We start from the raw sequence: 204,868 nt of genomic DNA, 5'->3' as shown, positions 1-204,868 counted from the left end.
GCAGCCGAGAAAGGATTAAAAAACCACCACAAAGTGCCTCTGCAGAGGTGCTTTGCCAGCGGTATAGCCGCGCTGTCCCCTTGATTTCAATGGGCAGGAGCGGTGTATACACCGCCCCTTCACCGCTCCGAAGATGCTGCTAGCAGGACTTTTTTTCCATCCTGCTAGCGCACCACTCCAGTGTGAAAGCCCTCGGGGCTTTCACACTGGAGAGACAGCAGCGGCTGTTTCGGGTCGGTTTGCAGGTGCTATTTTTAGCGCAATAGCGCCTGCAAATCGCCCCAGTGTGAAAGGGGCCTAACTCTAAACAGGTAACCGTTAATTTTTTTTTTAAAGCGTTGCCTATGGAGATTTTTAAGTACCATAGTTTGTCACCATTCCACAAGTGCATACAATTTTAAAGTGTAACATGTTGTTAGGTATCTCTTTACTCAGCGTAACATCATCTTTCACATTATACAAAAAACTTTAAGTAAACTTTACTGTTTAGTTTTTTTTTTTTTAAATTCAGTGAAGTGTATATTTTCTCAAAAAAAAAAAAATTGCATTTGAAAGACCGCTGCGCAAATACCATGCGACATAAAATATTGCAACGACCGCTATTTTATTTTCTAGGCTCTTTGCTAAGACATTATATATGTTTGGGGGTTCCAAGTAATTTTCTAGCAAAAAAATACTGATTTTAACTTGTAAACAACAAGAGTCAGAGGTAGGTCTGGTCTTGAAGTGGTTACGCACATTGTGTTTGATTAGATATTGAGGATCAATCAGATCCCATTTTATGCCAAATTACCGCAGAAAACCTGTTAATTCCATGGGGTTCACATTCTTTCTCTTGCCACTGTATACGGAACACTTACTTTCCTGCCTTTTGTGAAAGAACGAGTTTCTTTTAAGACACTTGAATAAAAATAGCCCATTAGAGGGATCAGTCACTTGCGCTGACATGTGTTGGAATCCGTATATTTACACATACATTCAGTCACATGCAGAAGATGCTGGTAAAACTGGGCAGCATTTAAGAACTCGCTGCACATGCTTCTCGTGTTTTGTAAGCTCCAGCTTCAATGTTTCCCTTGTTTTTACTCAAGCAGCCACAAAGCCCTCACAGATATGGCAGAAAACATATCTGATATTTTGTTATGCATCATTGGAATGTGTTTGTCCCACTCTGCATTTTGTTGGACTCACTAAGGGAGGCAGTATGAACCAGTGTCATCTGACAAGAGGCTGCAGTGCTAACCCAAAAGCTCTGCCTGCTGCATTCAAAAGCAGTGGATTCTTGAAAAAAGTGTAATGAGTAGAAGTCACTCACCGGCTACTTTATAAAATATACACCTGTTCAATTGCTGGGTAACACAAATTGCTAATCAGCCAATCACATGACAGCAACTCAATGCATTTAGGAACCTAGTCGCTGTGAAGACGACTTGCTGAAGTTCAAACCGAGCATCAGAATGGGGAAGAAAGGGGATTGAGGGGCTTTGAACGTGGCGTGGTTGTTGGTGCCAGACGGGCTGGTCTAAGTATTTCACAAACTGCTGATCTACTGGAATTTTCACACACAACCATCTCTGGGGTTTACAGAGAATGGTCCAAAAAAGAGAAACTATCCAGTGAGCGGCGGTTACATAGTTACATAGTAGGTGAGGTTGAAAAAAGACACAAGTCCATCAAGTTCAACCTATGTGTGTGATTATGTGTCAGTATTACATTATATATCCCTGTATGTTGCGGTCATTCAGGTGATTATCTAATAGTTTCTTGAAGCTATCAATGCTCCCCGCTGAGACCACCGCCTGTGGAAGGGAATTCCACATCCTTACCGCTCTTACAGTAAAGAACCCTCTACGTAGTTTAAGGTTAAACCTCTTTTCTTCTAATTGTAATGAGTGGCCCCGAGTCTTATTAAACTCTCTTCTGCGAAAAAGTTTTATCCCTATTGTGGGGTCACCAGTACAGTATTTGTAAATTGAAATCATATCCCCTCTCAAGCGTCTCATCTCCAGAGAGAATAAGTTCAACGCTCGCAACCTTTCCTCATAACTAAGATCCTCCAGACCCTTTATTAGCTTTGTTGCCCTTCTTTGTACTCTCTCCATTTCCAGTACATCCTTCCTGAGGACTGGTGCCCAGAACTGGACAGCATACTCCAGGTGCGACCGGACCAGAGTCTTGTAGAGCGGGAGAATTATCGTTTTATCTCTGGAGTTGATCCCCCTTTTAATACATGCCAATATTCTGTTTGCCTTATTAGCAGCAGCTTGGCATTGCATGCCATTGCTGAGCCTATCATCTACTAGGACCCCCAGGTCCTTTTCCATCCTAGATTCCCCCAGAGGTTCTCCCCCCAGTGTATAGATTGCAGTCATATTTTTGCCACCCAAATGCATTATTTTACTTTTTTCTACATTGAACCTCATTTGCCATGTAGTCGCCCACCCCATTAATTTGTTCAGGTCTTTTTGCAAGGTTTCCACATCCTGCGGAGAAGTTATTGCCCTGCTTAGCTTAGTATCGTCCGCAAATACAGAGATTGAACTGTTTATCCCATCCTCCAGATCATTTATAAACAAATTAAATAGGATTGGTCCCAGCACAGAACCCTGGGGAACCCCACTACCCACCCCTGACCATTCTGAGTACTCCCCATTTATCACCACCCTCTGAACACGCCCTTGTAGCCAGTTTTCAATCCATGTACTCACCCTATGGTCCATGCCAACGGACCCTATTTTGTACAGTAAACGTTTATGGGGAACTGTGTCAAATGCTTTTGCAAAATCCAGATACACCACGTCTACGGGCCTTCCTTTATCTAGATGGCAACTCACCTCCTCATAGAAGGTTAATAGATTGGTTTGGCAAGAACGATTCTTCATGAATCCATGCTGATTACTGCTAATGATATCGTTCTTATTACTAAAACTTGTATATAGTCGCTTATCATCCCCTCCAAGATTTTACATACTATTGATGTTAGGCTAACTGGTCTGTAATTCCCAGGGATGTTTTTTGGGCCCTTTTTAAATATTTTAATTTTTTTTTGCTGATCCGAAAAATGATCCGATCCGTGACTCTGTTCCGCAGAGCGATCCGATTCGTGAGTTTTTTGATCTGTTGCACCCCTACTGATGACCCCTCTAGTCATAACTAAAGATCTGTATAGAGGAATCAGGACCTCTTTCCTTCTGCTGATGACCCCTCTATTGATGCTCCTCAGAACTCCTTTTCTGTAGGTGTATTATTTTGTATTTAGAAACACTGAACTGCAGTTCTCTCTGCTTTGACCAATCTTTGAACAATGCCATATCATACTCCGCGTTACAAACCCCTCCAGGAACATCAACCCTTTTGCACACCTTTGTGTCGACTGAAAAAAATTGGTGCTACATTGGCTTTTCTCCAATCAGCTGGTACCATTCCAGTCAATAGACTGTCTGTAAAAATTAGGAACAACGGTCTGGCAATCACCTGACTGAGTTCCATAAGTACCCTCAGATGCAAGCCATCTGGTCCCGGTAATTTATTAATGTTAAGTTTCTCAAGTCTAATTTTAATTCCGTCCTCTGTTAACCATGGAGGTGCTTCCTGTGTTGTGTCATAAGGATAAACACTGCAGTTTTGGTTACTGAAGCCCCCCGATTCACTCGTGAAGACTGAGGAGAAGAATAAATTCAATACCTTTGCCATCTCCCCATCCTTTGTAACCAGATGTCCTTCCTCATTCTTTATGGGGCCAATATGGTCTGTCCTCCCTTTTTTACTGTTTACATACTTAAAGAAGTTCTTGGGATTTTTTTTGCTCTCCTCCGCTATGTGTCTTTCATGTTCTATCTTAGCCGTCCTAATTGCACCCTTACATTTCTTATTGCATTCTTTATAAAGTCTGAATGCTAAGGATGATCCCTCAACCTTGTATTTTTTGAAGGCCTTCTCCTTTGCTTTTATATGCATTTTTACATTGGAGTTAAGCCATCCAGGATTTTTGCTCGCTCTTTTAAATTTATTACCCAATGGGATACATTGGCTAATGCCCTTATTTAATATGCTCTTAAAGCAAACCCATCTCTCCTCCGTATTCTTTGTTCCTAATACTTTATCCCAATTTATGCCTTTTAGCAAGGTTTGTAGTTTAGGGAAGTTGGCTCTTTTGAAATTCAGTGTCTTTGTATTCCCTTTATGTTTCCTATTTGTGTGATTTATACCGAAACTCATTGACCTGTGATCGCTGTTACCTAAATTGCCCCGTATTTCCACATCTGTTATCAGGTCTGTATTGTTGGTAATCAGTAGATCCAGTAATGTTTTATTTCTAGTTGGTGCGTCTACCATCTGACCCATAAAATTGTCCTGCAAGACATTAAGGAACTGGCGAGCCTTAAATGAATGCGCGGTTCCCTCCGCCCAGTCTATGTCTGGATAATTAAAATCCCCCATTATGATAACACTTCCCATCCTTGCTGCTAATCCAATTTGTGATAGGAGATCCGTCTCCACTTCCTCCTTCAGGTTAGGGGGCCTATAGCATACTCCCAGTATTATTTTCCCCTTAGCTTCATCCCTTTGCAGCTCTACCCATAAGGATTCCACCTCCTCTCTAGCTCCCTCAGTGATGTCATCTCTCACATTCGCTTGTACATTATTCTTGATATATAGGCATACCCCTCCCCCTTTTTTACCCTCTCTATTCTTGCAGTATAGGGTATACCCTTAAATGTTTGCCAGCCAATCATGAGAGCTGTTGAACCAGGTCTCTGAAATTCCCACAAAATCCAAATCCTCCTTGTACAACAGTATCTCTAGTTCACCCATCTTGTCTGCCATGCTCCTGGCATTGGTGAACATGCCACATAGTTTAGACCGGTCGCATATTGTCCTCGTATTGGGTGTTTCAAAATTGCAACTAGGACTTGCTACTATACTCACCTTGTGTTTTTGTGCTTTGGTTAACCTACCACTAATGCCCCCAACACTACCCTCTGGAATATCATCCGCGCTGGCTATCACTGTCTCTGGACCCTCCCCCCCATCGCCTAGTTTAAAAACCCCTCTAACTTCTTGGCCATCTTCATTCCCAGCAGATCTGCACCCTCCTCATTTAGGTGCAGTCCGTCCCTTCTATAGTACCGGTTACCGACTGAGAAGTCGGCCCAGTCCTCCAGGAACCCAAACCCCTCCTTACTACACCAGCTCTTCAGCCACTTGTTTACTTCCCTAATCTCCCTCTGCCTTTCTGGTGTGGCTCGATGTACCGGTAGTATTCCTGAGAATACTACCTTGGAGGTCCTTTTCCTCAATTTAGCACCTAAGTCCCTAAAATCGTTCTTTAGGACACTCCATCTGCCTCTGACTTTGTCATTGGTGCCAACGTGCAATTGGACCATAGAAGATTAGAAAAACATTGCCTGGTCCGATGAGTCTCGATTTCAGCTGCGACATTCAGATGGAGAGTCAGAATTTGGTGTAAACATGAAGACATGGATCCATCCTGCCTTGTATCAATGGTTCAGGCTGGTGGTGGTTATTTTCTTGGCACACTTTGGGCCCCTTAGTACCAACTGAGCATCAATTAAACACCACGGCCTACCTGAGTATTGTTGCTGACCATGTCCATTCCTTTATGACTACAATGTACACATCTTCTGATGGCTCCTTCCAGCAGGATAATGTACCATGTCACAAAGCTCCAATCATCTCACCACTGGACAATGAAGTCACTGTACTCCAATGTCCTCCACACTCACCAGATCTTATCCAATAGAGCACCTTTGGGATGTGGTTGAAGGGGAGATTTGCATCATGGATGTGCAGCCGACAAATCTGCAGTAACTACGTGATGTTATTATGGACCAAAATCTCTGAGGAACGTTTCCAACACCTTGTTGAAACTATTCTGTAAGGTATATAGACAGGTGTGTGGCTTTCCTAATCAAGTCTAATCAGTATAATCAAACACAGCTGGACTCAAATGAAGGTGTAGAACCATCTCAGGGATGATCAGAAGAAATGGACAGCACCTGAGTTATATATATGAGTGTCACAGCAAAGGGTGTGAATACTTAGGACCATGTGATATTTCAGTTTTTCTTTTTTTTTTAAATCTGCAAAAAAGTCAACAATTCTGTGTTTTTCTGTCAATATGGGGTGCCATGTGTACATTAATGAGGAAAAAAATGAACTTAAATGATTTTAGCAAATGGCTGCAATATAACAAAGAGTGGAAAATTTAAGGGGGTCTGAATACTTTTCATCCCCACTGTGTGTTTATATATATATATATATATATATATACACACACACACACACACACACACACACACACACCGCTTTTTTTCACACAGAAAAGGTGCAGGAACTCTCCCTTCCCGGCCAACTTCCTGCCCCCAACCACACCCAAACCCGCTCCCCAACCATGCCCAAACTCTACCTCCAACCACGCCTTCCTTAGGGTAGAGAAGTACAGCGGCACAAAATAATGGTAATAAGTAGAAATCCCACTTTCCCAGCTCTCCTCTCTGCACTAATCTCCCCTTTTCCAAGTTCTCCTCTCTGCACAAATTTTCCCAGTTCTCTCTGCACAAATCTCCCCCATTATCTTCTCCTCTCTGCTAAATTTGCTCCCATCTCCCCTGTCTGCATAAATCCCCCCCCTCCCCAAACACTTTCCCAGTTCTCCCCTCTGCAAAATCCGCCCCCCCCCCCCAGCTTCCCTCTCTGCTTAAATTCCCCACCCCCCAGCTCTCCTCCCTACTAACCCCCAACCTCTCCTCTCTGCTGAAATCCCCCCACCTCTCCTCCCTACTAACCCCCCACCCCAGCTCTCCTCTCTAAAATTTCCCCCGAGCTCTCTTTATTGCACAGATCCCCCCCCCCTTTCCAGTTCTCCTCTGTACAAATTTCCCAAAACCTCACTTTCACCGTTCTCTCTGTCAATGTTCATTCTTCCAAAAGCTCTTCCCCTCTTCCTTTCCCAGCTCCCTTACCTCTTCTGGAAAGCAGCCACTGCTGTATGGTAATCGCGATCTCTTTTCTTTTAAAGTCGTCACAGTAAAGTGACAACTGGAGAGCTCCGCCCATTGGAACTGTCAGAGTAGCAGCGGCAGCAGGCGGGGATGTAAGCTGCCTCTTGAATGGCCATAAGCAGGTGCAGTGCTGGGACCCGACCCAGCCCGATCGAGGGCAGGACTCACATGGGCTAGCACAGAGAAGCCGGTAGAGGAAGTAAGTTGTGCAGAAAACTTCCTCTACTGGCTATTGTGGTACATGACACATCGGAGTAGAGAGGGCTGACATAGGTGCCGGAACGGCGTTCCGCCGTGTTCCGTATACACACACACACATACACACACACACACCCAAAATGAATCAGGACCTTCTTCCTTCTTCCGATGACCCCTCTTCTATTAACTAAAGAGCTATATAGAGGAATCAGGACCTCCTTCCTTCTGCTGATGACCCCTATAGTGATAACTAAAGATCTGTATATATCTGTAAACATAATTAAATGTGAAAATCAGAGGTGTTCTGTCACATTAGCAACCATGTAAGGTCAGCAGGTTTGCTGCTGCTTTTAAAATGTAACATCTAAACAGTCCGTCGGATTTACAAATACTGTATTTAAGCACATAAGCTCCGTTTTGTGTTGAAAATAACTGAAATCTAAAACTTCGGTGGGTGTAACAAGATTTGTCTTGAATTTTTAATTTTTTTTTGCTGATCCGAAAAATGATCCGATCCGTGACTCTGTTCCGCAGAGCGATCCGATCCGTGAGTTTTTTGATCCGTTGCACCCCTACCGATGACCCCTCTAGTCATAACTAAAGATCTGTATAGAGGAATCAGGACCTCTTTCCTTCTGCTGATGATCCCTCTATTGATGCTCCTCAGAACTCCTTTTCTGTAGGTGTATTATTTTGTATTTAGAAACACTGAACTGCAGTTCTCTCTGCTTTGACCAATCTTTGAACAATGCCATATCATACTCCGCGTTACAAACCCCTCCAGGAACATCAACCCTTTTGCACACCTTTGTGTCGTCTGAAAAAAATCAGACAGACAATGTGTCAACACCAACATCTCGCATTAAAGGAAACATAACCCATTATTGCAAACGTTACAGCGGAAATCTGCCGGCTTGCATGTAACGTGGTTATATTTTGATTTCTCTTGTACCTTCCCAGTCGCCATAGAGGAACTCCCAGTTCTTCCCTCCCCCCACCTTAACTAGCCGTCTCCAAACCAAGCAAAAAAAAAAAAAAAAGCTAAAAGGGTGGAGGGGGAAGGAAGGCATAGAGCCCTGTGCAGTAACATATAGAGGAATCAAGTCCTCCTTCCTTTTGCTGATGACCCCTCTTGTGATAACTAAAGATCTGTATAGAGGAATCAGGACCTCCTTCCTCCTGCTGATGACCCCTCTGTGATAACTAAAGATGGGTGGCACAGTGGTGTAGTGAGTAGCACTCTCACCTAGCAGTAAAAAGGGTCGCTGGTTCGAATCCCAACCACGACACTACCTGCCTGGAGTTTGCATGTTCTCCCTGTGCCTGCGTGGGTTTCCTCCGGGTACTCAGGTTTCCTCCCACACTCCAAAGACATGCTGGTAGGTTAATTGGCTTCTATCTAAATTGGCCCCTAGTATATGAATGTGAGTTAGGGACCTTAGATTGTAAGCTCCTTGAGGGTAGGGACCGATGTGAATGTACAATGTATATGTAAAGCGCTGCGTAAATTGACGGCACTATATAAGTACCTGAAATAAAAATAAAATCTGTATAGAGGAATGAGGACCTCCTTCCTCCTGCTGATGATCCCTATAGTGATAACTAAAGATCTGTATAGAGGAATCAGGACCCTTTTCCTTCTGCTGATGACTGCCATAGTGATAACTAAAGATCTGTATAGAGGAATCAGGACCTCCTTCCTTCTGCTGATGACCCCTCTTGTGATAACTAAAGATCTGTATAGAGGAATCAGGACCTCCTGCTGATGACCCCTCTAGTGATAACTAAAGATCTGTATAGAGGAATCAGGACCTCTTTCCTTCTGCTGATGACCCCTATAGTGATAACTAAAGATCTATATGAGGAATCAGGACCTCCTTCCTCCTGCTGATGACCCCTCTAGTGATAACTAAAGATCTGTATAGAGGAATCAGGACCTCCTTCTTCCTACTGATGACCCCTCTAGTGATAACTAAAGATCTGTATAGAGGAATCAGGACCTCCTTCTTCCTACTGATGACCCCTCTAGTGATAACTAAAGATCTGTATAGAGGAATCAGGACCTCCTTCTTCCTACTGATGACCCCTCTAGTGATAACTAAAGATCTATATGAGGAATCAGGACCTCCTTCCTCCTGCTGATGACCTATAGTGATAACTAAAGATCTGTATAGAGGAATCAGGACCTCCTTCTTCCTACTGATGACCCCTCTAGTGATAACTAAAGATCTGTATAGAGGAATCAGGACCTCCTTCTTCCTACTGATGACCCCTCTAGTGATAACTAAAGATCTGTATAGAGGAATCAGGACCTCCTTCCTCCTGCTGATGACCCCTCTAGTGATGCTCTCCAGAATTCCTTTTCTGTAGGTGCATCATTTTGTATTTAGAAACTGTTTTCTCTGCTTTGACCAATCTTTGAACAATGCCATATGATACTCCGCGTTACAAACCCCTCCAGGAATATCAACCCTATTGCACACCTTTGTGTCATCTGCAAAAATCAGACAGACAATGTGTCAACACCAACATCTCGCATTAAAGGAAACATAACCCATTATCGCAAACGTTACAGCGGAAATCTGCCGGCTTGCATGTAACGTGGTTATATTTTGATTTCTCTTGTACCTTCGCAGTCGCCGTAGAGGAACTCCCAGTCCTTCCCTCCCCCCACTTTAACTAGCCGTCTCCAAACCAAGCAAAAAAAAAAAAAAAAAAGCTAAAAGGGTGGAGGGGGAAGGGAAGGCATAGAGCCCTGTGCAGTAACAATGTAGCTGTTCTGTCTCTCCCTGGAACTCCTGCCTGTCTCCGATGTGCTGTACACAACATGTGATCATTCAGACTAAATATTGCATGATCCTCCCCTGTGATCACTGGCTTGCAGTGATCTGAAGACTTTGGCAGCTCCATGCAGGCAGGCATATTGCACAATAGAAGCTGCAAGGAGTTGCTGTGCCAGTGCCTAGGTATCAGGGCTGGGTACAGCCAGTGGCCCCCAGAGTCCTGGTCCTGAATCGTGCATTGTGGGGCAGTTGGAGCTTGGTGGGGCAGGAGGGGCTGGGGGGGCTGGGGGTGACCCTGCATTGTGGGAGTGCAGTACTGTGCATGTGAACCAGGGAGGGGAGGGTTGGTGTGAGTTGTGATCTTTAGGAGAACTTTTTTTTTTTTTTTTCTCATCTGGTTTCAAAGTTCAGCCCAGCTGACCTCCCAACGCTGCACATCTCTACAACCCCAGTCTTGCCCTTGCAGGCACATGCGAGAGTCCCTCCTGCATTCCGTGTGCTGTCCCTGGATCACCTCTGTGCCTGGGTGCTGCCTGGGTCCTTGAGGCAGGAGGCATCAGCGAGCGTCCAGCGCAGAGACGAATAAGCCCCCTGGTGCTGCTGCGTTAGCTGCAGAGAAGATCACAAACTGCAGGTCAGTAGTTGCAGCATGTTTTTTTTAATTTATTTTTTATAATGACATAAACCATAACTACTAGTCGGCACCCAACTTCCTGTGCTCTAAGCTGTGTCTGGCTGCTACGGGATACCGTGATTTGCACGTCAATCTTGCTGTTGCGTAACCTGCGTGTTGCGTTGCTGGCGGGCGTACCTTAACGAGGGATTGTAAACAAAGCCACTCGTTCCATATGGCTGCATGTAAACGCTGTGTATAGGGCAGTGCAGAAAGCAACACTAAGCCCTCTTTCACACAGGTGCGACTTGTCATGCCATTTGACAGTTCCATGACAGTTGACACCCTATTGTCAGCAATGCAACTGTTCAAATCGGTGCAACGCTGAGGCTGGGTTCACCCTGGTGCGAACGCAGACATCGCATGGGTTTCGCACTGCATTGCTGTGCAGATCACATGCAATGTCTGTGCGATGCGAAGTCAGCCATACAAACTATATGGCTGAAATTGCGTTCGCACCAAAATGGTGCAGGACCCTTTTTTTTTTGGACTGCACTGAAAATCGGATCACACATGCGATCCAATTCCTGTACCATTTGACGGTTCGCACTTCGATCTGCGAACCGATTTGGAGGTGTCGTTAAAAGGATATCTAAAGGTTCGTTTAACTAAAAAAAAATAAATAAACATGTTATACTTACCTCCTTCGTGCCGTTGGTTTTGCACAGAGGGGCCCCGATCCTCCTCTTCTGGGGTCCCTCAGCTGCGCTCCTGGCTCCTCCTCTTCTCGAGTGCCCCGTTGGAGAGCTGCTCTCCCTGGGGGCACTGGTGCGGGCGCACTCCCGAGTCCTGCTGACACAGACAGCAGCACTCGGCTCCTGTGTCATTGGATTTGATTGACAGCAGCGGGAGCCAATGGCTGCGCTGCTATCAATCTATCTAATCAGGACCCGAGACACCAGCTGGAGCTGCTGTGCTCGTCCCCGCCGCTGGAAAGACCGGGCTCAGGTAAGTAAAAGGGGGGGCTCTGGGGGGCTGCTGCATCACATGAGGTTTTTCACCTTAAATGCATAGAATGAGGTGAAAAACCTTGAGGGTTTACAACCCCTTTAACTTTCTACTGACACCCGCAGCGGTTCGCAAAGGGCAGTGTGAACTGCCTGCGAATCATATGCGATGACGGAAAACGCACAGGAATCGTACTGGTTCCCGCACCGCATATGTGTGAACCGAGCCTAATGCTGCGTACACACGAGCGGATTTTCCGTCAGAAAAATCTTAGATGGTTTTTCAGACGGGATCCCGCTCAAGCTTGGCTCGCATACACACGGTCTCTGAACTCTCGACCGTCAAGAACGCGGTGACGTACAACACTACGACGAGCCGAGAAAATGAAGTTCAATGTTTCTGAGCATGCTTCGAATTGTTTCCGAGCATGCATACGGTCGCATTTTCCGACCAAAAGCTCTCATTGGTCTTTTGCTGGCCGAATTTCTGATCGTGTGTAGGCGGCATTACTCCACAAAAAAGGTTCCTGCACTATTTTTTTTTTTTTATGCGATTTCTGGTCCGACTTGCATAGACCGTTGTGCATAAAGTTGCACAGATGTCAGGCAAGTTGCATCGGAAATCGCACTGACCTGTGGCTTTGAAATCATGCTACCTCAAGTGAAGTAGCACAATTTGAAAGTCGCATTCAGTGTGCGAGGGGGCTAAAGCTTGGTTCAGATCTATGCGCGTTGGGAACGCACACAAAATCGCGTAATTCCCGATGTGTGGGGTGCACCACCATAGGTTGGCCTTGTGGTTTGGGGCTGCGTAATTTAAAAAAAAAAAAAAAAAAAAAGCACCGGGACTTCTTTTCACGCATTTCTCATGGGTATGACAGCCTGTTGAAATGAATGGCCCACCTTACATGCAGAAGCTGCATAGATCGGAACCTAACCTAAAGCTCGCCATACACTACTGGATTTTGGAGCGAACGTTCTCAGGACTTTCAACTTGACAAATGTTGTTCTAAACGTGTTTCTCTTTTTAACATTCAATTGTGAAATGAACAGACTTTAAATTTTAACTACGCACACTGTTCTAAAGATGTTCTCGATGGGGCACTATCCCCCCGACACAGACGATGCGGCATTATCCCCCCCGACACAGACGATGGGGCACTATCCCCCCCGACACAGACGATGGGGCACTATCCCCCCCGACACAGACGATGGGGCACTATCCCCCCCGACACAGACGATGGGGCACTATCCCCCCCTCCCCGTCACAGACGATGGGGCACTATCCCCCCCTCCCCGACACAGACGATGGGGCACTATCCCCCCCTCCCCGACACAGATGATGGGGCACTATCCCCCCCCCTCGACACAGACGATGGGGCACTATCCCCCCTCCTCGACACAGACGATGGGGCACTATCCCCCCCCTCGACACAGACGATGGGGCACTATCCCCCCCCTCGACACAGACGATGGGGCACTATCCCCCCCCCTCGACACAGACGATGGGGCACTATCCCCCCCCTCGACACAGACGATGGGGCACTATTCCTCCCATTGACACCGACGATGTCACCTGAAGCTCTAAAAAAGTACACAAGCTTCTTTTTGGGCAGATTACAGGCGGTTTTCTGCTTTTTTACCAGTGGTGACCTTTTTGACCTGTGTAAAAAACGCACTTTCCGCCTAAAACAATACACTCAGGTGTGAATGCAGCCTTACTGCAAATTATAATGTGAAAAGCTTACAGTGTGCAGTGAAATCAGATTAAACTATTTCAGTACACGAGGGGAGCCTGTACAACCAGGGTGGATGTGATTTAAATCAAGTCGATTTAAATCACTAGTAGAAAGGATTGATTTAAATCATAGTTTTTAAAGAGCAACTGTCATCTCTGTCCTGCAGCGGCTGCTCCTCCGACCCGCTGTTGTCTCACTGACAGTCCCATTCACTGGTGATGTGGCAGTGACACAACAAGGTGAGGGACGTGGTGGCAGCAGGTGAGCGGATGCCCTCTAACAGGCGCTGCCATGATGGATCTGAAATGACAGGTGCTCTTTAAATGTAATGAGTCGTTCTTGTTGGTAGTTAGAATTTTTATTATTTGAAAACAAAATGAAGGTTTCCTATTTAGGATAATAAGCTGTCAGGTTAGTAAAACAGCGATATCAGAACTGATTCGATCATACAGTTTGTAGTGTACATAGATTTGCAAAAGAACGGGATAAAGGAATATTCCTGAACTTTTTTTTATCTCATGGCTACTGCGAAATTGTGTGAATGCATCAATGCAGTGCATGCTATCTCAGCTTGCAGAGGTTGGATTCATTGAATGAGTTTACCAAAAATGTAATTATTGCAGTATATATAGCCTCATGCTACATAACCAAGCTCCATTTCATGCTTAATAAAATAAATTATTAATGTATCTTAAATAGTAAACTCTTTCAGATAAAGATTTTTACTCCAAAAGCATTTTATTAAAATAAATTTGATTAAAAAAAAATAATAATATTTGATTTTTGATTTTTTTGTTTTTTTTAATCATTGATTTTTATCCACCCTGTCTACAACTGAAGGGAAGGCCGGAGTTCAATTTGCTTTAAAGCCACACCGGAGGATTTGGTTGCCTTTAAAAAAAAAAAAGGTTTTGCAGCTTGTGGTCATCATAACTGCATCCATCAATTCTTCTTTCTTGGTTGGCCTTCCCCTTAAATTTCCCTGCATAGAATATTTTGACTCCTGTGTTAATGAATGAACAAAGATTGCCATGTATGAGCGCTTTAGAGGGTTTAGTAGTAAATGAGTGACACAGAAAGCAGCAGTGTATGCACTAAATGCAGCCATTGGGCTTGGTGTTAATGAGTGCGCGTGTAGGGAAATAAGCCTTGAATGACTGGCTAGAGACGGGTTTGGAATGCTGGGTATTGCTGGCATCTCATCAATGGCTCTTTTAATTCCTGTTTGGTTTGTCCCAGCAGAGATGGAATCAATCAGCCTAGCAGTCCTGAAGATCGCCACGGAGCGGGAGCAGAAGGGGGAAATAGACATCATCGGAGACCAGCTAAGGTGGGAGCTGACAAAATCAATCGACTTGTTAACCCGATTTTGTTTTTTTTTTATGCCCAGTTACATTTTGAGGTCAATTGTAGTAAAGAAAAACCCATGTCTGATAAAAGGTAAAGTACGTTTTTTCCAGTCGTCTCTTGCTTTGATAAATACACCAAATGTGGGCAGTCCTTTAAATTGAGCCTAGGTGTTTCCAGTGAAAGGTATTGCTAATACTACATAGTGCAAAGACATTTTACACAATTGCGCACTTTCAACCTTGTGGAACCAGTTTAGGGAAGGATGAGTTTGGTGTGGAGGAGCTCAAGTATGCACTTCCAACCTTGGGCAACTGTTTTCTGTTCCAGCATGACTGTGCCCCTGTGATCAAAGCCAACTCCATAGAGACATGGCTTGATGAGTTAGCTATGGAGGAACTTGGGTGGCCTGCACAGAGCATCAAGCTCGACCCTACTGAACACCATTGGGTTGAATTAGAAAACAGATTTTGAGCTAGATCTTCTCTTTAAACATCAGTACCTAAAGATGGAAGTTTACACTTCCAACCTTGAACTGTCTCTTTTCCAGCATGACTGTGCCCTTGTAGTTTAAGCCAGCTCCATAGAGACATGGTTTGATGAGTTAGCTGTGGAGGAACTCAAAATTGTACTTCCAACCTTGGCCAACAGTCCCTTTTCTAAAATGTCTGTACATCTGTGCTCAAAGACAGTTCAATAAAAACATTGTTTGATGTGGAGGAGCTCAAGTGTGTACTTTCAACCTTGGCCAACAGTTTTCTGCTGCAGCATGACTGTGCCCCTATGGCCAAAGCCAACTCCATAGAGACATGATTTGATGAGTTAGTTATGAAGGAACTCAAGTTTTCACTTCCAACCTTGTCCAGCAGTCTCTGTTCCAGCATGGCTAGGCATTGCTCCAAGCCAGCTCCATAGAGACGTGTTTTGATGAGTTTGAGATGGAGGAACTCAAGTATGCACTTACAACCTTGGGCCTATGGCTTTCTATTCCATCTTGACTGTGCCCTTGTGCTCCAAGCCAGCTCCATAGAGACATGGTTTGATGAGTTTGAGGTGAAGGAACTCAAGTATGCACTTACAACCTTGGGCAACAGTTTTTTGTTGAGCATTACTGTGCCCCTGTGCTCTAAGCCGACTCCATAGAGACATGGCTTGATGAGTTAGCTGTGGAGGAACTTGAGTGGCCCGCTCAAGCGCTGACCTCAACTTTACTGAACACCTTTGGGATTAGAAGACCAATTGTGAGCTAGATCTTCTCTTCCAACATCAGTACTTTATGTTGGAAATTTGCACCTATTTGCACTTCCAACCTTGGCCAACAGTCTCTGTTCCAGCACGCCTGTGCATCTGTGCTCAAAGCCAGCTCTATAGAGACAAAGTTTGAGTTCGGTGTGGAAGTGCTCAAGTATGTTCTTACAACCTTTGTCAATAGTTTTCTTATCCAGCAGGACACAAAGCCAGTTCCATAGAAACCTGGTTTGATGAGTTTGGTGTGGAGGAGCTCAAGTATGCACTTCCAACCTTGGCTAACAGTTTTCTGTTCCAGCACGACTGTGCTCCTGTGCTCAAAGCCAGCTCCATAAAGACATGGTTTGATGAGTTAGCTGTGGAGAAACACAAAATTGCACTTCCAACCTTGGCCAACAGTCTCTTTTCCAGCATGACTGCGCACCGGTGTTCAAAGTTCCAGCAGTACTCAAATCCAGTTCCATAGAGACATTGTTGATGAGTTTGGTGTGGAAGAGCTCAAGTATGCAATTCCAAGCAACAGTTTTCTGTTCCAGCACGACTGTGCCCCTGTGTACAAAGCCAGCTCCATAGAGACACGGTTTGAAGACTTTGGTGTGGAGAAACTTGAGTGCCCTGAGTAGAGCGCTGTCCTCAATCCTACCGAACACCTTTGGAATGAGTTAGACCAATTGTGAGTCAGATCTTTTCTTCTAATATCAGTACCTGACCTCACAAATGCTGTTTTGGCTAAATGAGCACAAATTCCTATAGACACACTCCAAAATGTTGTGGAAAGCCTTCCTAGAACAATGGAGCCTCAAAAGGGAAAGGGGGGATAAACTCCAGAATGGCCATTTTTGAGTTTTAAGATGGATGTGCAACAAGCTCATATAGATGTAATGGCCAAAGGCTCATGCACACGGGCCCCTCCCTCCTTGGTATTCAGGGCCAGTAGCAGATTTCTGAAAACGTTAGCACAAATGTTTTGTGCATATAGCGTTGAATACGTTTCATACGCAGGACCTTGGATGCAGATTTTTCTTTTTTTTTGTGCATGCAGCTAAACGTAGCTGCAGATTATGGAGCTATGCGCAACTGTGAGCATTGGCCCATAGCATAACTCATAGCCTTGTTCAGAACCATAAACTAAATATAATGTAAAATCTGCAATATATTTTGCACTCATATGCATGAGCCCATATGGTGTATATTGCAGGGATATGGTTAAAGTTTATCTAAAATGTTACTTTTGTATAGAATAGGAAACAATTATCACCCCCTGATGTCTATGCCACTCCTGGGGAGATTCACCCTTTCTATATCCCGACAACCATAAGAGGGGGATTTCCCTTCACTTCCCACCTCTGTAACAGGAAAAAAAAAAGGGGGAATTTCCCAAATTGGATGCAAACTGCATAGAATAAAAAGTTCCAAGCCATTTTTAAAAAAAATCATTTTACTAGCTTCTGTTCTGTAGATATTAAAAACAGGCCATTCTAAAGCACTTGCCAAGTAAGAGGTTCGGTCTTCCTTTTACGGATCACATGATCCATTCCACTGTAGACTCTAACATACAGCATTCCTTGTAAGTATCTCACGAAGAGTTAAGCTGCTAGTGCAGTAAACCGAAGGAAATGCCAAGGATGCCATATTACATTGAACAAGTTACCAGTAATATGACCTCATTCTCTGCGCAAGCTTCTAGTAGATGGTAATGACATAATTTCAGGAGCAAGGTGATGAGAATTCGTATGCCAGTAGGATGAATAGCGCTGCCAGGAGAGAAATTGTACAGTAGTTCTAGAAAATGTTGGCTGGCTGCAGATTCAAGCGAGTCGTTTTTAGTTAAACTGAACACTTTAACCTTTAATTCATGGTCACTCAGGACAGCCAGTGTGATGCAGTTTGACCTTGGAAATCTGCTGAAAAGCAAGGTGTCTCCAGTGCTAAGCGGGGTTGCTCTGCTTGATGGTAGCCTTGAAAGTGCTCGAGGGCTTTGTCCAAAAATAAAACATATAGTGTGTGTATTACCATGCTTATTACCATGCTTATAGACCAGGGATATGCAATTAGTCCAGCTGTTGCAAAACTACAAGTCCCATCATCCCTCTGCCTCTGGGTGTCATGCTTGTGAGTGTCAGAGTCTTGCTATGCCTCATGGGACTTGTAGTTCTGCAACAGCTGGAGGTCCGCTAATTGCATATCCCTGTAATAGGCTAACAATAGCTGCTAGCACCACAATTGACATATATTGTGTAATAAACCAGTGGTGCACTCAATTAAAATATGCATACACAAATGCAATTCATATAAAGTGCACAAATTGAGAGGCGATTGGATCAAGTCCCAGAAACCTATTGATTGGGTAAAAGTGTCCCAACAAGGAACCACCGAGGAGCACCCCTACATATTAACAGTCCTCATAAATGACCATTCGTGATTATCGATCCATAAACAGTGACTACCACCAACGTGACCATGTCCACCACCACAGATAGGGTGGGTATGCTTATTGAAAAATATGGACCCAAATACCATACGGCATCACAATGAGTCCCTAAAGCTGGGGTTATTTGACATCACATAGGGAAAGAATCCTCTGTGCGTTCTCCATGGGTAGATCCCAATAATCCACATTACTGGCATGGATGAACTCCACTTCATAGATTAGTTATCAGGGCCTCCACGGCCACCAGGTCATTGAGCAGGCCTCCATCCTGGCAGGAAGCGGAGTAACAGGCGCACCCTTCCCCCGTATCTCTAGCTCTCTTGCACCCTTGAGCGTCCCTAATTTGCAGTGGCCATCTTGGCTATGGGAAACGCAAAGACGGCCATCTGCTGTCTCCATGGAAAAGCAAAGACAGAAAAGTGCCTCTGAGTGAAGTGTTTTAATCGGTAATACAAAAAGTAATAAACACTTACATTTCAGTAAGTACAGGTATACTCATCAGGAAGGGCAATATCCTAAGGATGTGGCCAGTGTCAGAGGCATGTTTCCAGGAGGTACCAAATCCAGGCTGCGTGAGCCGCAAGGAGCGGGAGGGGAAGCTGGCTGTATCCTATGGGGGGAGGTAGCGAGCGGCTTCCTCTCCGGCTCCTTGTGGCTTACGCAGCCTGGATGTGGTACCTCCTGGAAACATACCTCTGACACCGGCCACATCCTTAGGATATTGCCCTTCCTGATGAGTATACCTATACTTACTGAAATGTAAGTGTTTACTACTTTTTGTATTACCGATTAAAACACTTCACTCAGAGGCGCTTTTCTGTCTTTGCTTTTCCATGTTGTTCCTGAGTTGACTTCACTCCAGAGAAGAGCATCGCTTTGTGCTTGTGATCCCATCATCCTGATCCATCTCCCCAGACCCATTACTCAGCACCTTTTACTATTGATTGGACGTTTCTTACAATTACTTGTGGACTTATTGACTTTTTTTACGATTATTGATTTGTCCTTTTAATTTTAATTATATTGATTGTGAGCTATTATAACAGTGTCCCGAGCGCCAGCATCTGTGTTTTTTTGCAGTCTCCATGTCTACTACGGGCAGAGCAATTGCAGGAGCAGGGTGATGAGAAGTCTTATGCCAATAAGATAAATATCGCTGCCAAGAGAAAAATTGTACAGTAGTTCTAGAAAATGATGGCTGGCTGCAGATTCAAGCGAGTCGCTTTTAGTAAAACTGAATAGGTTTTTAACCTTTAATTCATGGTCACTCAGGGCAGCCAGTGTGATGCAGTTTGGCCTTGGAAATCTGAGAAGAGATCGGAGAAGCAATGCGTCTCGTGCTAGGCGTGGTTGCTCTGATTGATGGTGGCCTTGAAAGTGCTTGAGGGCTTTGTCCAAAAACAAAACATGGCTGAAATTTGACCTCTTCTGCACTCTTTTTTAAAGCTAGGTTTTAGAGTAGAACTTCAGACAAATTTTTTTTTTTTTTTAAGTTTTGGATAGAGTAGGAAAGGATTAGAAACTCTGTTATGCTTTTATAGCCTTCTTAGTCCTTACTGAGGAGATCATTCACTATTTGTCCCAGTGACCTTGTCATCAGGAGGGGAAATGGGAGGGAATCCATAATGTGGTCACTGGAAAATGAATAGAGGAAATCTTTCCACAGGAATATTAAGTGAGAAGGTGCTTAAAGGAAGACCTGATTCGCTATCTACAAATTTAATCAATAGTGACTGTAAGGCTCGATTCACACTAATGCATTTTTTGATGCATTTTGCAGAATTGCAGGGAAATTTTTTAACATGGGTTCCTATGGAACATGTTCACATCAATGCATTTTTGTGCCTCTGCGTTTTTGGAAAGGGTCAGGGAATTTTTTTCCCCCAAAATGCAGCATTTTGCTTGTAATAGAATTCAATGGACCCGCATCCAAAACGCAAGTACCGCGTTTTTAACCACAAATTGCTTTTTTTAATTTCTTTTTTTTTACACTGTATATAGCCCCCAGGTCCATACCAGGCCCTTGGGTCTAGTATGGATTCAGAGGTGACCCCCATGCCAAAATTAAAAAAAAAAAAAAAACATGGCGTGGGGGTCCCCCCCAAAATCCATACCAGACCCTTATCCGAGCATGCAGCCTGGCAGGTCAGGAAAGGGAGGGGATGAGCGAATGCCCCCCCCCCCCGAACCATACCAGGCCGCATGCCCTCAACATGGGGGTAGGGTGCTTTGGGGCAGGGGGGCTCTGGGGACATGGGCCTCTCCCTGACAACCCTTGCCCGGTGGTTGTCGGGGTCTGCAGGGGGGGGTATCGGAATCTGGAAGCCCCCTTTAACAAGGGGGCCCCAGATCCTGGACCCCCCATGTGAATGAGTAGGGGGTACATTGTACCCCCTACCCATTCACCTGGAAAAAAAGTAATGTAGCGTTAACCTCCCTGGCGGTATGATTATTTCGGATTTTGTGCTAAAAGCGGTACAATTATTTTGCATGGAAATTTGGCGTTTTATATTGTAGGTCTGTAATTCTTAACAATAACACACTTAAATCTGTCCAAACAAGAGTCTAGTAGATATCCTGGGTATGATAAAGTTTGAAACACAAAAACATACATTTTAATATAATAAATAAAAATAAATAATTAAAAAAAATAATAATAATAATAATAATAAAATAAATTTCCCCACGATTCACTATCGCTCAATTCTGCAAGTGTTCTAATTTACTATCGCTGTTTTCTAGCTGGTCTAAAGCCACTTTTGACGTAAAGGGACACTTTTTGGTTGCTATGGACAATCTCCAGTTTCCAGGCAGAAAGAACAGTATATGTAATAAAAAACTGCATGCAGGGCATGGGCCAAAGCACTGGGGACAAAAGGGATGTGAAATCATTTCATACAGTACTGTAATCTGTAAGATTACAGTACTGTATGTGTTATGATTTTTACATTTTTTTGAATTTGCCGCCAGGCTCCGCCCCCGTGTGTTGCGACGCTCGCAGGGAATGGAGCCTGGCACAGAGAGGCTTCGGGAGGAGGACGGAGCTCACGGACACTGCGGGGGACATCGCAGGAACCCAGGGACAAGGTAAGTGTACCGCTCCAGGATCCTGCAATGTAATCCCGAGTGTGGCTCGGGGTTACTGCTAATGGTGCTGAATTTTAACCCCGAGCCACACTCGGGAAAACCGCCAGGGAGGTTAAAAAATACAGTAGACAGTTTTTGACAAGTCTTTTATTAAAAATCTTTTTCTTCTCCGGTCTTCCTCCATCTTCTCCCGCATCTTCATCCTCCGGTCTTCTTCTTCTGCTCCACTTTATCCGGTGTTCTTCGTCCTCTGTCGCCGCTCCCACCTACAACCCTCCTCCAATGCTGCGTCCCGCTGATCTGTCGGCACCGATGTCCTGCATGTCTTAAATAATGATGGGGGCGTGGCAATCGGATTACATCATCTGGAGGCCACACCCCCTTGTGACATCACAGACCCATCATGCCCCGGGCTGTGACGTCATAATGGGCAGGGTCACCGGATGACATCACCCGGTGACCTCGCCCTATGCCTATTTAAGTCGTTGCGCACACGGCATTACAGCGGGAACATTGGAAGAAGAGAAGAGGGAAGAAGATGATGGAGAAGACCAGGCAAGAACTAGCAAAAGAGCGGGCAAAAGAGCAGAAAAACCCAGCAGAAGGCATCGGACAGCGGGAGAAGAACCGGAGAGCGCAGAGAAGAGAGTGGAGAAGTCAGAAGAGACCCCCGGAGCTGCCTAATTACTTTTAAAGCCTGTGTAGTGTGTTTTAAATTTGACACTTTTTTTCCAGGTGAACGGGTATCCATACTAGACCCAAGGGCCTGGTATGGACCTGGGGGGGGGGACCCACGTCGGTTTTTTTCTCTTTTTTTAAATGGCAATTCTTTTTTTTTTTTACATTGAGCGGGAATCCCGCTGACAACTGATGACTCATCAGTTGTTAAGGACGTGTCGGCAGGCTTCCCAGTCCCCTCCTTAGCAACCCGCTATATACAGTGCAAAAAAAAAAAAAAAGTAACGCAAATCGCGCTAAAAACATGTGTCCAAAAACGCGGCAAGCACTGCAAAAAGCACTGCAGAAACGCTCAAAAGCAACATGAATAGATGTGAATCCTAAATCCTAGAGCCTAAAGCTGGAAACAACTTGTTTAAACCTAGTTCCCTGATGAGGGCACGTGGACACAATTTATGGTTGGAGCAGAGGAGGTTGAGGCCTGGTGCACACCTATGCAGGTTGCAGTTTGCATATTCCAGGTGCATTTTGCGTTTTTCAATACACGTTTTTGATCCATTGAAGTATATGGAACCAAAAACAAGTCCATGGCCCTTTGCATAAAATGCACAGATTTGAACGTGACTTATAAGAAACCATGTTAAATGGACTGTAGTGTGTTACTGTAAAACTGAGAATGCATAAAAAAAAAATGCATAGGTGTGAACCAGGCCTTAATCTAAAATTGTAGAGAGGATTCTTTACAGTCAGATCAGCATAAATGTAAAACTCCCTTCTCCAAGTAGTGATATCAGCTAGGAGTACTAAATTTAAAAAAACTGAAAAAAAAAAAAAAAAAAACCCAGAATATATTCTTAGAAAACAAACTGGTACACAAACACACACCGGAAAATTGTATACTCACCTTTCCATAATTTTGCTTTCCTGGTGCATCATGGCAGCATACAATGGGAACTAACTCGCCATACGGGAGGGTGGAAGAAAAATTTTGTAATCAGTAGCACAAGTATGCACCATGAATTTCCCAAATTTTACGGTCATGAGCTGGGTTCACCTATTAAAGTGTAATGAAGGTTGCCTGGGAGGACCATATTGCTGACTTGCAAATAGCCTCAGGAGACTCAGCGCTGAGCTGTCCACAGAGCTGGCACTGCCCTAGTTGAATGTGCTCTTAAAGCCGTGTACACACGAGCGGAATGTCCGACAGAAAAAGTCAGACGGAAGCTTTTCATCGTCTATTCCGATCGTGTGTATGCCTCATCGGACTTTTTTTTTTTTTGAAAATTCTGACGGACATGAAATGCAACATGTTCTAAATATTTCCGACAGAACCAATTCCTATCGTGAAAACCGCTCGTCTGTATGCTGTTCCGACGGACCAAAAACGACGCATGCTCTGAAGCAAGAACGAGACGGAAGCTATTGGCTACTGGCTATTGAACTTCCTTTTTCTAGTCCCATCATACGTGTTGTACGTCACCTCATTCTGGACAGTTGGACTTTGGTGTGATCGTGTGTATGCAAGACCACTTGAGCGGAATTCCATCGGAGTAACCTTCTGAGTTTATTCCAACAGCAAAACCGGTCGTGTGTACGCGGCAAAAGACCTCCAAAACAGGAAGGTCTTGTGAAAAGCAGGCTCTTTTAATTGTCTTAACAATCTAGGAGGTGACTGAATGTGTTGATGCTAACTGACCCTGCCTTAAGCCACGCTGAGCCAAGTACAGATTTCAGCTTTCCTGAATGAAAAGGTAGCTGCCAAGCAGGTCACCAGAGTTAGCTCAACATCCATGGGATATGATTCTCTCATTCAACCAAGAAAGACGGTAAATTGACTCCTGGTTGAATTGGAAGGAGAAAGACACCCCATGGATAAAAGCAGTCTGGAGTTTTAGGATTATTCTGTCCAGGTAGAACGTTAAGTGAGGCTCCTTGAGTACAAAGCCTGCACTTCTGACACCCTTTTCCACAGAGGTTGTAGCAACCAGAAATACGGTCTTCAGGGTTAGATTACAGAGTGTAGCCAATTCTGTAGGATAGAAAAAAGGCCTTGATAGAAATGAGAACCATAAGCAAGTTCCACATAGGGAACAATGGTTTCCTGGGAGGTCTATAACTTCATGCAAGCCTTTTAAGAATTGCATCACTAAAGGGTTAAGGACTCCTTAAACCCTTGTAAGCGCAGACAAGGCTGAACTTCAAACTTTAAAACAGATTTGAACCCAGGCCCCTGTTCAGCCCCAGTTGTAAGAACTGTAGAACCTTGGCTGGTTTAGGTGATAATGGACTCCAGGATTTTGCTGTGTGAGATCTGCATACTTTTCCCATATTCTTTGGAAAGTCTTACTCATGAAGACCTCTCTGGTTTGACAAAAGGTAGGCACTACCTGCACTGAGCACCCTTGACTTGGCAGCCTCAGTCCCTCAACTTAAATGCCATCAAAAGTAGTCTCTTGGAGCTGGATGGCAAAACTGTCCATGAGAGAGCAAATTCGTCATCACTGGAAGTGGCAGTGGTGACTCAATGCTTAAGTGTATGAGAGACAGACAATAGAGCAACCTAAGCCAAAATGGTATATTTTAAATTATTGATACAGGTATCCACTGACAGCCTAAGAATTCTACCCTTCCACTGCTGTCTAGGCACAGTACAAATCTTGCTCCTCTTTCTAAAAAAAGGAGTGAACGACAGAAGTGCTTTGAACAATACTCAGTTCAAGAGCATTCAATACTATGCCTCAAAAGCTTAACATCCCATGACTTTGAGCAGCCTGCTCTTTGAAATGCGTCCCCCAACCTTTCTAGCTGGGGTTTGGTGTGATAACGTTCCATCCGAAAACAATTGGTCAGTTACGAAGAACCAAGGATACTTTGGCACTGTTCTGCTGGAAGAGGACTTCACTCCCAAAGCACCTTTGGCTTTCTCTATCAGAGGACGGATATTCCCTTGTGGAAGTTCTACTTATTTTTTCCTGTCACTATTGCAGACAGTAAGACTTTGTGAATGCCCTGGGGGAGATGTACAGACCGAAGGGGGGCTTAGAAACTAGTAGAGGAATTGAGGATGAATTGGGACAAGTACCGTGTCTGATAAACCTACAGAACAGCCAGTCTCCCAGATTTATAAACATTATAATTGATTGGAGGTTTTCCATCTTGCATATCTCCAACTTCCTGTGCTTGTTGAGTTTTGTTTTTTTTCTACAACTTTAGCGCTGGGCACAGATTACCTGATTTTTATTTTTTATGCTAGGAACAGAGGTGAACCGAATCCTCATCTCCTCTGGGCAACTGGAACCTTCACAATTGCTCCTTTTTTTCCCCCTCTTTTAATCCAGCTACAAACTGGACCAGAATTTTTTACTTTTCCCATTAACTCTGGTAGCCTGGCTGACTGGAAGAGATTGAAAGGTGGACTTCCCACCTATCAATGTTATATGATCGTTATGCTCATTGAATTACACCCCTGCATGGGTGAACATTTGTCATGATGTTATACTTAAAATGATTGTACCAGAAAGGTGGACCTCCCTTAAACTTCCACCAATGTCACGCCAATATAGCTGATATGACCCACAGATCCTGAATATTTTCCACCCAGTTTTATGCGCAAAGCTTCACACAGGCACCCCCTGGATGAGTGCACCCTTGAAAAGGACTTCCGCTGTTCTCCCAAGACAGGTGCCTTAGATCTTTAAGGCTTCAATAATGAATATTGGGTACTTCTCCTGTTCCTTTACTAATCTTTTTCCCAGTCCGTAGGATTTTGCCTCCTTGTATCTACTTGGGAGTTGCCGCCTGTATGCAGGACCTTTTTGAATTTTCAGGTTTTTTAAGAGGATATTTGCCCTGACCTGCTAGTGGTCACGCTTGAGATGGCTGTATCCTGTCTACTCCCAAATAGATTGGATCCATTGGTATCTTGCACCAGTTTTGTTTTTTTGTTTAATCTGCAGGGCTGCAATTTTCTGTAAAATGCAATGCAACATGACAATCTGGTGCTCTATACACAGAATACCCCCCTGAAATATAATTTCCTGCTTGTATGACTGGCTCACTGATTTTCCCAGAAGTCTGCACCAAGATACAAGTCAGATTTTTGACATCCACTGCAACAAAAATGTCATTTTTGATAAGATACTCCCAATAGGAAATCTTGTCTAAAGGGATGCAGACCCTGCCACTTTCCTCAAAGTCCTGCAGGTGCAGCAGCTGGTTGATAATTATGAAACCACACCCATTAGACTCACTCAGCACATGGGCTGGTTATTGCTGGTCTGCCAGCACCTGTAGATGCTACAGTATGTAGGAGCACTTCAGATCTAGATCTAATTTTCAGACTAGAGCCTCTTTGAATGTGACATGTCTTGCCAGCTACATTAATGATGCATCCCCCATCGAAGGAGACTGCTGCAGGTTGACCTTTAGCTTTTTCAGGGTATACCGTTTTGGACAGCCTGTTTATACGTGCATTTTTCTCTGACCCCTTCAATTCTTCCTGGATTAACTCCTCCAGTTCAGTGAAAGGAATAAGTACTTTTTAACCTTGTGGAGAGTTTCCTCCACTTCACCCCAGGCAATTGCATCCTTAGCTGCCTGTGCAAAAAGTCTCTATTGGGCAATCTTCAAAGCTTGTGGCCCCTTTAACACTTCCTTCCCATGGCAAGCTTTCCAATTTGGACACCACCTACTTGCTCTGGTTGGACGTGCTAGGCAATTCAGCCACTGACTGGGGAGTACAGGCTTCATGCATCAACTCCTTGGCAAATTCTTTAATCAAGGCGGCTACTTTCCAGACATCCCCTTCTTTGCTCCAAGTGGATTTGACATGATAGCTTGTCAAGCAATGACCTTTCCACCACAAATGCAACAACCATTAGGGCTGGTATTCTGTGGCGTTTGTAAACGGGGAGCAATAATAATAATGAGAGGATGACATTGATCAATGTTGCCTGGATGTCTGCACATGAATGGTGACTGTTCTGGTTTTTAGCAGGCTCCCTCCATCTTGAGGACCTTGCAGGGCTGTATAGAGCTTGTTCCAGGAAGATTTGACATACTAGCTTGGCAGGCAAAGACTTTCCACCACAAATGAGGCGACTATTTGGGCTGGTAACTTGTGATGTTGGCAAACAGGGAGCAATGATAATGAGGGGTGAGATGATGACCCTAATCAACATTGCATGGATGTCTGTTCTTAGATGATGACTTGTCTTGACTAAGGATGAGCTCTGGCGTGTTCACACAGCCCAGTTGCCGAGCTCGCCAGGAAGTCGGCACTGCGCTAATCACAGGCAGTGAGACATTTCCCGATCTCTGCAGCCGCGTGTGGGGACAATGTCTTGACTGTCAGAAGGCTCCCTCCATCTTGTGGTCCTTACAGGACTATTGATATTGGCTCTCTTTTTCTCAATCTTCACTACTTACCTAATCCCTATACCTTAAAAGCAATGGGTGGTCTGACTGGGCAGCGTTCCCCATAGAAATAGAGCAAAGCAGCAGACTGAAATGAAAAAACAGCACAAGGCTAAGTCTTCACTACTGCGACCTGAAAGTCGCACGATTTCGCTGCAAATTTGATGCAACTTGAAGCAATGCCTATGTATTCTTGAGGTCTATGGACACAGATTTGAACGGTACTCATTGGAAATCATGGGGTACAACTTGTCATGCGACTTTGCAGTGACAAGTTGCACTAGTGGAAAGTGATCCCAGAGCAAGCATTGAGAAAAAGATAGGAAGAGCCCAGGTGAATGCCATAAGGAGCACAATGATCCTAGAGCAACACCTGAGAAGGAGATAGGAAAGGCTCAGGTGAATGCCATAAAAAGGGACAACATACCTGAAACCAATAACCACATAAGCATCCAGCATGCATGAGTAGAGAGCACCAACATTTGTTGCTCAAAAATGCCATAAAACCATTTAAAACTCACATTTGCCATTAGTGATGATATCAGTGCCTGAGCATGCTCAGATCGCCATCGTGGAAAAGCTCTAGCCAGGAAACTGGTCACAGAGGCCGCATCACTTCCTGCCTCCCATGCTCAGAGTGTACTTGCACTGCTGCCACCATCTTGGAAATGGCAAACGCCCATAACAGAAAAAATAAGTAAAAAGCATATGGTAAACAAAGGGAAACAAGCTTGTTTAAAGCTTTCTTGAGAAGCCTGCACCACCAGAATGGGGCTCTAACCATATAGCTCATTTAGAGACTGTAGAGGAAGGACTTCCACCCAGGAGAGGCTAAAATATGCCCCTCAGACCACCAGAATGGTGCTCTAACCATATAGCTCATTTAGATACTGTAGAGGAGAGACTTCCACCCAGGAGAGGCTTAACCTGGCTGGGGCGACAAAATGTAAGGGTCACCTCGCGATTCCAGTCCTGATCAGGTGAAGGGGAAAAAAAAAAAAGGAGAATGCTGTGAGTCGGGTCTGTCTTTGATTTATAGTTAACCAGTAAGGATGAGCTCTGGCGTGTTCGCACACTCCACGTGCAGAGCCCGCCAGGAAGTCGGCACGGCACTGCGCTAATCACAGGCAGCAAGACATTTCCCGGTCTCTGCACCCGCACATTGGGAAAATGTCTCACTGCCTGTGATTAACGCAGCGCTGTGCTGACTTCCTGGCGGGCTCTGCACGTGGAGTGTGCGAACACACCGGAGCTCATCCTTATTAACCAGTCCTGTCAGGTTGTGGGGGCGGAGTCACAACTCATTGTATGCTGCCATGATGCACCAGGAAACATAGGTTGGACTAGATGGACCTGTGTCTTTTTCCAACTATGTATAAGGGAAACCATTTACCCTCATTTTTGTGAGGGGGGTCCACTAAATTCCTGAAAGTGCAAGGAGATCTCAGTAATGGGAACATGGAGAGCAATGAAAACCTGGCCAAGGTACTAACCCACAAAATTGGCTTTAAAGAAGCATTTAATGAGAGAAATGGCTGACTTCCTTCTAAAAATGCTATTTGCCTGGTCACCTTTTGGCTTCAATACCGACCTGGAGCAAAGCATACAGATCAGAGTCTCTGAACTCTTAAAGCAGAACTTTACCCACAACAATTTGATAAAAAAAATAATGTCCTTTAGCAAGGAACATACATTCCACATTAATAATTATGCTACCAAAATTAGCATGCGCTGTAAGTTGCCTTTCTTCTCGCTGGAGTCCCAGAGCCCCTAAGACCCCTTTCACACCGAGGGCGTTTTGCAGGCGCTATAGCGTTAAAAATAGCGCCTGCAATCCGCCCTCAAACAGCTGCTCCATTGTCTCCAGTGTGAAAGCCCGAGGGCTTTTACACTGGAGCGGTGCGCTGGCAGGACTTCAGGAAAAGTCCTGCCAGTAGCTTTTTTGGAAGGAGTGGTGTGTTTACCGCTTCTCAACCACTGCTCCCCATTGAAATTAATGGGGCGGCGCTGGGATACCACCGACAAAACACCGCTATTGCGGCGCATTGGGGGCGTTTTTTACCCTTTCTCGGCCGCTAGCGGGGGGGGGGGGGGGGGTAAAAGCGCTCCGTAAATCCGACTGTAAGATACCGCTAAAAATAGCTGCGTTTTACCGCGGATGCTATGGGCGGCTCAGTGTGAAAGCCGTCTAAGCAGCAGGAAATCTTTAGGCTATCAACAGATTGGCGTCTAGAGCCGTGGTCGTCAACACTGTCCTCAGGGCCCACCAACAGGTCAGGTTTGCAAGATAACTGAAATACATCACAGGTGATATAATTTGCTGCTCAGTGATTGCAGAATTCTAGTCTGCATCTCCCCAAGGTAATACATAAAGCCTGGCCTGTTGGGCCCTGAGGACAGGGTTGATGACCACTGCTCTAGAGGCTCTGAGTTTTGAGCAACTGAGCATATGCAGACTGAGACAGTATATTACTGGATTTTAAACACTAATTTTTAATGTATTACATTTTATTTTTTTTATTTATTTCAGGTACTTATATAGCACTGTCAAATTATGCAGCACTTTACATATACATTGTACATTCACATCAGTCCCTACCCTCAAGGAGCTTACAATCTAAGGTCCCTAACTCACATTCATACATACTAGGGACAATTTAGACAGGATCCAATGAACCTACCAGCATATCTTTGGAGTGTGGGAGGAAACTGGAGTAAACCCACGCAGGCACAGGAAGAACATGCAAACTCCAGGCAGGTAGTGTTGTGGTGTGGTTGGGATTCAAACCAGCGACCCTTCTTACTGCTAGGCGAGAGTGCTACCACTACACCACTGTGCCGCCCATTACATAGCTATACCTGCAAAAGGGGACAACCTGACGTGATCTAGCAGGGCCTAATTTTCTGACTAAAGTCCCATTTTGTTTAATCTGCAAACTTTTTCTAATTCAGTGGTTTTAAAAGGTACTAAAGCTTGAAGTACTTTGTATGTGAAAATGTACTGTACTCCTGCCTTACTCTACAGTTTCAGTGTTCCTTTCTGGCAGTGATGGGCGGCCCCCCATAGACCTTCTTCTCCACCCCTCTTACTGATTTCATTATATACAACTCCGGACCGGAGACCTCAACTGGCCCAGCACTATACTTGATGATGTTGAGGGCTGCCTACATTCTGACGCTGGAAAGAAGATGATCGCAGTGGGTTAAAGCCTAACTCCGGGTTTCCCATGTTTTTTTGTTTTTTTTTTGCCTTGGCCTAAGCAAACTGTTTAAATTGGAACTAAACCTAACTTTTGTAAAATTGCAAGCAAGCAGCTTATTATTGCAAAAGAGACATGCAATACAATAAAACAAACTTGCATGTCTGCTCACAGTTTTCTACCAAATGTACACAGAGCTGTGTGTGTGTGCATGCGCAGGATGATGTCATCCCCGCTGTCCAATCCAGAGGCAAAAAAAAACTGGCACCTGGGAAAAGATGACATCGGCTGGCGAGGGATGTGGAGGTGAAAGATGGAGGTGGGTATACTGGGGGGTTATTACTGCTTTAATGGCATGGAGAACCTGAAGTTAGGCTTTGAGTTTAGTATTCCTCTATATTTTCATATGCTAGGGGAAGGGGGTGACAGTTAGTGTATTGGCCAGCCCAGAGTCCAGCTTTGAACAGTTGCATTGCCTGGTACAGTACAGCTATGCTAGTATAATATTTTGCATATGTCGGGGTGGGGGATAATTATTCTATTGGCCAACCTGGAGTTCATCTTTGAATGATTGCGTTGCCTGATGCAGTACAGCAATGATGCTATTAGATTTTGCATATGCTGGGGTGGGGGATTACATTTGTTGGCCAGCCCAGAGATTGTTGCCTAGTACAGCCGTGGCCAAAAGTTTTGAGAATGACACAAATATTCATTTTCACAAAGTCGGCAGCTTCAGTGTTTTTAGATGATTTCGTCAGATGTTACTATGGTATACTAAAGTATAATTACAAACATTTCATAAGTGTCAAAGGCTTTCATTGACGAGTACATTACGTTTATGCAAAGAGTCAATATTTGCAGTGTTGGCCTTTCTTTTTCAAGACTTCTGCAATTCGCCCTGGCATGTTGTCAATCGCCTTCTAGGCCACATCCTGATGGCAGCCCATTCTTGCATAATCAATGCTTGGAGTTTGTCAGAATTTGTGGGGGGTTTTTTTTTGTTCACCTGCCTTTTGAGGGTTGACCACGAGTTCTCAATGGGATTAAAGTCTTGGGCGTTTCCTGGCCATGGACCCAAAATGTTGATGTTTTGTTTACCGAGCCTCTTGGATATCACTTTTTCCTTATGGCAAGGTGCTCCATCATGCTGGAAAAGGCATTGTTTTTTCACCAAACTGTTCTTGGATGGTTGGGAGAAGTTGCTCTTGGAGGATGTTTTTGTACCATTTTGCCCACTCCCTTGGCTGAGAAGCAACCCCACACATGAATGGTCTCAGGATGCTTTACTGTTGACATGACACAGGATCGATGGTAGCGCTCACCCTTTCTCCTCTGGACAAGGTATTTTCCGGATGCCCCAAACAATCGGAAAGGGGATTGAGCAGAGAAAATGACTTTACTTCAGTTCTCAGCTGTCCAATCCCCGTACCTTTTGCAGAATATCAGTCTGTCCCTGACAGTGGCGTCACTAGGGTTGGTGTCACCTGGTGCGGTAAAACATGGTGTCACCCCTTCCCCCCTGTGTAGTCTGCCCAGCGCCCCGCAGGCAGTGCACGGTCACGGGACGCACCCCAAACCGGTCCCTGTAAATGATAGTATAGGGTGGTATAGTGTCAGGTTAGGGCAGTATAGGGTGGTGTAGTGGCAGGTTAGGGTAGTATAGGGTGATATAGGGCAGGTTGGGGTGGTATAGGGCAGTTTGGGGGCTTACAGGGCAGGTTAGGGATCTATGCAGTGACAGTTTGCAGTACCTTATAACATAGCTGCTATATCAGCTAGCGTAAAGAAGTCTGTGGGAGGAGTGGAGGAGGCAGCCACACCCCCAGCTCCGCCCACCAACCCCAGCTGAAGGAAATATTAAAGATCCCCGAGGGTTAGCTTCACTGACTGGGGAGTGTTACAGGCAAAATCCCTTCTATACCACATCCAAGATGGCGGATCGCTATGTCTAACGAAGGAGCACGCATGTTCCGAACGCGTGCACGCTATTAGCATCATCTGACCACGACCAGGGACTCTTGGACTGATGATTTCCCTCTGCTCCCTGCTTGTTCTAGCCTGGGACACTGGAAGCCACCGGCGCCGCCAGACAAGAATGCACAGCACTGGAAGATTGTCCCCGTGGAGCCTTGCTGTCCATTGGACTTTATTATGATGTGCCTGCTTTTATCCCACTCAGAGTGAGTGCATTTCTACTAAAATTTAAAAACGTGTGATAACACTACTGCACTTAGGTTGGCCCTGCTTGTTTTCTCTCTTGAGTGTTACAGGCAGCCTCCCTCGCACGGCTACGTGTCCTGCTCGATCCGCTGCAGTTCTGCAAGTGCACGCAATATAGTGCACTGTGTAGCTGCAGCCCCCTGTGTCACCCCTCTGGCGGGTGTCACCCGGTGCGGGCCGCACCCTCTGCCCCCCCATAGCGACGCCACTGGTCCCTGATGTTTTTCCTGGAGAGAAGTGGCTTCTTTGCTGCCCTTCTTTACACCAGGCCATCCTCCAAAAGTCTTCTCCTCACTGTGCATGTAGATGCACTCACACCTACCTGCTGCCATTCCTGAGCAATCTCCGCACTGTTGGTGCCCCGATCCCACCTCTGAATCAACTGTAGGAGACGGTCCTGGCACTTGCTGGACTTTCTTGGGTGCCCTGAAGCCTTCTTCACAAATGCAGTGGAGATGTTTTTTATGGGATTAAGGTCATTTTCATGGCAAAGAGAGACTCTGCAATTAATTGCAATTCATCTGATCACTCTTCATAACATTCTGGAGTTTATGCAAATTGCCATCATAAAAATGGAGGCAGCAGACTGTGAAAATTAATATTTGTGTCATTCTCAAAACATTTTGGCTACGGCTGTACAGTACAGCTATGACTTGATGAATCACAGAAGTCCTGGGCAGATAGAATGTGTTCTCTAAATGCGATTTGTCAAATTTCCAGATGACGGTAATCCAAGGTTTGAAGCTGATGTGCTGGGGATGGCCTGGTCACAGTGAGCGCAGTCTATGTGGACGTGCACATCTGCATTTTTCATAGGAATGGCTCTTTTGGGAAAAGTTGACCTGTCACATCTGGAGAGGACTTTGCCATTTTATGCACGAAAACTCCAACAACAAATAACTTTTTTGTTTCCTTTTGGTCTGTTTTAAATAACATGTAAAGCATTTTCTTTTACCTGTTTAATAAGTGAAAAAAAAAAATGTTGATCCTGGTAGAAATCAAGTGAGCATTTTGGTTCTTGTAGTTAGGTGGCAAGGAGTCTTATCAGCCCTGCCCAGGTCAACTTCTGTGTCTTAGAATGACAACGCTTCGCCTCTATGGGAACAGGACGCTGAGTGATCGTTGTCACACTAGGACAGCAAGTGCGTTACTGGCAGGATCAAAAGAGAGCATAAAGGGAAAAAAAAGTAAACTTTTTTTATTTTTGGGTTTAACCACTTCAGCCCCGGAGGATTTGGCTGCTGAATGACCAGGCCATTTTCTGCGATACGGCACTGCGATGCTTTAACTGACAATTGCGTGGTCGTGCGACGTTGCACCCAAACAAAATTGCCGTCCTTTTTTCCCCACAAATAGAGCTTTCTTTTGGTGGTATTTGATCACCTCTGCGGTTTTTATTTTTTGTGCTATAAACAAAAGAAGAGCGTCAATTTTGAAAAAAACACAATATTTTTTACTTTTTGCTATAAAAAATATCCCCATTTTTAAAAAAAAACAACAATTTTTTTCTCAGTTTAGGCCGATATGTATTCCTCTACATATTTTTGGTTAAAAAAAAACGCAATAAGCGTATATTGATTGGTTTGCGCAAAAGTTATAGCGACTACAAAATAGGGGATAGATTTATAGCATTTTTATTTATTTATTTATTTATTTTACTAGTAATGATGGCGATCTGTGATTTTTATCGGGACTGCGACATTATGGAGGAAACATCGGACACTTTTGACACATTTGTGGGACCAATGGCATTTATACAGCGATCAGTGCTATAAAAATGCATTGATTACTGTAAAAATGTCACTGGCAGGGAAGGGGTTAACACTAGGGGGCGATCAAGGGGTTGACTGTGTTCCCTGCTACGTGTTTCTAACTGGAGGGGGAGGGGTCTGATTTGAGGAAGTGACGAATCGTGGTTCTTAGCTAATAGGAACACACGATCTGTCACTCCTCTCAGAACAGAACAGGGAAGTGTGTGTTTACACACACTCGTCCCTGTTCTGTCTCTCGTGCTCACGATCGCTCGTGGCTGGCGGTCATCGCGACTGTCGGCCACGAGCATCGCCATCCCCGCTGTGCAGCAGGCACGCGCACCTGCTTTCCTGTCCCACGAGCCGAAGTATAGCTACGATGGTTTGCGGGACCGTGCCAACATGCCGCAGTAAAACGACGCCGGCTGGCCGGCAAGCGGTTAACAATTAAAATTGAATTTTGAGTGAAATAACTGCCATTTGGGTGGTATGTGGAATATATTAGACTTTTTTTAATTATTATTATTTAAGGTACTTATATAGCACTGTTAATTTACATATACATTGTACATTCACATCGGTCCCTATCCTCGAGCTTACAATCTAAGGTCCCTAACTCACATTCATATACTAGGGCCAATTTAGACAGAAGCCAAGTAACCTACCAGCATATCTTTCGAGTGTGGGAGGAAACCTGAGTACCTGGAGAAAACCCACACAGGCCCAGGGAGAACATGCAAACTCCAGGCAAGTAGTGTTGTGGTTGGGATTTGAACCATGGGATTTGAACCATGGGATTTGAACCAATGACCCTTTTTTACTGCTAGGCGAGAGTGCTATCCACTACACCACTGTGCCACCCTACTTGGGTTAAGATATTCTTTAAATCTGATTTAAATTTTTTTGTTCATGGCTTTCTGATGAAAGAACCATCTAAATCTAGATATCTTTATTTTCTTGGTATTTCTGTGAACTTGGGTTCTTTTGGTTGTAAAGTTTAGGGTTCAGAGCACCTAGATGTATCCATCGGTTCACATGACTGGTCTCCTTTGGCTATGTCCCAGGCGGCAGATCACAAGCTTTGAGTGGTCTCTGCAGTTGAAAAACAGCTCTTGGTTTTCCGGAGAGATCAGGAATGCGGGGTGGACGGCAAAGGTTTCCAAGGGAACATGTGGTTTTAGGCAGTTGACCTTTGTACCTCCAGCAAGACTTTAACTACCAGGAAGCAGACTGTTAGATACAAGTAATGTACATTGCATGTCCCACTGTGCTATGCATAAAGTTTATGTAAACCCTCACCTTGTAAAACAACCCATTTAATTTAAAATAGAAGCGAAAGGCAAACCATTTGTATACGCATATAAAAAAATATATATTTTAAATACTACTCCCTTTTTTTTGTAAGTAATTACATACCCTTTGTTCTCAACCTGCATAAGGAGCTCAGATTGCTGGAGGAGGAGAAAAAGCAGCACGCTGGTCTTCCCAGCGAATGGTTGTACAGGGGGCATGTCAGGACAAGTATGATCATTGGCGGAGAACAGGCTGAGCTCCCAGCACAGCCAGAAAACTGACCACGCTGTGCTCTCATGCCTAGTGTGGTCATTTTTTGATAGGAAAGCAAAGGGACTGGTAGGATCACCGGGTATTTCACACAAAGGAAGCAATACAAAGCGAACAGGATACTTTTTCATACAAGTACGTTCTACAGCAGGCACATACCAGGACTATGAAATGGTGGGGGTAACATTATTCTTTGAAAATAAAAATTTGTACATTGCCATTTATAGTATAGGATGGTATAATTAGGGCGGCACAGTGGTGTAGTGGGTTAGGGCGGCACAGTGGTATAGTGGGCAGCACTCTCGCCTAGCAGTAAAAAGGGTCACTGGTTCAAATCCCAATCATGACACTACCTGCCTGGAGTTTGCATGTTCTCCCTTTGCTTGTGTGGGTTTCCTCCGGGTACTCCGGTTTCCTCCCACACTCCAAAGACATGCTGGTAGGTTAATTGGCTTCTGTCTAAATTGGCCCTAGTATATGAATGTGAGTTAGGGACCTTAGATTGTAAGCTCCTTGAGGGCAGGGACCGATGTGAATGTACAATGTATATGTAAAGCGCTGCGTAAATTGATGCTGCTATATAAGTACCTTTTAATAATAATAATATAGCATAGTAGTAAGAATCACTCCAAAACACAACACCGTATTGCCATCCAAATAACATTTTTTTTCATCCCCAAGAATGAAAAGCTGTTGAACAGAGAATTTTGTTCAAAATTTTTCATTTCCGGAACGTCCAATTTTTTAATGTCTAGTGGGGACAAATCAATGTTCGTTTTCAACTATAGTGGTGAGAAAATTTTGAAGGTGCAGGATCTAAATTTTTTCACAAACAAATGTAATTCTAACTTTGAATGTGGTTTTCGTTTGGGGAAAAAAAATTATATATGTTGTAATGAAATCCGTTTAATACATCTAGAATAGCAGGTCTGCAGGTCCCAAGGCAGAGACGCAACTTACTTGACCATACTAAGGGTGGCCATACGTGGATCTAAATTCGGACGGTTCAGCAGAGACTGGCCAAATTTCGATCCATGTTTGGGCAGCCTGGTTGTACACAAGCCGATCTGTCGATTTGACTTGTGTACAACCAGCCTGTCAGGTTTCTACTGAGAGATCAGTGCCGCTGGGTATGGTCGGCGGCACTGATCATTGTATTCAATCAAAATACAATAGCACAGCAGGAGTGATTTTATTTTTTATTTTTTTATTTTTTTTCCCGTTCAGTGCACTGTGCACTCTTCTGCTGCTATGGCTAGTGTGGTCAGAAAGGGCAGGAAGGCATGGGTTGTGCAACGTACTGGTAGGTTTACCAGGTGTTTGTTCAGGGTTTTCAAACATACACTAGGAAAAGTTTGCATTTTATCTATTGTTAAAGTCTGTGCTTTTATATTTACATATGGTTTAGTTCAGAACCTTCAGAGATGCATAGACTTACTTTACTTTCACTCTGATGATACTCCTTCAGCCACCAGAAGCATTAGGAAATCCTTGTGTAAGCTCCAAGACACAGCTTACATAGGGCCTATGGACGTGTCATATGACAGCTGTAGTTGACCTAGTGCTATCATATGCTCCTCCATACAGAGTAGTGGGTATTTTCTTTGGCTCCCAGTGCTCAATGGAACAGGAAAGGCAAGTATAGGTTGCTGGGAAGATGTTGATTTGTCCTAAAGCTGCCTACAGATGTTAGATGGTTGGTAGATGGCCATAGATACTCAATCTTGGTGCCAAGAAATTTTTCTAACAAAAGATCTTTCAACAAAATTTAACGTCAAGCCTAATTATTCTCTCTAAAGCTGAACTTCAGGGGCAAAGGACACAAATAAAAGCAATCTGTTAATACATCATAAACAAAAACAAAAAACAAAAATTATATATATATATATATATATATATATATATATATATATATATATATATATATATATATATATATATATATATATATATAAAATCTCTATCAGTTGTATACAGTGCATCCAGAAAGCATTCACAGTGCTTCACGTTTTCCACATTTTGTTATGTTACAGCCTTATTCCAAAATTCATTATTTTCCTCAAAATTCTGCAAACAATACCCCATAATGACAACGTGAAAGAAATTTGTTTGAAGTCTTTGCAAATTTATTAAAAATAAAAAAACGAAAAAAATCCCATGTACATAAGTATTCACAGCCTTTGCTCAATACTTTGTTGAAGCACATTTGGCACCAATTACAGCTTCAAGTCTTTTTTGAGTTTGATGCTACCAGCTTGGCACACCTATTTTTGGTCAGTTTCTCCCATTCTTCTTTGCAGGACCTCTCAAGCTCCATCAGGTTGGATGGGGATCGTCGGTGCTTAGCCATTTTCAGATCTCTCGAGAGATGTTCTATCTGTTTTAAGGCTGGGCTCTGGCTGGACCACTCAAGGATATTCGCAGAGTTGTCCTGATGGAAGATGAACCTTCGCCCCAGTCTGAGGTCCAGAGCACTCTGGAGCAGGTTTTCATTAAGTATGTTTCTGTACATTGCTGCATTCATCTTTCCCTCGATCCTGACTAGTCTCCCAGTTCCTGCCGCTGAAAAACATCCCAACCGCATGATGCTGCCACCACCATGCTTCACTGTAGGGATGGTATTGGCCAGGGGATGAGCGGTGCCTGGTTTCCTCCCGACATGACAGTTGCCATTCAGGCCAAAGAGTTCAATCTTTTTTCATCAGACCAGAGAATTTTGTTTCTCCTGGTCTGAGAATCGTTCAGGTGCCTTTTAGAAAATTCCAGATGGGCTGTCATGTGCCTTTTACTGAGGAGTGACTTCCGTCTGGCCACTCTACCATACAGGCCTGATTGGTGGAGTGCTGCAGAGATAGTTGTTCCTCTGGAAGGTTCTCCTCTCTCCACAGAGAAACGCTGGTCTGTCAAAGTGAAATTTTTCTGTACCCTTCCCCAGATCTGTGCCTCGATATAATCCTGTCTCTGAGGTCTACAGACAATTCCTTGGACTTCATGGCTTGGTTTGTGCTCTGACATGCACTGTTACCTGTGGGACTTTATATAGACAGGTGTGTGCCTTTCCAAATCATGTCCAACCAACTGAATTTACCACAGGTGGACTCCAATCAAGTTGTAGAAACATCTCAAGGATGATTAGTGGAAACTGGATGCGCCTGAGCTTAATTTTGATTGTCATGGCAAAGGCTTTGAATACTTGTGTGATTTATTTCGTTTTTTTTTTTTTTTTTTTTTAATATATTTGCAAAGATTTCAAACCTCTTTCACGTTGTCATCATGGGGGTATTGCTTGTAGAATTTTGAGGCAAATACTGAATTTAATCCATTTTGGAATAAGGCTGTAAAATAACAAAATGTGGAAAGTGAAGCACTGTGAATACTTTCCGGATGCACTGTATATATGTGATACATACATATATACATACATTTTGTGTGTGTGTATGTATGTGTGTGTATAGATAGATAGATAGATAGATAGATAGATAATTTTTATTATTACCAGATACTTAAACTGGTTGTAAACCCTAGGACAAAAAAAAATCTGCAAGACAAAGGCATAATGAGCTAGTATGCATACCATGCCATGCCTGTCTGATCCAGGTGGAAGCCGAAAATCTCTGTATGTAGTTGGCACTGGGCAACACGAGAGGAGGAAGACCCATTGCACAGGGCAGGTAAGTATAACATGATTTTTTTTTTTACTTTGTTTTTTAATTTGCTTTTAGATTCAATTTAGGCCCCTTTCAAACGGACTGTCCAATCTGGTCCATCTGTCAGTTTTTCAGGCGGACCTGATTGGACCTTCCATTCACCCCTATGGAGCGGCGGATGTCAGCAGACACACGTCTGCTGCTATCCGATCCAATCCTGTCCACCAAATCCAGGCAGATGGTGGTCCTATTTTCTATCTGCCGGATGGAATCGGATGAAAACAGACAGGCGGTCCGTTTTCATCCGATCTTACCATAGAGGAGATCAGGACTCTGACAGGTCCGTCTCTGCACGGTGAGTGGAGATGGACCGTCCCCGCTGAACCTTGCTGTGTCCAGTAGGTCAGGAATGCTGAAATACCAGGTAATGGAATAATGGACAGGTTAAGGCAGTGGAACTGGTCCTTGTGTCCTTGTCATAAATATAAAGGTAATGTACATAATTGTTTCAAAAGTCTACTTGTTTTTTATTGTTTGTTTATGTATTCCAGGTGACCTAAGTACTGAATAGGTGATTATCTTTAAGCACTAGAACGGATGTGCATGGGAGTCACTGTTCACGGCACAGGGCTCTGAAGGAAAGTCACGGGTATGCCGTTCCTTCAGGGTGCATGCTCTGGTGACGTCACCGGCTGCATCTAAAGTAAATATCTCCCTAGAAGATATTTACTGTACCTATATAGGTAAGCTTTATTATAGGCTTGTCTATAGGTAAAAATTAACCAAGGATGTTTGCTCTCACTTTATAGAAGGCATTGATACAGGAGGGTAGGAAAACAGGCAGGCCCTCTGGTATGGCGTTTATTCTCTGGCACTATTGCGTCAGACCCACGTGCCAGCAGTAATGTTGTACTGCATAATCTTTGATCCCAGACCCGTGCCACCCTGGAACCCTGCTAGTGAGAGCTGCATTGGGACAGGGAGAGATCACCCAGGGCCCACTTACATTATTGGCTGTGTTATACTTCAGCCAATGGCTTGCGCTGTGAAGGGAGCAGTGTCAATTCATTGTAAATGACACATCATTTGGTTTACTTTTTTTTTTTTTCATCTTGATTGAAATGTCACAAAATTTAAATTTTATTCATCTTTATACACGACAGCGCATTGGGATGTGGATTTAGTGCATCCAGTGTGAACTGAATTCATAGGATTCATGCAAAGAATGCAAATTGCCTTGTTAATACATTGGGATTGCACATAGCTCCTAACTGTCCCTGATTTCGAGGGACTGTCCCTAGTTTGGAACAAAGTCCCCTCTGTCCTCCTCATTTGTCCCTCATTTTGCTCTGATCTATATAGTTGTATATAAAATACATTACTTACCGTATCTTTCAAAGTGTTTCCCAGTGCTAAACTTTTCATCCAGTTTCTAAATCAGGGATCTGCAATTAGCGGACCTCCAGCTGTTGCAAAACTACAAGTCCCATCATGCCTCTGCCTCTGGGTGTCATGCATGTGGCTGTCAAAGTATTGCTATGTCTCATGGGACTTGTAGTTCTGCAACAGCTGGAGGTCCGCTAATTGCATATCCCTGTTCTAAATGGTTGCATTTGTAAATTTCAACAGCCAGTATAAAATAAATATTAGTGGTTAAAAAAAGAACTTATGGGTTTAACCAAAATTTTTCTTTTTTTTTCTTTCAATAATTCTCCTTTTAACCACTTGCCGACCGCCGCATGTACATATACTTCGGCAGAATGGCACGGACAGGCAAATGGGCGTACAGGTACGTCCCTTTAAATTTGCCGCCTTGTGAGTGTTATCGCGGGTCCCGCGGACTTGATGTCCGCGTGGGTCCCCGCGATCGTTCCACGGAGAGGAAGAACGGGGAAATGCTAATGTAAACAAGCATTTCCCCGTTCTGCCTAGTGACACTGATCGCAGCTCCCTGTAATCGGGAGCGGTGATCAGTGTCATGTCACACGTAGCCCCTCCCCCCCACAGTTAGAATCGCTCCCTAGGACACACTTAACCCCTGCAGCGCCCCCTCCTGGTTAACCCCATTCACTGACAGTCACAGTTACACAGTAATCAATGCATTTTCAATCGCACTGATCGCTGCATAAATGTGAATGGTCCCAAAATAGCGCCAAAAGTGTTCTGATCTGTCCGCCATAATGTCGCAGTCACAATAAAAATCGCTGATCGTCGCCAATACTAGTAAAAAAAAATGATTAATAAAAATGCCATAAAACTATCCCCTATTTTTTTTTTTTTTACCAAAAATATGTAGAAGAATACGTATCGGCCTAAACTGAGGAAAAAAAAAATTATATATATTTTTTGGGGATATTTATTATAGCAAAAAGTAAAAAAAAAAGCGTTTTTTTCAAAATTGTCGCTCTTTTTTTGTTTATAGCGCAAAAAATAAAAACCGCAGAGGTGATCAAATACCACCAAAAGAAAGCTTTTTTGTGGGGAAAAAAGGACGTCAATTTTGTATGGGTACAGCGTCGCACGACCGCGCAATTGTCAGTTAAAGCGTTGCAGTACCGAATCGCAAAAAGTGCTCTGGTCTTTGGCCAGCCAAATGGTCCGGGGCTTAGGTGGTTAAGGGGGCATGGCAGGGGGTGTGTGTCCTATGCCTACATACTTTTGCTAGTAGGTGTCCCTCGTTCCCATCTCAAAAATGTTGGGAGGTATGGGATTGTGTTGGGCAAGGGTGCCAAGTGTAGACCAACAGATATGGAGTGAATGGGCCATCAAGAGTGAAGAATAGGGGAAGCTGTCTTGGAGGAAGCACAGGGTTGAGAGGAAGATGAGAGTAAAGGAAGCTGGGAAGGGAAGTATCTAGATCCCCTCTTTTATACATGCTTAGAGCAAAACAGGAAATTCTGTTATTTCAGTTAGGCAAGTGACTTAATAGGCTTAAACACATGGCAAAGTGTTGGTTTCCTTCCCTGTCATCCTTGGCAATTGATCGTTTTGGTTGAATATTGCCTTCTGATTGGTTTTCTAGTACCTGCTGTTATTCTTTGACCAGGTTTTGTATTGTGGAAAGCAGTGATCCTGATAGAGCTCAGCCTGACCATAGAGAAGTATTTGCATCATGACCACATGCTAGGTTTGTGGGCTTCCTGGAGCTCAGAATTTTTTTTTTTAGCATACATACAGTGCCTTGAAAAAGTATTCATACCCCTTGAAATATTCCATATTTTGTCATGTGACAACCAGAAACGTAAATGTATTTTATTGGGATTTTATGTGATGGACCAAGTGGAGTGGAAGGAAAATGATAAATGGTTTTCAAACATTTTTTACAAATAAATATGTGAAAAGTGTGGGGTACATTTGTATTCACCCCCCCGAGTCAATACTTTGTAGAAGTTCCTTTCACTGCAATTACAGCTGCAAGTCTTTTTGGGGATGTCTCTACCAGCTTTGCACATCTAGAGAGTGACATAGAGAGTGACTTCTTTGCCCATTTTTTGCAAAATAGCTCAAGCTCTGTCAGATTAGATGGAGAGCGTCCGTGAACAGCAATTTTCAAGTCTTGCCACAGATTCTCAATTGGATTTAGGTCTGGACCTTTAGGCCGGGTTCACACTGGAACCGGCTGCGGATCACACAGGAGCGCCGTGCATCCTTGTTCCCCGTTTCAGGGACGAATCGGGGCAGAATCTATGTCTGAATTTGGCATTGAAAAGGAGCCAAAGACGCACAGCGATTCTGTGCAGTGCACTCCGCAGCCGCAACGGAGATCTGTGAACCGGCTCCATAGGGAGTCACATTCTCCTGCTATGCGCATTGGATGCGGGGAAACCGTCATCTAATTCACATAGGTGTGACCCTAATAAAATACATTTACATTTTTGGTTGTAACATGACAAAATGTGGAAAATTTCAAGGGGTACAAACAGGGGCGGACTGACCATTCGGGTACTCAGGCACTGCCCGAGGACCCCATGCCACTAAGGGGCCCCATCAGGGTTGCCAGCCTCAATAAAACCAGGGACAGTATGTACAAAACTGTGTTTTTTTTTAAAAATCCCAAGATTATAGCTGCCCTGCCTCTCCAGTACCTTTTCAGTATACTGTGTGAGTATATTGTGTGTCTGTGTGCCTATACTGTATGTGTGTGTGTGTATACTGTCTGGCCCCATAATCTATTGCCTGGGGGCCCTATAATCTCCTATTGCCTGGGGGCCCTATAATCTCCTATTGCCTGGGGGCCCTATAATCTCCTATTGCCTGGGGGCCCCATAATCTCCTATTGCCTGGGGGCCCCATAATCTTCTCCTATTGCCCGGGGGCCCCATAATCTCCTATTGCCCGGGGGCCCCATAATCTTCTCCTATTGACCGGGGGCCCCATAATCTCCTATTGCCCGGGGGCCCCATGAGTTGTCAGTCCGCCCCTGGGTATGAATACTTTTTAAGGCTATCAGTTCAGTCAGAACTGAAACTGATAGCCTTATGCCGTGTACACACGGGCGGACTTTTCGACCAGAATGGTCCAACGGAACAGATCCGGCGGACAATCCAACTGTGTGTGGGCTCCATCGGACCTGCAGCGGACTTTTTCGGTCGAAAATCAGACGGACTTTAGATTTGTAACATGTTTCAAATCTTTCCGACGGACTTGAGTCCGGTTGAAAAATCAGTTCGTCTGTATGCTAGTCCAACAGACAAAAAAGAACGCTAGGGCAGCTATTGGCTACTCGCTGTGTAAGTGTATAATAACCACTTCAATACTGAGCACTTATACACCTTCCTGCCCAGACCAATTTTCAGCTTTCAGCGCTGTCGCAGTTTGAATGACAATTGCGCGGTCATCCATCACTACATTTTTATTATTTTGTTCCCACAAATAGAGCTTTCTTTTGGTGGTAATTGATCACCTCTGCGGTTTTTATTTTTTGCTAAACAAATAAAAAAAGACCGAAAATTTTTAAAAAAATAAAAGTTTTGCTTTTGTTTCTGTTAAAAAAAATTTGTAAATAAGTAAGTTTTCTCTTTCACTGACAGGCACTGATACGGCGGCACCAATGAGCGGGCACTGACGATGGGCACTGGTAGGCGGCACTGATGGGTGGCACTGATATGCAGCACTGATGGGCATTGATAGGCGGCACTGATGGGCACTCATGGGTGCCACTGGTTGGCACTGATGGGCACTGATTGGTGACACTGATGGGCACTGCACAGCGGCACTGCTGGGCACTGATAGGGTGGCACTGATAGGCGGCACTGATGGGCACTGATAGACTCTTTACCTAGATCGGAGTTGCGGTGTGTCAGACTGACACACCGCAACAACGATCGCCGCAATCGTCCCCGGGGGAGTGCAGCGGCTCAATATCCTGATCACGTCATATGACGTCCTGTCAGGATATTGAAGCCACTTTGCCGCCGTCATTTTGCTATATGGCGGGCGGCAAGTGGTTAATACGTATGTTCGTAATTTTGTATGTTCGTATTTTCATTCGTGTGCTCGTAATTTCGTTTCTTTGTCTGTTCATAATTTCATTTGTTTGTGTTCTCGAATCAAACAGACAAAGAAACGAAATTACGAACACACAAATGAAAATACAAACAAACGAAATTACGAACAGACAAAGGATTGAAGATACGAAATGCAAATCATTCGTTGTAGATGTCATTTTCTTTCTTTTACTGTTTCGGAAGTTTCGTATTTTCGTAAGTTTGTCCGTTCGTAAGCTCGTATTTTCGCATGTTCGTTATTTTGCTTATTCGTAATTTTTGTATTTTGGTTCTTTCAGCTATTCCGATTGTTCGAATTGATCCGAATGTACGAATACTAACAAATTCGTACGAAAATCTATTCGTTACGAACCGAATCGCACATGTCTAGTCACTAATCTGATTCAGGCATGTCTTAAAATTTTCAGTGTGATTGATGATGCAGGAAACTAAACTAAATTGATCTCCTGTCCACAGCTTTCCTGTCATCAACCCCCCACCCCCACCCCCACAGCTCACTTTCGGGCCCCCAGCTCTTCCTCCTGTCCTTCCTTTTACAGCTCTTCTGTCAAACCCCCCCCCTTCCTCTCCACATACGGCTCTCCTGCCGCCATCCCCTTACCCTCCCCCAATTGTCCTTCGACCGCGGTTCCCAAACGTTTTTCATATGACCAGAGCAAGGAAGGGTTGGCTTGTTCCATATTTACGCCATCATGGCATTGATCCTACCAACTCTTAGGCTTTAAAATCTGATTTTTATGTCTAGTTGTGCTTGTTTTGATAGTAGTGCGATCATTTAGTGGTGCAATTGTAACCGGTTTAGTCATATGACCCAAGCTGGCCAAGTCTTTTGTTTTACTGTAGACTTGCAGACATGTGCGCACAAGTGGGGTGAGGCCAGCTAAAGGCCGTTATATAATTGGACATTTTAGGCCTCATTTATCATACTGACTAAAGTGGGAGCTTTGCATGTCACTCATTGAAGCCAGACTTGCTTTTAAACCCTACTGTGGAAAATAACAGAGAATGAAAGGAAGAGTCTGGTCATTATGGCGTAATGCTGGCAATCTAGATGCTTTAATAGGTTTTGCCTGTGGTTTTTTTTTTTTTTAAACGTTGATCTCCTGACACATAGGCAACCAAACGTTTGGAAAAGGTGTGTGCAATAAAATGATGTGTCTTTAAATAAAGCGGAGATCCACCCTAAAAAAAAAAAAAAAAAAAAAACATAAACACGCTCCTTAAAATACATTAAAAAACATTTGAAAAAATATTTTCTTACTTACCAGAAATGGCTGTTGCTAGGCAGATCGTCCTAATCTGCCACTTCCTACTCCGCGGTTCTTGTCCTCCCTCGCGTTGTCTCCTGGGAGATGGGGGCGCGATGTCTTCTGGGACATGTGTGTCCCCCAGTAGACAGGCGTCCATTCACAAAGTGCCGCACGACTTGCGCATGCGCAGTAGGAAATGAGCAGTGAAGCCGCAAGGCTCCACTGCCTGTTTCCCTTTGTTAGGATGGCGGCGCCAGCACCCAATCTGGTGGATGGATCGGCCTCAGGGGGGCGATATCGCGGGCTCGCTGGACAGGTAAGTGCCCTTATTAAAGCGGAATTCCACACAAAAACGGAACCTCCGCTTTTCGGAACCCTCCCCCCCTCCAGTGTCACATTTGTCACCTTTCAGGGGGCAGGGGGGTGCAGATACCTGTATAATACAGGTATTTGCACCCACTTCCGGGAATAGACTCACACGGGAGTCTACGCCCCTTCCCGCTCCCCCGCTGTCTGTTGGGAAACTCAAGCATGAGCAGTAGGGAACCGGGAAGTGAAGCCGCAACGTTTCACTTCCTAATTCCCTCACAGAGGATGGCGGCGGCAGCTGCCGAGAGCCGAGCGATTGATCGGCTTCGGCTGCCGACATCGCTGGACCCTGGGACAGGTAAGTGTCCATTTATTAAAAGTCAGCAGCTGCATCATTTGTAGCTGCTGGCTTAAAATATTTTTTTTAGGTGGACCTCCTCTTTAAAAGTCAGCAGCTACAGTATTTGAAGTTGGTGACTTAAAAAAAAAAAAAAAATGGCCGGACCTCCGCTTTAACAGCAATAGCATATATATATATTCTATAGAACCTGATATCCAGTCCTGGTCTTCAAGAGATGCTGACTGTTTTCTGTGGAGCTTAACCACTTCAATACCAGGCACTTAGACACCTTCCCGCCCAGCCCAATTTTCACCTTTCAGCGCTGTTGCAATTTGAATGACAATTGCGCGGACATGCTACACTGTACCCAAACAAATTTTTTATCATTTTGTTCCCACAAATAGAGCTTTCTTTTGGTGGTATTTGATCACCTCTGCGGTTTTTATTTTTTGCGAAACAAATAAAAAAAGACCGAAAATTTCGAAAAAAAACAAGTTTTTCTTTGTTTCTGTTAAATTTTTTTGTAAATAAGTACGCTTTCTCCTTCAATAATGGGCACTGATATGGCTGCACTGATGGGCACTGATACGGCGGCACTGATGGGCACCGATGAGGTGGCACCAATGAGGTGGCACTAACGGGCACTGATGATGGGCACTGATAGGTGGCACTGATGGGCACTGATAGGTGGCACTGGTATGCGGCACTGATGGGCACTCATAGGTGGCACCGATGGGCACACATAGGCGGCACTGATGGGCACTCGTAGGTGGCATTGATTGGTATATATGGGTGGCACTGATGGGTACTTATGTGTGGCACTGATGTGTGGCACTGATGGGCACTGATAGGTGGGCACTGATGGGCACAAATGGGCACTGACAGGTGGCACCGATGGGCAATGACAGTTGGCACAGATGGGCAATGACAGGTGGCACTGAAAAAAGCATTGCTGGGCAGATCTGGGCATTGCTGGGCAGATCATGGACATAATAGTGCAAATCAGTGCCCATTTGTGGGCACTAATTGGCACAGATTGGGCACATGTGGATGGCCATGGGGTACATACCTGGCCATCCACGTTGCCCCTTCCCTGGTGGTCCTAGTGGCATCCCTGGTAGTCCAGTGTGGTGATCTGAGGGGGGGCTGCGCTGATAAACAATCAGCGCAGACCCCCCTTGCCAGGAGAGCTGCCGATCGGCTCTCCTCTACTTGCGTCTGTCAGACGCGAGTGAGGAAGAGCCGATCAACGGCAGCGACGGACCTGTCAGAGCGCCGCTCTCCTCTATGGGGGGATCGGATGACGACGGACCGTAGTGTCCGTCGTCATCCGATCCGAGAACGGATGGAAAAGTAGGTTTTTCCTCCGTTACACTTTTTCGGATTGGAGCGGGTTGGATGTCAGCGGACATGTCACCGCTGACCTCCGACGCTCCATAGAGGTCTATGGTATGTCCGTTCAGGTCCGCCTAAAAAAACTGACAGGCGGACCTGAACGGATCGTTCACGTGAAAGAGGCCTTAAGCCTCGTACACGCTATATGATTGTTGGCCAACCGAGCGTCTGATTTTTGTCCAAAGGGCGTGTGCCAGGATCTTGTCTTGCATACTAACGGTGCAACAAACCCAAACAAAGTGACGTACTATGAGGAATTTCAGATCTTGAGCGCCACCCTTTGGGCCACTTCTGCTAATTTCGTGTTGGGTGAGCATTGATTCCGAGCATGCGTGTTTGTACTTTCGACTTTTGTGTGACGGGCTTGTGTACAGACGATAGGAAAATCTGACAACAGACCGTTTACTAGCCTGCCATCCAACATTTGTTGGGCGAAAGTTGGACAACAATTGTCAGAAGGAGCGTACTAACGGTCGGATTTTAGGACAACAGTCTGTCAACAGACAATCCCCTGCCAACAATCTGATCATGTGTATGAGGCTTTAGTCTTCATGTGATGCTGACCATTTTCTCAGTGGAGCTTTCATGTAGAAGAATTTATTTATTTATATATTTTATTTTTTTATGAGACGTTTACAAGTAACACATAGAAATGCTTTCACATCATGTGGTATAACAATCAAACAAGGCTGTCCACAAGGTTTAGGAGTGTGTCTATGGGAATGTTTGACTATTCTTCCAGAAGTGCATTTGTCAGGTCAGGCACTGATGTTGGACAAGAAGGCCTGGCTCACAGTTTCTTCTCTAAGTCATCCCAAAGGTGTTCTATCGGGTTGAGGTCAGGACTCTGTGCAGGCCAGTCAAGTTTCTCCACCCCATACTTGCTCATCCATGTCTTTATGGACCTTGCTTTGTGCACTGGTCCAAATCATTTGGTGGAGGCTGTAGCTGTTATAGCTGCAAAGGGTGGGCCAACTCAATATTGAACCCTACGGATCAAGACAGACTGGAATGCCATTAAGGTTCATGTGTGTGTAAAGGCAGGCATCCCAATACTTTTGGTAATATATTTTTGTACAGTGCCTTGAAAAAGTATTCATACCTCTTGAAATTTTCCACATTTTGTCATGTTACAACCAAAAAAGTAAATGTATTTTATTGGGATTTTATGTGATAGACCAACACAAAGTGGCACATAATTGTGAGGTGGAAGAAAAATGATAAATCTTTTTCTATTTTTACAAATAAATATCTGAAAAGTGCATTTGTATTCAGCCCCCTTTACTCTGATACCTCTAACTAAAATCTAGTGGATCCAACTGCCTTCAGAAGTCATCTAATTAGTAAATAGAGTCCAACTGTGTGTAATTTAATCTCAGTATAAATACAGCTGTTCTGTGAAGCCCTCAGAGGTTTGTTAGAGAACCTTAGTGAAGGCCAAGGAACACACCAGACAGGTTGGGGATAAAGTTGTGGAGAAGTTTAAAGCAGGGTTAGGTTATAAAAAAAATATCACAAGCTTTGAACATCTCACAGAACACTGTTTAATCCATCATCTGAAAATGGAAAGCATATGGCACAACTACAAACCTACCAAGACATGACCGTCCACCTAAACTGACAGGCTGGGCAAGGAGAGCATTAATCAGAGAAGCAGCCAAGAGGCCCATGGTAACTCTGGAGGAGCTGCAGAGATCCACAGCTCAGGTGGGAGAATCTGTCCACAGGACAACTATTAGTCGTGCTCTCCACAAATCTGGCCTTTATGGAAGAGTGGCAAGAAGAAAGACACTGTTGAAAGAAAGCCATAAGAAGTCTCATTTGCAGTTTGCGAGAAGCCATGTGGGGGACACAGCAAACATGTGGAAGAAGGTGCTCTGGTCAGATGAGACCAAAATTTTACTTTTTGGCCTAAAAGCAAAACTTTGTGTGGCAGAAAACTAACACTGCACATCACCCTGAACACACCATCCCCACCTTGAAACATGGTGGTGGCAGCATCATGTTGTGGGGATGCTTTTCTTCAGCAGGGACAGGGAAGCTGGTCAGAGTTGACTGGAAGATGGTTGGAGCCAAATACAGGACAATCTTAGAAGAAACCCCGTTAGAGTGTACAAAAGACTTGAGACTGGGGAGGAGGTTCACCTTCCTGCAGGACAACGACCCCAAACATACAGCCAGAGCTACAATGGAATGGTTTAGATCAGTGGTCATCAACACTGTCCTCAGGACCCACTAACAGGCCAGGTTTGCAAGATAACTGAAATACATTACAGGTGATATAATTTGCTGCTCAGTGATTGCAGTATACTAGTCTGCATCTCCCCAAGGTGTAATACATAAAACCTGGTCTGTTAGTGGGCCCTGAGGACAGGGTTGATGACCACAAAGCATAGATTTGATTTAGATCAAAGCATATTCATGTTTTAGAATGGACCAGTCAAAGTCCAGACCTAAATCCAATTGAGAATCTGTGGCAAGACTTGAAAATTGCTGTTCAGACGCTCTTCATCCAATCTGACAGAGCTTGAGCTATTTTACAAAGAAGAATGGGCAAAAATGTCACTCTCTAGATGTGCAAAGCTGGTAGAGACATCCCCAAAAAGACTTGCAGCTGTAATTGCAGCGAAAGGCGGTTCTACAAAGTATCGACTCAGGGGGGCTGAATACAAATGCACGCCACACTTTTCATATATTTATTTGTAAAAAAAAATTGAAAACTATTTATCATTTTCCTTTCACTTCACAATTATGTGTCACTTTTGTGTTGGTCTATTATATAAAATCCCAATAAAATACATTTACTTTTTTGTTTGCACTATAGTGTGTAGGGTTGTGTGTGTGTTTTCCAGCGGCAGTGTAGTATGCAAGAGTATTTGGATCACAAGCCTGGCTGAACAGAATTGTGAATCCTTTGGCAGGTAAAACAATTCTCATCTAAGTATTTCAGCTATGTCTCTAGCTGTTTGCCATCTTTAAGTTTACATTTCAGTGGGTCAACTGTAAATTCTTTATATTCTTTGCTGTATCGCTATACTACTGCAAACAAAATATATGGTATGTTGCTCTTAAAACTAAACAGCATTACCAGCACTTATTATGGACCTTGAATGGGAGACTTGTCACGGGCAACAGGAAAACCCCTAATTGTTTCCTCTTTCCGCCTTTCAAACAATTTAGTCAGGACATTAAGGGTCGGTTCACACTGAGGCAGCACGACTTACAGCGCGACTGCCTCAGGCGACCCAGGACACGACTCAGCGGCGACTTGCAAAACAACTTCTGTATAGAAGTCAATGCAAGTCGCCCCCAAAGTCGCACAGGAACCTTTTTCTGAGTCGGAGCGACTTGAGTCGCTCCGATTAGAACGGTTCCATTGCACAGAACGGGATGCTACTTGTCAGGCGACTAGGTCGCCTGACAAGTCGTCCCAATGTGAACCGAGGCTAAAGAATAGTTGGGAAAATAAGGAAGTGTTAAGTAGCCACCATTAATAGGTGTAAGTATTGCACAATGGCGGGCTAAATATACGTTTAACAAGTGAAACAGATAATAACATAATTGTCTTTCGACCATATATTTAGCTGTATGCTGAATTGCTATTGTTGCATTGGAGGAAATGAATTAGAGGAAGTGTCTTAGCAATGTCCTAGCAATACGGAAGGATGGGATGATACCATCTGTGGGAGTTTTGCAGCCAGCCTTCAGGAGGTGTGTATATGGCCTATATCTACAGCAAAGGCATTATCCAACTTTAGTGAAAGCTGTAAAGTTTTGTTTTTATTATTGGTGCCACTTACCTTAGGTGAACCAACCCTTTATGATGATTTTTCACTAATGTTTGTGACTGGTTTTCACCATTTCATGTAATGGCCAGCATTGTTGCTTGGCTTTTTTTTTTTTTGAAAAACAGACCTCCAGATTTGGAAACCATGTATTCTGGCAGCCCACACTGTGAGAGGTTTGTCCATCCATGCTATATAGCAGGGGTCTTCAAAATACAGGCCCTCCAGTTGTTCAGGAACTACAATTCCCATCATGCCTTGTCATGTCTGAGAATGTCAGAGTTTTACAATGCCTCATGGGACGTGTAGTTCTGCAACAGCTGGAGGGCCATAGTTTGGTGATCCCTGCTATATAGTGTGGATGGAAGAATCTGATAGATTTCCCATGGCCAGCTTCAGGCTCTGTTCACACCTATACATGTGTGACGGAGCAAGCGTGTGTTTTTGCTAGTTTCGGGAAGGCCATCCATTTCAATGGGCTGCCCTATGCACAAAAAACACACTAAAGAAGTGCATTACCCTTTTAAAAAACATTGCCGCACCAAAACGCGTGGTATTTTGCTACCATGCATTTATGTGTGTATTCAGATGCAGCCTGTACTCCCCTCTGCAGGTGACGCCCAACCGAAGCAGCAATGCAGAAGGGGATAGAAGTTGTGAGGAACTTGTTTCCTCTGACTTCCTGGGGTCACAGGGAGACAGCTGTCCAGTTGGATCGCTGGCACCCCATGTGACTCCAGCAACCATCTTGGATCAGGCAGAATCTATTTAAGACTCTGGCTCCCGAGTTTCGCGCTCTTTATGTGAGTGGCTAGCATCAGAACAGGATCTCCATCTGACGGACATTGCTTAGAGGTAGGAAAAGGTTCCAGAGCAGTAGGGACAGTGCAGAGACTACATTTACCTCTTTTCAGGAAGCCTCCCCTTTGAATGTGAACCAGCCAGGTCTCATTCCACTCCTTGTTGCAGATGCTGTCAGCATCTACGAGTCTTCAGACTGCTGTCACAGTTCGGCTCCAGAAGGGTGTGCCTACGCGCTGGGCCTGAATAAGTTGTGTTTGAACCTTTTTCGACAATGTATACAGGGGCGGACTGACAACTCATGGGGCCCCCGGGCAATAGGAGATTATGGGGCACCCAGGTAATAGATTATGGGGCCGCACAGTATACACACACAGACACACAATATACACACACAGTATACACACACAGAATACACATACACACACTGAACAGGTACTGGAGAGGCGGGGCAGCTATAATCTTGGGATTTTTAAAAAAACACTGATTTTTACATACTGTCCCTGGTTTTATTGAGGCTGGCAACCCTGATGGGGCCCCTTAGTGGCATGGGGCCCTCGGGCAGTGTCCGAGTGCCCGAATGGTCAGTCCGCCCCTGAATGTATATTGTTGCCTGACTTGGACGGTTTGTGTTTACTACCCGCCACAACACGCTACACTTTGACCACACATGCGCATTAGCTGTGGGGATGCCATGAAGAATTATGGCAATGCTGTGTATCTGCAAAAGGGCTGCATATTTTTTTTGCATTGCGGGAAAGCGCGCAATTTGCACAGCTTCCTGCAACACACAAAAATAATTAAAGCGGAGCTTCACTCAAAAGGGGAAGCTCTGCATGTTTGCTTCCTCCCCCCTCTCTCCGCTGCCACATTTGGCACCTTTTTTTGGGGGGGAGAAGGTACCTTGTTTTGACAGATACCCGCTCTCACTTCTGGGGAATTTCAGCCCCCCTCCTCCTTCCCCCGCCGCCAGGCCATTCACAAAGCGCAGCGCTATCTTTGCGCATGCACAGTAGGGAGCTGGCTTCACTTCTGGTTTCCCTTACAAGAATTGGTGGCGGCAGCACCCGAGAGCCATTTGAAATATCGGCTGGGGTGATGATACCACTGGATTCCAGAACAGGTAAGTGTCCTAATTGTTAGCAAGGCAGTGGTCGTCTTGGAGGCGTGTTTGGGGTCGTTATGTTGCAAAACTGCAAGAGTAGGCAAGACACACTTGTCTTTGTACTCCTCACCTTGGAGCATGTGCTTGCATAATAATCTTGGCACAAAGTGTTCATTTATCACTTTCCTTCTTTGTAAAGCAAAAAGCTGATGCTCCAGGTCCATGTAGAAGCCCCCTTTAAATAGGTGGTGAGTGTAAATCCCCCTTACATTTGTGGCCAGTGTAGAAACACCCCTTTATTGGCTGTTGATGTAAACAATTAGGACACTTCTGTCCTAATATGTAAATAGTCACGGATCGCGGCATTGATATATAAATAGAGGCAGCATTCATATGTATATCATGTCTCCCTGAGGTCATATCTACCATCACTTCTGCTAAATTCTGCCCACTGGTGAGGTAAACGGTCATGCTTGAAAGTCATGCCTACAACTATAGTCATTAAGGCTAACATCAGCATGTTCTGCAAAGATAGGCAAATTGGAGGTGGAATTCTTCAAATTAAAATGGTGCCACAGCACCCTGAATTTTGGTGCATGTAAATACGCACATCTCAGCTGATGCATGAGGGTGTCATTAACAATTAATGGCACTGCTGTGTGTCTGCTATAAAGGGCAGCATATTTCTGTGGTGTCAGGAAAGCGATTTTGCATGTATTCCCGACACACACAAATGTGAACGCAGGCTAAATGTCTCAGTTACATTGGTAATCAGTGTAAATCTTCTCATTACATTGGGGCTTGGTGTACAATCCTTTCATTCACACTAGTGACCAGTGTGAATGTTCCCCTTATATTGGTGGTCAGTGTAAATCACTCTTTACATTGGTGGTTACTGCGATTGCTCTTATTACATTAGTGGTCAGTGTAAATCCCATTACTTTAGTGGTCAGTGTAAATCCCCATTACATTGGTGGCCAGTGTAGAAACTCCTCTTTATATTGATAATCGTAAAAAAAATCCAAACTTGCATTTGTGGTCAGTTTCAAATCCTCCCTTACATTGGTGGTCCATATAGAAGCCCCCTTTAAATAGGTGGTGAGTGTCAATCCTCCTTACATTGGTGGCCAGTGTAGAAATACCCCTTTATTGGCTGTCAATGTAAAATACCCCCATTACATTGGTTTGTCAGTGTAAATTCTTCATAACATTGGTGATCAGTGTACATTTCCCTTTACATTGGTGGTAAGTGCAGAATTGCCCTTACACTGGTGGTCAGTATAAATCCCCCTTTACATTGGTGGTCAGTGTAAATCCCCCCTAACATTGGTGGTCGGTGTAGAAGTGTCACCTTACATTGGTGGTCAGTGTAGAAATCCCCCTTTTCTATTGGTCAATGGTATACAATCCCCCATTACATGGTGATCCGTGCAAATTCCCCCTCACATTGATGGTCAGTGTAAATCCCCCTTCACATTGGTGTTAATTGTAAATTCCCCATTGGTAGAATCCCCCACTATATACTTGCCAACGATTTCCAGCTTTGCTCTACATGATTCAGAATTTGCCACGGTGTACTGCCTCCCAACTAATCCCATCCCCCCACCACTGTTACTGATCCCATCAACCCCCTAGCATTGCCACTGATCACCCCCCCCCAGCATTGCCACTGAGGCCAGGAGTCCTAGGAGTTTTCTATCTATTGATGGGTCCCCTCACCTCTCCAGTCCATGGTGTGCAGGCAGTGAGGAGATGATGTGCTGTAACCTTTAGCAACAAATCAGGGAGCAGTAATGCTGTGCACTAACCTCTTGCAACCAATCATTAAGTGGTAAGGATATGCAGTAACCTCTAGGAACCAATCAGTGAGCAGTAATAGTGTGCAGTAACCTCTAGCAACCAATTAGTGAGTGATAAAGATGTCCAGTAACCGCTACAAATCAGTGAGCAGTATTGATGTACAGTAATCTCTAGCAACCAATCAACAAGCAGAAGTCATGTGCTGTAACCTCTAGAAAATTAAACAGTGAGCCATAATGTGTGCTATAACCTCTAGCAGCCAGTCAGTGAGCGGTAATGATACACTGTAACCTCTGGCAACCAATCACAATCGCTGCCTGATCTGATTCAGTAAACTGATTTTGAGTCTAGCTGCTATTTATTGCATGTTTCAAAGCATGTGGAGAGTGAAATTGCATGGAAGAGGGGGCTAAAGAAAATGTTTTTTCCCAGGGTCCAATCAATATTAAAGACAGCCCTAGAGGTACGCTGGACTGGTGGAGAGGGCGCAGGCTCTGCACGTCCCTCTCGATGCAACATTCATCAAGTTACAGTTTGTAGTGACACAGGACAGCACTTTCAGAGGAACTCTTGTACTTTTGCTATTTCACACAGTGTTACGGCTCATCTCTAAGTCAGGGAACTGCCTTAATGTTAGACTTTTTCATGATCACAGTCTCCACCTGGTCCCGGGGGTTGATGAGCGTGCTCCACCTGAAAGGTACCCCCACGTGCCGGGTGGGTAGGCAGCGCCCACTGTTCTGTCTCTGGGACAGATAGCTAAACCTTCTTATCCTAATAACTAGATACCATATTTCTGTGATCTCAGTTTTATTAGAACAAGCCAGGTGAAACTACAAAATATCAGAAATAGACCTCAATAAGTACAATATCACATACAATACAGCATACATTGCATAAACAACGATATACAGTACAAGATGAGATAATAAAAACTTACTTTTTAAGTTCTCTAAGGGGTGATGACAATAGATTGAGAAAGACATGACTTGCTTCCTGCAATGTGTTGAAAAGAATGGTGGCTGGTTCACTTCCTGTTAAGATTCTACCCAGAATTCCCTGCTTGCTGACAACTTCCTTAATTACACATACAATAAAACAATAAAACAGAACTGCAGCAATACCAAAAAGGAACGCTAGATGGAGCCTGCACACCACATATGATTGTCTTAAGTAAATTACACATTTTGCATGTAAATTTAACAACACAGGTACAAATAATCAGCAAGACATCTGGTGGACAGAACACCCACAACTAGATTAATTTACTTTTGTCAAGCCCACAGGACCACCCAATGTTAGAATTTCTGTTGATTCCTCTGAACAATTTGTGGCCAGCTTTAGGGTATCATTCTGACCACCACGGCAAAGGGCATGTTTCTCACTGATCTCCAATGAATTAATATCAATAGGGGTTTTCTAAGGCCTGAAAAATATTTCAAGAGTTCCTCTGGGGTATAAAGGTTTGGAAAGGCTGCTTTAAGGTATACCAGGCTACTTTTAGGTAAACCAGTTGACATTTTATTTTTTATTTTTTTGAAAGCGTGCTTATAATCACAAGCAGGCAACTACACATTGCATTTGATCCCAGTATACAGTATCTCACAAAAGTGAGTACACCCCTCACATTTTTGTAAATATTTTATTCTATCTTTTCATGTGACAACACTGAAGAAATGACACTATGCTACAATGTAAAGTAGTTAGTGTACAGCTTGTATAACAGTGTAAATTTGCTGTCCCCTCAAAATAACTCAACACACAGCCATTAATGTCTAAACAGCTGGCATCAAAAGTGAGTACACCCCTAAGTGAAAATGTCCAAATTGGGACCAAAGTGTCAATATTTTGTGTGGCCACCATTATTTTCCAGCACTGCCTTTACCCTCTTGGACATGGAGTTCACCAGAGCTTCACAGGTTGCCACTGAAGTCCTCTTCCACTCCTCCATGATGACATCACGGAGCTGGTGAATGTTAGAGACCTTGAGCTCCTCCACCTTCCATTTGTGGATGCCCCACAGATGCTCAATAGGGTTTAGGCCTGGAGACATGCTTGGACAGTCCATCACCTTTACCCTCAGCTTCTTTAGCAAGGCAGTGGTCATCTTGGAGGTGTGTTTGGGGTCGTTATGTTGGAATACTGCCCTGCGGCCCAGTCTCTGAAGGGAGGGGATCATTTTCGGCTTCAGTAGGTCACAGTACATGTTGGCATTCATGGTTCCCTCAATCAACTCCTCAGTGCCGGTAGCACGCATGCAGCCCCAGACCATGACACTCCCACCATCATGCTTGACTGTAGGCAAGACACACTTGTCTTTGTACTCCTCACCTTGGAGCATGTGCTTGCATAATAATCAAGGCACAAAGTGTTCATTTATCACTTTTATTCTTTGTAAAGCAAAAAGCTGATGCTCCAGGCAAACAGGTGAATGCACCATCAAAATGTATATATGGGAGCTGCCTTACCTGGTTAAGGATTTGTAACTCAATCCAACCTGCCCTAAGGTACATGCAATGTGTGATACCAAACAGCCAGCCTTTTGATATGACTTTCCCTACTGCAATTAAAACTGAACTCCAGAAAAAGGAAAAAAAAATCTCCCATGCAGTAGGGCTGCCCCTGCACTGCAAGCGTTAAATGCTCAATTTGGTCTAGATTACCAAAAAATACATTTTACTTACCTGATCCTGCAGGCTCTCTCCAGGCTGCAAGGACCAGCCTCTCTTCCCCTGCACTTTAGTGGTTACAGGTCAGTGGTGGACAAGCACAGTGCAAGGCCCGTAGCCTTGCTTTGGACATGAAGATGTTGAGGGACTGTCCATTGCTGGATCATAGGAGAGTGCCAGCTGCCGGGGGAGTGGGGATCAGATATATAAAACTGCTTTTTCAGGCACACTAAGGCTGGCTATCTATGGTTCTGAGTAGAGATGGGCTTGGGCATGTTTGGGATCCTAGTCCCAACCCACCTGCCCGATCTTGCCAGGAAGCTGGCACTGCACACTGCCAAACACAGACAGCGAGACCTTTCAGAGATCTGTCCAGCTGTGGACCAGGAAATGTCTCACTGCCTGTGATTAGCAGTGTACAGTGTCGGCTTCCCAACACGCCCGAGCCCATCTCTAGTTCTGAGATTTAAACATGTATGGGCAGGCTGAATGTATCAAGTTGATCGATCAACTTGGGTACAACCAGCCTGCCAGATTTTACTTGCAATTATCCCCCTGCTGGGAGAATTCAATGTCTCTGCAGGAAGGGGTTCCCCTATAAGCACGGTCAGTGTTGATGGGGGAATCGTGCACATTTCTTTCTTGCAACCCGTGGTTGCAGGAAAGAAATTTGCACTGTCTATGGCCTGCCTAGGTGTAAAAGAGAATGTAACTCTTGTGTAGGGGCAGCCCCACTGCAAGGAAAGATTTTTCCTTTTCCTGAAGTTAGGCTTTAGGTAACAAACCTCAGTCACCCCCTGTCCCTGGCCTGTTATTGAATTGTAAAGGCTGAGAATTGGCACAGTGCTTAGTGACCGCTCTGTCACACTTTTTTTAATTTCAATGTTTCTTGCCAGCTAATGTGCACTACACCACAACTGCCAGCACCCAAACCTCCCAGATGGAAAGCAACGGAGTTGGGAATTACATCAGGGAGATCCCACTGTCATAGTGTCCAAGGTAGACAAGAATCTGAAGGCTGACTTGACACTGCAGGCTCCATTTATAACTAAAACCTCTCGGGTTTGCCCTTTATTTCTATGCTGATATTAAAGCAGAACTAAACCCTCCTATTCTTTTCAGCCAGGAAGCTGCCATCTTCTTCTTCTTCTTCTGCCATCTTCCTCTGAACTGCAACTGCCATGATGCTGCACATGTGATCCGTTATGACTCCAGCCATTTGATGGCTTGACAGTTTGAGAACACAAGCAACAGTGACAGTTAGCAATCCCGGCTTGCACGGAATGTAAAGTTTTTGTTGAAACTGGTAAATCGATGGATTTATTTCAACTTTAATATAAAATCGGCTGTTCGTGTGAATGTCAACTAATCCAGCCTTGCCTAAGGCGGCCATAGACTGAGCAAATTTCTTTGCTGCAACCATAGAATCTCTCCTGCCAAGCCATTGGGATTGTGGGTGAAGCCGTCTCGCCGGGAGAGTACAGTGATTATTGCTAGCAGTTATGACAGCCACTTGCAGTAATCGCATGTAAAATCCAGCAGGTTGGTTGTACCCAGGTTGATTGATTTTGATCAACTTGGGTACATTCAGCCTACCGATACATAGTTGGAATCAGCAGGAACCGGCCGAGATTCAAACTGCCTATGGCCGGCTTAAGAGGAAATTTCATCACAAATCTGCCACTAAGCAAATTTTCCCAGGGACAAGCTGGTCAATTGAACCGTCTCTTGTCAACTTGTCATTTGTCCGAGGTGAAGTATTGATGGGGATAACCATTAACATCCCTGTTTAACCAGTTGCTAAAAATAGAGAGTGGCAGATGTATTGAATGTGCTCACTCAGGGAGGTTATAAGGTAACGCTGACCTGGCAGACTTCCAGATGACTTGCTAAGGTTAAAACTTTGACATAATTACTAGGGGCAGCGTCAGGGCTAGCTCTTGGGAAAGGGGATTTAAATGGGAACTGCAGACTAAGTACAATGCATTAGCATCAGCTCAAAGACCCATGTAATAATAAAGGTTTCAGCCTGGGTTATCCCTTAATGAGTAATTTATAAATGGCCATTAGACACCATCCTCTTTCTAGGACTTCACACAAGGGCGGCACGACTTGCGAGGCGACCTGCAAACGACTTCCGCGGCGACTTGCAAAACGACTTCTGTATAGAAGTCTATGCAAGTCGCCCCAAGTCGCCCCCAAAGTCGTACAGGAACCTTTTTCTAAGTCGGAGCGACTTGCGTCGCTCCGATTAGAACGGTTCCGTTCTACAGAACGGGAGGCGACTTGTCAGGCGACCAGGTCGCCTGACAAGTCGTCCCTGTGTGAACCGAGTCTCAAGCAACCAGGTAACACCCAGTAAATTAAACAGCTTAAAAACTTGTCTTTCTGACTGATTGGGGTTGATTTACTAAACCTGGAGAGTGCAAAATTTGGTGCTGTTCTGCATAGAAACCAATTAGCTTCCATTTCTTTTTTTTTACTTTTTCAAAGCTTAATTGAACAAGATGAAGTTAGAAGCTGATTGGCTGCCATGCACAGCTGCACCTGATTTTGCACTCTCCAGTTTTAGTAAATAACCTCATAGTGTTTCCAGTCTTTGTTCTCTTGCAGAGTTCCATGCATCGCTGCTGTCCAACACTTCCAGCTGTGTCTCCACTGGACACTGTTGTTCTTCCCACCAAAAGCTGGTGGAAAGAACCTTCTAAAGCTGGCCATGTTAAGATTCCTCTTGTCCAACAGCATAGATGGACACATCTGCAGTGCTGGCTGTTGTATTCTGACAGCAAACACCCATGGCTGCCAGAACCTCCGAACAGTGATTGCATCTGGCCGGACGATGGCACTGTTTGGCCTGGGAGTTTTCCACCCATGGAACAAAATTAGACCCACGTATGGCAAGCTGTCAGAAACCATGAAATCAGTCCGAGACAGAAGTAAAGTTAAATCACACTTGTTTAATAATAAAAGTAAAAAGAACAAAAGTAGTCAAAACATAACCCATAGCCAAAGTTCAGTAACCAGAACGGATAGTCAGCCAAGCCAGAAGTCAGGGATCAATGTAGTGGAACAGCAAGCAGGATCTGGAGCCAGAAGGGATATCAGCAAAGCAAGTCTTGAACAGGACCGCAGGAGATAGTTTCTGTGATGTTGACCAAGGCGAAGGAAGAGCTCCTCTGGACTGGACTGACGAGCAGGATATCATCAACAGCTGAGTAAATGTCGAGAGAAAGGAGCTGGCAATTGGCCGACAGCTGAGCAGCCAGCTCAGAGAAGGAAGGGCTTAGCCCAGCCCTGACACAATCTTAACTTCAATGTCATGTTCTGTAGTGACATAAAGTATATTCTTCTTGCACGCCATACTGGAATCAGCCATGTGATTAAAAGGGTAGTCCAACAACTCCTGTCTGGTCACAGTGTACAACATGGGTGAAGTATGTCACCAGCACTTCGAGAAGCTCAAATCCAAAGCTCTTTATTCTTGTAGGATCAAATGCCTGATGAAGAGTCACTGCATGGTCTTGAAGGAAGCTTTTTGGTGTGCAGGTGCCATAATTCACCTCTGTACTGACATGGGGTACAAGTTACAACAGGAAAAGCTTTGGAGCCCAACAGGGCACACATCATCTGGGTTGACTGAGGACTGTGAGCCCTGAAACCATGAATTGTGATACTGTTGCAGGAACACTCAGATGAGAAGGATCTTGTGCTGCCAATTGTGTGCTTGTGTGAGTTGTAAATACCTCTTAATTGCAGGGACGTGGTTTATCTGCTGGAAAAGTCTTAAAAAAAAAGCCAACACATGATTGATTCTAACTCGGGTTCGCACACATGCATATTTGGCCGCTGATGTTTCTTTGCTGAGAGCATGCTCGCTGCATGCTCTCAGGTGTGGCATCAATCACACAAGACAGGGTCAGACAGTCCGGGTCAGCAACAAGTGAGAAGATCAGGTTCAGGTGATAGGCAAGAGAGTAGTCAGGGATCAGACCAAGAGCCGTAAAGTGGTTGTAAAACCTAAACATTTTTTACCTTTGAATGCATTCCTTGGGATTAAGGTAAAAAATGTTTAGGTGTCAGCAACTCCCCTCACCCCCCCCTCTTACTTACCTGAGCCCTCATTCGATCCAGCGCCATGCACGTCTGCAGCTCTTCTCTCCCCTCACTTCTAGGTCTTGCTGGCTTTGCCGGGGCACCAGGAGACATTGGCTCCCAGTGCTGTCAATCAAAGCCAGTGACGAGGAAGCGGGGGGCGGTGGCGCGGCTGAGTCCTGCTGTCGGTGTCAATGGACGCATTAGCAGGGCTCGGGTGCAAGCATCCACGAGTGCCCCCATGGGAAGCCGCTTCCCATGGGGGCACTGGACCGAGGGGAGGGGCCAGGAGCATTAGTGGGGGACCCAAAAAAAGAGGGTTGCAGGTAAGTAATAGACATGTTGGTTTAAAAAAAAAAAAACCTTTTTTACAATAACTTTAAGGCAGAGGGATGAGGCAGAAGCAAAGTCCAGAGACAAGCTAGGGGTCGGCGCAGGCAGAGTTCAAGCAGGTTCAGGTTGGTATCGGATAAGCAATATAAGAACAGATACTCAGATACTTCAGGAACGCAATAGACCAATCGGCACTGGCACCAGGCCCTAATGCAGTTTAAATAGTTTGCCTGGCGTTTGTGTGCGCACGTGCACCTGTGATTTATCCACAAGACAGTCTTCTGCGCATAGGAATGCATCTTTCCTTATGCCGCGCACACACGATCGGAATTTCAAGCCGCAAAAGACTGATAAGAGTTTCTCGTTGGAAAATGCGTCCATGTGTATGCTCCATCATCGGTCTTTTGCTGGCCGAATTCCCGCCAGTAAAAGATTGAGAGAATACTCTTAATTTTTCAGTCGGGAAAAGTTCCTATCCGAAAATGCGATCGTCTGTGGCAATTCCGACGCGCAAAATCCCTACGCATGCTCGGAAACAATTCGATGCATGCTCGGAAGCATTGAACTTAATTTTCTCGGCTTGTCTTAGTGTTGTACGTCACCGCCTTCTTGACGGTCGTAATTTCAGCGAACGTTTGCGTGACCGTGTGTATGCAAGGCAAACTTGAGCGGCATCCCGTCGGAAAAGCCATCATATCTTTTTCCGACGAGAAATTACAGGTGCCTTCCCCACTGGCAGAATACAATGGTCACTACTGGCAGTGCCTGGGCGAAAAAAGAAAAAAAACACAAGCTAGTTGTACTGAAGTCGATCAATGGATCAACTTCAGTACAATCAGCCTGCCCATAAAATTCGAACCAGCCTAATTTTGATCCATCTATAGCCAGCTTAAGGCCAGCCTAAATGTGTTTCCTCTCTTTATGATCTCTGTTTACTCGCCCTGATAGGGGTTTGTCACTGCCTTCCAGATGCTCTTATCTCAAAACTGATTACCGAAAACGAATGTGAAGTGCAAACACAGCTCCACACAAGCCATGTGACATTTCTAATGTTTGTTTCTGTGTGCAGATTACTCAGAAAATAAATGGCCATACAACGCACCGCACAGGATGAGTTCGATGTGTTAGTGGGGGACCGCAATGAATAAGTGTGAAAAACACCCTAATGTTTACCATTTAGGGCAAAGTGACAGGTTAATTTTAGAGCAGGGAGGTTAACGAGCACATACTTGCCTTCTATGTGACCTCATATAGTGGTAGGAGTAGAGGGGAGGGAACAGTTTTAACAATCGTTAGACTTTACTTCCACTTCCACATGGCTACAGGCAGGGACTAGGAAGCCAGTGTGGCTGAATTAGTGCCGGTGTTCTATCGAATAGTGCCCTCCGTCGAAAAATGCCTCCGCCGCATTGTTGTGGATTAATTCAAGCGTCTCTTTATAAGCAAATTCTGTGCGCTAATAAGCACAATCATAGCTGTCAGGTGCATGTATGGAGATTGCGATGCTAAGAGGGCTCCCCTTGCGGCTAAGTGCAGCACGTTCCTGGAGTTGGAGACAGTTCGATGAGCTCGGCCACTGAGGGATGACTGAGCTGGCAGAGCAGAACTGTGTTCAGGTAAACAGAGAAACCAGGAGACAGGCCAGGGGTCATACACAGATAAATCAGTCCAGAGCATACACAGGGGAGAGCCAAGGTCATACACAGGCAGGGTCCAGGTACAAGCCGAAGGTCAAGCCGGGAGATCAGGAAGCAGAAGCAGAGTCCAGGAGCAGGCCAAGGGTCAAACCAGGAGATGAGGAAGCGAGGTCAAGGCAAGCCGGGTCACAACGGGTAATCACAGATCAGGAAGCAAGGTCAAGGTACACAAGGGAGCTGAGGAGATAATCCAGCAATGTCCTGTGGTCACAAGCTGGCTTAAATAGAGCCACTGGCGCCAGCCTCAGTTACGACACTTGCGCACGCGCTGTATTGCACGTGTGTGTGCGCCGATGCGCGCCAGCGTGCGCCAATGCACGCTGATGCGCGGCGCACACTCGTGCAAGTCTCGGGACCCTCCGTGGGCATCCATGAATGTTCTGGGCAACATTGCCAGTACCGTGACGGCTATGTCCCTGACACTAGCTCTCTTGTATAATCCCAAAAAAAGCGCGCTTGTATATCTCCAAGTAACACAGACAGACGCTGGTATCACGTTGAGCTTAGCAAAATTCTGTCTAGCATGATCTGCTGCTTTTATTTATACTGTAAACATGAATAACAAAAGAAGGTGGTGGCTTCAGAATCAGCCAATCAGACATTTGTATTCTTTCAAAAGACCCAATCACACACATGTATATATTCAAATAGAATTCCAGTAGTGACGTGTGCAGACGATCATGTGCAGAGCCATGCGGCTAGCTTCCCTGTGAGACACAAAGTGTCTCACAATTTGAACACTACTTACATGGCTCTGAACACGATCGTGTGCACATTCCCACTGCTACCAATGACGCGAGCTGCACTCTATCATGGCTTAGTGGGCCATCATTTTTGTATTGCTATGGTTCCCATGTACGCAGATCTGTTTGCTAGGAGTGTTAATGCAATTGCCATGAGGTGGCCAGTCTCTTGGTGAGGCATAAACGATCTTCCCTAAAAGAGCAAACAGATCTGCCGTTTCCACAGGAAGGTTTCCGCAGCCAGTGGTCTTCCACCAATGTCTGTATGTGTGAATACGCCTGCATGAGCGTATTACAGCAAGACTGACACTGGGGGACATCTGACAACATACATTGCATGCGTAGTATGGAACGGCATTCCAGCTGATTTCGCGATCAGCTGTTGAGAACGGCGTGTAGACATGCAGATTGTAGGAGGCACTATGCAAGCAGCGAAGGGAGAACGTACTTGTCAGATTCTGCCTCGCTGTTGCGGGCAGGTGTTGCCTGTATTGAACGTCGTGTTTTCTGTCTGTTTCACAGCGGGTTCTGGGTAAATAACGGTATATTTTGGTTGTGTCTAAGGGTGGGTTAAAATGCACACAAAACCCGCCCTTCAACACACCCACAACCCGATAGCGAGGAATATCGAGGAAGCGAGGAAGAATCTGACCGTTACATTCTCCCTCTTCGCTTAGCAGATAGTCGAATACTGGCCCCAGCGATCTGCGCATGTGCCGTGTTGACGTCATGTCAGTTGAAGTGACGTTGGTTACTGCGCATGCACAGCCCCATCGGAGGCATTTCTCGATAGAACACCGGGACAAGATCATCTAGAGCCCGGGCTGAACATGCCAACCCCCCCCCCCCCCCAAAGATGTATGAGCATTATGTGTCATCAAAAATCCCTTGAGCACTAAGCACTAATTCTGAGCCTAAATGCCCCCCCCCCCCAAAAAAAAATAATAATTCAATAAATAAACTCTCCTAGCACACATTCTCTGCCCCTAAAATGTCCCCTCCTAGAACACAATCTTCCCTCCCAGCACAATTTCCCCTCAAATCCCCCCTCCTAGCACAAATCCCCCCCCCCCCCCAACACATACAGTATCCCCCTAAAACACCACTCTTAGCACACAGATTTCCTCTTTTTTAGAACAATATTTACTCCCTGCTGCCCCGCAAATTTCCCCTTCCAACACATATCCCCGCCCCCCCCCTCACGTGATACCACAGTGCCCAGGTCAGCTGCCCCATCCTGCCCACCCCTTGTCCCGTCCCTGGGCTGAATAAAGCATCCATGCAGATGATATCAGTGTGCGGCTTTCATGTTGCTGAGTTGGGGCGAGCTCCCCGAAGATGGGTATACACTAGTAGAATTTTTTGTTAGATATTTTTCATTGTAAGAAAATAAAAGTGTTTGTTTTTCTAATCATTAGCGGGGTCAAATCAACATTCATTTCCAATCAGTGATGAGAAAATTCGAAGGAGAATAATAGAAATTTTTTTCTTGACTGTACAAATTTCTTAGCGTATGTGGTTTTGGTACGGTAAAATCCATCAATTTCAAAATCGAATGTTAAAAGCAAATTAAATCTTGAAATACCTTCAAACGACATTCGAACGTACTGAAAAATTTTGTAGAGATTTTCATTTCATATCTACTAGTGTATACTCAACTTGAGGCACAACACAAGTACACAAGGGATTGTTTTAGGGATTCAGCAATAAAGGTCTTTTATTTGCTCTCTTTTGGTCTATAGAATATACCATTAAAAGTGCATCCCTTTCATCAGCAAAAAAAAGTAACCCTTGATCCTGACACAAATCTTGGGAGCTCCTTCATGTGTTGTATGTTATTTAGTTAGCACTGTTCCCAGCTCCAGTGCTTGATTAGAAGTCTTCTATCCTTGCTTTAAAATGTCACTAAACCCACATCATAAAAAAAGATCAATAAATGGTGTATTACATGCTGTTCCTACTCACTCATCCACTATGAGATTCTATATTCTGCAAAAAAAAACTGGTTGATCCTGCTGCTCTCTATCTCTACCTTCTGTCCATGTCCCCAATTCAACTAGGAATTTTGCAGCTGTGGTGGCAACTCTGTGCATGCTCAGTGAGTTTTTATGCTAAGAATGTCCTCCCTATCACATTTGAGCAGCCCATGTGACTATAGAGTCACACATGTGGGTGTATACACAGTGGTAAATGACAGCCTACTCCCTCCCTCCTCCTCCATGCCCACCAACCAGCTAAACACAATGCGGGCAGGATATTACATGTAGATTAATGGTGACTTCACCTCCCTCTTATTCTAAGACACAGACTGGAGGGGCGTGACAGCCTGTGACTGGCAAAAATCCACCCACACCATGTTATTGCCAAAAAATAATAAAGATTCGATTTCAAATCTATAGGTGTATGACAATATAAAACGGTTTATTGACATTAATCATTTTTACATTAAAAAGGCTGTTTTTTTTTTTTAACCACTTCAATGCCAGGCACTTCCCCCCTTCCTGCCCAGGACAATTTTTCGGCTTTCAGCGCTGTCGCGCTTTGAATGACAATTGCGCAATCATACAACACTGTACCCAAACTAAATTTTTATCATTTTTTTTTCCACAAATAGAGCTTTCTTTTGGTGGTATTTGACCACCACTGGGATTTTTATTTTTTGCTAAACAAACTGAAATTTCTTAAAAATAAAAAGTTTTTCTTGGTTTCGGTTATAAAATTTTGTTTTCTCCTTCACTGACGGGAACACTTGAGGCGGCACTGATGAGGCAGCACTGATAAGGTGGCACTGATGAGGAGGCACTGATATGTAGAATTGATGGGCACTGATATGCAGCACTGATGGGCACCGATAGGCAGCATTGACAGGTGGCACTGATGGGCACTGACAGGTGGCACTGATGGGGCAGCACTGATGATGAGGTACTGATGAGGTACTGACAGGTGTTACTGTAGGGCACTGATTGGCACTGTGGTGGGCACTGATTGGCACTGTGATGGGCACCTACAGCCGTTTGATGGGGCACTGACTGGCAGCTGATGGGCACCTTTTTGGCAGCTGTGGTGGGCACATCTGATGGGGCTGTGCTGATTATTAGCACAGATCCCCCTCTGACAGGGAGAGCTGCCGATTGGCTCTCCCTGTCAGGGCGAACCGAGGAATGCCATTTACCGGCACTACCTGGTTCACACGATGATCAGCTGTGATTGGTCACAGCTGATCACGTGGTAAGAAGCATCCATCAGAGGCTCCATACCACGATCGGAGATCCAGTGTGTCAGACTGACACACAGCACCTTCGATCGCCGCACTGCGCGTCGGCATGTTATCCTGCTGGACGTCAACTCCTCTTTAAGACATACTGAGCTGGCCAGCCGCAAGCTGTTACATCTTCAGCAGTGAAGGGGTTAAATTAAATAAAGCTCAAACTTTTCTAGTAATGGGAACTCCTGGCATTTAAAGCGGAGCTCCACCCGATTTTTCTACACTAGCTGCAGCTGATTACCGCAATGTCCTAATGACAAAACGGCACTTTTTTTTTTTTTTTTTCAGGCTGTACCTTTCTTGTAGATAATCTCTTTGTTTCTTCCAGGAAGCACAGGCTGCGGTTAGGGGCGTGTTTTCAGCGGCTAATTAGTCACTTCCTCTTAGCCGCACCGGCTCCTGGGAGCTTGTGTCATTGTTCCCAGGAGTCAGTGCGGCGGCCTGTTACGAGAGTCATCTCGAGAGTATCTCCATTGCCATCACAACGGGGCGGGAACTCCTACGACGCTGCTTGTTGTGATGGCAACCGGAGCTGTTGACGGCGCTCCGATTTCTGTCTAATCCGCATGCGCGAGATCAGGAAAAGAACGGGCGGTGCATGCTGGTCGATCAGCAGCACCGTATCCCAGAAGAGGATGCCTGTGGGCTTCACATGCCCACAGGCAAGATGACTACCGTGTAGATGTGATTATATACGTTTATTTATTAGGCGAAAACAGACAGCACTGTCACTTAAAAACGGAACAAGTGAGTTCCCTATTGATATATCATAATCAATGTCATTTGGCCAAAAAAAAAAATTAATCGGAGACAGTGGAACCCTGGAGCGTAGTGGTGCTTACAAAGCTTCAACCAAGCCAGTGGTTCTCAACCACCAGACCGCAGGGCCGTGGACTCATTGCTACCAGGTCTCCAGCCAGCTGCAGATCTCCTACCCGCCCACAGTGCCTCCCAACTCCCATAGTTCCCCCAGTTTTCGATAGTGGACAACAGTGCCCCTCCCAAATTTCCACAGTGCTTTTAAGCCTTACACAGTGCCACCCTGCAGTGCCCTCAGCCTACTGCAGGGCTTTAAAGGCACCCCATAGTGCCTCCAACCTCCATCAGTGTCCCACATTGCTGCCCCCCCCCCCTAGCCCCTGCAGCACCCTCCAGTCTCCCACACTGCAAAGTCCACAGCCTCATGACCAGACCCCCAGGCCCCTTCAGAGACCTTATACCCCATAATTTCCCCTCCTCCGGAAACCTCATCTCCGAAAGGGCCACCAAGTCTGCTCAAGAACCCCAACCCCTTATAGTAATACCCAAACCCATCCAGAGCCTTTCCAGTATTTCAATACTTATTTTTAATTCTCATACATTTATTGTGCGAGTACATAACTTTTTATTTTATTTTTTTTACTGTTGGGGCAGAATTTTGGTCTCAATAAGGTTCTGAGCTGCTCAAAGCTTTGCAAATGGCTTGCTAAAGCTTGCTGTACACACTGCACCTATACAAGGTGATGTTTCTGTGAACAAGGCTTTATATGCAAATTTTGACTTTGTAGCCAAGTCGAGAACTGTACCCACCCAACAGAATTCCACAATGCATTGTGTGTACGTCACTACCTGGCAGGGTGAACTTTGCATGGTGGAAAGCAGAACAACATCACATATATACTATATTAGCAAAAGTGTTGGGACACCTGCCTTTACACGCACATGAACTTTAAATTTGAAGCTGTTATAGGTGCAAAGGACTAAGGACTGTAAGGCTCCATTCACACTAGCGCGTTTTTTGATGCATTTTGCATTTTGCAGAAATGCATGCAAATTTTTTAACATGGGTTCCTATGGAACATGTTCACATCAATGCTTTTTTGTATCTCTGCGTTTTTGGAAAGGGTCGGGGACTTTTTTTCATGCAAAAAGCAGCGTTTTGCATGTAATGGATTTCAATGGACAAGCATCAAAAACGCAAGTGCACCGGTTTTGCAGCGTTTTTGGTGCGTTTTTGGTGCGTTTTTGCCGTTTTTTTTTTTTTATTTTTTTTTATTTTTTTTTTTTGTAATTTTTTTTTAACCACTTCAGCCCCGGAAGGATTTACCCCCTTCCTGACCAGAGCACTTTTTACAATTTGGCACTGCGTCGCTTTAACTGCTAATTGCGCGGTCATGCAATGCTCTACCCAAACTAAATTTGCGTCCTTTTCTTCCCACAAATAGAGCTTTCTTTTGATGGTATTTGATCACCTCTGCCGTTTTTATTTTTTGCGCTATAAACGGAAAAAGACTGAAAATTTTGAAAAAAAATGATGTTTTCTACTTTTTGTTATAAAAAAAATCGAATAAACTAAATTTTAGTCATACATTTAGGCCAAAATGTATTCGGCCACATGTCTTTGGTAAATGTCAATAAACGTATATTTATTGGTTTGCGCAAAAGTTATAGCGTCTACAAACTAGGGTACATTTTCTGGAATTTACACAGCTTTTAGTTTATGACTGCCTATGTAATTTCTTGAGGTGCTAAAATGGCAGGGCAGTACAAAACCCCCCCAAATGACCCCATTTTGGAAAGTAGACACCCCAAGGAAATTGCTGAGAGGCATGTTGAGCCCATTGAATATTTATTTTTTTTGTCCCAAGTGATTGAATAATGACAAAAAAAAAAAAAAATTTACAAAAAGTTGTCACTAAATGATATATTGCTCACATAGGCCATGGGCATATGTGGAATTGCACCCCAAAATACATTCAGCTGCTTCTCCTGAGTACGGGGATACCACATGTGTGGCACTTTTTGGGAGCCTAGCCGCGTACGGGGCCCCGAAAACCCAGCACCACCTTCAGGATTTCTAAGGGCACACATTTTTGATTTCACTCCTCACTACCTATCACAGTTTTGAAGGCCATAAAATGCCCAGATGGCACAACCCCCCCTCAAATGACCCCATTTTGGAAAGTAGACACCCCAAGCTATTTGCTGAGAGGCATGGTGAGTATTTTGCAGCTCTCATTTGTTTTTGAAAATGAAGAAAGACCAGAAAAAAATTTTTTTTTTTTTCTTTTTTCAATTTTCAAAACCTTGTGACAAAAAGTGAGGTCTGCAAAATACTCACTATACCTCTCAGCAAATAGCTTGGGGTGTCTACTTTCCAAAATTGGGTCATTTGGGGGGGGGTTTGTGCCACCTGGGCATTCCATGGACTCCGAAACTGTGATAGGCAGTGAAGAGTGAAATCAAAAATTTACGGCCTTAGAAAGCCTGAAGGCGGTGCTTGGTTTTCGGGGTCCCGTGCGCGGCTAGGCTCCCAAAAAGTCCCACACATGTGGTATCCCCATACTCAGGAGAAGCAACAGAATTTATTTTGGGGTGTAATTTCACAAATCCCTATGGCATGTTTGAGCAATATAACATTTAGTGACAACTTTGTGCAAAAAAAAAAAAAAAAAAAAAAATTTGTCTCTTTCCCGCAACTTGTGTCACAATATAAAATATTCCATGGACTCGACATGACTCTCAGCAAATAGCTTGGGGTGTCTACTTTCCAAAATGGGGTCATTTGGGGGGGGTTTGAACTGTCCTGGCATTTTATGCACAACATTTAGAAGCTTATGTCACACATCACCCACTCTTCTAACCACTTGAAGACAAAGCCCTTTCTGACACTTTTTGATTACATGAAAAAATTATTTTTTTTTTGCAAGAAAATTACTTTGAACCCCCACACATTATATATTATTTTAAAGCAAATGCCCTACAGATTAAAATGGTGGGTGTTTCATTTTTTTTTTTCACACAGTAATTGTGCAGCGATTTTTCAAACGCATTTTTTGTGGAAAAAACACACTTTTTTAAATTTTAATGCACTAAAACACACTATATTGCCCAAATGTTTGATGAAATAAAAAAGATGATCTTAGGCCGAGTACATGGATACCAAACATGACATGCTTTAAAATTGCGCACAAACGTGCAGTGGCAACAAAATTAATACATTTTTAAAAGCCTTTAAAAGCCTTTACAGGTTACCACTTTAGATTTACAGAGGAGGTCTACTGCTAAAATTACTGCCCTCGATCTGACCTTCGTGGTGATACCTCACATGCATAGTGCAATTGCTGTTTACATTTGACGCCAGACCGATGCTTGCGTTCGCCTTAGCGCGAGAGCAGGGGGGACAGGGGTGCTTTTTTTTTTTTTTTTTTTTTTTTTTTTTTCTTTATTATTTTTTTGCTTTTTTATCTTATTTTTAAACTGTTCCTTTCATTTTTTTTTTTAAAATCATTTTTATTGTTATCTCAGGGAATGTAAATATCCCCTATGATAGCAATAGGTAGTGACAGGTACTCTTTTTTGAAAAAATTGGGGTCTATTAGACCCTAGATCTCTCCTCTGCCCTCAAAGCATCTGACCACACCAAGATCGGTGTGATAAAATGCTTCCCCAATTTCCCAATGGCGCTATTTACATCCGGCGAAATCTAAGTCATAAAATGCTTGTAGCTTCCGGTTTCTTAGGCCATAGAGATGTTTGGAGCCACTCTGGTCTCTGATCAGCTCTATGGTCAGCTGGCTGAATCACCGGCTGCATTCTCAGGTTCCCTGTTGAGACAGGAGAGCCAGAGAAAAACACGGAAGACGGTGGGGGGGGGGGGCATTCCCTCCCACTGCTTGTAAAAGCAGTCTAGAGGCTAATTAGCCGCTAGGATTGCTTTTACATGAAAGCCGACCGCTGGCTAAAAAGAATGATACCAAGATGATACCTAAACCTGCAGGCATCATTCTGGTATAACCACTCAAAGTCGTGAATGGCGTACCTGAAGACAAAAAAATGGTTAACAATAAAGCACAATAAACTGTAAAGTATAAAAAATTGCATACCTGAAAAGCAAACATGATAAAACATAATAACAATAAAACATTGCAGAATAGAATACAGTAAAAAAGAGCAGAACAATAGAGAGAGAATAGAGAGAGAGAGAACAATAAAACGACAACTATTTTTTTTTATTTTTGTTTGTGTTTTTTTTTTTTTTTTTTTACACTTTTTTTTTGTAACTGTAACTTTTATAACTGTAACCGGTTCCAGGTTCGGGTCTCTCAAAATGCGATGGCATCTTGGGAGACCCTGTGAAAGTGTGCCTAGTCTGTGCAATGCTGTACCCTACGCTAATACTCAACTAGTGCATGGTAGCGTTCAAAACATTCACCAATGCAAAGACCAGGATTGTCAGGACAGGAGGGACAATAATAGCGGGTGTCACGTCTATATCCGCGCTTGCTGCAGACACATCTTTTTTGGGGGGGTTCGTTGGGTAGGGGTACTCGGGAGGACATATAAATGCCTCTCATGCAGCCGACTGCATTTGGTTGGGGATGTGAATGGGGGAAGTACGGGCGCTGCAGAAGCGGTGGGTTCACAAATTAGGCGAATGCAGCAGGAAGGGCACTATGGGCACGACAGGCCTATGTTTGTCTTTTTGGTGGCAGCGCGACACTACTTGTGCTTGCCACCTCACCAGCTTGAACTGCACTTATGGGACTCGCCACGTCACCAAGTGTTACTGCAGTGCTGGTTTGACTACGACCGGGGTGTACTAGGCCGCTGGCGCTTGCCAGTTCACCAAAACGCTACAAAAAAAAGTGACAGTGATCGATCGATACTGCACTTGGGTGGGCTGGGCTGGGCCGGGCGGAGGGGCAAAACGCAGGTGCTAGCAGGTATCTGGGCTGATCCCACTAACACTGCGTTTTTGGGAACCCTAAACTGCTGGGGACGCTAGTATAGATCTGATCGGATCAGATATTGATCCGATCAGATACTACACCACTAAGGGAGGTGTACGGTGCGTGCTTGGGTGTTAGCGGTACTGGCGCTAACCTGACGCTGCCTGGGGCTGGCGCTTGCCAGTTCACCAAAATGCTACCAAAAAAACTGTTAGCGATCGCAGGGATCAGGCCTGACTCTGTGAACGCTGCAGTTATGCGTTTAGTGTTTTGCAAGTGTCAGTGATCGATCGATACTGCACTTGGGTGGGCTGGGCTGGGCCGGGCGGAGGGGCAAAACGCAGGTGCTAGCAGGTATCTGGGCTGATCCCGCTAACACTGCGTTTTTGGGAACCCTAAACTGCTGGGGACGCTAGTATAGATCTGATCGGATCAGATATTGATGCGTTCAGATACTATACCCCTAGGGAGGTGTACGGTGCGTGTACGGTGCGTGGGTGTTCGCGGTACTGGCGCTAATCTGACGCTGCCTGGGGTGACGCATATCACCGCCGGGCGATCAGGGGGCTAAACCTTTATTCGGTAATAAACGGCGGGTGCCCTGACACTATATAAAATAAACAAACTAACCAGCGTCACCCGTAACAGTTATACAGTGATCAGTGGTGAAAGGGTTAACTAGGGGGCAATCAAGGGGTTAAAACATTTATTAGATAGTATATGGGGGTCCCTGTCGCTATAAAACGCTGACAGCGAACCTAAATATTTACGTCCCTAACTAGCGTCACCAGCGACACTAATACAGCGATCAGAAAAATGATCGCTTAGCGACACTGGTGACAGGGGGTGATCAAGGGGTTAAAACTTTATTAGGGGGGGTTAGGGGGGTACCCTAGACCTAAAGGGGGCTAATACTAACTGCCCTACCACTGCTAACTGTCACAAACTGACACTATGCAGTAATCAGGAAAAAAACAAAACAAAACAAAAAAACTACTATGTGGCTGGGCGGTCCTCAGTGTGATACAGCACCTCATCCCAAAAATCTAATGATAAAGTCAGAGGAAGGGAATATGGGGATTATGACGGTGCCAGGAAAAACACAGTATATTTTTTAAAATAAATAATTTTTATTAAGACATATCATGTATATAAAAAATATAAACAGAAAGATTACAAAATCAAGGTGTGCATAAATGCTAAAAACATATCTGTAGTGAACTTCACAGGGCTTGGCCTCATGGGTGTGACGGCCAATGCGAAGGGTAGGTATTTTAATTATCCGACATGTTTCGCCAGTGTTGGCTTCTTCAGGGATAGGTTGTTAATACCTAGAACGCTACAATAATTCTGTGAAAATGACATAACAATCAGTAGATGTAATCGAATAAATAATACAATAGAAAAAATATCATTTAAATAGATATATATATATATATGTTTGCGAGCTGACAGTATAGACTGACCTCCACCACCACCCAAAGGGCACCAAGAGAAAGTCCCCACACAACATCGGGCAGCCCAGAGATCCCCATCCCGAAACAATCACCCAACCAGACATTCTATAGATGGAAATGAGATACCTGCAAGTCACCAGGGGGGGCCCCCACACACCTCAGCACTAAACCTCCAGCCAAGATCACAATGAGTAGCTGCAGGGGGCAGTAAAAAGGACCTGGCCAAGTATGTATCTAAAGAGGTATAAATTATTTAGAATAAGATCATTTATCATAATGTCATATTTTTCAAAGGGGTCATATAAGTTCCAATAGTTGGTGGAGAAAATTCATTATATGGGACTAAAGAGTCTCCAATTAATGTACTTACAAAATAGTGCTCTTTAAAGTGAATGGCAGGACACCGATAAGTCCTTCAGCTTAGAGAGAAACTTTAAGCAACAATAGGAGACGTATCTCTATGATTTGCATAAACAGGAGAAGAGTTTATATGCCACTTGTAAGATTATCTGGGGGGGAGAAGGTATAATCACAAAATGCACTTTGGTTGATCCATAGGTAGATTACACCAGCGAAAAGCAAGGTAAGTACACACTTACCATTGAGTAGATATAAAGCGAAATGCTGGGCTAAGTAAAGCCTGCAGCCAGTGATAACACTAGATAGGAAAAACCAAAAAGCAAAAGATAGTAAGAACAAGAAGTAAGTCTATTAAGGCGCCAAGCATTAAGGGTCCATACTAGTACCTACCCAGTCAAGTGGTGGTTGATACGTCGGTGTCCTGTAACATCCCTGGCGAGTGTGCTGGCCTGGGATGCCGGCGTTCTTATGCCCCCCACACACGCGCGGCGTCTGACGTCACCGCACGTGTGAGCGGACAAAGGAAGCCACGGCGCATGCGCCCACCGCAAATCCGTCCCGGCCTACAAGATCCAGAAGGCATTGCGGTGGTGTCCATGGTGATGTGATCAACATCACAGACAGGACGCACAGACAGATTCTATTCGACGCACTTTTGGAACTACGCACTCTACTAAGCCCCTAGGGGCCCGACCTAAAACCACGAGCACTTCCACCCCACTCACACGAGCACTACCACGACCACCACTCACCTCCACTCGTACCTCTCACTCAGCACTTCCTATCACCACTCCGGCACCACCTGCACTCCCTGTTTCTATGGCAAGACGGGTAAGTGAACCTACTTTAACTACTATGTTTCCCACAGCATCCCAGTCGATTGATTCCAAGTTAGCTCCTATTTTTTTATCCCAAGCCTTGGACTCAACCCAGAGCCCAACTCTGTAGCCCCTACTACTCCTGTATCTAATACCCTTGACCTAGATGTGGTCAATCTCTCGTCTTTTCCTTTAACTAAACACCAAATAAAAGTTTTACAATTAGGCCTCACCTTCTGTCCTTCAGCAGAATTTGACAAATTTCGATTTGTCAAAGACATACAACTGTTTGCAAGAAAATTGATGTATAAGGTCATTTTTGATAAAACAATGGTTACTTCTACGGTAGCCTCAGCTTCAGACAATACTGTTCCCACGGTGGCCGAAATCCAGGCCATCGAAGACCTGTTAACACTTCTTGAAGAAGGTGGCACAGAGGACGAATGTGAGTGGCAATCTGATGACCACGGCATCGTTGCCTCTGGAGTATCCTTCCCTCCTCCCTTATCCTTCAAACCCAAATCTACCAATTTCCCTAACCTTTCCACGAATCCCAACATCTGGGCATTCGTTGAACAAATAACTAAGACCATCAGAGATACCGATTTTTCCACTTCACGTTCCTCTAATTTGTCTGGAGCCCAAAGACAGGCCTTGAGATCTCTTCAAAACCACGCTGGCTTAGTTATAAAGCCTGCGGACAAAGGTGGTAATGTGGTTGTCATGGATGTTGCGGCATATGAAATCATGTGCCGCAACATCCTTGACAACCCTGATTGGTATAGACCCATCTCACGTACACTTATTGAAAATTACGCTTGCGAATATTATGAACTCATCTTTTCTGCTTACCAGAAGGGAATCATAGACATTAACACCTGGAAATTCCTAAATGTCAAAGATGGAAGAATACCCACGTTCTATGCCTTGCCCAAACTTCATAAGTCTCTAAAAAATCCCCCTGGGCGCCCAATTATATCAGGATGTTCAAGCTTGACAGAAAATGCGAGTGCTTTGGTGGACAAGTACCTGAGCCCACATGTTCAGGCTCTTCCTTCATATATACAGGATACAGTACACCTTCTCCGTGTTCTTGAGAATCTAAAGCTTCCAGGAAACACGTGGATGGTGGCTTTGGATGTAGAAAGTCTGTATAACACAATACCCCATGATACTGGTACTCAAGTCATTTCTAAACTGCTACAAGACAGAGGCCCTAGCTCTGAGGCATACAACCAATTTGTTGTTGACCTCCTGAAATTTATCCTAACACGTAACCACTTTGTATTTGGTACTTCCCACTTCCTCCAGGTACAAGGCGTAGCCATGGGCACTAAATGTGCGCCATCCTACGCCAACTTGTACCTGGGGGGGTGGGAAAAAGACCTTTTTTCCAATCATGACTTGGTCGATTTCCTGTGCCACGTTACCTCGTGGCACAGGTATATAGACGATATTATTTTCTTTTGGACAGGCACTCGAGAACATCTCTCGAGATTTATAGACACTCTTGCGGTTAACTCGTATAATCTTAAGTTCACAATGGAGTGTAGCCAGACAAGGATCACTTTCCTTGACCTGGAAATACGATTGGACTCTGAAGGAAATCTTTCCTCGTCTCTGTTTCGTAAAGAAACATCAGGGAACACTATTTTACATGCTGACAGTGCCCATCCCAAACCATTGCTCAACAGCATTCCTTACAGCCAATACTTGCGTATCAGACGAAACTGTACGGATGAAGGTGACTTCTTTAAGGCCTCACATGAACTTTATGAAAGACTAAAAAGAAGAGGTTACAGTCATAACCTGCTAAAGCAGGCCTTCAACAAAGTTAGAAAATTGGATCGTAAAAAACTGATATTTTCTACCAAAAATAGGGATGATGTCCAGCCTGTCCGGGTTATAACCCAATATTCCCAACATCACAAGGAAATAAGAGACATCTTATGTAAATTTTGGCCTCTCTTGACAGCAGACAATACCATCAAAAAATACATTCAGTCTCAGCCTCAAATTACTTACCGTCGCTCTCCATCCCTAAGGGATAAAGTCACGGTGAGTCACCATACATCTAAACTTGAGTGTCTTTCAACTGTGCATGGCACATTTCCTTGTGGCCACTGCGACACATGTGAGTTCATCTACGATACATGCGAGAAACCGCTTCCCAATGGCCAAACATACAAAATTAAACATAAAGTTACGTGCCAGACTATTGGTGTAGTATATCTTGCCACATGCCTCTGTGGCAGTTACTATGTGGGTAAAACCAAACGCCAATTTTGTGTGAGGATTCGAGACCATATCAAGCCCTTATTGAAAGGGAAGACTTCTACCTCTATTAATCGACATATAGCACAGTATCATGAGTTTAATCCCCATGTCATAGGATTTACAGCATTAGAACACATCCCTGTACATGTAAGGGGTGGAGATATTGACCAGAAACTTTTACAGTTAGAAACCAAGTGGATACACATTTTGGATGCCACCAGATATCCTGGGCTCAATGAAAATATTAGTTTCAAACCCTTCTTATAAAAAACTCCTCTGTGATGTGGACTATATCAAGTTTTACTGTATTCATTTACTTTATTTATGTGTTTTCTTCATAATCCTCCCCTTAGCCCTCCCCATGCATAAGTTGGCTATGTTGGATTGGGACACAGCTCCCCCTTTCCCTTCCTTTTCTTTTTCCTTTGGGAGAAAAAAATATACTTTCTCTTATTATGGGATACATCACGGTATATTTATGTTCAGTTAAGACACTTACTTTATTATCTTGTACATTATTGTAAATTATATGTTGACCTCTCTGTTTGATTGGTAGTTTATGAATCTTTATCACTATTACCTATGTATGGTTTTTGCGAGCTGTCAGGGCGACTTGTGTGAGCACACTCCAGGGACAAAAACCCCCCCCCCTCTCTTTATTTTTCCTTCTGTAATCTGTCCCAATTTCATGCCTTGTGTGCAGGCGCTTCTTTGGGGTTTTACACATATCCCTGGACTGTTCTCGCCCACCTTTACCTTCTCCCTCTGTGTGCCTCGATGACGTCCCCGTGCCCTCGGATGCTCGGGCTTTCTCTTTCCCTTCCCATTCCCCTTCTTCCCCTTTTTTCTCTTCTTTTTCCCCCCCTCCCTTGCCTCTTTCCTCTCCTGTCTTTCTACTTTCCGGCCCATCTCCTTCCTTTTCTCCTTCTCTTCCCTTATTCCCTCTCAATCCCCTTTCTGGTTTCTCTATTGTCCCTGAGTCCCTGCTTCCCGATGTGGGGTTTATGCACTTTATCCGGTACTTTTAGCCTCCTACCGGGGACACACTTAGCTGTATGGACACCCAAGGGCTTAGGGAATTCCCTCTGCCCACCTTAGCCACGACGCATTGGAAATTTCTATTCTTTTCCAGGTATCACTCCGCTCTATGCGGCGTCTGACACCGCGTCCTGTCTGTGATGTTGATCACATCACCATGGACACCACCGCAATGCCTTCTGGATCTTGTAGGCCGGGACGGATTTGCGGTGGGCGCATGCGCCGTGGCTTCCTTTGTCCGCTCACACGTGCGGTGACGTCAGACGCCGCGCGTGTGTGGGGGGCATAAGAACGCCGGCATCCCAGGCCAGCACACTCGCCAGGGATGTTACAGGACACCGACGTATCAACCACCACTTGACTGGGTAGGTACTAGTATGGACCCTTAATGCTTGGCGCCTTAATAGACTTACTTCTTGTTCTTACTATCTTTTGCTTTTTGGTTTTTCCTATCTAGTGTTATCACTGGCTGCAGGCTTTACTTAGCCCAGCATTTCGCTTTATATCTACTCAATGGTAAGTGTGTACTTACCTTGCTTTTCGCTGGTGTAATCTACCTATGGATCAACCAAAGTGCATTTTGTGATTATACCTTCTCCCCCCCAGATAATCTTACAAGTGGCATATAAACTCTTCTCCTGTTTATGCAAATCACAGAGATACGTCTCCTATTGTTGCTTAAAGTTTCTCTCTAAGCTGAAGGACTTATCGGTGTCCTGCCATTCACTTTAAAGAGCACTATTTTGTAAGTACATTAATTGGAGACTCTTTAGTCCCATATAATGAATTTTCTCCACCAACTATTGGAACTTATATGACCCCTTTGAAAAATATGACATTATGATAAATGATCTTATTCTAAATAATTTATACCTCTTTAGATACATACTTGGCCAGGTCCTTTTTACTGCCCCCTGCAGCTACTCATTGTGATCTTGGCTGGAGGTTTAGTGCTGAGGTGTGTGGGGGCCCCCCCTGGTGACTTGCAGGTATCTCATTTCCATCTATAGAATGTCTGGTTGGGTGATTGTTTCGGGATGGGGATCTCTGGGCTGCCCGATGTTGTGTGGGGACTTTCTCTTGGTGCCCTTTGGGTGGTGGTGGAGGTCAGTCTATACTGTCAGCTCGCAAACATATATATATATATATCTATTTAAATGATATTTTTTCTATTGTATTATTTATTCGATTACATCTACTGATTGTTATGTCATTTTCACAGAATTATTGTAGCGTTCTAGGTATTAACAACCTATCCCTGAAGAAGCCAACACTGGCGAAACATGTCGGATAATTAAAATACCTACCCTTCGCATTGGCCGTCACACCCATGAGGCCAAGCCCTGTGAAGTTCACTACAGATATGTTTTTAGCATTTATGCACACCTTGATTTTGTAATCTTTCTGTTTATATTTTTTATATACATGATATGTCTTAATAAAAATTATTTATTTTAAAAAATATACTGTGTTTTTCCTGGCACCGTCATAATCCCCATATTCCCTTCCTCTGACTTTATCAAAACAAAAAAACTGCTTGGTGTCAGTTTGTGACAGGGGGGGGGGGTGATGGGGGGGGATCGGGGGGCGATCGGGGGGGGATCGGGGGTGTTTAGTGTGCCTGGCATGTTCTACTGTGTTGTTTGTGTGTGTTGGTGCACTTACATGTCTTCTCTCCTCGGCGCTGGAACGGAAACTGGCCAGCCGAGGAGAGATGACATCACATCCTCTGCCTCTGTGTACTATACAGAGGCAGGGGATGTTTCTCATTGGCTGGGAGCGATCGCGAGGGGGGGCCACGATCGGATGGTCTCCCCCTCATCTCTGATCGCTTCCAACCAAACGCCGACCGCCGATGGCACCGGGGGGGGGGGTCCGATCGGACCCCCCGCCCGCGGGAAGGCAATCACGTACCAGGTACGTGATTTTGCCTGCCCGTGCCGCTCTGCTCACGTATATATGCGTGAGGCGGTCGGCAAGTGGTTAAGACTGTAAAAAAAAATTTAAAAAAAAAAAAAAAAAAACGCAAAACGCAAATCGCGGCAAAAACGCTACAAAAACGCTGCTCAAAAACGTGCCAAGCATGAAAAAAAAACCTCCAAAAACGCTCAAAAGCAACATGCATAGGTGTGAATCGAGCCTTATAGGTGCAAAGGAACCCTACGGACTAATGCCGCGTACACACGGTCGGACTTTTCAGCTACAAAAGTCTGACAGCCCGTCCAACAGACTTTCGACGGACTTTTGACGGACTTTTGGCGGACTTGCAGCGGACTTTCTAACGAACGGACTTGCCTACATACGATCACACAAGTCCGACGGATTCGTACGTGATGACGTACACCGGACTAAAATAAGGAAGTTGATAGCCAGTAGCCAATAGCTGCCCTAGCGTGGGTTTTTGTCCGTCGGATTAGCATACAGACGAGCGGGTTTCTGGGTCCGGCAGAGTTACGACGTAAAGATTTGAAGCATGTTTCAAATCTAAAGTCCGTCAGATTTGCGGCTGGAAAAGTCCGCTGAAAGTCCGGGGAAGCCCACACACGATCGGATTGTCCGCCGTATTTGGTCCGTTGGGACTTTTGTAGACGAAAAGTCCGACCGTGTGTACGCGGCATAAGACTGGGATGCCATTAAAGTTCATGTGTGTGTAAAGTCAGGAGTCAGGCGTCCCAATACTTTTGGTAATATAGTGTATCTAGCTACAAGTTGAGAATGAATGATCCTTTGAACCCAGACTCGAGGCTCGTGTTTTTATGACCTCAGAGTACCTGTTATCAGCACATAACAATCAGCGCTACTTTACAGACAGAGAAACAAGATCAGTTCTGGTATAAATGTGAACAGATTTTGTATGCAGTAAACAAAATATCTCATTCATTATGGATGAGCTGCACTTGACTGGTCTAGATTATTTCTGTTAAACTTGTCCCCAGAGATCAAATTATTTCTCTACATTAGAGAGAAAGATTTGTGGAAATTTAGGGTTTTTGAAACAAGTCCTTTTTTATGTCAGCTGAATAAAAGTAATGTAAATTGCTAAAGTATGATTATGCTTCTTACCCTAAAGCATAACTTCGGGTGACTAAAAAATATCTGGGTTGTGCCCGTACTGCAAGGGTTAATTGCTTGTTTAGGTCTAGGGGAACAAAAAAGGAGATTTAAGCCCTATTCACACTTTTGCGCCTTGTCATGTGACTTTGGACCCCTTAGTCGCATGACAAGTCGCACCCTATGTTTCCCAAGGAGTACCATTCATTTATGTGTGACTTAAAAGTTTTTCCTGCGCTACTTTAGTCCACCTTTAATGAGACTTGAGGGCCAAAGACTTCACTGTAAACCCTCAAAAGTCACATGAAAGTCGCACCTGCATGATGATATACATGTGACTTGTGTGCGAAAAAAAAATGCCAGCAATGAAAAATGACAAAAAACAGCGTGGAGTCCCCCCCCATCTATACCAGACCCTTGAATCATTCAGAAAATGTGGAATTTGTTTGAAAATGAAGAAAATTTCTACAAACAAAACCCCTTAATGACAACTAGAAAGAAGTTTGTTTGAAATCTTTGCAAATTTTATTACAAATGAAAAACCAAAAAAATCACATGTACATAATAAGTATTCACAGCCTTTGCCGTGACACTCAAAATTGAGCTCAGGTCCATCCTGTTTCCACTGATCAACTTTGAGATGTTTCTACAACTTGATTGGAGCCCACCTGTGGTAAATTCAGTTGATTGGACATGATTTGGAAAGGCACACACCTGTCTATATAAGGTCCCACAGTTAAAGTGGTTGTAAACCCTTACAGACCACTTTAACCTACAGGTAAACCTAAATTAAGGCTTACCTGTAGGTGCTTCAAATATCTCCTAGACCTACACGGTCTAGGAGATATTTGCAAATCGCCGTACGGCGATTTCTTCTGCGCATGCGCCGGAGTTAGAAAGGGCACGCTGTGCCGTTTCTAGCTCGGGTCATGCCGTGACTGACGTCACGCGACTCCGGCCAGTCACAGAGCCGGAGTTCGCGGCCCCGGAAGGAAGAGGGGTGAAGAATGGATGCTCACTTCTAGCGAGGAAGACGGGGACATCGCGGGCTTCTCCTGCAGGTAAGTGTCACATAATGGGCTATTATGCGATGTATAGTAGCCCATTATGCTTTACCTTTGCAGGGAAACAAAGAGGAAGTAAAACCCATCAGGGTTTACTTCCTCTTTAACAGTGCATGAGAGAGCACCAACCAAGCCATGAAGTCCAAACAATTGTCTGTAGTTCTCCGAGACAGTATTGTATCGAGACACAGATCTGGGGAAGGGTACAGAAAAATTTCTGTAGCATTGAAGGTCCCAATGAGCACAGTGGCCTCAATCATCCGTAAATGGAAGAAGTTTGAAACCATTAGGACTCTTCCTAGAGCGGGCCGCCCGGTCAAACTGAGTGATGAGAAGGGCCTTAGTCAGGGAGGTGACCAAGAACCTGATGGTTACTCTGACAGAGCTCCAGCGTTTCTCTGTGGAGAGAGGAGAACCTTCCAGAAGAACAACAATCTCTGCAGCACACCACCAATCAGGCCTGTATGGTAGAGTGGCCAGACAGAAGCCACTCCTCAGTAAAAGGCATCCCATCCGTATTGTTCAGGAAGAGGCCCTTGTTTCCATCAACACGGGGACAAGGTGCATGGGGCAACCAACACCCCCATGTTAAGGGCATGTGGCCTGGCATGGTTCAGGAGGGGGGGGAAGCTCCCTCCCTTTTCCTGACCTGACGGCCTGCATGCTCGGATAAGGGTCAGGTATGTATTTTGGGCAGACCCCAAGCTGTTTTTTTTTTTTTGGGCATTGGGGTTCCCCCCTCAAGATTCATACCAGACTCAAAGTGCCTGCCTAGTATGGTCAGATCAAAGTCGAATCCCGTTCATTGAATTCACATGGAATTCGAACATGAAGTCGCAGGGCAAAGTCGGATCGGAAGTCATCCGACTTCCATGTCATTGCAGTGTAAACCTGGCCTAATTGAACAAGCTTAAGTTAGCAGCTGATTGGCTAACATGTAGAACGACACCAGATTTTGCACTCTTCAGCTTTACTAAATCAACCACATAGTATTAGCAGGGGTTCCCCAAAACCAAAAAAATATTTAAAGGGTTCTTCTGTGGTAAAAAGGTTGAGAAAAGCTGCTATAAAGTGTCACGTGAGTGGCAGGTCTGAATCTGCTTGGGTTGCTGACATCCAAGATAGCGGCACCCAACAGTAGTCTCAGGGCTTTTGCGTGTCTACACAAGGGAGGCTTTTACGGGTAAATAGCATTCATTAAATATGTCAAATGCACATCTTCCAGGAAGGTTGTTGTAATGAAAGGCCCGCAAACATGGTCTCTCTAAGGCCATTTTGCTAAATACTTTTTTTTTTATGTCCCACGCTTATGGGGAGCTTGTAAACAAATACCAAGGACCCCAAAAAACCCATGTATTAGCTCTAAAATGACCGTATTACCCTGCCTGTGCTTTGCCAATCTGCCCTGATTGTAGATGATGGCGAATAAGAGTTCATTATTGCCAGCGTTCCATCTATGAGACTCATCCTCATGGGTCCAATTTTCACATGGCAGAGAGCCAACCATGGAGAGAATGAGTTTGTCTGTTCCTTTGCTGTTTGTTCTCTTTGCATTATTTGGATGCCGAGTTAATGAATCGGGCAATTTGTAGCGCTGTATAAGCAGGTTTTATGAAGAGTTTCTTCACTTTAGGCTACGATTTAAGAGCATTGCTCGACAGATTTGTGGCTGACTCCCCAAATTCATAGGGTACAAAGGAGTGTTTCATAAACCTCAATTAGTCTGTACTCAGAAGGTTGTAATTTTAAAATATTTAAATCGAATCACTAACATTTCATATAAAGTTTAATGTTAATATTATTTCAAAAGTGTTTTTTTTTTTTCAAAGAGTTTATTTTATTTAATTTCAGACATTTACAAATTGGAATAGCATTGGGAGGAAAAAAAATGACTATTCCTGGTAATAACATACAGTATTTCACAAAAGTGAGTACACCCCTCACACTTTTGTAAATATTTTATTATATCTTTTCATGTGACAACACTGAAGAAATTACACATTGCTACAATGTAAAGTAGTGAGTGTACAGCTTGTATAACAGTATAAATTTGCTGTCCCCTCAAAATAACTCAACACACAGCCATTAATTGCAACAGAAGTAGGTACACCCCTAAGTGAAAATGTCCAAAGTGTCAATATTTTGTGTGGCCACCATTTATTTTCCAGCACTGCCTTAACGCTCTTGGGCATGGAGGTCACCAGAGCTTCACAGGTTGCCACTGGAGTCCTCTTCCACTCCTCCATGACGACATCACGGAGCTGGTGGATGTTAGAGACCTTGCGCTCCTCCACCTTCCGTTTGATGATGCCCCGCAGATGCTCAATAGGGTTTAGGTCTGGAGACATACTTGGCCAGTCCATCACCTTTACCCTCAGCTTCTTTAGCATGGCAGTGGTCGTTTTGGAGGTGTGTTTGGGGTCATTATCATGTTGGAATACTGCCCTGCAGCCCAGTCTCTGAAGGGAGGGGATCATGCTCTGCTTCAGTATGTCACAGTACATGTTGGCATTCATGGTTCCCTCAATGAACTGTAGTTCCCCCAGTGCACTCATGCAGCCCCAGACCACGACACTCCCAATTTTTCTTTATTAAAAGTCTTGCAATCAATAAGCATAAAATCACTATATATAATATACATAAATATATACATATTTACATAAATGAAAATAAATATAGCAAATCTGCTCCCAAACAAAAAATGACTTTACAGCAAAAAAACAAAACTTATCATGAACATGTAATTATTGGGGATAATCTCACTACGACTCACACCACTACACCAGACATCAAACCTGTGAGGTCAAGAAACAAACCCGCACCCATTATGCATGCAGCCCTTCTTCAAAAAGAAGATACTAACCAACAAAAGCTAAGGGAGTGAAAGAAACAGAAAAAGAAAAGAGCTCCTCACTCAGAGATGGGCAGTTCACGAAAGGCAGGTCTGATATTCCTCCACGCCCTTTTGCAGACCGCCCGAGGCTCCCTGCCCTTCTCAAGACACTGACACTCCCACCACCATGCTTGACTGTAGGCAAGACACACTTGTCTTTGTACTCCTCACCTGGTTGCCACCACACATGCTTGACACCATCTGAACCAAATAAGTTTATCTTGGTCTCATCAGACCACAGGACATGGTTCCAGTAATCCATGTCCTTAGTCTGCTTGTCTTCAGCAAGCTGTTTGCAGGCTTTCTTGTGCATCATCTTTAGAAGAGGCTTCCTTCTGGGATGACAGCCATGCCGACCAATTTGATGCAGTGTGCAGCGTATGGTCTGAGCACTGACAGGCTGACCCCCCCCCCCCACACACACACACCTCTTCAACCCCTGCAGCAATGCTGGCAGCACTCAGACGTCTATTTCCCAAAGAAAACATCTGGATATGATGCTGAGCACGTGCACTCAACTTCTTTGGTCGACCATGGCGAGGCCTTTTCTGAGTGGAACTTGTCCTGTTAAACCGATGTATAGTCTTGGCCACCGTGCTGCAGCTCAGTTTCAGTGTCTTGGCAATCTTCTTATAGCATAGGCATTCTTTATGTAGAGCAACACAGAATGGAACAGCAACGTGCAATGAGCAGGTCTCTGATGTTCCAACAGCGTCTGTCTTAAAGGGTGGAAGGTGGCCTGGCCGGTCCGTGCCCAAACAGGGAGGCTTCCAGGAAGGAAGGTGTGTCCCTATCCTTTTCCTACTTGTCTGGAACCTCTCCCTACTGCTGTTTACTATGCTTGGCAGACAGGTGAGCTGTCCCTACACTACCCATACACTAACTGAAATGCACGCCAAGCCTGAGAGCCAGGCATAAATAGGCTCTGCCTGACCCAAGATTGCCACCAGAGTCACATGGGGTGTCAGCATCCAATTGGATCACTCCCCCACGGATCCATGAAACTATAGAGGACAAATGCTCCTCTTGACTTCCTCTTCAACTGCAATGCCACTGCGGTTGAGTGTAACCTGTAGTGGAGAAAACAGACTGCACCTGCCTACACGCCACAGCGCAGTGCGGGGCAATCCACTTCCTTGCGCCACATGGCAGACAGTTAAACTTTATTAAAAAATGTCTCTGACATTTCAGTAAAAGTTGTTTTAAAAAAAACTGATGCAACTAATACCCAGGAAAAAGGATTTAAACTGGTAACAAGATGGTACAGATGCCCTTCGATTATACACAACTTCAGCTCGGCAGTACCAGATACCTGTTGGCGGTGTCTTGGCTCCCAGGGTACCATGCTCGACATCTGGTGGGAATGCCCTCCTGTACAAGGATTTTGGCAACGGATCTTCAAACTATACTGTAAACTGATGGCAACTTCCATTCAACCTTCACCAGAGGTAGCTCTCTTATCTATCTATACTCCCTGGCAAATTCAAATCCATTAAAAAAGATGTACTGCGTGTTTGCGACACATTCTGGCAACTGCCAGAGTAGTGATTCCCTGTCACTGAGGATCGACAACCATGCCTTCCCTGGGGGATTGGGCTACTGAAGTGGACCGCATTAGGGACCTTGAATGTCTGTTGGCGGAAGAATGTGGTAAAGACTTAACAGTTTTCTCTCACTTGGACTTCATGGTCCATGTTTCGATACTCCTCGGAGTTTACCTCCTGGGCTGAGAGTGGCCTAGACGACATCACCTCATGACTAGGATGGAGTGCTTCTTGTCCCTAATCTTTCTGCCCCCTCTTTTCTACCCCTATTCCTTTTCCTCTATGGCTGTATACACCCTTAGGAATCCATTGAGTGACTGCACCATGACTTCCACTTACCCATTGTTACTGATTCAGTGTGTGACCCCTACGACATATTATTTTTCAGAAGGACAGGTTTTCAATATAACCTTTACTGGTGCATTACATAAGGGACACCTATGATTCCCTTCTCTGAAATGATAGTGATTGCTACTTTAACCTGGAATGTTTTCAGGTGTTGCTATCACAGGTGGTCTCCTGATTCATTTTTATGTAACCTGGATATGCATTTGTTCCGATGTAATTGATAATTATTGTTGGTGTACCTTACCAATGATTGGAATGTTTACTTTTTTGTCCTCTATCTGAATAAAATAAGATTGAATTAAAACAACTGGCGCAATGTGCTCAGATTAGCGCATCCTTTTGTTGCATAACTTGTAAGACATAAAAAAAAGATTTTGGCAACAGGATCAGAAGTTTTGCTCGCAGAGTATTTCTCTTCCTTGTGTTTCATCAACTTAATGCTCAATTCAATTTGGGGAAAGAAAAAAATGGACCCCCTGTGGCTCTTATAAACAAGTTAAAAGTAGAAAATGTTAATACTTTTATTAAAAGGAATCTATAGCCTAAAACTCCTACGTTTTAAATAGTAGACCAAACTTTTGGACTGACTGAAACGTCCAGCTTGTGTTGCTCCGTTGCTGTAATGGATAAGACACATTTTCCCATGACAGGCGGAATGTTTCCTGTTTAATGGCACGTCAGTGACTATGTTAACACATCAAGTAGTTCAGCTCCATCATATAATAAACACTGTGATCTTTCTCCTTGGTCCGCTTGCATTGATAAACCTCTGGGGGTCTTTATTTTGTCATTGGGAATGCTTGTTTTGCTTTTGAGGTTTTTGGACACTGTGCAGACTTCTCCTTTTTATTGGGCCAACATAACGCATACTGCGGTGCTGTAAACCCAGCCTGGGAAAGGAAAATGATCAAGTTTTTTTTAGAACTCCGGGCACAAATGAGTTTATTAATTATTATTATTATTATTATTATTATTATACAGGATTTATATAGCTTTACAATATAAAAGGGAGACAATACAGTTACAATACAATAAAATACAAGAGGATTAAGAGGGCCCTGCTCAGAAGAGCTTACAATCTAATAATTAATGTATCCATGTTCATCATGAATAATTAATACGAGGCGTGTTCTATAATCTGATCATGGAAATGGGTTCTCGTTGTCATCGTATAGGATTTATTCACAACAGCTTAGGTTAATGTGCACATAAAACGCAGTGTTGTGCGCTATGAATGTGCACTGACGTGTGATGCATGGCACTGCTGGAATGCAGTGCTTGCTTTTTTTTTCACCCTTTTTTTTTTTTTTCTATGCGCTGCAGTGTGTTGCAATGCTTTACATCAGTACGTTGGTATGAAATTAAGCTATGGGGCATAAGGCAAATTGCCCAGGCCATGCCTGCTTTAACCCCTTCAGATCCGTGCTATAGCCGAATGACGGCTACAGCGCAGACCTACTTTTCCGGGAAGCAGTCAATAGAAGTCCTCCCCTTTGCACGCTCCCCTGCAGAGCATGCGCAGTGTGCGCTGTGATCACTGAGTCAATGAGACTCGGGTGATCACAGATCAGAGTAAGGGGTCAATCCAGGCCCCTTACCACGTGATCAGCTGTCAGCCAATGAGAGCTGATCACTTGATGTAAACAGAAGATCGGTAATCTTTTTTTTTTTTTCCTCACGCTGACAGCGTGCCGCCCATCAGTGCCACCCATCAGTGCCACCTCTCAGTGCCCACCAATGCCACCTATCAGTGCCCACCAGTGCCACCTCATCAGTGCCATTAGTGCCGCCTTATCAGTGCCCAACAGTGCAGCCTCATCAGCGTACATCAATGAAGGAGAAAAATTACCTGTTTGCAAAATTTATTAACAAAATATAAAACGGTTTTGTATTTTTTTTTAATTTTTTTTTTCGGTCTTTTTTAACAAAGAATAAAAAAACCAGAGGTGATCAAATACCACCAAAAGAAAGCTCTATTTGTGAGAAAAAAAATATAAAAAATTCATATGGGTACAGTGTTGTATGACCGTGCAATTGTCGCTCAAAGAGTAAAAGCGCTAAAAGCTGAAAATTGGTCTGGGCAGGAGGGGGGTTTAGGTGCCCAGGAAGCAAATGGTTAAAGCTGAACCCCCTATCTACATAGCATATAGTATTTAAATGCATGTGCATGAACAGTTTTTAAAAAGTGTGTGTGTACAGTATGTATGTATGTATTTATAAAAAATAAATATATATTGCATCCGGAAAATATTCACAGTGTTTCACTTTTTCCACATTTTGTTATGTTACAGCCTTATTCCAAAATTGATTAAATGCATTATTTTCCTTAAAATTCTACAAACCATACCGCATAATGACAACGGGAAAGAAGTTTGTTTGAAATCTTTGCAAATTTTAAAAAAATCCCATGTACAGAAGTATCACAGCTTTTGCTCAACACTTTGGCACCAATTACAGCAGGAATATGCAATTAGGGGACCTCCAGCTGTTGCAAAGCTACAAATCCCATCATGCCTCTTCCTCTGGGTGTCATGCTTGTAGATGTCAGAGTCTTGCTATGCCTCATGGGACTTGTAGTTCTGCAACAGCTGGAGGTCCACTAATTGCATATTCCTGAATTACAGCCTCAAGTCCGTTTTGAGTACGATGCTACAAGCTTATTCGCCTATTTTTGGCCAGGTTCTCTTTTTTTTTTTGTCCGCACTAGAATTGGATCCCATTGGGTGTCCGAATTCACAGTTTGCACTGTGATCTGTGAACCGATCAGTGGGTGTCATTAACGTTGTATTGACACCCGCAGAGGTTCGCAGAGGGCAGCCGGCGATTCAGGTGCGATGTGGGAACCCGCTCTGGATTTGCAGGGTTTCCCGCATCGCACCAGTGTGAACCGAGCCTTACCCTGGGTTCACATATGTGCGATGTGGGAACCAGCGCGATTACAGCGCTGGTCCCCACATCGCATCCCTCTCATGGGCAGTTCACACTGCCTTCTGCGAGCCGCTGCGGGTGTCATTAACAAAGTTAACCACTTCAGCCCCGGAAGATTTGGCTGCTAAATGACCAGGCCGTTTTTTGCGTCTCGGCACTGCATCGCATCGCTTTAACTGACAATTGCGCGGTCGTGCGACGTTACACCCAAACAAAATTGACGTCCTTTTTTTCCCACAAATAGAGCTTTCTTTTGGTGGTATTTGATCGCCTCTGCGGATTTTATTTTTTCCGCTATAAACAAAAAAAGAGTGACAATTTTGAAAAAAAACACAATATTTTGTACTTTCTGCTATAATAAATATCCCCATTTTTTTTTTAAAAAGCAAATTTTTTCTCAGTTTAGGCCGATACGTATTCTACTACATATTTTTGGTAAAAAAATCGCAATAAGCGTATATTGATTGGTTTGCGCAAAAGTTATAGCGTCTACAAAATTGGGGATAGATTTATGGCATTTTTATTATTATTATTTTTTTTTACTAGTAATGGTGGCGATCTGTGATTTTTATCGGGACTGCGACATTATGGCGGACACATTGGACAATTTTGACACATTTTTGGAACCATTGGCATTTATACAGCGATCAGTGCTATAAAAATGCATTGATTACTGTAAAAATTTCACTGGCAGGGAAGGGGTTAACACTAGGGGGCGATCGAGGGGTTAACTGTGTTCCCTGGGATGTGACTCCAACTGAAGGGGGGAGGGGACTGACTAGAGGAAGTGACGGATCGTGGTTCCTAGCTAATAGGAACACACAATCTGTCACTCCTCTCATAACAGAACACGGATTTGTGTGTTTACACACACACTTCCGTGTTCTGTCCCTCGTGCTCGCGATCACTCATGGCCGGCGGTCATCGTGTCCGTTGGCCACGAGCATCGGCGCCCCCGCACCTGCTATCCCGATCCCGCGAGCCGATGTAAAGCTACGACAGATTCTGGTGCAGCTGGGCATGGTAGCCAATCAGCTTATAACTTCAGCTTGTTCAATTAACCACTTCAGCCTCGGACCATTTGGCTTTCAAATGACCCGGCCACTTTTTGCAATTCGGCACTGCGTTGTTTTAACTGACAATTGCGCGGTCGTGTGACGTGGCTCCCAAACAAAATTGACGTCCTATTTTTCCCACAAATAGAGCTTTCTTTTGGTGGTATTTGATCACCTCTGCGGTTTTTATTTTTTGCGCTATAAAGAAAAATAGAGCGACAATTTTTTTTTAAAAAAAGCAATACTTTGTACTTTTTGCTATAATAAATATCCCCAATTTTTTTTTAAAAAAAAAGCTAATTTTTTCTCAGTTTAGGCTGATATGTTTTCTTCTACATATTTTTGGTAAAAAAAATTGCAATAAGGGTATATTGATTGGTTTGCGCAAAAGTTATAACGTCTACAATATAGGGGGCAGTTTTATGGAGTTTTTATTATTCTTTTTTTTTTTTTACTAGTTATGGCGGCGATCTGCAATTTTTATCGTGACTGCGACATTATGGTGGACATTTTTTACACTATTTTGGGACCATTGCCATTTATACCGCGAACGATGCTATAAAAATGCATTGATTACTGTGCAAATGACAATGGCAGTGAAGGGGTTAACCACTAGGGGGGCGGGGAAGGGGTTAAGTGCGTCCTAGGGAGTGATTCTAACTGTTAGGGGGCGTAGCTTACTGTGACACGTCACTGATCGCTGCTCCCGATGAGAGGGAGCAGACGATCGGTGTTGTCACTAGGCAGAACAGGGAGATGCCTTGTTTACAAAGGCATCCCCCTGTTCTGCCGTTCTGAGACCCGATCGCGGGACACCGGCGGACATCAGTTTCCAGCAATTTCCGCCGATTTTACATGCGATTTGACATGTCAAATCGCACTAATATGAACCAGGGCTCAACCCTTTTTTTTTTTTTCTACCCAAAATAGCAAATATGTTATACTTACCTGCTCTGTGTAATGGTTTTGCACAGAACATCCCCAATCCTCTTCAGTCCCCAACCCCCCCCCCTCCGTCCTCTTCGGCGATTGGGGACGCCGTTGGGGACGCCCATGCGGGGCTCTTCCGAGCCACCCAGTCTGTGTCTATAAACCGGGGGGAACTTTTATTTATAATATATGCAAGCAATATTTGCATCTAATAGTCCATATTTGTTTCTTAGGCTCCGGCTGCATGAAGACAAGATCGTAAGGGACAGAAGGTCCAATCTGAGGACATATCCCAACTGTTTTATGGCCAGAGAAGTGGTTGATTGGCTTGTCGATAGGAAAGAAGCCCCCGACAGGCCTACAGCTGTGCAACTGATGCAAAAAACGATGGAACACGATCTTATCCATCATGGTGAGTAATTTGATTAAAGGTTTAATTTAAAATATTTATATTAATAATTTATAATAATTATATTAACCCCTTCACACCTAAAAGGTAAAACAAATCTAAATGCCTAAGCCCAATTTTGCAATTTTGACGTGTGTTAGTAAAACTGTACATATGATCACAACTATCCACTTGCCGACCGCCGCATGTACATATACGTCCTAACTTTTGCGGCGGATATCGTTGTTATACCCGTTTTCGGCCAGGCAGTCGGCTACAAGATAAAAGTGGTCTCTGCGGCGGATTCGCCGCGAGATTACTTTTATCGGTGGCGGGAGAGGGCCCCCCCCTCCCGCCGTGATCCGGTGCTCTCCACCGCTTACCAGAGCCGTGGGCAGCGGCGGAGGCGATCGCGTCCTTTCCCTAGCTGTGCATGGAGATGAGTGAGGGGAAGATGGCGCCCACCCGTCTCCATGACACTGCAGGGCGGAAGCGACATCAAAACGTCACTTCCGCCCATATGTCTTAAAGCCACATTTTTTCAATGTCATTTTTTTAAATTACTTTTTTTTTTTTAATTGCATTTTAGTGTAAATATGAGATCTGAGGTCTTTTTGACCCCAGATCTCATATTTAAGAGGTCCTGCCATGCTTTTTATCTATTACAAGGGATGTTTACATTCCTTGTAATAGGAATAAAAGTGACACAGTTTTTTTTTTTTCTAAAACAGTGTAAAAATAAATATAATCAAGTAAAATAAATAAGAATTTTTTTTTTTTTAAATAAGGCCCCATTCCGACGAGCTCGCGCGCAGAAGCGAACGCATACGTGAGTAGCGCCTGCATATGAAAACGGTGGTCAAACCACACATGTGAGGTATCGCCGCGATCGTTAGAGCGAGAGCAATAATTCTAGCCCTAGACTTCCTCTGTAACGCAAAACATGCAACCTGTAGAATTTTTTTAACATTTTTTTTACGTTTTTTGAGGGTAAACGTTTGACGCCATTCCACGAGCGGGCGCAATTTTGAAGCATGAAATGTTGGGTATAAATTTACTCGGCGTAACATTATCTTTCACAATATAAAAAAAAATTGGGCTAACTTTACTGTAGTCTTATTTTTTTATTCAAAAAAGTGAATTTTTTCGGTGTGAAAAAAAGTATTGCAATGACCGCTATTTTATTCTCTAGGGTGTTAGAAAAAAAACCAATATATAATGTTTGGGGGTTCTAAGTAATTTTCTAGCAAAAAAAAAAAACTGTTTTAAACATGTAAACACCTAAATTCCAAAACGAGGCTGGTCTTTAAGTAGCTATATTGTACACCCAGGTGGATTATATCGCGTTTTCTTTTTTTTCTGTACTAATTTGGCTTTCATTTGGTAGTAACTAGTTATGCAAATCTGATTTTTTTTAATTATTATTATTATTATCAAAGGAAAACTGGCCCAAAATAGTAAAAAAAACATTTTTTGAAATGTAGCCGTGTATTTCTTGTTACTACCATAACCTCCCACCAAAGAACAAACCAAAATAAATTCTTCTGCTCCTGACAATGGCATCGATACCACATATGGGTATGTTGTTTGTACCTGTAGTACAGCCCAGAAGAAATAGTGCGCATTTTGCCTTTTTTTTTTTGTCCTACCTAAAACATACTGACACTGATGCCAATTAAAAAAAAATAAAAAATCCTGTCCAAAATATACTGACCTTGACTTTTGACCTTGATCTAGGTATTTTTCTTGATTTCTTTAATTTTATTTATTTATAAAAAAATTTTTACAAACACTTTTTTTTTTTTTTTTTTTTCTTTCTGCAAGGAGCGGGAAAGATACATTGTATTCTTCTTCCCCATTCACAGAAAGAAAGAAAAAACACCAGGGCAGGCTTCACACTGACTATTCACTGTGGTAGCCAATCAGAGGCTACCATAGCGATCAGGTGACCTGGGACCGGGAGATCCGGGTCCCGATCCTTGGTTCTCAGTAAGACCCCCCCCCCCCCCCCCCCAGCCTCTGTGCTGGGAAAGGGGGAAACATATATGTGGCCCCACGTAAAATAAAGTCCAGTGCAGTGAGGCCGCTTTTATGTGTTACTTCGGAGTGTGTTACGTCGGTAGGTTGTGTTACGTCGGTAGGTTAATTTATAATAGTTTTATATATATTATTATAATTTTTACTTTAATGCAAACCTCCTGGTTACAATACAAGTCGTCATAAATCAATTCCTCCGTCACAACATATAGCAACAGATTTTTTTCTTTTTCCTTTTATTATTCATTATTTTATTTCATGCCAATGTTCTCCTAAAAATGATCATCTCAAAAACTGGGAAGGAGATTTTACCATCAGCTTTACTGTAAAGCTACCCATACGCATGGCAAATTCATTAAAGTGTTACTAAACCCACAACAGTAAAATGAGTCTGTATACGCAGTAAAGCATGCTTGTTATATTCACTGTGGAACCTAAGGGGTTATTCCTCCACATTGTGTAAAAAGTCTGTTTGATCCTGTCTTCTCTGATCCTCCCCTTCTTCCACAGTCCTCAATTCAATCTGCTAATAGTACAGAGCCTTGGAGGCACTCTGCACATGATCAGTTTGGAGTGTATTGCTAGAGAGTGTTTTTTTTTTTTTTTTTTTGTGGGGGGGGGGGGGGGTGTAATCAGCACAGGGCCAATCAGCACTGTCCAGACAGAGGGTCAGGGGTCATGCAGCCTCATAGCACAGTCAGAGAAGAATGAAAACTCCTCCTAGCTTTAACCAGACACTGATAGAAGTCACAAGACTGCTATATACTGCTGATGAGAAAAGGTGTTTAGCAGTTTATATTTACTAAAACATTGCATGTTCTGTGTACTGTGGGAGACCAGATATAGTCAATGCAGGCTCCCGGGTTTAGTAACACTTTAAGCATTTGAACGTTTAATTGCATATCTTGTCAAAATTGCAAAGGCGGCCATATACAATTCCTTTTTTTTTTTTTCAACTGGCAGGTTGAATAGAAAAAAAATTGAGCCAATTCCCACACTGATACATTCGAGGTGGATGGGGGAATCACTCCCGCTGAGCTATCATATTCTATCAGCGGAGAGCCTTACCTGCTGGCAGAATACAATGATCAGTGTTGCCAGATCGATCAATTTGACTTTTGTATACAACCAGCTAACACATAGATTGATTGAAATTTGACAATCCCAGCTGAACCAGGCAAATTTTGATCCATGTTTGGCCAGCTACAGCAAGCAAAGGCTTCAAATGGTGATTCCAATCTACTGGAAAGAAATGCAATTCAAAGGGCAAACAGGGAGCCTGAGCTTACAGATAGCAGCAGTCCTCTGTGCATGTGCTGGCAGGGGGACAGGCTGATTTATTCTGGCTGTGGCTGCATTACAAAAATATCAACACACACAATAAGGCCCCTTTCACACGGGCGGATCCCTGGAGGATCTGTTTTTGGAGATGCGCTTGCTTAGCGGGTATCGCTCCGTTGATCCCTGCTGAGCCGGCGGGTCGCAAAATGTCAAGCACTTCTGCAGCAGAGAATGACATTTCCGACCTGACTTTGGGGCCCTGTATCTCGGGGCCACTTGGTGCTAGGAACCCCAAATTTGGATACACTGTGTTAGCACACCAAATTTGGGGTTCCTAGCACCAAGTGGCCCCGAGATATGGGGCACCAAAGTCGGGTCGTAAAATGTCATTCTCTGCTGCAGTTTACCATCATATTTCTGTGTTTTCTGGTCGAAAAAATAGGGTTCCTTTAAAAACACTTATAAACGCAAACGCGGTACCGGCGTTTAGCTGCGTTTGGCGCCTGAAACGTGGAAAACCTTTGCATCTGAACCCATTTTTTTGCTTCTGGAAAAACGAGGTTAAACGCAACTGCCTAAAAACGCCAAAAAACAAGACTGTGTACATGGACACATAGGATAACATTGAATGGGTTCAGGGGCAGTTGAAAAAAGTGTCCAACTGCCTCTGAACGCGCATTTAACAACGTCTCGTGTGCATGAGGCCTAGTCTACAACTGTCTTAGCTCCTACCTTACTGACAGCAACCTTCTTGACCCCTTACAGTCTGGCTTCCGCTTGCTACACTCCACTGAAACTGCCCTACTGAAACTCATGAATGAACTACTAACTGCTAAAGCCAATGGCCACTACTCCATACTCATACTACTCGACCTCTCTGCAGCCTTTGATACTGTTGACCATCCCCCCCTCCTCAAAAAAACTCCACTCTCTTGGCCTTCAAGACTCTGCTCTCTCCTGGCTCTCTTCCTACCTATCACAGTGCTCCTTCAGTGTGACCTATAACTCTGTTTCCTCCTCTCCACTTCCTCTTTCTGTAGGGTTACCTCAAGGTTCTGTCTTTGGACCCTACTCCCTTGGTCTGTTGATAAACTCCCATGGCTTCCAGTACCACCTCTATGCTGATGACACACAAATCTATCTCTCTACTCCTCACCTCACTCCTTCAATCTTCTCTCGCATCACTAACTTACTAACCAGCATATCAACATGGATGTCACACCACTTCCTCAAACTCAATCTTTCTAAAACTGAGCTCATAATCTTTCCTCCAGCCCGTGCCCCTTCCCCTGACTTCTCCATCAAGATCAATAATACAACCATCAGTCCCTCCCCTCATGCCAAGGTACTAGATGTAATCCTAGATTCTGACCTATCCAATCACTGTCCAGACTTCACCTCCGAAACATCTCTCAAAATACGCCCCTTTCTAATGCCGCGTACACACGAGCGGACTTTACGGCAGACTTTGCCCGGCGGACGGGATTTCGTTGGACAATTCGATCGTGTGTGGGCTCCAGCGGACTTTGTTCAAAAGTTGGACTTAGATTTGAAACATGTTTTAAATCTATCCGTCGAACTTGAGTCCGGTCGAAAAGTCCGCTCGTCTGTATGCTAGTTCGACGGACAAAAAGCCAAGCTAGGGCAGCTATTGGCTACTGGCTATGAACTTCCTTATTTTAGTCCGGTCGTACGTCATCACGTACGAATTCGACAGACTTTGGTGGATTGTGTGTAGGCAAGTCCGTTCATTCAGAAAGTCCGTTGTAAAGTACGTTGAAAAGTCCGCTGGGCAAAGTCTGCCATAAAGTCCTACCGTGTGTACACGGCATTACCGTCAAGACCACTAAGCAACTTATTCACTCCCTTGTTGTCTCTCGCCTTGACGATTGCAACTCCCTTCTCATTGGCCTACCTCTCCGCAAGCTATCCCCTCTTCAATTTATCATGAATGCTGCTGCCAGACTCATCCACCTTACCAACCGTTCAGTGTCTGCCACTCCTCTCTGCCAATCCCTCCATTGGCTTCCCATTGCCCAAAGAATAAAATTCAAAACACTAACAATAACATACAGAGCCATTCACAATTCTGCCCCGAGCGACATCACCAATCTTATATCCAAATATCACCCAAACCGTCCTCTCCACTCCTCCCAAGACCTTCTGTTGTCTAGCTCCCTTGTCTCCTCCTCCCATGCGCGTCTCCAGGACTTCTCCAGAGCCTCTCCCATTCTCTGGAACGCATTACCCCAATCTGTCTGGCTATCTCCTACTCTGTCCACTTTTAGGCAATCCCTGAAATCTCTTTAGGGAGGCCTATCCTGCCTCCAGCTAACAACAAATCTTCTACTCCCCTCATCAGTTCATCCCTTACAGTCCCTACCTTTTGTTTCACAAGCCCCTTCCTCTTAGATTGTAAGCTTGCAGGAGCAGGGCTTCTCTAACCCTCTTGTTTTGAATTGTACTGTTGATGCAGTGTCTCCCTACATTGTAAAGTGCTGCGCAAACTGTTGGCTCTATATAAATCCTGTATAAAATAATAATAATATGTATGTATTGTGGGAGATTAGCTCGTGGGGATCACCTTTTCTAGAAATTAAGGTCCGCGTGCAGGCAGTTTTTTTTAAATCTGGCGGGTTGCCAGCTTTATTTAGAAGAGGTTTGTAAAGTCATGAAAACAAACTAAAAACAGTAAAGTAAATCCTTGCCATCTGGCGCTAAACTAAACAGTAGGCTCCTCTCTATACGGTGTGGGGCTGGTCCCCGTCACCCACAAAACATGTGGTAAAGCAAACCCTCTTTTTAACCACTTAAGGACCAAGCCTCTTTCTGAGATTTGTTGTTTACAAGTTAAAAACAGTTTTTTTTGCTAGAAAATTACTTAGAACCTCCAAACATTATACATTTTTTTTCTAACACCCAAGAGAATAAAATGGCGGTCGTTGCAATACTTTCTGTCACACCGTATTTGCGTAGCAGTCTTTCAAGCTCACTTTTTTTGGAAAAAATACACTTTTTTTAATTAAAAAATAAGACAACAGTAAAGTTAGCCCAATTTTTTTTATATTGTGAAAGATAATGTTACGCTGAGTAAATTGATACCCAACATGTCACGCTTCAAAATTGCGCCCGGTCGTGGAATGGCGACAAACTTTTACCCTTAAAAATCTCCATAGGCGACGTTTAAAAAATTCTACAGGTTGCATGTTTTAAGTTACATAGGAGGTCTAGGGCTAGAATTATTGCACTCGCTATACCGATCGCGGCGATACCTCACATATGTGGTTTGAACACCGTTTTCATATGCGGGCGCTACTCACGTATGCGTTCGCTTCTGCTCGTGAGCTCGTCGGGACGGCCGCAATTAAAAAATTTTTACCTTTATTTTTTATTTTTACACTGTTTAAAAAAAAAAAAAAAAAAAAAAAAAGGAGTCACTTTTTTTCCTATTACAAGGAATGTAAACATCCCTTGTAATAGAAAAAAAGCATGACAGGACCTCTTATATATGAGATCTGGGGTCAAAAAGATCTCAGATCTCATATTTACACTAAAATGCAATAAAAACAAAATAAAAATTGTCATTCAAAAAAATGTAAAAAAAAAATAAATGGCCCTTTAAGAGCTATGGGCAGAAGTGATGGTTTGACATCGCTTCCGCCCTGCAATGATATGGAGATGTGTGGGGGCCATCTTCCCCTCACTCGTCTTCATGTCAGGCCACAGGAAGGATCCAATCGCGTCCGCCGCTGCCGACGACTCCAGTAAGCGGCGGAGGGCACTGGATCGCGGCGGGAGGGGGGGGAATCTTTCGCCGCCAATAAAAGTGATCTTGCGGCATATCCGTCACAGAGACCAGACCGGTCACTGAAGAAGAGTATACCGGGGATATGGCAGCTAGCTGCTGCCATAACAATGATATCCGCCTTCAAAGTACCAACGTATAACGACGGTGGTTGGTCCGGAAGCGGTTAAATCCAAACAGAGCTCTTCTCTCTGATTCCCTTCTGAGTCTCAGGCCAGAGCTCTGCTGTGCTCTCTTTCTGCTCATTTAAAGTCCACCTGAGCGTGGACTAAAGTGGACCACAAGCGTGCCACAGAGGCTGGAAAAACCCTGGCCGGATTCCAGTTCAGTCTCTTACAATAGAACTCGTGCAAGGTGAAATATTCTGTGTGTGTGTGATCCGACACTTCCGGGTAGGGGGCACGCATGCGCACCGCCGGTGGCCCGCTTTCGCTGTCAATGTACACAGTGGAAGCCAATCAGCGAGTGCCAGGTACTCGATGTCTGCCAGCACCCACAGCCCGATTTTCGGGCGTAGAGACAGAACTGCCATTTTCCTATGTAAACAAGTCAGATCACCGTTCTGACAGGGGGGGAAGTGATGGAGTTCCTGCAAAGCAGAGAATAAAATCCATCACTTCCCCTAGTAAAAGCACATCCCACAGTGTAGTAAAACACAGATGTACCCCTTTGCTTGCCCCTGATGTTAACCCCTTCCCAGCCAGGGTTATTAGTACAGTCACTGTGTTAGTGTCACTAGTTCTCACAAAGTGTCAAAACTGTAACGCCGCGTACACATGAGCGGATTTCTCGTCGGAAAAAGATATGACGGCTTTTCCGACGGGGTTCCGCTCAAATTTGTCTTGCATACACACGGTCACGCAAAAGCTCGCTGAAATTACGACCGTCAAGAACACGGTGACGTACAACACTACAACGAGCCGAGAAAATTAAGTTCAGTGCTTCCGAGCATGCGTCGAATTGTTTCCGAGCATGCGTAGGGATTTTGCACGTCGGAATTGCCACAGATGATCACATTTTCGGATAGGAACTTTTCCCGACCGAAAAATTGAGAGCATGCTATTATTGGATATGTTTTATAGCAGAAAGTAAAACCTATTTTTCTTTTTTCAAAATTGTCGATCTTTTTTTTGTTTTATAGCGCAAAACAAAAAAAAACAAAAACGCAGGGGTGCTCAAATACCACCAAAAGAAAGCTCTATTTGTGGGAAAAAAAGGACATACCGTATATTCTCGAGTATAAGCCGACCTGAATATAAGCCGAGGCACCTCATTTTACCATAAAAAACTGGGAAAACTTCTTGACTCGAGTATAAGCCTAGGGTGAGAAATGCGCAGCTACTGTAAGTGGAAAAGAGGGTCAACAATGCCCATTTGCAGCCTCACTGTGCCCATTTGCAGCCTCACTGTGCCCATTTGCAGCCATAAGTTCCCCGAACTTCAAACTTGGTAGTTAAGGGTTCCTAGATGCCCCCTAGCTGCAGCCAAAATTTGGGGTCTCTGGACCCAAAGGGTCCCGAAATGACATTGCTGCAGATGGACACAGTTGACTGACATAGGGGGCCCCGTATCTCCGGGCCACTTAGTGCCAGCTACCCCAAATTTGGTGTGCAAACCCAGGAGAACTAGCACTACAACATATCCAAAGCTTGGATTCCTAGCACTAAGTGGCCCCAAGATATGAGGCCCCAAAGTCAGTTTGGAAAATGTCAAGCAGAGAATGACATTTTCTGAACCGAATTTGGGGCCCAGTATCTCGGGGCCACTTGGTGCTAGAAACCCCAGCTTTGGATATTTAGTAGTGCTAGTTCCACTGCACACCAAATGGGGGGTTCCTAGCACCATGTGGCCCCGAGATACCAGGGGCGGATCCAGAGCCTAGTCTCGGGAGGGGCACTGCCAGAAAATACGTTTTTTTTTGGGTAAATTTAACGGGGAAATGGCTGGTGTTAGCGCTTCAATCATCACGGCACCATGATTGTTATGGTGTCAGGATGATTGAAGCGCATTATTACTATTATTACATGGTTATAAAAAATGAAATGGTTCAACTCACCATAGAATCAGTGGGAGCCCTGAGCGTGTCACTTGCCACTGTTATCTGCCACACATTGGGGATTGTCACTTGCCATGTCACCTGTCACTAGATGCGGATTGTCACCTGCCACGTCCCATGCCACACGTTGAGGATTGTCACTTGCCACGTCCCATGCCACATTTTGCGGATTGTCACTTGCCACGTCCCATGCCACACGTTGCAGATTGTCACATGCCACGTCCCATGCCACACATTGCGGATTGTCACTTGCCACGTCCCATGCCACACGTTGCAGATTGTCACATGCCACGTCCCATGCCACACGTTGCAGATTGTCACTTGCCACGTCCCATGCCACACGTTGCAGATTGTCACTTGCCATGTTCATGCCACACGTTGCAGATTGTCACTTGCCATGTCCCATGCCACAGGTTGCGGATTGTCACTTGCCACGCCCCATGCCACACGTTGCGGATTGTCACTTGCCACGTCCCATGCCACACGTTGCAGATTGTCACTTGCCACGTCCCATGCCACACGTTGCAGATTGTCACTTGCCACGTCCCATGCCACAGGTTGCGGATTGTCACTTGCCACGTCCCATGCCACACGTTGCGGATTGTCACTTGCCACGTCCCATGCCACACGTTGCAGATTGTCACTTGCCACGTCCCATGCCACAGGTTGCGGATTGTCACATGCCACGTCCCATGCCACACGTTGCGGATTGTCACTTGCCACGTCCCATGCCACACGTTGCAGATTGTCACTTGCCACGTCCCATGCCATACGTTGCAGATTGTCACTTGCCACGTCCCATGCCACAGGTTGTGGATTGTCACTTGCCACGTCCCATGCCACAGGTTGCGGATTGTCACTTGCCTGCTATAATTGTCTGCTGTGTCCCAGTCAGAGTCAGGCTTATTTAACTGGTGACCCCCTGTCATCAGTGCTGGGCAGGGAGGAATGGGCTGGCTGCTGCCACTGGGAGAGCGATGGGAGCAGAGCGAACACATGGCTCATCCAGGGGGGGCAGCAGAGAGATGATGTAATCTCTCTGCTGCCGCGGCTGCCTGTACATTCAACAGTGTGGGCGGAACTGCAGGGATACAGGGCGGCGCTGGGCGGTGAGAGATGATGTTATCTCTCTGCTCCCCCACCCGCAGGCTCCCTGATTGGCCAGCAGCCGCTCACACTGTCACTGAGCCACACACAGCTGTTCACATAATGGAGCCGCCCGTGCTCTCAGCTGTGGAGCCGCCCGCCGGCTCCCTGATTGGCCAGCACTGCAGCCGCTCACAAACTGTCACTGAGCCGCACACAGCTGTTCACGTAACGGAGCCGCCCGTGCTCTCAGCTGTGGAGCCGCCCGCCGGCTCTTTCACCCACAGCGATGCCTGCCCTGCCCACCCACTCACCCACAATCTCGGAGGGGGCAATTGCCCTGTTGCCCCCCCCCCCTGGATCCGCCCCTGCGAGATACGGGGCCCCAAAGTCAGTTCGGAAAATGTCATTCCCTGATGCAGAAAAGTGCTTGGCTCGAGTATAAGCTGAGGGGGGGCAATTTCAGCACAAAAAAATGTGCTGAAAAACGTATGCTGGAGTATATACGGTACATTTTATTTATGTAAAGTGTCACACGACCCCGCAATTGTCAGTAACGCAGTGCTATATAGCAAAAAATGGCCTGGTCAGGAAGGGGGGTAAATCTTCCAGAGGTCAAGTGGTTAAAGTTCAACTTGACCAGAAAGCACACCATGCTGTGCCATATGGGTATAGAAGCATACTGTGCTAAACCTAACCTGAACCAGGGCTTCCTTTCAGTTCAACAGTTCTCCTGTTGCAGTCGCTGAGCTCATCATAGGTGGCAGGAGACACACTGCGCATGTGCGGCCTGAAAGAATAGGACTAAGAGCCCTCACGTGGCACTAGGGGGCGCTTTTGTCAATGGATGCACCATCCCTACAATAACTCTGGAGGGAGCCATTGCAGGCTGCAGAGGATTCTTTTAAAAGTATTTTTGGACTACATTCTTTAAACAGAAAGGAAGCCCTGGCTGGAAGTTAGGTGTATCACACGATTCTACTGTACTAATATGGAGCAGCATAGTCTGCATTTTGGCAAAGCTGAATTTCCACTTTTTGTTTTTTAAATTAGCATTTTTATCTTGAAATTGGATTGTGAGCTCCTTGGTGGGACAACATTGACATGACTGTAAGAGAAAGCATTCCCTCTACCCTTTGTCAGCTGGGAAAGATGTGTTATCCAAGCCATAAGGTAGACACACTGCTCCAGGTCTGTCCACCTCAATCTAGCCCTTCAATTCCACATGAAAAGATGCAGGTCCAGCTCGCAACTGCAGACTCCTGGAAGAAAAAAATTGGATGACCGCACTCAGATATGCAGAAAATCATAGGAGTTTATTGAAGACAATCCATCAAAACAGACACAACAGCATCTACAGGACAGGAACAGCGTTGACGCGTTTCACGCTCCAAGTGCTTAGTCATTATCACTAAGCACTTGGAGCTAGAAAAGCGTCAACGCTGTTCCTGTCCTGTAGATGCTGTTGTGTCTGTTTTGATGGATTGTCTTCAATAAACTCCTATGATTTTCTGCATATCTGAGTGCAGTTATCCCATTTTTCTTCTAGGAAAGATGTGTTATTTGTAGTAGATTGCCCTTACATACACGTTTTTGCTGTACGTACAAGTGGTTTGCCATGTTTTCTTAATGTACCCTGACCTTTTCTTTGTCATTGCAGTGTGTGATCAATATAGGAGTTTTAAAGATTCAGGACGCTTCTACCGCTTTAGAAAAGATGATGGAACTTCCCCACTGGACCTAGAAATTATGGTTTTCGCACGAGGACAGCGCATTTCTGAAAAGTATGTAATGTGAAGGACCTTCTCCTGCCCAAAACGTCCCTTATTTAAAGCCAAACCTTGGCCAGAACATATATTTTCTTGTTTCGGTTGGGACATGGAAAGGTTATGACCCCTGTCAGGCTTTTATTACCATCTGTTAGGAAGACTGAACTTCACTGCTGTCCAGGTGACCACACAGGAAGTGAGGAGAAATGTATTGCTCCTTTTTTATAGATGTGTTTTAGCAATATTTTATTTACAGTTCTCTCTCTCTCTCTCTCTCATTCTATCTCTCCCTCTCTCGTTCTCTCTCCCTTTCTCGTTCTCTCTCCCTTTCTCGTTCTCTCTCCCTTTCTCGTTCTCTCTCCCTCTCTCGTTCTATCTCTCCCTCTCTCCCTCTCTCGTTCTATCTCTCCCTCTCTCGTTCTATCTCTCCCTCTCTCCCTCTCTCGTTCTATCTCTCCCTCTCTCGTTCTATCTCTCCCTCTCTCGTTCTATCTCTCCCTCCCTCGTTCTATCTCTCCCACCCTCCTCTATCGCTCCCTCTCTCATTCTATCGCTCCCTCTCATGTTCTATCTCTCCCTCTCTCGTTCTATCTCTCCCTCTATCGTTCTATCTCTCCCTCTCTCGTTCTATCTCTCTCTCATTCTATCTCTCTCTCATTCTATCTCTCCCTCTCTCGTTCTCTCATTCTATCTCTCCCCCTCTCTCGTTCTACCTCTCCCTCCCTCGTTCTATCTCTCCCTCTCTCGTTCTATCTCTCCCTCTCTCGTTCTACTTCTCCCTCTCACGTTCTATCTCTCCCTCTCTCCCCCTCTCCCCCCCCTCTCATTCTCCCCCTCTCCCCCTCCCCCTCCCCCTCTCATCCTCTCGTTCTCCCCCTCTCGTCCTCTCGTTCTCCCCCTCTCGTCCTCTCGTTCTCCCCCTCTTGTCCTCCCTCTCTCGTCCTCCCCCTCTTGTCCTCTCGTTCTCCCCCTCTCGTGCTCTCTTTCGTACTCTCTCTCGTTCTCTCCTGTTCTCTCCCTCTCTTGTTCTCTCTCGTTCTCTCTCTCCCTCTCATTCTCTCTAGTTCTATCGATCTATCTCTCCCTCTCTCGTTCTCTCGTTCTATCTCTCATTCTCTCATTCCAACTCTCCCTCTCTCATTCTACCTCTTCCTCTCTCCCTCTCACGTTCTATCTCTCCCTCTCACGTTCTGTCTCCCCCTCTCATCCTCTCGTCCTCCCCCTCTCGTCCTCCCCCTCTCATCCTCCCCCTCTTGTCCTCTCGTTCTCCCCCTCTCGCGCTCTCTCTCGTTCTCTCTCTCTCTCGTTCTCTCCTGTTCTCTCCCTCTCTTGTTCTCTCTCATTCTCTCTCTCCCTCTCATTCTCGCTAGTTTTCTCTCTCTCTCCCTCTCTTGTTCTCTCTAGTTCTCTCTCTCCCTCTCTCGTTCTCTCGTTCTATCTCTCCCTCTCTCGTTCTATCTCTCCCTCTCTCGTTCTATCTCTCCCTCTCTCGTTCTATCTCTCCCTCTCTCGTTCTATCTCTCAGTCTCACGTTCTATCTCTCCTTCTCACGTTCTATCTCTCCCTCTCACGTTCTATCTCTCCCTCTCAAGTTCTATCTCTCCCTCTCACGTTCTATCTCTCCCTCTCACGTTCTCTCATTCTATCTCTGCCTCTCTCGTTCTATCTCTGCCTCTCTCGTTCTCTCATTCTATCTCTGCCTCTCTCGTTCTATCTCTGCCTCTCTCGTTCTATCTCTCCCTCTCTTGTTCTTTCTCTCCCTCTCTCGTTCTTTCTCTCCCTCTCACGTTCTTTCTCTCCCTCTCACGTTCTATCGCTCCCTCTCTCATCCTCCCCCTCTCGTCCTCTCGTTCTCCCCCTCACCCCCTCTCGTACTCCCCCTCTCATCCTCTCGTTCTCCCCCTTTCGTTCTCCCCCTCTCGTCCTCCCCCTCTCGTCCTCTTGTTCTCCCCCTCTTGTTCTCCCTTCTTGTCCTCTCGTTCTTGTGCTCTCTCATGCTCTCTCTTTCGTGCTCTCTCTCGTTCTCTCTCTCTCATTCTCTCCCTCTCTTGTTCTCTCTCATTTTCTCTCTCCCTCTCATTCTCTCTAGTTTTCTCTCTCTCTCCCTCTCTCATTCCCTCTAGTTCTCTCTCTCCCTCTCTCGTTCTCTCTAGTTTCATTTCTCCCTCTCTCGTTCTCTCTCTCCCTCTCTCGTTCTCTCTAGTTCTCTCTGTCTCTCCCTCTCTAGTTCTCTCCAGTTCTCTTTCTCTCCCTCTCTCGTTCTCTCCAGTTCTCTCTCCCTCTCTCATTCTCTAGTTCTCTCTCTCCCTCTCTCGTTCTCTCTAGTTCTCTCTGTCTCTCCCTCTCTCGTTCTCTCCAGTTCTCTCTAGTTCTCTCTCTCCCTGTCTCATTCTCTCTAGTTCTCTCTCCCTCTCTCGCTCTCTACTTCTCTCTCTCGTTCTCTCTAGTTCTCTCTCTCGTTCTCTCTAGTTCTCTCTCTTGTTCTCTCTAGTTCTCTCTCTCCCTCTCTCTAGTTCTCTCTCTCTCTCCCTCTCTCATTCTCTCCAGTTCTCTCTCCCTCTCTCATTCTCTCTAGTTCTCTCTCTCGTTCTCTCTAGTTCTCTCTCTCGTTCCCTCTAGTTCTCTCTCTCGTTCTCTCTAGTTCTCTCTCTCCCTCTCTCTAGTTCTCTCTCTCCCTCTCTCTAGTTCTCTCTCTCCCTCTCTTGTTCTCTCTAGTTCTCTCTGTCTCTCCCTCTCTCATTCTCTCCAGTTCTCTCTCCCCCTCTCTCTCCCTCTCTCGTTCTCTCGTTCTATCTCTCCCTCTCTCGTTCTATCTCTCTCTCTCACGTTCTATCTCTCCCTCTCACGTTCTATCTCTCCCTCTCTCGTTCTATCTCTCCCTCTCTCGTTCTATCTCTCCCTCTCACGTTCTATCTCTCCTTCTCACGTTCTATCTCTCCCTCTCACGTTCTATCTCTCCCTCTCACGTTCTATCTCTCCCTCTCACGTTCTATCTCTCCCTCTCACGTTCTATCTCTCCCTCTCACGTTCTATCTCTCCTTCTCACGTTCTATCTCTCCTTCTCACGTTCTATCTCTCCCTCTCACGTTCTATCTCTCCCTCTCACGTTCTATCTCTCCCTCTCTCGTTCTATCTCTCCCTCTCTCGTTCTATCTCTCCCTCTCACGTTCTATCTCTCCCTCTCACGTTCTATCTCTCCCTCTCACGTTCTGTCTCTCCCTCTCACGTTCTATCTCTCCATCTCTCGTCCTCCCCCTCTCATCCTCTCGTTCTCCCCCTTTCGTGCGCTCTCTTTCGTGCTCTCTCTCATTCTCTCCTGTTCTCTCCCTCCCCCTCTCGTCCTCTTGTTCTCCCCCTCTCGTGCTCTCTCTTTCGTGCTCTCTCTCATTCTCTCCTGTTCTCTCCCTCTCTTGTTCTCTCTCTCCCTCTCATTCTCTCTAGTTTTCTCTCTCTCTCTCCTTCTCATTCTCTCTAGTTTTCTCTCTCTCTCCTTCTCATTCTCTCTAGTTTTCTCTCTCTCTCCCTCTCTCGTTCTCTCTAGTTCTCTCTCTCCCTCTCATTCTCGCTAGTTTTCTCTCTCTCTCCCTCTCTTGTTCTCTCTAGTTCTCTCTCTCCCTCTCTCGTTCTCTCGTTCTATCTCTCCCTCTCTCGTTCTATCTCTCCCTCTCACGTTCTATCTCTCCCTCTCACGTTCTATCTCTCCCTCTCTCGTTCTATCTCTCCCTCTCTCGTTCTATCTCTCCCTCTCTCGTTCTATCTCTCCCTCTCACGTTCTATCTCTCCCTCTCACGTTCTATCTCTCCCTCTCACGTTCTATCTCTCCCTCTCACGTTCTATCTCTCCCTCTCTCGTTCTATCTCTCCCTCTCACGTTCTATCTCTCCCTCTCTTGTTCTATCTCTCCCTCTCTCGTTCTATCTCTCCCTCTCTCGTTCTATCTCTCTCTCTCTCGTTCTATCTCTCCCTCTCACGTTCTAGCTCTCCTTCTCACGTTCTATCTCTCCCTCTCACGTTCTATCTCTCCCTCTCACGTTCTATCTCTCCCTCTCTCGTCCTCCCCCTCTCGTCCTCTCGTTCTCCCCCTCTCATCCTCTCGTTCTCCCCCTTTCGTCCTCCCCCTCTCGTCCTTTTGTTCTCCCCCTCTCGTTCTCCCCCTCCCCCTCTCGTCCTCTTGTTCACCCCCTCTCGTGCTCTCTCTTTCGTGCTCTCTCTCATTCTCTCCTGTTCTCTCCCTCTCTTGTTCTCTCTCTCCCTCTCATTCTCTCTAGTTTTCTCTCTCTCTCCTTCTCATTCTCTCTAGTTTTCTCTCTCTCTCCTTCTCATTCTCTCTAGTTTTCTCTCTCTCTCCCTCTCTCGTTCTCTCTAGTTCTCTCTCTTCCTCTCTCCTTTTCTCGTTCTCTCGTTCTATCTCTCCCTCTCTCGTTCTCTCGTTCTATCTCTCCCTCTCTCGTTCTTTCGTTCTATCTCTGCCTCTCTCGTTCTATCTCTGCCTCTCTCGTTCTCTCTCTGCCTCTCTCGTTCTCTCATTCTATCTCTGCCTCTCTCGTTCTATCTCTGCCTCTCTCGTTCTATCTCTCCCTCTCTCCCTCTCTTGTTCTTTCTCTCCCTCTCTCGTTCTTTCTCTCCCTCTCACGTTCTTTCTCTCCCTCTCACGTTCTATCTCTCCCTCTCTCATCCTCCCCCTCTCGTCCTCTCGTTCTCCCCCTCACCCCCTCTCGTACTCCCCCTCTCATCCTCTCGTTCTCCCCCTTTCCTTCTCCCCCTCTCGTCCTCCCCCTCTCGTCCTCTTGTTCTCCCCCTCTTGTTCTCCCTTCTTGTCCTCTCGTTCTTGTGCTCTCTCATGCTCTCTCTTTCGTGCTCTCTCTCGTTCTCTCTCTCTCATTCTCTCCCTCTCTTGTTCTCTCTCATTTTCTCTCTCCCTCTCATTCTCTCTAGTTTTCTCTCTCTCTCCCTCTCTCATTCCCTCTAGTTCTCTCTCTCCCTCTCTCGTTCTCTCTAGTTTCATTTCTCCCTCTCTCGTTCTCTCTCTCCCTCTCTCGTTCTCTCTAGTTCTCTCTGTCTCTCCCTCTCTAGTTCTCTCCAGTTCTCTTTCTCTCCCTCTCTCGTTCTCTCCAGTTCTCTCTCCCTCTCTCATTCTCTAGTTCTCTCTCTCCCTCTCTAGTTCTCTCTAGTTCTCTCTGTCTCTCCCTCTCTCGTTCTCTCCAGTTCTCTCTAGTTCTCTCTCTCCCTGTCTCATTCTCTCTAGTTCTCTCTCCCTCTCTCGCTCTCTACTTCTCTCTCTCGTTCTCTCTAGTTCTCTCTCTCGTTCTCTCTAGTTCTCTCTCTCGTTCTCTCTAGTTCTCTCTCTCCCTCTCTCTAGTTCTCTCTCTCTCTCCCTCTCTCATTCTCTCCAGTTCTCTCTCCCTCTCTCATTCTCTCTAGTTCTCTCTCTCGTTCTCTCTAGTTCTCTCTCTCATTCTCTCTAGTTCTCTCTCTCGTTCTCTCTAGTTCTCTCTCTCCCTCTCTCTAGTTCTCTCTCTCCCTCTCTCTAGTTCTCTCTCTCCCTCTCTTGTTCTCTCTAGTTCTCTCTGTCTCTCCCTCTCTCATTCTCTCCAGTTCTCTCTCCCCCTCTCTCTCCCTCTCTCATTCTCTCTAGTTCTCTCTCTCGTTCTCTCTAGTTCTCTCTCTCGTTCTCTCTAGTTCTCTCTCTCGTTCTCTCTAGTTCTCTCTCTCCCTCTCTCATTCTCTCCAGTTCTCTCTCCCTCTCTCATTCTCTCTAGTTCTCTCTCTCGTTCTCTCTAGTTCTCTCTCTCCCTCTCTCTAGTCCTCTCTCTCCCTCTCTCATTCGCTCTTGCTCTCTCTTCTTTGCCCAGAGCTTTACTGCTTCTGCAGATGCATAGTCTCCATCCTTTCCTATGGCCATCTATGTTTTGGCCTATTGGTGGGCAGCTTTTCCATAGGAATGAATGTAGGTTGCAGCAACACTGCCCGCGCTGTAAAAACTGAAGATACACTTCTAATGAAACCTATGTCCAGCTTGTTGCTCACAGTATTTCAACATGTTCTATTACTTGTGTATGGGGATCTGGGGGCAGTATAATAAGATGCACTTACACTCGAAGAATCTCCTTGTTGTTGCTGTTCCCTGACTTTTACTCTTGGTACGCCCCTCTGCTGACCGTGTAGTTCCCATAGACAGTACTGGGCAGACAACTGCAGAGAGGGATGCCAAGAGTGCAATGGTGCCCAGGTTTTCCTCCAATAATCCCCATATCAGGAGAATGGATGTAGGTATATTGCACCTGATTATATATGCCTCATTCTCATCTAGAATTCTGTAATTGCCTTTCTTCTTCCATTAAGACTTTATTCCAGTTCCCACTTGCTCTTTCCTTATTCTGGGTGCAGCTTGCTGGTCACAGTCAAGTTTCAGTGGCCATAGTATGAGATCGACGTATAATTCAGGAGTAATTCTACAGTGACTGTCAGATCATTTACAAATTCTCTTGGCTGATGAGACTGGTGGAGGTTGGCCAAGAATGATAGAAACTGGGACAGAGATATTACAGCTGCAGTTGCAGTTGAGTGACTACGATGGGAAAGCAATCTTACAGCCAGACTGCTAATGCTCATTCTTCAACTAATGGTGAACATTAAACCCGGTCGGATACAAAGTATTTGTTAATACAGCATGAACATTTCCAAAATCTGCTGAATTTTAGATATTCTTAGACCGCAAGGAAATAGACTAATATTATGACCAACCAACATAACCCATCGAGGCATGGACCCCACTAGAACTCTGAAGGTATGCTGTGGTATCTGGCACCAAACTACCAGTAGCAGATTCTTTAGGTCCCGTAAGTTTCGAGGTGGGGCCTCCATGGATTGGACTTGTTCTAGCACATTGCACAGATGCTCGATTGAATTGAGATCTGGAGAGTTTGGAGGCCAAGTCAACGCCTCAAACTTGTGTTCCTCAAACCGTTCTTGAATTCATCAGACCAGGCCATCTTTTTCTATTGCTCTGTTGTTTAGTTCTGATGCTTGTGTGGCCATTGTAGGTGCTTTTGGCCGTGGACACGGGTCAGCATTGGCACCCTGACCAGTCTGCAGCTATGCAGCCCTACACACAACAAACTGCGATACACTGTGTGTTCTGAAACCTTTCTATCGGAACCAGCATTAACTTTTTCAGAAATTTGAGCAGTAGTTCTTCTATTGGAACAGACTACACAGGCCAGCTTTTGCACCCAATGTACATCAATGAGCTTTAGCCGCCCATGACCCTGTTACCAGTTTGGTGGTTTTCTTTACTTTTGACCACTTTTGGTAGATCCTGACCATTACAGACCGGGAACATCCCACAAGAGCTGCAGTTTTTTTTTAGATGCTCTGACCCAGTCATCTAGCCATTACAATTTGGTCCGTGTTAAATTTGCTCAAAACCTTACGCTTGCCCATTTTTTCTGCTTTCAACACATCAACTTCAGGGACAGCATGTTCACTTGCTGCCTGATCTATCCTACCCACTTTTAGATGCCATTGTCAAGATAATCATTAATACTCACTTTACCTTTCAGTAGTCATAATGTTATGGCGGATCGGTGTACATTCCAAGTAGCTGTGCTGCCATAATTTTATCTACTTTTTGAAGCATTGGATGTGCTTGCAGTGCGTGTCACCTGCTTGGACTGGTGACCTGTCATTGCCTAGGCCCATGTCAGACCAGTGGCCTTGTCAGTGGTGGCAACTTGATAACAAGATCAATAGATTATTTATCTGTTTCTATGGTGTTGCTCTCTCAATGCGGAACTTGGTATAAGTGGGAGTTAAAAACTACAGTTATAGAGTGAATAAGTCTTGCTTGTTGATTGCTGGGTTTGCTGGGGTGCATTTTTGGGGCTTTTCCTTTTAGTTTTTCATTTGCCTTTTTCTGTCACTTTTTAAATAGCTTTTTTTTTTTTTTTCCTCTGGTTCCTTCAGCCTATCAATTAAGGGGGGTGGTTAATTGCTCACAGGTGCCTATTTAACTGGGTGTAGAACTCAGTCTGAGCGTGCTCAGTCTTTGGCTGTGGAACTTTGTGTAAGTGGGAGTTAAAAACTAGAGTTTAAAACAGGAGGTTATAACAGGGATCATAGTACCTGTGTAGTGTGAGTATCTGAGTGTTGTCTGAGTAGTGTGTGTGGATCGTTAGTACTTGTGTATTGTGTACTGTATACTTGAGTATTGCGAGTGCACGTAGGTCTGCGACTGTTCTGCGATTGCACGTAGGTCTGTGAGTACCTGTGTATTGTCTTGTTGTGTACCTGTGTATTGTCTTGAGTATTAGTGCCAGGAAGCTAGCTGTTAGGTAATTTGGACAGGGTAAAATCCCCAAATCCTCACTAAATTTAATAGGTACGATGCCCGGCGGGTGTGGAGAGGCGACTCTTTGTACATCTTGCCGCATGTATGCGTTCCTTGATCATCCGATCGAGGGTGAATACTGCTGTGCAAAATGTAAGCACATTGTTTCCCTGGAAGCCCAGGTTCTGAATCTAGGGAAGCAACTGTCAGCACTGAGAAGTCCCTCCATACTAAAGGTGAGCCAGGAATGTACACGGCAGGTGTCGGCAGGGGCCAGCACAGAGGCGGGTGGAGACAAAGAGGCGCAGGCACTAGCAAAGAGTAGATGGGTGACAGTCAGGAGGGGTAGAGGGGGAAGTGCCAGAGAGGCCGATCCAGGACTGGAGCATCCCAATAAGTACGCTCCATTGAGTGTCATTGGTGAAACCAGTCAGGGACCAGCACTGCTGGAGATGAGGGACTCTCCTAGCTGCCAGGGGAAGAACTCCTCCAGTGAGAGTGGGGGGGCAGCAAAGGGAAAGGAAAGACAGATTCTGGTGGTAGGGGACTCAATTCTTAGAAGGACAGAGAGGCCAATCTGTAACCAAGACCTGAAGCGCCGAACAGTATGTTGTCTACCGGGCGCTCGGGTTCAGCACATCACGGATCTTGTGGACAGATTACTGGGAGGGGCTGGGGAAGACCCAGCTGTCATGGTGCACGTTGGCACCAATGACAAAGTCAGAGGCAGATGGAGTGTCCTAAAGAAAGATTTTAGGGACTTAGGTGCTAAATTGAGGAAAAGGACCTCCAAGGTAGTATTCTCAGGAATACTACCGGTACATCGAGCCACACCAGAAAGGCAGAGGGAGATTAGGGAAGTAAACAAGTGGCTGAAGAGCTGGTGTAGTAAGGAGGGGTTTGGATTCCTGGAGGACTGGGCCGACTTCTCAGTCGGTAACCGGTACTATAGAAGGGACGGACTGCACCTAAATGAGGAGGGTGCAGATCTGCTGGGAATGAAGATGGCCAAAAAGTTAGAGGGGTTTTTAAACTAGGCGATGGGGGGGAGGGTCCAGAGACAGTGATAGCCAGCGCGGATGATATTCCACAGGGTAGTGTTGGGGGCATTAGTGGTAGGTTAACCAAAGCACAAAAACACAAGGTGAGTATAGTAGCAAGTCCTAGTTGCAATTTTGAAACACCCAATATGAGGACAATATGCGACCGGTCTAAACTATGTGGCATGTTCACCAATGCCAGGAGCATGGCAGACAAGATGGGTGAACTAGAGATACTGTTGTACAAGGAGGATTTGGATTTTGTGGGAATTTCAGAGACCTGGTTCAACAGCTCTCATGATTGGCTGGCAAACATTCAAGGGTATACCCTATACCGCAAGGATAGAGAGGGTAAAAAGGGGGAGGGGTATGCCTATATATCAAGAATAATGTACAAGCGAATGTGAGAGATGACATCACTGAGGGAGCTAGAGAGGAGGTGGAATCCTTATGGGTAGAGCTCCAAAGGGATGAAGCTAAGGGGAAAATAATACTGGGAGTATGCTATAGGCCCCCTAACCTGAAGGAGGAAGTGGAGACGGATCTCCTATCACAAATTGGATTAGCAGCAAGGATGGGAAGTGTTATCATAATGGGGGATTTTAATTATCCAGACATAGACTGGGCGGAGGGAACCGCGCATTCATTTAAGGCTCGCCAGTTCCTTAATGTCTTGCAGGACAATTTTATGGGTCAGATGGTAGACGCACCAACTAGAAATAAAACATTACTGGATCTACTGATTACCAACAATACAGACCTGATCACAGATGTGGAAATATGGGGCAATTTAGGTAACAGCGATCACAGGTCAATTAGTTTCAGTATAAATCACACAAATAGGAAACATAAAGGGAATACAAAGACACTGAATTTCAAAAGAGCCAACTTCCCTAAACTACAAACCTTGCTAAAAGGCATAAATTGGGATAAAATATTAGGAACAAAGAATACGGAAGAGAGATGGGTTTGCTTTAAGAGCATATTAAATAAGGGCATTAGCCAATGTATCCCATTGGGTAATAAATTTAAAAGAGCGAACAAAAATCCTGGATGGCTTAACTCCAATGTAAAAATGCATATAAAAGCAAAGGAGAAGGCCTTCAAAAAATACAAGGTTGAGGGATCATCCTCAGCATTCAGACTTTATAAAGAATGCAATAAGAAATGTAAGGGTGCAATTAGGACGGCTAAGATAGAACATGAAAGACACATAGCGGAGGAGAGCAAAAAAAATCCCAAGAAATTCTTTAAGTATGTAAACAGTAAAAAAGGGAGGACAGACCATATTGGCCCCATAAAGAATGAGGAAGGACATCTGGTTACAAAGGATGGGGAGATGGCAAAGGTATTGAATTTATTCTTCTCCTCAGTCTTCACGAGTGAATCGGGGGGCTTCAGTAACCAGAACTGCAGTGTTTATCCTCATGACACAACACAGGAAGCACCTCCATGGTTAACAGAGGACGGAATTAAAATTAGACTTGAGAAACTTAACATTAATAAATCACCGGGACCAGATGGCTTGCATCCGAGGGTACTTAGGGAACTCAGTCAGGTGATTGCCAGACCGTTGTTCCTAATTTTTACAGGCAGTCTATTGACTGGAATGGTACCAGCTGATTGGAGAAAAGCCAATGTAGCACCAATATTTAAAAAGGGCCCAAAAAACATCCCTGGGAATTACAGACCAGTTAGCCTAACATCAATAGTATGTAAAATCTTGGAGGGGATGATAAGGGACTATATACAAGATTTTAGTAATAAGAACGATATCATTAGCAGTAATCAGCATGGATTCATGAAGAATCCTTCTTGCCAAACCAATCTATTAACCTTCTATGAGGAGGTGAGTTGCCATCTAGATAAAGGAAGGCCCGTAGACGTGGTGTATCTGGATTTTGCAAAAGCATTTGACACAGTTCCCCATAAACGTTTACTGTACAAAATAGGGTCCGTTGGCATGGACCATAGGGTGAGTACCTGGATTGAAAACTGGCTACAAGGGCGTGTTCAGAGGGTGGTGATAAATGGGGAGTACTCAGAATGGTCAGGGGTGGGTAGTGGGGTTCCCCAGGGTTCTGTGCTGGGACCAATCCTATTTAATTTGTTTATAAACGATCTGGAGGATGGGATAAACAGTTCAATCTCTGTATTTGCAGACGATACTAAGCTAAGCAGGGCAATAACTTCCCCGCAGGATGTGGAAACCTTGCAAAAAGACCTGAACAAATTAATGGGGTGGGCGACTACATGGCAAATGAGGTTCAATGTAGAAAAATGTAAAATAATGCATTTGGGTGGCAAAAATATGAATGCAATCTATACACTGGGGGGAGAACCTCTGGGGGAATCTAGGATGGAAAAGGACCTGGGGGTCCTAGTAGATGATAGGCTCAGCAATGGCATGCAATGCCAAGCTGCTGCTAATAAGGCAAACAGAATATTGGCATGTATTAAAAGGGGGATCAACTCCAGAGATAAAACGATAATTCTCCCGCTCTACAAGACTCTGGTCCGGCCGCACCTGGAGTATGCTGTCCAGTTCTGGGCACCAGTCCTCAGGAAGGATGTACTGGAAATGGAGCGAGTACAAAGAAGGGCAACAAAGCTAATAAAGGGTCTGGAGGATCTTAGTTATGAGGAAAGGTTGCGAGCGTTTAACTTATTCTCTCTGGAGAAGAGACGCTTGAGAGGGGATATGATTTCAATTTACAAATACTGTACTGGTGACCCCACAATAGGGATAAAACTTTTTCGCAGAAGAGAGTTTAATAAGACTCAGGGCCACTCATTACAATTAGAAGAAAAGAGGTTTAACCTTAAACTACGTAGAGGGTTCTTTACTGTAAGAACGGTAAGGATGTGGAATTCCCTTCCACAGGCGGTGGTCTCAGCGGGGAGCATTGATAGCTTCAAGAAACTATTAGATAATCACCTGAATGACCGCAACATACAGGGATATGTAAGGTAATACTGACACATAATCACACACACATAGGTTGGACTTGATGGACGTGTGTCTTTTTTCAACTTCACCTACTATGTAACTATGTAATGCCTGAAACACTGCAGAATCTCATTCGCTGGCAAGGGAGCAGTGGTAGAGTGATGCCTTACTGCCATAAAAGCAGCTAGGTAGTTTCTTTGCCTTCCTAATGAACTATCACCCTAATGGGCCTTACACTCTTTATATATACTATATACTGGGCACTGAATAGACTGATGGACCTAGTAAGTGGCCTAGGGGGCCAAGACAATTTCTGTTTTGAAGCTTCTTATGCAGGTATCATTCTTTGACAATTTCCCATTTTAGGTTGGGAGAACTCCACAAGTTGGTGTTCTTGACTTCCTTCTGAAAATGCTAGTTGTCTGACTGCCATGATGGTCCTTAGCTTTTAGTAACTTGAGTTGTAGGTTTGGCTCACCCCCTTGGTCTTGTTCAGTTGTGAGGTGTGAGCGTTCCAAACTATGTCCAGAAATGGTTAAGTGTACCATGCCTGGGACCACTTGGAAGAGGTGGTCTCTGGCACAGATTACCTATGACCCAGTGCAGTTCGATTCAATGTAGGTGCAGTAGGGATCAGAACAGACGCAGGGATCACTGTGGTCTGGTTGGCAGAGATGGTGCTGAATGTGTGCCCAGGAGAATTTTACTTATAGCCCACTGTGAGCGCAGACAAGCAGGGGAGGGAGGACAATCAAACTTTGACATGGTTCAGTCCATCCATGCCAAGTATGAGTGAGAAGGGGTTAAATCTTTCTTTGCGCTTTCCCGGACATTTTCTGGGCTCCTTCCTCCACCCTGTGCTATATATATAAAAGGGGGGATGGCTCTGCTCATGGGCTGGCAGCCTGCATGGGAAGAAGGGGGAGGTCAAGCCAAAGGATGTAACCACCAGCAATCCTTGAGCACACTGATGGGAACCACCTAACCAGGACTCTACCAAGCATGGACTTCCACCTTGGGGAAGGTATGCACCAGGTAGCCTGGACTTAATTCGTTAGGGAGAAACTATGTTCTCACGTTGTTGGATTGTATTGCTGAAAAAGTTCCAGTAAAGTTTTTCACCTGTTTTCAGCCTGGTCTGAAGTTATTCAAAGGGGTGAATAAAGGTACATGGCGTATTAGAGGAACAGGGCCTATAAAGCACATATAGGGTGAAGTGTAAAAATGGAAGGCCACCACAAAGGATTATCTCAGCAAAGGAGCTGGCGGGAAGTATATAGTTTCTATGGGTAACCATGAACTGATGGGAATGTAATAGCAGCCAGACAGCAAAGAATGGTACCAAGCATGGGTGACAAGTACTAGCAAGGGGCATTGATGTCCTGGCTCCCTTCCTAGCGGTCTGTTCCCCAAAAGCAATCGGGACCGAAACCACAATACAGATACCCCATGGACCTAGCCGTTGGTATTGGAGAGCTGAAGAAATTATCAAGTGCATGCAAGAGGTCCATGCTTGGTTCAGAGTGGGACCTCATTCTGTCACTGGGAGTGAGGTGGCAGAGGTGGGTATTAGTGACTGCGTACGTGCGGAGGATACCCCCACGTGTGGGGTGAACGGGCCCTGTCCTCACACAGATGAACTGTAATAAACCTTTATACTTTTTTGTTCTTTTAGTGAGATGTGGGGGTCTAAGTTGTTGCACAGACATATAAGAAGTTTTATTCAATAGTTTGGCCTTTGCCGAAACCAATGAGGAATGTAACATGCTGCTGTTTGTGTTATGACAGGGTGATGAACTCGGACTACCCTCTTCTACAAGCCAGAGAAGAGGATGGAGTCAAATACGAGCGCGCCTTTGTGGCTTCAGAGATGATTACTTGGTTTATCCAAGAACAAGAGTCCAAGACTAGGGGTGATGGGGAGCAGCTGGGTCGCCGTCTTCTGGAACACGCCATAATACAGCACGGTAAGCGTTGTGGTTGGATCATCTCATTGCTTTTTTCTTGGGCTCTTCAATGGTTGCATAGCTGCGAATGGCTTTCTGTGGTCACTCTATTGCCACTGTTGAGAGTTTTGCAAAACTCTTGTTGGTTCAAGTTAGAACAGTTTTGTACCTTAGACTAAAATGTGCAATTATTGAATAAAGGGTCTGTGTTGACCAGCTTTAGTTTTGTTTCAGTGGAATTAGTTTGAGACACTTCTGCGATCATTCAGAATTCATTGACAGGTGCATTTGATCTGCAGTTGACCTTTTTCTTACCTGCATTTGACTTGCTTCAAGCAGCTTTTCCACCCCTATAGAAATGTAAAGGGGTGCAGAACCGATTAGAAGCAAACAAAAGTCCATCAAAGCCCAAATTCTGCGAGTCTAAGGCAGGCCATACATTAGGCAATTTTCTTTCCTTCCATCATGGGTGGAAAGAAAAGAAAATGGCTAGATTCCCCTATCAACCTAGCCAGGGGTTGTTTTACTAAAGGCAAATAGACTGTGCACTTTGCAAAGTGCAGTTGCTCCAGGACTTGGTAAATGAGGAAAGCTTCACTTTGAAAAAAATGCCCAGTCACATGCAAGGAAGATAAAAAAAACAAAAAAAAACATTTTTGCTTGCGCATGATTGAATTATGGAAGTCAGCAGAGCTTCCCCTCATTTACTAATCCCTGGAGCAAATGCACTTGCAAAGTGCACAGTCTATTTGCCTTTAGTAAATCAACCCCATAGTGTTATTGAGGGAAATCCTCCCACAGCGCTATTGTGTTGTGCTGGTAGGAAGCCTTCCCAACGATCAGTGTTGCCAGCTATAGCCAATGGCACTAATTATTCAGGAGAAACCCAACAGGCTAGTTGTACACAAGTCGATCGATAGACCGATTTGTGTACAACCAGGATGCCCATACATAGATCAAAATTCGTACGTTCCCTGCTGAACTGGGCTAAATTTCAATCCATCAATCCATGTATGGGCGGCTCAAGGCTGTTTACACGAGCCTCAAAACCAGGCGTTTCATCTGTGTTATTGAAGCCTGACTAACGCTTGTCAATGCTCCGTGGCAATTATGTCCATTGCAGTAGACAGTGTTGTTCACACGTTCCGGTTTGCATTTTTTCGCTGTAATTTGACATAGAGCTTTCGACTGGCTTTGCGTGCTCTTTCAAACGGGCAGCCAGGGGGGTGGTAAAATGGGTGGCTGAGCTGCGATTTTACTGCCTCCTGGCTGCCAATCAGAACTGTCCCAATACAGCTGGATGGGGCTGTACAGATGCCACATGGTTGTGATGCTTTGCATTTTTAACATGGGGGAGCAGAGTTTGACCAGCGGTACCGACTGTAAAACTCGCATAGGGCTGCGTTGCAAATTCATTAATGCCCCAATGGCTTTTTACAGCATGCTTGAGATACGGTCAGAAAGAGTTAATAACCGAGATGATACTGCAGCACACAGATGAGGTGCCTGGAAAGTGTTATGTAATGCAAATGCTTCAAAAACGCATCAATAGCGCGTCTTACATGATATGTGCGTTAATGGATGTCCGCGGTATTTAAAAATTTCAGAGCGCGTCTAAACGAGCCCTAACAACTGCGTTAAAAGCTGTTTGTGAATATATTCGCTGGCAACTCCTGCGTCAAAACCAATTGGCTGGTTTAGAAGCCAACGTCTAACAAAGTATTCCCTTCCATCTTATGTGTGTCTGGTTTATACCAAGTGCTGACGTTGGTTGACACGGCTGTAAAAGTGTGACGTGGAAAGACATAATGATTGTCTCCTGCAAGGGATTCTTTCCTTCTAATCCTCCATAAACCTGACGTGTCTGCTTTGTAGCAAAACCTGATTTGTTTTCTTTTGTGCTAAGCTTACTTTTTCATGCAGTCTCTGATGACTTTCCTATTCTTTGCATGAGATTGTTCCCTTCCTTATGCATGCATTGCAGGGATTAAGGTCAGCATTATATTGACTGTTTCATGACTGTAAACCTTTGTTAGTCACCTATACTCTGCATAGCTAAGAGTACCTGTCTGTTAGCTTGTAGTCTGGATGTATCAAAAACTGGTGCCACTGTATGACTGTGATGAGAATATGGTTTGATGCAATTGCTGCAATCCCCCCCCCCCCCTTTTTTTTTTTTTAAATTTAAAAGTCAGCAGCTACAAATACTGCAGCTGCTGACTTTTAAAATATGGACACTTACCTGTCCAGGGCGCCCGCGATGTCAGCACCCCGAAGCCGATCTGTCGCTCGGCTCTCGGGTGCTGCCGCCGCCATCTTCGGTAAGGGAATCAGGAAGTGAAGCCTTGCGGCTTCACTTCCTGCTTCCCTACTGCGCATGCGCGACTTGCCACCGGTCCCTGCTGTCTCCTGGGACCCGTGTGTCTCTCAGAAGACAGCGGGGGGCGGGAAGGTGGCGCGGGTATCTATGCCCGGAAGTGGGAGCAAAATACATGTATTAGACAGGTCTCTGCTCCCCCCTCTCCCCTGAAAGGTGCCAAATGTGACACCGGAGGGGGGGAGGAATCCGAAAAACGGAAGTTGAATTTTTGTGTGGAACTCCGCTTTAACCTTCTAGTTATACAGTGGTTCTGGTTTGTGTTTGAAGAGTCCCATAGTTCTCAACTGTCCCTGATTTGGAGCAATGTCCCTCTGTCCCTCATTCCTCCTCATTTGTCCCTCATTTTGATCTGATCTATATATTTTGTATATAAATTGCACTTTTTATCTATCAAAAAGTGTTTCCCAGTGCTAACTAAACCTTTCATCTGATTTCTAAATTGCTGCATTTGTAAATTCCAAAAGCCAATATGAAGCAATAGTAGTGGTAAAAAAAGCACTTGTGGGTTTAACCAATCTTATTTTTTTTTTTGTACAATTCTAGTTTAAACGATTGCCGACCAGCCGCCGTCATTATACGGCGGCAGGTCGGCACGATCCCGCTAGCCATCGTAGCTATACGTCGGCTCCTTTAAGCGGGATAGCAGGTGCGCGCGCTGCACTGCGGGGGTGCCGATGCTCGCGGCCTATGGTTGCGATGACCGCCAGCCACGAGCGATTGTGGGCACGAGAGGCAGAACAGGGACGTGTGTGTGTAAACACACAAATCCCTGTTCTGAGAGGTGTGACAGATCGTGAGTTCCTAATAGCTAGGAATCACGATCTGTCATCCCCTCTAGTCAGTCCCCTCCCCCTACAGTTAGAACAAACAGTCAGGGAACACAGTTAACCCCTTCCCTGCCAGTGACATTTATACAGTAATCAGTGCATTTAATAGCACTGATCGCGGTATAGTTGTTAATCGTCCCAAAAATGTGTCGAAAGTGTCCGATGTGTCCGCCATAATGTCGCAGTCATGATAAAAATCGCAGATCGCCGCCATTACTAGTAAAAAAAAAGAAAAAAAGAATGCCATAAATCTATCCCCTATTTTGTAGACACTATAACTTTTGCGCAAACCAATCAATATTTGCTTATTGCGATTTTTATTACCAAAAATATGTAGAAGAATACATATTGGCCTAAACTGAGAAAAAAATTAGCTTTTTTAAAAAAACTTGGGGATATTTATTATAGCAAAAAGTACAAAATATTGTGTTTGTTTTCTTAAAAAAATTATTGCTCTTTTTTTGTTTATAGCGCAAAAAATAAAAACCACAGAGATGATTAAATACCACCAAAAGAAAGCTCTATTTGTGGGAAAAAAAGGACGTCAATTTTGTTTGGGTACAGCGTCGCGCGACCGCAAAAAATGCTCTGGTCATTGAGCAGCCAAATCTTCCGGGGTTGAAGTGGTTAAGGGGGCATGGCAAGGGGTGTGTCCTATGCCTGCATATTTTTGCTGATAGGTGCCCCTCATTCCCATCTCAAAAAGTTGGGAGGTGTGGAGTCCCTGTCATTTAGAGGATCATTTTCGTCACAGCTGCGAATGCTACTTGTACACCAACCTTTTAGGCTGCCTTTGCAACTTAAAGCAGAATTAAAGTTGACAATACTTACCTCTCCTTCAACAGTCTGAGCAGGGACATGCAGTCAGGGGAGGCAGGTGAAGCTGTTTTTATGGTATTAATATCGATATTCTGTAAATTATATTAATAAGGAAAGTTCAAGAAAATCCGTTCAGTTCTCGTGTAAAAACTCAAAAATTGATTTTATAATAAAATAGCAAAATATTACAAGAACAATATCAAAATGTAGAATGTAAAAATATCAATAAAGTATTATATTCTTAACCTCCCTGGCGGTATGATTATTTTGGATTTTAGGTGCTGAAAGCGGTACAATTATTTTGCATGGAAATTTGGCGTTTTATATTGTAGGCCTGTAATTCTTAACAATAACACACATAAATCTGTCCAAACAAGAGTCTAGTAGATATCCGGGGTATGATGAAGTTTGAAACATAAATTATAATATAATAAATAAATATAAATAATTTAAAAAAATAATAATATAATAAATTTCCCCACGATTCACTATCGCTCAATTCTGCAAGTGTTCTAATTTACTATCGCTGTTTTCTAGCTGGTCTAAAACCACTTTTGACGTAAAGGGACACTTTTTGGTTGCTATGGACAATCTCCAGTTTCCAGGCAGAAAGAACAGTATACCCTGTTTCCTCGAAAATAAGACAGTGTCTTATATTAATTTTGGCTCCCAAAGATGCGCTAGGTCTTATTTTCAGGGGATGTCTTATTTTTCAATGAAGAAGAATACCAGCACTGTTTACCAGTATTAAATTACTAAATAAGACCCTTCAGCAGAAAAGCAGTCACCCCCTAAAGTGACACACTGAATCAGAGGGGGGGATTGAAATGGGGGGATCACTTAAAATGACACAGGGGGGATCAGAGGGGGGAATCATTAAAAATGGCAAAGGAGGATAAGAGGGGGGATTACCATTTTAGTACCTCCTGTGCCATTTTGATTCCCCCCCCTTCTGATCCTCCTGTGCCAATTTGATCCCCCCCTCAAATCCACCATGTGTCATTTTAAGTCCCCCTCCCCCCACCCCTGTGCCAGTGGACAGTTTAGTCTCTCCCCCCTCCCACCTTCACCAGACATCCCCCCCTCACCTCAGTCACCCCTGTGGCGGGGAGATTCCACACAATGTGCCCGACTCCTGTGTCTGGCAGCGGCGGCACGGGCTCTCTGACGGGCGGCGTTCCCCTGCGCAACATCAGGGACGTCACTCGTCTTCCAGAGAGCCCGCCGCAGCTCACTGATTTAAAGAGACCTCGCACAGCCTTAACAGCTGCGGCCAATCAGTGAGCTGCGCGGCGGCGCCTGCTGCTACAGTCTAGAGTCAGGCGCCTTATTATCGTGTGGATGCCTTATGTTCGGGGGATGCCTTATTATCGGGGAGGTCTTAATATCGGGGGAATGCCTTATATTACAACGAGAGGCAAAACTGGAAGTAGGCCTTATTTTCGGAGGATGTCTTACTTTTGGGGAAACACGGTATATAACATAAAACTGCATGCAGGGCATGGGCCAAAGCACTGGGGACAAAAGGGATGTGAAATAATTTAATACAGTACTGTAATCTGTAAGATTACAGTACTGTATGTGTTATGGTTTTTACATTATTTTGAATTTGCCGCCAGGCTCCGCCCCCGTGCATCACGACGCTCGCAGGGAACGGAGCCCGGCACAGAGAGGCTTCGGAGGAGGACGGAGCCCGCAGACACAGCGGGGGACATCGCAGGATCCCGGGGACAAGGTAAGTAACGCCGCCCCAGGATCCTGCAATGTAATCCCGAGTGTGGCTCGGGGTTACCGCTAATGGGACTGAAATTTAACCCCGAGCCACACTCGGGAAAACCGTCAGGGAGGCTAAGATGTGTATCCGGTCTCAGAATACACTGATCAGCCACCACCAACCAGTTGTTCCTTCCAATTGACATCTCATTATTGATCGATCTGTTCCACTGTGGTAATAGTTGGTTGTGTTGGGTGGTGTGAGCGTCGTTTAGACCAAACACCATGTTTTGTTTTTAACATGTCATGTCAACAATGTGAATTTTAAAGATTAATAAAAGTTAATTTTGTATTTCAATGCTACAGATGTGCCTCTAAAGTCCATGTTCCCTTCTTTTGAATACATTTTGCAATATATTTAGAACGTTGGCACACTCATACCTATCTGTATCCACAACGCCATCTTGTGGTGATACATTTAAATTTTTATTTTGTGAGAAGGGTGATCATTGATTGATTGCATTTCATTTAAAAAACATGCAGCTGGGAATGGGAGGGTGGATGATGCAGGGTGTGTGCTAATGAGGTCAGATGGTCAACTCCTTCCTGTGTCATGACCTAAAGTCTCATCAGGAAAAATACATTACTAATGGAAACGTCTGGAAACGAGGATTAACACAAGAAAAGTAAGTGATATTGATAGGTTTGCAAAAAAAGTACATGAATGCTATATTGGTGCATAGGGGAGCTGGAATTTAGAAAAAAAAATGTACAAAGGTGAACTTACCCTTTAAATGTATACTCTATAAGTAGCGCTTAAAGGGGTGTTCCGGCCGCGATTTGTTTTTTTTTAAAAGTCAGCAGCTACAAACACTGTAGCTGCTGACTTTTAATAAGGACACTCACCTGTCCATCGGATCGGCTGCCGGCGCCTCCATCTTAACGAAGGGAAACAGGCAGTGGAGCCTTGCGGCTTCACTGCCCGTTTCCTACTGCGCATGCGCGAGTCGCGCAGTGCTTTGTGAATGGCCCTGTTGTTTTCTGGGACACACACATGTCTCAGAAGGCAACGGGGCCGCTCGCCGAAGAGGAGGAAGCGCCGTGGAATAGGAAGAGGCAGATTTGGAAGACTGCCTAGCAACAGGGGTTTCAGGTAAGTTAGAAAAATAATTTTTTCAAATGTTTTCTTTAAAAATTTTTAAAGAATATTAATGCAATTTTTTTTTTTAGCGTGGCCCTCCGCTTTAATTAGTGAGCAACCACTAATCATTAGTAAATCATAAGACAACATATATAAAACAAGTCATGAAAAACTACCTCCAGATATGACGACACATCCTATCATAGGTACCACATTACGAATAGGCTCTATTATGATCAAAACAACTTTCCTGACATCAAGACAATCCCCGTTATCCCCAATACTAGGCAATCTGGCATTTCCGCCAGGTCTAGTTCAAACAGAATACGAGACACTTTGGACTGCGGGTAAAAATTGTGCTCTACATTTTCTAGACGGGGAACACTGGACTTCGATCCAATCCCTGATGAGCGACACCGGGAGCTTCCAACTTACATTTTGGAAGGCGATCCGATTACATAATTTCATACATTCAATACCAGAACCAGCAAAATTCAAATGCGACCTGACAACATTTGAAGAATACTATTCCATTCTCCCCCCCTCCCCCTCTTTTCCTTCCCTTTCTTTTCCAAACTCCCCTCTCCCCCCTTCCCATCCCATCCCACCTTCACCTCCCACCAACCCCCCCCCCCCCTTTCCACCCCCCTCTCATTTACATCCTCCCCGTCCTGGTCACCCCTTTATTTCACCTTTTATCATTTTTACTAATTTTTACACAACCCTGTTGGTTAGATTCCAGCCCTAAAGTTTCTTTGGAGCCCCACTGGCATCCCTCCATGTGCACTACCCTTTGATGGTTTTTCGTGACTTGATCTTGAGGCGCAGACGAAAGATCCTCATTTGGGTGAGCGATTGATGATGGGTATGGTAGCTGACAGCCTATCCTATCCTTTTGTACTACTACCATTTTAATTTTAACTTTCTGTATTATACTTTCAGTCCATGCAATGGTTGTAATTTTGTTTTTGGTTGTATATAGTGCTACATCTAATTGCTTTTCAAATATCCCCTGATGAGCCCACAGTGGCGAAACATGCCAGGACAGTCATTCTAATGTCATCTGTTTTGAATTTTAGATGTATTCTTGTACATGTGCACATAACTTTTATCAACCTTTTATTATGTCTTGTATGTAACAATAAAAATCTTGTATTTTTCATACCTACCATGGATTGAAATTATATACATTTTTTTTCTTGCTGGCACCCAAAAAGCCCCGCCAAATAAATCCCCCTTTCCTACTATTTGAAGAATACTGTAGAGACGAAGGGATACTATCCCATGTACTCTCAAAAACATATACTTTGCTTAACACCCCAGCGGAACAACCAGACTTGATGTTCCTGCAAAAATGGGAAAGTGACCTACAATGCATGTTTACTACCACACAGAAACAAAACATTATCAGATTTTCTCTAAAATCGTCCATTTGCACCAGAACACAGGAAACAAACTATAAGGTCCTTACAAGGTGGTATTATACCCCCCCAGCTACTACAGAGTCTTCCCTACTACAGCAGACAAATGTTGGAGATGCCAAACAGACAAAGGGACACTGCTCCACATCTTTTGGTCCTGCCGACTGCTGCGACACTTTTGGACAACAATAGAGACGCTCATACAAAAATTCACAGACCACACTATCCAGAAATACCCATCATTCTTCCTGCTTCACGCCGCTACAATCCCGGCACAGTCCTAGAAGAAATCTATTATAAGACATTTACTCAGTGCTGCAAAATCTTGTATTCCAGCTACATGGAAACAAACAACACCCCTATCTATTGGATTGTGGCTGCGTAAAGTAGAGGACATTAAAACTTAGAGGACTTAGTGCTCGCAGCACAACACAAACAAGAAAAGCACTCTAAAATCTGGAGGTCACGGAATAGGTTTATATTCTCTGATGAAGGGAAAACCTTACTAAATGCTTAGGGTCACGAGGAGACTGGCAGATGGAAGGATAGCACTACTACCTCGTCCGTCACGCTCGTGTTGAACAATACCACTTCCCCCCCCCCCCCTTCCCTCCCCATCTCTCTCTCTTTGTTTTTCTACCTTCTATCCTCTCAACTGATGGTATTATGTTTAGCCAATCTGAAACTGGCCTCGCTCTCCAGTCTTGCTACTGTGGTCAGGATACAGATAATCCTACTATGTATGCAGCCCAGTGACCGAGACATCTTATGAAAATAGGCATATGAGGCAAGGAATGGTTATGATCGAATTGGGTGCTGTATGTGATGCTGGAACATGTTTTCTTAATTACAGTTTATGCCATCCACATTGCAGATGGAATCTTATGCCGTGTACACACGGGCGGACTTTTCGACCGGACTGGTCCGACGGACCGAATCCGGCGGACAATCCGACCGTGTGTGGGCTCCATCGGACCTGCAGCGGACTTTTTCGGTCAAAAATCTGACGGACTTTAGATTTGGAACATGTTTCAAATTTGTCCAACGGACTTGAGTCCGGTCGAAAAATCCACTCGTCTGTATGCTAGTCCGACGGACGAAAACTAACGCTAGGGCAGCTATTGGCTACCGGCTATCAACTTCCTTATTTTAGTCCGGTCATACGTCATCACGGACGAATCCGTCGGACTTTGGTGTGATCGTGTGTAGGCAAGTCCGTTTGTTCGAAAGTCCGTCAAAAGTCCGCCTGGAAAGTCCGTCGGACCAGTCCGGTCGAAAAGTCCGCCCGTGTGTACACGGCATTAGTTTTCTGTGTAAGACCAGTATGTAAGTCTGACCGTATATTATGGCCACAGTTGTATGGTATCTCTTCTATATTCCTTTGTCTTTGTAAAACTTAATAAAAACTTATATTTGGAAAAAAAAAAAAGTAATGAAATTAAATGTGTCTCATAAAGTCCTTATTCAGAAAAAAACATCACACGTAGCAAAAGAGTGACAGCCCAATTAACATGTAATCCTATGAGTGAAAACCCAGTGAGTCTCTACTTGAATATCATCCAAGATTCAGTGGCTCCAGTGTGTTAAGAGATAGCTGTTACCAACATGCAAGTACACAAGTGGGTCCCGCTCCGTTTGAAATAAACACTTACCAAATCAAGATAAGCATGAAACTCTCCACAGGCAGGTCTCCTTATTTCCGGGTGTTCGCCTCACTCCCTATTCCATTCACCGAAAAATAAAGCACAGTTATATAGCCTAATCCCCTTCACAAAGTATATTCAAACAGACCATCCCCCGTATAAAACACACTTACAAGCATAGCATGTAATCCACGTTCAAATGTATCAATTCGTTGTCAGAATACCATCAGAGAGCTGAATTCGGCATCTCTCCCCCACAGTTTTCGTTTAGTAGCAATCTCCGCATCTTCGGATGGCATGCTGACATCCCTAATGGGCCGTCGTATTGTCCCACCCGGACACGTTTCGTCATCACAACTTCATCTGAGGATCCACCGACCCATCGAATGGAAATGGTGTGGGGGTGAGATGCCGATTCGGCCTTTCGATGGTAGTTTGACACTGATACATTTGAACGCGTATTATATGCTATTCTAGTAAGTGTGTTTTTTACGGGGGATGGTCTGTTTGAATAAACGTTGTGAACGGGATTACGCTATGGAATTGTGCTTTATTTTTCAGCGAGTGGAATAGCGTGTGAGCCGAACACCCAGAAATAAGGAGAGACCTGCCCATGGAGAGTCTCCAAAGTATCATCTCTGGTTTATGCTTCATGCTTACCTTGATTTGGTAAATGTTTATTTCAAAAGGAGCGGGACCCACTTGTGGAGGTGTTGGTGACATCTATCTTTTAACCCATCGGAGCCACTGTATCTCGGATAATATTCAAATAGAGACTCACTGGGTTTTCGCACATGGGATTATGTGTTAATCGGACTGTCACTCTCTTGCTATGTGTGATATTTTTTTCTGAATAAGCGACACCTTTCATTTCATGACTTGTTTTATATATGTTGTCTTATGATTTATTAACCATTAATGGTTGCTCACTAATAAAGTGCTGCTTATAGAGTATAAATTTATTTCCGAATTACTTGCAATTACTGAGTGGTATTACAGCAGCAGCTGCAACACGTTTGGTATATTTATTTCAACTGTATTAGTGACCTACTGCCTCTCAATGAGTGCTCAGTAAAGGTGTCTATTTACTAGAGCTTAATTCTGTGGTGATATGGTCCATGATTGTCACCATCAGAGCAATGATGTGCAGCCAGTGTAGGATGAGCGCATGTAGACAGGAAGTCGCTGAACGTTACTGCAACGTTCAAATTATTTCAAGAGGCTGTCTGCATTGGGTGAATAAATACTCCAATGTTCTCATAAGTCAGCTGATTGCAATTGTACAGACTATCTTGGAAAGTAGCTCCTTTTTAAATTCCTTCAAGTGAAGATTTGAGTACTAGCTAAGGCAGTGCAGTTTATTAGATTACGCATTTGTTGTTCATTAACTAGAGTAGAGATGAGTGCTTTGGTTTAGGTACACAAAGATTAGATTCCTAGAATCTGGAAAATGTTTTTCCTAGAATCGTGATTGTCATGGCTCCTGCAAACAGCTCACATCTTGTTTAATTGAGTCATCAGGGCTTTACTGAACATAAGCTGTGATTTCTCTTCACGGCTAACATGATACTCGAAAACAAGAAACCGAGATGCACACCTCCCAGTCCTTGCAGATCCAATGCAAGCTAAGGCAGTTCGTTATTATTGAAAGTCGCTAATGTAGCACCCTGGTCCTAAACGGGGCTGCTAATAAATCTAGTTGTGCTAGGTGGTAACTAGACTGGCTAATTGGTAGGTTGATCCACTGATTCCTGTCCTAAGTCTGAGTTTGGGGTAGTCTCAATCTTCTGTCAATAGGTGGCACTGTTGCTTTTGGCATTAGAATGATGGATTACCATAGATTCAGGTAATGGGTAACTAGGTTGTCTCAGTCAATCAGCAGGAGTTTTTTTTTAACTGCTGTGTATACTGGGATAGGCTATATATTTATATTTGGGAGTAGTCAGGTGATCTGGGTTCTTCACGCCCGAGGCTGAGGCCTGGGTGGGTCAGTGGTGTATTTAGGTTTTGTGCTGCCTTAGGCCTGACTAAACTTGTGTACCCCCTCATTTAAATATGACCCACCCCTTCCCATCAAGGCCACACCCTTTGCTGTTTAAGACCCGCCCTGAAATTTTCGAGTAGGGACACTAGTTCTGAGGGCCGGGGGGGGGTGCAATGGATTCCCTTAATTTGCATAGATTGCCTCTCACTTCCTGTTTGGCTATGGGGTAGGAAGTGAAGGGAAATCTCTGCAATGGAACAGGGATGGTAAAAAATAATCTGACAGGGGTTCTAACCCTCCCTTACTCTATCCAAAATGGAAAAAAAAGTGTTGCCTATAGTTCTACTTTAAGCACAAATTTCTGATAATTTTATGGAGAGGTCTAAGAAGATATAACCATGCCAATGGTGCAGCAGAAAACATAGTACAGAGGAAGGTTTGTGGTCCAGGATAATAGGACAGTCAAAATTAGAATAGAAGCACCCCCCCCCCCACACACACACACACACACACACACAGTTGCGGAATATCGGCCAGCCGCATACCGGAAGCAGTGCAGCCGCTTTATGAGGGCGCTAGACTAATTTGCCTCTCAGCCCAGTCCGCCCCGTAAGACTGGTACTACACTAACTTTGTAGCACAAGCCGGCGGGGACTCTTTTCATGCTGCCCCCCTGCAAAGTGCTGCCCTACGCCTGGGCCTTGTCGGCCTAGGCCAGGATACATCGTTGGGGTGGGTGTGTGTTAAGAAGCTCCTGGTTGCTAGACCTGAAGCCTGAGGTTTATCCAGGAGGCATGCTGGCTGCTAGGTCCACTTAAGACCTGTCCAGCAGTTCAGGGTTCTGCAAAGGAGGAGCAGCCAAGGTTAAGCCCAAAGTCTGGGGTGGAGCCGCATGTGTTAGAGGCTCGGCCTGAGGGGAGCCTGATCGTTGTCGGAGGTAAAGGAGAAGCGATTACCACAAAAAGACGACCACTCCTGTTACCGGAGGCAAGTTTGGAAGGGACGAAGTTCTAAAGGAGTACCAGAGCAGACGCTTCACTAGCTGGGGACAGGGAAGTAGTGAGAAAGTTTCAGTAGAGACTCATCCAGGAAGGCAGCAGGTAGCTGTGAGTAAAGCTTGAAGATAATGCACAGCGGTTAGCTGTGAGTGAAGCTCGGGAATCCAGCGGGTGGCTGAGAGTCCAAGAAGTCTAGTGAAGGGCAGGAAGCTGAGCTTAAGGATCTACAGTGGGTTACTGTGAGTTAAGCTGGAAGATCTACAGTAGGATACTGTGAGAGAATTTGTTGCCATAGGAGACAGCGGTTGCTACAAGATACAGATTGCTGCATTCAGCTTAAAGGCCCTTGTTCTGTATTGCTGCTTGCCTAGTTCTATTTTTGTCTGCAGAGTTTGCCTTAATTGCTATTGCATTTGCCTAAGGGTGTCCTGTGCCCTAAACCCTCTCTCCCCACCGTTCCTGTTAAGAGAGATAAAACTCTCTTTGTTAATTTTTACAAAACGTGACTGGAGCCCAATCTTTTCACCTTGCACCACACCCACTATGCCTTGTAACCTGCACCCTGAGGAGGAATGTCAGTTCTCCCTGGCTCTGGGGGGGTCACCATCAGGCCCTTAGAAGTCGGGGAGAAGGCTACACTAAGTAGTGGAACTTTTAGAGAGGGCAAAACTATAGGAACCAAACTAGCAAAATGACAAATACCAAATAACTCTTCTGCTCATTATGCAAAAAAAAAAAAAAAAAAACATGCTTTATAAGATTTTCACAAACTCTTCAAAAGATAAGCTTTATTGCCCAAGAACAGAAGCCCTAAGGACTCCTCCCTTCTCATAAAGTAGAAAATGATCTTTTCATTACAGTTTGTGCCTGGGTTCCTCCCTTATTTGGCACAGAAGTCAGGGAAGGTTTATTGCAAGTGCATTGAAAAAAAACAAATCTGTACCGAACATACTGAAAGGTATCAAACCTGAAGAACATGACCCAAAATTGCTTTGTATATCTGTGCAATAACCTCTTCACTTTGCTCTTTAACATACGACTAAACGAGTGGCCTCTATAGGTAAAAATTACAATGACAAAAATAAACATGTACCATCATCCAGAAATTAATAAATAATGAGGTTGGAAGCCTGATCCCCAGTCAGGCGACCAAAAAAGTGGGGGCATGTTTGGACTATTGCGGTACAGTAATTGTTGGTAACAATTTAAGGCATAAAACAGTAGTAGTAAAATTGAAAGTTAATTTATTGATGCAGGGGACAGATCGAAATTAATACAATAAAACTACATACAAGTACAATAATGTCAACAATGGGATCATTAGTATACAGTACAGTACGACATCTCAGATATCATATTCCTCGACTAGTTTCGCGGACAAACCGCTTCATCAGGAGGGAATCTGGAGATAGTTGATTCTGACTAAACAGTCTGAGCCTAACAGATAAGAAGACATATAATGAGATTGACCAAAGGACAAGAACAATGCAAATAAAGTTTATGTTACAGCATCAAGATTAACAAAGGTAATATGCAATACATGGGGAAAAGGGGGACGAATCTGCTTACCCATGTCCCAACCGAGCCCAGGCGCACAACCCCACCACCAAGGGGTGATCTCCCACGGCGACCTGGGGGGGCTAAAGAATGACGGGGATAGTAAAGATAATGTATGTCATAATAAGGTAAACTAAATTGCCACACACGGGACAGGTGAATCATATAGTGACAATGATGAAAATGGTGATAAGAATATGGGGAAGGTGAATAGTGAGGATGTGGGAAGTGAGAAAATAAATAGCAGTGTGCAAGGAGTGGAAAGGAATGCATCTAGTGAAAGCCAAGGATGGGAACAATTGTAAAATGAATGGTGTGGTGTGGTGTAAGATAGGAAGATTAAATTAAAGGAAAGGAGATGGAAAGGAAGGGGGATGGGTGAGGGACCAGGGGGGAGGGGGGAGGGAGGAGGGAAAGGGAAAAGGGGGGGAGGGAAGGTGGGGAAGAGGGGGGGGGGGAGGAAGGTGGGAACGGGATAGGAAGGGGAATGAGGAAAGAGGAGGGGAGGGAGGGGGAAAAAAAAAGGGGGGGGGGGGAAGGAAAAAACAGGAGGGGGGGAAAGGGAAGGGAAAAAGGGGGAAGGGAGGGGCAAGGAGGGAAGGCATGTGACCGTGTAAATTGTGCAGTGAAATGGGCATAAGGATACCTGATGCTGATAAAAACATAGAAAAGTTCCCGAGGAAGGCGTTGTGCCAGGAATTGAAGCCACGACAAGCTAACTGGGGGGGGGGGGTTTTGTTACTAGAGACTGCAAGTGACGGGCGAACACATAGCAGGACAAGTCCACCCCAGCTTGAAACATCTAAAGGAGAAACACGGTATGTAATAGAGCCAATGTTGGTGCCCTGGGATGCGGGACTTACATAAAAGGATACATTGGGTAATACCCTCAAACTTACCATTGGTTGGCTAGCATACACAGACCCGGGGACCAAAAACGAGACCGTCGAACAGACAGGTAAGGCCCGTCATTTATAGCTCCCAACCCTGCGCCGCTGCGCCGCACGCCAGCGAGACGCTGGCGCATTACGTCACAGGGTCAGAGGTCCCACACGGCGCGTGCGCGCGTGCGCGAAGGAGCCGCGCGCACGCATGCGCAACCACCCTACGGCCATAGGAACAAGTCCCCGCCCGGATAGGTGCAAGAGGAGGGGGCGGTCCCGCTGACGAGACCGACCCCTCCACCAGGGACCTCACCAGGCCACCGCGGGAGAAGCCAGGGGGAGGGGCCCGCGCCGGCGCCCCAGCCAGGAACAGGAGAAGGGGAAGCAGAGGGTCCCAGTACAGCGGAAGGATAAAACGAATTGGAAGGTGTATAACGGACATAAACAAAAGGATAAATAGAGCTTATACTTAGCATAGAAAACCTAAATAGGTGAATTAGGGATTGAAAATACCCTAAAGAACCGGTGCAATCGCCCCCCCCCCGAGACATAAACCCATGGGCCTAACTGCATAAAAATGCATAAACGTTAAGAAAGGCCAAGGCAAGCATGATCGGGTAGAGACATGTGAAATAGGGCGGGTAGCCACGGTAATAATGCCTGGCCAAACTAATGGGAATCTGTCTCGGAGGGTTGCAACGGGGCTAATTATTAATAAACAATGGTAGTATAAGAGAGTAATAGATTCTATAGTAAGAGGCCCACCCCCAGAGGACACAAACCATATGTGTCAATGGGGGTTGATTTAAAAATGAGGGGTGGGACAGCCTGGGTCCGTAAGGTGGAGGGCAATTGGCCATGTCCACTCAGACGGCTCACCCAAACATCCCACTCGACATGGTGCCGGGTGTGTTATCCACCCAATGTATACGACTAAACGAGTGGCCTCTATAGGTAAAAATTACAATGACAAAAATAAACATGTACCATCATCCAGAAATTAATAAATAATGAGGTTGGAAGCCTGATCCCCAGTCAGGCGACCCCTTTTCCCCATGTATTGCATATTACCTTTGTTAATCTTGATGCTGTAACATAAACTTTATTTGCATTGTTCTTGTCCTTTGGTCAATCTCATTATATGTCTTCTTATCTGTTAGGCTCAGACTGTTTAGTCAGAATCAACTATCTCCAGATTCCCTCCTGATGAAGCGGTTTGTCCGCGAAACTAGTCGAGGAATATGATATCTGAGATGTCGTACTGTACTGTATACTAATGATCCCATTGTTGACATTATTGTACTTGTATGTAAATTTATTGTATTAATTTCGATCTGTCCCCTGCATCAATAAATTAACTTTCAATTTTACTACTACTGTTTTATGCCTTAAATTGTTACCAACAATTACTGTACCGCAATAGTCCAAACATGCCCCCACTTTTTTGGTCGCCTGACTGGGGATCAGGCTTCCAACCTCATTATTTGCTCTTTAACATGTTGGCTCTCCATGGCAGGTCTAGCCAGGCTTTACTCTACTTCTAACCACAAACCCTACACAGTTAAATATACATTATATTACCAAAAGTATTGGGACGCCTATCTTTACACGCACATTAACTTCATTGGCATCCCGGTTATATTGTGCGTAGCGTTCAATATTGAGTTGGCCCACCCTTTGCAGCTAAAACAGCTTCAACTCTTCTGGGAAGGCTGTCCACAAGGTTTAGGAGTGTGTCTATGGGAATGTTTGACCATTCTTCCAGAAGCGCATTTGTGAGGTCAGGCACTGACGTGGACGAGAAGGCCTGGCTCGCAGTCTCCACTCTAATTTATCCCAAAGGTGTTCTATCAGGTTGAGGTCAGAACTCTGTGCAGGTCAGTCAAGTTCCTCCACCCCAAACTCGCTCATCCATGTCTTTATGGACCTTGCTTTGTGCACTGGTCCAAATCATTTGGTGGAGGGGAAATTATGATGTGGGGTTGTTTTTCAGGGGTTGGGTTTTGGTCCCAGTGAAGAGAACTCTTAAGGCGTCAGCATACCAAGACATTTTGGACAATTTCATGCTCCCAAATCTGTGGGAACAATTTGGGGATGGCCCCTTCCTGTTTCAACATTACTGTGCACCAGCGCACAAAGCAAGGTCCATAAAGACATGGATGAATGAGTTTGGGGTGGAGGAACTTAAAGCGGAGTTCCACACAAAAATGGAACTTCTGCTTTTCAGAATCCTCCCCCCCTCCGGTGTCACATTTGGCACCTTTCAGGGGGGAGGGGGGTGCAGATACCTGTCAAAGACAGGTATTTGCATCCACTTCCGGCATAGACTCCCACGGGAATCTATGCCTCTTCCTGTCCCTCCGCGCTGTCTCCTGGGAAACACACAGGTCCCAGGAGATAGCGGGGACCAGTTACGATGCGCAGCGCGACTCGCGTATGCGCAGTAGGGAACTGGGAAGTGAAGCCGCAACGCTTCACTTCCTGATTCCCTCACCTAGGATGGCGGCGGCAGCTGCCGAGAATCGAGCGGGTTATCGGCGTCGGCTGCCGACATCGCTGGATCCTGGGACAGATAAGTGGCCATTTATTAAAAGTCAGCAGCTGCAGTATTTGTAGCTGCTGGCTTTTAATATTTTTTCTTTTAGGTGGATTTAGGTGGACTCCCTCTTTAACTAGCCTGCACAGAGTCCTGACCTCAACCCGATAGAACACCTTTGGAATGACATAAAACGGAGACTGCGAGCCAGACCTTCTCGTCCACGTCAGTGCCTGACCTCAAAAATGCGCTTCTGGAAGAATGGTCAAACATTACCATAGACACACTCCTAAACCTTGTGGACAGCCTTCCCAGAAGAGTTGAAGCTGTTATAGCTGTAAAGGGTGGGCCAACTCAATATTGAACCCTACGGACTAAGACTGGGATGCCATTAAAGTTCATTGCGTGTAAAGGCAGGTGTACCAATACCTTTGGTAATATAGCGTATGTAGGGAGGGACAGTAGAACGTGGCTATATCATTTGCCTCCTTACTCTAATTTACATTAGTGTGAGTCCCTGCTTCCAGAAGGAGCCAATATACATTCATCAGCAAATGTACATCACCATGCCCAACACTTTGCCTCACATTCTTCCCAGCTGTGTCAGGTACAGTTCAAAGTATACTATAGACCATTGATAGCATGTGCACAAGGTGCAGTGTGGTGTGGCAGACGGTAAACACACAGAGTCCAAGTCAGGCAATAAAGTTATATCGTAGAAAAGGTTCAACGCAACTTAGTCAGGCCTGGTGGGTAGGCACACCCGTCCGGAGCCACTTATATACAGTGACAGCGATCTGAAGACTTGTAGATGCTGACAGCATCTGCAATAAGAAGCAAAATGCAGCCTGGCTAGTCCTAGAGTTGCCACCTCATCCCTTTAAACCCGAACACATATGAATTACACAGGTTCTGAGGCTAATTAAATGCAGATAAGGCACCAAGTGAGTTTAATTACCACCTTACTCAGCCACAGAACCTGTGTAATTAATATGTGTTCGGGTTTAAAGGGATGAGGTGGCAACCATAGCTAGTCCACACCCAAAGGGGAAGCTTCTTGAAGAAATGTAGATGTAGTCCCTGCACTGTCCCTACTCCTCTGGAACCTTTCCCTCTAAGCACTGTCCTGGCCAGACGGGATCCTTTTCCCTACACTAGCCAGTCGCACAAAGCATGCCACTCCAGAGCCGAAATCTGAAATAGACTCTACCTGACCCAAGATGGTCGCTGGAGTCACACCTAGTGGGCAAACTGGAAATTGTACTAACACCCCCTTACACGTAGGCCACCTGTTACTTCATGGAAAATTTGAACTGCAGTAGATTTGGTCATCTATTTAATGGTGGCTAGTAGGGTAGTTCTGAACCTTCTCTAAATGTTGGTAAGGAATAAAAGATATCATATGAGAACTGATTACACACACTAATGTAACTCTTGTATTATCACCTCCTGGTATATGTGAAACAGGGGTGGCTGTACAAGAAAGAGCTTTCCCCTTTAACAGTAGTGATCCTACAACAGAGCGAGATCTTTAGGGCCCATGCCAATTGGCTTTTGTTCTCCTAAAAACTGATTTTCTCCCCATAGAAGTCTATGGATAGCAAAAGCAGCTTGAAGCAAGGGAAATGCTGGGCAGAAGGAGGTCAATTGCAGGCCAAATCCACACGTCAGTGAATTCTGAATGGTCCCAAAAGCATCCCACGCTGATGTCCAGAGCAGTCTACATTTGCCCATCAATGCAAGCCCTTACAAAACATTTCAAATGTTTCTGAACAGCTCAGTCAGATTAAAGGAGAACTAAACCCATTGATTTAACGGTTTCAAAAAACCATTACATTCCCGCTAACTGTCACATTCGCTTGTGTCCTCCACCAAACCGTCAAACCATCAAACAGCTGGTGTCATACCTGATCACATGTGCAGCACCATGGCAACCGCAGATCAAACAGATGCTAAGATGACAGATTCCTTGGCTGAAAAGGATATGAGGGTTTAGTTCCACTTTATGGGAAAATAATAAAAAATCCTTAAAGTGTTTGTTAACCCAAAAAACAAAAAAAACAAAATTTGGATCCTGTTCCCTTAACCTCTTCCCATCCGCGCTATAGCCAAAAGACGGCTGCAGCGCGGCCCTACTTTGCCGGGAGGGCGTCCATAAACGTTCTCCCGTGCTCGAGCGGCCTGCACGCTCCCTGCAGGGCACGCGCGGTGCGCTCTGTGATCAGCGAGTCACAGTCAATCCCGACCCCTTACCACGTGATCAGCTGTCAGCCAATGACAGCTGATCATGTGATGTAAACAGAGCCGGTAATCAGCTATTTTATCTCCGTGAGGAGAAAAAAAAAGCAGCTGTGAGAGGGACATCAGTCCCGATTGTGGAGAGCCTCTGCAGAGGGTTCTGTGCCCACCTGCGCCACCGACCAGTGAACAACAGTGCCGCCTACCAGTGCGACCAGTGCCACCTACCAATGCCCACAGTACCACCCATCAGTGCCCACAGTGTCACCTATCATTGCCTACAGTGCCACCTATAAATGTCACCAATTAGTGCCTCATCACCAGTGCTGCCCGTCAATGCCACCTACCAGTGTCCATCAGTGCCACCTACCAGTGCCCCTCAGTGACATCTATCAGTGCCACCTATCAGGGCCCATCAGTGCCATCTTATCAGTGCCTATCAGTGTCGCCTTATCTGCGCCCATCAGTGCAGCCTCATCAGTGCAGCCTCATCAGTGCAGCCTCATCAGCGAATATCAATGAAGGAGAAAAATTACCCATTTGCAAAATTTTATAACAAACTATGAAACATGTATTTTTTTTTTTTTCAAAAATTTCTGTCTTTTTTTGTTTGTTTAGCAATCAATAAAAAACCCCAGTGGTGAATAAATACCACCAAAAGAAAGCTCCATTTGTGTGAAAAAAAAATGATAAAAATGTCATTTAGGTACAGTGTTGTATGACCGCGCAATTGTCATTCAAAGTGTGACAGTGCTGAAAGCTAAAAATTGGTCTGGGCAGGAGGGGGGGTTTAAGTGCCCAGTAAGCAAGTGGTAAAGCAGATTAACTGCCTACCGACCAGCCACCACAGTTATACTCCGGCAGGTTGGCTCAGCTGCGCAAATCGGCGTAGGTGTACGTCGGCTCGTACACGGCGATCTGTGGGCGCGCGTGCCCATTGGCCAGCTGGGGAGCCAATCGATGTCCGCCTGCTGCCCGCGATTGTTCCCTGCAGTGACAGAACGGGGATCTGCCATGGTAAACAGGGGATGACACACAGATCCTATCTTTTTGCTATGCAGGAAGACGGAACTGTGTGTTGGCCCAGGCAACCCATCCCCTATACAGTTAGAAACGCACTGAAGGGAACACAGTTAACCTATTGATTGCCCCTTATGTTAACCCCTTCCAGGCCAGTGTCATTAGTACAATGTCAGTGCATATTTTTAGCACTGATCACTGTAATAATGTCACGGGTTCCCAAAAAAGTGTCAAAAATGTCAGGTGTCCAATCTGTCCGCCGCAATGTCGCAGTCCCGCTAAAAATCGCAGATCACCACCATTATTAGTAAAAGAAATAATAATGCCATAAATCTTTCCCCTATTTTGTAGACGCTATAACTTTTGTGCAAACCAATCAATATACGCTTATTGTTTTTTTTTTTTACCAAAAATATATAGAAGAAAACATATCGGCCTAAACTGATGAAGAAATTCTATTCTTACAATTTTTTTTATTGGATATTTTTTATAGCACAAAATAAAAAATATTGTTTTTTTTGTTTTGTTTGTAGCATAAAAAATAAAAACCGCAGAGGTGATCAAATACCACCAAAAGAAAGCTCTATTTGTGGGGAAAAAAACAACATCAATTTTATTTGGGTAGAGCGTCGCACAACTGCGCAATTGTCAGCTAAAGTAATGCAGTGCAGTATTGCAAAAAATGGCCTGATCATTAGGGGGGCAAATCCTTCCGGGGCTGAAGTGGTTAAATATTAGAGTGCTTGTGCTGTGTAATCTGCCCTCCTCTAAACTGTAAATCACCTGGCTGATCTTGCCACTTCCTGTGTCCCCCTCTGCGCTGACCACAATAATCAGGGCTGCTGAGCCCTGACTACCGTGGTCAGAGTACGTCCCTCCATCATCCGCAGCTCTCCTCTCTGCTCTCCTCTCTCTCCCTCACCCCCTCCTCCCTGCCTGTCAGCTCTGTGTTCTGTGTCTCTGTCTCCACCCCCCCCCCCCCAATCCCCACCACTTTTAGTAAAAATAAAAAAAGTGTACAATGGTCAATGCCAGTCCCTCTATTATAGGCAGACATACCACGCTGTAAGTTTTTTCTATCTTCAGGCCGGTCACGTGACTCACGGCCGCTTTACATATCTGAGACAGGGCTTCTGCGGGAGGGGCTGAGTGGCCACGTGACCTCGCTGGCTGACGTCAGAGGGAGATCTCGGCCCCTCTTGTATCGAAGCTGTAAAACGGCCATGAGTCACGTGACCGACCTGAAGATTGCCCTAAAAAGTTATTTACAATTCTCGTTTTTAGAAAAGACTTACACAGTCTGGTATGCCTGTGTTTCATCAGATTAAGCGACCCGTCAGATTTTGTAATGGAAGTGACATTCAGTCACGGCCATCTTGCTACACCCCGCACTCATCCACAGTAAGGATACAGGGAGAAGGCGGCAATCGGACATCTTGTTACACCCACCGGAATCTTGCATTTCACACTTATTTTTAACAGTAAGCGCCGCTTATATAGTGAAATTCGGTATTTTTAAATCCCTCTGACAATTTGGATGTTGAATTTTAAAAGCAGCGGCAAGCCTGCTGATCTGACAGGTTTGCTAATCTGACAGAACACCGCTGCTTTGAAAATTCAACATCAAAACAGTCAGACGGATTTCAAAATACTGAATTTCACTATATAAGCTCAGTTTAGTGGTAAAAATAAGTGTGAGATGCGAGACTCTAGTGGGTGTAACAAGATGTCCGCTTGCCCCCTTCTCTGTGTATACTTATTGTGGAGGAGTGCGGGGTGCAGCAAGATGGCGGCGATGGAACGTCACTTCCGTTACAAAATCTGACGGGTTGCCTAAACTGACGAAACACCTGCCTTTAATAGAGGGGCTGGCAGTGTTTTAAAAGTTTGAATTAACAAACACTTTAAGGTTTCAATACAGGAAGTCTATATGTCAAAAAATTTTGCCATCTCCCCCCCCTTTTTTTTTCTTCCCCCTTGTGGTTGTTTATTGTTTTTGTTTATGTTAGTTTGTATAGTGTATTTGTAAGATGTTTTGATGGTATGATAATACCATTAATGTATGTATATATGTTACTTGTCTAAATAACTTTTCAATAAAACTAAGACTAAAAAACAAACACCTTAACCACTTGCCGACTGTCCCACGTACAAATACCGCAGAGCGCAAAATGACGTACAGGTGCATGATTTTACTCTTCCGGGTCAGCGGGACGCACAGTTCCCGCTGTGATTGGACACAGCGGGAACCAATCAGCAGGTCTGTGCAGACCCGATGTCTTTTGGGACTCCCCGATCGTTCCTGAGAGAGACAGAAAGGCAGTCTGCCTATGTAAACAAGGCAGATCGCCATTCTGTAACAGGGGAGGACAGAGATCCTGTGTTTCTGCTAAGCAGGAACACGGATCACTGTCTTCCCACAGTTAAAGCAAGTCCCCCACAGAGTTAGAAAGCACTCCCTAGGCACACAGTTAACCCTTTGATCTCCCCTGATGTTAACCACTTCCCTGCCAGTGTCATTAGTACAGTGACGGTGCATAGTTTTAGCACTGATCCCTGTATTAATGTCACTGGTCTCCAAAAAGTGTCACTTAGTGTTCGATTTTGTCCGCCGCAGTGTGGCAGCAAAGTCGCTGATCGCCGCCATTACTAGTAAAAAAAAATTTTTTTTAAATCACATAAAAATATCCCCTATTTTGTAGACGCTAGAACTTTTTCGCAAACAAATCAATATACGCTTATTGGGATTTTTTTTAACCAAAAATATGTAGAAGAATACATATTGGCCTAAATTGATGAATACATTTTGATTTTTTTTATATATATTTTTTTTTATTGGATATGTTTTATAGCAGGAAGTAATTTTTTTTTTTTTTTCAAAATTGTCAGGTTTTTTTTTTTGTTTAGCGCAAAAAAAATAAAAACCGCAGAGGTGATCAAATGCCACTAAGGACATGTGTGTTCCAGTGTGTTTTTTATGCATTTTACAGCGTTCCAGTGCAGGAAAAATGCAGCACATTCTACTCCTTTTTTTTTTTCTGGAACTGGAACGCACTGGTACTGTAAGCACTGGTGTGAACTATGCCATTGAAAATCATATAACCTACTTTTCATGCATTTTTGATGCAGAAATAAAACGCACTGGACTGCATGTAGTGTGAACTGACCCTAAGGTGAAAAACCTTCTGTGCTGCAGCTCCCCCTCCCCCTCCCAGACCCTCTCCCTTTTCTTACTTGAGCCCGATCCAATCCAGCGATGTGCACGTGTTTCGCCGCTGTCTCACTCCTCATTGGACAGATTGATTGCAGCAGGAACCTTTGGCTCCCACTGCTGTCAAATCACATCATGTGATGCGGGGGGTGGGGCCGAGTCCCGCTGTCTGTGTCAATGGATGCAGCAGCGGGACTGCAGAGCAAGCCCCCTCGGGTGCCCCCAGGGAAAGTGGCTTTCGTGGGGGGCACCCAATGCAGAGGAGGGGCTTGGAGCACCGCTGGGGGACCCCAGAAGAAGAGGATCGGGGCTGCTCTGTGCAAAACCATTACACAGAGCAGGTGAGTGTAGACCTCTTTTGTTATGTTTATGGAAAAAAAAACACAAAAGTTTACAACCCCTTTAACCTATCCTATGCATTATAATTTTCATGAGCAAGTTGCATGCAGATTATGTTTAAATGACTTTTGCTAACTCCTACGGTATGTATGCACATCTTTGTTTTTGATTGGATGACATGGATGTCCGCTATGTCTGGTGTTCCATTCCATCTTTTAAACTGCAAAATACATCTAATCTGGTACAATCTAGTGATTCCAGGAAGTACAATTGGCTAGACTATCCACTTTAATAGAATGGCTTTTTTTTTCAGATCTTAATTGCACAGAAGGATAATTATCCACCGGCTTTAGGAATACAAAGAATTTCAGCCCCGACTGTCTTCTGCTGCAAGAAATAGGTCAAATTAAAAGAGAGGTTGTAGTACTAAATTGGCACTTTCATCTTTGACTTCAATGGATTTAAGCGTCGGATTTAGTTTTTATTCTCTTTAACGCTTTGTGATTCAGATTTTGTTTTCAATCAATTTTTAATGGTTCTCAATGCAGTTAGTGGGTGAGTAATCTCAGAAGTCGTTACCAAATAAAATCCACCTAAAATAATGATCTAAATGTAGCTTCACTATATTACCAAAAGTATTGGGACGCCTGCCTTTACACGCACATGTACTTTAATGGCATCCCAGTCTTAGTCCTGTAGGGTTTAATATTGAGTTGGCCCACCTTTGCAGCTATAACAGCTTCAACTCTTCTGGGAAGGCCGTCCACAAGGTTCAGGAGTGTGTCTATGGCAATGTTTGACCATACTGCCAGAAGCGCGTTTTTGAGGTCAGGCACTGACGTGGACGAGAAGGTCTGGCTCGCAGTCATCGTTTTATGTCATTCCAAAGGTGTTCTACCGGGTTGAGGTCAGGACTCTGTGCAGGCCAGTTAAGCTCCTCCACCCCAAACTCGCTCATCCATGTCTTTATGGACCTTGCATTGTGCGCTGGTGCACAGTCATGTTGAAACAGGAAGGGGCCATCCCCAAACTGTTCCCACAAAGTTGGGAGCATTAAATTGTCCAAAATGTCTTGGTATGCTGATGCCTTAAGAGTTCTCTTCACTGAGACCAAAACCCAACCCCTGAAAAACAAGACCACATCAGAATTGTGTCTATGGGAATGTTTGACCATTCTTCCAGAAGCGCATTTGTGAGGTCAGGCACTGATGTTGGACGAGAAGGCCTGGCTCGCAGTCTCCGCTCTAATTCATTCCAAAGGTGTTCTATTGGGTTGAGGTTAGGACTGCCAAGTTCCTCCATCCCAAACTCGCTCATCCATGTCTTTCCTTCCACTGACACCAGGGATGTGGCACCATTCCTCCCACTGATACCAACAATGGGGCACTATTCCTCCCACTGATACCAACAATGGGGCACTATTCCTCCTACTGACACCAACAATGGGGCACTATTCCTTTCGCTGACACCAACCATGGGACACTATTCCTTTCACTGACACCAATGACGGGGCGCTATTCCTCCCACTGACAGTGAAATCAAGTAAGAATGTAAGGCTGAGCTTTAGCTTTACCCACATTGTAAATGCCATAAACTTAAGGCCTCCATATTTGCTCTAGGCCCCAAATTTTATTTGGACAACTCTTATATGCCTTTAGTATATAGCATACAGTCCATGACAGGGATGATGTGGAATGCGGAACTTTTTTTTCCTTCTTTAATTTGGCCTAAGTGGAGATCTTTCTGTTGTGGAGTGGATGATGACATTGTTGTCACAAGCCTCACTCAGTGGTTTTGCGGTTTTAACAAAATTCTGTTTTACTTCCCTTTTTTGTTAACGCTTCCTTAACTCTTTTATTATCGACTTGTGTAGAAATAGTCCTCAGTGTTACATAAAAAGCTCCCCATTCTAAACAGTAGGAAGCCACATGTGTTTTTACTAGAGATTCCCCGATACCAGTTTACGAGTACCGGTACTTTTTACACTGCTCAAAAAAATTCAAGGAGCACTTTGAAAACACATCAGATCTCAATGGGGAAAAATATCATGCTGGATATCTATACTGATATGGACTGGATAATGTTTTAGAAACGAAAGGATGCCCCATCATTTGATGTAAATGAAAACCATCAACCTACAGAGCGCTGAATTCAAGGACACCCCGAAAATCAAAGTGAAAAAACAAGGCAGCAGGCTGGTCCATTTTGCTGAAATTTCATTGCAGCAACTCAACATGGTACTCAGTAGTTTGTATGAGCCCCACGTGCTTGTATGCATGCCTGACCACATCGGGGCATGCTCCTAATGAGACGACGGATGGTGTCCTGGGGCATTTCCTCCCAGATCTGGACCAGGGCTTCACTGAGCTCCTGAACAGTGGTGGCCCGTCCATAGAGGGGCGCACGGGCGCCACCTCCCCTATCCATGCATCCTTTCCCCTGATCTACATATCACGGCACCAGACTATGGATTCCAATTCGGGGTGGGTGTTATTTTGAAGCACCTGATTAGAGCCAGAGGCTCTAATTGGCTGCCCGGGGAGGGGGGGGGGGTTGGTTGTTTGCCGCCCCCCAAAAGAAAAACCCACTAGCCACCACTGCTCCTGAACAGACTGAGGTGCAAGCTGGCGGCGTCGGATGGACTGAAACATAATGTCCCAGAGGTGTTCTATTGGATTTAGGTCAGGCAAGCATGGGGGCCATTCAATGGTATCAATTCCTTCATCCTGCAGGAACTGGCTGCATGCTCTCACCGCATGAGGCCGGGCATTTTCATGTACCAGGAGGAACCCAGGACCCACTGCACCAATGTAGGGTCTGACAATGGGTCTAAAGATTTCATCCCGATACCTAATGGCAGTCAGGGTGCCATTGTCTAGCCTGTAGAGGTCTGGGCGTCCATCCATGGATATGCCTCCCAGACCATCACTGACCCACCACCAAATGGTCATGCTAAACGATGTTACAGACAGCATAACATTCTCCGCGGCTTCTCCAGGCCCTTTTACATCTGTCACATGTGCTCAGGGTGCTCTCCTTTGTGAAAAGCACAGGGCGCCAGTGGGGGATCTGCCAATTCAGGTGTTCTATGGCAAATGCCAATCGAGCTCCATGGTGCTCCATGGTGATTTACTGACAGCTGCTAGCACCAATCACGCCCCACACTACCGAGTAATATCAAAATAAAATAAATTATGTGCCGCGCTATCCTCTTAATAATCCACTGACCCCGCAGCAAGGTTATAAAATGCCAAAAATATATAAACTAAACAAATATAATCTGTGAAAACATCACCAATATTGACTGGGATGATGTATAAGCAACTGATATTACCATGCAGCTTTCCACATCATATATCGTGTATATACTTATACATCATAAATCCATTTATATATATATATATATATATATATATATATATATATATATATATATATATATGTAAATATATAAAACATATAAAGTGACATATATAATGACACAAAAGTGATCCATAAAGTGCTCAAGTGCATAAAGTCCGTGACACTCAGACCATAAAGAGTCAATAATGGTATAATATAGTCCTTATAAAATAGTAAACGTGACTTGATAGGTGACTATAAAAATAGCGATCTTTTGTAGTGACTTCACTCAGGTGCTCCCCACCCCAAGGTAATAGTAATAGCAAGTTTGGTCAATACACGCTTGTGAATCACCTTAATGGATTCCAGGTTAGGTTGCAAGGTCCCGAAGTCCTCAATAGCCCAAGACTGTTGGCTTCTCACACATAAATGGCACATAAATGGCAAAAAGAAACTCCATAGTGTGATATAGTTTAAAACAATTTTATTGTGCAAATACAACCCTATTCTAGGGTACTCACATGGATTTGGTGCGTCAGTGCACGGCTCTGTAACATGCCTCAATAACGCCAAACTGCAGATGAGACCGTGTGCTCATATTCCTTCAGACAGACCAGCTGTCTGATGCACTGTCCAGTCCACTCCCCTACGCGTGTCGATACAAGGGAAGTGACGTGCCTGATCCTCCCTGTTGAATATACGTCACTTCCCTTGTATCGACACGCGTAGGGGAGGGGACTGGACGGTGCATCAGACAGCTGGTCTGTCGGAAGGAATAGGAGCACACAACACTGCGTTACTTTAACTGACATTTGCATGGTCCTGCGACGCTGTACACAAATAAAAAGTACGTCATTTTTTTCCCACAAATAGAGCTTTCTTTTGGTGGTATTTGTTCACCTCTGCATTTTTTTTTGTATTTTTTTTTGCGCTATAATATAAACAAAAAAAGACCGACAGTTTTGAAAATAATGCTATAAAATAGATCCAATAATTTGTTTTTAAAAATCTATTTTCTTCATAAATTTAGGCCAATTTAGATTCTGCTACGTATTTTTGGTAACAAAAATCCCAATAAGTGTATATTGATTGGTTTGCACAAAAGTTATAGCGTCTACAAACTATGGGATATTTGTATTTATTTATTTATATATTTATTTTTTACTAGTAATGGCGGCGATCAGTGACTTATAGCAGGACTGCGATATTACGGTGGACATTCGGACACTAAGGGGTATATTTACTAAAGCTAGAGATTTCAAAATTAGTCACAGCTCTGGGTAGAAACCAATCAGCTATCAGGTTTTATTGCCAAAGCTTAACTGAACAAGCTGAAGTTAGAAGCTGATTGGTTTCTATGCAGAAATGTGACTAATTTTGCACTCTCCAGCTTTAGTGAATAAACCCCTATCTGACACTTTTTTGGGACCAGTGACGTGTGTGTGTGTGTGTGTGTGTGTGTGTGTGTGTATATATATATATATATATATATATATATATATATATGTGATCCTGCACACAGGTGCTGCCCTGTAGAAGTAAAACTGCTATGGAGACCTGAAGTAGTTAAAATTTGGATTAATAAACATTACCACATGCTGATGTAGCAGCACCCTCTAATTAGGGAGGTGCTAGAGTGAGGATTTTCTGGACGAAGAGTAGGAAAATGTAGGCAGGCCTAGCTAGTGGCTAGGCCTGTTTGTTTTCATTCTGGGCTGGGAGTGGCTCAGGGTAGCAGCTGGTGACTTACAGGCAGCATCACTGGGACCTCCCTCCTCTTTCTAGAGTCTGATAGAATGATTTGGAAAGAGAGCAGAGGTGGAGCTGTCTGGGGTATCTTGGGGAGCCCTGACCAATCCCCAATCTGGATTGGCAGGGGGCAGGCCTCCTCAAATACCCAGGGTCAGCCCAGCTGGGGAGGATTTGTTGGGTGGAAGAGCTGGAGTGAGAGAGTGTGGAGGGTGTCGGGACCCATGGGGAGGTCCCCAGTCTGAGGGAGAGTCTGAGGGAGAGGGGTGACTCTAGGCTGGGGCTCGGGTGCATCCGGGAGGAGAGAAGAGTTCCTGGAGGAGAGGCAGATGAGAGAGCAAGGAGAGAACAGTGGGAGAGAACACTGCTAAGAAACTCCAGGGAGGACAACTGGTCGCAGCAAGTGAAGTGCTGGTGAGTGAAGCACAGTCGGGAGAACTGGGGAGACACGCCTGAGAGAACTGGGAGATTGCAGTTTGTAATGGGTGCAGAACCAGGAGAATGGACTGTGGAAAGTGTGGCAGTGAAGAGAGGTCATTGCAGGCAGGCTGGTTGGCAAGGCCTGAAGAGAGCTATCTGGGATTGGTAGCTGAATAGAGAACAGTCAGCACTGGCCCTATTTCTACACCACAGGGACCCGAGGTCCCTATCCGCAAAAGGCAATCTACTGAGGCCTGGCTGAGTTAGTGTCAGGCCTAACCATGCAGTGATAGCTAGTCTGGAGGAGAAACAGTCTGGAGCAAGTGAAGTGCTGGAAGAGAAAAAAAAGAGGTCTTAAGCATGAGTTGTGCTGGAGAGAAGACTGGAGTGTATATACTGGAGTGTATATAGAAGTCCCAAGCAGGTTGTGCTGAATCATCCTGGGCATCCCATAACTACCCTTTACCCATTCAAGTTCAATCCCCTCAATAAAAAAACAAAAAAAAACAAAGCTTATGGAGTGTTCTATGTCTCTGAATGATTGAGAGATGGATGTCTGGCTGGGCAGGGTGTCAGGTGAACCACAGTAATCAGCAGTCCTTACGGGGGCATGTCTACATTGATAATATAGAAAGGGTGGGAGTTTTGGGACTTTAAATGAGGTCCACGGACAGCAAGGAGGTGGATGGAATAAAATAGTATTTATTGATCATGGAAACTGTATCAAACATGTCACAAACATGAACCACATGTAAGAAAAAAACAAAACATTATAATAAATGTCATTCCATAAATATTCATACTCACATATGTATGGGCGCATGCAATGAGGCATCAAGAATACATCAAATATGTCAACCAGAAGCCACATGATGGTCTCAAGTGATCGATTAATACATACAATGAATACATATTTATATATACACATAAAAGCAGCACTAAGCGGTGATAATGAAACTTATATGAAAACGTAGAACCATAATTTGATTGAAGGAGAATGTTCTGAGTTGATGGTAAGATGTGAGCATGTATCTGCATAACAAAATGACCGACGCGTTTCGTGTAAACCACTCATCAGGGGCAGGATGCTCAAAAATATCTATGAAAGTGTAGTAAGGTAAACAATTAATCTATATGCAACTGATTATAGCAGGGAGAGGTAAGTATGTACCCCCTGAGTACTTACATAGAATCAGTGCCTGTGACATTGATAATATAGATTTATTTTTAGATTTATTATAGATTTAGCTGCTCTCTTCCATGTATAGTACCCAAATACAGTAAAACCTTGGATTGTGAGCATAATTCGTTCCAGAAACATTTTTATAATCCAAAACACTTGTATATCAAAGCAAATTTCCCCATAAGAAATGATGGAAACTCAGATGATTCGTTCCACAACCATTTATTCATAGATCCTTCAGTTTATAGTCCATATAAAAAGATTATAGCAATGTGATTGGTTGTGTAACCATAAAATGTCCATCCACAAATGGAATCCTCCACAAGGGGATTAGAAGCAAAATCCAGCAGGAGCTACAGAGTATAAAAGAGAAGAGAGGAGCCTCTAAGTGTAGCAATATGCTGCTAAACGTTGTACCTTCATTAAATGTAACCACATTGCTACACTTAGAGGCGTCTCTCTTCTCTTTTATGCTCAGTTGTGACATGACGCTACTTGTATATCAAGACATCGCTTGTATATCAAGTCAAAATGTATTAAAAAAATTTTGCTTGTCTTGCAAAACGCTCTCAAACCAAGTTACTCTCTAACCAAGATTTTACTGTAAGCCCATATATACTCTACCAACCCGTCTGATTAATGCTAAAAGAGCCGTGTTTTCATCCTGAGCCTGAATTCTTTTATTTCTTTTATCTGCAGTGTCAAGCAAGCACCACTTTGTGGACGGTCCTCTTCTGTACCAGTTCCGGCTGAACTTCCGGCGCAGGCGAAAGATGATGGAATTCCTCATCAAGAGGCCGCAGACCGTTGTGGAGACTCAGGACAGTCCGTTCTGCGTCCGGAAGCAGAGCCATGACAAGTCAGCCAGCTTCAACTCTGGTATATCCATCATTCCTATTGGTTATGTTTAGGGTTCATGAGAGTTAAGGCAGTATTAAACCCAAAAGCAAAGATTTCTTGCAGCTTACTAATTCTAAGATGTGATGGCTGCATTCGTTTTCTTTTTTTTAGGCTTTCTTCTATTTTCATTTGGTGATCCAGCCAGCAAGTCTATAGTTTTTCAAAAGTACAAGCTCTCCAGCAGAATGTATTAGCTTACATAGAACAAAAGAGAGAGGGAGCGCACAGGCTCATAGTGCAGTTACCTTTATTACCAAAACAATGTAAAAAGTTGCACTCGCAAACGGAGGCTTGTATCAGGCATGACATCCCAAATGATTACTTTGTAGCCATTGTGTTGATCCCATCCCCCAGAAGAATGTCTGAATTGACAGCTCAGATGGTTTTCTACCTTGGGACAACATCATCATCCAGCCATAGACTCCCCATGTCCTTGCTGTTTCTCAGGAGCCTCACTGACCCTTCAGCCCATGCCTTCAACCATAAGAAAAATGGCCGCCCTTCCACTTTCTCAGTGGAAGTGGCAGGCTCCAGGAGTTTTAATGGGCAGGGCCGCGATCCCTTCACACCTAAGACCCCTTTCATACTGGGGCGTTTTTCAGGCGCTTTAGCATTAAAAAAAGTGCCTGAAAGAAGCCTCATCTGCAATCCCAATGTGAAAGCCTGAGTGCTTTCACACTGGGGCGCTGCGCTGGCAGGGCGTCAAAAAAAGTCCTGCAAACAGCTTCTTTGCAGCACTTTTGTGGTTTTGCCACCAGGCTGGGTGCGCCGATGGCCCAAACCCTTTCACACTGCCAGCGCCCGAAAAATGTCTGAAAAACGCCCCAGTGTGAAAGGGGTCTTAAGCGGCGCTTTACCAGTGTTTTTCGGGCACTGGCAGTGTGAAAGGGCTCAGGCTTTCACATTGGGATTGCAGATGAGGCTGCTTTCAGGCGCTTAACATAAGCTTTTTTTAAATGCTAAAGCGCCTGAAAAATGCCCCAGTGTGAAAGGTGTCTAGGGGTAAAACAAATCTTAAAATCTTAAAAATGGAACTTCCGCTTTAAGTGATGGTGACCCTCTGACATACCACATTTGGCATGGCATTTTTTGGGGGAGGAGCGGGTGCCCTGGTTTTTATGGGCACCCAGCTTCCACTTCCTCCTCTGGCTCCGCGGCGTCAGAAGGAAGTTCACCCCCCCTGCAATCTTCTGGGACACATCACAGGTCCCAGAAGATTGCCCGGCTATTCACAGCGCCACAGCCGGGCGCCCACAGTAAGAATGCCAGCGCCATGGAGAGGAGGGGGAGAGGAGCGGGCCTTCATACGCCCGCGTTGCTGGACTGTGGGACAGGTGAGTGTCTGATTATTATCAGTGGAAGGGTGGGCTCCGGGAGTTTTAATGGGCAGGGCCACGATGACGTCACTTCCGCACATGCTCACAGGAGCTTCGGCCGTAGCACAGCGCTCTGCGTTCCATGGCATACTGTATGGCCTGAATGCAGAGCGTCGCTGCGCATGCGCGTTGGACGTCATAGGCTATTGCTGCTGTAAATATCTCCCAAACGGTGCACGTATAGCCTGGGTTCACACTGATGCGAATTTACAGCGGGTTTGATGCGTTTAGGAACACACATTCGCAGGTCATGTAAAAAGCATAGTATTACATGGCTTTGGTTCACATCTATGTGTTGCGAATTTGGTGCACAAAAAAAAAAAAGGGTCCTGTGCGTGTTGACTGCGGGTGCAGTGCGAATTTTATCTATGTAGGCTTCAATTGAACTTGCAGTAAACTCGCAGCACACAGTTCACATCTCTGCGAATTGTTCACTGTCTGCCTCCTGAAATTTGCGGAAAAATCGCGGTAAATTCGCACCTGTCCACATCAAAGCGCAAGGCTAATTCGCACCTCACACAGGACAAAAAAAAGGGCCCTGCTCATAATAGCTTATTAATAGGGTTAATAGCTGTAATATTTGTATTCAGGATATGACTTCTGCTAGTTCTTTCTCTTGCCTTTATTTATATTTTTTTCCACATTTACTTGCAGGCCAAGCTGTCCAGAAAAAGTGATAGCTTCCGGGGTTGGAACAAACCTTATAAAAAATGCTGGCAGTGCTTACAATGACCAGATTTTATTCATATAATTTAACGCCGACTCCTCCTGGCCCTTTAAGGGGTTTCTGATCCCGGAAGGCAGGGCGTGGTTTAGGATCATGTGACCGCCATGATTAGCTGTTACAGGAGTCGCATGACCGGAAACCTCCCAATTGCAATTAGCGATCTGGAATTTTCCGTCAGGCGCCAGTAACTGTGTCGGGAGCGCGCGCAGCACCTTTGTTTACATTCTGGTATGCAAATATGCAGCCTCTCGCCGTCAAGGTCCACCCCTTGAGAGGCCGCATATTTGCGTACTGTCGGCACTAAGAGTTTGAACCTTTTTTTCCCCAAAAATAAAAACCTGTTGCTGTAACTGCTTGAAAAGTGTTAGCTGGAGTTGGGTTTTAATTTGTTTGTGGCTTACTTATTTATGAGTAAAAGTGGTTGTAAACCGCAGACATTCAATATGAGCAAAACATATCCCTCTAATGCAGGCATATGCAATTAGCGGACCTCCAGCTGTTGCAAAACTACAAGTCCCATCATGCCTCTGCCTCTGGGTGTCATGCTTGTGGCTGTTAGAGTCTTGCTATGCCTCATGGGACTTGTAGTTCTGCAACAGCTGGAGGTCTGCTAATTGTATATCCCTGCTCTATAGTGTGTACTTGTCTCAATTAAAAGCACAAAGTGTCATTTCTGTCTGATGCTTTGTTCCTCTGCTATCAGCATGAGTCACTTCTGACAATTTTTTCTGACACCAAGAGAAAAATGGTGACAGCGGAGGGACCTTCAGCTGATTGACAGTCTCAGTTGTGTTCCTGTGTGCTTCGTGGAGGGGGGGGGGTGTCTTTACCCTCCAATCAGCTGTCAGAGCTCTCCTCACTGAGCTCTGTAGAGTGTAATTTCAGCTCTCCGCCCCCTTTTTTCTGAAATCTCAGGCAAGCTTTATAAATTCAGCACTTAGAACAGATGTAGAGAAGAGAAGGCTGCAGATAGACAGATGCAACGTATGTAGGAGGATTTGTTTCATCTCTGTGTATCACCTGAGAATAGTCCCTTCACTGGGTATATGTGAGGGTTTACAACCACTTGAAGACAAAACTTCTTTTTTTTTTTTTTGATAGAGTGTTGAGGGGTTAGATGTCTCCATAAAGAGGACCTGTCACCCCTTACTTCTATAACAAGGGATGTTTACAGTTCTTGTGATAGAAATATAAGTGTTAAAAAAAATTTAAGTGACAGTGAAAAAAAAAAAAAAAAACATTTTTTAAAGCGCCCCCATCCCCTCATGCTCAAGCGCAAACGCATACGTAGGTCGCGCACGCATATGTAAACGGAGTTCGTACCACATGTGAGGTTTTGCCGCAGACATTATATATACTCAGCGAAACATCATCTTTTATAAATTACCCAAAAACTGGGTATTTATTGTGTTTTTTGCATTAAAATTAATTTAAGTGTATTTTTTCCCCAAAAATTGCGGCTGAAAAATGGCAAACCGCGTGACATTAAAAAATTGCAAAGCCATTTTATTCTGTAGGGTCTCTGCTAAAAAAAGTTTTATATATATATATATATATATATATATATATATATATATATATATATATATATATAAAAGCACAAATCAGCATTTTTTGTGCCAAAAAAATACTTAGACGCTCAAAGTTTTATATATATATACACACACCGGTATATAGAGTTTCAGTGTCTAAGTATTTTTTTGGCAAAAAAAAATGCTGATTTTTGCTTTTAAACAAAAAGTGTCAGAATAGGCCTGGTCTTCAAGGGGTTAAACTTAGCCCTCGCTCACACCGGTGTGACTTGTCGCACGATTTGACAGGTCCAAATCGCATGACAAGTCGCGCCCTATTGTCAGCAATGGAACTGTTCAAATCGGAGCAACTCCGACTTTATGGTGCCGCACTTATTTGAAAAAAGGTTCCTGCATCTGTGCATGAAGTGGCACAGATGTCAACCAAGTCGCACCTGAAGTTGCACTGTCCTGCAGCTTTAAAATCGCGCAACTTCAAGTGAAGTCGCACGATTTCAATGTCGGTTTCAGTGGGAATGGGGGCTTAGTGAATTCTGTAGAGAACTCTCGGAGGGATTGTTGGAGTCTCACTGTATCCACTTGCCGACCAGCCACCGAAGTTTTACTGCGGCAGAATGGCACGGCTGGGCTAAACGTCGCTATGTTGCGTTGCTTTGCCCTGTGGCCAGTAGGCGCGCCCGCTGCTCACCCCTGGAGCTGATGCGAGTGACCGCCAGGCTCCCGCGATCGCTCATGACACACCGAGAACCGGGATCTGTGTGTGTAAACACAGTTTCCGGTTCTCTGAGGGGAGAAGAGACAGATCGTGTGTTCATATAAAGTATGAACAGCGATCTGTCATCTCCCCTACACAGTCCCATCCCCCCCTCAGTTAGAACACAGAGAGGGAACACAGTTAACCCCTTGATCGCCCCCGTAGTGTTAACCCCTTCACTGCCAGTGGCATTTCTACAGTAATCAGTTTGTTTTTATAGCACTGATTGCTGTATAAATGCCAATGGTTCCAAAAATGTGTCAAAAGTGTCCGATGTATCCACCATAATGTTGCAGTCCCAATAAAAATCGCAGATCGCCGCCATTACTAGTAAATAAATAATAAAAATGCTATAAATCTATCCCCTATTTTGTAGACACTGTAACTTTTGCGCAAACCAATCAATATACGCTTATTGCAATTTTTATTACCAAAAATATGTAGAAGAATACGTATCGGCCTAAACTGAGAAAAAATTAGCTTTTAAAAAAAAAAAAAATGGGGATATTTATTATAGCAAAAAGTACAAAATATTATTTTATATTGTTTTTTTTTTCAAAATTGTCGCTCCTTTTTGTTTATAGTGCAAAAAATAAAAACCGCATGGGGCGAACAAATACCACCAAAAGAAAGCTCTATTTGTGGGAAAAAAGGATGTAAATTTTGTTTTGGTGCAGCGCCGCACGACCGCGCACTTGTCAGTTAAATCGACGCGGTGACGAATCGCAAAAAATGGCCCGGTCATTCAGCAGCCAAATCTTTCCGGGGCTGAAGCGGTTAACTTACGGTAAACGCTCTGCAAACTTTCCTATTTGCTGTCACCCTCTAATGCACAAAGCAAAGAATAATATTGGTCAAGAGCCAACCCAACCTACGTAATTGGTCTTCCCGAAATGGCTGGGTCTACATAGAAAGGAAGGTAATGATGGAATAAATGATGGCACAGGTTCTACCCTCTGCACATAATGACGGGTAGCGATACAGATAATAACACCAAGGATATTGGGACGCGGCTTGCTGTATGGCGTGGGACATAATGGTGCTTTTGTTTCTTAAAGCCTTTTAAGCTAGCAAAGCTCATGTTAAGTAAGACAATTAAAGTAAATTTAACGTATGTGAGACAAGATGGTGTTCTGTAGGGCAGACCGAGTCACTGCAGAAAATGTGATTTTGAACTTTTCTAGCCACTGCTAAGTAGTCAGCAATGGAAAACCAACTTTTTTTAAAGTAATATAGTCCAAATGAAAACAAAGCCAGGGGTTGAGGGCTGGATTCATAACACACAAGGCATATGCCTATAAGTGGCTGAGGTTGAGAAGGGACTTTTCCCCATATAAATTTTTTCAACATAAGTAGAAATGGTTCTCTCATACCATATATACTCGAGTATAAGTATATAAGCCGAGGCACCTAATTTTACCACAAAAAAACTGGGAAAACTTATTGACTCGAGTATAAGCCTAGGGTGAGAAATGTGCAGCTACTGTAAGTGGAAAAGAGAGTCAACATTGCCGATTTGCAGCCTCACTGTGCCCATTTGCAGCCATAGGTCCCCCAAACTTCAAACTCGGTAGTTAAGGGTTCCTAGATGCCCCCTAGCTGCAGCCAAAATTTGGGGTCTCTGGACTCAAAGGGTCCCGAAATTACATTACTGCAGATGGACACAGTTGACCGAATTTGGGGCCCCGTATCTCGGGGCCACTGGTGCTAGGAACCCCAAATTTGGTGTGCAAACCCAGTGGAACTAGCACTACAACATATCCATATAGCTGGGGTTCCTAGCACCAAGTGGCCCCAAGATACAGGGCCCCAAAGTCGGTTCGGAAAATGACAAGCACTTTTCTGCAGCAGAGAATGACATTTTCCGAACCCACTTTGGGGCCCCCGTATTTCGGGGGTCACTTGGTGCTAGGAACCCCAGCTATGTTGGATATGCTGTAGTTCTAGTTCCACTGGGTTTGCATACCAAATTTGGGGTTTCTAGCACCAAGTGGCCCCGAGATACGGGGCCCCAAATTCGGTTTGGAAAATGTAATTCTCTGCTGCAGAAAAGTGCTTGACTCCAGTATAAGCCGAGGGGGGTATTTTCAGCACAAAAAAATGTGCTGAAAAACTCGGCTTATACTCGAGTATATACAGTATATGGTATAACCATGTTCTAAGCAAGGTTAAAACCAGGAATACAAGCAGATGCTTAAAAATGTTAATACCAGCAGAGTGATTTTGTTTATGTAGCCACTTAAATCTGTGTGCCTACAAGGCTTCCATAATGAAAATCCAACTGGACACATACAAGGGAGTACAGCCTAACCGCTCAGTAATTTCTTTTTTTTCGGTCCTCTCCAGTCCCTCCTCTTGGTAAAGAGGTGTTCCTGGAACATGCCTACTTGAAATGCCATTTTCTAATGGGTGTTGCTTCTTTACTGTCCAGAACGTTTTTTAACCCCTTCACACCCAAGAGTAAAACAAATCTTGAAGCGGAGTTCCACCCAAAAATGGAACTTCCGCCACATTTGGCATGTCATTTTTTTGGGGGAGGAGCGGGTACCCTGTTTTTACGGGCACCCAGCTCCCACTTCCTCCTCTGGCTCCGCAGCGCCGGAAGGAAGTTCACCTCTTCCTCCTCCCTCCCTGCAATCTTCTGGGACACGTCACAGGTCCCAGAAGATTGCCCGGCCAATCACAGCACCACAGCCGGGCGCCCACAGTAAGAGTGCCGGTGCCGTGGAGAGGAGGGGGGGAGGAGCGGGGCTTCGTTCGCCCGCGTCGCTGGACTTTGGGACAGGTGAGTGTCTGATTATAAAAAGTCAGCAGCTACACTTTTTGTAGCTGCTGACTTTTAATTTTATTTTTTTTCGGCGGAACTCCGCTTTATTGCCTAAGCACAATTTTGCTATTTTGACGTTTATTAGTAAAACCGCACATATCATCACAACTACTTTGTGCATCCAGGTGGATTACACCTTGTTTTTGTTTTTGTTTTATTTTAGGACAAGTTGGGCTTTTATTTGATAGTAAATAGCTATGGATATCTTCTGATTTATTTTTTTTTATTATCAAAGGAAAACTGGCCCAAAATAGTAAAAAAAAAAATCTTTATTTTTTTTTCAAATTTAGCAGTATATTTCTTGTTACTACCATATCCTACCACCAAAGAATAACCTAAAATTAATTCTCCTGCACCTGACGATCACAGCAATACCACATATGTGTATGTTATTTGTTGTTTGTACCTGTAGTACAGCCCAGAAGCAATAGTGCGCATTTTGCTTCTTTTTTTTTGTTGTCCTACCGAAAGCAAAGTGACACTCACTGGTACTAATTAAAAAAAAAATCCTGCCCAAAATATACTGGCCTTAACTTTCGACCCTTACTTAACCCAAACACTAACTTGATCTAGGTAATTTTTCTTTATTTTTTTCTTTGATTTTTTTGTTTATTAATTTTTTTGTTTATTTATTTTTTACAAAATTTTTTTTTTTCTTTCTGCAAGGAAAGAGAAAGATACATTGTATCTTTCCTCTCCATTCACTGAAAAAAAAACACAGGGGCTGGCTTCACAGTATCTGACCATTTTGGTAGCCAATCCGAGGCTACCACAGCAAGCAGGTGACCCGGAATCTGGAGATCTGGGTCCTGATCGTTACTACAGGGCCTGGGGCTCTCGGTGAGACCTTGGTCTCTGTGCCGGGAGCGTGCCGTGTGGCACACTCCCAGCAAAGACTTCAGTGAGGCCGCATATATGCGTTATATAGGCATGAAGGGGCTAATCTTGAATGCTACTGACTAAGCAACTACAGAGGGACATGTCACACTGGTACACCCATTGAGGGAGTCCCGCCATTGGAGAAGATATGTTGACTCCTGGGCCCCTTCACACCTTTAAAGCAGAACTAAACTCCATCTGAGCATGACAAACTGAAAACAATATTTAATTCATTTTTAGTATTCCATGCAAACTCCCCCATCCATCCATGTCTCCGTGCTTTATTTTTAGTGAGAAAAACCCTCCTTAGCATTTCTAGCCATGGTCACCTTAAGTAAGGGCAGATGTTTCATGTAGTATTTCATACCTCCCAACTTTTTGAGGTGGGAGCGAGGGACACCTATTAGCAAATGTATGTAGGCATAGGACACACCCACTGCCACGCCCCCTTAAAGGAGAATTATACAAACAAATTATTAGTTAAACCCGCAAGTGCTTTATTTTTACCACTACTATTCCTTTATATTGGTTTTCAAATGCAATAATTTAGTAATTGGATGAAAGGTTTAGCTCTGGGAAACACTTTTTGAAAGATAAATAGTGCATTTTATATAAAACTATATAGATCAGACCAAAATGAGGGACATATGAGGGGGAAAGAGGGACAGAGGGACTTTGTTCCAAATCAGGGACAGTCCCTCAAAATCAGGGACAGTTAGGAGGTATGGACTATTTACTTCCTGCAATCCATCTGCCCTTAGCTCGGATATGCAGACAGGAGGGTGTGCTTACCCTGTTTCCCCGAAAATAAGACCTAGCGTGATTGTCAGTGATGGCTGCAATATAAGCCCTACCCCCCAAATAAGCCCTACCCTGTTTTCCCGAAAATAAGCCCTACCCTGAAAATAAGACCTACAAGGACTTTAACTAGGGCTTATTTGGGGGAGTAGGGCTTATATTGCAGCCATCACCGACAATCACGCTAGGTCTTATTTTCGGGGAAACAGGGTAGCTGACAAAGTTCCTTCTCCCCTGCTCCAGATTAAAGTAAAAAAAAAATGCCTATGTAGTCTACGGGGATGTATGACATGTTGGCCTAGGCCAGAAACCAGGAAGCAACTAAAGAAATCTAAAAAAAGAAAAAACTTAAAACTGGTAAATCTAATATACCTTCCTATCTATTTACTAATGTTAGCAGCATAAGGATTAAAGTGGTTGTAAACCCTTTTAAAAATTTCCTAAAAAAAAAAAAAAAAACAAGCAAGACATATTAGCTCATTATGAATTACTTACCTGAGATCGAAGCTCCCCCAGCGGTCCTTGTTTGCCGCTCTGGCGGCCACCATCTCTGCAGGGGGTTACTTCTGGGTATCGCGGCACCGGCGCTGTGATTGGCCAGAGCCGCAATGACGTCACTCCCGCGTGCACGCGGGAGCCGCCGGTAACGGCACAGTACAACTGAAGCAACGACACGTACGTGCCGTTGCTTCAGTTTGCCTAAGTGCACATGTGCCGATGATGTCGGCACATGCAAATACAGGGATATCTCCTAAACCGTGCAGGTTTAGGAGATATCCAGTGTAGCTACAGGTAAGCCTAATTATAGGCTTGCCTATAGTATAAAGTGGTTGTAAACAACCACTTTAAAAAGAATTAATGTTGACTTGGAGAATTTAGTTCTGCTTTAATGACTGAGTGTTTCCGAGTATTTCCGAGTTATTTTAAATATTTCTGAATGGCTCTGAACTGTTCCGAGTGTCCCCGGCGCCCCCGCACCTCTGGCCAAATGCGGTACTGCACCGTCCATTAGCTTGAATTCTGCTCGTTTTGCGAGACAACACTCGCAAACCGAGTCAGAATTTAAAAAAAAAAGTTGCACGTCTTTCAAAACGCTCGTTAACCGCGTTACTCGCAAACCAAGGTTCCACTGTATATGTTTTGGCAGAATTTAGGGTTTTTTTACTTTTGTTCCAGCTGTTCAGTTAAAAAAAAAAAAGAGGATGAAACTGACTTGTGATGTTTGTTGTTATGCAGTGAGCCCCAACAGTGAGGTGAAAGTTGCTTCGGGGGTCCGTCGGAGCAGTATGACCAGCAACAGTAGTAGCGGATACTTCAGCAACAGCCCCGCCCTCGGCAACAGCCCACCTGTAGTACTCAGCAATCCGAGGTCTGGTAAGTGCATTGAGCAATCTATCACTTCTGCTCCACAGGTTTGCACTCTTACTTATTAATCTATAAAGATTTGGGGTTCATTTTATTGTTTTGACTTTACATTTTTGACCATTATGATTTCTTTATTTACAGGATTGCTACAGCATACAGACATTTTAGATAACTTGTGCACTTCCAACCTTGGCGCAACAGTTTTCTGGTCCAGCATAACTATGTCCCTGACCTGTCTGGTGTGTTCCTTGGCCTTCATGATGCTGTTTGTTCTCTAGGGTTCTCTAACAAACCTCTGAGGGCTCGACAGAAAAGATGTATTTATACTGAGGTTAAATTACACACAGGTGGACTCTATTTACTAATTAGGTGACTTCTGAAGGCAATTGGTTCCACTAGATTTTAGTTAGGAGTAGAGGGGGGCTGAATACAAATGCACGCCACACTTTTCACATATTTATTTGTAAAAAAAAATTGAAAACCATTTATCATTTTCCTTCCACTTCACAATTATGTGCCACTTTGATTTGGTCTATCACATAAAATCCCAATAAAATACATTTACGTTTTTGGTTGTAACATGACAAAATGTGGAAAATTTTAAGGGGTATGAATACTTTAAGGTCCGCCCTATAGCAGTTTTACTGCTACAGGGTGGCACCTGTGCGCTGGATCACAAATATATACACCTGATCCGACACGTCCGGGTAGGGGGGAGCGCATGCGCCCCACCGGCGGCTCACTTAATCATAATCACAGCGAAAGCCAATCGACAGGTGTGCAGTACCCCATGTCCTCTGGCACCCACCGATCGGCAGAGAGACAGAACTGCAATCTGCCTATGTAAACAAGGCAGATCGTCATTCTGGCAGGAGGGAAGGGATGGAATTTGTGTCCCTGCAAAGTAGGGAATAAATTACATCTCTTCCCCTAGTAAAAGCACCTCACACGGTGTAGTAAAACACTGGCTAGGCACACAGTTAATCCTTCGATCGCCCCTGATGTTAAAGCGGAGTTCCGCCCCATTTTTGATCTTTAGCCCCCGGCTTTGCTGATTGCATTACAATGAATGTTTGGAATGTTGTTTTTTTTTTTTGTTTTTTTTTCAACACATATTACCTGTAGGATAAATATAAATCTCCATTATCATTGTACCTCGCTGCAGCACTGTATCCCAGAAGAACCTCCTAGGGGGCTTCAGGTGCCCACAATAAAGATGGGCGCTCGCATGTCACAGAGGCTACAGTGAGTCCTTTTAACAACTAAATAACAAAAAAAGGTGACATGTATAGCATATGCCAGATTAAATTCGATAAACTGTGACAATCACTGGGATGTTTTTTACAAAAAAAAAAAAAAAGACTGGAGCTCCTCTTTAACCCCTTCCCAGCCTGTGTCATTAGTACAGTGACAGTGCATATTTTTAGCACAGAGCACTGTATCAGTGTCACTGGTCCTCAAAAAGTGTCTGAATGTCCCTCTTATATGTCGCTGATCTCCATCATTACTAGTAAAATAAATACATTTAAAAAATCCCATAGTTTGTAGACTCGATAACTCTTGTGTAAACCAATCAATGTACGCTTATTGCGATTTTTTTTTTTTTACCTGTAGCCGAGTACATATTGGCCTAAATTTATGAAGAAATTCGATTTTTTTTTTCCATTTTTTTTTTCTATTCGATTTATTTTATTTTATAGCCAAGTATAGCAAAAAAAGTAAAGTTGTTCAGTAAAGGTGTAAAAAAAGTTCAGTTGTCTTTTATTAAAACCCCTAACAGAGTTCTTGGGAGGGAGGGGGAGGAGCCAATGCACTGAGAATTGACTTGTGTGTGTATTATGCATTCTATGCAAAAAAAAAAAAATGTTTTGTTTTTTTTCATAATTGTTTATTTTTTTTTTGTTTACAGCACAAAAAATAAAAAACACAGAGGTGATCAAATACCACCAAAGCAAAGCTCTATTTGTGGGGGGGGGGAATTTTTTGGGTACAGAGTTGCATGACCGCACAATTGTCAGTTAAAATAACGCAGTGCTGTATCGCAGAAAATGGCCTGGTCATGAAGGGGGTTAAATCTTCCGGAGGTCAAGTGGTTAATGCCCATGGTTTTGGAATAGGATGTTCAAAAATCTTATATCAACACCTCATGGTGGTCAGGTGTCCACAATTCTATGTAATTTCAGTTGACTTTCATTAAAACCGCTAACAGAGTTCTTGGGAGGGAGGGGGAGGAACCACTGCACTGACTGTTGGCTTGTGTGTGTACATTATGCATTCTATGCATTCAGGTGAAAAACCTCCTGTGATGCAGCAGCCCCCCCAAAGCCCCCCCTTAACTTACCTGAGCCCGGTCTTTCCAGCGACAGGGATGCGCACACCAGCTCCAACCGGTGTCTCGGGTCCTGATTGGATAGATTGATAGCAGCGCAGCCATTGACTCCCGCTGCTGTCAATCAAATCCAATGACGCGGGAGCCGGGGGGCGGGGCCGAGTCCTGCTGTCTGTGTCAATGAGTGCCCCGAGGGAGAGCGGCTCTCCAATAGACATGTGCATTCGTTTTCGTCCGAATGCATCTTTGTCCGAAATTCAGGTATTTTCGTTATCGTTTTAATAAACGATAATGAATGTGCAGAATCCGAAAACCGAAAGATCCAACATAAACAAATGCTTTATTGTCATTTTCGTTGCGAAAACAGTTCAATATAGATAGGAGACTCATCATGACGCTGACAATAGCGATCTGTGTTCTTCGAACCTGTGGTCGAATGTGCATAACCTTAGCTCTATTAGTCCAAGATTATTCTACATAGAGAGAAAAGATTCGACATTATAAAGACAATAGCAAAAAAGGTCGAATGTGCCTAACCTAACTCTATTAGTTCAAGATTATTCGACATATGCCGCGTACACACGGTCGGACTTTTCGACCGGACTGATCCGACAGACTTTTGACGGACTTTTGACGGACTTCAGACATACTTTCAAACGAACGGACTTGGACACACACAATCACACCAAAGTCCGACAGATTCGTATGTGATGACGTATGACCGGACTAAAATAAGGAAGTTGATAGCCAGTAGCCAATAGCTGCCCTAGCGTCGGTTTTTGTCCGTCGGACTAGCATACAGACGAGCGGATTTCTGGGTCCGGCGGAGTTACGACGTAAAGATTTGAAGCATGTTCCAAATCCAAAGTCCGTCAGATTTGCGTCTGGAAAAGTCAGCTGAAGGTCCGGTGAAGCCCACACACATACGGATTGTCCGCCAGATTTGGTCCGTTGGCATCCGTCGGACAAGTCCAGTGGAAAAGTCCGACCATGTGTACGCTGCATTAGAGAGAAAAGATTCAACATGAAGATTCGGCGAAGCATACGCCGCGAGCGGACATTTATGCCCAGATGCTCCGCCCATAGGCTATAGAAGAATTCTAATGTTGGTTGACTAGTAATAATAATTAATAAATATAATTATTACTAGTGTCATACAACATTAGAATTCTACTATAGCTTGTAGGCGGAACATTCGACCGGAAATGTACAATCGCGGCGTCGAAAAGTTTAGCAGCTCTGTCTAATCTTCTTAGAACATTCGGCAGACACCATAAGCCTTCAATGACATTTTCGACCTTAATTATTTCGGATTTTCGGACTAATGCATTTTTTAACGAAACGAAATGAATAAAAACGAATTTCGGGAGTAACTAAATAAATTTATTTTTCGGACGAAACGAAATTCCGAAAGGAAATATTTCAGTGTGCACATGTCTACTCTCCAACGGGGCTCTCGAGAAAAGGAGGAGCCAGGAGCCCCAAAAGAGCCCCAAAAGAGGAGGATCGGGGCCACTCTGTGCAAAACCAACTGCACAGAGAAGGTAAGTATAACGTTTGTTTTTTTGTTGTTTTTTTTTTTTTTTTTAAATAAACCTTTTCATAGTCTTTTAACCTTAAGCTATTGGGTTCTGTTAACAGGATTTCTAGAACAGAAGATTTTGCTTTTGGAAAATGTGAGAGCTGCACCAATGGATTGGTGTAAACAAATGTAATAAATCAAACAAATCATATCCATATTTAATTACTCTTTTTTTTTTTAAATGTTACTTTTAGGTCCCAAGCCTAAAAACGAGAATATATAAAAGAACCTATACATTCCCTTTAGAGATTGCAGTTCCTGTTTAACTACGATTTATTGTTTCTTTTATATGTCACTGTGGTTAGTTGATCGCTTACATCTGGTTAAACCAGTATATAAGGCTTTCACACTTGCTGACCCTGCAACGTATAGAGGAAAACTGCCAACCTTTAACACATTCCTCTGCTAAGCGTTTGTCAATCATCTGTCACTGGTGGATGTGCTGGGCGAACACAATCATTGTGCAACCCTCTGTATTTTTATCCTGTGTCTTTTACAATCTGCTGTCAAAGATAAAAAAACCACAAACACACACAGGCCACAGAATGAGCTGAATGTCGAAAGGGCGCTTTATGAAACACTGCTAAACATGACCAAAGAAACAAAACATTTACTGTATACAGCCCCATTCGTAATAGTGCATTGCAGTAAAAAAATTGCATTTTACTGCACGTAAAGTGTTTGGGCAAAATAAAGAAAAACAAAATATTAGGTACATCTGTCCAATACATGCCTATTTAAGCATGTTTTAAAAAACGCTGCAAACGCTGCACGTAAGAGAAGTACCTGTTGATGATCCAGAAATCCAATGTGCTTGTAGCTTCCTGTCTGACAACACAGCAGGGTTGATTTACTAAAAGTGGAGAGTGCAGAGGAGGTCTAGTGCTAGAATTATTGCTCTCACTCTAACGATCGCGGAGATACCTCACATGTGTGGTTTGATTGAACACCCTTTTCATAAGTGGGCTCGACCTACGTATGCGAGGGACGGGGTGCCTAAAAAATTTGTTTTCCTCATTTATTTTACTTCTTATTTTTTATTTTTAAACTGTCCTTTAAAAAAAAAAATAAAAAATTGGATCACTTTTATTCCTATTACTAGGAATGTAAACATCCCCTTTTATCCACTGCTTTACCCGCTTCAGCCCCCGGAAGATTTTACCCCCTTTCTGACCAGAGCACTTTTTGCAATTCAGCACTGCGTCGCTTTAACTGACAATTGTACGGTCGTTCGACGTCGCACCCAAACAAAGTTGATGTCCTTTTTTTTCCCCACAAATAGAGCTTTCTTTTGGTGGTATTTGATCGCCTCTGCGGTTTTTATTTTTTGCGCTATAAACAAAAAAAGAGCGACAATTTTGAAAAAAAAAAACCACAATATTTTGTACTTTTTGCTATAATAAATATCCCCATTTTTTTTTTTTAAAAGCAAATTTTTCCTCAGTTTAGGCCGATATGTATTCTTCTACATATTTTTGGTAATAAAAATCGCAATAAGCGTATATTGATTGGTTTGCGCAAAAGTTATAGCGCCTACAAAATAGGGGATAGATTTATAGCATTTTTATTTATTTATTTATTTTTTACTAGTAATGGTGGCGATCTGCGATTTTTATCGTGACTGCAAAATTATGGCGGACACATCGGACAATTTTGACGCATTTTTGGGACCATTGGCATTAATACAGCGATCAGTGCTATAAAAATGCATTGATTACTGTCAAAATGTCACTGGCAAGGAAGGGGTTAACACTAGGGAGCAATCAAGGGGTCTAGTGTGTGTTCTAACTGCAGGGGGACAGTTCTGTCTAGGGGAGATGACAGATCGCTGTTCATACTTTGTATGAACACACGATCAGTCTCTTCTCCCCTCAGAGAACCGGGATCTGTGTGTCTACACACAGATCCCTGTTCTCGCTGTGTTACGAGCGATTGCGGGAGCCCGGCGGTCACTTGCATCAGCTCCGGGGGCGAGCTGCGGGCATGCCCCTAGTGGCAACCAGAGGGAGCGACGTAACATAACAGCGATTTGCGCAGCCGAGCCATGTTGCCGCAGTACAACTGCGGCGGCTGGTCGGCGAGCAGTTAATGTGAGATCTGGGGTCAAAAAGACCTCTGATCTCACATTTACACTTCAAAGCAAAAAAAAAAAAAAAATGGTCCCTTTAAGACCGTTGGGCGGAAGGGACATTGGACGTCGCTGATGTCACCCAATGGTATGGAGTCGAGTGGGGGCCATCATTCCTTCACTCTACTTCCTGCCTATCAGGGGATAGAATCAGCTCGATTCCGCCGCTACCGATGGATCCAGTAAGCGATAGAGACGACCTGGATGCCGATAAAAGTGATCTCGTGGCGAATCTGCCACGGAGACCACTTTTATCGTAGCTTCCCTGGCGGTATTCCCGAGTGTGGCTCGGGGTTAAATTTCAGCACCATTAGCGGTAACCCCGAGCCACACTCGGGATTGCATTGCAGGATCCTGGAAGAGGTTACTTACCTTGTCCCCAGGATCCTGCGATGTCCCCCCGCTGTGTCCGTCGGCTCTGTCCTCCGCCCCGATGTCCTGTGTGCCAGGCTCCATTCCCAGCGAGCGTCGCGACGCATGGGGGCAGAGCCTGGCGGCAAATTTAAAACAGTGAAAATTCATAACACAGTACACTGTTATCTTACAGATTACATTACTGTATGAAATCATTTCAGATCCATTTTGTCCCCAGTGCTTTGTCCAATGCCCTGCATGCAGTTTTATTTTATATATACTGTTCTTTCTGCCTGGAAACTGGAGATTGTCCATGGCAACCAAAAAGCATACCTTTACGTCAAAAGTGGTTTTACACCAGCTAGAAAACAGCGATAATAAATTAGAACACTTGCAGAATTGAGCGATAGTGAATCGCAGGGAAATGTATTTTATTATTATTATATTATTATTTTTTATAATTATTTTTTTATTTATTTATTATATTATAATTTATGATTTTGTGTTTCAAACTTCATCATACCCGGGAAATCTACTAGTCTCTTGGTGGACAGATATAAGTATGTTATTGCTAAGAATTACAGGCCTACAATATAAAACGCCAAATTTCTATGCAAAATAATTGTACCGCTTTGAGACGCAAAAATCTGAAATAATCATACCGCCAGGGAGGTTAAAGCAGACCGCTTGCCATTGAAAAAAATACTGGGGTTATGGCATCTATCTACTGCCATAACAACGGTATGTAATGTCAAAGGACCGACGTATATCGACAACGGGCGGTCCGGAAGTGGTTAAGCTTTGCCAATAAAACCTGGAAACTGGTTTCTATGCAGAGCCGCACCAGATTTTGCACTCTCCAGTTTTAGTAAACTGGAGTTCTCTTCTCTGCACTGAAATCCCAACCAGCATTGTCAGCCCTGCCTGGTGGACTTTCCCTGCTTATGTCCCTCTCTGCTGCAAAACTTATTTTGGAAAAACCGTGCCGCTGCCTAGACAAGCATGCACCCAGAACTACATTTCCCAAGAGCCCTTTCCCTGCATCTAGTGGGTGATCAGGCTCTTGGGAGATGTAATTCTGGGAGCATGCCATAAGAACTGAGCTCCCAGGTACTGCCGCTGCAAGAATTTTACAAGACTTATGATGATGTCACAGGAAGTAATGAAAGCTTTCTATTTACAAAAATAAGTTAAAAGAAAAATGTATGTTGGGATGTCCTCTAGAAGGGGAATGCACCCTGACGTATGAATTCTGCACGTCGAACAGACATGTGTTACCTCAAAGCACTATTGTAAGTCGGTCTTAAAGGTTTCCTGGTAAATGGCAAGTTGACAGTTGGTTTTGTTTATTTCTTTTGTTTGTATTTTAGTATTTTATACTTTTTATTTATTTTTTTTTATTTTTTATTTTTTTTTAGCTAGGCCAAAGTTTGTCAACCTCTTTCATTGGAAAAACCTTTTTGAAATCATTTTCAATAGGGAACCCCTACTAACAGTGGATTTTACAGCTGGCCGTACAATAGTGGGATAAGTAAGTTGTAGAAATGTAGACATTGAAAATGTTAGTGACCCTGTTGTACAATGCTACATAATATATTGTTGCTTTACAAAATTGGATACAGAAATTTGAATAGTTTTATTAGAAAGTACATGTCCAGGAAAGGGCTTTATTGTCAGCAACCAGCCCTAGCCCAACTATATGCAAGTATCTGTTGATTATCAATGGCCGTGACATCCTTTTTTTGTAATGTTTTTGACTGTATATGCATTTTCTCCATCCTTTAATCCGTAATATTAATATTATTTTTTTTTTTATCATGCAGTTTTAAAGAGGCCAGTCACACTGGAGGAGCTCCTGGCCCCTGGGGCACCGTACATAAGGAAAACCCTGACTGTGAGTAGGATGAAATGCCTTAACTGGGTACATAGGTGTGCACACAGGGTATGCCGGATGGGCCTGGGCACACCCTAATCACCCCATGCGCATTAGCATTATCGCTCTGTGTGCCAGCAGGAAGATGGGCAAGATCTCCTTGTTACCGGCTCTGCCATAAGAGAAGCGTTTACACCCTTCTCTTTCACTGTTCCAGCAGGAAGAGCAATGTCTTGGGGTCATATATATGTAGACAAACATGTGTTTTGTGTTTTAGGCTGCACACCCTAATGCAATAGGCTGTGCACACCTCTGACTGGGTATAATAATATATGTAGTTCTATAATAACTATGCACCGTTTAATAATAACCTGCTTTTTCTTGTTCCTTTTGTTTGTGCAGGTTGTCAGTGATGCGGTGGGATGGGGATTTGTGGTACGGGGAGAAAAACCGTGTCATATACAAGCTGTGGACCCCACTGGACCGGCTGCTGCTGCAGGAGTGAAAGTACGTTCATCCCACTAGTGTCTATATAATTGTTAGTATTATTACTATGTTCTATTATTATTATTAAAGACCAGCTCCAACCAAAACTTTTTTTTTTCTTCCTTTTGAATAGAGAAGGGCTAGATTCTCTGTCCAGCTTTTACTGTTGTCTTTGTTTTGCTGGGGAGATTTACTCTAATCACCTGATATGATAAAAGGCTATCAGAAAGACAAGAAATGATTAGATATCTTTATGATAGAGATAGAAAACAACAAAAGCACATGTGTTTAGTAAGTATATGGGCAGCACAGTGGTGTAGTGGGTAGCACTCTCGCCTAGCAGTAAAAAGGGTCGCTGCCTGGAGTTTGCATGTCCTCCCTGTGCCTGTGTGGGTTTCCTCTGGGTACTCCGGTTTCCTCCCACACTCCAAAGACATGCTGGTAGGTTAATTGGCTTCTGTCTAAATTGGCCCCTAGTATATGAAGGTGAGTTTAGGGACCTTAGGATTGTGAGCTCCTTGAAGGTAGGGACTGATGTGAATGTACAATGTATATGTAAAGCGCTGCGTAATAATATTAAGTAGAGTGGGAAGTAGTCAGAATACCTGACAGGATTTTATTGCTCTCTGTATTATCAAGAACTCTCTCATGTCATGTCCTGGTGTCACCGGGACAGGACGTCAGGGGAAATATCTCCCAGCAAGGACAAAGTTTGCAATAAAAACTTGACAGAGGTTCTGACCCTTACCCGCTTTATCAGAAAAAAAAAATGGGTCAATGGGGACAAAGACAAAAATGTGACAGAGGATATATAGTGAGGGAAAAAAGTATTTGATCCCCCGCTGATTTTGTACGTTTGCCCACTGACAAAGAAATGATCAGTCTATAATTTTAATGGTAGGTTTATTTTAACAGTGAGATACAGAATAACAACATAAAATATCCAGAAAAACGCATTTCAAATAAGTTCTAAATTGATTTGCATTTTATTGAGTGACATAAGTATTTGATCCCCTATCAATCAGCAAGATTTCTGACTCCCAGGTGTCTTCTATGCAGGTAATGAGCTGAGATTAGGAGCACTCTCTTAAAGGGAGTGCTCCTAATCTCAGCTTGTTACCTGTATAAAAGACATCTGTCCACAGAAGCAATCAGATTCCAATCTCTCCACCATGGCCGAGACCAAAGAGCTGTCCAAGGATGTCAGGGACAAGATTGTAGACCTACACAAGGCTGGAATGGGTGACAAGACCATCGCCAAACAGTTTAGTGAGAGGGTGACAACAGTTGGTGCCATTATCCGCAAATGGAAGAAACAGGAAATAACTGTCAATCTCCCTTGGTCTGGGGCTCCATGCAAGATCTCACCTCGTGGAGTTTCAATGATCATGGGAACGGTGAGGAATCAGACCAGAACTACACGGGAGAATCTGGTCAATGATCTGAAGGCAGCTGGGACCATAGTCACCAAGAAAACAATTGGTAACACATTACCCTGTGGAGGACTAAAATCCTGCAGCACCTGCAAGGTCCCCCTGATCAAGAATGCAAACGTACAGGCCTGTCTGAGGTTTTCTAATGAACATCTGAATGATTCAGAGGAGAACTGGGTGGGAGTGTTGTGGGCCCCGCTGACGGCTGGGAGGGGTGGAGGAGAGCAGCTGAGGTATTTGACGCCGTTGGATTGCAGGGGCACACACATTGTACATTGTGTACTGCTGTAATGGAGAGGATTTTGTCATTTTACAAGCATTTTAACTTTGTTCAAACTGGGAATTCCTGACAGGCAGGGAGGGAGAGAAGACAGCACGTTATATGGTAAGACCTACCCCAAAAATAAGCCCTACTGGGTCTTTTGTTGGCAAAATTAATATTAGACCCGGGCTTATTTTTGGGGAAACGCGGTATGTGGAGGGAACGGAAAGTTCGCATTACCAAACATCAGCCTTGAAACCTCAATGACTTGGGGAGGATCTGCAAAGAGGAGTGGGAAAAAATCCCTCCTGAGATGTGTGCAAATCTGGTGGCCAACTACAAGAAACGTCTGACCTCTATAGACTGATCATTTCTTTGTCAATACAAAATCAGCAGGGGATCAAATACGTTTTTTCCTCACTTTATCCCCCCCCCCCCCTTTCAAAATTAAAAAAAGCAGTTTCAGGGGCATTTGGCAATTTTTTTCCACCTCTGAATGCACCTGCATTTTAGTTAATGTGTCCAGGTACATGCAGACATTTTAATGTGTTTTTATACACCGTGTTCAGAGGCGAAAAGAAAAACGGCCCAGGGATATGTTTTGAGAGAACCGTTTTTGCATTTTTCCTCTACAAGCATGTAAAAATGCCCCTACATGTATATAAATGCATGCTTATATAATGTACATTTATTATAATAGCTAGAATGCATGACTATTCTAGCCAATAGAACGAGTTTACATGCAAATGCTTCTAAAAGCATGGAAAAGCACAAAAACATACTTAAAGCCAGTGAAAATATGCAAGATTAGAGGCATTTTTTCTGCCGTCTGGCAGCATGAATTCATACGCCTGTGTGCATGAGGCCTAAGGCATTCTCTATTAGAGGAAATAGCCAGGGGTGACCCAGCCCATACCCCACCAACAACCTTTTATAGAAACACTATAAAGTTTATTAAAAATACATTTCATTCTTCACACTAAATATCTAAGTATATAAAAGAAAAAGTTAAGAGCGCAAATTTCAACCATATTCCTGATATCACTGCATAAGAGATGACTAGGGCTGATTTAATTGTAGGGAATTATTCTAGGCTCTGCTGTCCTTAGTGCAGTTTAGCTTGTTATCTGATCTGATTAGCTGGTATTTTTGATGGATTCTTATTACAGATAAATGCTGTGTCCACAATCCAGCACCTAAAAATGAACTCCAGGCGGACATAAAAGATGCAGATTAATACAGACCTGTATTTATTGGTACATCATTAAATGTGTTTTATTCTCTCTCTTTTTCCCTTCATTGAAGGACACAGGAGTTAACTGACTGACAGGTTATACTGCCACCTGCAGGAGAATTGTATTCTGGCAAACAAAAACATTTGTGGCCAGCTGTGCATAACTCCTCCTACTCCCTAAATGCAGCTGTTTTTTTTTTTCTTTTTTTTGCTAGTGTCAAGGAAGATAGATACCTTGTCTGTTTTTTTTTCTGCTTAGTTATTTTTTCTTCAATCAAAATTAATACTCTCGGGCCCTAAATTCCAAAGCCTAGCACAAGCCTGACCCCCAATCCACCTGCAAACCTTGGACTTCTATGTCTCCCAAGCCCTCTGAGAAATTGTTTTCAGCATGAGGGGGCGCTCCTGTTTCCAAAGCTAGGAGACGTTTGTTAGCCTCTGAGCACATTTGGGTTGTCAACATGTCAGATGCTTGGGTGCAAGAGGTGAATTCCAGGAGCTGGGGACATCCAGGATGCATTCTTGTACCTCTGCATTTTTCTAATGCATCAACAGTTCCTTTGTTTTGCTGTGGGGTGCCAGCACTTAAGTTTATGGCTCTTCCATTTGGTCCTTGTACTAGTTTTTCTACACTCTCAGGGCATGCCTATTGCAAAGGTTCGGCTGGGACCTGAACCTTCAGAAATCAGCTGTGGAACTAACTCACTGCTTGAATATCTGGGTCCCACCCTGGATACAGCCCAATCCCGAGTTATTTTCTTGCCTGTGAGAAACTTCAAACTCTCCAATCTTAGACTAGAATTCTTAAATCTAGGAGTCAAACACTTTTGCATGAGTTGTGTGGCTGATTGCAGCCTCCCTCCAGGTCTTCCCTTATGCCCAGGCATGTACTGGCCATTGGGACTACCAGGAGTTTCCCGGTGGGCTGATGGCTCAGTGGGCCGGTCAGGTGCAGTACTGGAGCCGCTCCTCACTGACAGTGAGTGATTGCGATTTCACTCCTGTCACCAAGGAGCAGCTGCCAACCCTTGCTGGAGAGAGGATTAGACTTTCTGCTCCCTCCAGCCTGCAGGGGGAGATAGACAGCCGGCACACTTTCCTTCCTCTCTCCCCTTATCACTTGTCACATGACTGGAGAGAGGAACGAGAAGCTGCCTTCAGAACTGAGTACACGTGGGAGGCGACACTCTGATCTAAGGGGGCGCCGATGGGGGGACACTATGATCTACGGGGGCGCCGATGGGGGGGACACTATGATCTAAGGGGGCGCCGATGGGGGGACACTATGATCTAAGGGGGCGCCGATGGGGGGACACTCTGATCTAAGGGGGCGCCGATGGGGGGACGCTCTGATCTAGGGGGGCACCGATGGAGGGGACACTCTGATCTAAGGGGGCACCGATGGGGGGGACACTCTGCTCTAAGGGGGCACCGATGGGGGGACACTCTGCTCTAAGGGGGTGCTGATGGGGGGACACTCTGATCTAAGGGGGCGCCGATGGGGACACTCAAAATTAAAGTGGGCCAGTCTGGATGAAGTCCAGGGCCAAATATTTGTCCCAGTCCAACCCTGCTTATGCCCAGTTCCACTCCAGACCACTGCAATGCAGCATTTTGTTTCTGTTGTCATGGAACTCTGGATGGAGTAATTCTTCTGACACCAAGAACCAGACTGCTTCTGGCCTGGTGGCTCATAAGTCCTGCTATAGAGCTTCGGCAGTCCTTCTTTCCGGTCTAATGCAATCACTTTACAACTGATGCCAGCCTTTTGGGGGAGTCCTTGACACTTTATTGGTGCAAGGGACTTGGCTGCCAGAGGAATCTCATCTCCCGGTCAATATCCTTGAGCTTCGGGTGATTTAGTTGTTCTTACAACTTTTACAAGGGTTGGACAATGAAGGAAACCAGTATAAAATAAATCGTTACCTAATATGGTGTTGGATCGCCTTTGGCATCCGATGCAGTCTGAATTCTCCTGGAAATTGACAACTATAAGTCTTGGATGGTGGATAATGGAATCTGATACCTCTCTTCATGCAAAAATCTGGGTTACAATCCTGCTTAATATCCTTTTGTTTCTTTCAGTCAGTTGACCGTGTCGACCACGCTTATGCTTATCAGACGGCATTTTCCCGGAAACTGTTTATGCTGTCATAACCTTTCATAACCTTGCGGTACCGCAAATAAATTTACAACTTCAATCTCTGTATTTGCGGACAATACTAAGCTAAGCAGGGCAATAACTTCTCCGCAAGATGTGGAAACCTTGCAAGAAGATCTGAACAAATTAATGGGGTGGGCAAATACTGTACATGGCAAATGAGGTCTAATGTAGAAAAATGTAAAATAATGCATTTGGGTGGCAAAAATATGAATGCAATCTACACACTGGGGGGAGAACCTCTGGGGGGAATCTAGGATGGAAAAGGACCTGGGGGTCCTAGTAGATGATAAGCTCAGCAGTGGCATGCAATGCCAAGCTGCTGCTAGCAAAGCAAACAGAATATGGGCATGTATTAAAAAAGGGATTAACTCCAGGGATAAAGCGATAATTCTCCCACTCTACAAGACTCTGGTCCGGCCACACCTAGAGTATGCTGTCCAGTTCTGGGCACCAGTCCTCAGGAAGGATGTACTGGAAATGGAGCGAGTACAAAGAAGGGCAACAAAGCTAATAAAGGGTCTGGAGGATATTAGATATGAGGAAAGGTTGCGAGCACTGAACTTATTCTCTGGAGAAGAGACGCTTGATAGGGGATATAATTTCAATTTACAAATACCGTACTGGTGACCCCACAATAGGGATAAAACTTTTTCGTGGAAGGGAGTTTAACCAGACACAAGGCCACTCATTAAAATTAGAAGAAAAGAGGTTTAACCATAAACTACGTAGAGGGTTCTTTACTGTAAGATCGACAAGGATGTGGAATTCCCTTCCATAGGCGGTGGTCTCTGCGGGGAACATCGATAGTTTCAGAAAAACTATTAGATAAGCACCTTAATGACCACAACATACAGGGATATACAATGTAATACTGACATATAATCACACGCATAGGTTGGACTTGATGGACTTGTGTCTTTTTTCAACCTCACCTATTATGTAACTATGTATCTTCAGTCGCAGAGGCACCAGCTAAGCAGGCACCAATAAATTTGCTCTCGTTGAAGCTCAGTAAGCTCCGACACAACTCCAATGGCGAAAGTGAGCTTCCCACCTGTTAGCTAGGTGTCTCATCACACAGTGGAAGCAAAAGAATGTCACTTTCATTTTCAATGTGCAACATGTCGTCACTTACACACCTGCAAAACATGTAGTGTTTCCATATTTTGTCCAACCTCAGCCAGCAACTCCTGGATTCAGGGGATGGTCTCTACACCCAAAGGTGTTCCTGGACTTGTGTCACAGGTAGGGTATGCAAGATGTGGACTACCTAACCTCCCCACCAACTCCTTTGGAAGAAGCTTTGGAAGAAGCAGTGAATGCTCTGGTGGCTTTGTGGAATCGTAACACCCTGATCTATGCTTTTCCTTCCCTGAAACTCCTTCCTCGTCTGCTCCACAAAATCGAGAGGGTGGTTTGCATTTTGGTGGTTCTTATTGCTTTGGATTGGCCTAGCCAGACTTGGTGTCTGACCATAGTTTAAACTAAAAACATAAATGTAATATATTGCAGCTTTCCAGTCATTGGATGTGGTGGCTGCATTCGTTTTCTTCAAGTACATTATCCGCAACTACATAAACTATCTGACGATCTTGCCAGAAATGCTGCATCTTTGTCACTTCCTATGAGCTGAAATGAAGGCCCAAAGTGTCTTTATTGTACTGTATAAACAAATATAAAAAGTGGCCTAATCAGTGACTCAAGTATGGAGTGCATATTTTTTGCATACGGCTTAATTTTTTCTTTAAGACGTTTCCAGTTATTTTTTACAATCTGTTAATATTTTAGGTGACTCCTACTCTATAATCCCTGATTATGACAGAAATCAGTGGATCAGTTATATATTATGTGCAAAAACAGCAGAAACCATAAATGAGCTGATTCAGACTGGTGATTACTGGCAGAGCTGAGCCTGTTACTTGTACCCTGCAAACCTCTTCCATCCTTTGCCAGCCTTTCATTGTCTGTGGCATCCTGCCAGCAGTGTGAGGCTTGTCGTGGCTGAATAAGACTTTGTGCTAAACAAAAAATACTGAAATGAAATAAACTGGGTTCTGGATTCTTTCAGGCTGATAACCGCCCAGTTGTTCTGGAAATCTCTGCTGAAACACTCACTGCTGCCAACTGTGTAACTGACTTCATACGGATTGCTGGAGCTCAGACAAGCTGGCAATTCTGGGCAGTTGTTGCACCTAGAGCAATGGCTAATAGTACTAATAATTGCTTAGATATTCCACGCTGCTCCCGAACCCCTCTGCGGATCTCTGCGTATCATAACAGAGTAGCAGAGCTTATTACACGAAGTACAAAAAGGGGGACTGGACTCTGCAGAATGCACAGATTTATATATATATATATATATATATATATATATATATATATATATATATATATATATATATATGTATGTATATATATATATATATATATATATATATATATATATATATATATATGTATGTATATATATATATATATATATATATATATATATATATTCAGATTCATATATTACACACACTATATTGGGATACTTGCCTTTAGACATACATGAACTTTAATGGCATCCCAGCATTGGTCTGTAGGGTTCAATATTGAGTTGGCCCACCCTTTGCAGCTATAACAGTTTCAACTCTTCTGGAAAGGCTGTCCACAAGGTTTAGGAGTGTGTCTATGGGAATGTTTCACACTCCTAAACCTTGTGAGGTCAGGCACTGATATTGGACGAGAAGGCCTGGCTCGCAGTTTCCGCTCTAATTCACCCCAAAGGTGTTCTATTGGGTTGAGGTCAAGACTCTGTGCAGGCCAGTCAAGTTCCTCCACCCCAAACTCGCTCATATATGACTTTATGGACCTTGCTTTGTGCACTGGTCCAAATTATTTGGAGGGGGAATTATGGTGTGGGGTTGTTTTTCAGGGGTTGGGTTTGGCCCCTTAGCTCCAGTGAAGAGAACTCTTAAGGTGTCAGCATACCAAGACATTTTGGACAATTTCATGCTCCCAACTTTGTGGGAACAGTTTGGGGATGGCCCCTTCCTGTTCCAACATGACTGCGCACGAGTGCACAAAGCAAGGTCCATAAAGACATGGATGAGTGCATTTAGGGTGGAAGAACTTGACTGGCCTGCACTGGCCTGAGTCCTGACCTCAACCCAATAGAACACCTTTGGGATGAATTACAGCGGAGACTGCAAGCCAGGCCTTCTCGTCCAACATCAGTGCCTGACCTCACAAATGTGCTTCTAGAAGAATGGTCAAACATTCCCAATAGAACAAAATATTACAGCGCACACATGCAAAAAAGACATTTACCTCCAGCAAGGCTTATTTAAAACACCTAGACATTTTCAAAAAACATTATCAAAAAATATATTGCTATATGGCGCTTAAGCCCACTTACTGCGACTAAGTACCCCATGATTAGTGGGTCCTACACTATCCATAGACTGAGAGATCCTGCTTCTCTAAACCATGGGAGCCATACACTCCTCTATATGGGAGAACTTGAGGTCTCCATCCATGACACAGGTGGACACTAATGGGAGGCACTGATGAGGGAGTGGGGTGCTCCTCACCCAAAAGGATTTGGTCAGAATCCATACAATAGACAAACAAGATATTTGGGGGGCACACCCTAAAAGATACATTAAAGATGGTGCAGCCATAAGACCGTACAACAGAACAAAATAATATAGCACACACATGCAAAAAAGACATTTACCTCCCAGCAAGGCTTATTTAAAACACCTAGACATTTTCAAAAAACATTATCAAGGTTTAGACACACTCCTAAACCTTGTAGACAGCCTTCCCAGAAGAGTTGAAGCTGTTTCAGCTGTAAAGGAAGCCATTAAAAATTATTTGTATGTAAAGGCAGGTGTCACAATACTTTTGGCAGTATAGAGTGTGTGTGTGTATATATATATATATATATATATATATATATATATATATATATATATATTTATTTTTTTTTTTTTTTCACCCCATGTATATATAAAAAAGTTTTGTACACACCTGGTGTAGTCAACAGCTACAAATACTGTAGTGGCTGACTTTGAAATTGAGGACACTCACTTGTTCAGGAATCCAGCAATGTCCTCACATGAGCCGATTTTTCAATCGGCTTTGAGTCTAAAAAAAAAAGGGCCAAATGTGGCGATGGGGGGGATGCAGACCAGTAGAACTTCTATGTTTGGGTAAAGTTCCGCTTTAAGGATGGAGAGTTTGGACCATAGATTGGGAGAGACAAAAATGACTGCTAATGGGAAAAAGACAGTAGAATCATTACTAACTGCTATATAGAATGTCTTGGAAGAGTCTGCTGTAACAGTGTTCCTGGGTAAGGTCCAAGATAAGCATCAGTGCTACTGCTTTTGAGTGAGGCAGATTTGGCACTGTTCCTAGGCCAGAGGGAAGAATGTCAGAAGTCACACTGCTGATGGATGAGGGTCACGATAATCCCCCCTTTTTATTTGGAAAGAAGCAGATGTGACTCTGCTTCTACAGCAAGGGGAAGAGATTCAGTAGTGACACACACTGCTCATGGCTGAGGGTCAAGATGGGCAGCATTCTGTCAATTTGTAAAGAGGCAGATGTGACGCTACTCTTAGGGTGGGGGAAGAGAGCAGGTAGTGACACTTCTCATGGATGAGGGTCAAGATGGGCATCAATACTTCTGCTTTGGAAAGAAGCAAATATGACACAGCTCCTAGTGCAGGGGAAGAGAGTTAAGTTGATCATAGATGGATCGAAATTTGGCTGGTTCAGCAGGGACCAGCTGAATTTTGAATCATGTGGCTGTCCCTGTTAAACAGGAATGTTGGGAAAATGTTCTTGTTCAGCGGAATCAGTCAGAATACAATGTCCTGGCAGGAGGAATACAATGTCCTCCATCCACACAGGTAAAGGAGCATTAATAAAAAGTTTAAATGTACTAAAATTGCAGTTGCACTTTAACTTCGGATATCGGTGTTGCAAGCAACAGTGTTAATCACTATGCCGCCATGTTGCTGTCATTTCCACTTGGTTGTTATGAGTTCCAGAACTTTGCACACAATTCCTGCACATTTTTGCTCCTTTATTCAACTAGTTTGATTACATTCCTGTATTGTTCTACTTTCAGATCCGCCAGTTTGTGGTGTCCGTGAATGGCCTCAACGTCCTACAGTGCCATTTCAGAGCTGTCAGCAACCTCGTCCTTACCGGCCCGCGTACCATTGTCATGGAAGTGATGGAGGAGGTAGAACCGTGAATTACGGGAAGTGCAGGAAGGGGAATGTGGCAGTTCAGGCTGTTCTTAACCAAAGCAAAACCAATTCTCGGTTATTCTGTGTTGGGAAAGTTGCCAGTTCCGTCCAGTCCAGCCCTCCCCTCCTGCCACCGTTCTTCAATTTTGGTTTCTGATCCTCAATAAACCTCCGCTGCTCCAAGGTGAAACTTGAAAAGAAACATAAAAAACTGGACTATGTTGTTGTTTCTCATGATCTCACAAAGAATAAGCTGTGCTAATATTTCTCTATGTACTCTATGTGTGCTATGTGTGAAAATGGAATATATTGTGTCAGAGCTGAATGCCTAACATCCAAGAAGTGCCATTACACAATCACAGTGATGTCTGTAAATCTAGCAATGGGCCTTGTGTGTGACCAGCCTTTATCAGCCAATCACATATGTGATCAAAAGGCAAACTTAGAGGCGGATGTCTCATAGGGTTTGGCAAAAGATGAGAGATTTTCTCTTTCCATAATGATTGCTGAGCACACAAAACCACTGTGACTTTTCCTCTCCGCATGTTAGGTATTATTTTCAAAGCCTGCACAGTAAAAGGACCATTTCCTTTTTATTTCTCCATAAAAAAAGCAAACTGTACTGAAAGGGTGTCAAAATATGTTTGCGAGAAGCCTTCGGTGGAAGCTGCCATCTTCTGGCCTGTAAAAGACTTCCAGGGCAATAAAGCTGCACCTATTCAGATTTAGGCTGGCCAACAGCCAAAAACCGAACTGATTCCCTTATCCAAACAAGCAAGGTGGATGGAGGAATTCCCCCCCTTCCTTCCCCACTGTGCCATTGTATTTTAACAGTAGGACTCAGAATACACTGATCAGCAGCTGCAGCCACTAAGCAAGAAAGATTTCCCAAGAAGCCTGTTCTACAGAAGTCGATCATTAGACTTTTCTCCACTTTTGTTGAGCGGGATTGCCCACACATGGATCGACATGTGTCCAATCACTGCTGAACCAGCCCAATTTCGATCCATCTTTGGCCAATTTTACTCAGTGTGATGCCATTGCCCCAGAACGAATAGACAACCCAGACTTCAGACAATGGCAGCATCCATCTGGAGAGTCTTGCATAGAAATTTTTCACAGATCAAGCACAAGCCTGATTTAGCCTCTTTTCACGCGAAGGGTCCAACCAGGTCCACCTGTCAATTTTTCAGGCGGACCTGATTGGATGGTCAATGGGCATTGAAATCAATAGGCAGTGGCACCGAAGCGCCTGCAAAGCGCATTGGCAGCGGCGCTTTGCGGGCGCTTTTAACCCTTTATTTGGCCGCTAGCGGCGGTTAAAAGCGCCCCGCTAGCGGCCAAAAAGCGACTCTAAAATGATGGTAAAGCACCGCTAAAACTTCACCGCTAACGCGGCCGCGCTCTTATGCCCTGTACACAAGGTCGGACTTTCCGACGGAATATGTGTGATCGGAGCTTGTTGTCGGAAATTCTGACCGTGTGTGGGCTCCTACGGACTTTTTTCATTGGAATTTCCGACACACAAAGTTTGAGAGCTTGCTATAAAATTTTCCGACAACAAAATCCGATCCTTTAAATTCCGATCGTGTGTACACAAATCCGACGGACAAAGTGCTCAGAATAAATTAAGAGACAAAAGCTATTGGCTATCACCCTGTTTATAGCCCCGACGTACGTGTTTTACGTCACCGCGTTCGGAACGATCGGATTTTCTGACAACTTTGTGCGACCGTGTGTATGCAAGACAAGTTTGAGCCAACATCCGTCGGAAAAAAACGATGGATTTTGTTATCGGAATGTCCGATCAATGTCCGACCGTGTGTACAGGGCATTAATGTGAAAGGGCTCTTAGGCTATGTTCATATGGACAGCCTTAGGTATGTAAAAAACAGGCAGTTTATCTACATTTTTACTGCCCCCCCCCCCCCCCCACTCAAACTGTGCAATGGTGGCTGGATAAGAAAGTAGAGAGAGGATGGAACCACAGCCAAAGGTGACCCATTCAAGTAAGTGAAACTGCCTTGCAACCACATGTAATGCACACAGTCATGGCATGGAGCTGCGGGCTTTCACTAGTTAAAACAGAGGTTCAGGAGTAAGGATGAGCTCCGGCGTGTTCGCAAGCTGCACGTGCAGAGCCCGCCAGGAAGTCGGCACTGCACAGCGCTAATCACAAGCAGTGAGACTTTTCCCGATGTGCGGCTGCAGAGATCGCGAAATGTCTCACTGCCTGTGATTAGCGCAGTGCATTGACAACTTCCTGGCGGGCTCTGCACGTGCAGCTTGCGAACACGCCGGAGCTCATCCTTATTCAGGAGGTGTCACATCACCTCTGAGCTGCCTGTCCAATGCCTTTGAAAAGCCATCCACTGCAGGTTTGCTTTTCAAAAGGGTGGCAAAACCAATGCACATGTAAGCAAGCCCTTACACACTTATGTACGTTTATATACGTTTCAGCTTGAGCTATTGAGTTCTGCAAACAAGATTTTTACTACAAAAGCTAAGTGCAACGGAGCCCAAAACTTCATCCCCTAAATAGGGAAGGGGAAGTGCGGCCACACACACAGTTACACATATGCAGTTCACAAATTATAGACATGGAAATGGCCTTTTTCACTGTGCAGGTTCCAGTTTGTTCTGGACGTATATCGACGTTATGTTCTAGAACAATTTTTTAAACCTGATCATTGATATTGGAAAGTTGGTGTAACTTGCTTTGGAAAAATTACACCTGGATTATGATTGGCTGCTAAAGAGACAGTTCCTGTCTGCTGAATTTCATTAAGGCTCATTGTTAATCAGCACCACCTAGTACAGATAGATTCAGTAGATATTTGTGTCTCTATATGTTCTTTCCTTCATTACAGCCACAGAGATCATGGAGAAATTAAATACTTGAATCACATTTGTACACAACTGATTGTATGACGTTAAGCTAAGAGATTAAAGGGGCATTCTGTTTTGGGTGGAGTGGGATAAGGATCGATTATTCTCTGGGTCTTTGCAGGTCTTTCTGGGAATCTAGTAGAAAGATGCCACCCCCCTAGTATTTCTACCAGTATGCCACACTGGGCTTTTCAGCTGAGTTATTTGTGTCACCAGTTTGTATGTTTTATATACTTCTTGGGAGAGTCCACCAGAGGGCGCATGCTACAGCATTTAGTGGATTGACTAATAAGAATACATGGAAAAGTCATACAGTGGAACCTTGGTTTACGAGTAACATGGTTAACGAGTGTTTTGAAAGACGAGCAACTTTTTTTTTTTTAAATTATGACTCGAGTGTTGTCTCGCAAGAAGAGCAGAATTCAAGCTAATGGGCGGTGCAGTACCACATTTGGCCAGAGGTGCGGGGGCGCGGAACGGAGCCGTTCATAAATATTCGGAAATACTCCATTCCTGAGTGTTTCCGAGTGTTTCTGAGCCTTTCCGAGTTCAGCCGAGCTGTCCCTGAGTATTTCCAAGGCTCTCCGGCGCCCCCCCACCTCTGGCCACATGCGGTATTGCATGTAATAGAAGTCAATGAGGAACGAATTATCTTCGTTTCCATTGACTTCTATGGGAAAACTCGCTCTGATATGCGAGTGCTTTGGATGACAAGCATTCTCCTGGAACGGATTATACTTGTAATCCAAGGTTCCACTGTATTAGTGAAAACAGTATGGTAGCTCAGCTGAAAAAGCCAAGATTGGTTCGTTGCAGCCGCACGTGGTGTGTGGGAAGTCTTTGTGAGGTTCTCAGACAGCGGTAAAGCAGGAAAGGAGACCCTGTCCCACCCCTGGAAAATAGGGTCCCCGTTTTGGATGGAGCTGCTCATTATTGTACCGTCTGTTTGTACACAAAGGGAAACCATTCGCCATGAGTGCTTTTTTTGCATACATTTATAATGGTACATTTTGTTACCCCCGTCTAATCAAATTTGCATATGTGTTACAAATTTTAGATATTTTAAAGGGATATATAGGGGAGGTTTTATATATTGTGTGTGGATTTAAAACATGTGACTTTACAAAGTTGATTATTAATTAGATTTTTTTTTTTTTTTGTTTTCTCATTACATTGCTGCAAAAAAAAAATTATATAGAGGCGCACAGAGTTTGTGTTTGCAATATATATGTATATGCCATTTATGTAGCATTTATTTACCTATATAAGATGAACCTTATATTTAAAGTGGAAGAAGCAGGTTTTCCACCTGGGTAGGTGTGTCTTAAAGTTCTTGGCTGATGCAGGAGCTATGCTCAGGATAAAGCCCTATTCTGAAATGATCCATGCTAGGATGGCCAGTTGGGAGGTAGGCAGGTAACACCAGAAATGCTCGTATTGTGCATACGGGTTTAGCGTGTATAAGAGCGGTATGTACAACAGGTGTCTACAAAACATTTTCAGAAGTGGTGAACAGTTTTCTTGAAGACTTTAAATTAAAGACTCTATCACCAGATCACTTATTTTAACAACTCTTTCTGTAAGATGATAGGTGCATTTACGGTATTCCTTGTATGTTATTGTAAAAGCCTTCCTTGTATAGACTTTCAAAAGCCCCAAGACTGCTGTTGGCTGCCGCCATCTTGGATGGGATGTCAGTAGCCCCAGCAGGCTCAGAGTTGTCGTTCAAGTGACCCTCTATAGCAGTGATGGCGAACCTTGGCACCCCAAGGAACTACATTTCCCATGATGCTCATGCACTCTGCAGTGTAGTTGAGCATCATGGGAAATGTAGTTCCAAAACATCTGGGGTGCCGAGGTTCGCCATCACTGCTCTATAGTGTTCCTCTGAGCTCCTGCCTACATAAAAGGTTATATAGGGAGGAGTGGAGGAGCTGGATCAGCACAGACAGTAATTAGACATTCCCAGAAGAGAAGAGGGCTATTGTTGTGCTAGGCGCAGGGATATGCAATTAGCGGACCTCCAGCTGTTGCAAAACTACAAGTCCCGTCATGCAAATTGTGGACAAGGAAAGATTACTCCTGCGCTTGTGAGGGTCTGTTTGGGTTTGAGAAAAGTAGTATTGTGAACTATAGCAAAGCTAAAAGAGATGGTGTTGCATGTCCCGCTGCCCAGAAATTGACCCCGGGTTGGTCAGGTAAGGCTATATGGAGAGTGATGGATGAAGGGCGCGTGATCAATTGCTCACATCAAAACGTATAAAATGTATTCATATGAAAATAGAAGCAAATAAAAGCAAAATAAAAGCAAATAAATAATGCCAATACTACGTATCAATACAAACAGGTAACAAAATATAAAAAACATGGAAATTTAAAGATAAAAATGGGTTAAAAGTATCATGAGCCCATACTGAGGCGGGTGTTTAGAATTGGCTGACGCGTTTCGAGGATAACCTCTTCATCAGAGCCTTTGAGAACCAGGGCGCAGTCTCTATGGGCCAGTAGGCCAAAATATGTACATCAACATAATGGATAGTTGGAAAAGATGGCCTGAAATGGGAAATACGATTTTCTGTGTTCCATACCAGTCCACGTACAAGCGTTCTATGTGATAGTTGATGGTGTGTGTGTTCTCCTTTAAATTTGTAGAGAAGGGATTGTAGGGTGGTGTGGACCTGTCACGGGCTGGTTGAAAGAGAGATTTTTCGGCCTGTCTGCGTCCTCCTGGGAGAGTGCTGTCCTGTATTAAAGAGGATGGAAGGGGGTGAAGATCTCTTGAGAGGTTACTGCAGCCGAGTGTGTCCGCAGCTGTCTCTCTGCCTCAGATAAAGGAGGATAGCATCATGCCTCTGCTTCTGGGTGTCATGTTTGTGGCTGTCAGAGTCTTGCTATGCCTCATGGGAGTTGTAGTTCTGCAACAGCTGGAGGTCCGCTAATTGCATATCCCTGTGCTAGGGAATGGACACTTCACATTTTCTAGCAGGTTCAGAGGCCACATTGCAAGTGAATGAAAAGTCAGGTAAGCATTTAAAAGACTTGATTTTTTGTGCTTTTTACTTTCTTTTTTTTTTTTAATTCGTAACAGGTTCTCTTTAGACCAACCTCCAGCTCCCATTTGGCAGATCATAATGGGAGTGCTAGATACCCAATTAACCACTTTTCATAAAGGGCATTTTTTTTTAAATTTTTGCTAAAATTTCCTCTTTTTTTGCTAGAAAATTACTTAACACCCCCCCCCAAACAATTATATATTTTCTTAAACTAGAGGTCCTCTAGAATAAAATAGTGGAAGCTGCAATTTTTTATGTCATAACGGTTTATGGAATCTATTTTTTCTAGAAGAAAAATACACCAATTTGAATTTTAGTGCATACAAACACAATACCCATTTTTTAGTAAAACAAAAAAGACTGGGCATCGAGTAAATAGATACCAAACATGTTAAGCCTGAAAAATTGCGTGCGCCCTGTGAAATGCCGAAAAAACAACGGTACCCCAAATTTGTCCACAGGTGCGTTTTTAAGAGCGGTTCTAGCATTTCCTTTTTATTTCTCCAAACAATACTGTAAAAGTGATCTGGCTGCTTTACAGCCACCCAGATCACTTTTACTGGATAGCTGGAAGCTGGCTAAGAAAAACAAACATGATCTTTGACTTCCAGGGCATTTATAAACAGCCTGTGGACGGCATGTGGTTAAACAAGCTGTCAGCTGGCTTTTAGCACATTTAAAAACTTGTTCAAAGCCGGAGATCTGTTTAACTTTCATTTCAAATTCAGAGCTGAAGGCTACTTTAAAGTCATCAAGAAAGCTGCTCGAAGCTTGCTGAAATTTTCATCTACATGCTGAAACCTATGTGTATAAAGTCCAACAGCGCCTCCAACGGTGCCAATAGATTTTTCTCAGTATGATTGAATTGAGGTAGACAGAGTTCACACAACCTTAGGCCTTTAGGATTAATTTACACTAATGGCAAGACAGCGAGGGGGTGTGCATTATGCACGATTGCGGGGTGGTTGCAGCTCAACCCCTATTCTTATCAATGGGTTGCATTTGGCGGGCGGTTTTGCCTGTTGAACGCAACAAAGGGTATAACTCCTGCCGCAGCATGTATACACCCCCAGCAGCTGCCTTTGCAGCTAAGGTGGGATCATGGTTTTACCACCCCCCCAACTGAAGTGTAGACCCCTTACCTTGCCTATCTGAGTTAAGGTCTATAAATCAATGAACACCCCACCTTTTATAGGTGGAAAAAGAATAATGCCCTGTACACACGGTCGGATTTTCCGACGGAAAATGTGTGATAGGACTTTGTTGTCGGAAATTCTGACCGTGTGTGGGCTCCATCACACATTTTCCATCGGAATTTCCGGCAATTATGATCGTGTGTACACAAATCCGACGCACAAAGTGCCGCACATGCTCAGAATGAATTAAAAGACGAAAGCTATTGGTTACTGCCCCGTTTATAGTCCAGACGTACGTGTTTTAGGTCACCGCGTTCAGAACGATCGGATTTTCCGACAACTCTGTGTGACCGCGTGTATGGAAGGGAAGTTTGAGCCAACATCTGTCGGAAAAAATCCTAGGATTTTGTTGTCGGAATGTCCGATCAATGTCCGACCGTGTGTACAGGGCAACTCTTGCCTGAGGAACTCATATAGTTGTGATTTAATTATATACGTAACACTATAACGTTGGCCCATACACTGTCAGGTTTGTCCAACTACACTATCTAGCATGGATTAAGAATTTCCCACTGTCACCCTTGCATTTTGACAGCCGGCCCTGATCAGATGCAGTCGCTGTTCCAGCGGGACCAGCAGAGTCGCTCACTGGGCAAATGTTTGCCAAACTTTGGGGAACTGACAAAAATTCTCCGGGAACTGAAAATAAAAAAAACATGCACATGTGCGAACGGCCCACCAAACTCCTTTCTCTGTGTTGCTCCGGCCAGTGATTGCACTTTGGTGCCATTCATGCACTATGCAGAACCTTTAGTCCTTCACTGAACATAAAGAGGCCCGGGGTCTGTGCACAATCCAGAGAGATGGAGAGAATAAGATGGCACCGAAGCCCACTGGAGCGAGGAACAAGGTAAGTATTACAGCTAGTTCTTCTACCCCTAGACTAAAGCCTCGTACACACGATCGGATTTTCCGACAGGAATTATGTGATGACAGGCTGTTGTCGGATTTTAGGCGGACAAATGTTGGATGGCAGGTTTTAAAATTTTCCGCGGACAAATTTATGTTGTCGGATTTTCCAAAGTCCGTCGGACAAAAGTCCAAAGTACAAACACGCATGCTCGGAAGCAAGGACGAGCCGGAAGCGGTCGGTCTTGTAAACTAGCGTTCGTAATGGAGAATTAACATTCGTGATGCGGCAAATTATGAAATCTCGAAATGCAGCGCACAATTCTCTTCTTCTTTAATGGGATAATAATGAAGCTGCTTTGCTGGTGATACTGATGGAGTTATTGCAAACAAATTTTCAAAGGCTTTTTTTTCCCAGTGATATCAAGAATAATATTATTATGCTTTTTTTTGGGGGGGGCAAGTTACCACAACACCATTATCCCGTAGTTTTTAAGATCAAAGTTACAACTATGTTGGTGTCCCTTGTTAATTTTACATTGTATTTTTTAAATGTAACTGCCTACTCCCAAACTGTCATTTGAAGTAAAACACATAGCCAAGTATTATTCTCCACAATTTTTTTTATTGTGCATTAAAAAAATAAAACAGACAAGTTATCTGCCAATAGAACTTAACCAAAAAGTGCATTCTATGCATCCAAAAATATAGAAAATATAACAAATCAAATCATTATTATTAAACCAAAAAATAAAATAAAAGCCTCATGCATGTGTCCTGCTTCCTAATATAGGGGGGTCAACAATGCCAAGAGTTGGTGAAAGCAGGGATCCGTCATCCAGAGATAATTCCGAAAATCATCCGGATTATTCTCCTGGAGCTCCCGCAGCAAAGGCATATAATATAATTGGTCACGATTAATGAAGCAACCAATTTTTGGTCCAAGAACTCTTCCTCCCCCTGGACTGGACTGGACTTGGGTCAAAGCAATATCTCCAAGGTCAATAATAAATAACACGTTATCTCCTCCGATTCCGCAACATGTCTGGTTGACGAACAGCTGTTCAGAAACTAACTGAAAAGCGCGAAATGAAAAGCGCAAATCAACACTCACCAAACTTCTACGAACATGAAATTAGCAGAATGAGCCCAAAGGGTGGCACTAAAGAGCTGAAAAACCACGTAGTACGTCACTACGTTCGTGTTTGTTGGCCGATAATTCCTTGCCGTTTGTATTCAAGACAAAATCCAGGCACACGCCTTCGGACAAAAGTCAGAGGTTTTGTCTGTGGAAAATCCGATCGTGTGTACGAGGCTTTATAGTGTATGTAAACCCATTCTGTCGGCTTGTACCTACAGGTGAGCCTATAATGAGGCTTACCTGTAGGTACTTTGACTATCTCCTAAACCTTCATAGTTTAGGAGATATTCACACTTCATGCAGCCGGTGACGTCACCGGCGCATGTGCTCTGAAGGGACAGTATACCCATGCCATCCCTTCAGAGCTCCATTCTGCGGTCCGTGACTCCCGTGCACATGCGTGGGAGTGACGTCATTGCGGCGTGGCCAATCAGACGACTTGAGGACACGAACCCGGAAGGAAGACCGGGTGAAGATAGAAGCGTCTGTTAGAGCTCGCAGTACGGGGCTTCGTTCTAAGGTAAGTATTTCATAATGTGCTAGTATGCGATGCATACTAGCACATTATGCCTTTACTTTGCAGGGTCTTAGAAGAAAAAAAAAAGAAATTGGCACGGTTTCATTCCCGCTTTAACAAGCAGTTACCCTCGCAGCTTGGGAAAGGAGGGTCGTTCAGTTTTAAAGCGGAACTAAGCCCTCCTATCATTTTCAACCAAGGAAGCTGCCATCTTAGCGCCTGTTTGATCGTCAGCTGCCATGGCGCTGCACATGTGGTCAGTTATGACACCAGACATTTGATGGTTTGACAGTTTAGTTGAGAGTGCAAGCAAATGGGACAGTTACATTCTCGGCACCTGCCGGAATGTAACTGTTTTTTTGAAACTGTTAAATTGATGGGTTTAGTTCCGCTTCAGGTCAGTCTAAAACAGGGGTCTCAAACTGACGGTCCTCCAGCTGTTGTGGAACTACAAGTCCCATCATGCCTCTACCTGTGGGAGTCATGCTTGTAACTGTCAGCCTTGCAATCCCTCATGGGACTTGTAGTTCTATAACAGCTGGAGGGCCAACAGTTTGAGACCCCTGGTCTAAAAGCATTTCATTGTGTGAATGCCAACCGGATGAGTCTCCCAACTGATTTCTTCACCTCTTAGAAACTCCTGCAGTGTGATTTGTGTTCTCAGCCTTGAACATTGGTCATATTAAAAATAATATCCTTCACTCACCCACCTCCATATAAGTTAATATATAGATTACTAGACAACCAAGGTTTGTTCTGCCTTGTTAAAGGGGCCTTGCATGGCCTCCAAACATTGGCTGGTTTATGATGACAAAAATGAAATTCCTTGTATAGGATCTGAGCTGGTGAAAGTATATTATTTCCAAAATCTTTCATGGTGCCATCTATAGTATCACTTTAGCACCCTACGAATGATCATGGGCATTGAGGCCGGGTTCACACCTATGTGAATTAGATGAGGGTTTCTCCGCATCCAATGCGCATAGCAGGAGAATGTAAATAAAAAATAGTATAGGGCGCACAGGACTAGCGTAGTCCAAGTGATGTCTCTATTAGGGGTCGGCAGTCCAAAAATGAATGGGAGAAATGTTGGTTGAAAGGGATGAAAGGATGGTAATCTTCAGCAAAAAGGGCTGCAACTTTAAAAGACTTGAAGCAGGGTCTAAAATGACATAAAAACAAACAAAGGCGCCTCTAAGTGCAGAAGATAAACAATTTTAATACCCCAACTGGGTTAAAAACACTTACAAAATAGGAGTAGAAAACAGGCACATCGTGGGTAAGGCTGCATTGGAAGGGGTCACGATCAGAGGAAGCCTTCAGGAGGATGGATGTAGTCACTGTCAGCAGCGGTGTAAAACACAGGGAACAGCTGTGAAGCCGGCGTCGTCAGCGTGTGAGGGCTGCGAACCCGGAAGTGATGTCATCGGATGACATCACTTCCGGGTTCGCAGCCCTCACACGCTGACGACGCCGGCTTCACAGCTGTTCCCTGTGTTTTACACCGCTGCTGAAAGTGACTACATCCATCCTCCTGAAGGCTTCCTCTGATCGTGACCCCTTCCAATGCAGCCTTACCCACGATGTGCCTGTTTTCTACTCCTATTTTGTAAGTGTTTTTAACCCAGTTGGGGTATTAAAATTGTTTATCTTCTGCACTTAGAGGCGCCTTTGTTTGTTTTTAAAGCAGGAGAATGTGACTGACTCCCTATGGAGCCGGGTCACAGATCTCCGTTGCGGCTGCGGAGCGCACTGCACAGAAACGCTGTGCGTCTTTGGCTCAGTTTCTGGATGAATTCAGACATAGATTCTGCCCTGAAACGGGGAACAAGGAGCACAGCGCTCCTGTGCGATCCTCAGCTACTTCCAGCGTGAACCCGGCCTAACTTGTATGCTGTGCTACTGACACAATCCGACACTGACAATGTATGTCTTGGTAAAATTTTTTAAAAAATGCAGTATTTTTCTCTAGTACATGCATGTTTCTCAATGTTTCTCTTATACCTTTAATTTTGTTATCTCTTTAAAAAGTACAGATAAATGCCTGCTGATCTTCCAAAAATCCAACATGCTTCTATCATCATGTGTGAGTTGACAGTTCGGTGTGCCAATCAGTGTTGGAAGCCCTGCCTGAGTTCCACCCTGCTGGACTACAGAACCCCCCCCCCTCTAATATGAACAGGGCAGGTGTTTTGTATTCCGGGCAGGGCTGACAACTGCTTGAGATTTCAATGCAGCAGAGGGAGTGCTGTCACCTAAAACAGGTGATTGGCAGCTTCTGGCAGATCTGTTAGTTTACTGTGCACATGAAATAGCAAAGCAATCTGGAAAGCTGCACTCTTTAATCCTTTAAAAATCCACCTTCATTACTAATGATCTGTACAAAGCAGTATAAAAAGTACAGCGGGATCTCAAAAATGTCTTCAATTAAAAAACATTAAAAATTTAAAAAAAAAAACTCAAAAAATTCTTCAATAAAAACATTGAAATATAAAAAGTACAGCGGGGAGAGAGAGAGGTTAACGCGGTTTGCGGTACTCCGCACTGGTTATGGTTAAAGAGGGACTGCAGTCTGCTGACATAATTTGTAATAAAAACATCTTTGCCATTCTGAAGCTTCCCTCCAACCACTTTGTATATTCTTTTATATATACTGTGATTCTGTACTTGCCAAATATGCTGCAGAAATCTCCCTCCACTGAGTCTGGCTGCAGCCATTTTAACTGTGGGCAGCTGAAGCTGCTGCCTGTTTACTTACTGGATTTACACAGACACACAGAGTCACACCTCCAGCTCTGCAGCCCTCATTGGCCCTCTTATGATTCCCCCCCCCCCCCCCCTTCCTGGCAAACTCTCACGAGAGTGAGAGAGAGCTGTGCATGATGGCCCAGGCTAATGACCAGACAAGAAAGATGAAGTGGGCTTTATAAGGTATTTACTGGCAGAAAAAAAAATGTTACTATCCAAAGTTAAAACAACAACAAGGGCAGAAGATTTATTAGATGGGAAGTTGAAGAATATGACTGAAGGTCCACTTTAACCGCTTCAGCCCAGGAAGATTTGGCTGCTGAATGACCAGGACATTTTTTGCGATTCGGCACTGCGTCGCTTTAACTGACAAGTGCGCAGTCATGCAGCGCTACACTCAAACAAAATTGACGTCCTTTTTTCCGCACAAATAGAGCTTTCTTTCGGTGGTATTTGATCATCTCTGCGGTTTTTATTTTTTGCGCTATAAACAAAAAAAGAGCGACAATTTTGAAAAAAACACAATATTTTGTACTTTTTGCTATAATAAATATCCCCATTTTTTTTTTAAAAAAGCGAATTTTTTCCTCAGTTTAGGCCGATATGTATTCTTCTACATATTTTTGGTAATAAAAATTGCAATAAGCATATGTTGATTGGTTTGCGCAAAAGTTATAGCGTCTACAAAATAGAGGATAGATTGATAGCATTTTTATTATTAGTTTTTTTTACTAGTAATGGCGGCGATCTGCAATTTTTATCGGGACTGCGACATTATGGCGGACACATCGGACACTTTTGACACATGTTTGGGACCATTGGCATTTATACAGCAATCAGTGCTATAAAAATGCACTGATTACTGTAAAAATGTCACTGGCAGGGAAGGGGGTTAACACTAGGGGGCGATCAAGGGGTTAATTGTGTTCCCTGACTGTGTGTTCTAACTGACAGGGGGGATGGGACTGTCTAGGGGAGATGACAGATCGCTGTTCATACTTTTGTATGAACACACGATCAGTTTCTTCTCCCCTCAGAGAACCGGGATCTGTGTGTTTACACACACAGATCCCGGTTCTCAGTGTGTCACGAGCGATCGCGGGAGCGTCGGCGGTCATCGCATCCACCGGGCACTCGCATCGGCTCCGGGAGCGAGCAGCGGGCGTGCGCACGCCCCTATGGATAATAAATAAATAAATGTAGCGCTATGTGTAAAACTATAAATATAAAGTGCAAATCTCTAAAATAAATAAATCCTACATATAAATGAATAGTCCATAAATGAAGAAAAAAATGAAGAAATAAAACAAGAAAAACGCTCCTAGTGGCCACAGGGTGAAGCGACGTAACATAATGTCGTTTCGCCCAGCTCTGCCATTCTGCCGCAGTAAAACTGCCGCGGCTGGTCGGCAAGTGGTTAAGCACTGAGAGTATCAGGAGAAAATTCGAAAAGAGCCTTTCCCATCCTATGGTACTCCTTACCCCAATCTATCCGATTAGCTCCTACTCTATTAGCTTTTAGATGGTCCCTGAAAACCCTCCTCTTCAGAGAAGCCTATCCTACCCACACCTAACAACTGTATTTTCATTTTCTCCATCTAATCACCCCCCACAGTTATTTCCTTTCGTTCCACTTGACCCTCCCTTCTAGATTGTAAGCTCTAAGGGGTAGGGCCCTCTGATCCCTCCTGTATTGTGTGTTTGGTCTGCCCTCATGTTGTAAAATGCTGCGCAAACTGTTGGCGCCATATAAATCCTGTATAATAATAATAATAATAGTAGAAGGTGGATTTTTAAAGGATTAAAGGGTGAAGCCATTCAGATCTCAGACCTGGAGCAGCACTGCATTGTATGTAGTTATTTTTCTGTACTTTCAGGACACAAAACATGGGGAAATGTGCCTGTATTACAGAGATTGTCATTTGTGTGGAATTGACTTGATAACTAAGTAAATGCCGGGGGATTGTGTCTTTTTAGGAATCCAGTAGTGAAATCCCTCTGATAGTTTTCCCTGTTTGCCCCTCACCACTATAGTTTTTTTAGTTACCTTTTTTTATTTAGATTTTTATAAATGAAACCTAATCTTTATGTGCATATTATATACCTCAGGCAAAAAAATTTCATTTAAAGTTAGTTATTAAATTCTATCTTATCTGTTTTTATGTTTGCATTTTATATGCAAATTTTAGGTTTGTGATAACTTAGCCCACTTTTGCCGGGAAGTGGGAATATATAAAGGAAGATTTGATAAATGTTAATGTGTCATGTTCTGCAATCCGCCCGCTCCAGCAAGAAATTCGAAAAGACCCTACAACAATCAGATTGGTAGAATCACGCCATTCTTGCGAAGTGTCCGTGGGATGCAGAACTTGTTTAACCTTCTTGGAATTGTGTATGCCATACTAATCCTTGTGTGGAAAAAGCCAAATCTTTTCAATTGTTTTTAAATTAGAATTTTATGTGACTTGTCTTTGTTCATAAAAATAAAGTTTATATACATCACCCTCATCCGTGTCAGAAAATTTTTCTTGTTGAAGATTCACATGTAAAGGGAATCAAGAGAGACAAGTATGACTTTTTTTTTTTTTTTTAAATCCTTTTTATTTAGTTTCAAAGAGTTATAGCCCTTCCACACTGAGCCGCGGGCACCGTTGGCGGTAAAGCCGGTTTTAGCGGCGCTATACCGCTGTTTTAGCCGCGCTATTCGGATTTAGCGGCACTTTAGCGCTGTTTTAGCTGCGCTTTTCGGTTGCTAGCGGGGTGCTTTAAACCCCCCTAGCGGCCAAAGAAAGGGTTAAATGCGCCCGTGTAGCGCCGCTGCCGAAGCACTTTGGGGTACAAAACAGAGCCTTTTGGGCATACCCAGGCTTGGTACATATACAACAAAAACAACATACAACAAACTAAAAACTAAAAAGTGTGCTCCATTAGCTATCAAGGATTCGTATACAATATTGGGTATCGGCTACCCAGGGTTTGGTGATTCAGAACCAGAAAAAGGTGTGAATATCTCTACTCTCTAGAGTGCAAATCAAGTATGGACCTCTTAATATACTTCTCGGGAAACCAGTACAGTAAGTTGAGCTACTTAACTAGGGGGGTCAGGGTTTGCATTGGTAGAAGGGGTCTCGACCCATACAGTATATCCCACACTTTGTGGCATTTCTTAGGACAGTGGTCTCCAAACTGTGGCCCAAGGGCCTGATGCGGCCTTTTGCTTGCTTTTAATCTGGCCCTTGTGGCACTATTTCATCCGCTGACACCAAGAATGGGGCATAATTCCCCCCACTGACACCAGTTAAGGGGCACTAATCCTCCCAGTCACACAACACAACAATGGGGCCCCATGGCACCAGTGAGGGGCACAATTTCAATAACAATGGGGAACAATTTCTCCTACTGACACCAACAATGAGGCACAATTACAATTACTCCCACTGAAACAAACAGTGGGATTTCTTTTTTTGTGATTTCTTTTTTTCCTTACTGACGTGGGGACATTTTCTACTCCCAATGGCCAAGGTCCGTTGTCTGAAGGACACTGACCTGGCCCTTTGATTAGAAAGTTTGTAGACCCCTGTCTTAGGACATCCCCTTGCTAAGTAGGTGGCCTTGTATAGTGGCAGGTTAGCATTAATTAACTTTTCTCCATAGGGTTAAAGTAGGTGCAGATGGAGACTTCCACTGGAGTACAACTGGTTTTCCTTGCGTAAAATAATAATAATTCCTACCAGGGTTCTGGAGGGTCTGTGAAAGGCTAGAGGACCTACTAGACCCAGCAAACACATCTATCATTTGGGCTACCTCAGTGGTTACTGAATGACCGGTCGTGCAACGTTATACCCAGACAAAATTGATTTCCTTTATTACCCACAAATAGAGCTTTCTTTTGATGGTATTTGATCACCTCTGCGGTTTTTATTTTTTGCGCTACAAACAAAAAAAAAAAAAAAAATTTTGAAAAAAAAACTATTTTTTTTACTTTATGCTATAATACATATCCAAAAATATAAAAAAACAACACTATTCATCAGTTTAGGCCGATATACATTCTTCTACATATTTTCGGTAAAAAGAAAATCGCAATAGACGTACATTGATTGGTTTGCGCAAAAGTTATTGCGTCTATAAACTACGGGGTAGATTTAGGGACTTTTATTTGTTATTGTTTTTACTGGTAATGGTGGCGATCTGCGGTTTTTAGCAGGACCGCGACATTGCGGCGGACAAATCTGACCCCAAATGACACTTTTTGGGGACAAGTGACATTATTACATTGATCAGTGCTATAAAAATGCACTGATCAATGTAAAAATTATACTGGCAGGAAAGGGGTTAACACTAGGGGGCGATCAAGGGGTTAACTGTGTTCCCTGGGTGTGTTCTAACTGTAGGGGGATGGGCTTACTGGGACATGACAGATCCCTGTTTCCAATCACTGGCAGAACGGGGAATTGCCTTGTTTACATAGGCAGTTCCTCGTTCTGCCTCTCTGCACAGCGATCGCAGTTCGCTGGTGGACATTGAGTCTGTGGGACCTGAGGGCACGCTCCCGCTGTCCTCCCTGCACAGACCGATGTACACCTCCGTCGGTTTGTACAGTAGAGCCAACCTTCTGCCGTATGACGTCGGCAAGAGGTTAAAGAGGAATGATCAGGTGATTTCAGATTTCGGGGTGTTGGCTTTCAATAGAGCAAACCTTCCATTTTTATAAAAGATCCGATTCAAATGGTGACAACAGTGGACTATGCCTGGGCAATGTGCATCAGCACACAAGCTTATAGTTTACCTTTGGGAGAGTATGTGACTGTATCATTGTGGACTGGGCAGAGCATTGTCACTGCATCACACAAAGTGCCCAAACAAGAACATTTTATATTCGAATCGCCAACTGTTATTTTCATGAAGTTAGGGTTTAAAATAAAAATAGGGTTCCAAGTGATATTATAATGTTAAAGGTTATGAGATGTTAACCACTCGACCTCTGGAAGATTTACCCCTCCTTCCTGACCAGGCCATTTTTTGCGATACTCACTGAACTACTTTAATTGACAATTGCACGGTCGTGCGGCACTGTACCTAAATGAAATTTGTCCTTTTTTTCCAAAACAGAGCTTTCTTTTGGTGGTATTTGATCACCTCTGCGGTTTTTATTTAATCTCCGACAATTTTGAAAAAAAAAACAAGAAATTTTTACTTTTTGCTATAAAACATTTCCAATTAAAAAAAATCTAACTTCTTCATAAATTTAGGTCAATATGTATTTTGCTACATATTTTTGGTAAAAAAAAAATCCTAATAAGCGTATATTGATTGGTTTGCGCAAATATTATAGCGTCTACAAACTATAGGATATTATTTATTTTTTTATTTATTTTTTTTTTTACTATTAATGGCATTGTTCAGTTAATTATACTGGGATTGCAATATTACGACAAACCTACTGACACTAAAACAGTGATACCAAAGAAAACCAAAGGGGTGCCAGACTAAGAGCAGCGATCAAACACTTGGATTTATTATAGGCACTATAAATTGCCAACTCGCATTTGGTGCATAAAAAGTAGGCATCTAAATAACTCCATGGCCAGGCTCAGATGTTCCCCAGGGTGTAAGCTGGTCAGTGTCCCATTGCGAGTAGTATTAGCCATGGTAGCCGGAGCTGTAGGAAGCAGCCGGCCAGTGGAAACCAGCGTGGAACAAATATGGCGTTGGGCCAGAACAGTGAGGTCTTAGAGTGAGGGTTTAACACAGGAGAGCAGCAGAGCAGGCAGGGGGGCTACGGGGGGGAGTAGAGAGGACGCAGTGGCCACCGGAGTGGGGACTAGATCGGCCAGCAAGGCCGTGGGTGGGCGGGGCTTAGCCAACAAACTGACACATGGACAAAAGGATGGCGGTGGTGGTCACAAGCAGGCCGGTCGGTGTGCAGCCAGTGCGACTCCTAGTGGCGGTTCAGGAAGAAGCATAGCAGCAGGAGAGAGTCGGCCCTTATACAGCCAGAACTTCACGGCTTCCAGGGCCTCTTCACCCGGGGGGCTGACAACGCCACCCGTCAGGGAGCAGGACGATCGCTCGGAAGGTGAGGTGTCCAAAGGAGAAGAACAACAAGTGCCAGCAGGAGAGACCAATGCAGAGGCAGTGGGGCGAGCTCCCAGACAGCCCGGTGAGTCCAGCAATTATTTATCTTTGACTAATGCATTAACCGATTTATAAGGGGTCGTGAAAGCGGGTACAGTGGGGACAATGGGGGGTGCGCCTGATCAGCAATTGGCTGCTCAAAGGCCGGCCAGTTCTGGATCAGGGGCGCAGTTGAAGGATTTACTGGAGGGATTGAAGAATTTGGTGGGTAGATTTGAAATGGGACAGGAACAGCCACCACAGGTGGCCCCTTGGATGGGCACGGTAACCGGGATTGGGGAAGGAGGTGCTGTGGCGCCTAGCGTAACGTTGCATAATGTGCCGAACCCCTCGGGGCGGCAGTAGAAGGAGCTGGTCCTAAAAAAGGGGGGGGTAAAGAGGGTGCGGCAACAACGACCGGGGAGGATGTGGTGAGGATTGCGGATGCGGCAAAGTGCGAGGTATATGTGTGCTTTGAGGGTCCGCTGGGAGCACACTTAAAGCAGGAGATCCGGGATAAGATTGTCAAGGGTGAGTATGTGGAGATATTTTCCCTATTGCCGCTGGAAAAATTTAACCTGGATAGGGTAAAACCGGATGATTCCAAGAAGGAGGACGAAGAGAAAAGGAGGTACAGGCTGATTCCGCGGACATTTACAAATTGGCTACAGGCATTTGCCATTATGGCAAGTGTAATTGGGGACAAGAACCCCGAGCATTGCTCGGCGTTATTTTGTTACATGGACGCAATCGGGGAGGCACACAGGGTATACGGTGGTTCTGCTTGGCTACGGTATGACGAGCAGTTTCGCCAGCACAGGGCGGTTTGCCCTTCCCTTCGCTGGGACCACAAGGACATCAGTCTCTGGATGCGACTTATGTCATCAGCGAGGGCCCCAACACATAATACCTCAGGACTTGTGGCCGGAAAAAAGTGGGGGGTGTGCTGGCAGTTCAATGACGGCTCATGCAAATTTGGGGGGTCCTGTAAGTTTAAGCACGAGTGCTCAGGTTGCGGGGGAGCCCACCCTTTGTCCCGATGCTTCAAGAAAGGGAAGCGTCTCAGCGATCCTGCACACGAAAGGGACGACTCCGGTAAAGGTGGAAAGGATGCAGCCTTTTCTAAGTAGGTATCCGGACAGGGTAGCGGCGAGGCTATTGGCCATGGGGTTTGGGGAGGGTTTTCACATACCGTGTTCATTGGCAGTGGTTCCACCACTGACAAGAAATTTGAAGTCTGCATTGGAACAACCGGGGGTAGTGGAGGAAAAATTGGCTAAAGAAGTGGCTTTGGGTCGGATGGGGGGGCCGTTTGCGGATAAACCTATACAGGATTTAGTTGTTTCACCTTTGGGGGGTGGTGCCTAAGAAGGAATCGAACAAGTTCTAACTTATTCATCATTTGTCGTTTCCAAAAGGGGGGTCGGTGAATGATTTTATCGATCCGGAAGCATGCACTGTGTCTTACACGTCATTCGATGTGGCAGTACGGTGGGTGAGGAAATATGGCAAAGGGGCACTGATGGCAAAGTCGGACTTAAAATCCGCTTTCAGCTTGCTTCTGGTGCATCCGGATAGTTTCCGGCTGTTGGGTTGTTATTGGCAAGAACAGTTCTATGTAGACAAATGCTTACCAATGGGTTGCTCCATTTCTTGTGCCATGTTTGAGGCATTTAGCTAATTTCTGGAGTGGGTGGTTAGGGACGTGTCGGGCTTAGATTCGGTCATACATTATTTGGATGACTTTCTGTGCACTGGCCCCCCCTGCCTCCAACGTGTGTGCGATTTTGCTGTCCACGTTGCAGCACATCGCGGGCAGGTTTGCAGTGCAGAAGGCCCGACAACGGAACTCAGTTTTTTGGGGATAGTGATAGATTCTGAAGGAATGGAATGTCGCCTGCCCAGAGGTAAGTTGGAGGACTTACAAAAAGAAATTCGAGGGATCCACAGACTGCGGAAAGTCCAGTTGAGGGTTTTGCAGTCGTTACTGGGTAAGTTGAATTTCGCTTGTAGGATAATCCCAATGTGGAGGGTGTTCTGTCGATAGCTGTCGGCAGCTACGGTAGGGGTCAAGGCACCTACGTATTTTGTCAGGCTCACCAGGGAACACCAGGAGGACTTGAAGATATGGTATGAGTTTCTGGAGTCGTACAACGGCAGATCGGTGTGGATGTCGGGCCCGGTGAGTAACTGGGACATGGATTTAGCTACGGATGCGGCAGGATCCACGAGTTATGGGGCGTTTTTGCAAGGGCAGTGGAGTGCGGGTCCTTGGCCGCAAGCATGGGTGGAGGCAGGGTAACCTGGTGCTACTGGAACTCTTTCAAGTAGTACTGGCGTTGGAAGTTTGGGGTGAGGCTTGTCGGAACATGAAATTAAGACTGAATTACGACAACATGGGAGTGGTCCAGGTGATCAACCGCATGTCGGCGTCATCACCACCTGTAATAAAGCTATTGTGTAGGTTGGTGTTGAGGTGCTTGGGATTGAACATTTTCTTGTATGCTGTTCACATCCCTGGCGTGGATAATACACTGGATGACGCACTGTCTCGCTTTCAGTGGGACAGGTTCAGAGAGTTGGCCCCAGGCGCAGAGAAGGAGGGAGTCCCTTGCCCGGATTGGATCTGGGAGCTGGCATTAGAGTCGCAGCGGGATGGATACGGCAGTCAGTGAGTGCAGCCACGTGGGCGTGTTACAATAGGGGATGGAAGGAGTGGTTGTTACTAGTACGGGAGGCAAGGATTGGTAAGGACAGGGCAGAGGTGAGGTTGATGGTTTTGTATTTTGTGTCCAGGAACATGGAAAGTGGGGGATCGGTCTCTGCCATCGAGCGAAAGATGGCAGGCCTGTCATTCTTTTTCAAACTAATAGGGGAGGAGGACGCAAAAAAAATATTTTTTTTTTGGCCCTAAATAGTTTCCGGAAGGGTCACAAGAAATTAGATACGAGACGGCCTGTCATGTTTGCCAATCTGAGGGACATATGTGGGATGTTGAGTTCAGTATGTATCTCAAGTTATGAGGTCTTACTATTTACTGCAGCGTTTTCGCTGGCCTTTTAAGGGGCGTTCGGGATAGGGGAATTAGTGAGTCCATCGCGAGTAGCGGCAGGGGGGATTATGGAGCAAGATGTGGGTGGAAGAGGACCTTGTGTGTTGTAGGCTGCAGAGGTCGAAAACGGACCAAAGAGGAAAAGGGGTGGATGTTTAGCTGTTCGCACTGCCGGGGTCCGAGGTATGCCACGTGGTAGCGGTGCGTGAATTTTTGAGGTGTAGAACACCTGGGGAAGGGCCATTCCTGAGGCATAAAGATGGGTCCTATTTATCAAAATTCCAATTTGTGTCGGTGTTCAGAAAATGCCTTTTCAGGGCAGGCTTGGATGGGGCACAATACGCTTCACACTCCTTCCGCATAGGGGCGGCTACCGAAGCTGCCAGATGTGGGTTGGATGAGGCGGCGGTGCGACGGATCGGAAGGTGGGAATCAAGGAGATTCCG

General features: G+C 44.3%; 1 protein-coding gene across 2 annotated transcripts; it reads left to right on the top strand.

Moving 5' to 3' along the window:
• The first annotated feature begins 9,500 nt into the window (after positions 1–9,500).
• DEPTOR (DEP domain containing MTOR interacting protein) lies at positions 9,501–185,768 on the top strand. Of its 2 annotated transcripts, XR_012244563.1 has the most exons (11): positions 9,501–10,640; positions 14,608–14,695; positions 94,751–94,929; positions 106,831–106,954; positions 121,046–121,224; positions 153,308–153,487; positions 163,638–163,775; positions 171,983–172,053; positions 172,435–172,539; positions 182,737–184,950; positions 185,164–185,768. XR_012244563.1 is itself a non-coding variant. In XM_073632208.1 (10 exons), exons 2-10 carry the CDS (start codon positions 14,610–14,612, stop codon positions 182,863–182,865), a joined length of 1,191 nt encoding a protein of 396 aa, XP_073488309.1. In that variant the 5' UTR covers positions 9,501–10,640; positions 14,608–14,609; the 3' UTR covers positions 182,866–185,004. The 2 variants fall into 2 exon arrangements, 1 of the variants encoding a protein (XP_073488309.1); XM_073632208.1 differs by lacking the exon at positions 185,164–185,768 and having other exon boundaries at positions 182,737–185,004.
• The last annotated feature ends 19,100 nt before the right edge of the window (positions 185,769–204,868 follow it).

This window comes from Aquarana catesbeiana, linkage group LG05 (genome assembly GCF_042186555.1).
Source record: "Aquarana catesbeiana isolate 2022-GZ linkage group LG05, ASM4218655v1, whole genome shotgun sequence".
NCBI lineage: Eukaryota > Metazoa > Chordata > Amphibia > Anura > Ranidae > Aquarana > Aquarana catesbeiana.
This window is presented reverse-complemented; position numbering and strand designations above follow the sequence as displayed.

Bases quoted from the DNA above. Each gene is read 5' to 3' on its own strand.
- DEPTOR (XM_073632208.1), top strand. From the start codon at position 14,610: ATGGAATCAATCAGCCTAGCAGTCCTGAAGATCGCCACGGAGCGGGAG. The intron at 94,930-106,830 runs GTGAGTAATTTG...TTGTCATTGCAG, and splicing joins ACACGATCTTATCCATCATG to TGTGTGATCAATATAGGAGT. The intron at 172,054-172,434 runs GTGAGTAGGATG...TTGTTTGTGCAG, and splicing joins ACATAAGGAAAACCCTGACT to GTTGTCAGTGATGCGGTGGG.